The sequence below is a fragment of the Serinus canaria genome, chromosome 2 (genome assembly GCF_022539315.1).
Source record: "Serinus canaria isolate serCan28SL12 chromosome 2, serCan2020, whole genome shotgun sequence".
NCBI classification, from domain to species: Eukaryota; Metazoa; Chordata; class Aves; order Passeriformes; family Fringillidae; genus Serinus; species Serinus canaria.
Genome location: NC_066315.1, coordinates 24,563,203 through 24,810,327, shown reverse-complemented (window position 1 = coordinate 24,810,327; position 247,125 = coordinate 24,563,203). Strand labels below are relative to the sequence as shown.

General features: G+C 39.1%; 3 protein-coding genes and 1 non-coding gene across 11 annotated transcripts; 2 read left to right on the top strand and 2 right to left on the bottom strand.

Moving 5' to 3' along the window:
- Positions 1 to 3,789: 3,789 nt before the first annotated feature.
- On the bottom strand, positions 3,790 to 135,286 carry PPP1R9A (protein phosphatase 1 regulatory subunit 9A). 3 transcript variants are annotated; one of them, XM_050970493.1, is made up of 19 exons: positions 135,129 to 135,286; positions 132,351 to 134,022; positions 67,886 to 68,018; positions 67,274 to 67,394; positions 62,156 to 62,260; positions 48,157 to 48,292; positions 39,704 to 39,859; positions 34,260 to 34,313; positions 32,184 to 32,413; positions 30,739 to 30,835; positions 30,436 to 30,607; positions 24,728 to 24,885; positions 23,857 to 24,157; positions 19,764 to 19,851; positions 19,586 to 19,663; positions 16,262 to 16,460; positions 13,605 to 13,724; positions 10,346 to 10,528; positions 3,790 to 9,389 (listed from the first exon to the last, which is right to left on the bottom strand). In XM_050970493.1, exons 2-19 carry the CDS (start codon positions 133,800 to 133,802, stop codon positions 9,177 to 9,179), a joined length of 3,996 nt encoding a protein of 1,331 aa, XP_050826450.1. In that variant the 5' UTR covers positions 133,803 to 134,022; positions 135,129 to 135,286; the 3' UTR covers positions 3,790 to 9,176. The 3 variants fall into 3 exon arrangements, 2 of the variants coding, with proteins under 2 accessions (XP_050826450.1, XP_050826451.1); XR_007776756.1 differs by lacking the exon at positions 3,790 to 9,389 and adding an exon at positions 14,868 to 14,995 and having other exon boundaries at positions 10,386 to 10,528; XM_050970494.1 differs by lacking the exons at positions 16,262 to 16,460; positions 19,586 to 19,663; positions 19,764 to 19,851; positions 23,857 to 24,157.
- Positions 135,287 to 170,824: 35,538 nt separating this feature from the next.
- SGCE (sarcoglycan epsilon) lies at positions 170,825 to 203,114 on the top strand. 5 transcript variants are annotated; one of them, XM_030234251.2, is made up of 12 exons: positions 170,825 to 171,018; positions 179,177 to 179,281; positions 183,121 to 183,243; positions 185,864 to 186,021; positions 188,723 to 188,795; positions 189,615 to 189,813; positions 190,904 to 191,066; positions 194,168 to 194,379; positions 195,129 to 195,155; positions 195,863 to 196,051; positions 197,650 to 197,693; positions 201,612 to 203,114. In XM_030234251.2, exons 1-12 carry the CDS (start codon positions 170,910 to 170,912, stop codon positions 201,665 to 201,667), a joined length of 1,458 nt encoding a protein of 485 aa, XP_030090111.1. In that variant the 5' UTR covers positions 170,825 to 170,909; the 3' UTR covers positions 201,668 to 203,114. The 5 variants fall into 5 exon arrangements, with proteins under 5 accessions (XP_030090111.1, XP_050827452.1, XP_050827453.1 ...); XM_050971495.1 differs by lacking the exon at positions 179,177 to 179,281; XM_050971496.1 differs by lacking the exon at positions 183,121 to 183,243 and having other exon boundaries at positions 170,826 to 171,018.
- CASD1 (CAS1 domain containing 1) lies at positions 202,345 to 232,653 on the bottom strand. 2 transcript variants are annotated; one of them, XM_030234239.2, is made up of 18 exons: positions 232,336 to 232,653; positions 227,125 to 227,221; positions 226,451 to 226,571; positions 224,879 to 224,923; positions 222,680 to 222,742; positions 221,411 to 221,455; positions 218,614 to 218,737; positions 216,690 to 216,904; positions 215,290 to 215,715; positions 214,791 to 214,880; positions 214,111 to 214,230; positions 213,010 to 213,166; positions 211,430 to 211,509; positions 210,473 to 210,574; positions 209,045 to 209,185; positions 208,449 to 208,526; positions 207,389 to 207,481; positions 202,345 to 206,374 (listed from the first exon to the last, which is right to left on the bottom strand). In XM_030234239.2, the coding sequence occupies exons 1-18, from the start codon at positions 232,466 to 232,468 to the stop codon at positions 206,108 to 206,110; spliced, it is 2,397 nt and encodes a 798-aa protein (XP_030090099.1). In that variant the 5' UTR covers positions 232,469 to 232,653; the 3' UTR covers positions 202,345 to 206,107. The 2 variants fall into 2 exon arrangements, with proteins under 2 accessions (XP_030090099.1, XP_050827451.1); XM_050971494.1 differs by lacking the exon at positions 232,336 to 232,653 and having other exon boundaries at positions 226,451 to 226,527.
- An 11,073-nt stretch (positions 232,654 to 243,726) lies between these two features.
- TRNAN-GUU (transfer RNA asparagine (anticodon GUU)) lies at positions 243,727 to 243,800 on the top strand. The gene has a single exon. It is a non-coding gene; the product is annotated as a tRNA-Asn (tRNA).
- Positions 243,801 to 247,125: the final 3,325 nt, after the last annotated feature.

Here is a 247,125-nt window from a genome sequence, read left to right as displayed (position 1 = left end):
AAAAGAGTAGGGCATCACTTTGAAGAGATTTCTGACTGGGTCTTTCAAAGGGAGTTTAGAAAAGCTTTTTTATTCTCTTAAAGGAAACATTTCCTGCACACCTTCAGCAGGAAGAGCATTAGCAGTTACTATTCTGTCACTACAGAGGGAGCATTTCTGGGCACTGTGCAGCGACTCTCCCGAGCCATGGTCACACATGTTCTGTGTTTGACTTCAGCTGGTGTGGAGCTGATTCCTGCAGCACTGCTGTGCACCAGGCAGCCCTTCAGGTTTACCTGGCATCAGTTACTGGCATTTTGCACTGCCAAAAGCCCCCCAGGCTTCCTTCAGCTGGTGTTTTTGTGATGATGTTCTCAGTCATTTGCAATGAACTGAACTCAGTGTCCTTTGAAGCTGGAGCTCTTGGCGTGAGCTCTTCTTGAATTTGTGTAGATGCCCTTAACCTCAGAGCAGCTCCTGCTGCACTTTCTGAGTTCCCAGCTGTGATCAGCTCTCCAGTTTTGTGAGAGCTGCTGACATTCAGCTGAAGGCTCTGTGTTACATGTGGGATCTCTCCTGCTGGGGTTGCCACTGTGCTGCCTGCACCTGTCTGCACTGGCCCTTTTCAGCATCTTGGCAGCCCCTCCAAATGCCACCAGACAGACATCCCTGAGGGCCACCAGCCCCTCTGCATCCTTCAGCTGATGCAGTAGCTTTTCCTCACTGCAGTTCTTCCACCACTGTGGAGAAAAAAGACAGGCTGCTTGTGAAGTGCAAGCATGGGAGGAGAAAGAGCCAGCCCCTGGGTGCTGATTGCTAAACTGGCTTTGCTGTTCTCTCCTGCCTCTGCTCCAGCACCAGCCCCAGCCCCTCTAGTCTGAACATGGAAAGTCCAGAAAACACAGGAGTGCTTCTGCCTTTAAGATAGACCAAATAACCTGCTCTGGATTGGCCCAAATGCTGAGATAGGATGTGGAGTATGTGTAAACCCTCTCTGTCTGGCTGAGGAGAGGCAGTACTGCAGGCTGAGGTTTGGGTCAGCAGGGGTCCTGAGCAGTAAATGTGTGTACTGACACCTCTTGGCTCCTGCACCTTTCCTTCCTGACAAGCCTAATGGCTTTCACCCACTGGTAGGGAAAGAGTAACTGCTCCTTTCCTGAGCCAAAGGGACAGCTCTGATGAGCAGGAGGTCAGTGCCAGGGCTTGTGCCTGGGGCTGTGTTCCTGCACAGGAAAGACGGTGTCACCCCACTTCCTCTGCACAGCTGAGTGGGCTGTGGGTCCTGCCCCATCCCCTCCTGCCCCCACAAAGCCTCTGCTCCACCCCAAGCCCTCACATGGCCACTGGCTCTCTGGCACAGCCACCGTGGTGTAAGGCACATCCCTGGGCACAAGAGTTGTGTGAGGCTGAAGAACAGCCAGTGGCAGGCTGGCCCTTCCAAATGGCAGCAGCTTCCCTCTGCTGCCACGGCCAACCCTCACACACAGCCAGGACCAACAGGGGTCCCTGCTCTTTGTGATGCTCTGTACCCCAGTAGCACCTGCTGCAGGGGTCACCGATGCTGGAGGGGCAGACCTGGGTGCCAGTAAATCACACAGCTGATTGATTTCTCTCTGGGGGGCAGCTCTGCATTTGCAGGTCTGGGCACAAATTGTGCTTGCAGCTCCTCTCCAAAATGCTCAGTTGATCTGGGGACTTGAGCACTGCCAAGGCTTCACTGTCTGCCCATGAAGCTTTGGTGACAAGGACTCATCTGTTTGGATCACAGGTCTGAGTCCTTTGCTGCCCATGGCGTGCAGCCCTTCTACAGAGCAGAGCCAACCCTGAATGAGGGCAGCTTTTGTCTCATCCCTTTGCTGTACTTTGGCATTACCTAACTCTGGCTTTCCTGCTCCTTCCTTAGCAACTTCTCGCCCTGCAGGACACTTTCAGCTTCCCTCCTAAGTGGTGTACTTTCTTACAGGAACTTGTAATCCATTTTCAGCTATGAAGAACAGATGTCATTCCTGGAGCCCAAGCTGAAAGAACTGCTCTGAAGGAAGTTCTCACAGCAAGGAGAGGTTGGGCTATTCACTCATCAGTGACTTGCACTAGCATTCTAAAGTGATTATTCAAGGACTGTGCCACTTTTTGTTCTGAACTGCTATGTTCTAAAGTGTTACATATCAGTGGCAGTGACACTGCTGAAATGCCAATCAATCAGTCTTCAGGTTTATTCTGGATTTATTCTCTGGTTGTAGAAGAACAACGGGCACTTCCCTCTGCAGTGCAAAAGTAACCACCAAAACATTATCCTCACATTTTACTGTGGCTTAAAACATCTTCAAATGAGCAAATCTACATGTTGTCAGATCTTGGCAAACTGCAATTTTTAAATGGTTTTGGCTTTTCAGAAAATCAAGACTGTCTTCACTCATCACTGGCTTTTTTCCTGTTTTAAACTGCTCCTGTGCTGAAGATTTTCCCGTTGGTCTGCCTACAGATGGAACCATGGGCAAGTGAGGGGCCTCATGTTTTCCTACAGCGTTTGAGAGGAGAGACATCATAGCTGTCTGCTGTTACTGGCAGTAACATTTGACCTGAGGCCATTGCCAACCTCCTCCCAGGTATCCCAGCCTTGCAGCACAGAGGGGAACTGGAGCCGGGCCACGGTGCTGGGCAGGACACAGCCAGCCAGCAGGTGGTGTGCAGCAGGAGCCAGGCTAGGGTACAGTTCCTAACTCCTGGCAGCCTCAGTAACAGCTCAGTACAGCTCCTAACTCCTGGCAACCTCAGGGCAGAAACAGCAGCGGTGGAAGAGGCAGCTCAAGCCTGGCCTCCCAATTACCAAGTAACCTGCACACCAAAAATCCAGGCTTGCAACTCCAAGGAGGGCATAACCCATCATATTTAACACGCTGCAGAGACTGGAGCAGTTCTGGGCATTTCTGAAACCCCGCTGCAGCTATCTGAGACAACCTGCACAAACAAAAGAAACATATGTACAGATGGCTCCAGGCCTAGGGAGCTGCTGAGCAGACACATTTTACATGTCAGCTGTGGACCCAGAGCATCTTAGTATATCTATTTTAATTAAGATAATAATTTTATGAATTGAGGATTCTCTTTATCTTCTTGCAGTGGTGCCTGTATTAGTGGAAGGTAAGATTTATGATTCAGTCGTTGGGAAACACAAAGTGGGTTAGACAGATTAAGTGCACAGGGTTTGGCCTAGATTCTGCCAGATGTAAATCCACTGAAATGACTACACAAATTGCACAGTCTGTGCCCTTCGATTTTCCCTAACTTAATGCTTTACTAAAAATCAAATAAATAAAAGACTTATTAAACATATTCAGTAAAAGAACTGCTGTACTTTGGATGTATAAACTGCCCATTATAAATAACCTACACTTGAATGTGAAATGTTTTTATGTAACAAAATCAATCCAGATCTTTTAAACACACAAACATTGACCAGTATCAATGTGAAAGCAGCCTATTTCTACATCAATCTGCAGCAAAAGACTGCATGCTACATTTCATCTTCATATGAAGAAAAAAGACCTTTTTTTTTCCTTAATATATATTTTTTTACTTCTTTCTACATAGTTACACAAGCCCCACATGGAGACTTGTGAATCATGCCAATTTGGCCAAGAGCTGGGATTAAAATAGTCTTTGGCTGAGTAGAAGGAAGGAAAGAAGAAGCAGTGCAAGGTACATATTCCCCTGACCCATGCAGCTGGCTGGTCGTCCTCACCATTTATTATTTCTTCTGGAATGACAAAGGAAAGGGGCAGAAAAGTGAGGACTCATTACAAATTCTAATAAAGATTCAGGATTTCTCTTTTTATTGCATTCGTTGTCTAACAACAGTAATACTCATTGGCAAGAAATTTATTTACACTAACAAATTAACTTTAAACCACAAGGCTTTGTTATTTGTATTTCAACTGTAAGAAAACAAAGGGCCACCATGATGTTTTCTTTTGATGTCTCCCAATAACTAAATATTAAACAAAGTTATCCTGGGGAAAACTCAACAATCTAGAGAAGTTCATATCAACCAAGCACAAGAGAACAAGCTCAGACATGGCACTACTGTGTCCTTCATGCAGGTGATCAGACACCAAGATGTACAAACAAAAAGTTCAGGATAACATGCATTTCATATACATTTGACCTTCTTTAAAAAAAGAACAGAAAAAGGAAAAAATCTGAAGCACAACTATCTCTTTAACCATATAAAAAGAAGCAATGTAAGAAGCCAATTTTTACAGTAAGCACAGTGCATTTTAGTCTTTTAGCTGCCTGGTCTTCTAGCAATATGTGTAACACTTGTCAGTGACCAGTGAGATACCATTGCAACGTGACTGGGAAATATGAAAGCAGTTGCTGAGTGAATGTGTATGGGAAAATATAGAGTCAGAAGATGTTCACTGTGCACTCTTCACTTCTAAATGGGCTGGTTACTCCTGTGTCTGGTGCCCTGAGATCCCCCTTTCCTTCAGACACTTCTGCTCAGGTCCCAAATCCACTTCCACTGGTGGCAGTGGCAAAGCTCCCGTTGGAAACCCAGCAGGAGCTCCCAGGTTACGCAGGCTGGATCTGACCTCTGTAAACCCTCCTCACCTCTCTGGAAGAAGACACCTGCCTAACTCAGCAGGTTTCACCAACAGCTTGATCTTAACACAATCCACACTTTCCAAAGAAACAGGCAGCCCAAGGCACTCCCACCAAACCTTCCTGTAAGATGTGCATTTTTTAAGTCGTTACCTAATGCTAAAAGTGAAAGTACCAGTTGGTACAGCTGGTTAGTTACAGAAAGCTCATTTCATATTGAGGGTTTGGAGGGCTCAATGTAATGACTAACGTATTATAGCTTCGAAAAAGCAGTTTCACAGGTACAGAAAAAAGTCCAGTAAAACTCACAGGAAGGTTGACAAAAGGGACTGGGCCATCTGCAGATGACCCACACTCCACTCTAGTGAGTGGGCAAGTCTCCTTGGATTTCATCTGTCATCCTGCTCAGAAATGAACTGCTGAAAGTGCTCCAACAGAAATCAAGGTTGGGTTATAAACACAAAAACCCTCATATTTCCTTGCTAGAACACTGACACCCAACTACATGATGATGCTCTTCCATACTACTGTAGAACAGTATTCTGCATTACGTGCAAGAGTGGAATTTCTTTCTCTTCTTTCTCTTGGAAGTGGAACACAATTCATTCTCAAAATGACACTGCTCACCTCTTACCAGTCCATGAGCCAGGAGGTAAAGGTGTAGCAGCTCAGGAGGACAGAAGGCTTTGATGGAAGCAATAAAGTATGAGGAACCCTGATCTCAGGTGTCAAGCACCTCTGAATGTCAATGACAGCTAAGGGCTGGCAACTATTAGAGGAAAGCTTCTCAGGTAATTCTAGTAAAATCAATTCTTGTGGTATCCCTGCAGCAGACTACAGTCACAGCAAAAGAGATGCCATTGCAAAAATTTTTTGAGAAGTTGGAAAAATACAAAAGTATTTGTATACACTGAAATACAAACATCTAACGCCATTCATCTTTTTATTACTGGCTTCTGTTCCACTGTGTAACTCTAACCCATGATCTTCAGCAGGCTCCACTCCCAGCAACCTCACCAGGACCTGCTTAGGGCAGCAGGTGAAATGCAGACAGTGGGCAGCTCTGTGCATTGCAGTGAAGGGGTGCAGCTCCTTCCTCACCCCCTGGGCCTGCTCTCTTTGGGCAGGCTGAAACCCAGCAGGGAGTTTTAACAGGACACTGCACGGGTGCAGCAACCCACCCGTGAAGCAATGGGAAGATACAAGCTGGAAGGAATTCATGTCAGTATGTTTGGCTGATTTGAACAGAACAAGGAGCCACTGCTCTCCTCACAATCTCAGAATAAGCACTAGGATTTTTAGGACTAAAGTAACCTGCAGTGTTGTAAATTTAATTTCCTATTTTTGAGACTTCCACTTTTTCCTAACTCTTGGTTCTTCACCTTTTTAGAGGCTCTATATATTCACAACTTACAATACTGCAGCAATGAGCAGAACTAGAGTTTACAGAACTGGCCTACCATCCCAACCAGGGAGGAAATAACTTGGGCCAGCCTGCTGCAGTCATCCAGGTGTAATGATGACACAAGCACATGTCTTGAGGTGTGGAAGCACCACGCTGCCTGCACAGCAGCTCAGTGGTGGCCAGGCAAGTCAGCCTAAGAAAAAACAGCTTTAGCTCAACAAATAAATACACAATGTAGGCAGCATTATGCCTGCAGGTGAGCCAAACTCTGAAAAGGCTGTCCAGCCATTCAGCACAGAAAATTTGTTTCTTTTTGTTACATTAAGTCCCACATTAGTCTGACTTAGCATTGGTTTACAGGAAGTTTAAATTAAGAATGATGAGACATCCATCTTTTGTTTCTTGTAAGTCATAACACAATACAAAGGAAAAAAAATTGCAACACAACTTTAAAGGTCCTATAGAATAGCACAAAAAGTTTCAAACTGTGCTTCACATCTGTTATCAGGTGACATTTCTGCACTTCCCAAGACTGAGTAGCCATATTTCATAAAAGGAACCACATAAATCTTTTGTCATAGAAAGAACAGCAAAACTCTTGTCATTGTTGTTTCCTTAGTTTTCACATGTTGATCAAAATGCATTTTAACGGTTTTAATTTAAATGTAACCCACTAGGATTTTTTAAGTTAGATTTTTGTTGATGTTTTTAGTCTGAGAATAACCAAATAGCAGTATCACAAAGCAGAAAAAATCCCATGAATATTTAAAGGACTTAAGTTGAATTAGTTATTCTGCAGAGTAAGAACATGATTTACAAAGAGATTAACTAGGCACCGTTCTAAGGAGCAAGAATGAAAACTCAGTATATAATGCCAAGCAGTCTGCTCTGGTTTCTAAATAAAAAAAGAACATAAAACAGAGACACCACCTTAGATTATTATATACAACCACTTAAACATTACTACAATGTAAACATAATTTAAAAAGAAAATCATCATCTAATGCATTTATCAACATTGTATTTAAAATATGAAACTTCCAGTTTCTTCCAGGTAACTTCTTTTAATCTAAGAATGCTAATTTTATGAGACAGTTAAACATTTGTAAAATTTTTCTCCTATGAATGAACACAGAAGGATTTACTGCAATGTGTAATTTTTTGTTAGCAGGTGTATTTTGCTGCTGGTGGTTTATCTCAAGAAAAGTAGCACAAGCCTTTAGAAATATCAGCAAGCATCTTTTATGGCAATTTCAATTTTAGATCTGAATAAAATATACATCAAAAACTTGTAGAAATTTGATTTGGAAGGAAAAATAAAGCTAATGTAAGCAGATCTGTTGTGTATTCATTTTGGATGAACTAGGCTCTCTCAGTTTACAGACCATTTTACATGTCAAAGAAATTATCAGGATCAAGAGAAATGTAAATATTAACAGCGCACCCTAAGTGTTCCAAATCTGAGCTTCAGAGAACTTTGCAGACACATATCTGAATGCCATAAAGTTCAGAGCAGAAGAGAAGCCAAGCCAAACTAAAACACACATTTTCTTCAGAGGAATTTTCAATTCTAGGCTGGCGCGTTTTTAGGTTCAAGATTCTAACTCTGCATCACCATCTTAAACAATTTCTGGGTTTGCGCCGCCAGATGAAGACTGCCACTTGCAGGCTGCCCGAGTGGGAAGTGACGCTTCTCAAGCGTACACAGTGAGCTTTGACTGCAGAGCACTCAGCTCCTGCCTGCAGCTCCTCGTGGTGGAGACCTGCCCGTTGTCTGTCCCTTCTTTTGAGGCAGTACTGTATAGCTCAGTACTGCTGCTGAGGCAGTGACACCATGCACTGCTTCTGTCACAGTCAAAACTACACAGCAGGCTTCATCCATGGCCTCACACACTCCAGAAATCCCTCAGATATGACCACTGCTAAGCCATCAGAACATTCTACAGCCAAAGCCCAAGAATTCAGGTTTTGGTTGGATATTCTTTAAATATGTCAATCAAAACAGTTAAATGTGGGACCTTTGGATTATGTAACCATCACCTCCATGGCAGCACTGACCTTAACAGCAAAGTACTGAATTTAATTTTATCCAGAATCGCTCATCTTCCTTTTCTTAAAGTGCACTTCTGTAAAAACTGAAAATCTACACAGACTCAAGTTTGATAATTGTTTCCAAAACCAGCTTCATATTAGCACAGCACAAAGCTTATTCTCCCACTGCTTACAGACTGGAGAACAAATTTGAAGATGTGGGGTTTCTCCTGGGGAAAAACTAACTTGAAACAAAATAAACCCAGTTTCCTGTATGAAACACATGAAAAAAAAAGTGGAGTGTGCTATAAGAAAGTTGCCTACACACTGGGAGCACAATAAAATTTATACAGATTTATATGCTGTGCTCTAGTTAGAAATTCATCCTTGCTCAGATATCTAAAGGATAAATGTTATCCTCAGATTTCTATGTAAACCCACATAACCATTTAAGGCTTTGCCTCCTTCCTGGATTAACTATTGTACAGTTAACAGAAAGAGTTTCACCTCCTGTCCTTCACCCAGGGGGAGTATTGACTCTCCTGTCTTTATCTCCAGTGTATAAGAAGTCGCTGAACAGTTTTCAGAGCAGTGTTGCTTAAAGGTACTGATGCAAGATGAAACTCAACTCCAGCAGACTGAACTGAGTATCCAAATACCGTAAAGAAGATGAACTTCCAGTCAAAAAATCAAGTCAAATCTTAACAGACAGACCACAACTCCTTTTATCCAGCTGAAGAAATGTTCCCCAACCATACTGACTGGCCATCCTATTCAGAAGAGGTGAAGCAGTGGACATGGTCCTCGGTGTCATGCTGGTTACTGAAGTGACCAAATACACATAGCTCAACAGAGAAGAGTAGTTTGGAAGGAAACACCACCACACAAAAATTAAATCTGTTAGCTGTCAACAAGAACAGAACAAACCGAGGGGCTGGGGGTGTTTCACATGGCAACAGCAACGAGCGTGAACTGGATATGCAGGAATGAAAACAACACAATATAAATTTCCTTAGTCATTCTATGTACAGCCCCAACTCTCTGTACACAATCCTGGGTGATGAACACTAGAAAGCTGAAGGGGCATCAGAGTGGATAAGAGTTTCTCTTTCCTTGACATGCCTCCACTTGCCAAACACAGCAGCACTTCTGCCTATCACTGCTCATTAGTGCCCTCTGTTGCATCTGACGAACACTTGTCTGTTTTCTTTGATCTCCTCTGCAGCTGCTCTTGTTCCTTCCTTCGAAGCTTTTCCCTTTGCTTTTCCATTTTCTCTTGAGCTTTGCGAGCCTTCTCCAAGGATGCTTTCATTTCCTTTAGCTTTCTTTTAATGATTGCTCTGTCCTGGGAAGATGTCATACCAAGAGCCTGAGGTGGGGAAAACAAAATTTAGAAGAATTTCTTATGGTTTAAACGATCACGTTTTGTTTTCATATTCTAGTAATAATTCTCCTTCTGATTGTAACAACAAAGTGAATCTGTCACAGACTCAGATACACCACTGATGTGCAACCCTTCATGTTGCTACCCTTCATGCTTCCCACTTCTAGAATATTAAAGATGAGACCTCATTGCCACCACCAATGTTGATTTTGTTGATCAAATAAGGTAAATAAACTATTTTATTGAATTCATCTAAGTCAACATAGAACAAGAATTCCAAATTCTCATTGTTATGCCTTAGTCAAAAGTCCACCAGCAGTACTCTAAGACACTTTTAGGTAGTGAAGTGCCACCAAAAATACAGAAGGGAAATACCAAAGTTGGACTTTCAGATCTACTGAGCTTCCTGCAACTCCATTCTGTATTTTTGACTGAAGTACGCTCATATTTTTACTACAAGAAACAATGCATACTTTATACATCCAAACTGTATTTAGCTCTAACACACTAATACTGGTATCAGCTTATGCCTCCCATATCCCAATAATCCATTATTCCCTTGCTACTTCTGATGTATGTCTATTCACTGTCTTCTCAGAACCACTCTTTCACAAAAGGATGAGATGGATGAGAAATATGTGCATGTAAATACCCCTTTCACACACTGCTGCATGATTTGCACATGCAAATATGGGTACATTACATACACCAAGATTTTTCACAAAGCAAATGCTTTGCATTTCTGAAGCTTCTGAATCCAAGTGCATATGTGAATTTCTTGAAGTGTTGCTCTGGCTTTATACTTTCTGTTTATTATTTGGCCTATCATGACTCCACACACAAGGATTTGCTGCTTTCTGGATGAATTCTTACTGCCTTTGAGATGATGTAAAGTGATGAAAAATAATATAGTTCATCTTGAAGCCCAGTCAGTTAATTACCTTGAGCTTACTGCCATCCAGCTGAAGGAGATGCTCCCCATTAATGTTCTGGGCACTGAATTCAGAAACATACTGTTCAAGGTTCAGGCTCATCAACCAGTGGGACACCTGCTGCACACTCCACTCGTGAACAGCACGACTCTGACACAGACTGTGCTTTGGAGACTGTCCATCGTCAAGGATCTATGACAAAAATGTTCCACGTTATTATTAAAGGGTAACACAGATGAGTAACAACATTTTTCTGCACAAATCACCAGCATCAGAGCACAGGTATCTGGACTATCTTTGCACTACAATAACAATTTCACACTGCTATATTACATCTCTATCTAACCAGACACCTTAGAATGAATCATAAAATCAAAATAAACTATAGACTCATAGAAGTAAAAGAAACTGGCATTCCTTTAAACCCAAGCAGGAACTGAAATGGCCAGGTGGCACAATTCAAACCATGTATGCTCCCATTCCCTCACAAGATTTTTTCCTTCAAATAAGCAGATTTCTAAAGGATGCAATGAATTGTGCATTCCACTTCCTGGGCTCATTCAGAGATCTTTATTATTTGTTTAAGCTTTTAAAAACATATCAGGGGCAAATAAAACCCTCAGAAAACCACTCTAAGAGTTCACAGTGATGATAGCAAACAGCTAGCGAGACTGATACAGTCTGTGGAAGAAGACTCATGAGGAGACACAGAGGAGTGGTACGGAACACACAGGGATCCCACAGCCCTGGCCCTGCTCTCACCATGTTGTGCTGCTGTGGCTGAGAGCACAAAACCCATCAAAAAGGGCAAGTGTGGCATCAATTGCTGGAGCAGACCCATGTCACTGCTCTGCCACTTTTTTCCACCCATGGGTAGGCCAGTGGGGCCTGAAACAAAAGCTATTCTGTCCTGGCTGTAGTCAGCAAAGCAGCTGCTACAGGCTTCAGCAGCTGTCTGCTGTTAGAGCAGCTTTTACATTAGGTTAGATGATGCTGGGAGCTCTCTCAGCTTCTGGCTGTCCAATTGTCAGGGCTGGACACTATCATTTTCTTCTGCTATTGCCAGCCTGAGCTCAGCACAGCTGATGCCTGGTCTGGTCGATTTGCTTTGACACTGACCCGCCTCCTGCTTCCAGCATACCACAAAAACTGCAGTTTGCTGTGGCCTTGAAAACTCTCAGCAACAACGAGACGGCAACTCAAGACAAGGAAAGAGGAGCCAGTGACATCTGTGTGTTCTGTGCCAACAAGCATGTTTGCCATACAACACCACAGGACAAGAAATGTGACTCTGCAAAAGCGACAGTACGTTGGCACACAACGGTCACACGAGTCACCACAACAGCATGTTAGTATCTCACCTCATCATCAATCATATCCAGGCTCTGAGTGAGGGAGCAACAAAGAAATGGGAAAGAAAAGCATTATAGAAACAAAATACCAAACACGTAACAGCATGTAAAAGTTCAGGCAACAGCAGCACCAAGGTTTGCAAACACATATGGGCTACTTAAAACCAACAAGGTTTCTTTAAAAAGAATTATTTCCCAAAGCAAAGAGCTTATGTTGAAAGCTCACCACACACACGATTTGGCAGCTAGATCTGACACTTCATCAATGAAACCCTTCTAGAGTTCCTGATCTTGACACCCTACAACTGGTGGGAACCTCTGCGATGGCTCCAATTTCCAAGAGCAAAAGCTCCTTAATTAGAGGAGAACCAACTGCAAGAACTGGGTTCCCTCCCCACCCTTCTATTTTTTCTTTTTCTTTAAATGTTGATGGGGCTGCCCAGGAAGCCAGAGCGAAGGAGTGCTCACAGCAATGTGTTGTGGAAGGCTGAGGAGCAGCACCAGCCTCCTCCCTGCCCAGGGTGGCCGGGGAGGTTTCCAGGGCAGCTCTTCTGGAGCTGAACACGCTGCCTCATCTGGAGGCAGCAATTTGGCACAGAGAAGAGGATGGAGAAAACACATTTATTTTTATGGACCTGCTCAGGCTTGGTATTTTAGAAATAATAAAGTAGAGAGCTGAACACACAAAATGAAAGGATTTTCAAGCTTTTACTTCAATACCACTCAGAACAGGACATTGCCACAATCAAATACATAAGGGGAACTAAACATGGTAAGATAATGAAACACATTTTCAAGATAGTACTAATACTAAATAAAGTATAAGTGATGACTTTGCTGTTCTCAGTCATTTACAGCATATGCAGACCTCTGTGCTGTCTCCTTTTGTTATAAAATTTTGCCCTTAATTACCTGCAGTAAAAGCAACCTCAAAAGAATGGCTTTGTAGACTTGCAGTTTGGGAAATAGAGTTGCATGGAACAGCTCTCATTCTTTAAACCCAAGTAAACCATGCAAGCAGTAGGAAAAATCCTACCTATCATTAAAACAACAACAAAAAAATGGTATAGAAGGTATAGGTACTTCAAGTTCTCCCTCTCTAGTAAAAACAATTTGGCTCAAATCTCACATGAAAAATGTGAAGTTCTTATGAAGGGTTTGTAAAACAACAAATGCAGAAATTTCCTGACTCCGCAGGATGTGCTGTCAGCTACTGTCAAATTGTACAGCCTTACCCACAGCTGAGTTACAAAACTAGTATCTTAAAAAGAGTATTTTCAATACATTATATTCAGCTCAAATATGTCACCAGTTTACAGGGTTAGGAATGCCTTTTTACTTTATCATTGTATGAAAAAAACTGGTTTGGAGTAATTGATTTCAAATCCACTGTGCAAAGCAAGCACAAAGAATGCAAAGTGGATCAAGACATACACATTATAATCAATACACACACATTCAGGTACAGTAACACACAATTACTGCATGTACAGGTCATTCTACCAGGGTAAAAACTGGGATAGGTGAAGGCGCCTTACATCTCAACTACACTTACCAAACTGTACTGTATGTTTGGTATATCAAAACTGTCCCAGGCCTTGTTTAGTGTATTTATATGTATATCTCCATCTATGTCTGTATGTACACACTTAGAAATAATGCACTGGCAGGTGTGAGGAGGTCCTAAGCATCTCTCAGGACACCAACTGCATTCCACTTCTCCATGACAGCACCACAGGGTATTACTTTAAGTTTTTATTGTATGAACATGAAAAATCTTAATTTAGAAACCAAGATTAATTTTTGTCTCCAATCCTACAGCCCAAAACCTTTCCTTTACTATTTGAGTAATCAAGCAAGATTCCATAGGAAAAAAACCCAGCTTTTTCCCAAATTAAACAATTTCATCTGCATACCTCATCTGATGACAGTGCTAAGGAGTGTGAGAAGCCTGGTGTTTTAGGTTCTGCTCCCAAACCACTCAAATCTGCTGAACTTGTGCTGCTGGGACTGAAATCATCATTGAACGTGAAATTCTGTGGAGAAAAAGAGGAGTAAGAATGAACAAATTATTGTTTAGATGCATCTAAAAGGGAAATTTGCTTTCTGTCTTCCATGTTGGCACAGCTCAGGAGTGATTTCAACCATTTACCAAACCAATCACAATACACATGAGGAAGCCTAACGTTTTATAGTGTTGCTATTTGCAGGATGCACAGTATTTTTACCACTCTCTACTTCATGAGGCACCTTTGCCAGCTTAATGCCTCACAAATCACAAAGGTGTCTAAAAGCAATTTCCAGACCCTTAAGATGATGGCTCTCATCCTGGAGCAAAATTTCTGCAGGTTAATCACTAGCATTTGTTGTCCTACAAATACTTAGAAGTGTAGCACAGGCAGTAGCACAAAGAATAGGACAGAGAATTAATGAACAGAGAGAAGTGAAAACTCCTATTGAAAGAGCAAGGAGAATATGCTGTGAATCCACTTCTGAGTCCCAAATATTCTCCTTGAAAAGGGAGAAAGGATCCTCCCTCCTTGCCTATGCCTTTAGAAAAAAACTGAAACTGAAAGTAAAAGGTATCTTTGGATAGTGAATATTATTTACTGAACTAATAATCACTAAACAAACTCTGGTTTTTTTAACAATGCAATGAGACACATCACATCTTACAGCAAATAATAGCAAAAGCAGGCACATATTTTTCAGGAATACAACAAAATTACCATTAGAATAAGACAAAAATTAACAAGCATTTCACACTAGAGGGAGAACAATGAAAAAAAATATAAAAGATTAAAGACACCACAATATTCCATTTAGCTTGAATACACACTTGACAATACAGAGACCTCTACTCTCTACTCAAACATCTAAATGATATTAAATCCAAATTATCTCTGACCTTCACTATAGAAACTGAAACAACAGAAACAACACAAGAAAAGTTATCCTTCTATCTGTCCCCCTCAAATACTTGACCTGTCTTTCCTGAAAATAGGAAGACTTCCAAAAATATCAAGTGTTGGTCCTCTTAGTTTTGCTGGAAATCCAACTAAATATTGGTAGCATGCTGTGCTTTGAGAGCCTGAATAACAGTACAGACACTCTTAATTTAAGAGCCTGAGAACTTTACAGAGAACATAAGAATATTTTCGTGATAATTTTTCTCTCACCTACGTTTAGAATTCCTGTTCTGTTTTTCCCAGCTCTTTATAGAGGAGAAGAAAATCTGAGCAGCTTCCTTAGCTGCTTCCTTAGCCCACACAGCGTTCTTAGGCCAGGAGTTCAACAGCTCTACCTCCTGTTGTGTGAAAAACATATTTTTCTTTTTTAAGCACTCTGATTTTTCTTTCACCTCTATTTTCTGCAAGCTTTAGCTTTACAATTATTTTAATTTTCAAATTTAATTTTCTACAGCAAAACCACAAGATAGCCAAGGCCTGGTAATAATTAGCATAGTCCCCACAAACTCAGCCTAATACTATCCAAAAGGGTGTGCTTTTCCCTCTATTTGAAAACTGTTTTTAAACAATGTTTGCTTAAATACATAAATAGGATACAGGTCTAAATTTCATTTTCCCTAAAAGAGAAGAGGTAAGCAAATAATTTATGTTCAGAGATTTTACTGGTGGTCCTCTCTATCAATCTGATTTGGGATGCTGTAAGCCTTGTGTTGCTCTCCCTGCCAGGTAACACAAGAACAGATATGACCTTGCATAGCAAAGAGCACAGCAGAAGTAATGCATCACCAAGTTTTGGCATCAAAGAAGTATGAAATGCCTGTGGAAACTGCTATTATGAACATGCATTTGGTGGTAGAAGACAGAGAAATGAGATTTCTGATTCATATTCCTACACGAAGTTGAGAATCGTATCGGCTTCTTTTACCAGACAAATATAAAAAATCAACTGCTGTAAGTCACAAGAAGTTACAGGCAAAGAAATATTTTCCAGAAGTGAAAACAAACATGAGATAGCTAAGTATAATATTATAAATAAGGGTTATTTAAGGAATTGTCATGCTGAAACATTCATGCACATAGAAAGGAATCACACAGATGTATTAAATTGCAATATTTCATATTTACAGTTCAAGCATCTTCATACAGAGAATTAAATCCAACATCCAGCATGCATGACAAACAGATTTCATTACTGGGGGAAAAAAGGCAGATGACAGCATACAGCATTTCTTCGCTTGCAAACACCTCATGAACATGGGTATTCCCACTACCAGTCCTGAAGAATGAAGAAAAGATCTATAACTGAATACACAAATCTAGCATTTGTTCAGTGGACCCAAATGCTAATTTCCACTTGCTTTTGTTATGGTACAGCACACCACAGTTAGTTTACTGGAGTAATGTACATTAAGACAGAGTAAAAAAGGTAGAACAGGGAATGGTACGATGACGGAGATGCTCTGTTCGGATGGGCTGTTACCGTACAATGAACACCATGCACTGTTTATTGCAGTAGTCACATATTGGCCTGTTCTTTTTTCCAGAATCACAAAGCCAATTATGCTACTCAACACAGTGGGAATAAGGTAGTTTTTATTTTCTACCTTCGACCCTTTTTTAGCTGGGCTTAAATTTTCAGAGGAAGGTTCAGTTGAGCTGGTAGGCGACGGCAGGTTGCTGGAAGAATTGGATCCCTTGCCGCTCTCTCCATACCATGTGAATGGTACACAGTGTGGGAGAGAGGAGGATCGCTCTGCTAAAGATTTAGTGTTTGCTGGTTTCTGCAGCATCTCTCTGACAGTCCTGTTTAAGAGAAAGGAGCAGGAATATGCATTAGATTATAAAAGAAGGGGAAACAAAATGCCACAGAGGCAGTTAATTGTAAGGAGTGACATTCCCTGTAGCTGTGACTAAAGAACTGAGTGGCATGCAGCTGGTAGGGGCATGCCTGAAATATCTCCTTCAGTAAAAGAAAAAAAACATGTTCTTTTGATTCTCTTTCTAACTCAAGCTTTCTTAAGACAACATACACCCAGCAAATGGAGACAGATGCCAGCTGAAAATGCCTATACTCCCACTGTTCGGATGAGAACCAGCTCCTGTCAAGAAGCCACACGTTGTATTTGTGCATTTCTGAGCCCCAGTGGGGTCTCAGCATGATTAAATCATTAGACTCAGCACTGACCCAAGTGGGCTCTGGTTCCCAGAGAAGATCTGGCTTGGATTTTGAGTACAGGCAAAATGAGTCAGATGTATCTGTATCCATCTATGGAGATGCTCCTTTGTTACAACAGCTAAATACACATGAAGTACTATTATCTTGCTTTTAAATTAATTAAATATTAAGAATATTGATGGAGAAAAATGAAAGAAACACCTATGGGACTTTATCAGATTCTCTCTTTGTAATAACAAAGATTGCAGTAAACAAGTCAAAGGTAATGTCTAATTATGCCTGTAGTGATATGCCTAAATTTTATTTCCTTATACATAAGGCATATATATATAATATAGCATTAGTACAGTACATAAATTAAAAAGAATTATGCAAAGTGTCTGCCTCCAAGAATTTATGCATGTGTCATACATAGAACCATATTATTTACATCAACATATATATTATTCAGAGCATTAAAATCCCACTGTTCTTAGCAGCCATGTGCAAATGGGGTGTAGGTACATCTACCTCAACATCTACCTTCTGGACAGCTTCTAAATCATTATTAACATAATAGACCACATATTTTTTGAAACCTCTTTTCTGTATGGATGAAAGTGAGGCTGTCAAAGGACCCCCACCTATGGAAGCAGAAGGACAATCCATTCAGCATTCAGCAACTAAATACTCCATTTAGCAACTTAAAGAAAGGTGGATGCATCTGACTGAGTCCTTTACTTCCCTCTCACCATCTTTTCTTGCTTGAACATATAAAGTAAGCACAAATGTTGTGGCCCAAATCACCTAACTTCAGGCAGAGAAATACATGCTCCTTACTTAAATGGGGTGTTTTTTCATATCTGCAGCATTAGGGGCTGTTTCAGGAAATGATTTGGGATTTTATTTACATATCTTGAGTGCTACTTTCTGGAAATGGCAAAGTAATGCATGCAACGCTCATCTAACAACATGATTAATTCTACATCAATCAGTTGCTGTAATGGACATAATTGTAACAGGATACTGTCTTTTCATTATCTTCCTTCTTTCAAAGAGCTCATACAGCTTTGGACTTGTAGAGAGAACATCATCACATTTCTTGTGAGACAAATGCTTTGGAGTTAGCAACAAAAGAAATGGCAATGCCAGTTTAAAAAGTTATGCTAAAACAGTTACCCTCCAATTAACAGAGGTCAAGAATTACAAATGCTCACAGATTTCAACTTTGAAAGCAGTAGTAAACTCTGCTTTTAGCAAATGTAATTGGGATACTGAACTGTATTACAGAAATATTAAGAAACAACACAAAGAACTGATTTATCACATGGACTAACAAGCAACTGATCTCTACACTGAGATCTGCTCTCTCTAAGGAAGACACCTGTGAGATCTCACAAACATCTGCAACATCCTGTGCTGGCATAAGGGTCATTCAAGGTCTCAGAAACAAGTACACATTCACTTCCCCCACCCTATGGCTTGGTATCTAAATGGAGCATAATGTCTAACACCCTGCTGAGGGCAATAGCTGCCTCACAGCCACATAAAGTGCAGAGATTTGGCTTTAAGAAAGCTCTCCCTGTCACTAGGGAAACCCAGCAGTGAGTATCACTGACTCCATGTCAGCTGCCAGCAGCCACACTGGGACAGGTTTTCTGACACCAGCAGAGAGGTGATGACTGCTGCCTAAGATCACTGAAGATCCTGCCAGATATTTGCAGAATACAAATGTACAAATGTATGCTGAGACAGAACACTGCACTTCAGCACAGTGTGTCTGAGGGACTAAGGAAGGTTTCTTTTGCTTTTCTGATTTTATGGAGCTACACAATGTACTTGTCACTGGCTCTGCACATACCAGACTGTCAGCAGAACTGCACAATGTTTTTTGAATAGCATTCAAACTCTGCTTTCTCCCAACAGCTCTTTTATCATGTAGGTTTTTTGCATTGTTTTATGTGCTGAGTTTTTGAGTTGCTATGTTCTTTCTAGACTTTTGGAACACATTAAGTTTGCTTAGCCCTCCTGACTTTATTTTGCCTTTCATACCTGGCACCAGGTATCATGCTGTGATCTTGTCAGACTCATAGGTATGTAAGGAGAGCCTTCAGTAAAAATCTACACTAGCTTTTGCAGAGTTTGCCTCCTGTCACTGTGAACATTCATTTATTTATTCAGAAATCTGATGCTGCTGATGTTGCGTCATCAGATATCACAATTCTTTGCCTGAAAGTTGTTGATGTGACATGCAGTCAGCATTTTTCCTATTTTTCAACTTAAGATGTTTATCTTCACAAAGAAAAACCCTTCTGAAAGCATTCCTAGTGTGGGTGATGCAAAGCTGCAGTTAACAGCTGCTGCTCAGCCTCACTTGGGGGGCTTAAAAAAAATAGGTTGAATTGTGTCAAGGTTTCTGGTTCATGGACATTATTAACTGAATGAGTGCATCTTGTAGGGCTGCTCTGAAAATCTATTTCTGCAAACCCCATTAGTGGATGCAACAGCAGCAGTTGGATTTGATGATTCTTGCAAGTCACTGCCAGCTTGAGAAATTTTATGATTTTATGACATTATAAACCTCCAAGTATCTTTAGATCATATGTCAGTCTTTTGTGAGCCAAGAAATCTAGGTTTGTAGGCTCAGGTTATCTCAAAGCTTAACACTTATTTATCAAGTCAGTAGGACTGTTAATATTCCATCTGCTAGGATGATTAGATTTTTCCAGTATTTCTGGCACACAATTTTTTGCATCCCCAGTCTCACCCATACCTACTGCCACAGGCCACCCTAATGGCTTCTTTCTCCTTTCTCTTCTTGCCCTTGCTTGAACTTCTTCTCAAGGGAGCCCTATAAGAATATTAGAAAACATCAGGAAACATCTTAGAAATTTTACTTCCAATCCTTTTAATGAAGAAGAAAATGTATTTTAAATTAAAAAAATGCTTACCCAAGATCTGCAAGTTTTCTCTTTAGTTTTTCTGTATGCCCTATACTAGGGCTAGTTGTTCTTGCTGCCTGAGCACTTGTAGCACCATCTAGGATACATTTGTACATGGAAGAATGTACATTATTAATTTTGACTGGTACTTTCCATCCAGAACACTTTTGTGTATATTTTCATAATTACATACCCATACATGTACATGTGTGTGAGTAAACAATTTAATTAGGGAAATTCTCATTTTTAGGAAGATGGTGTGAACAGGATTAAAAAAAATCATTTCAGAATTCAAAAATACACAAAAATTTTAATTAAAGAACACCAAAAGTTAATATTCATTGAGTCTGATGACTATGTAATAAATTGAACAACAGAAAATATTTATAGGCTAACATTCCAGTGAATCAATTTTTAAATTCAGCAGCATTTTGCTTATGCTTCTTTTTAAAGAATTCATTTGGTATGTATGCTTTACTTCCAAAATGACTCCTAAAATTCTGTTTTCAATTTTGGAGCCCAGGGTACCTTTTAGGATGGACATGCTATGAAATAGTTAATCAGTTTAACCCAAACATCTTTGTTAAACTGAACATGTAACCTAAAATCTAACCATTCTAAATTTAAAAACAAACAACAACCCTCCCCAAAACCTAAATATAGCTCAGTTAATAAATTTGCCTTGAGGCATCTATCAATTTTTGATCTCTTCTACCAATGCTATTAAATCCTAAAGAGGAAACAGGCTGCAGTACCTATAAAGCCAAAACAATGAACCTGAGTCTGGCAAACATCCTGTGAAATCTATACAGAAACTAAAAGAAAACACACTACTGTGTGTTTAAAAATTCAAACACTGTGACTCTTAAACGTGAAGAGTGTTCCCAAATACCCTAGAGGAAGCAAAGGAAGGTCAGTCATTCATGTCACTTGTGGTTTTGTGGCTTTTGCAACGTGACCTCAGACATACACAACTTCTAACTGGAAGCACTGCTGGGTTTGTGGATTTCTCCTAGTGTTGCTGACTTTAACTGAACTCTCAAAATTAACCCCAAGCACCACAGCACTATCACAGGACAGTCAACTACATGTACAGAATTTTGTCTGTTGCTTTTTAAATAATATCTGCCCAAGTTTTCATTTGAGCAAAAACTTTATTGTGCAATTAATTGTTTTAATCTTCTGAAAAGTAGGAAAATAAGCCTTTTGCAATACCCACACTAAAAGCCATATTATTTTCACAAGTCCTTATGTTAAAAAAAATCAACTTCAAGAACAACTAACAAGTAATCTCATTCCAAAAAAGAAAACAAAGTAATATGAAGAATGACAAAAGCAAGATGAAGTCTCTGAAGAAGAAATGCATTCGCCAAGGAGTCAGAGGAAAACTTGGGGCAATGCACACTCTGCATCAACCCTACACTGTGCACACTTTCTTTCCTGTTTCCTTTAACAGTCTCTCTTTCATCTTTAATGCACACTTTTCATTTAAGCACTGCCAAACTTGTCATAAGAATTAAAACTTGCAACATTTATTTTCACACTAGCTATTCACAGGCAAGTGGGGCAAATGGCTTTCAGAGCAAGGGGTAGTGGGCTTTTTTGAGGAATTTCTTACTGGAAGTAGAGAAATTATAAAGTACAATGGTTTTGTGTTGGGCAAATAATTAAAGCATTTAGCAGATGGATGTTTTGCTGCTGTAGTAGAAAAAAAAAAAAAAGCCTGGAGAGTTTAGCTGGAATACACAGCAGCTACCTGGAATGGCAAATCACTGTTCAAGCTCTTATATCCCTATGATCCCCCTCCCACACAGCTGGGGCCTGTCAGGGTCCTTTAAATAATGATGACTTGCTGAGGAAAATATTTGTGCTGGCTATGGGACATAGTTAGGCTAGGTCTCAAAACCAGCTTCAGTGGCATGTGGATCTGAACCTACAGGGTCTTGCATGCACCAGAGGCACAGGTGCCCTCCCTGGGCAGGACTTTGGCCACCCTGCTTGGGTGTGTCTTCCCCAGCTCCTTGAAGATCTTCAGAGAAGGTAAAGGAAAGCTGGTTTCTCAGAATAAATCCCACAGAAGCTGTTTAATGCATCACCTCCAGCTGAAAGCTGCAGTAATGTGTGGCTGATGGATGTGGAAGAGCCTAGACCTCAGTGCCCTGCCCACGGGCACACAGCACTGGCAGCAGCCTCACGTCAGTGAGCACTGCAGTATCAAAGGATGCTGTTGGTGCACAAACCAGGCAGAACTGAAGAAAATTAAGTCATCACATATACATGAAAAAGCTGTGGTTCTAAGCTCATCATTTTGCAATGAAACTAATCTCATGCCACCTCAGCCCTTCCCACAACACTGCACAATCTTGTAAGAAAAAGAAGAAAACACAAATGTGAGCTTGCTACTGCTCAATTCTGCTATTGAGAGACTAACTTATGTCCACAGAGGTGCTCTCTTTTCACCAAATCTCACCTGAACACATAAAACAAATGCAATGTCTTTTTTTATTTTCTGAGCTATATGAGTTTAACAGCCAAATTAACAATCATTTAAAATAGCATTGCCACAACACTTGTTGCCAAATAACTTGTTTCTTTTTTGGGTAAGACTTACTAAATATGATTTTTTTCTACTTGTAATTATATTGCTCTGGTTAATTCTATTGTATTACTCAGCAGAACCTAGACACACCCAAAAGCATTGGTTGTTTACTTAACAGTCACACTGAGGAAAGCATGACAGCAATATTTAGACACAGATTGTTTTTCAAACCTAAAATGGAAAGTGTGACACAGTGGGTGGAATGTAATACCCTATTCCTTGCACTACAAGGTTAGTTTCCACCAATTTTTTATCAAAGTATTTTTCATACATCAGTTGGAAATGCAGGATTTAGGACTTCCCTGACAAACCAATCACACATTCAAGCTGAGCTGCTAAAGTCAATCTAAACAATCCTACGTTCACAGCCTTATTTTTACTTGCAAAACTCAAATATTGAATTTAACTTGGAATTCTTAACAATTTAACTTAGATACAACTAGCAATTTCCAAACTCATGTAAAAATTCTTGCAATATATTAATCTCTCCTAAATTCAGTAGTTTCATAATGCTGTCTTTTATGAACCTGTGTGAAAGCCCAGTACAAAGATGAAGAAGAAACAGGGTTTAAATCAGTAGCAAGTCAGACACACAAACATAAATCTTCAATAAATTGCTATTTTCAGTTAATTCAAGCAAGCCAAAGTCTATTCTAAACCTTTCTAGACCTAGTTGTGCAGACCTCACTTATGAACAATTTTCTGTTATGTATTTTAACTCATGTGACAGTTTCAGAATGCAAGGTGCATTGCTAAGAATGCTGAAGTGGTGTCAAATGTTAATTCTGACTTCGAAATGCACCTGAAAAGAACAGCTCAGTGTTCACTGATGTATCATATTGTTAATTCTTATAATAAACTGGCATCTGAGACATACACCTGAGCCACTTATGATTGCACCCTGTTTTATCCACCTAGCCTTTCAAGAGCCTGAATCAAATTAGTAACAATGAGGCTAATCTCTGCAAGACATTATTTTTTTCTGTAAATGAAAAATCTCCACTAACCTCTCATTAAACCTAGACTTTGCTTCCTCTCAGCAATTAAAAGCTACAATCTGCTGTTCCTGCTTTACACTCCTTTCCACACCCTCCAAAAGAATCATCTAGCAATGCCAAAATCACATTATTTGAGTAAGTACACTGTGTTAAGCATGTTTCTAATATGGAGGTGACCCAAGGTCAAATAATGTTGTTTTTTTTTTAAAAAAAACCCAATACAACGTTTTCTTAAGGGCAATTTCCCCCTGGTTTTTTCAGTGAGTTCCAAGAAAGCCTGAAAAAAAGAAAGTAAGCAGTTCCCTATCCCATTTTAAACTTTGTCCTTCTCTTGTACCATCATACAAGATCCTTTTAAAGTTTCTGTTCCAGGTAAGCAAAAGAGATTACAAGATTATGACCTTCGAGTTGCTAAGGTACTACTGCACAACAAAAGGCAATAAAGTAGATAGCTGTTAAGTGAGCAAAATGATGCATCAATTTATTGTAAAAGAAACAGTAATACCTTTATCCTGTAAAATATTCCTGCCAGCTGGGTGATGCAAAGGAGATGCTTCAGAGCTGTGCCCAGATTTTGAAGGAGAGGAAAGTGGAGTGTCTCCCTGAGCATGTGGGGAAAGGACACCTCCTTTGTGGTGCTGTTCTTCTTCTTGGTTTTCAGTTAGGTTGTCAAGTGAGATTGCTGCACTGCTAGCCACGGGGGAGAGGGAGGAAGCACCAGAATCTGATGCTGGTGAGGATGCTCTCATGCATAAGGGCAGTGGTGATTTTGAAATGTGCATGGGACTACTGTAACTGTGTGATGGCTGTTGGTATAAGAGATTATAAAGCAGGTTATACCACTTAGTAAGCAAACAGAGCAAGATTTACTTTGAACATGCAATTCTTTTATTCATTATTTAGCTTTCTATTTGTACGAAATGCTGTAGCAGTTCAAGGCATTACCCTTTGATGTTTTTATTGGTACAACACAGTGTTGTTTATTGGTATCTGCTTTCAGATGAAGTCAGAATAGGACAAAACAATGAGCAAATATTGTATCAATTGTGGCAACAAATTAACAAATAGAGAAATGCACAATTCAAGCTCCTTTCACCTCCTGCATAAATGAAAAGACCCACTCTGCGTTATAAAGCACATGTAAATCAAAAAGACCAGGATTCCAGTTAAAACACAACAGAACCAAAAAAACAGGTGTGCTGACTCAAAAGGAGACTGGACCTGCACATCACTCAAGTACATTCACAGCAGACTGGCCACAGAGGAATAAATACTGCCTGTGCTACAATGGAAGGATAAAGACAGAGGGTGAACTGACTTAGAGGGGCAATCTAGCACTCCACAGGAAGCTGGAAAGAGAGGGGAGACCTTCTCACCTTTCGCTCCAGGCTGTCCTCTCCATCAGTTGAACTGATGCTATCATACAGCCGTGTTCTGGAAGGTCTCTGCCGCTTGTTCTTCACCGAGAGCTGAGCTCGAGTCTTCAGCGCTTTGGAGTCCAGCCTCTCTGTTTCTGGAACTGCTTCATTGAAATCTGTATGGAAATGTGATTTGAAACTGTTTAACAGAAGTATCTTTCATTACTTTTTCCTAAGAAAAGGAACTGGACAAAAAACCGTAAGAACATGCACTTTCCATAGAATCATAGAATAATTTAGGTGTCATGGTTTGACCCTGGTGCAATGCCAGTACCCTCATGAAAATACTTTCTCCCTGGTGTCTACTGTGAGATGTGATCAGAAATAGAGCAAAGCAGGCTCCAGCTTAGGAATAAAGGGGAGAAAAAACTTTATTAACCTACAACTATATTTAAGAAGAAACATACACAGAATTCAGAATGAAAACTTTCCAAAAACATTCCTCCTCCTCCCACCAAATTCCCAATACATCACAGTAGGAAAAAACCTTGGATTCTCAATTCAGTTACCACCTCTCCGATCACTAACTCTCAGTCCATCACCACCCTTCAGATAATCAATTCTCAGTTCATCAAGAAGAGAGGAGTCCCTCTTGCACCATAGGCTTCCCCTGGAAACACAGCTAAAACCTCTCGTGTTTCCATGTCACACGTGGCACCACCCAGAGATCATCTGCCATGGTGACGTCTTCCTTCCATGTCCAGTGTTCTCACCACTGCACATGGACCAGAGCTGCTTCTAGGGTTTTCCTTTTTAGGGTGCTTTGCCCAGTTCCAAAAAGAGCACAGTTTCTCACTTTTGGGACACCTGGCCCCCCTAAATTCGCCCCCTGGGGCCGAGTGGTCTTGAGAACAGAGATCATCTTCCTCTTCTTCACTGAGGATCGAGGGCACCACCACCCTCCTCACCTGTCGTCTCTGTTCACGCACTCCTTCACATCACATCACTGCCCTCTCTTGGCTCTGAGCCATTGCCTCCCCCTAAATGCAGTCTCTGTGTTACAGGAAAAATGGTTCTGTCCATGGCTATACAAGAAAAGCCCAGCCAAAGGCCACTCCATCACCTCCTCCCACCTAGGATTCTTCTCAACTTCTCTCGGACATCTTTCACTTGCACAAACTTACATCACACTTGCCCATTTCTGGCTATTTCATCTCTATCTCTCTCCTCATTCAGCTCCAGGAGGATCAGAATTTGTAAGGTTTCCATCACCCAAGAAAAGGGTTAAAATATCAGGCTCTGCCTGTCCAGAACTCCCACGCTGACCTGCCAGACACCTTCTCGCTGCCCTCCTCTCTCTCTCTCTCTCTCTCTCTCTCTCTCTCTCTTTCTTCTCTCTCTCTCTCTCTCTGGGGGGCTGCCTGAAGCCTCTCAGTGTTCTTCCACCCTTCCATCCTGCAAGGGCCTTCCCCTCCCTTCTCTGTCCAAGGTCCCACCTCCTCTGACAGCTGGGCAGGGCAGGTTTAGACCTACTTCTGGGATGGAACCCAAGTGAGCTTCCCCCTGGGAGTTCTCTGCTTTTATCCCCCTGTGTTCTCAGAGGTGTATCCATGTCCTCAGTGGCCACACCAGGTGCCAATATTCAAATCTGAGCACCTACTGGTTTGACCACAGCCTCTCAAACCAGGACAAGGTTAGAAAATACACATTTTAGTTGTACCTGTACCTTCGTAACTCCTATAGCACCCCCAGAAAAAGTTATTTGCATAAACAAGTTTATCTGTACAGACTCAGCAAGACCATACAAAGAGCCAACTGCAGATATTTAAGAATTCAATGAAGTATTCCCACTGTTACACAGATGACCACACAAACCCAGCTGTACCAGCCCCAAAAGTAGATCCACTTAGACTCTCTCAGAGGGAGTTACATGTGCTTGGCCTGCAGAGAGTTCTCCTCCACCGGGGCATAAAGATCATTGATACATGAAAACTGGAGAAGTATTTAATATAAAAGAACAGAACAATGAAACCATCTTACTTGCCTGGCTTCAAAGACACCTGATTCCTGAATGTCTCATGAACAAAGTATACTGAACACTTCATATATGACTTGCCTCCACAGCTAAAACTAAGATAGCTGTACTTGTCTTAGCTATCAACCATCTACTCAAATGAAATCTGAGTATTGCAGCAAATTTAACATTTTACAAAGCTGCAGTGACTAAGACTAAAAATATTTTTAAAGGTATTTTTGTATTTAATACTAAAAAATAATAGATTCTTAGGTTTTAACAATTTTTCTTCAACCCTCACAGTAAAACCCAAACCATATTAGACACATTTACTTGACCATATACTGCATTCAGAATACACTAATTAATTACAATCTGATCTTATGGGTATTTTTGCTTTTCTTCTGTGTGTTAGAGTTAAATTTTACTTCACATGATACTCCAAAACAATTAACATTGTCTGACTTGCAATGATGCTTCTGCCCTAAGTACTCCACAGGAAAACTACACATGGTTATTATAGCTTGAACTGCTTGTATTTGTTCCTTCAGGTGTACAGACTTCTATACATCCCTTCATTTCACTGCTGAAATTATGCAAATGGTATTTACAGAAGTGCTCATATGGGCCTTCTTCAAGCAGAAGAACATCTGGACCTGGAGCTTCCTACTTCCTCCTCCCCATCCTGCCCTGCTTTGTTGCAGTGGAACTGGGCTGCTGTCAGATGGTCTCTGTCCCAGCCACACGTGCTGCCACCCCCAGTCCCAGCTCTCTCTTCTGCAGAGAGTGGCTGACCCTCACAGCTCCCAGCACAAACCCACAACCTCACATGAAGTCAAAGAGTGTTGCAGTAACCTCCCAACCCACTGGGGTGTCTGGAAAATCTCTCACATAAAAGTCATAACAGTTCTTATTTCACTCCCAGAGTCAATCTAATGAGACTTTCACCAGACATTCAGCCACTTGACTCCAACGTTCTTCCATCTGAACTATTTCAGTACCACTGTGAAGCAGGAAAGAGCTTGCCTGTACTCCCACTGTTTTTCCATTAGACAGGCTGACAGAATTTAAAATCTTCTGTGAACTGATGCATCCTTGGGTATCCAAAGACACCCAGAAAGCAGGGACACAAAGTGGCTCGAATGGGAGCTTGCACAGAGATGTCAAAGTCTAAGACTGCCAAAGTTGGCCTCAGCACTGAACTGTTTAGATTTCAAACCTCTGACTCCTGCCAGTAAACAGCTTGATTGTCTACTACAGACACAGCTCATGATCATTAAACCAGAAAGCTACAATGCACTGCTGGGCTTAGAATAAACCATGTATTTGTAAAGGAAATGCAATGCATAGTCTGGTATTCCCTGGCAAAGCAAAGAAGAATTATGTGGGCCATGGTAGTTTTGGTTTTCTCTTTTTAACTTCCACTGATGTTACTGGCAGCCCCTTGAGCTCAGTGTGTGGTTATGTTACAGCCTGAGGAGTCGTGCAGTCCTGGCAGGATGCTGAACAGGGCCAGAGCACTGTGCAGCGTCAGGAACAGTTACACTCAAATGTTTGCAACCACCAGGCTGCATCCACTGCTCCTTCCCAAGTCCCCAACCATGCAAGAATGTAATAAACACCTCAGATCACACTGAAACAAAACCATACTTGATACAATTTAAATTAAAACATTGTATTTTTACGTACCCTAACTTTTTGATGGAAAACAGACCTGCAAACCTCTGGACAAAATTCTGGGATGTGGCTGTCTACATGCAACACTAGCCAGGAACCTAATGCAGAGGCTTGATCAAAAAGCATGTATTATGCTTGCCAAACATGAGCCAGAAAAGAGACTGGAGCACCTGTGTGAGTGTCACAAAGGCAGTGTGCACAACCCACAGCACCAGAGGGACTCTACTCACCTCCAGCTGTCCATCGTGGACAACTCCCCTGCCCTTCACAGCTCCTCTGCAAACATCCATGGGTTGATGGCAAGTTCTTTTCTTAAAAGGTTTAAACAAGAATGATACAGAGACATAGGCTCTTTGCAGAGCAAGTGTCACTACTTTAGAGTCTGACACAGACCTCAGAAACTGACACAGAATTTACTGGAAAAGGTATATGGAAGTCAAAGAGTGTTGCAGCATATTTAAAGATATACTTATTTTTAAAAATGAAGGGTTTTTTTTCCCTCTTGTTCAAACAACAAATGTAGCCTGGAATCTAAGGTCTAACTGTACAGCTTGTGTTTTCAAAAAAATCATTGCTGATTACCAATTTTTCCTAGCAAATAATTTGTGTTTGTATTCATGTGGTTAAACTTGGGTGTTTAAATTCAGAGATCATCTAGTCTAACATTCAGATATAATTAACACTGGTAACATTTCTCCAGGAGAACATTTTTGGAATGAAAAAAGGCAGCTCTTAGAAAATTTTCATGCAAATGCATTGTTTAAAAACCATAATTTTGAAGCACTGACATGAAGATTTTTAATACTGTACTAAGAACTTTCAACTTTTTAGAATGAATTTTACAATTTTTCCTTTTTTTTTCTATATGTAGAAATTCCCGGATTTTAGCTCTTGAGCCATTGATGTGTGTAGACACTGTTACAACAGTACATATAAGCATAATTTTTCTGAGTCAACATAATTTTTTCTCCTGAAACAAACTACTAGAAGGATTTGTGTTAACAGCACTGCTAAGTATTAAAAGTTTTATAACACTTACTGAGTCTCTATGGCAGAAATACAGATTTTCTTGTCATCCTGGGTGCTTTTCTGAACTTCAAGGATTTCATTAAAATTAACACTTTACAGAAAAAAACATGCCAGTCAAGATTTGTGGAAACCAACTGCACAAGGTCTGCATATCACCTAATACCATTTCAGCAGGACTAGCTCTTTTTTATACACATACCTTGTTAAAAATATAATTCATATTGATTTCTTTGTAAGGCAATATTGTTGGTGTCCACACTTGAAATGACTGCTAAAATATCAATATTAATAAAACACCTCTGTGCTTGCTAGAAATGAATTTATTTCATAATGTATTGCTTTTTTTTTTCAACAGAGAAATGAAAAATGTTTCAGTTTCTAGGAATCCTGGGCTTCATCAAAAGCAGGGTGCCACCTCAAAGGAGGTGATTCTGCCCCTCTGCTCTCATGAGACCCCACCTGGAGCGCTGCATCCAGCTCTGGGACTCAAGCCTAAGAAGGACATGGAACTGTTGGATCAAGTCTACAGGAAGACCACAATGTTGATAGGGGGACAGGAGCACCTCCCCATGAAGACAGGCTGAGAGAGTTGGGGCTGTTCAGCCTGGAAAAGAGAAGGTTGTGCAGAGACCTCATAGCACCCCCCAGCATCTGAAGGGGCCCTACAGGGAAGGCAGAGAGGGACTCTGTGTCAGGAACTGTAGTGACAGGACAAGGAGTAATGGCTCATGCTGGAAGAAGGGACATTTAGGTTAGAAATGTGGAAGGAATTCTTTACTGTGAGGGTGGTGAGACACTGGAACAGGCTGCCCAGAGAGGCTGTGGCTGCCCCATCCATGGAAGTGTTCAAGGCCAGGCTGGAGGCAGCTTTGAGCAACCTGGTCTAGTGAAAGGTGTCCCTGCCCATGGCAGGGGGATTGGAACTAAATGATCTTTAAGGTACTTCCAACCCAAATCATTCTATGATTCTGTGGTTCATAGGAGTTATGGTTTGGTTCAAACAAACCTTGATTTAAGCCATCCAAGCAGGTCACTTGCTTAGTATCTAGATTTTCCACTGGATCTCCTCTAGAAACTTCTCCAAAAGATGTCTGCCTTTCAAAAATGTTGTTGTTATTGTTAACCTGGCTTCCATTTTGTTTCATTAGCCTGAAAACTTCTGCTTCCAAGTCTTGTATCTGAAAGAAGTGCAACGCAATATTACCAAAAATATTCACCCCCATACACCCTCCCCATTAGAGATGTTGTTTTTCCAGAATATCACACAGAATTTTCTCATTCTTCAAATATAAGAGGAAATGCTACTCACACGAGCTTGTAAACCTTGAACCTCTACAAGGTGTGCTTTCTCCAAATCTTCTATTTTCTTGCGTTCAGCTTCCTGGCGTTTGATGAAGTCAAGTTCTCTTAGGGGGGAAAAAAAAGATGTATTTGCTGTCATCAAAGCAATCAAGAGGGAAAAAAAAAAGTTTTGCCGCTCATCAGAAAAATCTGTCCTTATCAAATAATTTATTACTCACTTAGTAAGAACTATGAAACTGTAATCAGGACAAAACCCTAATCAATTAGTCTAAGTGAATATGCCAGGCAATAATATAAAAATGGCAAGAGCAACTTATCTGGAAAAAAAAATCTCAGTTCTTACTAATAATCAACAATAGAATCTTACAATAAAACCAACGTAGCTTAGTTTATGCTGCTCTCTGTTCTAGGACATAGAGCAAAGTCTCTGTTTTACTAGAATATGACTGTGCTCCTTCACAGAATGGACAGCCTGTAAGTTTGCAGACACAAACTGAATTTTGCTAATGGAAATATGTCACGTCAGTGAAGGAGTCTGAAGTATTTAAAAACAACTGACTAGATCTTTTACTAATATACAGCAGAATGTCAATGGAAAGCTATCCAAACTCATTCTAGTAACTTGCCCTGTCTGTTTATTTTGAATATCAAAGAAATTTGTTATGGAAAGCACACAGGACACAAACTAGTCTTGGAACAGTCACAAAATTCCAAAATAGGTAATATTTTGATAATCTAACTGCCTTTTTAATGGGACGGGATATTAATTTCTGTAATCCCAGTTATCACTTGACATTGCTGTATGTCTTTGAGTTTTCCTCTTTAAATAAGTGTATTTCAGCAGAAAATGAAAAAAGCTGCTGCTGCAAAAAAAAAAAAAAAAAAAATAACGGGAATGGAAGCTGTTATAGAAATGTAAGATGTTATTATTCTTGCTAGCCACCAGGGAGAGGGGATCACATGAAACAGAGGGGGCTGGGAAATCGTCAGTTAGCTCAACTCAGCTCAAACATTCTTGGCATCTACAAGAAGAAGAAAAATTAAATGTAAAATGCAACAAAACAGCACTCTTTTTGATGTTACATTAGTACACAGCAGGAATGAATCTAGCTGATACAATACCCATATAAATTGCTGCAAACTTTGCTAATCAAATGCTTTACTGTGATCACTCTTAGTTGTTTGCAATTACATCGAGCTATCTCCTAATTCTGAAACATACCAACCTGAAATATTACAGACTAAGTCTTTATTTAGGTACAGCATGACTACAGCTTGAATACTAGTATTTTTCCATATTAGAAAGAGTCCATGCTCTTCATGAATAAAAAAGTGGAAAACAGTATTTACCTTACAGGTATTTAACAGTGGGTTTCATATTTCAAAATATATCACATACAAGTTTTCTAACTGGCCACTAAGTCATTTGGTGAGCCTGGTGTAGTTGCTTACTTTTGCTGAAAATCCTTGATTAATTTCTTTGCCTTGTTATATTTCTTCTCCAGAGCCTGATACTGGCTTTGCGTCTCCTTGAGGTGCTCATTCACTGTGTGACACAGGGTTTGTGCCTCAATCCAATAACTCTCTAATTTCATCATCCTTTCCTTATTCTCCTCAATGTTCTGCTGGAGTTGGGTCTTCTCCAATTCCCACCTCACCTTCTCATTCTCAGCAGCCTGCAGCTGAACAAAGGAGTGGAGATGCAGTCCGTAAGAAGCTGCAAAGTGCAGCCTAATAGTTCAGGCTTAATTCAATCACAAATAGAGAGAATCAGTAAATCAGTAACTACGATAGAAATATGCTATGAGTGGGAAGAGTGTTCCAGGACAAAGAAAACAGGCTGATACATGTATTATTCTTCCTCATAAAACCAAGCACAGTTTTTGCTCAGTGTTCCAGTGCAGCCTCTATGATTCTCTGGGTTATACTAACCTATTTGACTGGCTGACATTTAAAAATGTCAACAGTGGAGTACCCAGACAAACTGCAGCGTTAATCAGCCAGCACATGGGATGCATTTTGCTTTGTGCATGTGACTCAGGTGCTATAAAGCATTTACAGGCTTTCAGAAGATGATGACATTTCTTATTTTGGGAAAGGGGAATCTGATTTCCAGATTTTTTTTTTTGGTTGGTTTTAGTGTTCTCATTTGCTAACTGATGCTACCTGCAGGTTTCAGCGTTTGGTGCTGGATAAGGGTAGGGTTATACAGCCCCTTGTGGGATTTAGTTCCTATAATTTAGTAAACAAAAAATGCCTTAACATCCCTGTTTATTTATCAAGAGTTCTTAATTTGCTCTAGGCAGTTCTGCTAGCATTATGGATGATACAGACCAAAAAAATTAACTTGTTTGCAGTTTTATTAGTAATATACCTAAATGAGTCACATTTTCTTCAGCTCTACTGAAAAGATGAGGTAAAAAGGTCCAACACTAAAAGGCACATTAACCCTAATTTTGCAAATGGATATGCACAGAGGAATGTTTACACCCACACATTGATGCCATCAAGTCAATGGGCCTTGGCACAATCCCAAGGGATCGACTGTGTGGCTCCAATTGCTAGATTTGAACTGGAAAGCAGAGGAAGAAAAAATTTTTGACCTTCTGGACTGAAACAGGACAACAGAAATTGTCCTTACAGAAAACAGTTGCACTCTGATTATTTTTTTCAACAGTAATTTATGCAGATTTGATAAACACTATGCAAAATACAAAATAATAGTGAGTGTAAAAGCTGCTGGAAAGAAATATTAAACTAAAATATTTTCCTGAAGTACATTTTTCTCTTTTTCTTATTTTTATTTCCTTTATAATATACTCAGACTCAAAGAGAAGGATGTCATTATAAAACCTAGTATTGCTGAACAACTGAATAATCAGTTAGGTTCCCATAAAGGTTACCCTACTACAAAAAATACCCAATTCTTTTTTATTGCTATAGCAAATTTATTTATTAACTAGCAACTGATTGTGAGATAATGTTTTCTTTTAAACTGATCCTATTTTTCCCTCCTAGACTATCTTTTAAAGAGAACTGCAAGAATATGAAACAACACTTTTTCTTCTGTATATAAAAATAATTTCTATTAAGTACCTTTAAACAAATCAGGTTTTTAAAAATGTCAATATTGGAAAGTAGCACAGGGATACTTTAACATCACTTGTAAATAAAAACCTACTAACTTCAACTTGAACATTCAATCCAAATATAATTTTAAAACCTGAAAAAATGCACCAGAATTTTAAAGCTAGCAATCTGCCATTTAGTCATTATGATACCCCTTAAAACATATGTTTAATTGAAGCTACAAAAGTTGGCACTTTCTTTTAATAGCAGCACTTAAGATTTTTACTCGAAGCTTGGAATAAAGTATAGACACCAAGACAAGATTTAGCTGAGCCACTGTGCTCCTTAATCAGCCTTTAATAAGGATGGTGACTTCTCCACCCACATAAAGATACATCTTCAGATCTGATTTTGCATGAAGAAAAAAACATTATGTATTAACCATATATTGATTCTTACCTTTGTCTTCAGCTTCTGAATTTCAGCTTCTGTAACTGCATGTTTGATTTGCAACTAGAATTGAAAACATAAAATAAACAAGTGAAGTCACAGAGAGTACTCCGGTATTTTTAAAGCCTGTGCTGCAAGTTGAATACCTTATTACATAGCAGAAGGCCCCGAAGAGTGCTGCAGTGCAGTAGATTGTAAATTAAAATGTCTAGCTTGCAAAATGACTCAGTCTGTGCAACCTAATTAAAGATAGGATGCCGTCTAACCACTCATAATTTCAAATCAGAACATCCAATCTGTTTAGCAAAACCAAATGTCTTATGTTTAAAAAAATTAGATGTTATCCTGCTGGGCTTTGCTCTCCTCTGATGCGAATGTGAAATACATCCCAGTGCTGAAAGTGCCACTGCACTGATTAAAGCAGGCACATTACAAATAGGCATATGTGGAAATAAGTGATTTAACATCTCAAGAAGTCAGGAAAACCTTGAGGGAAGATTCCACACATTTATTTCATGCAAGAAGAAAGGTAAACTGATGCTATCTTTCACCAATAGCTGGAGTTACTCTGAACATGCCAGCTAATCTCAGTTGAGGGCAGTTACACAGGGAAACTGTAAATAACAGCAACAGCATTCAAGCAACAAAGCGATTGCAAGCAGATTAACAGCCCAGGCAGTGTGCTAAAGGTTGTAGTTACATCACCAAGCAGCCACAACAACAGGGAATCTGCACACGGAAAGGGTTGGTGTGGAGGACCTGGCTCCCACCTGCACACCTGCTCTGGGAATTCTTCTGTACTAACCTACATTAGTCTGTTCCTGTAGAGTGAACAGCCAGCTCAGTCTACTACTCTAAGTGTATTAGGCAATGTCCTGAAACTCCTTTAGTTTTACCACAAAGGTCTGCTACTCACAGGCTCCAGGAACGCTCTGAAGTACAAACTGAACCACAGCTCCAACACATAGCCCTAATCCAAACAGAAATGATCACAGACATGTACCCAGTACTGGCCTGCACCCCAAGCCCTGCTGCTGTACTATTTAAAGCAGGCAGCATGGACAAACTACTGACAGACCCCAAAACCTCACACTGAATCCATGACTCGTTGGGTGTGGAGCTGAGGGCAAGGTCAAAAAGTGAATTACAGCCTGAGCCAGCACTGGAGATAAGGCATTGTCCATTATTTATGAATAGAAGGAATCACTATGGAAAAGCATGTTTTACATGCAGGTCACTTCTCTTACAAGACAAACATGAGCTTTTGGGAATAGTTTATGTGAGCTAATAGAGTATATGAGATTGCTGTACTGAACCAGAAACTAACATCTCTGGTGAAGCAGTGGCTACATTCTTGAAGAACCAGCTTTTAGTAAGAAAATGTGCAAATTAATCAAAGGAGAAGTTTTTCTGGGAGAGAGGAATAATTTTCAAAGTAACAGAGCTATCACTGAGCTGACCAGTACAAGTATCTCTGAAAAATCTGAAACCAATTTAGAAATTCCCTTTACATGAAGTCTCTTGAATGCCCCTTCTTGTGGCACAGGAAATGCACATTCTCAGATACAGTTTGGTCTGCAAATCAGCCTCAATTAATCTACCAAATAAACCTAGTTCTTTAAGGTTGAGAATTCCTCAATTTATGCTGGACAGAAGAAAGGAGCCACCCATTCACCATTTAGGAATCTTCTTTCCAACACTCATTTCTTGGTCATGGTTTCCAGAAGAGACTGTAAGAACTTCTACTGTCCACACTCATCTGTTACTTACGCTCACTTTTTAACTTTGCACGGAAAAGTGTTACAACTCTTCCTGTGCTCAGTGAGAGCAGAGGCAAGATTTAATTTCAAATGAAATGAACTGCCTACAGCAGCTTGCAGAGACATAGGTGACCCTGGGATCATGGGGCTCCTGAGCAAGTGCCACAGGGGGGCAGGGCTACTGCTCCAGGATGGAGAGGTGCCAGTGCAGCTGGGAACAGGGCACTTGGCAGCCCTGGAGCTGGTCTAATGGCAAGAAGTTGCCAGTGAAGCTACTGCACCTAGAAGGCCAGGAAGCTGAGAAGGACATACACCTTTTTATACACATATTAGAGGGCAAAAAAGGAGATATTTCAATTAGCATTTGCAAGAGGTTACTCGCAATTTTTGAGCTCAGTCATTCCAACCTCTGATCTACAATTTTAAGAGATTAAGAACTGGTTTTTCTCCCCACTGCACTCCTGTTAATAGTGAAAAATTATTAAAGAACCATCTCAAAAGATCATGGTGTTTATGAAATGCCTAACCTTTGCTTAGTTCTGCGACACTGTTCTGGGACGAGTTAAAATCAGGGGAATAATGGATGAGCTAGATTTTTCCCCTTTTCAGACTTAATAATGACATCAAAAAGCCAAGACTCAAAGCCTTAGGCTGCCTGCTGACAGTCCACTCCCATCTCTTCTGAAACCCCACAAACCCATACGGAGCTCATTATTACATACAAATAAACTCCAAATTGTTGCATAAATGACAATCTGCCCAGGTACAGATGGTTTTTAACAGTTATTTTTGTGCTCTCTGTTCTTAAGTTAAAAAAAATAAATACTGAGTACCCAGTCAGATCATTGAATCAGTACATGGTACAGCAGATCTCACTGAGGCAGAAGAAAGGAGCCACTTTTCTTCTTAACAGAAAATGTGTAGCTGGATATATACTTTCTTTTTTTTTTTAAGAATTAATTATGGTTGTAGAATAGATGGGAAATGCTAACACATTTATAGGTTAGACTAAACAACAGGCAAGGTCAACTATTTGGCAAGAAAATCTGGACTCCATAGCTAAAATTTTTTAAGCAAGTTTACTAACAGGGGACCAGAAATCTTTATTCCATGTCCTATTTAATGCCAGACAAATTCTTGGCAGATAGTATGTTGTATTTTTTTTTGGCTTTTAAGTCAGTATTAAATTGTAAAGGCTTCACTTTAACAAAGACATTTTGAGTAATTTTTGGCATATTTCCTATTCAAGTATGTCTTGAAAAGCTGATTAATTTTCTACAAAACAATAAAATTTCTTATAAAAGGTAACTTTTAGAGAGAAAATGGATTGAATTCATCAAGATTGGAAAAGGCAGAATGGGATGAAAATCTAGCAAATGTTAAAATACCAGGATAACACTGGGAAGGAAAGCATGCAAGAGAATCTAATAATCACCATGACAATTTTTACACAACCATTATATATTTTTGCATATAATGATCATCCATTCTTCATATATTTCATTAAAATATGAAATAATGAATTCTTACATAAATGTCCCTTCTCCTTATAGATCTTGTCTCTCTTCAATCATCACAGCTAAAATAAAGTTTCTAGCTCTTTCTCTCAAAGCAATTAAGAAAAATCAGTTCTATTTTTCCTGCTTTACAGCCAGGAAAACAAGACTTTCAAAAGTACCGTGATTCACCCAGGAATGCCCATCTCTCTTCTGACTTTCATTCCAAAAGCAAGGCATTTTAAATAAAAATGCTCTCAGAGTATGGGAACATGATTTTTGTTGCAAAGACTGAATTCAACTAATTAGGTCAAACTATTATGCTTAAAGATTATGTCCTACCCATTTGCTTAATACTTTCATTAATCTCTGGAGTAAGAACAAGAAAGAACAGTTATTCTTTAAATACAATTCCAGAAAACACTGTGTGGGCTTGTGCAGTGTGATCATGAACAAGTCCTCCAGTGTTGAAAGAATTCAGGGCAAATACCAAGAAAAATACATGTACTCACTCGGCATCAGCCAACAAAACGCAGCTGTGTGCTCTTGAAGACAATCCGTGAAACAAAAGTGGTGTGCTCAGAACAGCAGCAACTGCGTGGGCTGCTGAAAGAGCCCACTCTTAGGCAGGAGCATTTCATGTTTTCTTCGCAGGCTCTCATCTACACTTACACTCAAGGATCCCAAAGTACCTTCCTCTGGGCTCTAAAACAGCGTTTTAAGGCCATTACAGAAGATAGGTCTGCAAATAACTTCAAATCACTCTGGGCAAGCTCAAGTCTGGCAGTAGCCTGAGTTTTTGGAAACTGTTTTCAAGAACAAATTTAACGGTGGTTTATTCAAAGGTGAGTGTCTTGCCCATCACTGCACCTGAGTTTAAGCACAGCCTTGGAAAACTCGCTGGCACACGGAGCATGGTAGCATCTTCCCACCACTTTGAGACTGTTTTTTATGTATGATGCAAAGTATTAGAAAATGAAGTAAAATGTTCTGCTGATTTGTGTAAGAGCATGAAACTCAAAATATGGAGTGAGAAAATCATAAGTAACGTAAAAAACTTTCAGGAACCAACAATGAATAACAGTAGGCACCCAAAGGCTGTGAGGGCTATCAGCAGAAAAGGGAGACTGGTTGTAATCACTGACTGATTACTTTGCACACCTGACTCTCACTAGGTGGTAGTAACAATGAATTTATACAAGATGAAATATCTGGTTAGAGTGAAGGCAAGAGGATAAGTGGAGAAGGATAAAAAAAGGAGTCCTGGTATTTTAATACTCCTATCTGGGCCCAGGTTCTGCTGCTTAAATCTCTTATGAGGTTCTGCCTACTTTCAACCTTTCCATCTTCCTGTGTTTAAAAAAAAAAAGTTCTTTACTGCCATCACTCAGCCCATTACTATAAGCTCAGTTACATCCATTGTTTCATGTCTTTATTTGCATGAGAATTCAGGAAAGCTTAAAAAGAAGCCACATCAAAAGCACACAGCCTAAAATACAGAAGAAATGTCCCTCCATACTTTGGTATGTGAAATTATATTAATTCAATGACCACAATGAACACCACAGTTAGTACAGGTGGATGCTACACTCCCTAACCAAAAACTTGGCATAGTTTTGATAAAACTTTGGTAAAATACCATCTTGAAGTATGGCTGCTTCCCTAATAGAGCATCTTTCTAAACACATGGCCAAACACATGACATGGCTGTACACTGATGAGTTTATGTGGAATGGCATAGGATGAGTCTCACATGTCTCTCTTCACTGAAATTTAACATTTGTTGTTTGGTTTTCCCAATCACCTTTTATTGGAATCTTAAAAAAACAAAGCAAAACAAAGCAAACCGAGCCAAAAAACCCCAACCCCAAAACCCAGCACCCTGCTAGTCATGAATGAACTTGCACTTTGTCTATGTGGTCAAACTAAGTGCTGAGGCAGAGTAGCTTCTGTACTGAAAAGTAAATTTATAAACTGCCCTCATCAATACAACACTCACCTGAAAGCTGATGCCAAAATATCTTCAAAGGCCAGTTCTACTTCTTTCAAGCAAAATTTTTTGAGTCATTTCAAAGTACTAAACATATGAAAAGCTAAAAACCACTCCAGTTTTCAAGAGAAAAAACCCAAGCACTGAGATAATCAGAAATCTGGTTCAGTGATGTATTTCAGGAGTATTTTCTGATGTATAACTTACTTCTTTGAATTTGTGAGCAAGTTTGCTGGTGTCCACATCACTGGGGGAGAACATGTCATCATTTTCAGGGAGATCGAACACTTCAATAGCCATGTCACCTCCTGGAAGGACAGGTCCCATGTCTTCATCTTCTTCATCTGTAGCATATTCCCCTGTCTTAATTTTATAGCATTTAAGAAATTCCAGTTATCCTCTTATTATGCAGAGACTATTCAAAGAGTAACTAAGATACTGTGCAATCACAGCATTCTGCATACAAAAAAGGTTATCTTTGCCTTTAGCTACAACCCCAGTACTGATGAATTCTACCAAACAAAATAGAACTCCACAGCAGTATTACAGTACATTAAGAGAGAAGAGAACACAGTATCTTAAGCACTAATCATTCAGTTCTCAAGCATTACTGGCTCTGTATTTTGATGGTGTCATCCTTTTCCAAGTGAGACCTCTTCTCCACTGGAAAAACCCTCCAAATTAATTTCAGATTTAACAATGAATCTTTTCCAAACAGGAAAAAAAAAAAGCAGAATACAACCAACGGGATCTTGATTAGTTGTTAGTAAAGTGATCTGGATGAAGCACTTCTCCAGTGATATTCCATGCTGAATTTGAAAATTCATTGGTTTGCTCTTTATAAACAAATTAGTGATAGAAAAGTCACACCCACGCAGAAAGACAACAGTGGAAAAAAGAAACCAAGTGTCAGAGACAAGTTCAGTCTGAAGCCAGAATTTACTCAATTTTCACTTTGAATAAGGAGCTGCTCTGAACTAGTTTGGAGCAATAAATGTGGGTGTTCCTTGTGAAGATAAACTATGAGGTGCAATTTGCTGACAAAATAGAATTTTGAAAACTCCTAAGCTGCAGTCAGTATCTCAAAAACAAACAAAATAAAACAAACCAACGGTGTTGAAAAGAAAAAGCTTGAAGTATTGAACCCCAAGCTGCCCACTCAGTCTTTTGCACACACATCTGTGCTCATCTCTCCCCATCCCTGAGGTGAATGGTACCACCTTGCTCCTGCAGGGCTCCCTCTGGAAGCTGGAGTACAGCGTGCACAGATCACAAACAGCCTGCTGGCTTGCAGATGACTGTGCAAACACATTATAAAGCAAACACTTCCCTCAGGACCACATCTGGATTTATAAGGCTTGGGACTAAATAAATACATGGAAAAGGAAGGGCGGGGGGACCAGCGCAGTCTTTTTCATGTTTATACAGTAACACCACCAACATTTTGACAAAACTATTCAAAGTTTTTCTTCATGAGATTTCAGTTCCTGAGATGAAGAAACATAATACTATTATCAGAAGCATATTCCCCATAGTGCTAAAATTATCTATTAGTGTAATTTTTTTTACAAAAGGACTTTTCAAAACAAGAGGTAAGAACTCAGATGTTTGAAGAACAGTTCAGACCTCAGCTTCCTACCTTAATTCAGTTTCTCAGCTGTTGTTTAGTGTTATGTGAATCTCTCTAAACTAAAAAGTAGTACATGCAAGATGTTGACTCTAGGTGGACAGGACACACAGACAGCAAATAGAAACATAGAATGGTTTGGGTTAAAAGGAACCTTTAAAGATCATGAAAAACCTACATCCTACATTCCTCTTTTTTTAACTGAAGTTTTAAAAAACAAAGCCAAAACACATAGGAAGCATAAAATAGTATAGTAAAATTTTATGATGTTGAAAGAACTACTAAAAAGAAAGTAAATCACCAACATGCACATCCATACTTTAAAATAGTCACTGTAAAGCAAGGACTTTTTTGGTGAGTTATTGCTGCCCTTATAAATTGTAACATATTCTCCAATGAAATAAACAGTAATCATTCATTTTATACACTTCATGCCCACTAAGCATATATGCCTAAGAATCTCAATAGTCTTCTACAAAAAAAAAAAAAAAAAGGCTAACAGCTGTTTTTGCTTCTTCTTTCTTTATTTAAGAGAAGTAAAAAATACATAGTCCATCTCACTGGAGTTTTCAGGCATGTAGGCCCTATAGCTAAACAAAGCAACACTTGAAATTGTCATTGTGTATGTCTAGATCTTATGCACACACACAAAAAACCTGCTGTTACACTACACCTGTAGTAACTTCTTTATTATTTAGTTTCTATTTTATTGCCCCTGGCTATGTGCACTAGCTGTCTAAACTGAAAATTTGGCTGCTAACTCTCCTGACTCTTTCATATAATGTTATGCCACCTTCACACATCATCAGGGCAACCACAAGCAGAAAGACTAACTCTTAAAATCACACTGAGATTTCAGAGAAGTTAATTTTTGTGGGGACAAAATACTAACAGTCCATGTACTTTCCATTTTGCAGTCATTATCCCTGAAACAAATAAGGTAATACCCAACCCTAATTTCTGCATTAAAAAAATCCTGGTGGGCCCATCAGCAGTGGCAAGGAAATCTCTGAAGCATGTAAAGAGGAAGCAGAAACAGGATCATTAACCAGTAAACTCATGCCCTGCTTATGTAAAACAAAACAGACCTGGCTCAGTTACATGTGCATTTTAAAGAAATACATTAATACAAAATCCCAATTACATTTACTGATTTTAGCAAAGGAATAAGACAGATGAATTTAGTTAAAGCTGATTTCTCCAAAGACTTAAGCTAAAAAGAAGTACTGAATACAAAAAGAAAAATGAACACACATGAAGGAGTAAATTATTGGGGAAAAATTCAAGAGCAGACAATATTCTACCGGCCTCAGGAGCCAGAATGTTTGAAGAGGAACATCAGGCAGCTACAAATGAACACAAAGGAAAATCTTGCTTCAAATTGTACATAATGAGTGTCAATGAGCACAGTAATTTTTGCTTCAATTAATGAAAAAAGTAGCTGTCAAAGCAAAGCGCAGCTCAAGTAAACAAGACACCAGGACGTCAAGAACACATTACAGAACACAGAAATAAATGGGACTTTTGCTTTTGTCTTCAAAATAAAGGGATTTCATCTTACAGTCATATGGAAAACAAATTACAGGTTCAAAAGAACGAATGTGTACATTGAAGAAATATACATCATAAACTACATGAAACATACTTTCCCTGAAAGAATTCTCTCTGATGACTTCTGCTGCAAATGAAACTATCAGACAGTAGTTGTTCACACACTGTGCCAGTTAGCTAGAATGTGAAATTCACTATTTTATAAGGAGCAGTAAGGCACAGAAAAAAAGTTGTCTTACTTCAAATAACAAAGTCCTGTGAGGTAAGAGTTGTCATTGTAACTCCCTGAAGTTCGCTGCAATACATTTTGTTTCCTTATCCAGCAATAGCAATAATATTATTAACTCTATAGCCAATGAAAATGTCCCTGCTCTTAAAGGAAAATCTTAGACCCTTCATTCTGTGTTGGTGAGCAGAATTCATCCATGTAAAAGCCCTGTTTCTCACTTCAGTAGCACTTAGGGCTTAAGCTCATCCCATCCAAAGCAATAACTTCTGATATCAGCCATTCCATTTTGCCATATGCAATCACAGCTAATAGCATGAAATTATCAACATGAGCTGCAATTTTCCACTTCTAAAGGGAAAATGAGTTACCTGCATTGTTTAACTGCCTTAAAAGTAAATTTCTGAAATGTGCCTAACACTCCCAACCATAAAGAAGGAGCTGCAGCACCAGCCAGAATAATGCAGACAGACCATCCCCAAATCACCATAACAAAGGCTGCATCAAGCTACACCTTTTGTTCCTGCTGAAACTCTCCCACAATCAGGGAGCACCATTTGAAGAACTATTAAAATAACTCAAGCCCATCTCTTCATCTGATTTTTCCTTTGATGGCTCATATTTAATTCTTTCAAAAGAGTGAAGAAAAACATAATGGCATAGTATTAATCATTGCTTTTACAGGAATGTATCATATTAATAATGTTGGAAAAAATGTACTGTCTGAAAGATTTGGTTTAAAAAATGTACTCTTTGGGTGTTAAGATATTTAAGCGTACTGCCACTTTTTTTTTCCATGTGTCAAGATTGTCAAGATTTTCTTCAATGGTTTTAAATGTTGCTTTGCTCTCAAGCATGTCCTAATGAATGAGAATTTAAAATGAAAAAAATCTTAGTTTGACTATTAGTGATATTATAAAACATCACTTGCATTTAACTACTTGTCTGTGGCCACAGAGTGAACAGAATCCTGCAATATATTATTCATTTCACATTTTGCATCACCCCATGCAGCCTTCTGGGGAACAGGTCACCTGCTTTATGTGACTTTTGTCATTTGCTGTAGAACATGAAGAAGATAATACCAAGTCCAAATCAGAATTCCAAGAAATGTCAGAATTTGACTCATATGCACAGAACACTATGTTAACACAGGGAATTCAAAAGGTTTCAGTCAAGGATACAGATTCAGGTCATACTTAGCACACTAAGTAGGAAATACAAAGACAGCACCTACTTCAAAGCCTTCGAGTTTTATTTTCCAACAGGATGCTACAAATTAAAAGGATGAGGGATTTTAGGAAGCTAGACAAACTGGTGATGAGCGAACTCTGCAGCAGGCTATCTAGAGGCAACATACCCTCCCAGCTTTACTGTGATTAGCACAAACTCACTAGGAAATGCCAGTGCTGCCTATTTTACGTACCACTTGAGAAACAGCTGATACTACTGGCTCAAGTGCTTGGCTTGTGGGAGCTTAACAACAAATTGTGAGCTGATGCACACTTTGCATGGACTCCACTGTGGACATCCATTTCCTTTTCATGTTTATCAGTTCTGCACCAGGGCTTTATGTTCCCATGCAAAAACTTAAATGAAGGAGCATCTGAAAGCATCCAGCAGCCCTGTGATAACCTGCAGCCCATGGTAACAGCAGATTCTGAAATGCAGGGATGCAGGGCATTTATACAGCAAATGATGAGTTGTCAGTATTACTTACACAGTAAATGATATGTATTTTAGAAGCACTATGTATTAGTGTAAATCTTACCCAACAAATAGCTGTCAGGCAACATTCCTGCAAGGCAATGGAATGAGAAGGTAGTAGGCTAACACTGCATCTCTAAATTTAGTATCCAACTCAAGTCCACTGCCCACTAGCTGGCAGAAACCAAAACTGTCTCAGAATACTGCTTTTTAAAATAACTTGGATCCTTCTAAAATACCTACAGACTCCTTGGGCTATGAAGACTTTCAGAAGCTCCAAAACAGAGGAAATCCAGCCAGCTGGTGACACAGCAAGATAAAACATCAGAACTTGCACACGCATGGCACACGTTCTCTTCCTGTGGTTTAACCACCTCTGACAAACACAAGTCATGTGCCATGACTGCAGGACTCAAACAAGATCACTGACTTCCTGCTCTGGAAAACTTAAAATGTTATTGCTGTCTTTGTAGAAGTCTCAGAATTTGGAAGTCTCAAGATCATTTTCTTTTTTATTTATGCAGCACCTGGAGATCCATGGTACCATATTTTAATGGTGAAGGAAAATGAAGAGGATGGCTTGACAGATCTGAGACGGAGCAACTTGTGTAATTCTGAGCTGCCTCAATGCCAAACTCCTTACACTGGCAATCCAAATGCTCCTGAACTCTAAGCCTTCAGAGTCACTATTCCCTTTGATGACAAAGACTCACAAGGATAGTAGTGGTTTTTGTACACTTGTAGATATTCATTCAGCCAGTGCAAACTGAGATTTTTTTGCCCAAAAGGTGCTCTGCTTACCAGAGCCAAAGAATGTAGGGCTGGTGGTGGTGTCTGGCAGCAACATAAACCCAGCCAGACTTGTCCACACAGAGCAAGGTATGCTCAAAGAAGTAATGCTCATATTTGACAGTAAATGGAGCAGAAGTGCTTGTGGTGACCAAAAATATCTTTGAACTGTGGCTAATGTGCATTAGATCACAGTTTACATCATGGCAGTCGTCTGGAAATGGTTCAAGCTATGTGAGTAGACCTGGATAGCACAGTCAGGTGGCTAAAGAAGAGTAATATTCAGATTACTGCAGGTTCTCAATAAAATCTATTTCTGGTAAGTCTCGTAATTAAGAAAGGGAACATGTTACACTGCATACCTTAGTAACTAAACCCCAGCATTTATTCTGAAAATGTTTATCACCCATGTCTCAAATATATACATGGCATCAAGCAGGAAATGGGTATGACCTTCAATGATCCCAATGTAGTTTTTAAGAACTGCATATGTTCTCAGGCCTAATTATTTCTCCTTCCAAAAGAGATAATTGATGAGATCATCTAGATCTCTCCTGGTAGATGTCTTTTCCTTTCTTCCTCCTTTCCTCATATGCAACACAAAACTCTCCTCTGCACTCCAAAGGTCATTGCCAAAAATCATGTCATAGTGACAGAGATGGTCACCATCCTCACTGTAGTGCTAGAATAAGAAAAGATACCTTTAGCTCTCTTAATTATGGAAAAATCTGGGAAAAACTTGCCCAATTTTATTTTCTCTCTATGATCCAAAGCACTACCAACAGAAACACTTTGTGAATTTAGTATCTTTTGTGAAAAAATTATGCAGTGAACAGGACCTAAGAGTTTGTAACCACCAAATTGCAAGGACAAGATACCACAAAAAGCACCTGATACCTACTCATACCTACTCATCCCTGTCCTCTTCCAGTACTGTACAGGGAAATACTTGCATGGCCATCAGTGTGACAGTGTCACTGTCAGCACCTTCACAGCAACAATCCCTACTGAAGGCTGAAGTACTACCCGGATCAGAATTGATCAACAGGGGTTTAACAACATTTTCTTTATTGCCAGGTCTTGATTAATCCCACCTGTGTGGTGCATGAAGGCAAGAAACACAAACATTTGAGATTTTTTTGCAGGCGGATGTGTCCCACAGATAAAAGGTGTAATGTATCAATCACTCACACAGGTCAGCCACACACCCCTTTACATGACAGTACACAATGAGAAAGATCTGACCATCAGGCATTTAGGACACCCCTCTCTTGCCTTTCACAGTATGAGAGCAATCAGACTATGCTCACCATAAAATGGTATTGAAAGTCTTCAAACCCTGACATCTACAGCATGCTGTGGAAGTCTCTTTTCCCAAAGCCTAGTTGTTCCATTTTGTTTTTGAAGAGACTTTAAGAGAGTTCCTTCAAGAAACTTCTCTTGAATTTAATTCTAGACTAAAGAGAAGTTTGGAGACTTGCATGTTTCTGTGGTTTGAGGAGGGGACAGAGAGGATATGGATTTTTCTATACTTCATGATCTCCCACAGTCACACATACATATCCGTGTATGTACAGCTCTAATTTATATGAGTTACAGATGTCCCTGTGACAGGAATAATTCTAAGATATATTGAAATCTTTTTATTCTTAATATCAGTGGAAATTACAGTAAGTGAAAGCCTTATTGGGGGTAGACAGCATTTTTACTTAGTCTGTTGGGACACTTCTGATTGTTCTGACATATTGCTATTTTAACAGCATGTTTCAAAATCTGAGTATATCCTGATTTTATGTCAAGAGTATTTTGTTTTCTAAAACAAAAACTAACCTGAATTAAATGCATATCATGAATTCTTTATCTCCCCTTAACTACTGTTCCCTTACACAAAAAAAACCCAAAAACCACCTAGCCCAGCATGAAAACACACTAATACATGCAGTCTAGCATTTCAAATAATATTACTCAAGACGATGTGAAATGATGACAGTATGATTGAGCTATATGGAAGCAGTTTGTTACAAAACCCAGCAGCTTACTTAGGGAGCAACACAGACAGCAGTAGTCTCTGAAAAAGCTTTCAAAGTAATCTTTCCAAGTATATTGGTATTTAGGCATACTAGAAATTTTATGAGAATGGAAAGAAATTATGGAAATTTTACTGCACAGTGTTGTTACTTTTGAAACCTTTTTATTGGCACTAATTGTGAGCATGAATAGACACTTCAGACAAGGTAGGCTAATTCTCTACCCTGAGGAATATCTGTTCACAGTGTGTGGAAGGAGGGGTCTTACCTAGAATTTCAGAAAACATTCTGACTTAAGAAGAATATAAATTCTTTTAGGAAAAAAACCCAACTTCTTCAACCCCCCCCCCCAAAAGTTAGAGGGCAACTTTTACCAGGTTTCATAAAACTTGAATGTTTTCACAAAACTTTAATGTTTCAGTGCACAACCAAACAAGCTTTACTCCCTTATTTCAGAAAGGCTTTCAAGGAGGAGGAATGCTTACAGAAGCATCAACCAACTTGATATTTTCTCTTCTGGAACAAAACAAATACTTTAAATCCATGATGAAAAGTTTTTCTATAAATTTGGTTTTAAATTAAGATTCATCATCAAAATCTGTAAAAATCATCAGCAAAGGTAATGGAAAAGTACAAAAGTTGACCTCTGATTGGTAAGTAAAAAGAAGAAATTAGGAATAGAAAACAGGACATGAAAAAATACCAAACAGTGAAAGACTGGACAGTCTGTTACCTCATCATCATCTGCATCATACTGTGCATAATGCTGCTCCAGCAGCTCTCTCTGGCGGCGTTCTTGCTCGAGGGTTTGGCTAATCAGCTGTGCAACCTCACTCACTTGTCCCGGTTTTTCTCGTCCAATTACAAACCTACACAAAACAACAGTGAAAAAATATTACTCCTACTGTTTATTGAAGTTCCAGGGTTTTAGCCATTTCTAATATAGAGGGTAGCCTTTTTCTGCAAAGATGCATAGTTTTGATTGTTTCAAATGTGTTCTGTGGATGAGATTTGTCACAAGGGCACTGTGTGCAGGAGCAGGAGTGATCAGACCATGACAGGTCTGGTCACATGACAGGAGGGGCAAAATAGAAGGGACCATGACAAGCCACCACTCCAAGTTTCAGTTAAGTATAACCACTTCCATTCCCTTCAGAGCCACGTATTTTCCAGAGGGCTACTGAAGACCAGGCTCTTATGGGGGCACAGTAAGAGCACAGGCACACTTATGGCAGCTTATAGTGAAAGGAACATGCATCAGAGTAACTCCTCCCCACTCTGACTTAGAAGTTCTCTTCCATTTCTGAGCTTTTAAATTTGTCTTCCTCCGGTTTAGAAAACAGAATCTATTTCCACATTTTAAAATCTGACAGACACTATTTCCTTAATTTGAAGCTGCATTTAAATCTGTCTTTTATTTCATGAACTTCTGTTGCTAAGGAACGTTTTCTCCACTGTTAGCTACTGCTGAACACTGGGTGCACACTTCCTTGGCTTAACGAATCACAAGGGAAGTGCCTCTTTCTTGGTTGAGACTTACAATAATGCTTCTCAGTCTTGCTTTCAGCAACTAGAACTCAGAACTGGTTGGGATTGTAACCCCCTTTTTTTTTTTCCAGCACAGTAGCATAACCATATTTAGATATATTGCTATCTCCAGAACTAATCATAAGCACCCATTACACAGTACCAGCACACTGTGAATTATTGAACAAAAGCACAATTTAAAGACGTCAAGCCGAGGAATTATTTTCTCAGAAGGCTAAAAAGATAATTAGGTAATTACAGATGAAAGTATTATGTAGAGCTGAAAAGCACAATATGGTGACACTGAGATACTGGATATAGTAAATTATTTGTTCCCACAACATTTGAATCAAATAATGAATTTAATTTATTATTTGAATGAGGGCAGAAATGTATGAAAACTCTTTTCATTTTCACTGCCTATCACTGTCAAAATCCCTTGGGATTTGTCATCCATGTGTAAGCCAACTTCCCAACAGTGGGTGACCCTGAGTCCATTTCCTATGACATAATTTTTCAGATTCTATGAAGCCAGGCACTACAGAAAGGACTGCTATTTGGAGATTATTTCAACATCATCAGAATATCCAAGCTACTAATTACTTCAAAAAGGATAAAAAAGGTGAAAATGAGTAACTACATTTGAAATAACGGCACAAGGTGCTCTGAAAATAATTTGCAAGAAAGTGTCTTAGTTTAAAACATCAACAGCAAATACAGCAGAAACTAGAAGAGAATCAAGGCAATAACATCAGCATTTTAATCCTGATCAAAACAGATCAGTCTGGCAATCATACCCCACTATTATAAAATACAATATTAGTTCTCAGTAATGATAAAGACCTTGGGCTGAAAGAAAAAGAATGTTCCTTCATGGCCCCTACACTTCATCTGTTCTGCATACTGACTCACACACAGATCCTGTTTCCTCTAAATTTTAATTTTAGAGCCAAGTATTACAAAGACTAAAGCAGTCATATTTTCAGACTCAACTGGGAGCAATAATGAACTTTTGAAATTACTAAAGGAAGTAAAAAAAGGATTGAACCCATATCTGCTATTTGTTTGTCTCCTCTAATGTAAAAACAAAATAAAATTGAATATGGAAAAAAAATTCTATTAAAAAAAACCATTTTTAGCAAAATTATGCCTAAGTATATTACTTACACATAGTACAGAGAGCACCACATTCGTAAACATGTGAGGGAGATCCTCAATGTGTAAAGTTATGAAACCACAAAAAGTGATGCAAATATTGGATTCCCTCTGGCCCTCTGCCTGGTAATTCACCTTCCTTGGAAAATACAAGACTCAAAATACTTCATGCAATCACCTTTTACACTGAAAACTTAGAATAGACAACATATAATGCATCCAAAGTCTGATAAATCCTGATAATTTAGAAATGTTTTTTGACACATTAGACTGTAATGCAGTAATATTTTCATACAGACAAAAAAATTAGGTAGGATGTAAAAATATGAAGCCTTAGTAATTGAAATATTTTTCACATGCCAAAGACACACTTCACAGTGATGTGATTTTCATGGTTTGAATCACATTTAAAAATGAAGTTACTCCGTGATACCTAAAGCTATTCAATGACATATGAAAAAATGTCTCCAAGCAATGACATTGTTTAAAGCAAATGTTTTCCAAAACAGAAATATACTAGTAATATTCTATCTTATTAAAATGTATTGCTTTAGAGTGAGGCATATCCAAAATGTCTGAAAAAAAGTTTTTAGAAGCATTCAAGCTACAATTGATACCAGTTCTAGACAAAGAAGTGTAAATTTGTAAAATGGAATACCATGTTCCCAGCAATTACAGCTTTTACAAATGAAACCAAACTTTTTGTCATTTTTCATTCCATAATCTTAAGAATACCATGCATATAATTATACTTAACTGGCAATTGAGATAAACCATACATTATAATATTACATTTTAAAGAGAGAGCTGAATAAAAATAACTTAGAAAACCATAAAGCAGGGGCAGTTATTAAAACTCTAAGCCTTAATTAGAAATTTATTCCCAGAATAGCTTTAAATACAAGAAATATAATGTGAAGTGTTTAAAAATGAGAAAGAGACATTAGGCTGTGACTCACTGACCAAAAAATCCATCACTGAACCACAGTACACACACTTCAACAAAGTAGATAATTATATATTTCTTGAGCCAAATCATTTTGGCTCAAGAAAATCAATCACATGCATTTTAGACTTTATTAGTTAGTCTCAAGGGCTAGAAGTACTGTAAGAAAGAACCATACATTCTGTCAGCAATAATATATTTGAGAAGCTGGTCATGGTTTTAGATATGAGACAAATGAGCCTTTTACAGTCTTTAATACACATCACAATAATATCCCCCTAGATTATTAAAGCCAGCAAATGTAAAATAAACCCCAGCAAATCTATGATGCAGCCATCACTGTACTAAATTTTAGGTTATTACTGATTTTTTCTGAAGTCTGCAAAAAGGAAGGAAGGAGAAGGAGAGAGGCAGAGCATGAACTGCCCTTGATACTCAAGAGTTACATGCAATTAAGCTGAATTACCAGCCATGAAATATTCTTTGTGGTTGTGGTTAAAATGAAGAGGGATGGAGCTAGAAATATAATTAATATTTGACTCTATAATGGATTTTAGAGTATCTAAAAGAATTATGTGTCTTGAGAAACTGAAAATTAATTGCAGTCGTGGTGGTTAAGAAAAGCATTCCACTGAAATTGGAAGCAACTCCTACATCTCCTGCAATCCATGATTTAAATATTTTACAGCATACCTGATATATAGCCTTCTGCATATGTCCAGCTTTTATTAAAAGAGAATCTGCAGATCTGTGCTTCTTGAAATAACTTATTGATTTTTTATCAACCATGGAAACTAGAAACATTATTATAAAAATTAACTTAAAAATATTTCCACTTTGAAAATAACTGGTACTAAAAAAAAAAAAAAAAGAAGCAAAGGCACCAAATCTGTGATGTGAATCTGAAGTTCTGCAGCACACACCTTTAGTGAAATGAGTTAATGATTTCTCCTGAAACTACTTCAGGAATTATGTGCTCAGTTAAAAATACATTAGCATGGTTTCCTTAAATCTAACAAAAATCAAGAATACAGCAAACACATTCTAAGAAAGAATGGGGGGTTTGCTGTAACAGTATTCAAAATCTTCTCTCCTAACCTTTCCTAAAATACAGTTTGGTACAGTAAATGTACAAATGTAAAAAATGTGCAGTGAAATTCATTCAGGGAGTTTTACAGTCAGATGCCTCATCCCTGGAACTCTTCAAGGCCAGTGTGGATGAGGCTTTAAGTAACCTACTCTAATGGAAGGTGTCCCTGACAAAAGCAGAGGGGTTGGAACTAAATGAACTTTAGGGTTCCTTCTAACTCAAACCATTCTATGATTTTTTGAAATGGTTTTCCTCTGAGCTTTAAAGTCTGAAGCTGCTTCAGCTACCATTTATCTCATTTATTTCAAGATGTCTTCAATTACCTACTCTGGCGGCTTCCATTAGGTTAACAGCCACATAATTAATCCAAAGTGCTAAAAGGGGCGTGAACCCTGTTAAGAAAGCAGTTTTATTTAGTCACAGCAGCACAAGCTGGAATTTGTGTGGTTACAATGAACAAGATCAGCCTCTCCCAAACAGCACTCTCAAATGCAGAAGTCACTGACTACACATAAGGAATTCACAACCTTTGGGTGTCATTTACACCTCTTGATATGAAATTATGTGAAACTCATAAACACTCTGAATAATTTCAGTTGGAAGGAAACCAGTCCAACTTTAGGCCCTGACTTGAAAAGAAGGCCAATTTTGTCATGCCTTGATCAGAATTACTCTTGCTGCAATTTCTCTGCATTGCCTGTCATTTTGTCCCTTTGTACTGAGAGTACGAAGAGACTGGACTTATCCTTTCTGCCTCGTGGAAGGCAGCTGAGACAGCAATAGTAATAATATCATGCCTGACATTCCATTCTTTCCTTTCTACTGAAGATGTTCTTTCCACCTCTTCCCACGATGCAGCCTGCACATCTGCTCTCTAGCTCAGAGTGTTGCAAGGGATGCTGCTCTAGATGCCAGACTCTCATCAGCCCTTGCCTCATAAGGTTTCTGTCAGCCCATTCCTGCAGGCTGTTGAAGATCCTGTGATGGCAGCCCTTTGTTACCCTATCTACCTCACATAGGTCAGTACATCCACCCAGCCCACCCCTGCATCAGAGACAGGCATGTGCACAGCAATCTTTAAAGCTACTATGCTGGAATCAAGGACTGGTAGAGGGAAATATAAAAGGTTTGCCAGAAGATAACTGGTGAGTGATTCAAAACTCCAATCCAAACAAGTGAAGAACTCTGCCTGGAGATCAGCACTCTGAGTAACATAATGAAGTGATGACCATCAGTGAATGAAAGTGGCAATGACTGCAGGTTTTCAAGGTCACGTGAGAAACATCTAGGAGGGCAATCAGTGAAGTATCTAGTGCAGGATGCTGGCTATATGAAGCCAGTACAGATAAGCAGACTTTGGGAAGAGCCTCCAAGGACCTTGGAGATTGAGTTGCCAGTAAGATGAACTGTTGTGCAGAAGTTCTGCAGCCTCTACCCTTGTCCCCAGACCCAGGATGAAGTAAAGTACCCTCAATTTAAAAACAGACAGAAGGACCTCAACTTACCATTTTTGGTTGGAAGGGACCATGCTATGAGCAGAGACACCTTCCACTAAATCAGATTGCTCAGGGCCCATTCAGTCTGGCCTTGAAAAGTTCTAGGAATGAGGCATCCACAAAGTTTCTGAGAAATCTGTGCCAGTGCCTCACTACCCCATGAGTAAAGGACTTCCTAATCTCTAACACAAACCTCTCCTCTTTTAGTCTAAAACCATTCCCCCTTGTCCTATCACTACCTGTGTAAAAAGTCACTCTACCTCTTTTATACAAGCCCCCTTTCATTACTGGAAGGTACTATAAAGTCTCCTCAGAGTCTTTGCTTCTCCAAGCTGAACAATTCCAGCACTCCCAAACTGTCTCCAGGAGAGGTGCTCCAGCCCTCTGACCAACTCTGTGGTTTTCTCTGGACCCACAGCAACAGGTCCACATCTTTCTTGTGCTGGGGACTCCAGAGCTGGATGCAGCACTACAGGTGGGGTCTCACAAGGCAGAGAAGAGAGGCAGAATCACCTTCCTCACCCTGATGGACATTCCTCTTTTGGTGCTGACCCAGGATGTGGTTTGCCTTCTGGGCAAACAGTGGTATCAGTGGTACTGGTGGATGAGCAGCAAAATCACAGATTAAGCATCAGAAAAGCCTCAGCAGACTCTCCAGAGCATCTTGGATAGAAGCCCCTGATAAACTATGCTACTATCAACACTAAATGGATATTGAGTCAGACAATTAGGCAGTCATGTAAAAAACCCACACAATAATATCAGTGCACTTAGATTAATTATTCCTCCAGAAATCAATTCTAGTCTAGGGCCTCACTGACACATTAGCTTTACTCAAGAGTACTTCAAAATTAGCCAAGGGATTCAATGTTTTGGCACTTCTCCAGATTCTGGTCCTTACATTGCTCTGTTCTTCTGAGAGTGCACGTTAAGAATCAATTCCATCTCTTTCCAGACAGCCTGACAGTATTCCAACACAATCCTTGCTTAAAAGGTTTCCTTGAAAACAAGGTGATAATTTAATCAGCATTTGCTATAGCACCACATGATTCTTATGGGAATGACCACTTCAAAGAAACACATTTGTAACTGTGCTTTAACATAGCTGAATGCAGACACCTCTGTTCAGAAGGTACAAATGCTAGCAGGCCATGTTTCTAAAAAAAAACCAGATATTGCTTTTTGAAGTGAGATCTGTCTTCCCTCACTCTCCTCCTTGCTGGCATCCACAGGGAAGACATCCAGGAAGAAAATACAGGTAGGTCACCAGTAAGCTTCTGAGTTCAGACCATGTCCTTATTCTGGATGATTACATGATCCAGATTCTAGGCAAGACAGACCATCCTCACAGCACAGTCCAGCTAAATGCTCCTACAGCACCATCCATACAGTTTGGTGAGTTATCTTGCTAGGATGAGCAGCAGGTACATGCCCAGTTGTCACAATGTTGTATCCCATTAATCAAGGTGCACCAAAACTGTGTGGGAGCTTCCACAAAATAGCATCTTGGATGAAAGAGTAAAAAAATTAGCTAAATAAACATATATGATGATATTTCAGTGGCAGCGTTAGTAGTTATGTTTAGATCCAACCAAGTTGAGGATGAACTAATTCAAAACCTGTCAAGTTGTTCCTTTTTCCAGGAAAAGAAAAGAAAAGCTGCTCCTAATGAAATTTAGTCCCACTAAACCTTACTCATTCATGTTATATTGAATTTTAACAGCCATGCTCCAATACCTAGCAAAATAGTTTATAATTCAGACAAAATATTTAAATGAATACTTCTTTATATATTTCACACTCAAACATATAATTTCCTGTCCAAATGCCCAAATATTTTTTTAATTGCTATAAAATTCAAATTAGCAAGAACTAAAGACACAGGGGCTATGTCTATGCCAGTAAATCACACAGTGCCAGGGAATGCTTCCAAGTACTAGTAACTGGTCATCATATTAAAATTGTATTTTACATCACTAAAGCAGTCTTGGAAACAGTTTGACCCAAGTTAACTAAAATTCTGCTAAGGAATACTCAGACACAGTCCAGGAGTTAGCAAAAGCTAGGAGTGAGCTTGGATGTTTCCAATGGACAATCTGGACATGGCCACCCTGCTCAGAAAGGTACAACTCTTTAAGGGTAGGAGCACCAACCACGCTGGTGCCAGCTGGCCTCAGCACAAAGAACAGTCCAAGGCACAGCTTGTCTACTACACAGGCACAGCCAAGGAATACAAACCAGCTAAGCAGTGATGAATGCAGTCTTATCTCACCCATGCTAAGGGGTCAGAGGACTCTTGAGTAATTTCTCATGTTCAGCACACTACTCCTGGTAGTCTTACAGGACATTTACCGGTGCTGGTAGGAGTAATTTGCAGAAACCATAAAGAAAACGGATTATGGAATCTTTAGTGCAACCACAGTGGATTAAACAGGAGAAATTTACACTACTTTGGCACACAGCACCACACATTTAGTTTCTGCAGGATCCATAAATCAGGTTTATCAAAGAAGCAGAAAGTGCACCAAGCACACATGGCTTCTGAAGCAGCCCAGCATGAAGTCCCAGCTCAGCAATCAGCACTGCAGAGCAAAGGGCTTTTCTTTCCTTCTCTTTTAATCTCCTCAGCTCTGCACTTGGATTCTAGGAAAAAGAAACAGACAAGAAAAGGAAGAACAAAACCACAAGCCCCAGAAAGCAGATAACATAACCCAGCTCTCTGAAGCAGACACGGAGTGCAGTATGTTTTGCTTTGGGTCCTGTCTCATTACCCAGTAATTAGCAGTCCTGCCTCTGCCACAATGTAGATCTGAACTATGGAGAATGCCTGGAGAATATTTTAAAGGACCTAACTGTTTCACAGGGTAAGAGCACATGCAGGCAAAGTCAGAAGGAGCAAAAGAAAATCTGCACAGGCATGCACACTGGGAGAGGAGAATTATTACCGAGACAAGGGAGTCACAACAAAGGCACGCTGCTCAGTGTTACTGTTAACACCGGCATTCCCATCGGGGCACACTGCTGCTGGCTCACCTCTGGGACACACTGCATCTGTCCCCTGCACTGCCTCAGCTCTTGCAAAGACCAGACTGCATAAACTGCCTTTCCAGATGCTGGGGTGGCAAACAAAACTAACAGCAGGCTTGCAAATACTATTTTAGGAAATGGTGTATTTTGCAGAAAAAATTCATCTCAAGATGGGGTGAGGAATTAGCTGAGGAAGGAATAAATGACATTTCAAGTTGATGTTAATGCACAACCAATTATTTTTACTTTTTACCCTTTAATTGCTCTTTGCATAAGAGCTATATAAATGTAAAAATCTGTATGAAAGATTCCACTTTCAATCTAGTACAAGATAAAATTTGGGCTATGAACTAATTGGGAGTTTAGACAGAACACTGCTTTGAATTAAAACTTTCCAAATAAGAAAAAACAAAAAATGGCAATAAATTATTCTTTATTAGAACAGAGAATAATTAATAGTGAAAAGCCAGAGGGCTGGATATTTGCACTGCTGTTGTTAGAACATACTCTTTAATGATCTAGAAGATTAATCAGACATGGCAAAATTGGCTAACCAATTATTTAAGATGGAAAGACTTTGATGAATTTCATCAGGATTTAAATAAACAAAAGCAGGCAAACTCTTTGGCAGGTTAGAATTAAAACAATTAATAACTTTCAGGGTGGTACAAGTCATTATAAACCGAACAGGTTTGCACAGGTTCTGTATGGTTCCCTAAAAAAATCAAGAACTGACTCAGAAAGCACCATGAGAGCATCCGCTCAGTGCCTAGCAACAGTGTGGAAAGCCAAGAAAATGTTTAGTCACATTCATACAACAGGATACAGAAGGAGGACACAGAATTTAAAATCTCTCTCTCCAGTAAAACACTGAATTTGGTTAACTTCCTCAAAAGAAACCTTTCAGAGGAAAGTAAAAATGCTAAAAGCATACAAGCAGCATATGAAGGACTGGGGGTTTTGATGATTCTTTCCCGCAAGACCTTTTCTCCTTATCAATCCATTAAATCTTCCAAGAACCATGTCCTCCTTTCCTGGGACCCCGGCTTTCCCAGAGCTGTGTGAGCACAAATCTTTGTGTTCAGTAAGTATAATAATAGGATAAAGTTTTCTCTATGAAAGAACTAGATTTTTTCTCTTGTGAGTATGTTCAAGAAAAAAGAAATAAAATTCCCTGGAGGCATACAGCTCTTTGAGTGAGCTTTCTCAGGCAGAGGCCATAGGGTCTCCCAGAACCCTTTCATTATGATGAACAGGGGAAGAAAGTGTGGTCACAAAGGCTTAACATCACCCAAGCAGCTTCAAAGAACAGGTCTGATACTCAACATCACAGTCCATGGGGACACTGCAAGTAAAACTACACAGGAGAAATTCCATGACAGGATGGGATTCCCACTGTCAAGCTGTCTCCTTATCCTATCTTTTATGACTGCAGGCACCACTTGCAAACTTCAAGCTGATGGATTACATCCTAAATGGGGTCAAAAGAAGCACAGAACAATTAGTGGTATTAGTGTGGCACTGCCCTCTGAACCATTAATCTCAGAGCAGGGGCAACAGTCAACAATATTTAAAACAACACATTTCAAATCCCTCCTGGATATAATCAAATTCTGAAATCCACTAATATGAGATATTAGTAAGCTAAACAGTCATGTAAAATTATAAAGAAGATTTGATATTTACATCAATTGAAATAGCATTCATAGTTGTATTTGCCTGATTAGAGTCACGAGGACACTAATTCTCATCCTGAAAAGCAGAAGCTGATTTGCCAGCTGGGATTATGAAAGAATTCCATCTCTTTCCTTTGCCTCACAGGCTACCAGAGTACATCTGTTGAGTACTGATTATCTTTCTAGAAAACATTATAAGAAAGAATAATTTAATTTATTATCATTGTGGAAGTCAAACTGGTTGAGCCAATGATCTTTCATTACAGTATGATGACTCTGCTGGATAATCCAATACTGCAAACAATGGATAAAATAATCACAGATGCTTCTTAGGTTTGTTCTTCTTTCACCACCTCCTCTCAGCCTCACCTAGAACAGTTCAAAAGGTAAAAGCCATGTCTTCATTTTCACAAATTCTTTACTATGTCAGCTGCAGACAGTCTGGATACATTTTTTCTGGTAGAAAAATTGCAAAAATCTCTTCTAGGTCAATGACTTCCACTGTCAGTATCCTTCAAAGTGTTTAGAAGGCTCAAAGGAGAAAAATAAATCACCAAGTATTGGTATTATGCAAGCTCTCTGAAGAGGTATTGACTGCATCTATTGCAAGGAATTAAGAAGTGGCTTTAATGTCATTCTATTAATGAGTGTCCTTTCTTTGCAACTGATCTCACATACTAAACCCTGCTATAACCAGCATGCACTTTGACTAGATTAAGGACAAAATGACTTCAGATACCTAATGCTGTTGGATATAAACGTAAAGTAATGCCAGTGAAAGGCACACAAATCTGTGTGTACAGGACACCAGGCAGAAGAAAGGCACAGATTTTGTATGCTATGATCACAAATACAACTATGCCTATTAAAGCAGTTCCATAAACCCCATCAAGCTGACACTGTTGAACAGTAGATATGCAAGTAAGTGTGAAGGTGATTCCTCCTGTGAAGGAAGGATTTGTGAAGCTGCCTTGCCTTGGATCAGGTGAAGTGTGCTTGTACACTGCCCACACACTGACAGTCAGCTGGAACATCCTCCTCAGGAAAGGCAGGAGGGGTTTGTAGAGCAGCAACCTTTTCCCCTGCTCCTGCCTCCTGCAGTGACACGGATCATTAATGGCAGCTGCCATGGGAATGGTGCCCTCAAAGGGCAGGAGTACTGCTCCCTGCACTGCTCCCTGCAAAGCCAGCAGGCAGGAGCTGATAGCTGGGGGCAAGTAAGGCATATTGCCCCAGCAGACCCTCCCATGTTGTCCCTAATGTTCTGGAGCAGTTCAAGTGCAGAGGTTTTCACTGTCTGCCAAAGAAGGTGGAGATGAGGGATTCTCCATCCTAGCTCTAACACAGCAGGAAAGAGGATCTGTCAGAAACCAATTCTTCTCACCCCAAAACAAGCAGCAGGCAGGGCTCTTTTGTCACATGTCAAAAGAACAGTCAGGAAGTTAAAAATATCTTATTTCCTTTCATATCTACATTCACCAATATTAGCTCTTACTTTCTTTACAAGCAAATGGTCAAACCTGTACTGAAGCCAAAACATCAAGCATACTGAAATATCTGTCTCCAAAAACCTGCTTTCTGGAACCATTTTCCATTTTGTGCAACTAAAACCAATGTAGAGCATCAGGCAACAAAACTGTCCAGGACTGGACCAGAAGCTAAGCAGGAGGCTGTGCCACACAAGGCTTGGCAACCTTGTCAAGTCTCACTCCCAGGGAAAACATCATGCATTTCTCAGCTGGCTTGCATAAAGCAGAAAGAAGTCTTTCTGAGCATTTTTTTCCAAGAAGTTTAAATGAAAAAAAAAAAAAAAATTGAGGAAGTTGCACCGAATTCTACCCATTTCTTTCCTATAATTAGAAATACACATTAATAAGATACTGCCAACCACATGGTATGCTCTTTATGTATACATTATTAATATTTTAGTATTATTTTATATTGTAACTCACACAGTATTTTAAATGTATTATTAAATGAATATTATTTCATGCCTTTTTTGGGTCTAGTTTTGACACTAACATACTGGGTCATTTTTTCCATGAAAACTCAGTATCTTAATCTTCTCAAGGAAAAATGAAGAAACTCAAGTATCTCCTTGACAAATGAGACCTGCCAGAAGCCAATGATCCCAGTGCACAGTACACTTGACAATGTGAGCTCAACAACAATGAAGAAATACTTTTTTCAGCTCCCTATTTTGTGGCAAGGGTCTAGATTGCAACCAGTCTCACTGTAATTTATTTCCTCAGAGAAGATTGTGGGAGCTCTGTGTGAAAATCACTTTATGATTTTTCCTTCTACCATTATTTTCCCATGGAAGCAAGTATTCTATTCCATAACTTCTGCAGCAATAATTACACAAGCTAAGCTGATTCTAAATGTATTACAATAGGTGTGTTTTATGTGAGAGCTTTCTTTTTTTCCTTTTTCCTTTTGAACTAGAACATCAAACACAGAATATACATAACATTTGCTCTGTGTATTGAAACACAGGAACACATTATTCTCTGTCATAAGGATTTTATGTTTGAAGGTCCAAACTGTAGAAAACCTAATAAAGCATATACTCATTTTCATAGTTTAGTCAGTAGGAACACTCACAGCATGTGTGAGTCTTTGCAGAAATAGTAATGGTGTAACTTCAAATGTAAATGTTACATAAAAATATACTCGCCTATAATTACACTACAGTTTCAAATATTCTCTTTTTTCCTAAATAACCTCTCTCAAATAAAAGATTGATCAACCACCCCCAAGATTCTTTGCAGAATCCACATCCCAGCACTATTCCTCAATGTCATGCAGGATCAGCTATGGAATTCTAGTGGAAGTGTGCATGCCAACATATAGCACCACCATCTGAGGGCGTCTGCATATATTACCACCCATAGTTTAGTCATGGTTCAAAAGAAGTCAGCTCTGAAATTAATTAAAGAATTCAGTTGTACTCCCTAGAGAAGATTTTGAAAGAGAACCAAAAGTGACTACAGAATGGCTGCTGCTTTTACAATGTGCCAAAGATATCTTTGGATTTATTTTGTAGAGTTGAATCTTTACTGAAATTACCAAGCTATTGAAAAACTATGTGACTACACAGGGTCTTAAATGGCAAACCAGTTCAATTCTAGGGAAACAACGTTCTTATTAATGACATTTTTTAGCTTTGCACTCACATTCACACAAGTTCAGAAGTGTACTTGCAGTATGTGTTACATTTTCTAGTCTGTTCATTATTTTATGGATTTTTACAGGGACATATTTCGATGAACCACAGTATAGGTGCAGAGAGAAACCCTCAGGTGGTGCTGGGAGCTCAGTTAATTAACACTGGTTACTTTCCTCAATTTGCCAGCTGTTATCACTACTGCATCCAATACTCTCCTCTCCTCTGTGCTGAGGTGACATCTGAGGGACCGGAGTGCTCATCTCCTCCTGCTCCAACCCTGGAGCGTGAACGTGGTCAGTGTCCCCATGGGTGGAGCAAGGAAGTGATCACTGGCAGCAGTTTCCATCTGACCAACACCCATGACCATCATCATCCCAACTAATACAAACAGCTTGGAGCCCATGAACATCCAGACTAGTGATCAAGGGCACAGTCATCATCTGTCTGCAATTTCAGCTTGTCTTAGTGGTAACATTCTAAAAATCTAAGCCAAAACAAAACTGTAATACTGTATTTAATCCCTCTCTTGGGATCAAAGGAGAGGAGACACAGAGGACAAAAGCCTCTCATTCTACCAGGGCAAACTGCGAAGGAAGCCAAGTCATTTTAAGTATTAAAATTTCTATTTTCCCTCTAAAATACTCACCTGACTTTCTCTTTGGTGTTTCTAAGAACAGTTGCAGCAAAATTTTGTGTAACACCAACCAGACTGATGCCATCAACTTCCACAATTTGGTCATTCACTTGGATCCTTTCAGGGAAAAAACACAAATGCATCATTAATTGTATGAATTCTTGCAAATTTTCAGCAAAACTTAGCATAGAGAGATCTTTATAGTTTGACCTTAAACAAAAGCTCAGTCATAAAATGATTGAGGTAAATATGAAAAACACATCATTCCTTGCACACAGACATCTCATAAATCCAGCTTCAAAGTTACCATTACAGTTAATATCATCAATTAATTATCCACTCTCTTTCCCTGTAGAGAAATACAGCAACACAAACTCTTGAATTTGTCATATGAATTAAATTAAATGAGATACTCGAACATCTCTTATATCATTCTTTCCTAAGCCAATCTTGAAAAACAGCATAAGACATAGTTCTGGCATTTCATGCTAATGGAAAAAAATGCAGTATTTAACTAAAACAACCTGCTCATCTGTGGAGAAAAGAACTTAAGTATCAGATCCAATTGTGACATACTATCTTAAGATATTTAATCTAACTTGTTCCAAAAAGATGAGTTCCCAGTGTAAGCGTGATCTTTCTGCACACAATCATAAAACCTTGGACTGCTGTAATGAGCACTCTCTTTTTGAAACCAAGCACCTATTTACAGCTGATACACTTTAATGCAGAAAAAGTTAAGACAGAATGAAAACCATGTTGCTTTTATCTAAAGCAAGCGCTGCTACAGAATCCCTAAAGCAGGCACTGGACTCCTCTGGAAGATGACTGCTATACTGTTCTTTAGAAATGCACAATCTCTTAATAGTTTCAAAATAAAAACCAAACAAACACATCCAGAACTCGTCAAAGGGAGCAATTTTCAAGTACATACATGGATTCTATTGATCCAAACAACACAGTTTACAAAGCAAACAAGAAACAGCAATAAAGAAGTCCTGTTTAAATTATATGAAAATACCTATATTAATGTATTTAATATCTTAGGACATATTAGTGATAAGATTTCTTTTCAAAAACCAGAGGCTTCAACAGAATGTTGAAGCATTTGGATTTGGAGCACTAATTTCTCTGTCAAGTCTGAGGAAATGCTTTGCAGTTCTACATGTGTTCAAGCAGCATCTTCTGTTCTTTGGATTCCAGTGATGAGTAAGAAATACAGTATTTATTCTTTGGCAGCCTCACACTACAGAATGTCACTGTGTTCCAGGCAGGATCTCCCTTGAAAAACGCAGCCTATAAACTCCTATTTTGAAAATCATATTTGGCATTTTAAGCTCAGAATTTTATTTCAATTTGCATTGAAACATTTGAGAAATACAGCACTCACATCAATATTTATCTAATTTTGATCTTTTTTTCCTTTTAAACTTTCAACTCTTATTTTTATGGCCACTTTTTGTTCTCCAAAACTCCTTTACACATATATTTTATTATGTATGAGCATATATGCATATCAACTTACAAAGGGTGGACTTCCCATTAGAGCCCACTCCAACAGGAGCTCCAGGCCTCCTCTGTCTGTCAAATCTAATTTCAGACACAAATGCTCAGATTGCCAAAGTCTGAATTATAGAAATTGTATTGCTTTTAGCATTAATAACATTGGTAATTCTTCTTGCAATTATTTTCTAATTTTCATGACTTTAAACTCTGTCTGCAGATAACAATGAAGTAGCAACTATAGAAGCAAACCAACTAAAATTGAAAAAATTATTTGCAGAATTGCTCTGTATGATGAACTGAAAAATTTAATTTGTGCAGAGACATCTTCTACAGTTCAAGTTAAGAAATATGTAATGTTTCAAAACTGGTGCTCCTAATGTGAGCAAAATACTTCATAAAGTGAATGACTCATCACCACAATAATCTGAAAGAAGCAGCTATTGATTGATTGATCCAGGAAAAGATTTTATTTTTCATATTCAGTCTAATTTTTCATATTCAGTCTAGTGACTGATTTCCTATCTTTCACACTGCTAATAACTTCTCCTAATACTTATCAGCATGCTTGCCTTTGGATTCATCTTGAAACACACTCCTAGGGCAAATACTGGCACACAAAACCTTTAAATATGACAGCTAAATGCCACCTGTTTGTCTACAGCAGCATGGATCAAGGCAGTGGTGTTAAATCACTGAGAAACCCCTTTGCACAGATTTTGTATTTCCATGACAGACAAGTAGTTTATATCATAATTTGAAGGTCTTTAATAAAAAACAGAACAACTATCCTACAGATACTGTAACATTTGAAACTGTAGCTTCACAAGAACCTGGTTGAAGATTGCTATATGACTATTCAGAATATCTGATGCAACTACTGAAGTAGTTTTATTTTCTGCTTGGAGACTTTGTTTTGCTATCAGTGTTAATGATTAAGTAGGCTTTTCATAAAGATGAAGCTAACAGGACCCTTTACAGTTGATGCACTTTATTATGCAGAACGGTCTGGTCCTGACTGAGAGGATTATATATCCCTTTCCCAAGTGAATGATCAGTCAGGCTCTCAAAGAGAAAATCAGAGTCCTATTTCTCAGCTGACTGAACATTCTGCCAGTTGAAAACCAACACAAATATTAGAATGGTCAAAGAACGGTATTATTTTTTTCTCAGCTGACAAGTTCCTTTCAGATGCCATCTAGGGAAATGAAAGAAGAGACTTGTGATGGAACATTAACTTCTGTAGCCCACTCAAACATGTGAATAATGAGATGAAAAGAAATTACAGATCATGACAGAGCAGCAGTGAGTGACTGATTTTCAACCAGAGAATTTTACAAAGAATACCAGTCGTGAGCTTAATGCCTTCTAGCTGAGGTCAAGCACACCCTTCAGAAAAACATTCACTTAAATTTAAAGTAATGGATAAAGTCATGACATCTTGAGTTGTCAGCTTCATTTACCTCCATAATTTTTAAGCCTATGATAAATCAGTATTTGGCCTTCAACTTAATATCTTATTGCCAAGATCTGTAAAGACACCTCCAAGCCCAGTCTAGAAGACAACATAGTTCAGTAGTTTCTGAAAGCAGTATTACTAAACTTTGCAATCCCCTGCCTTCTAAAGTCTTGTGCCTAAATTTTTGTGAGGTTTCAACAGGAGAACAATTTTTTGCCTGGCTGAAAAGTTAGAGGTGTTCAACAAGGAACATGTTACTGCAATGTATTTTTAGAAGACATTATCAACATCTTAAGAGTTTATTCCTACTCTTATTTATAAACAATATTTTCATATTGTGTATGAGTAATATAACAACACATTAATGGTTAAAATCAGAAAAGGAGAATGCAGGTAAGTTGATTTAATTGCTTACATATCAGAGAAGTAATATTTTACTGGCATGAAAATTTACAAAGTTAAGCACTGGGACAAAATGAGAAATTGTACAGGTTGGAAGATTTTTAAGAATCCTCTTCATTATTACATGATTACATAGTAAAGTTTTTTCCTATCTAATGAGAAGAAGCTGACTGGGTTTTGGCAGTTATTGTATAATACACAGATTGGCAGGTGTTGTAGAATACACAGATAACTGTGCCCCATATGATATGAAATATTTTATGTTGAAAAGGAATTCTTTAGCTTGCACATACCAAATAAGCAAGCAGGTTTCATACAAGCACTAGGACTACACACACCAATTCACCTCTTTAGTGGGCAAGGTTTATGGTACAGCTTCCTATTCCAATTAATTATTGTACTTTCAGTGCTGTAGGTGTGAAAACTGAACCCCAGAATAGAAGACTATTCAAAATAAGAAATATAAAGTGACAGTTTGTGTTAGTAAAGTTGAAAGGAGTGTATTTAGTAAAAGTCTAAATATTCAGATACACTAATTATTTCCTTAATCACAGAATAATCAAGGTTGGAAAAGACCTTTCAAGACCATCCAGTTTAGCCGTCAACTAAGCAGCTCAATCACTCCTAAACCACAAACCAAGTGCCACATCCAGATGCCTCTTCAGCACTTCTAGAGACAGTGACTCCATCACCTTTCTGGGCAACTTATTCCAATGCCTTTTTCAGTGAAAAAAAGCTCTAATATTATCTGAACCTCACCTGACACAACCTAAGGCCATTTCCTCTCACCCTTTCACTTGAGACATGTCAGAGGAGACCAACCCCCACCCGGTTACAACCTCCTTTCTGGTGGTCGTGGAGAGTGATAAGGTCACCCCCAAGCCTCCTTTTCTCCAGGTTAAACACCCCCAGCCCTTGTAAGACCTGTGCTCCCGACCCTTCACCAGCTTTGCTCCCCTTCTCTGGTCACACTCCAGCACCTCAGTGTTCTTCTTGCAGTGAAAGGCCCAGAGCTGGACACAGCACGCAAGGTGGCCTCACCAGTGCCAAGTACAGGGGCACAGTCACTGCCTGGGTGCTGCTGGATGCACTGGTGCTGGTCCAGGCCAGGATGCCTTTGGCTTTCCTGGGCACATACTGGCTGATATCCAGTTGCCTGTCAACCAGCACCCCAAGTCCTTTTCTGCTGAGCAGCTCTCAAGCTGCTCCTTCCCCAGCCTGCAGTCCTGACTGGGGCTGCTGTGACCCCAGTGCAGGACCTGGCCCTTTGCCTTAGTGAACCTCATGCAGCTGTCCTCAGCCCATAGATCCAGCCTGTCAAGGTGTCTTTGTAAGGACATTGTATGCAGAGAGAGACCAAATAATCCAATGTTGAACTGAATTGGTTTTTTAAGCATTGCCTATCTAAAGCTGGCTTGAAGCCAATAGAACAGGTGGGAGCTCAACACTTTTAAAACCAAAACTACCTTCAAAAGTGTCACAGAGTTTGGAATCAGCAGCCTTACTCATGCTAAAGCATCTTGGTTCTCAGCAGTCACTAACACATATCTTTGGCAAATTTGTTCTTCTTTAAAAGTTGAAACTCATGGTACCAATTCAGTGTCTTCTCATAACCACATCAGGTATTTGGACCTTACCAATGAAGGTGACGAACTTTACAGCTTGTATTACCATGACATACGTTAAGAAAGCAACTATTCCCTATGAAAGTCATAATTTATAGTAACTATTGCTGATAAAATTTCCAAATACAAAGTCTAGTTTACCTGCCATCTCTTTCTGCTGTCCCACCCTCTGTTACTGTTTTGACAAATATTCCCAGTTTTTCAAGGCCCGCATCAGCTCCAACTCCCATTCCAATAATGCTTATGCCAAGTCCATCTTCATCTGTGAAAGAGGCAAGAGAAAGCAGAAAATTCTTACATTTATCTGTACAGTTATTTGGTAGATAAACATTCATGCTTTGGTTCCTCTTGGCTTTCTGTATCAATAACACTAATATTATTTTGCTGCCTTTTAAAAATCTATTTGACTACCATTTTAATTACACACAAAAAGAATCCTCTGCAGCCTTTTGAGGAGCTAAGAACAACAGACAAGATTTTTACTCCTCCAGTGAAGAATTAACATCACACATCAAACACTGTGTAAAATCATGTTGATGGAGTGTCACCAAACAATTCTCTTAAGAAGACAAAAACTGCCTGTCTCTGAGCTGCTTCTTTAATTCCTCACTGAACAACTCCTGAAATCCAAAAAGCCACAGTGACTACATCCAATTCATGGAAATTCAAGATAGGCTCTGCAGGCATGTGCACAGTTCCTAAAACTTGTAGGTCAGTGTCACAGGAAGTGGAATTGACAGACAGACATGATACCTTTTTCTAGTTCGACTGGGAAGAGCTCCAACTTTTCCACACGCTTCTCAAGTTCATATTCAGCTGATGCAGCCACTGGGTCAACTTCATCATTTCTCCTATCATAGTCTTCATTAGAGTATGTATTGAAAACCTGTGGAAATAGATCAGCAATTATTCAGCTACCCATTCCAAAAAAGATGTCCAAATTATTAAATTAGCTACTACTTTTGTCTTGTGATATTACAAAGTTTGAAAGGCTTTTAAAAGACAAATTTCTCCTGCTCATTCAAACTTCAGGTTTTTTAATTTGTGCTTTTTTATTCAAGGAAGCACAAGTACAGTTGCAAAAGTCAACTGAATGTAAGTTTCTATTGCTTTTGATTATAAATTCAGAAGGTGATCCTTAATGTCTGTGTTGGGCTATGCATATAAATAATTAGAATAATTAATTTAACTCATTAAAATTGCACTATTAATAAACATTAACAGAGTCAAATACATTGAAATTATAATCTGTATAGTGTTTCTGTATTAGTCTTTAGGCCTTATGAAGTTCCAGTTCACATTCATCCAAACAAAGTTTGACCTGAAGATTACTAATCTACATTTACATCACATATGAGTATCATGGAGATTATGTTCCATATTATGTATAAACATTTCTAAAACAGCAATATACACAGCCATTTGTATTTTTTAGGCTAACCAGGTTTACAGGTTTACTTCATCTCTAAAGCGCTAATTTAACAGTGACTGCATTAACCTGATTATATTATTTATGCTACTTTACTATCATACTTTCAACATCAATCTCTGGCCTTCAACCAGAGATTATTCAGACCTTCAGAAACATTAGTCAGGAAAAGCATATTTTCATATTTTAGAGATCAGAGTTTGCCAGCCTAATTCATTAAACTGTCTGCACTTGGCAGTAAGGAAAGAATTTGTATTACTAGTGGCAATAATTTTACTAAGCTTCAGTCCCATGGATATATCATATTCATCACTTCAAATAAAGGAAAACAACTTGCCATATTTTCTCTTCCTCTTTTACAGACAGCCTACAGAAGACATCATTGTGTGGCCACATTTCCTTTATCACTGGTCCTCTTACACTGCACCCTGCTACATAGCTACACAAATATTCCAAAGTTCTCCAGAAGCCTGCTCTTTTCCAGCCCTGTTTGGAGGCCCTCTCACAATGTCCCTGGATGGAGCACACATGCCAGCTGGCTGCCCAGTGCAATGACAGGAGCTGGGTCATTGCCACCTGAGGTTTCACCTGCCTGAAAACCTGTTAGTACACAGGTTTTTTGTTCATTTCTTTTGAATTGTAAATATATTACATTTGGAATACAAAAATACTTTTAAGTACTACTGGAAGTCTATTATAGCTACCACAAAGCCATCTAAGTTTTACATGAAGTTGTGGTTGAAACAGAAAAGACAGCAGTGACTCAATGGAAATTTTAATACCCATTCATGTGGGTATTTCACATCAATGTGAAACACTTAATTTTCTCTTCCAAGAAGACTGAGATGATAAATGTTTTACAAGAACTCACAAACCTATCTCACATGGATTTTTAGTAGTTATGATGCAAGAACAAGGCTGCTTTAACTAAATGATGCCCCTAGAAATCCTTCATAAATACATGCAAAGCATAAGTAGAATAAGACACATAATGCTGTCCAGGGCTGCTGAACATTTTATGCTGCTTTAGTATCTGTAAGATTGGAGAAAAGACACAGATTGAGAAACAAATAATGCAATTCAATGCCATCATTTCTAGCCTGACTAAAGAATAGAAAAAACCAGTGGGAAGAGTCCACTCAACAGCAATGAAAAAGTGCTACAACTTCCCTGGCAGCTTCCTTCTCTGTGACTTGGTGTGAAAAGCAGCAGTTTTTAACCACTAAGGGTTCCATGATCAAACCCATTCATGCCAAAATCAACCAAAATAAGGATCAATCAATAGAGTGAGACTCAGCTAAAACATTACTGAGCTAAGGTTTGACCATAAACTTTTAGGTTTTACCAGAAACTTTAGGTCTGCTGAAATGCAGCACACATGCAAGCAAGTACAGGTTAAAAACAAGAGCTGTGAATTTGGCTTGAATCATCTCTTTTATTAACATGATGAGAGAAACCCATGCCTCAAATGTGAACAGAGATGAACTACATGAAGGTAAAGGAAGATACTGCTTGCTGGAGACAAAAAACAGCTGAGAGAAAGATATAGGGGAAAATTATGTCATAAAATGAGTATATTTACTTCTGGATTTATTTTCATCATGTTAACTGGCACCATTCTTTTCCTTATGTTCAATGACTGGCATGAGAATGAGAATATTGTGGAAGCAGTTTTAGATTCGTTGCAAAATGACTGGAGGTGCTTCAGGATAATTTTCTTTGAAAGCATAAAATCATATACTGCATTTGGGTTAGGGATGATTTTTCTTGAATCAGATTAGACAGAAGATAAGACTTTTTGGAGTGTGCTCACTGTTTTGAAGTATTTTAATAATACCACTAAAAGGAAACTAAATATACTGGTGGGGATTAAAAGTTATCATTATGTCTCCAAATACATCACACCACTCTTATCTAGTACCTCACCTAAGCATTCACTCTGAGACTGTAGATCCCTGATTGCACAAAGCTCTGTGTTTCCCACCTGGAATTAACTCATTGTCTTTTGTACACTGGTCATATAACTTTGCCCACTGCCTTCAACAAGGCAGTTGTCTCCCCCTGAGAAGGGGAAGAAGAAGGAGAAGGATATTCTTGTATGTCATTTATCTCATTTTGTGCAATCACATTTCCTGGTTGACTGATTCTATTAAATGAATCTCTGGGTGTTAAATTGAAGTAAAGAAAATTTATGCTTGGAAATTTTCTTTCTTTGTGAACCAGTCTATCCACCAGAGTAATGAACTGCTTGCTCAGTACAGTCATGAGAACTGTCACTCAAGATTTTACTGCACTAAAAATAAGATAAACATTTATAACTTTTTCCTCACAGTATGGTTGACTTGATTTAAGTAGAACTATTTCCCCATGTCTGCTGCTGAAATGTTTTCCAGAGTGTGAGTGGGATTTCAGACTCATGGGAGTTCTCCCATTCCCTGTCATTTGACAGATTTGGTTTTACGGCCACTCTGGCCAAGTAGCCAGTACAGAAAAGTCACAACTACAGAATATGCTGAGTTGGAAAGGACCCACAAGGATCATAGAGTCAACTCTGGGCCCTGTAAAGGACCATCCCCAAGAGCCACATCCCAAACCATTACTTAAAAAGCAAGCTCTTTTTCCAGTATATCCAATATAGTATCTTCCTCTCTGATTTTACCACTACAAGTATTTAGGAAAAAAAAAGTTTTCATAGAATTCATTTGTGACATTTTCTAGGATTTAAAACAGCACTTGTGGAAAACCAAAAGCCAACAGTGATGACACATTGAAACAAGCCCTGAAGAGCTGCTGATAATAGAACATACTTCTGTGTTCTCTAAAGTGATAGAAAAAGGGGTCATCAGTGATTCATCCAGCACCAATATAGTAACAAACTGTAATATGAAAGAAGCAGGTATAATTGTTAGGCACCCTGGGTGGTATCCCCAGGGAAATCATATATACACACACAGATCATTAGCTTCTCTTTGGCAGAGCACAAGCTAGAGAAGACATGTCACTAACTATAAAAATACATTGCTGACTAATTCAGAAAAAAACCTTACATTTTTGTTTTAGTACTTCATCTTTAGGAGGAAGATCAGAAGGATAAAAACTGATTATTCTTGAAAAGAGGCAAAGTTGCCTAAGTTTGGGGTGCTTTCTCATAGCTCTTACCTACCAAAAATTTACAGAATTTAGCTAACAGTAACCAGTAGGTAGTGACAAGGGTTTTTCTTATCTTTTTAAGCAAGTCAGAATGGAGATAACTCTAAAGAATCACATGGGCTTACCAGCTTGGTGCTACATAAACCACAATTAGTGTTGCATACTATAAACTGTGCAACATAATAATTGTTGTATCTGACATAAGGCTGGGAGAATTGGGGTTGTTCAGCCTGGAAAAGAGAAGGCTTAGGGGTGACACAACTGTGGCCTCCAACACCTGAAGGGAACCTACAAAAAAGATGGAGAGAGACTATTTACAAGAGCATGTAGTGACAGGACAAGGGGGAAGAGATTCAAACTGCAAGGGAGTAGATTTAGATTATCTATAATGAAGCACTGAGGATAACCCCTCTGGCTGTACTGAAGAAGCAAAATGAGTAAAAGAAATCACAATTTGACCATTACCTTCTGCTTTAAAATCTTTCCACAGCATAGCTTCAGGGAGGAGAGGAAGTGCTGGCATTGTCTGAACTTGGTTACTATTTTTTTAAAAAGTTTTTCTCTGCAAAGTGGTTTCTTTGTCACAGTGAAAGGCAGTGAGTCAGTGAGGAGGCTTCCTCCAGCTCTCCTGGCTTCATGCTCCCCTACAGCCTGTGTGGGCATCAGGCGTCACTAATGCTTCAGAAAGGAAGGAGACAAATCCTCCCAAGAAGCAATTGCAGGAATGAGACACAGATGGGAATTAGACATCAGCAATATTGAAAGAAACTGCATGTCTAAAATCAAATCCATGCCTGGGGTTTCCCTCAGAAAGCTCTGTAAGAGAAAGATCTGTTCTCAGTGTCCTTAAACTCTGGCAAAGGGACCTGCACAGCACATTTATATTTCTAAAATCCTAAAAGTATCTGGGCCCCAGACTTCTCCATTCCAGAGAGACCTCTTCACACATATGACAAGCCAGGACCAGCTGCCATGACACACAGACAAACTGCTCAATTTCTTGGGATAAACTAGAAAATATTCTCTCTGTATACTCTTGTTTTAGACAACAGGAACAAGTTATCAAGTCTTCTGCCTGTTGGAACATCATGAAGACCATTTGTAGTAAATAACCACAGTGTCACTGTCCTGCAGCAGTGCTAACACATCTCAGTTTGGATCTGTGCACTTCCATGCACTACAGCATGTCCTAAACCCAAACCATGCCTCAGTGGCATTTCCTGGGGGGACACAAGCATTAAAATGCATGGGCTAACCACACACATTCATTATTCCTGTGACATGAGGATGCATTTACTACATGGTATAAGTAGTCTAAGAACCAGCCAGACTCCTCTGTTAGGTTTCTTTCACCGAAACCAGTATCTTAAATTTCATAGACTGCAGTTTTGGGCCAAAACAGGGAACCAAAATTGCCTATGGGGTACTGCCAATGGATGATCTCCCCTGCTCCTGCTACTTGGCTCACTTTTGGTGCCAATTTTTTAAAAGACTAGTTTCCATTAAGTAGTTTCCTAGAATCAGTGAAAATTATTGTTTATATCCACTTACTATTTATTCAGTGCATACTTTTTTATTGCTGATGTACTAGTTTTATTACAATTTACATTGCTACTTGTCTACATAGCAGAATAATACAAAATCACTGTAGCTGTAAATGAGATGCATGCCTCATGTAAAAACTTCATGCTGTTACTCTTAGTAAAAACAGGTCAGAGTAATTAGCAAGTAAAAGCAAGCCTGTTACTGAAGAGTAAAACCTCAGCTCACATGGAACATGTACTTCAATTAGGGCTGCTGTGTGTTTGTTTTAGTAAGTGAGTAAAAACAGCAAGGTGCACTGAAACCTGGAGTTGACAAAGATATCCAGACAGCCTTATCTGAACATTCCTCCTTTTTTTTTTTTTTGGTTAGTTTTTGGGGTTTTTGGTTTTGTTTTTTGGTTTGGTTTGTTTTTTTTTTTTAATACAGTGATGAGTTACAGTTCCATGCAGATTTTTCTCTCGCTTTTTTTTTTGTCATAACCATTAATACGAATGGGAAATTGAAATACTGTCCTGTTTTATATTAATGGTACAGGCTAAACAATTTTCAGGAGATTCTCTTTGATGAGTTTTGCAGACCTGGGTCTAAATCTTCTCTGATAGTGGGTTGGTTTTTCTAATGCAGCAGCTTGGATGCAACACTGTAATGGGAGGTATAAATGACTAGTGAGGTGGCTTCCCCATACAAAAATCCCAAGGAGACTTTTTAAGTACTTCACAGGTACACTTCATATGTAATTCATCCCTTTGCCTGATCTTACCTTTTTTTAAACTCTACTTTGCACTACTGTAACTTACCAAGAAAAACATACTTCACAAGTGCTGCTGTCTATTTTTGGTCAGTTACTGACTACTTAGATACAGAGAATAAAAATCATGAAGAAAAAAAAAGCTTTGTGTTTTTCATTACAGCAGTTTGACAACTGCAGGGAAAAGAGCCCAGAGACAATCCTGCATTCCCATTAAGCTCAGGGTTCCTCCAAAGGTCCCTCCTGCCAGACTTTCACAGATCCTTGAGAGATTAGAGATGTGGGTACAGCAATTTAACACTTAGTATTTACCTCAGTGTGCTACTGACCTACAAACCTGAATGTCTTTAGCTGACTTTTCCTGCTTCAGGCCTACACCTTGAGTGTCTCCATTCAGCAGAACAAAGAAGAAGTTACAAAAAGAGCACTCAAACACCCATGTTATACAAAAAATATAAAAATATGAACAAGAGTATTTAAGAAGAACATGATTTCCAATATACCAGTAAATATATTTTATCACTCTTTTGGCAGTTCTCTCTATTGCCAAGGTAACAAACTAGCAAGCTCAATAATTCATTGTATCTTTGAACACTGAAAAAAGCACATAAATGAGAATGTTTGAAGTGAGCAGAGTTTGACAAATTAATTAAAATCCAGTACAGGCTCAAATCTCAACTCTGGGGTCCAAACAACCCTAAACAGATAGGAGAGCATAAAGCAAAGTTTCAGATTCTGTTCCTAGACATTTATTACTGAATCTCCTGCAGTTTTCTTCCAGATCCTTGCATTGCTGCCAATCTACATCCTAACTGATGGTGCTATTTTTCTTCTGCCTTCAAGTGTGACACACGAGGTGGCCAAGAGTAAATGCTGCTTCTGGTATCAATTAGCACAGACTGCCATAGAGTAGCAAAGTCACCATGAATCAACAAATCAGTGTTTCTTCTCCCAGCAATCTCACTCTCCCTCAGCCGACAAGTCAAGAGGTCTAAATGCAGAGTAAAAATGCTACAAATGTTCTCAGAGGCAAACACTTGAAACAAAATATTGACGATACATAAAACATTATATTTAAAATAGATCTAAGCAGGGATAAATTGAGTAACCTGCATATTCACTAAAAATGACCCCAGCAAAAAAAATTTCATAAGCAATTCCTTTTATTCCCTTACAGATGCTACATATGTTAAGAAAATATTTCAAAGGAAAACAAGGACACAAAAAAGTAATTACAGGCATTAATTCAGAATACTTGCTGTGTAAGCTATAAAGAGATAATTCATCCCACCTGAATTTTATTGTGAAATTATAATATTTTATAAATGGAACAAAAATTAATACAATTCTTTATAAACTCATATATAGAAAATATTTTAAATGTGCTATAAATAGTACACATTCTTATCTATCTCTTTACTTAAAGCAGAGAAGAAAGCAGAGGTGGAAGAAAAGAGCTAAATGGAAACAGTCTGCCTTGGTGTCTGATTTTCTCAATATTACATCATCAATACAAATCCTATTGGGCTTTTTAAGGGTGCAAAATTGCAACTTTCTCAAAGGTTTTTTATGACTCTCTCACATTTCTAGAAGCTATGGCATTTGGCACTAATTGCCCACCTTATCAAGACTCCTGCAGACACAGCAAAGGCTGAGGGAGAGGGAGAAGGATCTCCAGTGACAGAAACCAGAAGACTTTACAGCCTTGCCTCAGACCAAGGGATAAAAAGCAAACATACTTCCACACCAAACCATAGCAGCAGCCCTCATAAATCTCCAAAGTTGTCCCACCATCACTTTTCACAATAACTAAGTTCTAAAAATCTCAAGAGAGGTTTGGGGGTTTTTTGTTTTTTTATGAGAAGTTCTTAATGAATTCTTTAACTGAGATGAGATTACATAAAAAATGCTTACAGTTGTAAGATGAGTGGGGGAAATTCTATTATATTCTACTAAGAAAAACTCAGGAGACGTAACAAACTCTTATTTAAACATGTACTATTAATTATATGAGTACACGGCTTATGAGTTAAAGAACAGCCAAGCATGACATTCAATATCAGACAGCCCTTCAAACAGTCTCCTGTACAGGGTAAACATATTTCCACTATTTCAGATGGCACATGTTACAGAGGGTATCTATTTCGTTTCTAGTACAAGCAGATATTCTTCTACAGTAACAAAAACGCTTCTGATTCTCTGGAATCGAAGGCCTTTAGTAGCCTATTGCTGCATTCACACTGACATCACCATGCAGTGATGTAAAAGAGACCCATTAGTGGGGTGTTGCATTAATTTGGTAGGAGTGTTGCAGCAGCCTGTTAATGCCATTGCTTGTGTATAAAAATGGAGAAACAGGAGGAGTGTAAGAGGATTAACAGAAAAGCTTCTGTAATACAGCAAAAGGTTTGCTGTGTTTTGTAAACATCTTTCAAACAGAAAGTGCCATGCCACGTTCTCAGTGCTAGACCACTACTCAATTACTTTATATTGTAGACTTAACAATTCCTTAATTGCACCTGCAGGCAGAATTCATTTTGGCTTGACTGCATTTTTGCTAATGATAGTTTCACATTCACACTGTTTAGTACAATGAATTGCATTCTAGTAAGATGTAAAACTGCCTAGAGTAAGCAAAAGAATGTTTATCCATTAAGCATCCATACCTAGTGTATTACATTACAGTTAATCACACCACTGCTTCAAAAATGAGACAGTCTGTACTTCCAGAGGAATTCAGCCTTCCTAATGCTTCCTAAGATGGTAGGTGGGGTAACAGACTCTAAAGCCAGCCAACAACAGGCGTTCCCAGGTCTGACAGCATAACTGCTTCAAACACACCAGCTCTAAGTGCAATTTAAAATATGGTATTAATGCAGCAAGAAGCAGAAGGTTACAAATGTGAACACAAAGTATATCCAAATGAATAGACAAAGAGAACGAGGGATCATGGGGATAAGCCGGTATTAATGAATAATGCTAGCTTGGGATAAGACTACAGTAATAATGCCACAAAGTGGGGATTCAAGATAAACACTTTTAAAGTGACTCAATTCAACACTATTTTTGGACATTTTTCAACTTCAACATTTGCTATGACATCAGGCACAAAGATATTACCCCCTTGAAAACAATAGCAAAATTAATTTCATCAACCCCAAGGGAAGTCTATTACAGCTGGTTTTCACTCTACCCTGTGTACTCTGAAAAAATTAAATAAGCAGAGAAACTGCAATGTTTTGCTTACCTGAAGACTTTACACAATTCTAGTCTTTGTGCCCAAATTTACTGCATAAATTCAAATTTATTACAGACATTATCTATACACAAATCTGTGACGGATTTGAAGTTTTGGAGAACCAAATGGAAAGTGTAGCACCCACTGCTGTGGGAAATTGGGAGGATGCACTTATACATGTGCATTTTGGGAATAGGCTTTTGTTTTAAAGAGTTTTGCTCTATTTTTCACCCACAGGAACACCTTGCTTTACTGTTTTGGTATTGACCAAACATCTCTCTGTGCACTCCCTTAGTAGTCCCTGCATGCTGCCTTTGGGCAGAGTGGCAGGTAGGGCACCATGTCCTTAGACCTCTGTGGTTGAATACAAAGACACAGCATTAAATGTGAGCTCAGTGCCGTTCCTGCCACACGCCAGCAGCAGAGATGGCTGTAGAAGCTGGAAAACTCCCAGACTTTTAGAACTTACTAAGCCCCCTGAGCTTTCTGTTTTCCAGATGCAACTTCTTGACCTGCTTCAGACAGAAAAGTGAAGCTCGAGACAAACATTTTACCTTTGTGAGGGAAACTAAAATATGGGACATAGCTTTCTTCCAGATTTGCTCAGGAAGAGGAGGGAAAGGGCTGTTTATCCTGTGCATAGATCTATAAAAGCTACAGAAAAACTTCTCTGTGTGTTGTGTCAATGCAGGGAAGAGAGCAGGGGCATCTCTGAGCTCAGTTACTGCAGCAGCTGAAGTGTGCAGCACACAGCTGGTATCGCTGTCACTCACAGGAACTGTATTTTGGCTACAAACAGCTGCACATTTCTTTTAGAAGTAAAACAGACACCATTTAGCAGAAGCTGGACATACTCCAGATAGCAGATTAAAATGGGTGTAATCTGTGTATGACAGGCTATAAAGCCAATACAGTAAGCTGTTCAGTTATCTTAGCATGATTTTAATGGGTACCCCATTGTAGTAAAATGAATGAAGAAAACATATCAAATATCTCTATAAAACAATGACCTTTAAATATTTTTCAGTCAGCTAGTGTTCATCATCTAAGGAAACTGGCAAGGATGTGACTCTTGCCTAAAATAAGAGCTGTGAATGAACAACTAGAGGAAGACGGCAAATTATTCTTACAAAACCTTGCTGGAATGTATTTACACATACCACCTTAGCTATTTTTATGAATTCCAAAGTTTAAAAAAAATTTTACACACCCAAGTTTTTTAGAAGCCATTCTTCTAAAATAGTATTTTGTAATTGTGGTTTCAAGAATACCCATCAATACTGAAAGGCTTCTTTTCTTGGGCATGACTATTGTTCTTAATTCAACCCTCTGCAGATCAAACTTAAGGAAAAACAGGAAACAATTCACAGAAGCCCTTGCAAATCCTTCTTTAATATTACTAACACAAGGCTAGTACTGTCAAGAAAAACACAAATGATAATGTTAGCATTCACTGGAAAATTGCAGGACAGACAATTAATACAAAGTATATGTAACTCCTGGCTCCTTTTTTTACCCCTCAAAAAAACCCAATGGTGCATAAACCACTGTCCAGGATGAGGGAGTTAGATACAAGTGGTGTGGGAAAATAAACATATGGTTGGACATCAAAACAGACAAGCTGGTAAAACTTCAATCGTGCAAACTTTAATTTTAACCTTACTGTTACTGATTAAACACTCTAAAATGCTGGAAAAAATCTTAACAAAACAGCACCTTTTCCTTGCAAATAAAATAATTGGAAAATAGCATGAAATGACAAATTTCGAAAGCCTTTTCTCTAGTACTGGTAAGCTAAATAACCACAAAGACAGCATTGTCTATAATCAGATAAAGTTTTAGCTTTCAATTCCTTGCAGTAAAGTGTTCAAAAGGATGCTATCAACCATTTCAGTCCTGACGGCAAGAAATGTTTCCACAGATTTTTCAGGAGGAAAAGCAATAAAAGTGCATGCCAGAAGGTAAAGAATTATCCAAACATGTTCATTGCTCATGACCAACTGCACCAGCCCCAGACCCACAGCAGCTGCACAAAGGCATTCCTGCAGTTTGGATGAACAGGAGTCCATCCACTCTCAGGTGTGAAAGCTGAGCCTGAGAGCCACACACGGGCCATGCAGGCAATCCTCCTGGGTCACCAAATCACGTAAAGTGCTGGCACAAGGATTGTGCAAATATAAAATGGATTCCCTCCACTTTTTTTTTTTCTTGAAGAAAAATGAAAGGCTTGCCTCTTAAGAATTCAAAAAACTCTAGAAGTATGAGCACCACTCCAACTGAAGGAAGCACAGGATTACCCTAAAAAGGAGAACAATACAGAGAATGCTGGAGGAGAATAAGGCAGTCAAGCTTTAAATTGCAACTGCAACTCTGGACAATATAGAGCTTTTAACATCTTACTTAACTTTACAAATGTCAGTTTAACCCTAATGTCTAAATGGTTTTGGTACCATACAGAACATCACCAGTAGGTGACTGTCACAGAAAGGGATGCAGAGAACTGGCAATCTTATGACAGTTAACTGAAAAGTGTCTGACAGTTCTTTGAATTAAAAGCAACTTGAATATATCATGCATGCTATTGACTATTTGCCCTGAAAGGTACAAGACTTTGCTTCAACTCAAGTTTTAAAAATTATTTTATCTGATTAGGCAGGCCTCATAAAAACAGTATTAAATTAATCCTACTTTACTTACCTTTAGGTTAAAAGCCTGACTTGCCAAAAAGAGTCACTGTCAAAATGTGCCTTAAATTCAAGCTTTTAAATAGTGAACACACTCCATCTTCCATGCCCTAAGCTTAATTTTATTTCTGATAAATGTCATAATGTAACTGAATAAAAAAGGCACAAAAAAATACAAACAGCAATTGTTGAGTCTTAATGTTATGACTTCTAACTAAGAAGAGGCAAATTTATGGAAAAGCCATCATGTTTCTGTTTAGGAAAAAACTTGTATTTTATTATCTCAGCAGACTTTTTGAAGCTTTTTCCAGGATAGGTGCTTGAAAACCAGATGCACAAAATAGGTTCCCTGACATGTACATAAAATGTGTTTTAGATACAAGAGTGTTCTTCATACTCAAGCTTTGTCTTTGTTCTACCAAAACTTTAGTTGCTTTACAGCTTATATTGACTTCTGCTAAAACAGGTGAGGATGAAAGTCCTTCTACTGAGTAGTAAGAACAATGTAAATGTTGTCATTTTGCCTTTAAAAAATGGTTAATTAACTGGGGACTTATTTATGGAACCAGAAATTAGTCAGTAAGAGACTACTGCTACATGATAACTATCTAGATTAAAATCTCTTGGTGTGCAATGTAAATTAATTAAACCCATGTTAACCCACCCTTATGGAAGGTACCTCAAACTGCTGTCCTCTTCCTACCCTAAGACCTTGCCACTGACAGCTACAATGAAATGATTCTTTGGTCTACCACCTCCAAGGCCTGCTGCTAATGTGTAAGAACCTTAATGCAGGCCACCAGAGCAATGACAACATCCCACCTCCTCTGCGGCTTCAGAAATGAACCTTCTGAGGTTCATTAAATGTTGATGATCCCACCATACAGGACCAAGAGCTCCAGTTTAGTTTGAGAGGACTTTGTTACTAAACCAATGTGGTGCACATTATGCACCCAAGGACAGTCCCTGTGCAGGGTTCCAAGTGCTAGAAACAACATGGAAGACTGGAAAAAGCCCTTCTCAAATAATGGCTATGAAAAACCCAACAAAACAGGTAGTAAAAGCAACCAGTAGTTTCACAATAAACCATTCTCTTCACTACTTTTTAATCCATTACTAATAATATGTAAGCATAAATGTAAAGCGTACACCAAATTATGGTGAAAGAAATGGAAACCTCAAATCTGGCAGACTTCAGGTATTGACTAATAAAGTAAGAGAAATACTGGAATTCTTGACGGACTCAGTCCCTTTTATTTCTCTTCAATAAGATGTAAAATTATGTTTATAAGAAAAAAAGAACATTTAATCTGTTCCAGAGCAATATTGCAATGGTCTCCTAAACACTGAGAACCCTACAGCATGACTTTATGTTTTTAACATCTTTTTTTTGAAGGCAGATTGGTTATTTAGGCAGGATGAGGTATCTCAGCAGTACAATGATGTGCTTTTGTGAAACACTCCGTAAGTCATCCAAACTCTGCCAGACCTCACCACAAATCACAGTGAGGACAGATCCAGTACGTCTGTCAGGGTACCAGCTGAGACTGAGACTGAAGAGAGACAGTTAGTACAGGGTACACCTTTTGCAAGGCAGCTCAGCACCAGAGAAAAGCAAAGACTGCAGCTGCAGAAGTCAGTTTTGGCCAGAGGGGATGTAGCAGCTCAATTTGCCGCATGAAGTTTAAAATCGGAAAGCCAAAATCACAACTTCAAAAGAAGAAAAGCAGTGGGTAATATATAGAAGTACTTCTAAGAGAAATTAAATTGCAGAAAAATAGTATGTAAGTCCAGCAAAGTCTGGCAGATGGAAATGCTGAGAATTATCTAACAGCAAAATGACTGAAAAAATCAGACATGTCCTGACGCAGCTGAAAAGTCATACTTTGGATTCTAGGTCAAAACTGTATAGATGAAATAAAAACAGGTAGTTTTAGAAAAATAATAATATTATAAAAATAAATAAAAATAGTATTTTCAAATTATGCTTATTACAATTATATTCCCCACTACTTGAAAAGCAAGGTGCTAGATGCTATCTTACCCATCTGTCCACTGGTTACTCATATACCATTACCCAGACATTCACTGGTTACAGAGGGTGCAGGAAACAGCAATGGTTTAACTAAGGCACAGATCAAGAACATCCAAAGCCAAAGGACACTCCTCTACTTGCCTGAAGACCCACAGCACTCCTTCCTGAGGGAAAGGGCTGGCAGATCATGAGCAGGGGGAGGAAAGAAATGCTCCCCAAAAAGCTGGTTGCAGCTGCCAGCTATCCATCCCCCCTGGTAGCTATTTTAAGTGCCCAAAAAAATCACATTTCAGTCAAATTTTAAGCCGAATTTGAGAAATGATGAAAAACAGAAAGCTGAAAACAGAGAAAACGTATTTTCACCCCTGAATTCTGATAAAGGCAGTAAACTCCAAAAGTAGATATTCACCAGTTCTACAAAACTTCAGCAGTAAAATGAAACAGTTATAAGTTTGTGCCAGATCATTATGACCTAATAACTATTAGATTAGTAATTGTAATACATATGTTCTTAGAGTGTCTTATTGCTGAGGCTCAGCCTTTCCTCATTTCAAGGAAATGAGGCTCAAACCTAACATTAGTGCTACACTTCAGATGTATCAGAATTTATTGCCCAATGTCTTTCCCTTTTGGAAAGAAGCATTCCCTCATCCCTCAATGTCCCTCGTGCTGCACAGAAAGTTAACCAGGCAGGCAGGCTGGTGGACATGCATACCAAGAACACCCATTCCCCTGCAAGTCCATGACTGTAAGTACAGAAGGAGGTAAAATGGCATCAGAAAGACTTAAAAAGAATGTAATATAGTCATATATTATACACCTATATGATATATAGTTGATTTAAGTTCAGCTTTGATGAAAATAAAATCAGAAGTGTCAGATGCCTCTTCTATATAAGTTTTGGTGTGAACTAAGTCTAAAAAGTTCAATCAAATAAAGACAACTGAAGAAAAATCAGCTACAAAGAAAAGGGATTTTGGAAGCCACCAAGGCACACTGAGAGATTTTTGGTTTGATGGTACTTACCTCCTATGTTCCAGCATAACCTAAACTACTGCTTAAACTATATGTAAATACACACAAAGCACATAATACCCCATTTTGGTCTATGGGACCTCCCAAACAGAAAAAAAAAGACTGAAAAGCGAGTACTTCTTCACCTGTTCCTCCAAATTCCTTTTAAGAAATGTAGGCAGCCTGAAGATGCAAGGTGTAGGTGAGGTGTCTATGAAGAAGACACCATGGGAAGTACAAGGCAAAAGAATGAATTACCAGAAACAAAGTCCAAATTTAAAAAACAAATTTAAAAGCAAATTGTCAGTGGTGCATACTCAATTAAAAAATCACAGGAATTTGGAATCAATAAGCTTTTGCTGAGGGAAAGCCAAACTGGACAAACTGGAAGATATTTAAGAGCTCCAGGCTTAGCCAAAGGGGCTGGAATCATCTCCAGAGGATGTCAGCAGTGCCCTGACTGGTATGGAAATGGACAAAAAGGTTAGCAGGAATGGGTAAAACAAGGTTCATAGATCTGATACCTCCTTTTGTTGCCTTTTTGCTGCTGCTCAATTCATCTTGCTTACCCAGCAAAACGTATAAAAAAGGACTGTAACTAAATGAATGAGACTATTCATTAACCAACCTAGATAGACCTTCTAAGGAAACAAATTGAATGAGAAGAAACAATAGACCAGGGAGGTGTGATACTGCCAAGCAATTGCTTTAAAAAATCCTGTTCAGCCCATATGGATCTTCCACCCACACAATTCCAGGCTTATCTCATCTTTGTCCATAAAAAATTATAATGAGAATCAGGTATTTGACAGAACATCATTGAACCAGCTATTTACAGCCCTTGGGGTTCTCAACAGCGGAGTAAAATACAGAAACTAATCCAGATGTAGAAATGAGAGTGTAAGGAGACATTCAGACTATCACTTTTTTTCTCCATCTAAAGTACTCTTGTACTGCTGTACTCATGCCGGCACACTCAAACAAGCTCAATCTTCTGAAAACCCATTAACATCAAGGGAAGTTTAAAGGCACTCAGAGCTGCTTTCCAAACACGTCACAAAGACTTCCACAATTCATTTCAACACCATCAGTATCAGGCCAATATTCAGAGGCTGAAAATTCCTGCTAAACTAACAGATTTTTTTTTTCTTATGCTGGAATCAAAGGTAAACACCGAATTGGAAAATTTTTACGTTCTTCCATCATCAACAGCACCAAAACTACCCCAAAGGTTTCCAGATAAGGCACAGCTGTACATCTTTCCAAGGAATGTCTCTTCTGAAGTATAATTGAGCTTTGCTCAGGGAACTGCAAAGAAAAGGCAGTGATGCTCAGGGAAGGACAAATTGTTGGTACACAAACAGGTGATGTCCAAAGACCTCAACAAACTTCTTTTTGCTGTCTTGACACATGACCCAAGCATGCAAAGGGACCATAACAAATAAAATACTCCTGAAATTATCAGTGACTGCTAATAAAGAATTTTTTTCTGTATTTTTAACACAAAGATAAATAAACAAGGCTATGTCACTGCTCATTTTCTTCATCAATAAGAGGAAAAAGTTAGCCTTTCATAAAGAACCATGTAATTTCCTCATCTACAGTCTGACACAAGAACACACTCTTGCCTCTTCTACTTCTCTTTTTTTAAGTCTTCTCTCTTAACACAAGTTAATATTCATTGATGCAATTTAGAACAGATGCTATTTCTGTTCTTCAGTTATCCAGATAATCTCTTAATTAAATAGCTGCATACAGTAACCAGAGAATTGAATTTATATTTTAATCACATATTCCTCCCCTTTGTTATCTTGCTTTTACTTACTCTGGCAAGAGGGTTTATTGCACACAGCTGTAAAAAAATCTGCATGGCTAAATTCTGTAATTCATACTTTTGAAAGCAACCAAAGAATAACTGAAATATAAACAGTTCTGATTCTCAAAACTAATGAAATGCAAAAGGGTTTTACAATATCATAATTTAAGCAACTATGCTTGTACATTCTGTATATGTTGAATATGCATCTATATATTACAGGTGAAACAAACTTAATTTCTCAACTATTTAAACAGTAGTATTATCACAGTCATAAGTGGAAACTAATTCCCAAAAGTCATTCAGAGAGCAAAAGCTTAAATGCTGACCAGCAACCAACCCTCATATTCTGAGTCTTACACTCCCATTCCTTATTCAAAGACTTTAAGAGAACAGGTAAAAACCAGGAGGTGATGCAATCCTTAATTAAAAAGCATCATGTGTCTGCACAGCAAACTGAACACCAAGATGATCTCTACTACACAAGCATTCTTCAAAATATACTTCTAGTACGACATTACTCCATCTTTACTAACTTTCAATAAAACAATTTTTTCAAGACAAAATTAAACATTCCTACATTACGGAAAAATAACCTCAGTATTGCCTGTTAAGGACAGAAAACTTATTTAGCCTTCATGTGGTCAAAAAAATTCAGACCCCTAGTATCCACCCCTCAACATGGTAAAACTGGATAAACCTCCCTTGACACATTTTTTATGGAAGAAAAGAAGGCCACAGGATTAAGTCAACGTTGCACTATCCATATCCTTTTCTTAGGCATCAGACATTAGCTAATCCTAATGCACTGATTGATTTATTTGGGATGTTCAAAATGCCACATCCTCCCTTTAGACTAGGGAGGAGCCTATGGCAATCTGTGTGACTGTTTATGACACTGCCCAGTTTTTGACTTTGATTTTGTGCTCACCGGTTATCTCACATTATAACCTATGAAGTAGCATATTCGTTAAGTGAAGAAGGACATTACATTCATCATGTTTTTAAGTTTTAAAAACTTTTAAAAAAATCTCCCTCAACAAATGAAACTTTGTAAAAAAAAAGCATACTGAATCCATGTAAACATTATGCAGGTTTCTCTTTTCTGGACTATTCTCTAGAATAGTTCAAAATAGTATAGATATGTTTATTTTTGTACTTTAACTTTAATTTTGTTTATTTATACTTTATGTACAAAAATTTAAATACTTAAATTGATATTTGATTAATTAAATTAAATTAAATTAATATATTACATATTTACGAAATATTTACTAAATAATATATTCCGTGTATTACTAAATATTTGAATAAGCCATATAAAAATATAGCTAAAAGGGAAGGAAAATTTTGATAATAATCTAATAAATCAGTAATGTATCTAAAATAAAAGATGCAGTACTCATTAGATTTCCTGTGGGGTTTTTTTAGGTTTTGGTTGGAGTTTTTCATTGTTATTGTTGTTTTGCTTTGCTTTGTTTCTTTGGATGGGTCTTTTCACTTAGAATGTGATCATCTGAAGAGCTTCCCAGAATGTCCATACAGATTCCAAGATGGAAAAGAACGATGTCTCCAAGCAGCACAGTGAACTGCCAGCAGGTCAGGCCAGCAGCTGTGCTGGAAGGTCGTGGCTGGTGTCTCCCAGCACCCCATCCCTCCCACGCGTGGGATTACTCCAAACCACGCTGTGGGTCACAGCAGGCAAGGGCAGAGCTGCCCTACAGCAGGGATTAGACAGGGACTGGGGCTTCTGAGGGAAAGGACAAGAAGCCACATACAAAAGCCAGCAAGAAATTTTTGTTAGGGGTGAGAAAGATTCAATGTGACAATGCCCAAATGTGGGAACAGGGAATCCAGAAAGACAGCAGAATCTCCCTGGTTTTGGGGAGATGTAAAATTGGAATGGGCTGAGACCTGAGCAAGTTGGGCTGCCTCCACCTGCTCTGTGTGAGGGCTGGATAAAATTTTCTCAGATGCCTTCTAAGCTCATCTGCTGTGACACCATTCCATGTTCCTTTGCATGGGCACAGGAAAATTCCCTGTCAAAGCATCAGGTAATAAGCATTTAGTAAAGCACTGGTTAACAAGATCAAGAGAAAGCCCCAACTGACCATTTTCTGAAGTGTTTCCTCGGAGTAGAGGAGAATTACATTCTGCAAGTTTTTATCAACCAGTTCCTACCTGCCCTATCACCCCTCCACTGCCCTACCCCTTCAGCTTCTTCCCTGCCCCTGCAATCAGGGTGGGGAGTTGGAAACAAAGCTCGACCCTCTGCCCTGTTCCTCAAAACAAACAAACATTTTGGCCCTTGTTCTGCCGTGGGGGCTTCTCCTGAAACTGCTTATTTTTAACCCCTTAGTGCTAGTTACAAATTTGCTAGCAAACAGAAAACTTCAGATACATAAGTACCTTAATTCTGAGGGAAATGAGGCAATCAGTCTGTAAAGATCTTGTTGGTGCAACTGGTAAAACAATTTTATACAGTCAACACTGGAAGTCCTTTTACAAGTAGAAAGTTTGGGCTTCATGAAGGGCTGCAAGGAAGGGAAAAGAGACATTCTCTGCACAGAAGAGTGCAATTCTCTAACAGTTTCTCATTAAAGTAAATGTTGTTATTACTTCTCCTTAAAGAAACTTCATACCTATACATGTATTTTATTTTCTCTTTCCACTACTGTGCACCAACTTCCAGGCATAGTTCCTGCACTACATTCGATGAAAAACGGTTTGTCCTAAAGCGACTAAAAATGCACATCTGTCAAAAACATTTAATGCTGTAATGAATGGAACTCATCAACTATTACTTGACCCACTTTTCCTCCTGTAAGCCCTTGGACAATCCCTTATTGTGATATGGAGCTTTAATGGAATGTAATGATGGATTCCTAATCTCAGAACCTTGTCTCTTTTTGAATGGCATCCTGCAAGTAGTTCCTGACACACAGGAGTTAACTCTGCAACAACATGTATCAGGAAACCTAAACTCTGTCTTAGGGAAGATTTTATGATTTATTTCTGAAGCATCTGAAGCCTGCATAAAAATTCAGTGTGCCATTTCTAAGTTGAAGGTTACAGAAATGGGACTACTAACAAAAAGGCAATCTTCCATGGCATTTTCTTTTGTGTGGTTCTTTTTGCTGGAAATTCTATTTAAGAAAGCTGTATTTGGAGTATGTTTGTAAGTTTTGTATAGATATTGCTAGAATGAAAATATAATTTCAGTGAGTGGTATAAATATTTAAATGCAACTGAAAACAACAATGAAAAACACATGAAAGGCTGGGAATTTTGTGTTTCAAAAAAACATATTAGAGATTCACACAAAGCACATTTCACATTACAGACAGCATATTGCCCAAATCAGAAGACTGATCACCACTAGAAAAATTTTCTATTGTGTCCTGTAGGTTACTGGGATCTAATCAGACACATAATAAACAAAAGCCTATCTTTAGTCCAAAGTGAACCCTATTTGTTCAGTGAAAGGCTACGATATATCAGGAATGGTTTAACCTACTCTCCCTCCATCTGTTCAGTACCTAAGTGGCTTAGGAACTTAGTTCTTCCCACAAACAGAATCAAACATCGTGCACACAGTTCTCATTGCACTCCCTTATACTCAGGAATTTAAAGATTGCTAATGATTTGTAATCCAGCTATAAACAGAAAGAAGTGGATAATCTCTTTAGGAGGTACTCTGCTAAACATTAACAGATGAGTAGATTGCAGGAATATTAAAGATTGACAGCTCAATGATAGTAACTAAGTAAAGCTTTGTCTGTTTTGCCTTCCTTTCTTAAACACAGGGCAGTGATACATTGTTTACAATTCATTAGCACTATTTCTTATTACAGATTCAAGTAACAAGTTGAAGCTATAGATCAACTTCAAAAGGAAAGAAAGATTTCTCACTTTTTTTTTTTTTTTTTTGTGTCTTTAAATATAGAGAGGACAAAAGACAAGAATTCAAGTCACTGTTATTCTTAATTACCCTGTGCAGGTATTCCTTCCTCTTTTCCCTTGGCTGTTTGGGAGAGCAGGGATCAGTGAGGTTGTGGCTGATGACAATATTCTTGATTGCCCTTCTGCAGTCTCCTAATCTGCATTTTACATTATCACAGCTCAGAGAAACAATGTGCCTTTTCAAATGCTACTGTGGCTGGCTACTGCCATCCCAGCCCGATGTCAAGAGACACTTGTGGGGGAGTCAAGTGTTTCACATAAAATTTTAAGCATTTATTTTGCATCATCATTGATGCACTTTCCCCAAGGAACATATAAGAAAAACATGAGCTTTAATCTCTGTCACTGGTCTATTCCAAAAATGACTCAGAAGCCAAAAATAAAGCTAGCAATACCGTATCCAGCCTGAGTAGGATATTCTCTGTGGATAGCAGGATAAAGAGTGAGGGAAAGTACAAAGGAAAGGGAAGACTATAAAATAAAAATTGGACATTGTATAAAAGGACAGAATAAAACACTAAACAGCATTTCTAAAAACAAATTTAGAATAATTTCCTTAATCTTATGTTGATAAAGATTGTCCCTGAAAAATATTTTTACAGACTGACTTTTTTGCTTAGAACATCTACAAAAGTGCAAAAGCAACCTTTCAAAATTTTCCAGTGTTGGCATGAATTTCAGCATGAAAAGGTCATTGCACAGCACAGACCAGTTATGTGCTTGTACACTTTACACTTTCCCCTTGGCACAACATTTTTGCTCCTTGCATTATCACAGCTTTCTCCACTGCTACTTCTCGGGGAAAATTCTCCCCCTGTGCAGAAAAGACTCCTTTCAAAATACATGGGAAGACAACAAAACATTAGACTCTTATGAAACACAGTTCCTCACACTGTATCTGTCAATTCTCCAATTTGCAGTGTTCCCAGTTTTTTTTCTGTCAAACTATAAAAAGCATAAATTTCCTAAAAGTTCTTGTACAAAATTTATTGTGTGCCTGAACTTAATTTCAGAACAATAAATGAAACCTCTTCCATTTTGTAAAAAATTATCTACTGTCCTGGGCAGATAGCAAGAAACAAAAATAAACTAGATTAGAGTTAATTAAAGCTGCTACTCTGGATCTTGTGACCTTCTGTCCCAGACATGTCCCAAACCAAAGTGCAGTGGAAGTCCTTGTGCTGCTACTAGATTCAGATCCATCAGTGGAAGTTCTACATTTTATCCAAAATTCTGTATACTTATGATGGTATTCTGTCCCTGCTAAAGTAGTAACAGAGGACTGGAAGCAAACCTGCTAGCCTGCCTGCAAGCTTCTCATGGTGCTGGAGTTCTGACACCAGTGCTGAAACCACAGCCAGCATGGACAGGGCTGTGCTCCTACACCAGCACCAGCCCAAGGCAAGGCTAGAGACAGAAGGTGGAGACAGAAAGAGATCTGTGAGGTCCCTCTCCTGTCTAAACATAACACTGCCAGGAAAGGCAGTGATGGGACAAAGGACAGCCTCCATTCATTTTCACTTCACCAGCTGTCATGTGAAACCCCCCTTCTTTAAGACAAGTCTCAAAAAGCTTTCTTTGTATCCTTCTCTATCAATACCCCTTTCTGGGCCAGACACATGAGCCCCTTCCCCTATCTCTCAGCTCTCAAAAATCACTGCAAACCTAGGCTGGTGGCCTGAGATGCCACTGTTCATTACCAGAGCTGGTACTCACAAAAGAGCTGAGGTTTCAGGCTGTATCTATAGCAGTATATAATTAACCCTACCAATTTAACAGTAGGAATGACTGCATCCCAGGGCTAACACCTTGCTCAGTTTCACAGGGCAGATTCAGCTTTGTGGAGAAATGTTTCATCAGAGTATGGTCACGTAAAGGAAACAAGGATGTACCAAAAGTCTACTTAAGACTTGTAATAACAAGGGATGTGCAGGACAGAAAGTCAGATCAAATGCAATTAACTTCCATAAAAGCTCTATAAAATAAAAGAAGAGCTGAACATTTGCAGAAGAAAGAGGTGCCGTAAAACCTAACCTTGAACTGAAAAAAACTAAAGCCAACTTCCAGTGCATTATTATATGCTTCAATGTCTCTAAAGGACTTTTCACTCTCTACAATAGTCCACTGTAACTGTCACAGGGTAACCAGATCTGTTGAGTATGCAGGAACTCACTCTCTTTCAAAATGTTACGGTGCTTACAAAGGATTTTATTCATTAGACAGATTACTAGCTGTTCTTTGAACTCCCTCTCCTTCACCCAAGTCTGTGCTGAGTGCCAGTGCAGGACATGGAGAAGGGCTTTAGGAACTCACCTGTGAGAGGAAAAGCAAGTTTACATGAAAAATATTACTGGGAATTGTAATTAAAATAAAATTCTCAAGTTAGCATGAGTCCCATAATTATTAAAATAGACTAACCATAAAAACAAATTCTTAGTGGCAATACAAGAGGAATCTGATTTTGATCTTATTCATCCTCCATTTCCCCCATTTCAGGATCAGATTATTCTGGTTTTGAACTCTATGTCTAGCAAACTTCTTAGGTACCACAATAAAAACATTACAGAAGTTTCTGCTACAGACAAGGACATAAATGTATATATATTTGTGCAATACACAAATATAACCTAAGCACAGGTAATCTCCAGAAAGTAAGCAAGGGCATACTTACATCATGTTGATACCTACTCATCATGTGCTTTCAAGAAAGGGTAATTCATGTAGATTCCTTGTGTATATGTGAGATAGTTATGGTTTAAAAAACACAGAAATGCTTTGCTGCTTTTATGTTTTGGCTTGATAAATGTTTTATTCATAATTTAAAATTACAATTAAAATCTACTGGAAGGCCCAAATATAATAAATTTAAATTTATTCATTTATTATATAATTTTATATGCATTCTTATGCTCACCTTGTTGTTTAAAAAATTTGAAACAATCATTGCAAGCAGGCTAAAGTGCCTGTATGCTTTGACATCTGTATTGCTGTATGCATATTTAAATAATGCATGAAATGCCAGCATTTGTAAGTTTCTTAAATGTTCTTAAGATGTTAAATTAATTTATTCTGAATTCAAACCCGAATAAATGGTGACTAATACTAGAGCAAACTTGAGAAATGTTCTCCCAAGGCTGTATTTTCTCAGGGATGTTTAACATCTGAAAATGATAGTTCACTACAGGATTAATTTTCTTCCCCCTTCCTGTACCTGTAGGATTGCTACTCTGATTTTGTTTCAACATTTAGGGTAGCCTGGGACTCTAATTTTAAATGAAACAGTCTTGAGAGATCAAAAGGTTACAAAACCAAAAAAAACCCCAACCCCATTACTGTAAATTGGTGGCATCCCGTTTAATGGAATGCCATCTGTGGTTTTATTCAATTAATCTTTCTCATAGCTTTCATTAAAGGCAATGAAACAGATCCTGTGTACATCACCCTGGCAGAGCATCCCAAGGGACATCTGCACAACCATGCTAAAGACTTGGCTCAAGGCTTACAACAGGAGCTACCATCTAAATAACAAATTCATCTAAGATGAATATAGGCATAACTGTGTGCATGGACACAGTCATAGCTGTATGTATGGAGAAATAAAACATCTGCCTGACTGCCCATGACAAAATAAAAGCAGCCATCACAGCACCAACAAACACATAAATGAACGTGAAAGCAAAACTGCAAGCTGTTAAACTCTCAGTTCTGTAATAATCTTGCTAGACACATTTACACAGCTTGTGCCATGAACAGAAAGTTCATGTAGTTGTTATTTGCAACAAAAAGTTAAAAAAAACAAAAAAAAAACAGAAAAGGGATTTCTAGGATAACTTGTAGAATTGCAAGGATCCTTCCTGGCAGAGCAAAGGGAGGGTAGTCTGAGGTGTACACTGTGGTGGCAGGCTTATCACAAGTTCTTTTAAATTGTTTGAACATATGGAATGCAAAGGAGAGACTGTATGGTCCCATTTCCTCTTAAGGGACAATAGTGAGCTCTGACAATCACAATTAATATTCATAGTACAGAAGTAAACAGTAGTCGAGGTATTTTAAATGGATAAATCACATTACAATTAAATCCAAGGCAATAGCCAGTTATGAGCAACAAATGAGCAAGAAAAATAAAGGCACTGCTCCTACTTCATATAACACATACATGAATGACAGCAAATCTTTACCCATATGCATTCCCATATGCATTCCCAGCCCTTTCACATGGAAGGAAGCCTAACCTTACAAACTGTGGAGCGAGCACAGGGCTTGCACTCCTGGGCAGGGAGGCTGTGGAAGGAGAATGGCTGCTGGCCAAAGGAGGCAGAAGAACTCCTTATGAAAGAGAATTTGGGAAGACAGGCAGACAGGACACCTGTAAAGTACATTTTCTCCCCTGCTAAGAATTAATTCAGCTTCCGTTCCAAGTCAGTGAGAGACTTCCCAGTAAAGAAAGCTTGCTTAATTTGTTTCTGTTTTCAATGTGTTTATTCTAAATTAGACCTTAACTTCACAATGTTCTTTTCCCTTGAGCATCGAGAAGGAAGTCCATTGATTCCTCTTCAAGTGCAGTAATAGATACTCAATCTCAGAGATGCAATGAAAGATAGATTGGTTTTTTTAAAAAATAAGAAGTTAAAAGGAAACCTCTCAAATGTAATCAACCACTAAACCTTGCTATAAACACCACACATTAACCACACTTCACTGAACATTTCACTTAATATCGAAACAACCAAAGAGTGTTTTCCTCCAAACTAGAAATCATTTCACAGACTGCAAGGATCCTGCCAGTCTCACACTCCAGTGTAGAAAGGATCACAATTATGAAAAACAATTTCAGCAAGACAACCCACAGTCTCTCAATTGTTTCACTTTTTTATAATCTAGATTATGCTCTGTCCTCTCGTCATCCCTTTCCCACAGTCCAGTTTCTTTCTGCCTTTTCTCTTTTAATGACTCTATCCACCCTGGGAGAGCAGCTCCCAGTCAGGGACGCTGCTGAGGAAGATGTCTGGATGTCATGCTTCTGGCTCCCACCCTAGAGATGGACCTTGACTACGGTCCCTTGAATACTGGCCACACTTACCCATATTCCAGTAGGAAACAACTGCTTTTTAATCAAAGGTCTAAGTGTGCCATTCAGTCTCAGCAGCAGCAGTGCATAAGGTTGAACAAAAAGATTTTGCAGGTGTCTGTTGCACGAAAGGCTTGTTTCAAGGTGGTAATCCTGACCTCCCTCTAGACTTCAGGAAGCCAATGATGCCACCATGAAGGGCTTTCCACAATCAGGAATACCTTAACTCAGAAGAGCAGTTAATTTTATTCCATTAAAGTTGTTTTACTGACTCTAATTTTCCACCTGCAGTTCAGCATCTCCACAGAGTGCTTCAATTTATAAAATCCTGATGACTCCCATGAACACAGTAAACCTCAATATCTGACAAGTGCCATTGCTCTAGTCACCGTTTCTCCTACCCACCCTTCTTCTAAAATCTTTGTTGTTTAAAGGCAGTATAGTCACGCAGTAAACATCCCACTACCCAGGCTGACAGACATGCTAAAATGTCTACAAGCAACCCACATTTGTATCACTGTAACTGCTGCAAAACTGCTGAAGGGTTGGCTGGCTGAGGCAAGGCTACACGCCCCACATTTTCTTTCCTTCTATTGTCAGCCATTAAAAAAAAAAAAAAACACCAACCAGAAACACATGCTAGAGAAGGATAAAGAAAATAATTGGGCTTTTAAGGTAGATAAAAAAAGAACAAGGAAGCCTAACACACAACAGAAGGAAGCAAACTAGCAAAGACATCTCAAAATCTTTAACAATGAACTGTATGTGTATTTAAAGAGACAATAAGACAACCAAGATATCAGGTGAAGATGTAAAAGACTGATATAAAATATCCAAAATAAAATATGCCACTAAATCTTTGGCAGGAAGGCAAAGAGAATCTATGAACAGGAGTAATTATGCTAACAAGCAACTTACACACTAGAAATACTGAATAAAGACAAATAATAATTAATTCTTTGTGACAGCTGTCGCTAGATTATAGCAATCACATTAGCACTCAGAAGCAAAACTATGAAAACAGTCAAAAAATGGCCTTTATTTTTCAAACATTTTAATTAACATACTGGTTTTGGGAGCTGCTTAATTCCATTCCTAAATTAATTACAATTCTGAGCTATGCATACTTCTGTGCAGGCAAATCTCACACCCCTCATTATGTCCATGAAATGACAGTAACACACTTAAAAGCTAATTTAAAAAATCAATTTCCTGTAAAAAAAGAACTTCCCATTTGGGGGAGTTTACTTCCCATACAATGTACCTTCAAGATCTTATGTATCTGGCTTTGGCTACGCACACAGGTCCTGTGTTTTCCCAAGCAGAGCAGATTTTTTTTTTACTTATTTGAAAATATTAAAATAATTTCACCTATATATTTGATGTTCTTCCTTAACACACACAGAAGAGTAGCATACCATGACCTCTGCTGCTGCTTTTGAAAGGCATTTTTTACAAGATAATTGCCACAGAATGCATTGAAATTTCATGTTTGGAAGTTTAAGAATCTTATTGATTAGTTAAACATTATTGCAAATGCAACTAGGAAAACTTATTGGGACAATTTACTAGAGGCAATCTCTAACAAAAAGAAACTATTTTTTTGTGCTTCCTGTACATCCTGTATGTGCCTTCTGCTCTGATGTTTGTGAAAAGAAGCAGTTACTGCAGAAAAACAAAACAAAACAAGACTCTCCACATAGATAACACATCAATGAGTACATCCAACACTCCTCTTCCCTAGTGGTTTTGTCAAGTCCATGGATCTGATGGAAAGGCTGTAAAGAACAATTAAAGCTACCAAACCATCTTCTGAGGTAGAGGGGGCTTGGTTAGAGAAAAGCAAATCCTACAGAAGAATCCCTTAACATCTTCAGTAATACTGATATCACTCTTACCTTCTGAGGACTTAACAGAAAATGTGATGCTGCAGAAATTATCTACTACACAGAAAACATTCATTAAAAAAATCCACAGACACATCTTGAGGGAATGAATTCTAGCACAGCTTTCAGAATCACTGTTTGACTCTAATGGAAACCAGCTTGAAGTTTGCTAGCTTTACTTTAAACTCTGTTAATTTCTGTAGTATTTTGGTCTTTTTCTGTTTCCTATCTGCTTGTTCTTTAAATAGCATTTGGTGGACTGAAAGATACTGAGTCAGATTTCCTGAAAAGGGACTGTGATTTTAATATTGGCAGCATCTGATCCTGTGTGTTTCCGGCAGATAGAGCAGAAACACCACCTGATTACTGCAGTTGTGCTCTGGATGTTAAGAATCATCCAAAAGCCTAAGAGAGCAGGAATTTGCTGCTTTGTGCCAGGCAAACCAAACTCCAAGTGTCTGTAATAATTACTCCTCTTTTTGCAAGTTTACTTTTTATTCAGGTGAGTTCAGTGGCTCAGGTCTGCTTGGGTAGCTAAGAGCAATGCAGCTGCAGCTCTAAAAAGATGGACTGAAAGGACTGCTAAAGTGAAGGGAGAGAAGAAGCAGCTCCTTGCAGCCATGCCAGCTGAACAGCATCTGCAAGAGCAACCCAAGCAGCGCAACCAGAGCTCCAGGGTCCCACTGGGAAGACCTACCTGCATTAAAAGAATTGCTATTTCTGGAATACTGACTGAAGTCTTACACAACACCTCTTACCAGTTGAGTTATCTGCTTCAGAAACTGTAACGCACTGTGCACTACAGCACACTTGGAGTAACAGGGAAAATGCTTTTTATAGCACAGCATAAACCTTAAGGGGCCATGCTGCAGCTGGGACTAGCTGGGGCTGTTCATGAGTCAACATGGTGCCTGAGCCCAAAAAACAGTGACAATGGCAACACAGAGATGATGATGGATTTATCCAAAGCCTTGTATAAAAAGGACTTAGAAAAACAATGTTAAACTGACTTCTATCACTTGATACAATCAGCACCATCCAAAAGACAAAACACTGCAGCATTGAGTGGCATTCATGAGTTCATGCACAGGTTACTCCCCTCACCTCATTAAAATATCAATCCTTTGGAAGGTATCCATTTCCTTGGCTGTTTAAACGTGGTGATAAAAAAACCTGAGTATCCAGCTCAGGTGGTCTTTCAAAACCCCAACTGTAAACCAGTATTACAACTGACTATTTTTGACAATTAAAGTTGCACATAAGATTATCAAGACATTTTTGGATGTTAGTGTGATGGCACCAGAGAAAGAGACTCTTGTGAAAACTGCTTTGCTTCCCTTCTGCTCCTGTCTTCCTTCATATGCTCTAATCTGCATTACCTGGACTGGCTCTGCAATCCCCTCCACCACTCAGCCTTGCTGAATTCCTCATGGCTCTCCTCTTTTATTCTACATTTTCCTCTTCTCCTGATATGACATTACAGGGGAGGAGTGTTCACAGCACATCATTTCAGGTGGGAAGCTGGCTTTCCTATTTGAACAGTGGCTGGAGCATCTCCACCCCAGAGCTGAGAACCCCCTGGAAGCAGCGCAGGGAACCCACGCAGGCGCCAGAGGAGGCTGCAGGCAGCCCCAGCCCAGCAGGCAGACGAGTTCACTCTCTGACACCTGAAGGCAGGCAAGGCAACCTCCCACACTTCAGGCCCACTCTTGGAGCAGGACTGAAATCTTCTTGAACAAATAAAACCTAAAAAAGGAAATACCATTGAAATATAATTTTTTTTAAACTACTGTATGACCCTTCAAACAAAGGACTCACTTCTTCTACTGCCCAGCAGTGGAGAATGGCTGAACAAGCACTTGCTTTCCTTATGGCATGAGCTCTGTATACAAATGAGGATATTATACAGGGAGGACATTATGCCATTCTCCATGAGCTGCACTAAAGCCAACATGTGAAAATCATCCTGGTGCAACAGCAAGGAGAGCTGTGGGGCAAACAAGAGGAAAGCTCTGTGTGGAACTGCAGGGGGCTGTTCTGCTGGCAGGAACTACAACCAAGATGAGGGGTTTCTATGCAGACATGAACACTGTGTGCTGAACATGCTCCCATTTCTTCCACAGGGCAAGAGGCAGGATAAAGCACACACTACAGCTGAAAATCACAGCTAAAGAAAGCAGAAATTTACTGACCAAAGAGAAAGACACAGATATGAAAATGAGTCCAAGAGAACCATTATTTATTTTAGGAGGGGGAAAAAATTCTGATCAACCCATATGCTCCTACAAGACTCACCCATCTGTATAAGTGAACAGGGGGAAACTGATTTAGAACAAGTTAAAAGGCTGATTATAAAGCAATCACAAGAAAAACCAGTTCATACTCTTCTAAGTCCATAGCAAGATACTCCAAACCATAAGTAAAGCACATTGGAATAGTTTAGCTGGACTCCTGGACTACTAATGTAAAGCTAATTTGTCTTTCCTACTTGTTTCTCTCTCATGCTGAGCAAGCAGTGCAGCAGCCCACACTTTGACCTTAGAATATATTTTCTGTAGTGTAGCATTTGCTCCACAGATTTAGCTGAAATCTTTAAAATATATTACCTATTTTTCAGTTTAAAATAATTATCATCTATTCATTTGTAACAGGTCTGAACTGAAGTCTTTTTCATGCTGGATTGTATTGACTTGCAACCAGGCTTTTATAGATTTCCTGATGTCAGCAGCTTTTGTAACATTCCTGAAACTCAAAACCTGATGAACCAATTTCTGTTGGTTTTCACCTTGACATACTGTATTAAAAAAATTAAAATCAAAGCTTTGCAGCTTGAAGCAATTTCTCACAACTAAATTAATAGCTCCTGGACAGAGCTTAAAATGAAAATAACCTGCCATGAACTACAGCATAAATATCAAGGTTAAGTTCTAACAGCATCTAAGCTTTCAGCAAGGTTTTGCTCACAAATGGTTTGGCCATTTTTTCAATGCCCAGTGATTTCCAAAGCCTATTTGGTACACATGTGCTAGTTTTAGACAGTTATTCTCATATGAAAGCGGTTCTTAAACTAACAACACCATTCCTCTTACCACCACTATATCTTCTGATACATTTAAAGGCAAATTGGCTTGGATTCAAAATCAGAAAGAAAAAGCACATTGTTTCACACAGCTATTTTTGTCTTCGTTGACAATCGCAGACAAGTTGTTTGCAACACAAACTGCAACTTTTACATATCAAAACACAAAGAAATAAAAATGTAAAATATTTTCCTCCTGTACTGATACTTTCCTCCAGCTCCTCTCCTATAACAAACAAAATTATTAGAGAGAAATCCTTTTCTATCCACCCTCCCCCCAAAAAGTGATATAATTTTACCTTGTGGTGAATATAATTATTTGTCTTCAGTATACAGGAGAGTTTCAATTTAAACAAGATCACATTATTTAAGTATTATTTAAGTATTAATACCTACTAGGTTTGCCCAAAGGCATTTTCTTTCCATGCACTTCCATGTAAAATCCTTAAGGACAGAACAGTCAGGTACTCATCATGGTTGAATTCCAAACAAGCAGCAGTAAATATTCAGCCTTGAGTTTAATGCAGAGAATCCTATGTGATCTATACAGAGATTTTCCACCTGTTTTAAAGCATAAACTGCATAAAGTTCTCAACTAGCAGATACATTTGCCCAAAGGATGCCATCACAAATGGTTCTTATTTAGGTTTCACTTAATGCCTCAATAAATCCATATATATACACTTATTCTACAGTGCCTTCCAGGTTTTTATGTATAATATACAATTATCTGTGTGCATGAGCATGCACATGCTTCCTAGCCTTAATTTCACAATGCAACTCTTAGCATTCCAACTAAGGGCTAAATTAAAGAGAAAAACTTCTATTGCTTCATGCAGCATTCTTTCAAATGACCTCAAAGAGTTATTGAGCGCTTTTTTCACCCCCTAAAAGTGTAAGAATTATTTCTTGAAATTACTATTTCCCTAAATTCCTGGAAGCTTTCCATCAACAAACTTCTCTTACCTCTCTTCAATCACTGCATTTTTACTTTCCTTTGATACAAGTTTCTCCACTACAGGCTCTTCGTGCTCATTTCTCCACCTCCAAATAAAATGGATAAGGGAATAGAACAAATCCTCATTCTCCTTGGAGGAAATGTTTTTCCTGTACCTCTTTGATGCCAGCAGCTCAGCACACCTGGATCACAGGATAGCTCTGCCACAGCTCTTGGACGCCGGCCGATCCTGGCACCACTGGCTGCTGCCCAGCCTCCCTTCAGCCCTTACCACATCCACAGATGTCAGGGGGCCTCAATGCCAACTCTCAACACAAAAGATCTCCCTGAAGTTTTCTTTGGCAGGAAAAGGTTTAGAAGAGTATTATATACTTTTCAGTACAGCATGTGGAAAAAAGTGGTGCTGTTATTTGGAAATTTCCAAATGTTATTTAGAAAAATGTCAGTGAAAGAGCTGCTTCTGCTTCCCACTGTGCCATCCACAGCATTTGAAGCAATTTTCCATTTCAAACAATTACGATATCAAGATCAAGATAGCAGTACATCATTACAGTGTCTACTAGAAGCTATTAAGAACCAGCCAAAGAGCAATAAACAGGGAAATACATCTGATTCATACCAAGAGTCACTTTTGTATTCTAAAACTGGCTGTGTGTACTTCTAAAGAAATTCAGAAATTCAGAATTTTTTCTTCTTCTGATATACGTTTTAAAGAACTCAAATTTTTTCCAGAGAAAGAGCAGAAGATGTACTTTAATTTGATTTAAAAGAACAACTCTGGACAAAAATAAACACCTAGATCTATTTTTTCTTTTTCAATTACTGGAGGGATAGATGTTCTAAAACAAAAGGATGTGATTCTCAAATGTTTAAAGAATACTGAAGAACTCATTTAATTTATCTGAATTGCCACTTATTAAGCCAGCTGTAAAACCTGAGGAATGACGAGTAGCTGCACTCTTTGGGATTAATTTTGCATTCTACTTAGTATCTATTTGTCTTCTTTATCTCCCAAAAACCATGGTGACACCAAGTTAGACATATTTTTCTTTGTTTACTAATGCCTTCTTTTTTTAAATGGAAAGTTTGATTTAGAGCTATGTTATTTCTTTTAAACCAATACATAGTAATATCTCTATAGCTAGTAGAAGCCAGCTTGGGAAGGAAAAAAAAAAGTAAAACAACTTTGTTTTGGTTTTGCTGTTTTTTTCAACAAACTCAATGAGGAACTTCTGACAGCAAATTCTATTCTCCAAATTTGTTTTCCCTGTCAGAGAAATATTCTTTCTTGAGAACTTAAGACACATACAACAAACCAACAAAATGCAATAAACTCCCTGAACTCCTTCTGCAGAGGAATGAGGCTGAGGCTTGTCTTCCAGACAACCTTGATGAAGACCTGCTGAAGCTTGCAGGTTCCTGCCAGTAGGATGCTGCTCTCTTTCCTGGGGCTGTGTTTTTCTCACTGCTTCCACTGCATTCAGACTGGCAACTACGGAATAGTGTGATCAGTTACCAACAATTCAGAAAGGAGTATGACTTAATAAGGGGAGAAATTACAGTGCTTGACAAACAGCCAATTCTCTTTCAAGGTCCTGATCTGCTGCAGTTTAGGAAGCTGAGCTGGTTTTAGCACCTCCAGTTACTTCCTCCTCCTGAGCTGTAACTTTGGAGCTGGACATACTGAATATACTTCTCCTTTTCTTAGTTACTCTTCCCATGTTTTCCAGAAAGTTCTCTCTAGGAGGCTTGCTTGCTTTAACACTTCTAGGGGACAAAAGAGCAAGTGCCAGTAGCTTGTCAACTATCATTTCTGGCAAATGACAGCTGCACTGTATAACATCAAGTGTTGCCACCAACCTGTCTTCAAACCTGTTCTCTATCTCAGCTCCAGGGAGGGCTCAAGAAGAAAACACGGCCTTACAGCTCTTGCACGCAACTTTTATCGAGTCTGATACCAATGCGGTTGAAATAAACCAAAGAACTGACAAAGATGTTAGGCATATGTGGCAGTTGAAATATAAACCAGAAAGCACTCTGCTGTCTAAAATAATACCTTAAAATATTTTTCAAGGAATTAGCAAGGTGTCCTTGCAAGAAAGAATGAAATATCCCCAAAACCCCAGAAACTCAAATAAACTCACTGTATTAGAACACTTTGAATTAAAAACAAACCTGAAGACATTCCAACAGGTATGTTAACAGGAGTTTTAATGAAACATTTTAAACTCCGTTCCCAAAATAAACTCAAGAATATTATGAAGTTTACTTCTATTCTGCTCTTTCTGACAATATCTGGGAGCTGAATTCATGCAACTTGGCCAGACTTTACTACTAGCAGCAGTGGTGGGAGATGCACCCACTTTCTGCTAACAGAAATCCCTGGTATCAGCAACTGGAAAAAATTGCTGCTGTCACTGCACTCTGGAGCTCTGAGAGCAGCCATTTCTCATGGAGTATGAGAGATGCTAAGCAATAATTACAGGCACATGCAACCTGAGGCTATGTAACTGCTTCTTATAGCATTTTCTACCACAAGACATGAGGTAAACTTCAGAGGTTTTGAGCAATCATGAATTTAATGAACTTTACTCCATGTTACCTTAAAGACAAGGCTGAAACAGTGACAAGCTGCAGTGACACACTCCACTCCTCATAGTGTCTGCAGCAGAGCAGTTGCTCTGAACTCCTTGAAGCAACAAAATCATGATATAACATCTTATACTCAGTCTTTTATTTACATGTACTGGTAATTCACGAACAATTTACTATTCCAGGCAGATAGCTTGTGAACATGCTGGCCTAATGAGACAAAGTGCCATTAAACTAGGCCTGCAGAAGCATGCAGATTCAGCAACCATCATCAGAGACTGACTCCTCATCCTCATCCATTACACCTAAAAACCTTATAATGGCTACAGTAAATCTATTTTTCTTGAACAAGCTTAAGGGTATCCCCATTGCCCTATGAACAGAATAGTCAGCCTGAAGTTTTATAAAACTGAAACTTTTTACATACACAGTCCAGAAGGGAGAATCTGAGCTAAAACACATGAAAACCCAAACTAGAACCAGCTGGATACTCCAAAGGAAGTAGTATAGATACTTTTTTAAAATAATGCTGTTTGTTTAATAAAATATACCCTCCCTAAAAATACTGCTTTAAGAGCTTACATTAAATATATATGTATCTTTCTAAATTGGATTCCTCTTGTTTTGTTTTACACTTAAAAAATCTCTTGAGCACTGCAGTCATTATAGAGAGGGAAGTAAAAAGACTTTTGTGCCAATAGTATTACATCAGTTTTATACTACAGCTTATTTTGGATCCCATTAATTATCAGTGGTCATAAAAATGACTTTTCTCTATGGACATCAGCAAAGCTTCTACTTCTATACTGCTTCATCTATAAATTTGTTATATACTGATTTTTACTGAAAAATACATCCAGATAGTATTTCAAATAGTATTTCAAATAAGACTTTCTGTTTTATTTGAATTTGTAAATATTGAAGAAATAACTGAGTGATTACTAACACTTTTTTTTCCTTTTATATAAAGGCCCAATACTGAAAATGTATTCCCCTCTGCTATTTGAGACCTTATACTCAGTAAATTTCTGCTTTCCTAAATTACATTTTCTCATGATTCAAGTACATAACTTCACTGTGTAGGCTGCAAATCTGGTGGGGGAAAAAACATTTTTAAAAAATGTCGAGTACTATCAGATTATTATTTTGTGGCAAGTTTTCCACCTACATTGAAACCCACAGATAGTAAAAGTCAAAAGGAGCTGTGTTACACACCAGATTGGCTCCAGAAAGAATGGAATTACTGGTTTTGTACTGAATTTAGTGAGTTTTTTTAAATCACTTCACATTTTCAAAACTGAACCTGGAAACAACTATATTTTAAATTATCTGTGTTGTATTAGAATAGATGTTTCACAGCAGCCAAGTTAAAATGGTGTTAATTTTTCAAGTTACTCTGTATCCAGTATTTCCAAATGCTCTACACATGTAATACTATTTTTGGTTGAAGATTAGTGCTTGAAGATATCTAAATAACTCCTTTTTTTTTTTCTTTCTTTTAACATCAAATACCACAGGTCCCTGAAATAAAATGTAGATGTTTGAAAATGAAGTTCCTCGTCATGCAGCTGAGTTCCAAATATGCATGGAGCTGCCCTAAAGGACTTTATTTTTAGAGGATCTGGGCTAAACTATCTTTGAGAGCAAGCTTCAGGGTAGAATCTTGCTTTGACTTCTATTATACAATGTGTTCTCCTGCAAACAATAGCAGTTTTTTCTTCAAAGCAACCAACTATACATGTTTTAAAAAGAAACCCTTATATAAGCCTTTCACAATTCAGGAAAGGGTAATTAACTTGCATAATTGTTAGTTGTGACCTGTAGTTTCAGTAATGCAGCACAGCAGGTCTTTAAAATGTTCAGGCACAGGCTGCTAAATAGGATGTGTGAGGATAGGAAAGGATTCAATCAGAGAGTTTCACCTTCCTTTTCATTTGTACAAATCCCTGTCATAGCAGCAAACAGGGCAGATGGAAGAGGAGATGACCTTCAAGAATAGGTCTCAGATATCAATTTTATTTCATGAATTTTATTCCTTCCCTCAAGACAGAATATTTCTCCAAGGTATTATGGTTGTCTGAGCAGAGCAGGAGGAAACACAAATTAAAAATCCCATTACAGTGGCATACATATGACTCCATCCAAGTAATGAGAGATAGGAATTTCCATACAATGTATGGCTAAACAAGCATCAAGAGATGTTATAAATCCAAGTTAAAATGCAGATATTGATTTTAGAAATAAAATAGAAAGTTTCAATGAAAAACACCTGAAATTTGAAGTACCTGAAAAAAAGAATAACCATGTGAAACCTTTGTGGAAAAAAATTCTTTTTCCATTACTTCAAAATTCATGAATATCTAGATGGTTAGCACTGCAGTTTACAATTCAGAAATGCTCTAGGCATGATGCTGTACCAGTCCTATTACCTCCTCTCCACTCACCATCAAGCAGGAAAGAAGGGCTGCATCAGACCAACAGCCCTGGCCTCAGCTTGCTCACTAACCTCACATTTCTCACTTCTACATTCCCTCTGCTCCTTTTGATCCTTTTTTTTTTTTCAGCACTCAAAATTTGCTTTATTTCAAATGACATCTAAATACATTATTTAAGTGCCAAAGCAAAATTAGCAGACACATGCTCTTGACTAGTTGCTCTTCTGTACAATTAATAATTGAAAATCTGTTAAGTAAAAGCAGGAAATCCTGGAGATCAGCTTCTTACTTTTCCTCTCCATTACTGAAATCCTCCTTTTGATAACAACCTTAACTGATGGTCTCAGGTAGGCATGCTACAGCACCAGGCAGGATTCTAATGAAGTGCCATTCCCTCGCAATATTACCAGACTCTGGTATTGCTTTGCACTGACAAAGTCAATCTGCCCAAGGAGCTCATCCCTGTAATTGCTCTACTGTGAGTGCAGTTACCAGAATCAGATTCCTAACATAAACAGGAGCTCTTATAGGTTCAATTCGCCAAGCAAACCAAAGCTGCCTCTAATCTGAACCTGTATCACCTTTACACATCACCATATTAAAATATGGCATCTTAAACGATTCTTTATATTCACCTTTGCTGTATGTAAAGCCACTGCTAAAACCCATCTGCAATGGATCAGCCTGCATAGCCAGAGCCACAGTGCACTGTCAGGGCACTCAGTAATGGAGGGAGGACACTAGAGCAAGCACTCGTGGCCCTGGCACTCCTCTCCCACCCTCCACGTTCTCCTTGGAGCATCCATGCCTGAAACCTACCCTGCACACCTACCCTGCTTCTCTCAGTGGAGCTGATTCAGAATCAAGCTAGAAGGGAGCAAATATTGCAGCTAAAAAACCCACTTCAAATATAGGACTGCATTTCCAAAAGCAGCCTTCCATTTTTAGAGCAACAGCTTTTAAGTCCTCTCCTTGAGACATCTTGACTGCTATTTCTATGAAAGCTGAATGCTTCCAGCTCCCATGGAAATTAGCAAGTGAGGTGGGTGCTCAACATCTCAACAAGCCATGGCAGTACTTTTGCAAAGGAAAAATGTTAAACCTGAATCACCTACAATTAGGAGGTGCTATTCAGTTTTAGAAACCACGTAAAAAAATTAGCTATTTAAAGCAGAAAAAAAAAGGAAAGAACAATTAATTCAAAAGATGTAGTGAAAAAAGCAGCATTTGAAAATGCATTGAATTCCTGCATCCCCAGACTCGATTTTTCATAGCCTTGGGGATGTGCCAGCATGCTGAAAAGATGAGCGTTAACATTCTTCCAAAGGGGTTACACAGATGACATGCCACTAGCCATCAACAAAACAGTAATTACAACAGCTTTATTTGAGAATATTTTTTACTAAAAGAGTTCCTTAAAAGACTCTTAGATATTTTGTTAGGGTGATATTTTTACATTGTGTGCAATTTGTACTCTACACAAGGTCTAAAATTTTAACACACCCAAAGGCTCCACTAGAACTGGGTATTTAGGTCATTTATATTACGGCAGTGAAGCGTCAATTATTTCGTCTGATACTCCTTGCCGTCCTGTAATTTGCCAAGAGTAATGTTTTCTGTCAGGAAACGCTGGCAAGTCAATAAGTGCAGGCTTGATTTGACTTGAACTGGCATCAAGGTTAGAAATGGAGAGGGCAAATGTGAATCTTCACTGTAAAACTAAATACTCTGTTTTGTGGGTGGTTAGCCATGCTTCTGCTCACCAGCACCATTCTCTTAATAGATGCAAAGGAAGAAACAAAGAAATTTCTACTCATTGATGAAAATGCCTATTTAATGGATGCTACACAGTGAATTATGAAGCAACATAAGCCAAACACGTTGGACAGTTAGCAAATGGTTTCAAGGAAATAGAGTGGGAATGACCACGGAGACAAACTCTGAATACAACAAGAATGACAACATTTGGCTTAAACACAGAGAATAAATCAGGATTTTTTTTTGACTCACCCTTTTCTTCTCACAGGGACAGCTTGGTCCCTGTAAGCTCCAGGGTATCCTGGGTCTTCCCCCGTTCCACTCTTGGTAGCTGTTGAATGGTTGCCTAACACCTCTCAATTCTTTTGTTGCTAAATAGATAAGAGGAATAGAAACCTCTATCTGTCACTTCAGACCTTCCTCTTCCCTTTTCGGGGAAATAAGGACAGAGAGGGCACTGACACCATTCTCTTCATGCTGATTTTGAGATCAGCAGAATTCAGTCATTGCTGGATGAACCAAGAATAATTAATTTTTATCTATCCCTGTGTATGAGGTACAAAGAGTTTTGGAAAAAAAAAGAAGGCCACAACATTCAGCTTTTTAAAAAAACTTGTGGCCATAATAAATAGCAAATAAAACCAAACCCAGGAGTTCGAAAACATAAACCCCTAAATGTTAACAGGTACTGAGAACTACAGTATGTATTCTAAAAGTTAGTGACTTCTGTATTGTGTAATTTAAACATCAGCAACTCAATTTACTTCTGTCTGCTTCACTGGGGTATAATTTAATGTGCCAAACCACCAACTCCATCCATGAAGCACATGAGTCTAGAACCATTTAAAATAATTTAAAACAAATAATGGCATATACATTTATAACAGTTGTCCTACAAAGTCTTCATCTTCATTGCCCTCAAGACTTGACTGTGTATGGATGGCAGCTATTTTTCTTTTGCTTTTTGTTTCTTCTGTCAGTATCAAAATAATGTCATCATCACAATCTACTTGTATTTTCTGTCACTCTCAGCCAGTGGTCAGACCAATCTATACTGGCATTTCAGTTAGCAAAATTAAAAGCCCTTTCATTAATGGATATAACCAAATCACCATTTTTCTTAGGTAATCATACTCCCTGTCAGTTCCCAAAACCCTGCATCCATGTACAGAAAGGGAAAACAATGATACATCCTAAATGGTAACAACATTGACAATAGATCAGTAATACTCTTAATAGTCTTCAAACTGCTTTCTTTTGAACAAGACCTACAAAAGAAATACATTTGCTTTGACTTTTCAAAAAACTGCACATTTTGAAATTTCAAGTCAAAATAAGGGGCACAGATGCTATGATCAAAGAGCAGCTGCTTGCTTAATCCATCAGGAAAATGATGCAAACAAAAGCTTAGATGAGCAAAATGACAAGAATTCAAATGTTCAGGCTGTAATTTTTATTAACTGAAAACCCGAGCGTGCTTTTCAAATAACTGCAGAGAGATAAAATAATATGCAGATATTAAAATGCTGATGGATTCCCAGCTTCAAAATATTTAATTGAAAAAAAACCATTAAAATCTACCATATAGCAAATATAGTTTTTTCCTGGTGATTGGAGCTACTTTCGCTTCACAGCTGCTGAAGAAACTGTCAAATTGTTTGGGTTATAGAACATAGATAGTGTAATTTTTTTTATTAAATGGCTTGTGCATCTAATTAGTTATTTAATACAACCAATGGTGCAAGCAGCCAAGTGGAACAGGTCTTATTTACTAAATTTAATGAGGTAATTTGTTAGGAAAAGTTATTGTGAAATGCCTGAATGGAGAATGAACTAAAATTACAGGGTAAGAAAAACAGGTTATGTTCAGCTCAGGTATATAAAATTAACCAGATGAACTGAAGACTTTCCCCAGGCTAGCACCTCAATTTGAGAGCTGGGTCCATTGCTAAAATCTGAAAGAAAATACTCATAGCAATAAAAAGTTCATATTTGAATTGCTGCAAATGTAGTTACATCAGCAAGAACCTGACACACTCAATTTACAAAGCCAGGTCATTTCTGCCAGCTCTGTTGAGTCTTTTATGTTGTCAGAGCAATGTAAAGTGCCTGCCTGAATACAGAAAGAATTCAACCTAAACTAATATTTTAAAACTCCTGAATCTTACAAAATTGGCACTGTAACAGGAGAGGAACCTATACAGTGGGGGACACAAGTCTTTTCATCCACAGGCATGATAAGCATAGAGGAGCAGTCAGAAAGCTGATTTTAGGAATATATCTTCAAATTAAAAGCACCGAAGACACTGAAGATTGATACATGGTTTGTTGAAGTATGCTGCACAGGGAGTTTCACAAAATACACACAAAACTACAGGCAAGGATGCACCACCCAAAAGAGATCTGAATTGGTGCCTGACATTTTGTCTTCCCAGTGTACATTCAGTGTCTGTTCCTGAAAGCAAAGTAGCACATCCAGCACAAGCTTAGTTTAACCCTAATCAGTAACAGAGGTCAACAAACAATAGTTTTAACTATCTGACAGTTTGAATTTTGAGCACTGGAAAAAGGAATAAATATAAAAAACTTCCTTAGTGAAGTTCATAAATACAAAATGGCACTGGAAAAAGGAATGAATTTAAAAATGGCCTTAGTGAAGTTCATAAATGGCAAAATAAAGCCATAAAAAACTTTCACCTATACAAAATAATTAATATGTAAAATTCAAAAACATAACATGCAATTAAACATTCCTTGGCAGAAGATCTCCTGTGGTACTTTGGTCCTCCTACTTTCTGACTTGCTACAACAAACATAGGATCATTTGGCAGCAGTGAATTATTTTAAATATAGTCCAGCTGTGTAGCCCAAGCCATAATGGAAGAGAAAGACATGAAACATCTAACTAAAGCAGCCTTGGACACTAAAAAGGCTGATTTAATCCCAAACTGAAGATCTCCAAGGACAGAGACTTCACAATCTCTCTGGGCACCCTGTACCAGTGTTCAGTGACTCTCACTGTAAAAGCGTTTTCTTTAGGTACACACAAATGACACATCACTGGCTCATGTTCAAATCTGTGCTTTCCAGGTCCTCTTCTTCAAACCTGGGGGCTGCTGCATTCCAGCTGGGCAGCCCCCAGCATAAACTGCTACACATGGCTGTCCACCATAGGCACAGGACTTAGCATTTTTTCCTTTTTAAGCTTCATGGAGTTTCTGTCCACTTATTTCTCCTGCTGAGGTGCCTCTGGACAGCAGCATGACCATCTGGCACATCAGTCACTCCTCCCAGATCAGCACTATCAGCAAATTTCCTGAGGATACACTCTGCTCCATACTCCAAATCACTACTGAAGATGTTGCACAGGAGTATTGACCCCTGGGGTACACTGCTAGCTGCTGTTCTCAGGTCAGGCTTTGAGTTCAGTCAGACAGACAGACAGTCAGTCAGTCAGTCAGTCAGTCAGTCAGTCAGTCAGTCAGTCAGTCAGTCAGTTTTCAGCCCACACTTTGTCAGCTCCTTTGTGAACATGTTACAGGAGATTGTTGGAAGCCTTAATGAAGTCCAGGCGGACAAAATTCACTGCCCTTCCTTCACCCACCACGAGAGTCATTTCATCACTGGCAGTGTCTGGCTGGCTGAGCATGATGCTCCTCTGATGAATCCATGCTAACTGCTCCTGAGGGCCTTCTTGCTCATTTTAAATGCTTTGAAAACACACCATTCACATTCAGTACTTTAGTAGTTAAAAATGAACACAGTTTAAGCTACCTTAGTGTAAATCCACACCAACTGAAAACCTATAATTTGAGTGTATAGCAGTTTTCTTCTGATTTCAGACATCCTGTTTTTTTTCCCAAGTTACAGAAAAGTACAAGTCCTACTCGTACTTCCACACACATTTTCTCCCAGAGATATGTGGAGAAAAAGAAACTGATTCATCACAAATAATCCATGTACACTAGACATCAAGATCCTACATTTTTGAGAGATTTTCTACAAACCCTAACAAAATTCCCTCCAAAATCCTGTCCCCAAATCTTTGGTCTCTAATTATCAGAATCTCAGCATGCAATCATAAGTAGACTAATCAAACAAGAAAAACTGCATTTCTTTCCCGCTAAGTATATAAATCCCACTCTCTCATGTTTTTCCTCCCAATTAAGCAGTTGGCAAACTTGATAAAGCTTTGGGGGAAAAAAAAAAAAACTATTAAAATTCTAGAACTCTTTCAGTCTACATAAATTTTCATAACAAAAATTTGTTACCTGAACTCTGGAATAAACATATCTAACAATACATGAAAGCCCTCAGGACCCTCAGGAAATCCTTCAATGACCTGAATGTGTCAAAAAGAGGGAGAAGCAGATGACCATACTGACAAAAAAAAGTATGAATGATAAACAGAAGATCAACTACTTACAGTATCACTGCAAAGAGAGTATTTTTACCACAATTCAGTTTATGCTTCAAATTAAATTGCTTTCTAAAAAATCATTCATGAAACACCATGTATGATTTTTCCATATAACTTGTCAAAATCTGAAATACACCAGAAAACAAGAGCATTGAGTTCTGCTTAGAAAATATGACAACCACAAGAACTCTGGTTTCAGATTGTGCTTTCTCTTATGAATAGTTTAATTTTCACAAAAGGTCCCCACAGATAATGAATAAGTAAGTTTACACTGAAAATAAAATATAGTTCTGTTTTTTTTCAGAATAAAATTATTTTTCAGAATAAAATTATTTAATTTCCACATCCCAGACAAAACCTTTAAAATAGTCTTGATTACTACAATAAATTTTCACAAGACAATTAGAAAAATCTGGTTTTATGTTGTGTTCACAAAACTGGATACAACTTCTAGCGTTTGTTATACAAGTTATAAATTGAAACTTTAATAGTATGGAGATGAACACAATACCAGCAATTACATGTGGAAAATTAAAGAAGAAGCTAAGGGGAAAAAAGTATTTTCTTTTTGTTACTTTTTTTGGTGTTCTTTTTGTGACTAAGCAGCAGCTATGCACAACTGTAAAGGAGACATTTTTGAACCATCACCAAGCAGTTAAATGCTGCTGCTACACTGATTCAAACAGCTGCACAAATTAGCCTCACCCATTAGTAAACAGCTTTGTGCCTCTTCATATTTTTTTAATTTTTATTTGCAAGCAGTTGGTTTCAAGAGATACTGACTTCTTCTTCAAAATACAAGATAAGGTTCATTCTCTTTGCTAGAGAATTAACCTTGAAAACCTTTGCTAGGTTTTCAAGGACTACAAATAAAAACAAGTACAACATTTTACTTGAACCTGAAAAAAACCCTCTGAAATTCTGATACTTCTGCAACAAAGAGTTTAACATTCTTCAATTAAAAAAGGAGAGAGCTTTCTTCAAATTCATTTCCAAGCACTACATATTATTTCATCAGTTGAGAGATGAGATGTGCGGGTGAATCGGTTTCCAAGGTAACTGGGCCAACCATGGGGAAGTCATCAGGGTGATAAGGAACTCAGAACATTTAGGAGGTACCACATGGAAACAGAAGAGAACCTGCTGAACTGTACCTATTTAGATAAGCCTAAAATGCACTTCTTTTACACAAGTGAAATAGGATAGATTAGAACAGTGTTTCTAATGTTTAAACTGCAAGTTCATTAGCAGTTGCTGAACACCTGATGTGGGAGCAGAGGAGATGGTGCTTCTCCCTGGACACCACAAGGATGAGCAGAACAAGCTCTTCAGTGCCCATTCAACCCAGGCTGCCTCCCAAGATTCTGCTGCAGGGCTGTCAGGTACAGGAAACCAGGGACATGGATCCCAGCAGCAGCAGGAAAGCTGGACAGTGTTTAAAACAACTGAGATGGAAGAAGTATGGGGTTTAGGTCTCCAGTTCCCCAGCTTAATTCCACTACCAATGCCACTGAAAATAGGTAACCTCAACAAATTGAACTTAAGAAGCCTGTTAAGGCTTTTTTTCTTTTTCTAGGTTTAAGAGATTTAGGCAATTCCATTTCTAGAAATACAGTTAGGTAACAATGCAGAAAAAAATGTTTTATTTATGTTTATTATTGTTGTCATTATTTCTTTTTATATTTTTATATTTATTATTTGTTATTTAAAGTATGTTTATTGTTACTATATGCAAACCTAATTATCAATAAATACAGTACTTAAATACAGTACTTGACATTTGCAATTTTTTTATCTGGATGTCATGATTCAGCAAATCTGCAAAAATTAGAAGGCACAAGTGTTTCAGCCATAAAGAAACCCATAATTATGAGCAAATTAAAACATAACACAGAGAAATAAAAATAGCTGGCCTTACATGGTACCTTCTAGGTGTTGTTTGCTTTTTCCTCCTACACAAATTGCACAACATACATCCTTTTATATTATCAATCCACACTGAAATTTGAACTCAAGGCAAAACACAATCAATATACACTTGTAGGCAAGGTTTTTATCTGAGGGCATTCAGATATGCACACAAGCAGACTGAAAAAAATATTATTTTGTATGCAAAACAGGCAAGTTACTCCCAGTCTGCACAGGTGGAAGAGAGGCTTTTGGAATATATGCTGAGTTGCTGCTAAGCATCTGCTGTTTCCCAGATGGGGCAGAAACTCCTGATGTACAGCCAGAGCCCAAGGACACAACAGAGTGGACAGACAAGGGACAGTTTGTGTCAAGACCCAGACTGGGTAGTTCATTTCATTTATGTTAAGTACATCACTGTGACATATTAAGTGCACTTGGATTCACTTTTGTTACTCTATACTGTGGGAAACTTAAGTTTTCTTTTCCAGTGCTCCAAATAGCATTTCTGAAAGCTTTTGAAAAAATCTAGGAGAGGAAAGACCAGCTCATAATATCTGAAATACTTTTCAGAGCTCAATCCTGTAAGCTGCTTCTCAGCTGGAAACACCATCACGTACTGCAGAAATCCAGGGGGTTTCTGTAGGAATAGAAACTGAATAAGATTTGCACTCAGTGTAGATAGTCCTAGATCACACAAAGTTCTCACACGCTTCTTGTGCACAAATTTCTTAATTTGCAGAACCAGAGAAAAGTTTGATAGAGCAGTAAGATAATTCTACATAATAGGAAAAAATATCTTGTGCAGATTAGAAGACAAAAATCCTCCACATTATATAATGCCTCTGAAAACTACTCATAGAAAACAACACAGAATACACTCTCTTAAGATAGCCACACAGAGAAAAAAAAATAGGCAATACCAACCCTCAAACTTTTAGCTTGACTAGGGAGAATTCACTGCACTGGGGAAGAGTTGGTAATTTGTGTAGCTTACCAACAGCAGGATGCTACTGTCCTCTATCTGCCCACAATTTAGCAAAACAAAGAAAAAAAACTCAAATAAAAGCCTGTGGAACACAGCAACACAAAAAAACCCCTTTAAGTCATATCATCCCATAAGGCACTTAAAAGACTGGCAGTCCAAAGAGCTTCATGATGGGATGGAATGATTATGTCAGCTTAACATTTCTGCACCAAGCCTCCCTGCACCCTCAGTCTTAGGTTAACACAGGAAGAGTCACCACATGTGCTCTGTAAACATGCTTAAAACCACCACAGGAAAAAGAAGCGACACTATCTGTAAATTAAATAAAACAAATATAGCTACCTCTACAAAAGGACATAAAAGTGAACCAGTCATCACTTCCAAATTTAAAAGAAAAACCTCTGATTCTTCAAATATTGTATTCTGTAAACCAGCTTACCAGAAACCTGCACTTGCATCCAGTGATATACAGAGAACAGGCATTTATTATTGCATGCAGGACACTACATACTCAATCTAATCATGAAAGGAATTTTGTCTTCAAAGTGGAAACTTTCTAAACTACATCCTTGAGCTACCATATTCTGGGAAAGCATCAAATAAGTTCACAATCTCTTGTTGTGAGTAGTACATAATTATAAGCAAATTCTATAATCATCCATCAGCAATTAGCATTTGGAGAAGCAGCCTCATTAAGGAAAATTTACTTGGCTTATTTTATTTAACACATAAAATAAGAAAAAATACATTACTACATTGTGAAGTAAATTAGTCTTTTATTGGGCACCAAACAGCTACAACTACACTGCTTTTGGTACCAACCTGTCTTATTTAATTTTAATCCAGATACACTGGATTAATTTATACTGCTGCCTGCAGCAGTATATACACACACTCCTCATGGCTGTCCCCCCCCCATCTTAAATCTCTTGTTCCCAGATCATAACTTGATAGCATTATAACAGTGAAGGGAGAACAGATTCTGGGAACTGTAATTTGTTGCCAACTTTTACTGGCCAAGCATATAATTACATCCATGAAAGATAGTATTTTCAAGGAAGTACCGAGTCACATTGGACTGCTGCAGAGAAGAAAGTCAGCATTATCATAAAAACACCAGGAACTCAAAGCACGGGTTGAAGCCACTTTCTTTTACTTCCTCTATATTAATTTCAGTTTCAGTTCTGCTGAAGATACCAGTGCCAACAAGCCCGCTCTTGTCAGTCAGTTACATGTGAGGCACAATTCTGTCCACAGGACATTACCTACCTTTTTGTCATTTCTGAAACCTGGTTTCACAGGTAGTAAAGAGCTATGAGAAGGTGGGAGGTGTGTTTTGGAGATGTTGAGGACCACACAGAAGTTCTCTCAAATCACATTGGTGTAGGAGAGAGCCGCAGTGCAAGGGCTACACACAGGGGGCTGCAGGTCCAGGCTCCTTCCTCAGATTTCACTTGTACTTTGTTAATTTGTAAGTATGTGAGCACATACAGTGAGTAGTATCCTCCTTCTGGACTGTAGTATTGTGACATCCATTCATCAGTATCATAAGACTCCCCCAAATTTGTTTTACAGTTTTTATTTTCCATTAAAACTTGAAGGTCTTAATTCTACTCCTCCCTCTTCCACTTATCCCTGTTGCATAACTGAGCACTATTTCATCTTGCTCTGTTTCTCTCCCTACTATCTGTTGTGCTCATTTATATTCATTATGCAGACAAAGAGACATTCTAGCCACAAAGTGAATACCTCGATAAGGCCCTGACTCTGTCTTCAAGACACAAATAAGAAAGTCTATCCTGGTTAGCCTGGTTTTAAAATTATTCTAGCTTCTTTATTCATTGATGTTTTATTTATCTCTTCCCCCAACCTAGCCCTGGGGGAATGCTCCACACTGAAATTGCTTCAGAGTAGTGGAGTTAAATGTTAGCCTTTCTCACCTCCCAGCCACCAAAAAAAATTTTAAAAAGCAGGTTTCAACTCATACTGAGACTGAAGATGGAGAAGTATCCAGACGAGGATTCTGGTTTGAGACACAAATAATATCTGTTATCACTAACTGGGGACTCCAATTCAGTAAAGTACTTACATTCCTATCAGCTGGTCAAGGAAAAACACAATATTTATGTACAGACTAAATAAAAAACCTGAGGTTGCTCATTTAAACCCCCCACAAAATCCAAAGGGCAATGAAGTTGCAATGACATGGTGCTACACAAAGTAAGCCCTGCCTAGGGTCAAGAATCAATCTGTTGAGTACTACAGTCTCTCTGAGTTCTTCCAGCTTAAAGCCCAAGTAAAAGCTGCAAACAGATGCCTCCTTTAATCAGGGCTCAAGGCCAAGAACTGCCTTCTGAAGGCAGGTGACTGTAGCATTTGATCAAAACCCCAAGAAAGGTGTAACTCTCTTTGTGAAAGCCTATCCAGGAGATGAAGATGACAGTAGCGATATAAAAGGCCAAGTGCCTGCAATGCTCATCCACTACACAGGCGTTAAAATTTAATTCCCCTTGTATCAAAGCTCTTCTTAAAACTAACAGCTCCTTATCATTTCATTTTAATGACTCTTTCAGCACATCTCAGATCCCAAAGCTGCCTCCTCAGTGCCTAAAGGAAATGGTCAAAATATTAAGCTACACAGTTGTGTTTGTCCTTGTGTTCCTTCTAGTGCCAGGACCTGCAATTCATCCAGTACAGTTGGATGATTGTTGGATGATTACAGTTCTTTCAGTCCCAGGTTGAGCTGAAATGATGGAAGAACACAACGTAACCTATGGTGCAGTGTTTAGGCAGATGCTCCTCTAGAAAATTATGGAGCTCCAAGTCCCCTTCCTATGCACATTTTCCAGAGATGGTTACCCCTTCTGTCTGCTCTTTTATTAACTGTATGGACCAGGCAAAGTTTTTACTAAAATGTTACTGCAGATTTTCAACACACCTGAGAAGCCGCTAGCCTTCATGAGATGATGTACATTGCACTCTAAGATCAGTAAGAAACCTCATGAAGTGCTAGCAAATAGCTAAACATGATATTGATCAGCTTAGAGGTGTGATGTGATCACACAAAGTAGACTCACTGGCTACTAACTAAACTAACTACTACTAACAACTACTGCTGCAAACTAAAAAACTGCTTTCAACTGAAGGCACTACAGCCTCTTCCTTTCACTACCGTGAATCTGTACCACTTGCTAAAAACTGTCAGGCAAAAATGACAGGATTTTGTTGTTGTAGGTTTTTTTTTTGTTGTTGTTTTTTGTCCATGCAACATACTGATAATTATGAATTTTAAGTAATTTCTTTTATTAATAAAACAGCTTTGCATCTCTTTGAATATTAACAGATATTGAAACTATTTCCAGCAAAGCATCAGTTCATGGTTTCATTAGAGATCTACCTGAAGCAGACATTTTCTGACACAATTCTTGTAAGCGGATGAAGAGACCATCCCACCAGTACTTAGTATAATCAGACAGCAGACTACATGTACAGTGCACTGTTTTAGGCTCCTTGCATAACAGACAACAATTCCCAGGGCTAGTTTCTTTGGGAAAGCAAAGACAAAGCACAGAATAAAGGCCAACAATTGTTGTTCTTAACGTAACTAAAAAATATCCCACAGTCTCACTGCTATATATCCTACAATATGCTAAAAAATATCCTACAGTCTCATAGGTGGCAAGTCCACTGGCAATTAATGCAATGGTTCAGTCTTACCTTCTAATAATCACACTCATGTTTCCAGTTTTAAGAAAAATTTCCCTAAGGCATCTCAATTTGAGAAGCTTTTTAACATTGTCACCTGATTTTGCTGTATTACACCACTCTCTAAAGTTCTGTTTGTTCCAAACTTTCCCATTCTATTACTTGCTGTCACACATCCATGAGAAAAGGAAGCACTGCCTGTTTTGCAATTCTCCTAATGCCCACTCTGTTCAACACTTCTGAATGCACCAAAAGAATTAATAGCTGTGCATTTCTTTAGGTCACTGCCATCATCACGTCTATCCAGGTGTGCTGTTACAAATGCACACTGATCACTTATTTTTTATTCCAAATGGTGCAGAAAGGGACTCAGTGATGTTGTAATGATGGTTTCCAGCATCACTGTCTGCCATTCTTACGCAGCATAGTTTGCAGTCTGTAGTACGGGGGTGCTCAGGAATCCTTGCATCCAAGCACAGTGCTCTCAATCAGAGTTGGTGGTTTAATCCCTGGAAATCCATTACCACTACGACCTGAACTAATTTACTGATCAATTTCCTGACAGTAACATGATGAAGGGCTGCACAATGTCTAGGAGTTCCAAAAATATCTTATTTCTGGTGGTGACACCGATGTCCACACCAAATATACAAATACGGATGTAAGCAGAAGCAGTTCTTTCAAAGTAAGATGTTTCAAATATAATTTATTGCATGATTGCGTTTTCTTCACTTTAGAAAAGTAATAAAATCTGAAACCCCAAAAAAATGTCAAACCCCAAAAGGGGTATGAGGGACAGTCCTCCTTTTCATCTACTGCTAGTGGTTTTTTTTCAAATAGCAAGACAAAAGATAAAATTTTGACCTTTATTTTCAAAGTAATCCTAGCCAGTCATTAAATGACAACTATTATTCATCAAGTCACCAAGTGATGCTGTATCTTAGAATTCCAGTGCTAATAAAAGACAAAGAATTTCATCTAGTATTTCATGATTTTAGTACCACTCTTGTTTAAAAGAGAACAAAAAAATTACCTAATACCAGAGAGAAGTCGTGACATACTTACCTTTAACAGACCTTTGCTACATCCTCCTGGCAGGTTTACCCTGCACTGCAAAAATTCTTGCAGCTAAAGCGAGCTCCATACCCTTGGGAGCATTATGTTTGCAATGTAAGAATAAATTACAGAGTTTTTAAGACAAAAAACTATCTTTCAAAACATTGTGATGAATTACCACTACAATATTTTGCTAGTCAAGTATCTGCATACACAAATAATTTTGCTTCAATTCTTATTTTTCTTGGTGTACAAGCGTATTCTCTAAAAAGTGGTGGCAGTAGATTTGCCTGTAAGTTGGTCAGATGAAGCAGATACTCCACACAACACAGACCAGAGAAAACACTTTCTCCTCTCAGGTCTCAGACACAGTTTTAAGGAAAACTGTGATAGAACATATGGCACAATAAAGAATCAAGCTATCAAAAGCAAAGCCTGAGATCAAAATAATCTCTGGACAGTACAAGAACTAAAAAATGAACAGTATTCATTGAGCCTCTATGGATATGAAGCTATATATTTTGCACATTATTTACTCATTATAAATAATAAAATACAATTTTAAAAAATCTACATATAATGCTGCAACAAAAACTTGGTGGAGAAGATACCACAGTAAATTCTTGACTCATCACTCGAGTAAATTCTCGAATGATGAACATCATCTGCATAAAACAATGAAAAAATTATAAACTAAATGATTAAAAAAGCTTCTTTGCTGTCTCTTCAATTTTTTAATGCAATGCAAAATGTCAAGTATGTAATCCTAGAAAACAAGCAAACTGAAGATAGAAGAAGAAATTCTGTCCTAGGCCATCACAAAACTGCAGCTCTGGAAGTGTCCAGAATCAATGGCAGGGGAGCAGGTGGGGGGCCTGGGGGAGGAAGGAGGAAAAAGATTAAAAAACAGAGACTATATTTTAAAACCAAAAAATCTCTTCAATGCTCAGGTAGTCAAGTGAGGCAAAATGGTGAAGTACGAGTTCAACTGTGTATTTTGGACAATGCTATACTGAAGGACTACTGATGCAGCAGGAAGCAGCTGGCTCTTAAAGAAAGGCAAAAAACCTGCCCTGTGGCCTCTTAGAGAGTGCCAAAGGCTGCGAGTGAAGCGCTGCCAAGCACCACTGGCGTACGAAAGCTGGAGCAGGACCCTGCCGGGGCACGGTGCCGGGAACTGACCCAGCCCCAACACAGCCTGCGCCCCCACCCCAGCACCCAGCTGGGGCACCGGACCACCCCTGGCAAGCACCCGGGCTTCTCCTGCTGGATTTAGCTTCCAGCAGCACAGTATTCTCAAGCTAAATCCAGCTTTCTCAAACTCAGAAACCTGGAGCTCTTAATGGAACAGATTAACTACAGTGGTTCTTCGGGGCTTAGAGACACAAGTGACCCTTTGCACTAGGAAAATAAAATGAATAAAGTAAATCATATAAGGGCACAAGAGGCTTGCTTTAGTAGAATCATTTTTAAGCCAAAGGAGTGAAAACAATTTATTCTATTTGCTATCTTTTATACCCTTTTTTCAAAGAAGTATTCAAAAAGCTTCTCACTAACCTCTCTTATGTTTCAGAAATGGCTGTTGGTAATCTCCAGACATACACACTGATCTGTCTTCTGGGAGTTGTTCAGCTTTACAAGGGCAGCAAAATGCCTCTCTCCTTCACTACTGGAGAGATAAACTAGATACACTAGACAAAATCAGCAACTTGGTACATTTTACTAAGTGAGTAATTCAAAGATTTCACTTAAAGTGTACAACCCAGCATGAGATTATTTATTTGTTTAACCACAGCTTTTGAGTATTTGGGCATCAGATCACATTCCCATTCCAATCAAGGAATTCCCACTCCAATCAAGGCTTACCCCAGCCATCCAGACCTCAGCTGCTCCTAAATGCAAAATGTTGGTGGGCTTTCCCTATGCCACAAATGAACACTACTCCTCAACAGTTTTATTTTTGTATAGGCAGTTTAAAATTTTTCCTTTTCCTCATAAAAATTAAAGTCATAATATTTGTTTAAATATTTCCCAAAAATCTTTTGCCTTATTAAATGTTGCTTAAAAGGTTAGGTCAATCTGCTTATGTATACAACAAAGTATGTCCCAAAAAACTCCTTAAAATCCTTTCCTAGCTGTTTCAATTAGCAGTGGTGGGTCTAGCTTCTCATTAACAGGAAAGATTAAAAGACTAGTTTCAATCCTTAAACTTGACTATCTGTAATTACAAAGTAAGAATTTAGGCTTTATGCAATGAACTCTTACCAAAATACTCATATAGATTTAACCAACATTAATGATCACAATCAAACCTACTGTAGCTGCTGCACCACCTTTAGATTTACAAAACCATGCAGTCTTAAAACCTGATAAATAATACAAGAGGTCACTTAGTATTTTTACAAATAATCAAAATTAAGATAATTTATCCATGCTGCAATTTAGCTGCTTCCTTTACCAAAAACTCACAATTAGGAAAATAGTTTTTCTCTGATCTAAATGAAGCAACACAACCACATTGTGGCTCATCTGGTCCAACCCCCAGTTCAAGCATAGCACTCCTTGCCCAGGACCATGGCCAGACGCCTTTGAGTATCTCCAAGGATGGAGTATCCATAGCCTCTCTGTTAACCTGTGCCAGTGATCAGTCACCCTCACAAGGAAAGAGTTTCCTGATGCTCACAGGGAACCTCCTGTGTTTCAGCTGGTGCCCACCCTGTCACTGGGCATAACTGGAAAGAGCCTGGCTCTGTTTTCCTTGCACCCTCTCTTCAAGTATTTATAAACATTAATAAGACCATTGAGTATTCACTTCTCCAGGCTCAGCAATCCCAGTTCTCTCAGCCTTTCCTCACAGGAGAGATGCTCCAGACCTGTAATCATCTTAATGGGCCGTCACTGGGCCTTCTCCAGTCTCCTGTGCTGGGGAGCCTGGAATAGGGCCCAGAACTCCACATGTGGCCTCAGTGGTATCGAGGAGGGATCACCTCCCTTGACCTGATGGCAGCACTCCTGCTAACCCAGCCCAGAACACAACCAGACTTTGTTACATGAGCACACCGCTGACTCACGTTCCACTTGATGCTGTCCAGCACCCTGGAGCCTCTTCTGCAAAGCTGAAGAGGATCCACCCTCTGGATGGTCCCAAGAACACAATGATGCACGGAGCCAGGCACAGGACTTTGCACCTCTCTCTGCTGAACTTCATGAGGTTTGTGGCTTCTCACCTCTCTGTTCAGCCAGTTTCCACCCTACCTCACTGTCTGCTCATCTAGCCCAAAATGGCTTTTGACAGTATTGACAGTATTATGACAGCATTTTACAGTATTGACAGTAAGGCTTTTGACACAAGCTCATCTTGTGTCAAAAGCCTTACTGAAGTGAATGTACACAAAGCCACAGTATTGTGTGGCTTTGTGTACATTCACTCCCCCCACCCATTAAGCCAGTCATTTCTTTGCAGATGGTTATGAGGTTGATTAGGCACAACTTCCCCTTTTTTTCCCCTTTTAGGTCACAAGGTCAAGTCTTACTGGCAATGACTGTGTCACGCATTGCAGTAAACTACAGTGTGTCTCAGCAGTTATTCTGGATCTACAGCTGTTAAGCTTGGAGAATTTTTCACTGGCCATACACAAAAAAAGAGAAAAGAAAAAAAAAGGAATAAAAAAAGAGGCCCTCTTTTTAATGGTATTTCCCTCCCCCCCAACTCAAATATTAACATGAAAGAAATGTGCAAAACATCAAGGAAGCATTTTTCAGTCAACCAACCTACTAAATTAAGAAAGATAAAACTGAGCAAATACTTCAGAGGAAAATGGCTGGGCAAAAGGGAATAAAGAGCTACATGGTCTGGTAGTCTCTTCCTATCAAATGTCATACTGAAACATTCTCATTTGTGTTAGTGCACTTTGCCACACTGCTAAATTACCAGCATTTTTCAAGACAGCTCTAAACCTCTGGATTAATGTGTTCTCTCTGCATTTTTTTCCTTTGCAAAAAATACAACACTAACATATTTTGAATATTCTATTTAAACAGTCCATGCACAATGAAATCTACGGGGCAATCACTCTTGGGCTTTTAAGAAGGTAGAATTAAAAGGTATGTCAGATTCTACACATCTAAGGAATCTAGAGAATGTCAGTACCTAAATATATCACCATCCATCTTAAAGATGACTGCGAGCTTATAAAGATGTAAAGATGATTACAAGCTAGATAGAAAAAAAATCCTAATGCTTTATCATAAAGGCCACGAATTAGATGAATTAGTGAGGAGTTTGACAGCATGACTTTTAAAAGCCTCTATAGTTTATTGCTTTCAAAGAGCTAATGCAAAATACAGTGACTTTATCAAATGGAAGTCCCCAGGTCTACATGCAGCATAGATTGAATACTGGAAGATATCCTTTCAACGTGAACCAGCATCTTATGCCCTTGAGATTATTCACTGAATATTAAGGCAGATGGAAACTGCAGAGTGGAACATCAGAAGTTACAGATGTGCACAGACTAAGAAGCACAGCTTTATGTATAACAGCACAAGGCAAACAGGTCTTGGAGATAAATTCTGCATTCACACTTTCCACTGACTTTATCATATGGAGTTATCTGAGAGATCTGATGGGTCTCTTGAATCAACTCTCGTAACTAACTCAAGTAAAATTAGCTTCTCCCAATAGAACTTTCTATACACCACAGAATAACATCCATTACTTTGTACCATTTAATTACAGGAATGTCTGGTAGTCTTTTTAATAGATTATTTGTGGTCTTCAAGGTCAACAGAGCTAAAGGTAATTGCAAAACTTAAAAAAATTAACAGACACTACTATACAACACAGTAGTCTATCAGGAATGAAGGAAGAGTGCCTTCTATTAAAATTCTTTAATCTTAGTTGGAAAGCATTCAATTCCATCTTAAAAATGGAATGCTGCCACTTAGTTTTCCAGTGCCTTTTCATTTGAATACAGAAATGCAATAATGATCCTTTTCAGGCCTTGTGCATCACTCAATGAGCAAGATAAATTACTTAAGGCCCCTGTTTTAGAATAGAACTAACCAAGACACATAAGAGCATCAAGTTTCTACAGCTCTTCCTGCAAACCCACATGCCTGAAGCAGAATCCATCAGACATGGTCCAGATGAAGTCTCCTTTGCAAGTTATAAAATGACATCCATAATTCCCTACTGCTTCCAAAGTACTATGCTTCATGTTATCTCAAATGCCATTTGCCTTCCTAACAGCTGCATCACATCACAGGTTGCTGCTGTCGTTCTATGGGAGCAAGTCAGAGTGGCTTTCTCCTTAGCTGTCATCCCCTACAAATGAGTCACTAGTTTACTGTGGAAGTTCTTAGCTCATAAATGCATCCCCACTACTCAAGTCCTTGCAGCCACCCATATTTTGCTGTAATCCTAAGCAATGATAAGGCTTCCCCACTTTCTGCCAAAAGCAAGTGTCATTAGCATGCTCCAACTTCCTGAGACAGAACTACTGAAATTTTTAACACGGCCTTTTATCTTATCAAAGGCAGATCCTAATTTAGTCTGGCATATACTACCTCTGATAAATCCGTTTACATGTATTCCACTTGCCTCTCTGCCTTTGAGTCTTTAAAAAGTGCTCTCTATTGCTTTGCTACGGGGAAAAAAAATTAGTAATTTTCAGGCAGCCAGAACCATCTCTCTCCTACTTTCTGAAAAACAGCTATTAAATTTGCTCTTCTGCAGTTAAATACCATTTCTACTTTGATAGTGCTCTTTTAGTTTTGAAATATATATTACAAGATTTTCTAAAACACAGCTTCTTTGACCAAGCCCCATACAAACCTGAGCCCTAGGAACCTGTAGGTTTCTTCTTCATGTCACTATATAAATTTTCACAATAAACTGGGGGTGATAACTCTGACCATAACTTCATACTCACTGCATAACACCCACCCTCTTTTCTTGTTGAATTTTAATGGATGAATAGCTTTTTACTACTTGGACTATTTTCCTTTACAAGGTCAAACTCAGCTTGACTTCTGGCAACTTCTTAGTCACATTTAAGACTTCTGAACTCTTATGACATTCTTCATTTTTTCAACAACCACTTTTGCCACTCCTTCCAAGTTCTTGGCTAACTTATGATGTTCTCTTTGGCTGACTTTTCTTCTGATTAGGTCTGCAATCATTCTGCTTGTATAGTCTGCTTTTTCTTGGGATGAAAATCCTACACGCTTTTTCTAATTCTGAATCAAAGAGTTCCATTTGCTCTTTGGTTCAGCTAATTTCAAACCATTTCCCTACAGTTTCTCAGTCTGCATTTTTGGAATTCAGAACCTTTAATTAGAAACCCCTTTCAATTTAAACCACATAAACCTCTGATGCAAATAATTTAATCCATATTCTGTTTCTACACACAGTCCTTCTAGAATGCCCTCAATACTTATGAAACCCAGGTTCTAGGCAACATTATTTGTTTTTAGTTCAAGAGCTACGTGTGTGAACACTGCACTCAGGAATTGCTGATCCCCAGAATAAGTAGTGAAATTATGACTTTTATATAAGAGTTAAAGACTCCACAGCATATTGCAACAGGGAAATAACTTTATTCCATTTACTGCAGCCCAATAATTCCATATATACTTAATACAAGAAAACCCTTTTGCACCTGAAATTGTGTGCAAAGACTCAGCAGTGAAAGCATAAAACTCCACAGCAATAATGAGGTGGTTTTGTTCACCACAGTGACTGAATCAAAATAGTAACTTCTGAAAAGCTCTATCCCTTCACTATTTATTATCTGAGTGCATCCAGTCTCTGAATCCTTAATACTTACTTCTCATTCCTTTCCTTGACAAATACATACGAAAGGTTCTGCCTTTCATAAAAAGATCTTCCCTAGGAGCATATTACCAGAGCAAAGAACCTGTTTTTTACACTGTTATTATTTATGAATAATCCAAGTTAGCAGGACAATCCCTGCAGTGCAACACATTTTACTATTAAAGTCAGTAGAATTCCCCATACTTGACACACCTGGAAAAAAGTGTAAGTTCATTTTATCCAGCAGAACAGACATGTTCCAAGCTACCCAGCCAATAGCTCTGCATGCCAAACTACTTCACACATCGAGATGAATGAAATTAATTACCAGCTTGCTGTCCACATTATGAAATTTAATATGAGCATAAAAGTTCAGTGATATATTCAACACTACAGGAGTCAGAGACTAAGCCTACCTAATACTTAGTTTCACGCTTTAGCAAAAACTATCATCCACTCTTAAGGTTGTAAACAAAGCATGAGGAAGGGAGTACCCAAGACTCAGAGATACTCGAGACAAATGTTAGAGGGTCCGCAAGAGCTTACAAAATTTTTTTAGTCAATTACGCCCACCCTGGAGATACATTTCTCACTTTCAATGCCAATTAGCTATCGTGGGCAGTCTGATCTTCTAGACCCTTCTGGAAAGGGTTGGAGAGTTTTACCAGTCTTTGCTGGTCTTTATGATCACCAAACGATGACCAGTCTTGATTACAGTGTTGACTTTTGGTCAACATTTCAGGCCCAATTCTCAACCTCACTCCTGCAGTTCTGCTGTACGGTGTTGTGCTTATCTCCAGGATCCCAAGCCAGAACATTACTCTCAGCAAAGTGCTGCCCTTCCTTTGTATGGCCCCTTCTTCAGAAACATCCTTATCTTTCTCACAGAATATTATTACCAACAATCCTTGGTTGGCTCCACAGCTATCTGGCTGTCAGTGTTTGAGGACACATATTAGTTCTCTTATCTTCTAGGCTTCTGCACAAACACAGGAGCTGCAGCAGTGAACCAAATTTAAGGAAAACAAAATAATCTTTCAGAAAGAGGTACACATCTTTGTTTTATCTGTAAGCTTTCATAATTAACCCATTCAAAAAGTGGATCAATTTCTCAGATTCCATAACCATTTCAACTCTAACAAAGCCTCAGGGTCTTTCTGCAACTCCTGTCTTCCATACTGGCCTTAAACAACAAGTGTCCTACATGCACTGTGACACTTTATAAAATCACAGGCTCACTGGGATGGAAAATGTGGAGATCACTGAAACCCAACTCAGTATTCATTTAAGTAAAACACACACAGAGATGACAACTTTGGACTGTACAGTGCCTGTACATGGGTAACTGTCTCCTATGATTCTTATGAGCCAAAAAAGTTTATCAACACTTTAACAACAATATATACAATAATGAGCATTGCATCAAGCACAAGAAATGCTTCTTTTTTACACTAAGACTTGAAAGGCTTTCAGCATACTTTATTATGATGGCTATTATATAAAGAATAATGATATTTTAGATTAAATATTTCCAACATAATTAGTTTCAGATTGTTTCAGATTTTTTTTCTCTGCCTCTATTTAGATTCTGAATCCATTTTGTTGGGGCAACCCCTAGTATCAATATAAGCTGGGGGAATGAAGAGACCAGGAGCAGCCCTGCCAAGGACTTTGCCATGCTGGATGAGAAGCTGGACATGACCCAGCCATGTGTATTCACAGCCCAGAGAGCCAAATGTGTCCTGGTGATGAGAGAGACCCCACCTGGAACACAGCACCCAGCTTGGGGTCCCCACTTCAGGAAGGACATGGACTTGTTGGAGGAGGTCCAGAGCAGGGCCACCAAGATTATTAGAGTGATGGAGCACCTTTCCTATGAGGAAAGGCAGAGATAATTGGGATTGTTCAGCCTGGAAAAGGGAAGCTTTTGGGGTGACCAAATTGCAGCCTTTCAGTAGCTGATGGGAGCCTACAAGAAAGATGGAGAGAGACATTTTACAAGGGCTTGTGGTGTCAGGACAAGGGGGAATAGCTTCAAACTGAAAGAGAGTAAGTTTAAATTACATATTGGGAAAAGATTCTTTACTGTGAGGGTGGCGAGACACAGGAACATGCTGCCCAGAAAAGCTGTGGATACCACAACCCTGGAAATGGTCAAGGTCAGACTGGATGGAACTGAGCAACTTGGTCTAGAGGATGGAGTCCCTGCCCATGGCAGGGGGGTTGGAACTAAATGATCTTTCAGGTCCCCTCAGAAATGAGGAATAACTGAAAGAAAGACTCATTCCTTAAAATTATTTTTCTAAGAAGTTTGTAAAAAAATTTCAAAGCAACTCTTAAATACAAATTTCATTTGTGTTCTACACTAAACTATAATCACAGCACTTGTACATTTTCCTTCAAAGGTGAGAGAGAGTACAAGTTCCAATTCTGGAAGACCTTTTGAACAAGACATGATCTGGAAAACTGAAGTATTGTGGGGTATAAAATTCAGTCATGCTGCCTGCCAAAAGAAAGGAAGAACAGTAGGAGGCACGGGCACTAGTGATTACATTCTCTTCATATGGAATTAGCAGAAGGATGGAAGAGCCATTTGCTATATATCTTCTTTCATGTTACCCTCTCTTCCACCTACCCCCAAAACTCAAGAGAGGTCTGCAGAGATGCCCCTTCACCCCCTCACCCTTCACTACACCCTAAGGAAGCTTTACAGAATGCTAAAAACTGCAGCAGCAGCTTGGGCCAAACCCTCTCACAGCACCACAAGTCCCCTGCTGTCTACCATACGGTTTGATCACACAGTTCCCAACCCCTTGGCTGGTGGGACAGAGTCAGTGGAGCAGAAGGTTGCAAAAGGAAGCTCAGCAGGAGATACAAATTGCTGTTAACAGCTTTAAATGGTTTAACCTGTACCCGGTGCCAGAATTCAGGCACTAACTGAAGATGCAGCCATTAGCCATCAGGGCAGCAGAAACTATGGACTTGCAAAGGGAAAAGGTGAACATCACTCTTCATCCTAATTCTACCCAGGATGGAGGAAGCACAGCTCAAAAAGCGACTTATGATTTGGATAATCAATACATTTCCATTTGTCAGGGTGTGGAAAGCCACGAGCTTTCTGCATTATAGGCAAACCATGCCCAGTTAGCCCACCGAGTCTGGGAAGCAGTACATGACACAACTCTCAGGAAACCCTGCAAAACCCAATGAAATACCAATAAATCAGTGAGTGCTGGGAGTGCTGGGAGGGGGGGTGGGGTGGGGGGGTTGTTTTGTTTCTTTGGTAGCAAAGTATCCCTGGAAAAACCCGGGTATGTTTTTCCTTATCCCATTTACTTAACTTTTTCACCTCGTCCACTTGCCCTGGAGAGCTTCAGTTCTATCCCTGAACACAAACACAATACCTCAACACAAGAGCAGGCCAGTGCTGATAAAGGCCTCTATATCACTACATAAACAGTCCTATGAACAGCTACAGAAATGTTCACATCCCTTGTTTAGCAACACACTCCATTGCTGTGTCCACTGCCACTCTTGGGTCCTTTTGTACTCCTTTCTATTAACAGTACCAAGCTGATTTAAGCTCCCACAGACATACGTAACTGCTCACGTCAGCAATACCACACTCCAAATACCTAGAAACTCTCCCAGACTACAGCAGCCTCTGGATAGTCACCTGCTCCTAAAGGAACTTTCAGCAGAGATGAAATCAGCAAATATATCCCATCATCCTAGAGCAGAGCAAATGGCCTGTGGAGCATAGGATTTGTGATAGCAAAATTACAGACTGTAACACAGTAGAATTTCCTGCGTGCACTGACTCGAGTCTTCCTCTTGATAGTGAGTTTCTCAATAAATGAGTCTTTTTCCTGCTTGTGAGACAAGCAGAATCCAGTCTTTATCAGTTTGGTAAGGCTTTATTTATCTGTCTTTCTGCCTATACTTCACTGCTTCTCATAGTCCTCAGCATTACCCTTAAAGCGACAAAAAAGTCTCTTACATGTCTGCCTGAAGAAATCACACAGAAAAATAGTCCAAAGATGTTTACCTAAACATGCTGAGATCTTCAAGTAACTTTATGGCAATAACTACCCACTGATTCCACAGTTCCCACATTCAAATGTCAACTGTTAATTATTTCAGAGTTCTCCTGTAGGAGGAGAGTGAAGGTACAATACTGAAATCAACGCTAAACATCCAGAGTTTGGGTTGGACTTTGCACACCACTGTCTAGCAAAATATTCAAGTACAAATTGCATCATTTTCAAAAAGACAAAGCAGTTTCCAACAGTTCAGAAAACACTCCCATATTGCTTTGTATTTTCCCCTCTTGCAATCATGCCATGCATGAGATGATGTTCATTTAAGTATTAATGAAACCAGTCATGCTCACTAACACAAAAAATTGTGTAGAACAGAAAAATCCCTAAACAGTTGCTGCCTATCCAGTCAGATGCAACATCCCTGTGTAACAGATGGGGCACAGGGAGTGACTGGCTAAGTTCATCTGCTGGCACTGTGAGAGGGGACAGAACACAAGTCCCTCTTGCCGCCTGCACTGCTCACTGATAGCTGGGCTGCACAGAAAGCTCCTGCCAGAGCCAGCTCCAGCCTCCCAGCAGTGTGTCCCAGAGGAGTGCAGGAGCCCAGGGACTCGGGAGCCACAAGGACCCTCCAGGGGTTTCTCCTGGGTCCCTGCCCACGGTGGCATGGCCAGGCAGTGACCTGATGGCCCTGGCAGTGACCTGATGGTCCTGGCAGCCTGCCCTGACCCACACAGCTTCACACTGCCGAGGGAGCTGCACAGAGAAGGGAGCACCGCTCCAGAGGCAGCTTTTCATTTTCCACGAGTTCTGCTGTAGTTCCTCCCGCTAGGGCCAGCCTTCCACATGGTCTCACTTCTGCTTCCCCACATGACTAACAGATTGCAGGCTCTGGAGGCACCCAGGACAAAAAGCAGGGGATCTCCCAAACCCTCCTACAATGTTCTCTCCCAGCACAGCTTTCATTCTTTTTTCTTCCTAACTAAAATAAAGATGCCAGCATAATTAAAGCAATGATTTGTTTACTTTGGATAAGCTTTTCAAGAGTGCTTTATGCTTAAACCTATGACAAATGTGGTCTTTTAATTATTTACAAAAATTACTTTTAAAGCATTTTCCTGATGGACTACTATTATTACTGTACAATATGTAATCTGAAATGAACATAGAATGAAAAACTTGAAAAGAAACAATACAGATAATTGAGAAAATACTCTTAGAGCACTTGGCATGACAGCATGATTCAAACAGCAATACAGTGAAGTAAAACTGTCACTATTAGCTCTTTCAGAAACAGCAGAAAAGTCTGACCATCTCAGGAATAAAATCAATGGAGTCACTTTCTGGATTTTCATCTGTTGGAACCCTAATAAACAACTGGTAGATCTTTCAGAAGAGAGAACATCATCTTGTCTATTAGTACGTCTTGTCTATTAGCTTGAGCAGGAAAGCAGTGGAGGGGACAACTTTCTTTGTAATCAAGGTTTTCCCCACTTCACCTTCCTCCAAGAGTTCAAGAAAATCAGGTACTTTAATTATGGGAACAATCAAGAGGGTACAAAAATACTTAGAATTTTTGGTTTATGATGCAAGCCTGAATAGAACACTAACAAACTAAAATTAAAGAAAAATCCATTATCTTGACTTGGAATATTTTCTTTCTTTCAGTGTAAAAATCCTCTTTTCAAAGCATAAAGCAAGACAGTTCTTTTTACTCCCCCCATGATAAACAGATATGAAAATCTGGTTGCTTTATTCAGATGAAAACTTCATATTACAATACACATCCCACCCTACTTTAAACTGCAGGCAGTATGAATGCAGATTTTGCAAATCACATTACTTTAACACTGGCACTTCTGTTCATTGACTTAGTAATTTTCATTGCTAAAATCACACAAGGAAAACAGTCAACTTCAACTACATATTTTTAATTTTAAAATGCTTACATTTCAAGTACTCCATGATGTATTTCTGTTTCAAGAAGCCATTTCTGCAGTAATTGCTATGGTATTGAATTGCCCATTACAGACATATGGCATCTCCAGCCAGGGTCAAACATCACACACATGCACCAAAACCAACTTGGAAGTAAAACACTTTAATATTTAACCCTGAGACTCAGCAGTGAAAAGCTAGTACAACAAAACTTAATAAGCCATTAACTAGCTATTCCTTCTTCAACTGAAAAACACTGGAAACAGCATTCTTAGTGGTAATTTCAAGGTACTTAAAAACAAACCATAACAGCTCTGCAAAAAGCACACCCTTCACTAGGTATTTCAGTCGACTGATTTCACCCTTCTCTAGCACTAACATATACTCTCTTTATATAAATGCTTCAAAAGTTTTAAATAAATGAGAGTGCTACTACAAAAGATGACACTGAGATGTGGAATATTAACAGTCCTCTACTACAGAATAACACTGTACTTCAGGACAGTCTTCAAATACAGGTACTTTAAGAATATGCTGAGAGCTGAGGAAAAGCCTTTCAATTTCAAGAAGCTGTGATTTCAAATGAAATCAAACAAGCAGCATAAAAGTCACCAAATACCCACACTGACATTTCACAATGTGGTTATGGTGCACTCATAGGAGTCAAAATATGCATGGCAAAATTCTTGAACTTCACAAGCCCAGCTGTCATGCTCAAATTCTGCTGGTTTAGTCAGCCATCAGAAAATCTAGGAAATGAGACAAGCTCATCAGAGCTCAGCCGCCTTACTTCATTTAAGATTATGTTCTGACTGTAATAAAGACATGTATCAAAAGATCCTCTGAAATCTTTTCAGAGGCAAGATCAAATGTCAAAATCTCCTTCAAATAAAGCTGCATTTGAAAACAAACCAAACTGTAAAAAAATAGGAACATAAACTTTACCTTAATTGGAGCCCGGCTAAACTGTATTTTTCTGTTGGCTGGGATTTCATCTTCATCTGGCAATCCATTAATTTCAGAATATTCCATATCAGGTTCATAACAGTTATTTTCATCACTGTCATCCAGATCATCCTGTTCTGTACCTGTCTCTCCCCAGTCAGAATTATACCTGGATCGTACCCGATACACATTGTAGTCAGAATGCATGTACACATGGGAACTCTGAAAATTATTCACATCTTCATGCCCATCTTTTTCACTTTCTTCATCATAATGGGACTCAGTAGCATCTGTGGCAAAATCACCACCTGAAGCTACATTTCTTGTTAACTCTGCAGCTTCAGGCCGATCAAAAACATCTTCCGTGTGTTCTGACTGTTCCTTCTGTTGCACCAAAACTCCTGTCTCTGTTTTTGACTTACTCCTAGCACAGCTATCCACAGATCTTTCGCTGTCAAGCACACCAACCAAATCCTGTTGACCTGTTGCAGAGCTCTCAACAGCATCAGGACTTGCCTCTGTGCTCTTTTTTGTTTCTTCAGTTGTTTTTGAACCTGCTGAAGTGCCTGTGGACACTTTCTGTCTCGGGGTTGAAGAAGTGTTAGTCTGCTGAGAGTTCTCAACAGACATCACGCCCGTACTCTGTTTGGCTGGGGGAGACCACGTGCTGGCCTCTTTCAAAGGACTGAAACCCTCAAGGTTTGCAACTGGGGAGGAGATACTTGTGACAGTAGATGAGAGGTTTAGTGGATAGTGACCAGTTACAGAGTACTCTTCGTTGTTTTCTGACTTTTCTACGTTTACGTTGTGTGAGTCAGTGTTTTCAAAAACTGCGCTGAGCTGACTCACAGTGGGAGAGACAGTCTCTGTCCTTGGGCTAAGACTGTCCAGTGAATCCATGCTGCCTCTCTGAGACTTAGAGCTGCACCAGTCATCTGGAAGTTCATTAGAAATGCTTTTCTCTTTCTTTGGGGAATAGCGATTTGAATGTCCTGTTTCATGAGCATTTCGCTCAAACATCTTCCGAGTTTCAGTAAACTTGGAATAGGAAGGACCATCATGGATAGTGTCAAATCTACTTATCCTTTCAGACACGGACGATTCCAACTTCACAATTGAACCGTCTGCTTTTTCTACAAATTCTTTGGGCCTAATTCGTCTTTGAGGTGATGGAGGGCCACCCTTTCCCCTGGTTTTAGGGGCAACTCCAGCACTTTCAGTGGGCTCCATGCCCATCTGCATAAATAAGTTCTTGATCCTATTGACATTTGAGCCATATTTCCTTCCCCTGCTCTGTGAGGCCTCTCCTTCCTCTTTCGCTTTATGGTCTCCATCTGATTTTGGTTTGTCAAAGGTGCTTTTCAGAGCCTGGAACTCAGTCCTGTAAGCATTTCTGTGAGGAGAGGCACTTCGGAGGGTGGACCTTTCTCCTGAAGACTCTGTTTTCATCATGTTTACTTCAGAAGTGTGAAACCTGCTTGCATAGTTTCTGCGGTACTGCTCTCAGTAGTTTGACACAGCAGATTCTGCTCGAGTAGTGTTTTTCCTCAGGGGCCACTGCCCTTCAGCAGGACCATACTTGACAGATCTGGAGGCAAATGTCTTAATGCACGCGGTCAAATTTGACAAAGCAGCACAACTGAGGACTCTCAAGAACGAGAGCTGATTTAACCTGCAATAGAAAGGAGGGTTTTCTGAAACCATGTCAGCTACTTTAGTTTGTCACAATTTCCATTTACCATTTTCTGACATGTTTACAAAAAACTAGCAAAAAAAAATACAAACCAACCCCGCACAGACATGTGAAAACTTGCCATTACAAACTTTTCCAAATTGACTGTTGCATAATTTATAATCTATAACATCACAGTGAAAGAACAAATAATCATAACTTTCCATTCACAAGTATAGTATCATGGCACAAATATGCATGCAAAGGAAAGGCAATGTGACATGAAATATGAAGCATTGCAAGACAATTCTTACTCGCTCAGAGAAACATAACGGTAGAAACGCGATCAAAGATAATATACTTAGAAAGGCAAATTAAGCATCAGCTCGAGGTAATATAAAAACTGCACCCAAAGTTAACATCTTCAGCTGACAGGGTAATGGAAGTGAAACCCGTTAGAGAAAGTTACCCCTCGTCACGGGCAGAGGTTTTATCGTCCGGAAGACCCCGGAGGTACCAACGAGGAGATGCAGAAACAGAGCCGGGGGCTGGACCGCTCGCACGCCCCGGCCCCAGGGCTTCACCCCCGGCTCCCGCATCCCAGCGAAGGGCACCCCGGGGATCTTCCGAGCCAACCCCCTCTTCCTTCCCCTCCGTTCCTGCTCCCCAGCCCTCGCCCTGCCGCGCCGCCGCCGCCGAGGCGGGGACGCCTCACTCTGGCACACACGGTGCCGGTGCCGGGAGCCCGCGGAGCCGCCGCACCGAGAGCAACACGCCCGTCCCCGCGTACCTCCCGCTCCGCTCCCGCCGATCGCCGCGGGCGACTGGAAAGGCCACACGGCAGAGACCCTCGGCGAGCGGTGCAGCCCGCGCAGAAGGCAATAAACTCAACCCGAGAGGGCAGCGCTGGAGCCCCCGCGGCGGCTCCTCCTCGGGCGGCCGTGCCACCCCGGCGGTCCGGAGCCGCGGGGCCTCGGGCGGCAGCACCTTGCGGCGGGGCAGTGCCCGGGCAGGCGCCCGCCGCCCCCGCGAAACAAAAGCCCGGTGCCACCGCTGTTCCCCGCGGAGCCCGGCGCCTGTGCCGCCGAGCGCGCCCGCCGCCTTACCCAGCCGACAGCCGCGACGGACTCCCCCGGCCGCCCGACTCAGCGCTGCCCCCGCGCCTCCTCTGCGCAGAGCGGCCGCTGCCGCCGCCCGCCTGACAGGAGGCAGCAGCCGCCGCGTCGCCTCAACGCCATTGCAGGCAGCGGCGGCGGCGGCGGCAGCGGGGGTACGGACGCGGTTCCGCGCGCACACCCGCGGCGGCGGCGCGGGGGAGGATGAGGCGCCGTGGCCGCGGCGGCCGCGCTCCCGCCCGCCACCCGCCCCTCCGCCGCCGCGCCCCCGCCGCGCCTTCGCCGCCGGACGCGCCCCGAGCCGCCGCCGCCGCCCGCCGCGAGGCCGCCCGCCGCCGCCGCCGCCCGCGGTGACAGGTGCCTTACCTCCTCGGCGAGCCGCAGTGGTTCGCTCCGCCGGCGGGGCGGGGGAGGCGGCCAGCCCGCTGCAGTCCGGCCCCGGGCGGTGACTGCCGAGAGGCGGAGGACGGGCCCGGCCGCGGCCACGCCGCCAGCGCCGAGTCCCGCTGGCTGCCTCCGGCCCGGTTTATCCCCTTCTTCTCTCCCCTGGAACGCTCGTTTCCAGCCTGACCCCCGCCGACCGGGCCCGCCCGGCACCCGCCCGTTTCGGAGGAGGCAGCGTGCCCGCCCCCGCGCGGGAGGGGCAGCGTCCAGGGTCCCGGGAAAGCCCCCGCTCCTTCCCGCTGCAGGAAACCCGCGGGGCGCGGGTGGCACCGGGCGCACGGAGAACTCCCTACAGGTCGAGAGCCGGCGTGTTCCTTCCCTCGCTGTTGATCACTCAGCCAGGCTGCCCGAGCGAGGAGCGTGCTGGTGACAAACCCCGGCGAACCGCTCACAGCTCCGTGGGCATGGCTTGTTCTGGCAGCTGCTGACAGGGACGGAGATCGTCTTTGGAGCACAACCACAAAGCCTTTGTTGTTTGTTAGCTAGGCGAGTTCACCACAAAAATATTTTGGCTTTATAAAGGTAATAAGAAAACTTAATTGCACAACATGAAATCTCTAGGTAATTTGTAAAATGGGCAATCCAGGAAGGTAATGACTGTTAATCACATAGCAACTCCTAAGCAAAGTTCGTTGAACTAACTGCATAAATATCCAAAAATGGCCTGGGGATGTACAATGCAAAGTCTGAAAATTAATTATTATATATACAGAAGCAAGACAGTGGTGACTGGAAGTAAAAAAATACACAAAATTAATCACTTTTAATGATGCTGAAGCATTGGTACTCTATCATTGAAGCATTCGCTGGTGTCCATCTCTAGCTAATTTGTACCAAGGGGATGCAGCACATAACTGTTTGCCTCAATGAAGTTTAAATAAGCAGCATGAATATTGACAGGCAAACAACAAAACATATAGATTGAAAACCAGCATTTTGATAAATATATACGCCAGAAGCCAAGAACAGAAGCAAGGGCATTTTAGAATTTTCCCCACTGCTGGCAGTAGCCTGTCCTGGCACATTGCATGGCCCCTGCTCAGGCTCTGGAGTCTCGGGAGGAGCTGGGGGATTCTGGACACCCTGCAGGCTGCTGAGCAAGGCTGTGCTAAAGCACTCAACACAGCAGGGAGAAAGGGAGATCAGATGAAATATGTAATGAACCAAGATACAGGCAGCCCCTGAGCTTCCAAAGTCACAAAAAGTTTCCCTTCCAAGACCATGTTCCTAAGCAGAAGAATGAAGGAATCACTTTTTCCCAGCTGCTTGCAATAAGAAGTCTTACAGGTGATTCACTGCACAAGGACTAAAAATAGACATCACCTTTTGAATTCTAAACATCAGATATTACAACAAATCTGAGGCCCAGCCTTGTTGCAGTCCTGGATCCAACCAAAAACCAACACAGCCTCTCTGTCAGTGTATTTCTATTGGTATGACTTTGTAGATGTGAAGCTGTAGGAACACGTAGAGAGCCTCTTGACTTTTGGATATAAAAATATGTTAACAGAACTTCAGGTGTTATTGAAGAAGAATAGAGGCACAAGGTAGAAATTTAAACATTTTATTTCCTTTGTGATCCTTTGCTAAGGATGTGGGGCTGTTGAAGACCTTAGCATGTACCAGATATATATGTTTAGAATTTTATAATTCCCACACACAACCAAAAGAAGGGACATGAGCAAACATTAAAAAATCAATTAAATAGTTGAAATAATCTTAAAGAGACTAATTCACATCTAATTATATAAAGATAATTAGAAAAATATCCACTACCTTATCTGCATAAGTGAAGTCCTTTAAATTCATTTTCTAACAGAAGTTGTGCAAACAAGATGGTCACTTCTTACCCATGTGAAATTTATACACGTGAAATAACCCAAGAGAACAGTTGTATTCCTTCATGGCAAAATGGTGCAAACTACCTGTATATTATACTTTAGTAGAAAGTAAGGAAATAAGACAACTCACTGATGCTCATAGAAGCAATGCACATTAAATCTCAAGTGTTCCACAATGAGAGATAATATATTACATTTATGTTTTCTTAAAATGCGCTGTTGGTAGAAAACATAAATATTCAGCTTTGAAACAGAATCTAATGCCAAATTATTTTAAGTAATGTCATGTTCCTTCAATACCACCTCAGGTTCATTACAGCCAAAAAGTACAGAAACTACTGGAACTTTTGGCTGATTTATCAGAGTTGGGACCTATTGAGATGTTCAGCTTTGGTCACTGCCATCTAAGTTATTCAAACTTACATTATAATCACTTACAAAAAAATTCAATCAACATCCTTATTTGCACAGTGCCCATGTGAAACAATAATATTATTATAATCTCTAGAATAATTAATTTTATTTTATTTCAATTGTTGTGTTGCCTTTTAAGACAATATCTTCATTTATTAACATGGCCATGCATCTAACTATAAATATCAGAATTGTGTGTCCTTTCACATTTTCAGTACTTTGGTGATAATCCATTTGACTAGAAAGTAATTTTAGGCTTTGCTAAAATACGATTGATATTTCTGTTGATTGATGTTTCTGTTAATTCCTGACCAATATTAAAATGCTGCACAGCATACTTTAGAGAAGATTAGAGACCATGGGGCTCCTTACTATGTTAGTGTAAAATCAGAGTAACTTCACTGGAGTTATAGAATTACTCCATTTCCCAACCAATGGGAATTTAAAATCTGTTCAGTTTAGAATTTACATATAATAGAGTATGACTATAATTTTACTTGCAATGCAGTAATAATTCCGTTCAAATTATTCTGAGTTCTCACATCTGGCAGGGAGAGACCCAAGCTGTTTAACCTTATTGGCATGATTTTAAATTACACCCAGTATCTTTTAAAACCAGTTTTGGTGCAGTCCCACAATACTGAAAACAGTTGATTTTCTTTTTACTCCATATGTGTGAATTTACTTTGGATGTCACTGATGAGTTGTTTCAAGTCACTTCTCTGCTTTTAAGCCACTCAGGGTTTTTTGTAATTGTGATTTATTTGCAGCAGAGCAGCAATGCAAGTTTTTCCATATGGCTCAGGCAAAAGAAATAAGTCATTCCATCTTTTGTCTCCTGTCAGTGTCTTTCAAGTCTTACAAGATAATGTCTGTCTGTTCACGTAGAAATGGAAACTATTTATTTAATCTGATCTTTGGCCAAGAAATCCTCTCTGCTATCCTGCCAAACCATTAGTGGGGAGGAGGTTTTTCTTCCTTATACATATCACAGCATAAACAGAATTGAGCTCTATTTTTTCACACTTCCCATGAATTCTTATTATGTAATCCAGCTTAAAGAAAAATATCTGGTCTGAATGAAATACTTATATTTTGGCAGATAAGGCACATTTTAAGTCAGGGTTCCCCATAACCAGAGTAGCAGAAAGTAAAATATACAACAAACAGCTATAATAATAGGTTGATAACCTGTAGTTTCAAACATGCGCAATCTGTGATTGCCATAAGTGTAATTGTTTTATATAGGAAGCCATTAATAGTTAAAAATGGAAGCTCATTAATATCACTAATTTGGCAGCTTCAGAAGATTGTGCTGTTTTTACATAGAACATGTCAAACTACTTGAAAGATCAAGAATAGCATCAAAAAAAAAAAAAAAAACCAATGATAACAAAACTGCGTATTCTAGCAGTTTATCAGAAAGGCAAATATTAGCATATGAAGGCCTAAACTAAGACTAGCAAAGCCTTTTCTCAGTTACTCTGAGGAGACTTTCACATCCATTCTTAAATATCCTGCTTTTAAATTATTTAAGAAATGCACAGCAATGGCTAGAATAAAATCAAATTTTCAAGAAGGGAAAACATGAATTATACACTGTGTACAACTGCTTTCTTTGAAATGGTAGTTGTGCCTTAATTAAAAGCTAGAAATCTCAAGAATGGTCAAAAGAGCTGTATGTCACACAGCTTTCCCTCATGAGTCCTCAATATTGAGCTCTGCATTTACACCACAACACAGACAGCTATTAGTTACCAGCCTAACTAGAACGATAGCAGCTAGTTGCAGAGAAAACATGATTTCATGGAAAAGACAAAATGTTTCACCCTCTAAGATTTTTAAGAATCAGTCTTGGCAAAAGTCATTTCATGTTTAACTGTTTAGGCAAGAAAAGTTAGGAAGCATCACATGAAACGGATTAGTTGACAAAGTGAGTAAGATCCTCCAAGGTGAGTGGTACCTGTCTCATACCTTGGGTCATCAGATATCATATGTAGATACATGGTATAGAAAACTCTCCTTTCCAACATCATTGGGAAAGATTCGGACTTGGAAATGTTACTAATTCAACTATTTCAAACCAGAAGAGCAGAATTAAGAGATAGTTGAGAGCCTCACAATAATTCAATAATTATCTCTTCATGGAAATATTTTCCTGTTGTAACATTAATTTTCTATTGAAAAGGCAGTTTTCTTTATTCTAGATTCTAGTCTGAATCTAGAACCCAGAAAATAATGGGGTTTGGCAGTCAGTGCAAAAGCATTAACTTAGAATATTTCTTATCCATTGTAAGGTACATAGTAGAGTAAGGCAGTGCACTATTCTTATCCATTGTAAGATAGTGCACTAGATATCCATTGTCACTTAGTGAGCCAAACTGGGAGAAAAGGGAGAAGTATACTAGGAGGGAGAAATATACTTGGTGATCAGAGCTTATGAGGGTATTTGACACTGTCAGTAAATAATACAGAAGCAAATCTGATCACTGAGTTCAGAAATAGCTACCTTGGCAAATCAGGTAACATTTTGGGCCATGAATAAGAGAAGACAGCAATTTCTGTTTTCCAACTCTCTGCTCAAATTCAGTGACGCTTTGGAGCCTACAGTGACATTCTAGAGAGAGCAGAAGATGACTTCTTGGAGAGAGAAACAGAGCCCAGAGTTCACAAAACACAGCACACCACTGCTGCTTTGCAGTGTGCAATCTATTGCCAAGCTGGAAAAATTTGTCTGGGTTGCTCCACCCTGAAGCTGATGCTTATGGCTCTATTTGAGCTCACATTTTAGTAGTCTGTGTTCCACACCCTCTTGGTAACACGAATATAGGCTTGTTACAATTGTATTAGTGTAATTCGTTTCTCCTTTTTCCTTTACAAAAATCTAGTAATTTAAGTAAATAAAAATGAGAAAATAGCTGTTTATCTCAATACAGCTATCTGTCACTTATAGAATGTAACTCCAAATATTATTTCTCATGCCTTGGTTACCTGTCATGTACTTTGATTCTCTTTTCCTTTACCTTACAGGTACTGTCTTGCTAACACACCATCAAGTGAAAGTTCTCTCTTAAAGCTAGATTTGGTAGTCAATTTAATTTAGTGCATAAAAGCATTAAATACTTGATTACTGTGTTCTGTATGGCATCAGATAATTAACATAGGCAAGCCAAAAATATTCCATTATTTTGGAAAAGCTCTGTTCTTTGCCAAAGCATAGAAACAATATCACAGTGCTGCAGTCACTGTAGAAGTAGAGGTTACATTAGTTCTGTGCTAACACTAAAGCACTGGAGTAAGAGAAAGAGAAATCAAGAAGGAATCACACTATTAAAAAGAAAAATGAGAACACTGCCATCAGGTTGAAACAAAAAACATAAGAATTAATGAATTAAAATGTCTACAAATTTAACTACATCATGTTTAAGAAAGGAAGGAAAACTCCCGTTAATCAGTATAGGATTATAGAGGGAAAGGATTTCATAAACATTTGCATGAAACACAACAAGCAATTGCACGATACAGAAGAGAAAAGCTGTTGAAGGGTCTGGGCCACTGCCCAGGAAAAAACCGCCCAGCAATAGTTGCTATAAGGTAGCCAGTTTTGCACAGGCAGAACCATCCAGCCGCGAAGGTGACAGAAAAGCAAGCCCAGGAGCCCAGGGGCTGAATAGCGGGTCAGACACCGAACTTCGGCGGATGTTTTACAAAACCCGAGGTTTCACACCCGAGCCCAAACGCGGCGCTGACCAGCGGCTCTTTGGCGCCTCCCGTCGGCTGAAAGGGGCGGTGCCACCCCCGGCACAGCGCTGTCCGAGCCTCCTGGAGACGCCAAGGGGGAAAATGAGGGGAAAAAAGGTGGGAAAAGTACTGGGCTTCTCTATTGCTCTGCAGGGTTATGTTCCGTTAGCTCTGCACGTACTTTATGCATCTTTAGACAAGGGAATCCTCTTGTCATTTCACTGTCAAGTCAATGGCTGAATCCACACAAGACAGCTGACGAATGAAAGCTTCCACTTTTTGGAAGTTCCAGTTCCTGTCCTAGGAGAGAAGGGCTGCATTCTGGAAAGCTGTGTTAGGTTGGGAATACTCTGATGCAACACATATTGCTGGTAAGAACGAAGTAGATGCACACTCTCTCCAAAGGGAAGCAGCCCCAGAGAAGCTGTAAGCTGTATTGGCAAGTGTTTGCCTAGACCTGCATGGTGGCTTTTGGTAACAGGTCCTGGTCACCAGGAGGAGAAGGTTCTGCTAAAACCAGAGGCAAACAGAACTCTTGCTACCAAGGCAGGGTGTATTTGCATACAATCTACCCATCCATTTTCACTTAACAAATAATGTCTGATCAGGTCATTTGTATCTTAACTGTGAAATGACAAAGAGACCTAAGAGGTCAGGGGTACATCTGTTGAATGGCATTCGGGCCTGAGGGATTATTCCTGTGCCCCCTTTTAAGGGTGGATGTTTTTATTTATTCAGGTGTAGAATCGTGCACACTTTAGCAGAATAACAAGATCACTTAGTAAATAAGCTGATAGTAGGATTTGGACATAAACATTTTTATGTGCTGGTGTCTGAACAGCAAAAGCAAGTGCTGCAAGCAGGATGCCGCATAGGTCAGCAGAAGCAAACATACCAAAATCAAAAGTCTACAACAAGTGAACGGGAGGGGATGCAGAATCAAGAAGAAATAGGATGAAGAATTTCAACTGTTTTACCAAGGACTTCACATAAATACATAAATTTATGGAAAAATTCTGTGTAGTGAGGTCATGTTAGTAGTTTTTCCTCTGTGTTGTGTGGCATCACCCTACATAATACAACTCATACAAATGCCCAACCTCTCTTCTAAGCATTATCTTGTCATCTAAGAAAAAAATGACTGTAAAGAAGTGGGGGGGAGAGGACTGGACTGAAGGGTGAATGAAGGGAAGGGAGATTACAAAGGCTAAACTAGTTTAGGCCTACTACCCAGCAGTCTGCATTAGTTTCACATCATGCAGTGTGAAATAAAAATCACATTTAGGAATGGATGGTAAGGAGGGAGAGGCAGAGGGGAAATATAGGTGGGTACAAAACTGCCTACAACCTATCAGATCTGAGAGGGAAGTCATAAAGAGTGCGTGAGGAGCAAAATACTTGACCCTTATTATTTATTTATTTTCCATGTGGTGGAATTTTCAGATAGGGAATAAAGGGACAGAAACAAAAGAGAAGTTAGCTGCATGTGCCCACACCTCTATATAGGCATCTTTGAGGGTTCACCAGTGCCTTGACTGTGATGCCTATCAGGCATGAAATCACTGGCTTTGGTTCATGTAGGTTGTATGGCAGAGACACCATCTAATCAGTCCCAAATAATCCCAGCTGTAGGTGAACAGTTTTGCATTACATTTCAGTAACTCCAGCTTGTCCTGTAACTGAAACAGGAAAATAAGTTTAAAAAAAAAAAAAGGAAGGAAGCAGCTCAGGCGGAGGAAAAAGGGAATGATTAGCTTGCATGGCAGTGCTCCTCCCAGACTGTGCAGAGGACTCACTAGGAACCAAGAAACAACATGCAAGCAACTGGGCTGGGAGAGGCGGAGGGCAACAGAACATTTTCCTTGTACCCTGTACTTGGGAACTTTGTTAGCTTTGCACAACTGCTCTACAAGAGCATATACAGGCAGTGAAGAGACTGATCTCATTAGAAAAAAAAAAAAAAATTCATTATTTCACTGCAAAGAAAGAAATAAAGTGGATATTTAATATAGCGTGAGGTAGTAGTAATTCATGGTGCTACTACTGGTTATACTCAGTGCCATTCAGAGCAGGAAAAAAACCACAGTGCACCAAATTTTCCAAAACAGCTGAGAGAGTGGGAGGTTAATAAATCCCAAATTCACTAAGACCACAGTTCGCCCATGCATGGTGTTCTCAGCAGTTTAAGTGCTTTGGGGAGGCCATCTGAACTATACATAGATGCATGCCTGCAAATGGGTATCACATTAATATTTCACTATCTTTAAAAGATAAAAGAATGCTAGGCATAAGTTTAAGTATGATCATTTTTCACTTCCCACAATTACAAAGCTGTCAAATCCATGCCAGATGCCTGAAGATTTGTGGATTGCTAGAGGGAGTCTGCACCTAGAAAATGAATTTGAGATTTTGCTATTTTTTCTTTTCATTGCTCTTCATCCTCTCTGGACAGCAGATGGTGGCATTATCATGAATGGATCATTTAAGAGGAAACTTCTCCTGACTTCACAATATAAAAATCATCTAAATATCAGAACACAGGACACACTAATGTATTACCTGTTTTAAGTTTAAAAGGACAACTGAAACAACTTACCAGGAAATAAAAAGTGGAAAAAATTATTTTCCACTGCAAAGAAAAAACACTGAATGAAATTCTGCTGCCTTAACTACTACAAATTTATATTGTATCAAGACACTAAATCCTGGGGTTTTTTTAATCAGGGTGAAGATTCTCAAATCTTCAAATTATGCTACAGCTTTCTTGAATTCATTCTGTTTAAAAATTAGGGGCCACTCAGTAACACTGTGAATCACTAAAGAGAACGTCAAATGTCCTTCTGACTATATTGAAGTATCCTGATTACTAGAAAAGGAAATGTCTGCAAACCTCCCAAACTGCAGAAAGCACTGGCTTGTTTGATAGTTAAGTTTAGGACTTTGAACCTGTACTGTAAAGGTAGAAATACGGACAATACATGCATAAGGCTAAAATACTTATTTTTAGGCAGACCTTCTGATTGTTGTCCAGAGTATCTCCTACTACTCTTAAATGCCCCAAACACTTCTTATTTACATTTTTAACAGATTTGCTGGAGCTTGCATTCAGTACTGCTATAATAGTGAGCTCACTAAACAGTCAGCAGAACTATGTGTTGGCAATAGAACAAAAATTGGGAAATATATTAAACAGTGCGGGGGGCAAGGCAAAAGATGGAAAAGATATTTTATGGAAATATAAATGTATGTATTGTCACTTAGACCTTTCTTTTAGTATGCTGAGTAAAACTGGGATGCAGTAGTGATACAAAAGGGTAAGTAAAGCATCCTTCCAAGGATACTGTATCTCAAGTTACTAAAGAAAAAACTAAAAACTCTCTTATGATCAAAAGACAGGCTGGACAAGTCACTTTAGGATCTCAGTGTAACTAATCAGCTCCCCTCACCCCATTAATTTTTATGGGCCTGTTCATACAGATAAGTTTTAGAAAAATTGTCTATACTATTTTCCCCATTTATACATAGCACTCACTCTTTCTGCCCTTGTGGTCTGAAGTCTAGCAAACAATGCCAGCAGGAAGTACAAGGATTCAGAATCTCAGAGTTGAGGCCTTTATTTTTTTTCTTCCTTTTTTCACTGAGGGCTTTGCTCTATCAAAACATCTAATTTCAAGCAATGATTTCTGATACATTGCTCATTGAGAAATTCAGCCTCCTGCCCACGTTTATTCTTTCTCCTTCCTTGTCAAATTGTCTTGGTAGATACAAACCATCTGATTAAGCACTGATGGAAATCACTGACCATGTAGCCTTGTATAACATTTTGCCTTTTTCCTTTCATTTGTAGTGAGCTTGAAAAGCATAAACTTGAAATTAAATATCCAACCATCTGCAATTAATACCATTACTAAGATACACAGTATTTCTCAGACTAAAACTCTCTGTAATACTTTGTACCACAGAATATGTGATTAACCATGATATTTACCAGCTGTGCTTGTTGTTAGATTCCAATGCCAGAAATCCTGAGTCTGATCATGCCTTCCATTTCAGCAATAACTCAATAACAAGATCCTCATGGATGCAGTATCCTAAAGAAAATTAACTTCATGCTGATGAAATGGGAAAGCTTGCAAGGACATAAGTCAGTAGGGGTATGACCTTCAGGCCACATAGGTGGGGAAGTTCAAGGAATTTTTTTCTAGGAATGAATCATAATTTTTTCACTAACTGATTCATCTGTAACACAAGAAATTTTAAAGAGGAGGCATACAGAGCAGTTGGTGTTTTTCGTGGAAGTCTCAAAATTGGAGAAGAAAAATAGATGCTCCAGAAGAGAACTCTATTTTTTAATTAGAATGCTAATCTTGGGCATGATTATGACAATATTTATTTAACTTTTTTGCCTTTTGAGGGCTGAGCATAACTCATCACAAACCAGACTGTTTTTAAAGAGTAATTGTTGCAGGCTATACTGCCTTAAAGTGTTCTAATAGCAGCAATTCATGTTAATTAGAAAGTTGTTCATGTCTCATGAAGTAGCACTTGTTCTGTGTTCCTTTTGAGAAGGGAATTGTTCTGTTTATTTATTTATTTTATGTACTTTATGTAGGTGTAATTGACTCTGTAATTTCACATATGTGTAGAATTCTGTATATAAGGTAATGTGAGGTAGTGTTTCCTAAAAAAAAGCAAAAAGCAGAAGTCTCAAATATTGAGCTATGCCATAATTATTTCTATGTACACTTTGAAAGCTGATTGTGTATATTCATCCAATACCAGGCAGTAGGAAAATATTATGATGATGTTTATTTTTATGTTCTTATTTCATTGTTTAGCAAGCCTATACAAATTTAATAAAATCCTGATCAAAATTCTACATACTTTTTAAACTCTTTTCCAACTTACTGAATGAAAAGGTTATAGACCAAAATCAGAAGTTCTGCTGAGGGGTTGTGGCCATGTAGATTGCTACAGTATACTGAACCCCCCCCATCAATAACAAAACAGACTACATAACCTTTTCACAGTCAGTAAATGTAGACACTCTCCTTTTCCCCTGCTTCTTAGCTGAGTCAATCACAGTCCATAATAAACACACAGGGGAAAGACAACTACTAAGCCCTTCCTGTGGCATAATCTTATCCTACCACACAAGCTGTGGTCTGTTCTCTACATGGTTACAGAGCAGAGAGCTGCATGCAAAAGGTTTCTGCACCTCCCATGTTAGAATGCCATGTTTAGATACAGAAAACAAGGAGAAGGCCAACTCCATCCCCCTTGACTACAGAGTCTATAGCTTTGCTTGCCCAAACAAGGCAGAGCAGAGCTCCCGGTATTGTTCTCTTTACCCATGCACACAGGCAAGGGTTAAGTACATAGGTACATAGGGCAACTGAGGGAGGGTAAGCAAGCAGAGCATTGTTCCTTGGAACTATTGTTTTGAGAGGTCAGGAAGGCCTGAAACACAGCAGTGCAAGTCTCCCAAAATACTGCCCTAAATACAGTCTTTTGAGAGCTTGCGTGGGAGTGCTGGTGATTGACCCTGGCTGGACACCAGCAGCCCCCCAAAGCCACTCTATCCCTCCCCTCCTCAGCTGGACAGAGGAGAGACAATACAACAAAAGGCTTGTGGGTCGGAATAAGGGCAGGGAGAGATCATTCAGCAGTTACAGTCATGGGCAAAACAGATTCGATTTGGGGAAATAAGTTTAATTTATTACCAATCTAATAAAAAAATTAAAAAAAGAAATCTTAGAAGACCTTCCCCCACTGCTCGCTTCTTCCTGGGTTCAACTTGATTCTTGAATTATCTACATCCTTCCCCCTCAACACAGTGGGACAGGGGATGGGGTTTGTGGTCACACACTGTCTCTGACACTCCTTCCTCCTCTGGAAAAGGACTCCTGACACCCTTTCCCAGCTCCAGAGTGCACCCCTTCCACAGGGTGCAGTCACTCAGGAGCAGCCTGCTCCAGTGTGAATCCCCCATGGGATTTCCCTGCTAGCAAAACTGCTCCAGTGTGGGCTCCTCTCTTCTTGGGGCCACAGGTCCTGCCAAGAACCTGCACCAACATGGGCTTCCCACAAGGTCACAGCCTCCTTTGGCTATCCACCTGCTCTGGCGAGGTGACTCCACAGTCTGCCAGAGGATCTCCGTGGGCTGCAGGGGAACAGCAGCCTCACCAGGGGCTGCACCATGGGCTGCAGGAGAATGAATCTCTGCTCCAGTGCCTGATGCACCTCCTCCCCCTCATTCTTCTCTGGCCTTGCCGTTAGCAGGGATTTTTCTCTCACACATTCTCACTCCTGTCTTATCTGGCTGCAATTGCTTCCACCAATAATTTTTACCCCCTTCTTAACTGTGTTATCCCAGAGGCTCTACCACCACAAGTGATGAGCTCAGCCTTGGCCAGCAGTGAGTCCATCCTTGACCCTGGCATTGGCTCTGTACCCAATACAGGAGAAACTTCCATCAGCCTCACATTGAAGTCACGGTTGTAGCCCTCTACTACCAAAACCTTGCCATGCAAATCAAATACATTGTGGGAAAGTTTAGTCTCTAGAAAAGAGCACAGTGTAAATCCCTGTCAGATTGCTGTGTAAGTCACAGTCATGTTACCAAGGACAAAAACATAACCCTGCTTATTAGAGTAGATCCTCTTTTAGCCTAAGTCAGCATTGCTTGAGTCACGCTGCACCAGCTTAACTTGTGTATCACCAGGGCATCTGCTGAGTTCTTGTGAGCCTAACTCCTCTGCTACAAATACTGAGCAGAAGACAGCCTTGAATTTCAGCAAAATCAGGAACAGATAAGTCCCAGGGAAGGTTATGTTTCCAACATACAGAATTATAGCTGTTTCTTGGGTGCTGCTTTTACTTGGTTCTGAAAAAAATCCTTGCCAGATACTCTAGGATCTTCTGATCTAGCAGCACTTTCTTTTGTTTAAAAAAATAAGTGACTTCAGTAAGTTTAACTCAATAAGTGGTATGGTAAAGGGAATAACTGATATTACTTCAGACACAAACAGTATCATGCTTATGTAGTAAAAATAGTCCTAAAAATAATTCAAGCTATGTCATACATGTTGTAATATCTACCTAAGAAATGAAAAAGAAATGAAGCAGTTCAAGCAGTAGATGGATATAATGATAAATGGATTGTAATTCTTGAGCTGCTCCCCACAATTGTAAAAGTAGAAGAGAAGCTCTTTTGACACGTAGCACACTCTTTTTCTGTCTTACTTAACCTTACTTACTTACACTTTTAGGTTTACCTTTCATAAATTTAACAACTTGCAGAAAAAGATACATCTTGTTTGGAGGACTATTTAATGGTCATTAAGTTACTTCTTGACAAATTATCAAATAATTGCCTCAAAGGTTTCTTTAAAGTAAAATATATTTGACATACATAATTAGAAGAGACAACATAAAACATACATTGCATCTTTTAAATAAAAAAAATATTTTTGGTTTACACAAGACTACAGTACAAGTAACAAAGACTTTGCTGGCAGAATTTTCTCACTGGGTCACTAAAATAATTCTGCTTTCATGCTTCTGCTCTTCCCTGGGAATCAGATTTTTCTTTCTTTTTTAAATTTAAAATGACTACTGTTATCCTTGCAGATAAAAACTTACCCCAGCACATTGCTGTTAGACATGAATGTCACAGTAACAAGCCTCTTTTAAATGACTCTTGTGACATTCTGAACAGTGCTTTTTCTAACCTAACGTACATTTTAAAAGTGCCTTCAAGCTTTTCATCTCATAATGCAGTTCAAATAGTAAAACACAATAAAATGTAGATCTCTGATAATCAAGCATAATATCAGAGAATAAGCACGCAGTGGACAGTTTTTTAGTGATTCTAAAGTATTTGATGCTTGTATTTCTTCAATGAAAATCTTACTTACCAAGAAAACTTTCCTTTTTTCCTTAGATGTGTAAGAAAAAATATGTAGATCTGACAGTTTTGCCTTCTGCTGGAATTCTACACTTTAGAAAAGAGTGAATAATCCATTAACATCGTTCTACCAAGATTCTCAACAATGACAAGAGCTATATCATGAACTCTGGCTTGTACCATATCAAACTTAGATTAATTCCAGAAGTGAGGCCGACCAGCCTGAGAAGAGCATGGCTGTACTTTTCACAGTCAGGACTACACAAGTCCTTCTGTAACATCTAGAAATGTAGGAGGGAAGAAGATCCTGGGAGGGGAGAAGATCCCTGTTGCTTCACTGAAAGCTTTTCTAAAGCACCTACATTTTTATAATAAATGAGGGAATTGAATGGGTTCAATATAAAGAAGATCACAGCATATAACCATAGCTACAGGAGAAAGTCATAGTAAATTTGATGAGGTTTCAAAGCAGTTTAGTTAGCAGCACACTAATCTGCACTAAACATTCATTTCAGTGAGAGTGAGAGCAATATTTAGGAAAAAATGAGTGTCTCATGCAGGTCTGTAGATTAGGCTGATTACAATGAATTAACTTAAAGCTTGATTTTTAGTACAATTTTCTCATGAAGACAAGCCCACTTTCTTGGAACATTGCCCACATTTATCACACTTGGACATTTTGTTCAGAGCAGACATAACATTTTTGATAATATACAGTGTGTAGGATAAAGCTACAGTAGTTTGTCATGGATGGGCTGATCCTCGCCCACTCGAGTTAGACAGGTTTTGGAGGACTTGTGAGAACAGCAGAGAGCTGCTCTCATGATTAATAGACACGCAGTGTTGTTCCATCTCCCAGGAAACAGTGCTGTTGGATAGGGGCATGCTGTGATGAAATGGCACTTGTGTCAGCCCTGTCCTTTGTTCCACTGTCTCCTATCAGATGTTTGGGAACCGCCACCATTTCTGCTGTTCCCAGATGAATATCATCACATTCTTCCTCACCACACCACCCAGACCTTCAGAATGAGCAGCAGCCCTGATGCCTTTTTTCCAGGAAGAATAGGTGATTGAAATTTATGATTCATCAGTGGTAACAGTCTTCAGTTTCTCCTCTAATAATCATCTTGCCTACTGTCTGTGGTCAGCAGCTGGCGATCCAGCTCAGAGAACAGTAGGGAACAGCATTAAGCAACCTACCAATATTAGCCTTTGGTGGCCTGTTACACACCTCATGCACAAAACCCCTGTTTTACAGACTGTTTGAAAGAGAAGAAGCTGTCTTTTTCCCAGCCTAACTTCAATTATGTCATTTGGTCACAGGAATAAAGAATTTTTGTGATGTTCTTCTCTCCTCAAAGTTGAGGCAGGCATAGAACTGGGCAAACACAAGAAGTAAGAAGTGAATAAACTCTTCTAGGCATTAAAAACATGAAATAGTTTTTATTTCCGTTTACCTTTGATCACCAGAGCTGTACAGGGCAGTATTTAACACGAAGACATTATAAAACATACACCAGGAAATCTGATATTGGAATTCAAGCAAATCTGATATTAGAATTCAAGCACAAATTGAACACTACGTTGCACATTTAAACTGCACAGCTTTTGCTTGCAGGGTCTCTCTGTGCGTGGCTAAGGGGGCCAAAATAAAGTGACCCAAAGACAGAGCATAACTGTGCTTCATCTGCCACCCCATCCTCCTCCTGTCTTCAATATTACCATTAGTATACCTGGGTTTTTATCTCAGAAGCCCACCAAAATACATTTTTAATGTAAAAAATAATTTTCATGCTTTTTTTATTAATGCGAGCATCTTGTTTAATCTTAGCTTCATGCACAAGCTAAAAAAAAAATTTTAGAATTCAAGTCCTCATTTTTCAATACAGTAATTGCCATCGGTGTTTCCAACACAGTAATTACTGGTAAGAGACAGAAATGGAATTTCTTGATTTAATCATTAGATTAGATCATTAATCACATCAATATCTGATATATTGCACAATACAAAATAACAATTTTCTCCCTCAGGTTCTATTATTTCAACTAATTGCAAAAGAGAAAAAAAACTTCCAAGCCAATCACCAACTGTGATGATAATCTTTGTGCACTTTTCCTTTTTCTCTCTTTATGTTTGTGAAATGGAGATCAAATAATTATACCAATAATTACACCATATATTAAATACTCAAACTCAAAACCACTGGAAAACCAAACGATGGTAAAGAATATAAAAATTAGTTTCAGATAAAATACATTTTTTAAAAACATACCTTGGCATTTACCCTCCTATAATTCAAGTTTAAATTGTGCTATATTAAAACTCAGCTTATTGGCCAAATTTAATTCTCTGTAAGGAAACACTTCTGGTCTTTTCTGTGCATCAGCAATTTTAGAGAACTGCAACTTGGCTGCAAGATTTGTGGAACCTGCTTTCTTCTCCTTTTGGAGGTCATCTTTCATAACAGTATCACAGATCTAAGAGAGGGCAGACATTTCTCTATCTTTTCCATATTTTTTTCTCACAAGAATGAAATGCTTCTCTTCTCAGTATTTCAGGAAAATAATCCCAATGACTATAACTGGGGCAACCAAATAATGGCCAGTTTAGCAGAGCACCTCATTAGCCTTCAGAGTGACTTTATCCATTACCACACATCACTCTTGAGGGACTCTTCTTCCCCCCATGAAATTGCAATAAACAGCCCCCATTGTAGCTAACACTCAGGTATGGTAAGAGGGCACTCAACACTGTGCAAAAACCAGCACAGTTCAGTTCTGGAGACAGGTCAATGTCAGCTCCTGGAAAGCATTCCCCAGGGATGCTTTCTACAGGATCATTCAACAGCCTCTAAAATTCTGTGTTCATGATGTGACTATATCTCTGCCACATATTTAATTAACTCACCTTCTCATGACCACTACAGAGAGTTTCAATCATTCAGGAGTCTGCAAGCAGAATGCAAGGAATACAACCCTGCAGGAGAACATAGTGATTTTCCCTTTTAATACAGCAAGAATGAACCCTTCAGGTATACAAAGCAGACTTGGTCTCCTTTCACATCTCTTTGCCCCCCCCCCCCCCCCCCATTCAAAACAGAAGCTCTAGTGCCTTCCATTAAACAGTGGAGAAGTAAATCTTTGCCTACTGGTAAAAAGAAAGATTATTATTTGACTGTTTCAAGACTCATCAGTTCTCACTCTCCGGTTCCCATGGAAACTATCCCCAGTGAAGTTTGAGTGGGGCTTTGTATGCAGCAGAAATAACGATAATTATGGAGAGAATTAGGTTTCCATAGGGGAAAATCTTAAGTAATTTTCAATTTTTGTCCAGACCTTAGACAGCAAATCATCCACTAGTTTCATTTTTTGCCAAATAATAAAGTATTAATGAGTATTTTGCCATGTTGATTTTTAGTTCATGAGGTTTCTTAGGGGAAAAAATTCTGGAATAAAGAAATATATTTTATCTGAAAAGAGACCAATGTGATCAGCATAAAATAAAAGAGTACACTGTTAGGTTGAAATTAGTCCAAAAATGTTTTCTGAGAGAAGCTCTAGCTAAATTTATGGATAAATTTCTGTTGTGAGAGTTATATCTACCATCTCCCTTGAAAAAGTGATGCTGTTTTACTGTACCTCTACTATAAATTAATTTGATGGAACAAGAAGTAAACTGGGCCTGCATCTTCCACAGAAAAATACAGAGGTAAAAGGTTACAGTAAAAAAAAAATGGGAGGGAAAAAAAGGGTTGACTTAAATACAAAATTTTATAAGATGTTTCATTCCTTGATGAATGAAAGCAGTAGATTCAATAATGACAATATTTCCTAAAAAACTGTATACTTATAATTCAATCTAATTATGTTCTGTAGAAAGAAGTTACACAGATTTAAAACAAGATGGATGTTAGAATAAAGAAGTTGTAATGATGAACAATATTACAGAGACATGACTATCAGGTAAAGTATTACAGAAATGATGATGACTAACTATTCTATATATTTGTTTTTAAGATTTGGAAATAGCATAGGCAAAGAGACAGGAAAAGGAAGAAGGACACTAACATGGGGGCCTACTCAGTTAAAACTACATTCAACAGATAATTTAAATACCTGTATAATTGTATAGCAATTCCAAAACCATAATCCAGGCATCTACAAGTGCCTACTCCAAAAGGCACCTCTCACTTAAACCTGGAAGTTTTCTGAAAGATTTGCTTCTGTACAAGCTGAAAATGAAACATTTTGGCAGTTGTGTCACTTGCCTATTCTAACTGAAGACCCAAAAATCCCAGGTGACACTGGCCCTAAGGAGCCAATACCTTTACTCCCAACACACCTAGCCTACAGCTGGAGCTACCTGTTCAAAAAATGAACAGGTAAACATTTTCTTTTAAAACACAGCCAGAGAGGACAAAAATGTTGCAAGGGTTTATTTTCATACAGTGTCCTGCTGGTTAGAGCACTCACTGGAAGAAAACATGAGACACCTGGGTTAAAGGCCTCTGCAGCATGAGGAGGTTCCTCTCACCTCCTCTCTTTCTTCTGCCTTAAACACATGCTTAAATGGAGAGTGAACACAGGAGAGATGGAGGGGAGCAGAAGACATGAAAGAGTATACATTCACCACTGAGTAGTTTGGGCTGTCACCTGAATAACAAAAATACAGACTGGACCCCTTGGACTTGTTTTGGAGTTGTGTTTAAAATGCACAAACAAGTTTGGAAGGTGGGACTCTGCTCCCTTCCCTGTCAGGGAAGCCAAGTCCCGAGTCATCCTCCTCCAGGCCCCAGGACTCCCAGCTTACTCACACAGCCTTACAGCACAGCTCCCTCCCTAGCTGCAGCCTCCCAGGCAGCCTGCTAACTTGGGCATGCCCCCAGGATCTGGGAGATGCAACATCAACATGCCCAAGTGAGCAGTAAGCCTTCTCAGTCAATGCTTTTGCTACTGATTAATGTATATGGACTGTGAGGAAGAGGGAATCCACCATGGGTTTGGTGGGGGTTTGTGTGTTGGTTTGTTTTTTTCTTTTAAATAAAAGACATAGAAGGATAAAGTAAATGTACCAAAACTCAGAGCTTGCATGCACTGGCAGGAGAGGCAGTGTGCCAAAGAAAGGAGGTGCCACAGAAAGCTAAATGCCAAAGCTGCAGAAGGAGGCTGAGGTCCTGAAACATCCCTGTTCTTGCTAACTGGCTCAGAGCAGCTTCCTGCTGAGAATGCCGACACTTTCTGATCACTCTTCCCCATACGCAACACCCATCACCCCAACAGTTTAACAGAGGTAATTAGGGTGCCAAACACCTGGAAATTATGCACAGGAGCCTGCTATTTCTTCCCTTTAAAGGCTAGATGAAATTGTAGCCTCCACAAACCAGTTTTCCCTTTTTTAAAAATAGATAAAAAATAAGATTTATATGCCACTGGGCTGGCAAGGATAAATGTAGTGAACATTGAGGGAGGGGCTTAGGCATTCAGTAATGAGAGTTGTAGCACAGAATAAACCTTGCAGAAATAAGATCCCTGTTTGAAATCTTACCTGTGCAAGCAATAAACATAACCAAGAAGAGTAATATGAATGTGATACAAAACTATTGGAATACTGTTGGTTAAAATAGAATGATCATCCAACATTGTGGGAGGAAAATAGCCCTGTGGGCAATGCTAAAATCACAAGCTTTCTGCATGAAAGCAGCAAAATTGCCTTCAAAATTCTCTCCCAGTTCTGCTACATATGTGAAGGAACAACAGTAAGAGCTTAGGCCAATACTTATCCCCTCACAGCAGCACAGGATAAGTAAGGAAGGCACATAAGAAACTGGCACAACCAAAAAAAGACAGAATTTTTTATCCCTGGACTTGGGGGGGGGATGAGCGACTACAGAAATGAAAAGCTTTGCATAAAATGGAGTGGGGCTTGGATTTTGACCCTGCTGCTAGGGCTGCTTGAAGAAAGACATTTCTGGTTCATGAAATCTGGTATTTCAAAATCTGGCTTTAAGCCAAACCAAGAGAGATTTTTCCAAGCTGATGGTTTCCAAACATGACTTTAGGAAAACAAGCAAGATGCTTGATTTTCCATCGAGCAATGATCCTGTAATGCAAAAGCAGCATTTGTCATAAAACCACAGAATTTAGACTTCAGCATCAGAATTTTTTGGTTTTGCCAATGCAGCTTCAGTTGTAACTACATGATTTAATAAAATTTTCTAAAATAACTGACTTTCTTGATGAATTTCTCTGTGAAGTTTCTGTCATTAACTATTCATAAGTAAGATTCATGGTGAACACAAAACCACAAAAAAGGCAGGAACTGGACACAAAGATCAAGTCAGAAAATAAGTACTAACCAAGAGAAAGGATGAATCTTTTAAGGTATGAGAATGAAGGTAGTATGAAGGTTATTTACCTTATCTTGTCTCAAGAGTGTATCCATCCAGAGTTATGCAGAGTTTCACAATGGTAGTGATAGCCATTAAAAATACACTGATGTGGGCAAGACTAGTGGTCTGTGCAAATAAAGCCTTAATAATTCTGTAAAACAAGAGCAAGTATACTAAAATTCATCAGATTAAATAGTTCCTTTCTCATTTTTTGCCAATCTATCTCTGCTTCGTCGTTGTGCCACAGGAGCTTCTGCACAGATTGATAGCAGAGCCTCACTCCTGTATATAATCGAAGTCACAGTCTGAAACAGAGATTGTAGATCTAAGGTTTCCTAACTTCCCCTTCCTTCAGGCACAGAAATTCATTTCAGAAGTTGCCCATTTTTCAACTAAATCACATATATTTTGTCTTATATGTAGAAATATATGAAAAACAGAATAGATGGATGAAAATAAGCTCAGTCTGGGACAACAGAATTTTCAAACATTCACCACTGTGAACTGTTAGGAGCTGTAGAGCTGTTTAGCAGAGGCCCCAGTTTGGAAGCCTAAGGTTGCCATCTTTTGGAATTACATGTGAATTGTGTAGCTCCCACGCAGTGCCATTTCATGAGGTCAGGAAACAGCAGTAGCCTAGTGAACAAAATTTTGGATCAGACAAATTGTCTAAACTGCTAAAAAGTCTTTACCTCAAAGTGTTTTAATCACTGGTAGCATCCAACTTCAGAAGAAATTTCCATGCTTGCCATCAGTTCTCACCTCACCTAGGTAAGTTTAATAATGGTTCTACACAGGTGAGTGTGAAAGACCCCCAAATCCACCTCTATCTTCCATGGAAATAACACTGAATCTGCATTTGAAGGGAACATATGGCTTTCTATTTTAACCTCCATCCAGTTCTCCTGCCTTGTCCCTATACTCATTTAAAGTGTCTTCCTCCCATCCTGGATGAGAGCTGACCCAGGGTTTACACAGGAGCTTTCCCATCTTCCTTCTGGTATGGAGTAACTTACTCCTTCCCTTCCATGTCCCACTCTGCACTCCAGCCTCCCCATATCATGCAGCTTGGGTTGTTCTCCTAGAAGATGCTATCTTTACTCTTCTTTGTCTAGTGTGCAGGAGACAGGACAAGAGGCAGCCTGTATTCCTCTCTTAGCCAAGATGCCTTCTTTTCAGCTCAAGGATCCAGAAAATGTCAGCAGATTAAGCTGTTTTCCAGAATCACAAGATTCAGTTCATATCCTCAGCTTCGACAAGAGCTGCTCTTAAGCCTAATGAAATTTTCATTTACAGAAGTCTAGTGATGGAAATAACATCTGTATAAAGCAACTTTTCTTTCCAATACTTCATGGTGGATATGCCTCGTACAGCTGGTGACTGAGAAAACCAGATTATGAATGACATTGGGACTACACCATCAAAAGTTCATAAAAAATATTCTTACTTCAACTCTCTGGCTTCTGTCAAACCAAACTTTGTAGGGTGTTGACAAAGATGGCCAGCATACTTCTGGGCTATATTAAGAAAAACGTTGCCAGCAGGTTGACAGGCCCTCCACTCAGCACTGATAAAACACTCCTGGAGTACTGAGTCAAGGACTGGACCCCACAGTGTGACATAAACAATAAACTGGAAGGATTCCAGTGAAGTGCCATGAAGATGACTGAGTGACTGAAACACATAAAACAGGCTGGGAGAGCTGGGGCTGTTCTTGGAGAACAGATAGGAGAACAGAAAGGGGCATCTTGTCAGTGTGTACAAATATTGGTTGGGAGTGTGTAAAGAAGATGGAGCCAGGCTTTCTTCACTAGTTCCCTGTAACAGGATAAAAGCAATGGACACAAATTAAAATATTAGCAATTCCACTTACGTGTAAGAAAATACTTTTTGACAGTGAGGGTGGCCAAACACTGGAACCCTGCTCTAAACTAGGGTCTAAACTTTCCATCAGTTCACAATGACCATTTATTTACTTCCCATAAATATGTGTCCATGATCCTTTTCACTCAAAGGCTCTCCTCTGAAACATCCTCACAGTTACAATCCCATCAACCTCCAAGTCAAATGGTAATACTCTTTTTACAAAGTCTGCAAAACTTTCAGTTATTGGGTTGTTGATGGGTGGTGATTACCACAGGCACTCTTACTAACCTTTTTTGCCTTTCTGTTTTCTGTGCTCTTCTGTTTTTTTATATTTAATGTGTAAACTCAGAGTTAGGACTGGCTTCTTATTCTGCGAATATGCAGCCTCAAGCACCTTAAGCATACATAGTGTTCCTAGATACTATCTGTAAAATCAAGCAGTTTAGCTTAAGTTTAGCCATTTAACTGTCAGAGACCTCATGTAAAAAGAGAGCACCATCAGAAAGGCATTAATTTCACCTCATGAGACTTGTCTCAGCCTGGTGTGATCCTGCCTCTCTCTTTGTTAGAAAGTGAGCGTAGAGACACACAATTCAGTCAGCTGAGTCTATGCAAAAAGGCTTTTCTTTGACTAGACTAAATCTACACACTCATCAGTAAAAATGTAGCTTTGTAAATGTTTACTTAGATGGCCTGAACAAAATCTCATCTTTTGTTTCTCCCCCAAAATGTCAAAGAGTAATACAAGATCTCTTATAACACATAATTCATATGATTTAGTTACAGTATTATGCTTTACTAGTTGCTACCTTTCTTTGCAGAAGCTGAGAGGAGATTCCAGTATGCATCTACTTCTTTGTGCACTGACACTGCTTTTTGAGAAAAAAAACCTGATTTTTCTCATCACAGTCTGTAAAGCTGCTATGAAACACAAAAAGCCACTCAACTGAGTTGTTCCAGTTTCAGTTAAACTTACTTAAGATCTGGATTAGGCATTTCTAAAATATCCTTCAATGCTTTGCAACTTAGATAAAATTGAAGAAGCACCAATAACCTAAAGTTGTGTTGAGGACTCTGAAAGTAGTGCTACACTAACTGCAACAGTTCTGGTAATTAAGTACTCCTGTAAATGGCATTCAGTATTCTGACACTTCTATTTGAGTGAGGAAAAGACTTGTTAAAAGTAAAAACGGATGACTGCTGCAGTAGAAAAATGCTGAACTCCAGCAGTCTGAGATTAACAACCAAGCAATTAATTCCTGCCTTTGCAATACAACCTAATTTACAAAATGCCAGTGAGAAAAATGAATTTTATTCCCCAACAAGCTGACCAAGGCTGTACAGTCTTCTACACAATCTGAAGCTAATTTTGAGTAAAAGAGATTGAGAGAACTTTTTTCCTTTGTTGTGAAATTCAGTCATGCAGAGAGAGAACAAGTGTTTACTATTCTTTCAGAAAACAGAAGTGTCTGTGATGATTGCCAACAAGAACTCGTTCATTTAATAATGTGCAAAATCTTGGTCACGGGTTGGAAATATTTTAAGTTGCATTTGAATTTCAGAAGGAACAGTGTAAAAACTACTTTGTGCATATATAACAGCCATCTACAGGGCTAATAAAGGAGACTATTAATTTTGGACCTTGCTGTGCTTTTTAAGTTTATAGTAATGCAACTACAGGATTGGCAAGCATTAAATCTTATCATTTTTGGAAGGGTGCAGGAGGCAAAAAGAGGCAGGCAGGATTGAGGTTTGGTTTCAGCAGCTTTAACTCATATCTAAGCATGATTTTACTCACTAAATACTTTTAGTTATCTTTACATTTAAGTAGCTACAAGAAAATCTAATTTCTCATAAAAATGTAGAAGGGAGAAAAAAACAGATCAAACAGGCTTTTGAACCTAGATATCAATTCAAGATTTAATGGCATTTTAAAATCAAAGGACAACTTAGCTGGCAGCATAATTCTCAGAATTATTCTACAGAATCTAATTTTGAATATAATTTATGTTGCTTTTTTTTCTGTGAACTCATAAATCCAAAGCTTTGCTAAAATGTTTAGGACAGAGCTCAAGTTACAGACATTAAAAAAGAGGTGATTAAAATCTTTCATCTCTGGCAAAAATTGAAGAATCATAGGATAGCTTAGGCTTGAAGAGACCTTTAACCTCATCAAGTCTAACCCTTAACCCAGCACTGCCAGGGCCAGCACTAAACTGAGTCCTCAAGCACCACATTTACACATCTCTTAAATACCCGCAGGGATGGTGACTCACCCACTTTCCCCGGACAGCCTGTTCCAATGCTTGGCAACTCTTTCAGTGAAGAAATTTTTTCCCAATATCCAATCTAAACCTCTCCTGGCACAACCTGAGGCCATTCCCTCTTATCCTATCCCTTGATACTCTGGATAGGAGGTCAGCCCTCAGCTGGCTAAAGAACCTTCCAGGTAGTTGTAGAGAGCAGTAAATTCCCTCCTGGGGCTTCCCCAGGCTAAACACCCCCAGGTCCCTCAGCTGCTCCTGGCAGGACTTGTGTTCTGTAAAATATCAAATATTCTCATGAATAATGGCTAGTTGAACTCCAAGTAGGCAGTTGAAATAAAACTAAACATAACTTCCTTGTTTTTCTTTCTTTAGCAATTACAGGAGTCTGTGAATTAGTAAGATCTTATGGAGAGAGAATCTGCTATGTTCCATGAAGGTTCCTGTCCCAATGTTTAAAGCTTTAAGACAAAGCTCAGCTATACTGCGACAGTTGCACTACCAACACTTGAACTCAGTCAAAAAGGAATTTCATCATGTGAGCTCTTATTGCAAGCCAGAGCCTGTCTTGTCACACTTAAGCATATCTGCTATACTTTCTGCACACATGAGAAAAGATGTGTTTGTTCCCTACAAGCCAACTTTTGTCACATGATTGTCAAAAGTTGCAATTGTTGCAAAAGCATAAACAGGAAAGGCACAGAAATGCCAATTAAAAGCCATAACTTGCAGTTACACCTATGTAAATATCAGGATCTTCAGTCTGGAAATTTCAATGGGAATATTCAGCTCTGTTCAACTATACTTAGTACTTGACTGTATTTATAATCTCACAGCAGCTGATCCATTCAAAACCACACAGCTCCAGCATCCTCCTGTTTGTCAGGGCAACACATCTATTATTTTGTAGTTACTCTTCTCTCCCACCTCTCTGAATAATTTGCCAAGCCCTGTTGATTACCCCTTTATAATATGTCCTTGAAAAACAAGCAAGTTCTTTCTCTCACTTCCTGTGGGGGAAACCTTTCTTGAGTTCTGACTGCCTATCTACTGAAGTTCCTAAACTACTGCTACCTCCTCTGCTGCCTTTTCTAATTCCTGCTTGGTACTCTCACAATTGCTACAAATCCTTTCACAAAAGCATCCCCTCTTACAAACCATGAATTCCCATACTAGTTTCTTCCATCCTAGCAAGCAAATATTTCCAGTTGCACTTATCCTGTTCTTTCTGATCTTTTCTGTTTTTCTTTCAGTCTTTTATTCAATTGTATTGGCACTTCCAAACTGACTCCATTCATGCAAAGTCAAATCCTACCCCCTGCAAGCAATTTTCATTGTCTCCTTCCAGAATATATCACTACCATATAAATCATTATTCTACATACATTGGGTATTTTTTTCCCCCAGGGAAAGTAGGGTTTGAGTATTTCTGAGTCAAACAAGAACTTTTGCACACAGCTTTCTACACTGGCTGTGCGACAGGCTCACATTACAACTTCAAGGGGAATTAAATACTGTAATTTCTACCTTAATGCAGCTGATCTGCTACATACAGATCCTCCTACACAGTAAGTTCTCTCATGCAGAGATTTTGTCTTTGTTCTGACACTCTGCCGAGAACACACATGTCTTCAGTTCATATAATATAGGACATCTATTCCTTGTAAAAGCAAAATAACTCCCTGCCGTTCCCTTCCTGCCAAAAATACAAACTACCCTCCCTCTCTCTTCCTCAAATAAAAGCCAATCAACAAACCTCTAATTAAACAAAAGGACTTGTATCATTAGCTTGTCTGGTGGCAACAATTTTACAACTCAAGGGATGGCACATGCTGAAAATGGACTGTTACTTTTTCAGGGAAAATACTCAAATTTGTTTTCCAGATAGATAATTTGGAGTGGTTTAACCTTTATAGAATTATGTATTCACAATGCACTTTCCTTGAGTTTCAGAATATTCCACTAGTTGTATACAGTTTATTATTTTCATTAGCAAGGTTATCACAAGTCTGCTGGTTAAAATCTTTTCTCCAAAAGATAAACAGAACTGTCACCTTTAGTAAGGTAAATAAACACTTTTGTCTTATACATACACAAGGTGCCTGAGACTTTTCTTCCCTGAGTTCCCCCCTTTAGGCCTTACTAACCAGAGTGACAACATGTATTCACAAGAAGATACCAAAAGGGACTATATCGTAGAAAGGATGAAAATGACAAACAAGTCAGGCAAACCCCCCAAACGGGTAGTAATCCCTCCTGCCATCGTTCTGGGCATACAACTCACTCCTCCCAGCAGCCAAACTGCATCATGTGAAAAGAGAGAGCATGAGAGACTGCACACAGACAAGTGGAGAGGTCTAAATACTGCTCTGCAATTTTCACAAATCTATACTTAAAGGAGCAAGGAACATTTCCATTTTCTGCAGGAACATTTTGGAAAGCAAGGTACACGGAAGGAAATATAAGCATACACTATCTTGCAGAGTTAAAAAAGGAAGAGATTGACAAAGGACCAATTAAAAATTGCAAAATTATTTGAAACCTACAAAATTGTCTGTAGTAAAATTGTACGCATAGATTAAGGTTACATTTTAAACATTTGAAGAAAAGAAACAGAGAGGTTTAAAGATAAAAGTTCTAATCAGATGGAAAATACACACATGGTAAAAAAAGACTTGAAACAAATCTTCAAAATAATTCAGACTTGCTGGGAGAAATGGAGGTCTGACTGGTTAAAACATGAATAATTTCAGAATGCCAGCAGGTACAATCTATAATATTAAATCAAGGACTTTTATATCTATGGTCTGTATTTGACATAGAATTTTCCTTGCACCAGAAAATGGCACAGATGAAGATTTTAATTTTGCAGAAAAACACATAAGGGCAATGAAACTCAATTAAATTTGAAATGCAGATTTGCCAACAATGCTATATGTACATAAGAAAAACTATGGAAATAACAGATCACAACACCAATTTGACTTAAAAATCTGTAGTAATGCTGCACTTAAATTCCATTTTTTTCCAGCTACTTCAAATCAAAAGACAGCTAGGATTTATTGAAAGATAATATGTGAATGCTTAAAAACATTTTTATAAAAACCTGAGGAAACATTATGGGGCTTATTTTTTGCGAGACTTGTGAAACCACAACTGTCAAGTACTAATTATGTTTCGTGATCAGATTCATTGACCTAATTTGTTTCTAAGAACTTACAATACTCAGCTTTTTGCATTAAAAAAAGGTATAAAATAATATAGGTTCACATAATCCAAACACTTTGCATGAAGGCAATAAAAGTGGGCCGCCAGAAAGCTGTAGTTTATTTCCACATGACAAACAGAGGAGCAAACCTAGAAGAGTCAGAAATCACATTCCTTCTCCTACTGCAGAAGAAGCTGAAAAGAAAAATTTTGAATTCTACTGATCTGAAGAAAAACATGCCAGCAGCATGTATGGATGGGACTAGACCCAGAAATCCAACAATTATAGAAATCTTTGCCAAATTTTCAGTACTGCACAAACACCTTCTAAAGGAGAGGCTCACAGGACTTCTGACTTCCACATTACCCCTTCCTTCTCCACCTCCCTATGATTACAGGGATACATTAACAGCATTCCCAGTTCACAGTGGTACTGCCCACCTTCATTCATGAGATAAAAGCACTATTTACAGTCTGCTGCAATAACTACACTCTTCATCTACCTTGGATATTTTAACATTCACATAATCATGTGAATGTTAAAGGTTTCTCTTCAGATAGAGAAACCTTACCAAGAGAAAATTTAAAACATGTCCAAGACAGGTAAGTGAAAATCTTGAAATGTGAATGCTCAGAAAAAGACTAATGCATTAACTCTTTGGGCACCCAAACTTAAAATGATCTAATTTTCCAGGGTGCCAAATTCTCAATTCCTTCTGAAATTAATGAGAGTCACAAAGGGCAAGACCCTCTCTAGGCTGTCCCTTCCCAGATTAATTTCTAGCTTTTCTGATCACCTGCCTTTAGCTGGCTGGTCCTCCACCTCTCCAGATGAAACACTGTAATTCTGTAACTCTCCCTTACATTTCCCCCCTCAGGATCTGTAATATTTCATAAACTGAGACATCTGGCAGCTGCTAGATAGTTGAATTGAAAGCCAAAACACAGTGATACAGGATTAGCTTCTCCTAAACAAAACACGTCTTACTTGCCAAAAGACGTAAGTGCTCCATGTGTGAAGACATGGCAGTTAAAGAACAGCCACCTGAGCACAACGTTGTTTATACGTGTTACTTTTTCTGAAAACTGAAAACATCTGTCTCCTTTGGTACTTATTGTCTGGGGAAAAAGTGATAATGTTTGCTGCTCTCAGTCAATAGATATCTCACAAAATCACATCCATACAAGACAAAAAGCTAGGCTAAGATTGTCTGTATGAACTCCACACTACTCAAGACTAGCTCTGATATGTTTAGATAAGGCACGCCTTCAGATCCCAGTTTAGACAGAACCACATTCTGAACAGAACAATCCTGAAACTACAGCTGCATTCCACCCTTCCAGCCTCCAGTTCTTCTGGATGTAAATCTGATGATTGTACTCTGTGGCATGCTCTTTATTTTTTTAGTCTTTCTTATCTGCTACTCTCAAAAAGCCACTTTCAGCCTGGATTTCTCCATATAAGGTAATATATATACACATTGGAGAGCATATGATACTTATTTAAAAGAAAACATACAAGTATTTCACTTTTCCTCCAAGCAAAGCTTGTTCTGGAATAGAGAAAAAACTTGTTCTTTGTTCTATGTGAACTTTGGCCCTTCCTCCTAACATCACTTTCAAATTTCATGCCTTCAGGCTGAAAATATCCTATTTTTCATCAAACTATTTTCTTAAATCTGCATATAACACACCTGTCGCAAACCTTGCTCTGCTCATTTGAGATGTTCCTGCAACTCCCACACTCTTGGCAAGAGCTTACTCTAGGTAAAAATCCAACACCCTCCTTTATTCATCATCTAGGATGTATGATTAACTTGTTTTTTTCAAAGATGTTGCCTTAAGCTCTGGGTGTTGACTACTCCCATAGAAGGAACTACACCTTGTTCAGTGTTGGCCCATGTTTCCACTTCTTTGGGCTGAGAATCCCTAATGAAGCTGGATCTATGTGTTATGTAACCTGGCCAACTGACATCTAAGGTTTGGCATTTGCAGGAGTTCCTGCTAGGTGTGTTCCATTCCACAATTATTTATAGAAACCATTTTGACATGGGAACTATTTCTCCCAAACACCACTTTGATTTATTGCACCAAACATAACAGAAGGCTTAAGTTCACAGACATACACAGTCTCACCTATGAGGATGCACAAGAAACCCCTAACAAGAACGTGCAACCTTCAGTCTAGTTACATTTCACAGACTGTAAGTTGCTTTCACAACTTCACTTTTCACAAATTCGGGTTCTAGGATAATACCAGCCCTTTCCAGTAAATTTTGTCATAAATTATTTGGTCAATTGAGAAGAGAAGGACATTTTTGCCAGAGATTAGGATTTACTCACTCTGCATTCTCCAATGTGCTCATCTAGCCCATTGTTTTCTCTAATAATTCTTTTTGAGCTATTTCTGTGTAGCCAGGGAGTGCATCATCATGCAGCTGCACTCCAGGGCCTGTGCTCTGTTGAAAAGAAAACAACAACAACTTAATCCAAGCTATAAATATTCTCCTGTTTCCACACAGAGGACCTCTGAAGTACAGAGTATCTTAGTTACATTATCCACAAAAGGTGCACAGCTTTGGTAAGACACATGTTAGCAGAATTCAGAAGCTCTCATTTTTCAGCCATTAACTCTGATAATTGTATTTCACAAATGCTTTTGAATAGACACTCACATTTACCTTCCCAGGTGGGGGAGATTCGTCTTGCTGAGGATTACTAAAAAGGCTGAAAAAAGGAATTTTTGTAAGAATTGTTGAACAATGAAGACACAATAATAGAATTTTTAACTAATTTAGTCATCAAACTAACTTCTGTCTGGAGAATTTACAAGAAATTAAGCCAAACCTAGCAGTTAAAGAATGGCAGAACTCACAGAAAATATGAGGAAAATAGTAATTTTGTCCTACTTATACTGGACTAAGAAGCCTACTAATCTGAGTACTAAAGACAGACATTTAAAGAGATTCAGATGATGCTTCTGGTACTATTTTTGTCCCTATGATAAAGCATTATATGTACAGTATTTACTCTCTGTGCCATTTTACAGGATGTAGCTTTTCCCAGTACAAAGCAAAAAAAAAAAATAAAATCAAACTTACCACTGTTTAGCTAATTTTTGTATTTTTCTAGAATAGCAGTTTGAATCCCAGATACCAATATTAATGCTTTAAACCAATATGTTCCTTAAAAGCTTTGACCACAGGAAAAATTGTGATGAAAATCACAGTCAATACTTTTTTTTTTAATCTATAGTATGAGCCATCAGTGAGCACCCAGCAGCAAGTATGTATGAAATGGAAGCTTTTCATAAAAAAATAGCACACCTCATTATTATTTTATTCATATATGGGGGTATTGGGCAAATATGGGGTATTTGTTCACATAAAGGTGTAAAGCTTGCTATAATGTTGACAAGAACCAGTATTTTGGATGCAGTAGAGCATGTCTTAAAAGCCAGAAGAACTACATCAACATGTGAAATTATAACCTCTAAAATAAGGTCAAAGTTACTATCACATAGGGTACTGGCTATACAAGTGTTGCTTCAGCAAACTGAAGACACCTGTGGGCTGTTTTAACTTACAGTGCACTTCTTGTTTCTTCCAAGTTCTTATTTTTTTAATTTGTTCCTGTTTATCACTCCTGTGATTGGATATAACCTTCTTTCTCCAGTATTTTCCAAAATATATGCCAGATTCTAGAGACAAGTACTGTATTATATAATTTGATCTTTTGAGCTCCTCTTTGCACTTTAAAATTCTAGTAGAAAATAAAATACATGGGCTAAATCAGCTAAAAACACAGTTCACAAATCTATTTCTGTTCAACTCTGGAAGTTTTGAATAATGTGCTTTCAATAAGAATCTGTTGGGTGCAGTTAACATAATACACAAATTCTTAACCCCCTAATTTTTAAAGAATTTTTTGTTGTGTATAGTATCCTGTAGCAGGGCTGCATATAAAATATTTAGTTAAACACTGCATGAAAACAAATAGTGTACTGTAGTTACAAAGGACTACATTAACATGCAAAAAGGCTTCCAGTAAACATTATAAAGGCAAGAAGTACAAATGGAAATAAGAATCCTTGGAATGTAATGAAAGGTAGTATTATAAACTCCTCAGGACTTGCAAACTGGAACAAGAATTGCAGTTGCTCTGTTTATGTCTTACATAATGACTTGGTATACTAGTTGCTAGCCTTACAGAAGACTATACAATATTTTTCAATGCAAAAATACAAACAATATAAAAATATTTTTCTCACAAGAATGCTTAAAAAAAACAGGAAGGGAAAAAAAAAAAGACAGCCCTTTCTCCTTTTGTTTAGGTGGGCTGATCTTCAGAAACACCAAACACTTGCAAGCATTCAGTACCTATAAAGATCAAGCTCCAAGAACCTGTGCTCTAAAAGAAAGAGGCAAATGGATTAGGCTGTATTCCTTCTGCAGGAAATCAGCCTCCTAATGTGTCTGAACAACAAAATAAACCTTTGAAGTCCGAAAAATGCATGGGGAAGCAGTAATTGTTACTTTTGCATCCCTGAAAAATGAGGGGTATATACTCCGGAATTAAAAAGCTTTAGCTAAAAACTATTGTAGTTCTAGAAGCCAGCTATTCTCTTGCCAAAGTAAATGCAGTAAATATGGAATACAGAACAATTTCTGTAAAAATGTCTCATCACATTTCCCTTTCAATTAGTTGCAATATAGGCAGACCATTAAATTACAGGAGAAAGAAATACAGAGGAGTATTTCTAATCAATATCAAATCACTGGTGGCTGACTTAAACAAGCTGCTGTGTTCATATCACTTCATTTTAGGAATGTAAGGATAGGATTCTTAAGTGCACTGCACTAGCCAAAGATCCCCTGGTGAGTCAGTCTGTCTTGCAGGGCTGGGTCAGCGATGCGTGCTTTGGAGTGTCAGCCTCAAGATACACTTAAAAAAACCACAGAGATACCCACCCACACACAAGTGCAGCCAGAAAGGAAGCAGTGGGACAAGGCAGGCTTTTGTGGCACTTCTTTCCATATCCATGACCTTTCTTCTCAGGCAGGACATCTCACAAACATGTTTTAGATAAATGGACACTTCTTTCTCTGCAAAGGTGGCAAAGCACTGAACACTATTACAGTGCTGCTACTACATTAAATTGATGTTGACGGTTTTAGAGTGTATAACATTTCAACATGCAATACTTGGAAAGAAAATGGTAATTAATAAGCTGATAACAGTACAGATGTTTACAAAAATCAGACACTTCACCAGCATAAAAAATTATTGTTGGAAAGCTACCAGTATATTATATAGACTTCTTAGTCTAAACATTACCACCATAGCATGAGCTGGCTATCCAAGATTCTTATGGAACAGCAGCATCTGTAGGGCTTTTTATACTTACATATGGGAATGAGCAAAAAAATCACATTAATTTCAGAGAGGAAATAGGCCTACTCAAAATCAAAAAGTGTCACGAAACAGAACAGTACTTCTAGGCACAGGTAAGCGAAGGAGTTTGATTTCTGCTCTTAAATATCTTTGTAGTCAAATTAAAATTTAAATATATTCTGAAAGTCTCTGTGGAATGAGAAGAAAAAAAGTCCTTTATCTAGGATAATGAGCTGGCTGACTAAAACACCAGACTATTTTGCATCTTAATATCAGGCAGAATATTTATACTGAAGAGCCTCTTGCTATGTAAAGCTCTCCTTCAGGAGATGGATTAATGGAAATTTAGAGCTGTAACAAGAGTAAAGATGGATAGGGTGAAGTCTTCTACAGTTGTCTTTTTTCCCCAGCTTATAAAGAGTTCAATAAAGTCAATATGAGTTAGACAGATTATATTTCTTACTTCCAAATCTCAAAAGCATACAATTCTTATTACTTTTTTGCAAATATATTTGGCTTGCTAGAGGAAATGTTTATGAAATTTCATGAGAAATCAAAATTCTCTATGCAAAATGAAGGAAGGTTATTTTCCTGGATAATGGAAGACTTACTGCAATTTTCAAATAGCAAACATGACAGTTCACTACAAAGAGAAAATAAAGGTAAAAACTGATTTATTTGTTGAGATGGGGCTTTCATTGTGGAGTATGTAGTTCTAGTACAGGGACTACTCTTATATGAATCATTCAGAAAGCTGAGAGAGAGTAGCTCCCCAAAAGAAAATGCAGTATTTACATAGCACTGTGTCTTAAGCAGTTATATACGACATATACATACACCTACTTTCAAAATACATCATGATTGCCAAGAACTACATTTCACAATATTCTTCCATCCTCCACAGGGAGATTTGCTTTCACAACTCAGCAAAGACTGCCATAGCTTTTGAGCTATGCCACAGACATTAAATGACAGTCAAAAATCAGTAATGAGTATAGAAAGCATAATGCAGACAGTGGAAGTGAGACAGTGTTGAATGGTCAGACCTGACACAGGAAATTGGATGCAAGCCTCCAAACACAGGTCAGCCTGGAGCTGGGACCCCAACCAACCCCTCCAGACACTCCACTTACAACTCCACCAGCTGCAGGAACAGCTGCTGAACACTGGAAAAAACAAACTAGCCTTGTGTGGAGTAAGGATATAGGCTTAAAATAGGGTAAGTTGCCAGAAAACTGCAGTTGCAAGGGCTTTTGCTGTTATGTCCTCCAAGAGCACGCCCTATCCGTGTGCACTAGGCAAGCCTGCCAGGTGCCCTACTACTGGTGTCACAGAATCACAGAATTGTTAATATTGGAAGAGACCTCTGAAGATCGCCCAGTCCAACCCCGCACCAAAGCAAAGTCACCTGGGGCAGATCACACAGGAATGTGTCTAGGTGGGTTCTGAACGTCTCCAGACAGGGAGAGCCCATAACCTCCTTGTGCAGTCTGTTCCAGTGCTTTGCTGCCAACAGTGTAAAGTCGAAGGTCTACCTCGTGTTGAGGTAGAACTTCTTGTGTTTTAATTTATGGCCATTGCTCCTCATCCTGTCGCTGGGCACCACTGGAAATAGCCTGGCACCACCCTCTTGGCATCTGCCTTTGAAATATTTATCATCTCATTGATGAGATTCCCCTCAATCTTCTCCAGACTGAAGAGGCCCTCTTCCTGCAGTCTCTTCTTAGACTCCAGACCCATAATGATCTTTTGAGACTATGGACCCCCTCCAGTGTGATGGGGTAGGGTGTTCAAAAAGCTGCTCTTAGGAGGTTTCGCCACGATATTTTCCAAGAGCACCGCACATTCGTGTGCATCAGGCAAACCTGTGGGGTGTGGGATGTCGCCCTCCCCGGTCGGGTCTCCAAGGCAGGGCGCGGGACAAGGCTGAGCTGGGCAAGGCACCTCAGCCTACGCCTTGCCCCTTCACTCGGGGCACCACGGCTTCGTCCCACCACATCTGCACCGCGGGGCGGAGCAGCCGGGGGCCACAGCCGCTCTGCCCCCGCCCTGAGGGGAAGCTTGGCCCGTGGAGCTCGCTCCCTGCGGAGCCCGCACCGACCAGCTCCGCTCCCGGTACCCACCCCGCCATGGCGGCGGCAGGCTCCTCCCAGCATACCCGGCATTTCCCGGCCGCGCTGCCTGGAGACGGCGGCCGGGGCGGGGCGGGGAGGAGCGGGGCGGGAAGGGGAGGATGCTGCGGCCGCCGCGGGGCGAGGCGGTGGCAGCGGCGGCAGAAGTAGCGGTACTTGGAGGCATAGAGGATGCGGCGGCGGTGGTGTCGGCAGCAGCAGGCGGAGGAGCGGGGAGCGATGCGGTGCTGCGCGGCGGGGCCGTGGCCGCACAGCGCCCTCACCACGCTCCTGCTGACAGGTCGGTCACGGCGCGTCTCCCCGCCGCGAGCGGTGGCGGGCCCCGCCGGCAGCGGCCGGCCTGCGCCGCGGTGCTGCCTCTGCTCGGGCTTCGCGTCCCCTCCCGGCGGAACCGCCCCCCGCCTCGCCCTCTGGCTGTGGCTCGCTGCGCGCCCCCTTCCCGCTGCTCCGTGCCCCCCGTCAGTGCGGGGGCCGGGCTGTCCCAGCATCTCCCCATGCCGCGGCTCTCGGAGGACGCTCCACAGGCGGCGCGGGGATGGCGGCCTGCGCGCCCCCGCCCTGGGACCGCCACAGCCCCTCCCGGCACGGCGGGCGCGGCGGGGGCCCGGGCTGAGGGAGCGCGGGGGCGGCGGGTGAGGCCGGAGCGGGAGTGCCGGCGGGGCGCGGGAGCCAGGCCTGCCTCAGAGCCGCTGGATGGCGCGGGAGCCTCCGCTCCCGGCGACTGGGCCGGGCCCGCTGCGCTCCTCCGGTCCCTCGACCTGGTGCCTGACGCGAGAGAGGGCTGTTGTGTGTACGGGGGTGTCTTTTGTGTTGCCCTTCTTCTGCGGTATTTCCCATCTTGACCACTTAGTCCAACCGAGCCACAATTAGGAATTCAGAAAAAGTCTTGATCCTGGTCCCTAAACGCTAAATAATAGCTTTCATGCGGGTTTTTCACCTGGAGGTTCTTCACAGTGAAATACGTCTAACAGCTAATACTTAATAGCAGCCCAGCCACAGGACTGCCTTTGTGAGACTTGTTACACCAAGAGTAAGTTAACAGCAAGAAATCTGTTTGGGTTATTTTTGGGTTCTGAGAGGTCAGTGCTGTGTTATCTGCAAGCAGTCTGATCTGTATCCTCTTGAATAGTATCTAGGTACCCTCCTAGTACTTATTTTACTTATGACCATACTTGTCATAGGTTATTAGCAGCAGAATTGACATGAAGCACTGGATATATTAAAGATATGGCAAGAACTTAAGTGTGAAGTTGTTCATTGTGAGGATAAAACTTCATTTGTTATATGCAAGACAAGACTGCTTTTCCCTTATGTGGCAATTTCTCCTACCTCTTCCACCTTCCCCTCCATGACTGATTGTGGGATAGCAACCAAGCAAGAACTAGCATAATTGAGAATAAGCATTCAGTATCAGCTGAGATAATGTTTTTTACAAAGGTCAACTAAATTGCCTTATAGAAATTGAATTGTGAGCTTAATCCACAAGTCCTTTCCAGGCTACGTGGTAAGGGAAGAGGTCTTAAAGCTTTTTCATGATAGCTTTTCCACTTAAACCTTTCTAAGGTTGGTTCAGTGAGATTTCATTAGTTGAAACAGAATACATGGTTTGAAACTGATGTAAAAAAGGAGGCATGAACTTTAGTTCAGTTACATTATTTTAAGAGATATCTATATAAAATTTATTCTTCAGCAAGGGGGAGATTTATAATATGTTCTTGATCTGAATGAAGCTGTCCCAGGAGCTCACCCAAGCTCCCCTCCATACTCCCTAAGTAAAGAAGGTCCAGTCTTGTCTGCTGGCTCAAAGATGATTGCCCAGCATGAAAATCCATTCTTTTGAATCCTGTCAACTCTACAGTACTGCAGCATTACTTAACAAGGCAAGAGATATCTGACAGACAAAATGGCATGTGAGAAGTAACACAGGACTTGCAAATAGCTTTCTTTGAGTTCTCCTCAACTAATATGGATTCGTTTTTCCCATTTATGTTGTAGCACTTGATTTACAGAAGAAAGTTGACTTATGATTTTTGCATTTCTTAAAAATGTATGAAAAAAGGCTTTCTGGAGGAGGATCACTGCTGTCAGAAGTCAGCAGGGTTGTCTGCCTCTCACTTCTTCCTGTCTTCCTTGAGGCAAAACATTATTTCAACATCCAGGAATTTCACGAGAATGAAGAATTTAAAGGTTGTAAGAGTGATTTCAGTTGCTCCTAGGGGTCTAGTATAGTACTCAAATTGAAGGTATTGACTCCCAAATGCAAGCTGATGATACTCCACTGCTAGGAAAACATGGGATTTCATTGTCAGAAGTGATATATAGGATTAAGCATTTCTACTAGAAACTAGTTAGGTGTTCTTTGACTCTAGCTTTGTAGTAACAGACTTCCTAGAAGTTTGCTGAATTACACTAGTAGAGCTGTCTGTCATATTGGTTTGGCAGAGCAATGAGTTGCCCCCATATTGTGTATCTACAGAGAGAATGGTTGTCAAAACTTTTTTTAAGTGACTGTGGCCAGTGGTTTTGCCCTATATTTCTGCACTTAGAATTAGTTGTGAGTGCCTGTGTTGTCGCTGGAACCCCTGTTTCATCCCAGTAGAGCAATGGAGTTGTATTCTCCTTTCCCTATAAAGGGGTCAAAATGAGGAAGAAGCTCATTAGTTTTCACTTTGCATTAGTTCTCACTGTGGTTATGTGGTCACATTAATTTGTCATAAGGCTGCACTGCTGCCAGAAAGCATCCTCCAGCCCTTGCACAGCTAGAGGTTATTTGCTGCTTTCCCTGGTGACAAATAACTGGTACAGTGATACTGTGGATTGGGTCACCTGGCTCAAAACTAGTCGACCCACAGAAACTTCAGTTCACTGAAGCATATGTACTGCCCAGGACTGGTAAGGGATTGTTTCCACTGGTGTGTGCTAGGTGATGAAGAATGTGCTGGGAATGCCCCTTTTGAGCAGGGCTGCAGACATGCCCATTTAGAACAGCTGTGAAATCACTGGCTGGGGCAGGGATCCAGGAGGCTGAACCAGATCCCTGCACTTGCCCTGCTGTTGACAGCAGAAGTGCTGTTGGCAACACTCCTCTGCAAAGCCGCGCCCTGTGCAAGGAGGCAGAACATTTCACAGATGGTCTGGTGTTTTCAAGCTAACACCACAGCACACCTGCCCTTGTTCCTGTTGTGGGTGCAAGCATAAGGGCAGAGAAACAGGTTTCCTTCAGGGAGCCTAAGGGCAGAGAAGTAGGTTTCCTTCAGAGAGCCTCTGGATGTCTGCCTGCCCATGTAGATGCTGCCTGTACTACTAATCTGAGCCAGGTCAATACAATCTACTGTCAATAGGTACTTACTTAAGTAAGTAATTACAGGAGAGGGAAAAGTAGCTGTTCCATTAATATGCTTTTCATTACAGAAACACATTATTTATAGGCAGTACACGGAGACATCTTGGAGGTCCTAAAGCCAGACAATAAGAAGTCAGCTTTATAGCAGAAGATGTAACTGTTCAGTGTGTAGAGAGGCTTATTTTTGCTCCTTTATGTTTTTAGATTTGGTTGGAGGTTCATTAAAGTACTTCAGGAATTGCAGTCACAGAAGTAAAGCCCTTTCTTGAGAAGAAGGGTTATTTCCAATCAAAGAAAGAATTATTTAAAACCTAGACAAGAACCTACTGGTTTTTTTTCAGTATTTGAAGAGCTTTTGAATTCTTACTGAATAGGGAGTGATAAATTTACAGTAGTCACTAAGAGTGTAGACTGTCTTCCTTGGCAGACTTCTAGATGAAAGAAGAAAGTTGCTAGTTTTGATTACTTCCATAGGAATTTCAATCTGTGTCTAAATGTCGTACAATTGCAACACAAAAAGCCTTTTAAATGTAGGTTATTTTAGTGACAGTCCAAGCCATGAAAATGAGAAGTTAGAAAGAACAACCTATTGGGCAAACAGAAATTTTAGTGTATTGAAATCAATGACTTTTCTGAATTCCTTAGTCTTTCAGAACAATTGCCACCTCTGAAATCTGGAATGCAATTGCAGGGATACCCTGGTAGTTCATATCAAAAGATGATAGAAATGTAGGAGACATCCTGGAATAACAGGCCACCAGGGTGGCCTGGTCATACCCCCTTGGTTACACTCAGGATGGAACCACAGGAACTGACAGTGTTTTCCTCACCTTCATGGAAATGCTAACCTAATTTGGTTCTCTTGTCAGGCCTGCAGTAGGAGGGAGAATGGTGGTGGGTAAATGCTGCTGTTAATAAATCATGAGGGTTTTGTTCTCCAAGTAGTTAATTTGTAGCATTCCCATGAATGCAAGTGCTGAAGTGTAACAGTGAGACTGATAAATGCTTTATTTGGTTACTTTACTTGAATGATTTAGGAGAACTGTTCAGATGTTACAGTAATTAGTGGACAGCACAGGAACAGATGGAAAACCATTGCCTACTGAACAAAGATTAATAAGAATAGAGCCATGAAATATTTCTGGGGTTGATTTGAGCTTTTAAACAGTTTGAATGTAGAGGGACCTGAGCAGTCTGCAATGGAGAACTGATACAAATTAATTCCTGTTTCTTAGGTAGTAGCTGTTGAACATGGTTTGAACATATCCATTTTCAATGTGAATTTCTGCTGAGAGAATCCCTTCTAAGTAAATTTCTGTCATGCACTAGTTAGTAGGCAAGAGGACAGTGCATGGAAGTTGGAAGAGAAGGGAGAGTAGGTGGATGCTACAACTTCTGCCTACTTTAATGGATGATGTGACCAGCTGGGCAAGTATCCAGTGTGGACACCAGTGGATCCTCAGTAACTGCCTGGCTACAAGCTCTGATTTCAGCTGTGGGCTATGCACCTTGCAGGTGGTTCTCTCTTCACAGATGTTTCACTTCAACTAATGGTGTTGGTTTCTAACTGTTCTGCTGGGTGGTTCTCAGCAGTCCTTCAGAAAAATGTGCTATGAATCTGCACTTCCAGCTCAGAATTCAGAGGAAGGAGGACTGAGCAGATGGGATATGCAGTAGAGGAGTGCAAGGGTAGCTTTTTGCAGTGGGGTTGTGCTGTAAGAGAGTAAGGGGCAGTGTAAGCATGGCCAGAGGCCCTGCTCTGTGGTATCAAAGTAGCAAGCATGTGTTTATGTTTGGTCCCCGGAGAAGATGGGAGAGAGGGGAAGTGGCCGGGTTTGGTAGCTTGAGCTTTGTGCTGCTTTAATAGTAGGAGAGATGGGCTTGCGATCCTACTTCAAAGAAGGAATAAAAGGATAGGCAGAGGTACAAGATACTATTTGGAGGTCAGAGTGCAGTAAAGGAATGGGGAAGGTGAATTTGGTCCATGATACTTGTGTCCTTTTCTGATTGTTATGTGGTCAGAAATTGTTGTGGGTATCCACTCTGTTAAACATTCAGTTCTTGAATATTATGCAAATATACTTTTAAAAGGGGAAAAAAAAGTATAAATTAATATAATATGACTTATTTATAACCAACACAATTATAATTAAAGAATAATTTAAAGAAAACAAAATTGGAGAAAGGAAAAAAATGTGATATGCTTCACCTGGTCATGTTCAAGTCCCAGGCACAGGCTATGAATTGCTCCTATGGAAGGCAGTGATGGCTTCTCCAGCAACTGTGGCAACATGTGTAACAGACTGAAGAGCCTGACACTATTAACATTCTTTTCATCGTGAGTACAAGGCTGATTAAATTAATTCTAAACTATCTCTTTGATAAAATGCATAGTTTGAATCCCTGCATTCTGTAGTATAAGGTTTCTTTTGTCATCTTTTAATCATATTCAGATCTTCCCGGAGCCTTCCTTATGTTGACAGTTGCTTCTTCAAGGCTCTGCTAGACACAGCATTTGAACAGTGATCATATCTGTGTCAAGTACAAAAAAAAGTCTGCCTGTTCCTTCTTGATGTTGCTGTTTACATGTCAGCTGTTCTAGCCAGTGTTCTGGTGAAAGCTCTGTTCAACCTGACTTTCTAGGTTGTTACCCAAGCTGAGCATCTCTGAATTGTGTGCTCACAGCATGTGTTTGGCATGCTGATGCCTTTGTTCCTGCTGTGCAGTTACATTTTATTCCATTGAACTGCACATCACTGATCACCTTTTCACAGACAATGCAGACTGTTCTGTCATCTCTATTATTTGTCAGTGTGCTAGCCTTTGTTTTTACTTGCAAATTCAGTAAATCAGTATATTTTATACATACAAGTCATTCTTTGTCTCCCTCCCCATCTCCGTCTCTATCCTGCTTCTCTTCCCTCCACCCCAGTTACATTAGACTAATGCCAAAACTTTGTGAGACCCACTAGAAAGGTCGTATAACAAATTGACTTTTTAGCAGCCCTATTCTCTTGCTTTTCACATCTGTCATTTGAAATCAAATCAGTAGTGATGTATATGAAAACATCACACTATAAACTAGGATCTGAGAACAGGCATACTGGTTGCTTTTCCAGTTCCCCTGCGAAATGCAGCATAGCATAGAGAGGTAGACAGGTGACTTCTTCAATCCACACAGCCAAACCTAGCACAACTTGGAACCCAAATGTAAGACACTTATTAACCATTTATATAGAAAAACACAATGTGGAACTTGTCTTTATTTTTTTCTGTTTTTTAAATGCATTTAAATATGCTAAAATGATTTAGTATCTACTTTTTCAATTGAAGTGATAAGTGACAAGCTGTATAGCTAAGGGTAATGTCACTATTGCTGTCTTTATCAGGAAAAACTTGTGGGCTCACCAAAAGTGTCAAAAAAAAGGCATTAAATCCTTAATAAAGATTAAATAAGGACTGTGATAAGTGTAATAATTTTGACAACTCTAATACTATTCTCCATTTAATGATTCAGTTATCTAATCTTGTATTAATTATTTTGTCTGGTACTGGTGCTGGTTTGTAGCTGACAAGCCTCTGATTGCCCAGCTCATCCTGTTGGAATAATGGAGCAACTCTATTTGATTTTTTTAGGAATATCTTGAGTTTTCAAGAATTGCTAAAATTTACACAAAGTCCTATGCACTACTAAATTTTATTCCTAGGATGTTATACTTGCAATATATGCAGATCATTTCAGCAGGGTAAAAGTTGCTAGAAGTGTTATTGTGTTGGTATGGTAATTATTGCATTAATCAAATTATTAAATTTAATAAATAAGTCAAATTAAAAGTGCATTAAAATTTTGTTTTTTATTACACTTCATCCTCAATTCATTTTTAGATGTTTTATGTAAATTATTAATAATTGATATGTCTTACATGTGTAGATTGAGTATGGTGTGTCTTTATTACTGCTTAAGCCAGATCTGTTTGACCTCCTGAATTCTGTTTGAAGAATGACTTTTCACTAATTTAATAGCTGCCTGGTGTAACAGGTCAGAAGTTTCCACAGATGTTTAGGCTTCTTTCATGTACTGTGCATGTTTTCCAATAAGTGCTCATTTCTTCCTGCAGACTGGTGTATCTGTACACAAGTACTGCTCCTTGATGTTTCTGGTATTGCTGTTTTTACAAAGAAATTAAGATGCTAGTCCAAAACTATTTTTGATTCAGGGTTTGACATGAGTTCTCACTCCCAAACTATTTCAAAACAAAAATACCTACTCATTATGGCCACTTTCCCTTTCCTAGCATCTGACTGCAGTTCCTTCCCTCTGCAATTTCAGCTGGCATGTAACTGTACAGCTGGCATACCTATTATTCATCACAGAAGAGCAGGAACAAAAAGTGGGAAGTGAGGAGGGAGCTTTCTCAGGCACCTCTGCTGCTGTGAGATGGAATCTTTCTGTCAGCTCCACAGCTGCTTTCTGTCCCCAGTAATCATTTGCTCACTGCATTTAAAGTTTCCACCTTCAGCTGCATGTATCCAGCTGATTTCAGGCTGTGTTCTAGTTGTGTAGGATGTAAGCAGCCATTTTAATGGGTTCTTTTTTCAAAATTGATTATTGGTTATGCCTGCAAGGCAGTCAGCCCCATGTGTCTTTATATAAGCATCACTATAAAAGTAAAGCTTGCTTACTTTAATTTTCCTACTTTGACCAAAATATACCACTCCAGTGAAAGCTACTTTGTATATTTTTGCCTGCATGTGAGGTTTTGTTAGTGCAAAAATATTTATTAGAGATTGCTCTTCTTCATCTTTGTTATCCGTACAATTATGTCAGCAGAAGTGTCTGCAGAGGTTTAAGTATTTGGTGTAGACGTAGCTTTTTTGGAAAAATGGGTGTCAAAAAGATGATTGTCAGAAACATTATTATATATTTATATGCTCAAACCAAACACCTCTGATTTTTGACCTGTGATTCCTAAATTTTGACTAAAACCAAAACATGATGTAGAAGGTGTCTGATCCCATCTGATCAGATTGGTTGTGGCAGTCTGTTGATCTGACTAATTTTTTTTTTTTTTTGCATTTATTTTATTGTGAAAAGCTATTTTGCTAAGCTCTGCTGATGGCAATAATGGAACTGTTAACTGGACGACTAAGCGAGCCCACAGTTATGTTATCAGCAGAATAAAGGCTGTTCAGAAGAATGGTGAGTTTAGGTTGTAAATTTAAATACCCTGTTGGTTCAAGCAAACCTGCTTTTAATATTACTCTTGCTTTTCCAGTCATGTCCTTGTTTTAGGAGTAGGGTGCTTTTTTAAGGTAAGTAATTTGGACAACTTTACATTTCTTCATTCTTCAAATATTCACAGACCTGTGTGTTTTTGTTAGTCTTCCCTGACTTTTCCTGTAGCTTTGCTTGAAATAATGGCTGTGATTATACCTAATACTGCACATTTTCTTATCATGGCTGGTTGCTTGAAGATACCTTTGCAGTTTGCTTAATACAATAACTTCTCTGTAACAATTTAAAAAGTCTTCTCACACATGAATGTAAAAAGACTGTTTTACTGTCATTTATGCCAGTACACATCAAATACGGTAGCTAGTGCACACTGGCTGAGAAGAAGTTTTGCGCTGATTGCTCATCTCTAGGCAGGCAATCTGGATTGGCCTCCAGATCAAGTTATTTTTGGGATTGTTCATCATCTGCTAAATATCAGTGGGGAGAGAACCAGTTGAAATTTCTAGGAAAAAAAAAAAACACCCAAAAAAACTTCCAGGTGAATTATTTCCTGAGGATCATCAACATAGAGGCTGAAACCAACATGGTGAAACTTCTGAAATTTCTGGAGATGGGGGTTTTCTGTTTCTGGTAACAGGCCCTGGGCTGCAGGCTAATAAAATCCTGTCTGAATTCCTGCCTGTATTCAAGACCTATAAGGAGATCTAGGGATCTACAGAAAGTCCTCCAAGCAATCTGGAAACAAGAAAGAGAGAGGAAAGCAGTGCTGTCAAGGTAGCCGATTCTAGTAGGGATCTGATGTGTTCCTAAGTAATGAAGATTTTTAGTTTCCCATGATTAGGTTTACAGAAGCTTTTCACAGTCCCTGAGACTTTTGTCTACCACAGGGAATTTGCCCAGACAATTCACAGCTGGCAGTCTGCTGTATTAGATCAGTATCTATTTGTTAAGTATATTCAGTTTCATCCCTAGATCACCCAAGAGGATGATTACGTGTTCACCTCCAGTCTGTCTCATGAAAATCATGGGTTTTAAAAGCTCATGAAGAAAGTAGCATTTCACTTGTTTCATTATTGAAAAGCTAATGATAGCTGTAAAAGACTGAAGACTCATTATTTTCCTTCTGGTTTTAAATAAACTTCTTGGGGGGGGAAACAAGAAGGGCATCTCTGACAAGGAGGGCAAAAACTTCTGAGTTTTTAATCACCATACTTGTGTCATGATGTGTTTGTCATTACAAGATAAAACAGGTTTCTAGGATTTCTCCTTCTGAGAGATGTTTCTAGACTTCCACCAAGATAAATGTTTTATTTATTTATATCTGCATCAAATCCTTACTGGTTTACTTATTTCAGCAGCAGGGAATGTCTCATTGCTAGGAATGGGCAGGCATTTAGTGGTGGTAATAGGTTTCCTATAGCAGACAAAATAAGTGTTATATGGGTTTTTTTCAGTAACCGCTGATTCTATTATGCCTGTTTCTTCCTGAAAGAATTGCTTACTGAGAAAAAAATGCACATTTCTTTTTCACTCTACTTCCTGTTTGAAATGGATTTTCATTGTAGAGGAAAAGCATCAGAAATGGATAAATGAACTTTTCTAGCTATTTGATGCACCTTCAGCCAGCCACCATATTTTTGTCAGCTCTTCTGTTCTATTAATGTTACTTTTTCAGCTTTTCTTGAAAATATTTTAAAGCAAATTAGTTCATTTCCTTGTGCTATTTACGGCTTATTCACAGAATTGTGCACAGAGGTTTTTGGATAATAATTTACTAATTTTAAGTAAGTAAATCAACGATCTTACTGTACTTAAGTCTACATAGTGTAATTTTCATTAACTGTTTTATTAACCACAAAGAATAGTAATAATTTAAATTTCAGGATAATTTAAATTTTCTCACTAAGATAGAAAGGTGACTTTGTCACTTATTAGAAAGGTGCTCTGTTCAGTACTGTGTTAAAAGTGGTTTTCAAATATGGGGAAAAGCAAATGCTATGGAATGTGATCAGTTGTATATCCAGAGCTATACATTCTGCAACATTAAGCTTCAAGAGCAGGGAGTATGTAAATGTGGAGGTCTACAGTTACAGATGTCTGCATCTCCTCTCAGATGCCTCTGCAGTCCATGGAGATCTAGTCAGTGTAGTGTGGAATCTAGGACATGGTTCATCTCACTTTACAGGAGAAATCAAATAAATCAACCCCTAGAAGCATCTGTTTCTTCTACACTGACTATAAAAGGAGCCTGACTAACTTAGTGTTGGATGTTGTTTCTGTAGGCATCTAAAATTAGGTGAGAGAGATTCCACTCAGAGTACGTGGTGCGAGGGTTGGAATGCCTGTGATTAATGCCTAATTAATGGTGCCTTTTTAAGCAGATCTCAAGTAAGAAAGTTGGTATAATTATAAGGCTGGAGAAAATATACCAAGATTAAAAAATTACACCAGCATTGAAGAATTACAGGAGCTTTATCCACATTTCAAATGTGTCCTGCTTATTGATCCAAGGTTGAAATTATCACCTCTGGGATTTACAAGTTTATTCCTATCAGGTTGTTACAATGTCTCTGAAGTGTCTTTTGGAGTCTGTCTTCCCAGCGACAGTACCTCCAGGCTGTATGGCCTATAATTTGCTTTTGGAGATATGATTCTTCATGAAGTTTCTTCCAGCTTGTGAAGCAAGGCTGGTAGCTGAGTGTGGTTGTCTGTGGCTTACCATCTATATCTCCTACTTTTGTAATCTTCATTTCACTGACAAAATCTATTAGCAGTGATCAATTCTTTCAGGGCATTAAATTAAAATTCAGTAGTAATAAAAGTAGTAATACAAGCTGCAATCATTAAGACACCTTGAGAAACACCTATTAAATCAGTATTCTCTGTTTATATTTAGATTTTGAAACTTGTTGATAAAGTGGCCTAATTTATTGTAATGATTTCTTCATTCTTCTAATTCATTAAAATGTGTATGTAGTTCTTCATCAAATGTTTTATACTTAAACAAGCTATGCCCTTGTCAGCAAATTTTGTACTAAATAAAAACCACCTTATTGCTTTTACATATGCCGATTGTTCTGAATTTTCTTGAAGTTTTTGATTCTCAGTCCCGTAAAACATGGCCTCACTTTTTTTTGGAATCAGTTTCATCTGACTGACCTATAAATACCCTTGTCCTTTTGTTTTATCCTTCAATACAAGCCCAACATCTTCAGTAAAGAGCTCTCTAACCAAAGTTTGAGTTGTATTTTACCCTGGTGGTCTGAGAAAGTCTAGCTTTAAGAACTCATAGAAATCAGCTGAAGTGAATTGCTATGTCCTTTTCTGCACAAGAAGTGAAAAATCTGCCATTTCTGTTCAGTGAGGAGTGACAGCTGTCAATTGGTAAGGTTCCTCTGTATTCCTCTGTTGCTTTCTCTATGTAAAATATCAGGAAAACATGATTGTGTAATTAATGTAATTTTATTAATGTAATATTAAAAATAAACCAACCATAAAATTACAATAGCCTTCCTCATTTTTTTTATTACTATAAAAATAAAGAGTTTATACAACTTTGTAATCTTGACATAGGCAGTTTTGTTTATTGCAGTCTTGGAAAGGATCCTGTTGGGGAAAGAGAAGGTTTGCTCTGTGTTCTGTTAAATCTATGTAACCTTTTAAAAATCTTATTAACAGATGCCTAATATTTGTTGTTGTCCTTCTCCCAGATGCCTGCATTGCTGTTGAATTGCATGAAGTTACCTAGAGCATGTCTCATTTTTGCCTTTTTTCTGTCTCTTATCTCTCCTTCTGCTTTTCAGTCTACACAATTCTGTCTAAGGTGCACTCTGATCGGAATGTATACCCTTCTGCTGGAGTTCTGTTTGTTCATGTTTTGGAGAGAGAGTACTTTAAGGGGGAATTCCCTCCTTACCCAAAGCCTGGTATGAGATGCTTAGATCTTCCACATTATATGCAGATACAGAAAAAATATTGTTATAAAAAATTGATGTCTATTTAGCATACCTTGTGGTTCAACATATAAGATAAACAAGACAGGTTTTAGTTTCTATTGAATATCTTCAAATGAAATGAATGTGTAGTCCTACACTTCAAAAATATTCTAGTTTCATCACTTTTGCATTAAATATGAAATTGTGGAAATTTATATCTGTTAAAAATGTTATTTATCTGGTCGTTGTTTGAGACCTAGTATGTATCGGGCTACATGAAGGAGCAATTTGGAAGCATATAGTAAATATATGACAAAATAGAAGATTAAATTGAATATGAGACTTCATAATACTGTTTTCTTTCATTTTTAAAAATAGTCCTTTGGCTTCAGCCTTCTTCCTATATTTAGGAACAGTTTAATGTTAATAAGCAGATTGGTTTTAGACAAGGAGCTGTGATTTCCTAAGTATGGTTTTGCCATACACTAAAGCTAAAAGACTGGTCACCACAGGTTAGAATATGTGTAAGCAGTCTGGTAGGGGTGGGAAGAGAGAGAGCATTCAGCCACACATGCTTATCAACAGTGAAAAGGAATAAATGTATCCAGCTTATATAAATATGATTATTTTCCCATAACAGGAGAATAGGAAAAACCTATGTACAGTGCACACATAATCAAAGCTTGCTTCATTAATAAACTTTTGAATTTATTTGGGAGTGCTGTTACTAAGACCCACTTTAAAGAAAAAATAAGCTTCTGTTAGCATTGGTTAAATTTTGAGTAAACATGAGTAAGCGCAAATGTTTTCAAAATTTAATCTCTTTGTAAAATGGGTTTTTTTCCTGACACGGATACCTGAGTCTTCATTTATGCCATGGTGACTGGCAGAGTGAAGTTTGCCTCTGTTCCAGTTTTCTCTCAGTTTAGGCACATAGGTGGAAGGAGCTTGGAAATTTTACTAATGATGGATTGTCCTACAGCTGCAGCCTCTTGACATTCATGTGATTCCAAGGCAATAGGAATCTGGTTTCAGATCCTTTGAAAACTGTCTGTTCCCACAGACAATTGGGATTATGTCAGTAATTCACTGTGTGTTGTCATGGTACTCTTATTTTTGTCTGCTGAGCTGGATCATTGCCATGGCCTACCTTAATGAAGGAAGGGCAAACCAGAATGTCTGGTTGCCCTTCCTTCATTAAGGAAGGGCAAACCAGACATTGTTGACCTGTGAGACATTCTGGTTTGCCCTTCCTTCATTAAGGCCTACCTTAATGAAGGAAGGGCAAACCAGAATGTCTCACAGGTCGCTTTCAGAATTTTCCTCAAATCATTTGTGGTGCTGAATTTGTTTAGAGCAGGGTGCTGGTAATGCCAGGCTGTGGGTTCAAGCTCTGTATGTGTCATTCACTTAAGAGTTGGACTCCATGATCCTTGTGGGTCCCTTCCAACTCAGAATATTCAGTAATTCCGAATTCTGTGATTCTGACTGCAACAGATCAGATTACTGGAATGTCGTGAGAGAATTGTGAGGGAAGTTGTGTTACACCCACGTGCTGGTTTAACACGTCTGGTTCTGGTTCATTTTACTCAACCAGATGTGGAAATGTATACCTAAAGACTAGTGACCCTTGGGCAACACACCTCAGTTTCTTTGTCCCTCTCTGGAGGAGATGAGAGCTGTTCATTCTTCACCGGGCTTGGTTTCTGCTTTGTGGGCCAGGCTGGATGCTATCTCCTTTCATCACCTGTCCTGTAATGCTGTTGCCCTCTCAAAGTTGGAGCACAGGGCAGAGGTGTCTGTGCAGGCTCAGAATGGATTTGACTTGAGTTCTGTGCCTCAGCTGGACACTGCCTTGGTGGTGAGTATTCAGTAGTATTCAGGCCTGATCTCATTTACCAAAGCTAAAATAAGCTGAAGTAAAATCCTGACTTCTATAAGAGCATCAATAAGAACCACAAGAACCAAGGTACTGGTTTGACTTGAGGAGCTTTTACAGCTGGACCACTGTATTTAGTAGCCATCAGTGGCTCCAGTTCACAGGAATGTTTGATCCTTTTTTTAATTAATTTGTTCTCTAAATTAAAATGATTGCCAGACTATTGGTGCCAAATACCTGTATGTGAGCCCTAATGCTAACAGAAGCTTTCAGGCATTATTGATTACAGAGCCACTCTTTACAGTACATTGAGTACCTGGATCATTAAAAACATCATTAAAAGTAAGTTGGGAGGGGAAATTAAAGGACTGAAACTTTTGTGCTTTTGTCTGTAAGGAGGTTAGATGCTTCAATTTGAGGTGGAACTGTGCTCTAAAAGCAGACCCACTAGTTAGTGAACATAAGCTTTCAGTTAGCCAGAACTCTAGGATGTACCTGCACATTATGTCTGCAGTTGGTTACACTTTCCAGATATGAATTCATTAATACCTAGAAGTGCTAAGTAATAGTTCACTTGTTTCTGATACGGTAAAGGTTAGCAAAATTTTTTTTTTCTTCTTAGAAAAGTTCAGAAAGCAAGTGAAAGCAGAATGTGATTTCCTAGTTGAAAAATTAAAATCAAAGCATTTAACATTTTCTTGTAAATATTCTAATATAATTTCTCTTATCTAGGTGAAATAAGTAATGATCCTATAACGTTTAATACCAATTTAATGGGTTACCCTGACAGACCTGGGTGGCTGCGCTATATACAAAGGACACCGTACAGTGATGGAGTGCTGTATGGCTCACCAACTGTAGAAAATGTGGGCAAGCCAACCATCATTGAGGTATTTGCTTTTGAAAGTTCAAAAATATGTATTTTGGTTTAGAGTGTAAGGTTCAAAACTGTCAACAAGTTCCCCTTTGGTTTTGAAGAGTTAATTGCTATTTCATATTCAAGTTTTATTCAAAATACAGAGCAAAAAAAGACTTTGTAAGCAACTGTACTTGAAGAATAACTTAATCATAACTTTGTAACATTCAACCTAAATATGGGTCAGACTTTTCCCCACTAGATGAAAGTGTTCAGCCAATAAGCAGTTGTGGGGTTTTTTTGCTTGTTTGATTGGGGTTTTTGGTTTGATTGTTTTGAGGTCTTTTCAATTATTTTTCATTAAATATTCCCCCCCCCATTCATTATTCATATTTATTGATATTTATTTTATTTTATTTAGCACTTTTATGAATTTAATTCATATGAGTGTAACAATGACAAAACTATATTTTTGAGAGTTAGCTATTCAAATGTTTTAAAGCACTAATTATTCATTGAGCAGCAATTCAAAAGGGAAAAGGGACAATATTTTCTACCATATGTTTCATAGATAGTAGACTGAATCAGGCACTGTGTGGTTCACAGTGTTAAGAAATCTGCACAATAACTTGCTCCAGCAATTTTGCTGCTTCAGCAGTATATTTGTCTGAAACACTTGATGAGTGGTTTTTTTTCTAAATTGCATTTGATGTGGTTTTTCTTCCTCAAGAATGATAGCTCTGAATGTTGTTATACTGCAGATAGTTTCATCCATGTTAAATTTTGTACTCATGATTCTGTTTTGATTTCAGTAGGACTAATACCATCTGAGAATTGATCATGTGCAGAAGTTCTTGCAGGCTTTGCTTAGTTTTATTTAGAGGAAACCATTTTTTGAAATTGGCAGTTTTTAAATGGCATGACATTTAAAAAAAATGGCAGTTTTTAGATTCTAGGATCTTTATCAAGACCTCCATTCTAAGCATGACCTCAAGCCATATTTGAAGTAAATCATGCCTAGCGTCCAAATAAATTCCTTGCAGTACCAGTCTTAGATGTGGCTTTTGAATTAATTTTGTGGCGTATGAGGAGGGCAGATGGCATTTGATCCTCTTCCTAGTGCCCTCTGAGAGGAGTGATTGCATATTCCTGGCCTGAATGTAAATTCCATCATGTTATAATTCCTGAGGGGATGTCATGGGGAGCTCACTTAACTAGAGGAGACCTCATGATTAGGAGAGCCTAGCATTATGCATAGCACTGCAGTAGAGCAGGTAACATTCTGAGCTCAAGCTCCTTTGAAAGCTGTGCAAGGACAGTTTGTGTCTGAAAGAATATTCAGGACAGAGGCAATCTCTGTCACGCCTGCCTGTGGTGTGTGGGCTATGCTGGCAGCTCCCACTGCTGGAGTGCAGGCTCACAGTGGTACTGCTCTGCTCCTGTACAGAGCTTGAATGACTGGGGGGTTGATTTTTTTGGGTACTAGTGGTTCAGCTGCTGAAGAAACCCTTTGAAAAATTAGCAGAATTAGGACTAGAGAAATCTCAAATTTACTTTCTGTTAATTTTATAATGAAATTGTAACGTTACATGAGATCTGATTGTAAGCTTTTCCCTCTCCACTTAAACCAATCTGCAGTAGTTACTCCACAGCATTTTTCCTTTTCATTCAAATCCTATAAAAGAAGTGCAACATCTGTTACCTTTTTTTATTTATTAGCCAGTGGCACAGTGGTTTGTGGCTCTGTTTGCTGAGAAGCAACATAGTTCTGTCATTATTGTCACTCCTCTGCCTCTCCTTTGCTCTTGAAATGAGTGAAGTCTAAAATCAGAAAGAAAATTAGTTTTTTTCAGTTTATTTCATGAAAGCTTTATCACCTTGCAAGGATAAAAAAGATAGAGAAGATAATACATAATTATACTGATAGCCAGCCTTGTTCTGTATTTCTTATGAATGTTCACTTAATCATAGTACAGCCTTGGAGTACAGTCACCATTGAGAAGTAACCACTTGCATGCATTTCAGGTATCCTAGATATTTTAAGTTTTAGATTAGTATCCTTGCTTATTTTATTCGTGAAGATTTATGTTTCAAAAGATTAGACTCACAAATGTTTCATCTACCTTCTAGTTTTCACTTCCCCTACAGATTCCAGGATTTTTTTTAAAACTACTTTTATTGGAGCATTATTTTGAATCCATTCATGGAGTGAGACTTCACTGGGACCAGAGCTAAAACTAAATAGCAGTCCCAAAGATGAGAATTCCTGGCATCACAACACTTTTTCCTTCAAAAAACCTGTCCATGTAGTTTATTTCCTTGGAGCTATTGATGGATTTAGATCTTACAGTATTGATGGAGATGGGGATTGAAGGCTGCATGGGGAAATGGAGAAACCAATCTGTCCTTATGGTGGTTCTTAGAGATAACAGAACAGAAGAAATACACATGTATGGCAGAACACTTCTATTAGGATCAAAATATATTATTTTCACATATTCATTAATTTTATTTGGCTATAGACTGGCCAAGAAAATTCCAATATCTTGCATTAAATAAATTGACCTTACCTTTCAAATTTTATATTAGTGAATTAATGTTTTCATAGGTTTTAAAATAAGGAGGCAAAGTACTTAAAACTGATAAGTATTTCCAAGTTATCAATTTAACTTTCACTGATGTTTCATTTATATAATTTTCATTTTTGCATTGTTCTGTAATCTTTTTCACTCTAGATCACTGCGTATAACAGGCGTACCTTTGAAACAGCGAGACACAATTTGATCATTAATATAATGTCAGCAGAAGGTATGTACAGATAATAGCTGGTTGTATTTTTAACTGAATCAGCAAAACTCTCTTATGAGCTCCTGCTTTTGAAGAGAAATACTGTAAAATAGTTGTCTGGTGTTCAAACTAAACACAGAGGCACAGGCGAGAAGTAAGAGAATTTCTCCTGCTTTAATTAATTCTGATTTTTTAATCCAGATTATTTCTGTCATTCAGGAGTGGTTTTTTTCCCCCTCACACTAAAATGTTTGCATCTTTGTTTTTCATTAAACTTCTAATTCGAAATTTCCCTTGTCTTTTCAAAGGGGCCTTACATGAAGGATTTCACTCTCTGCATGTTATTTAGTTTTCTTAGTTCTGTGTGTATTTTATGCGATGAACAATTGTGTAGGCAGAGTCAGAAAACAGCAGGTTATGGCATATATAGACATTTGGACCTTAAAATTAGTTCTCTGTCACATTTACCTTCTGGAGTGTGAAGAGCTAGAATCCATTGTTGCTGCAGATTGGTTTTGATCCCCAAGTTAGCATGAATGTAATTATATCTGTTTAATGAAGTTTTAGCAACTGAGACTCTTTTCCCCTAGTCTGCTTCTTCCCTGTTGTTTTATAAATAACTGAAGGTTTTCAGCTCAAGTAACAGCTAATGGTATTCTCTATTGAATTTAACATAATCACAGTAGATTCAAAATTAGCTAATTCAAACACAGGATTTTTGGAAAGGTGAATCAATCTTAAAGTAGTATTGCATTCATCATTACTCCAGATATTTTGAAGATTTATTTTTGGGTTTATGGAACCTTTGCTTAATGCAACACTCTTTTTCATCACGAGTAGATTTTCCTTTACCGTATCAAGCGGAATTCTTCATAAGGAATATGAATGTAGAAGAAATGCTGGCAAGTGAAGTTCTGGGTGACTTCCTCGGAGCAGTGAAAAATGTATGGCAGCCAGAACGCCTGAATGCCATAAACATTACTTCAGCCCTTGACAGGGGAGGGAGAGTTCCACTTCCCATTAATGACATGAAAGAGGGGTAAGCATGTGTCAGTATGATGTTTTTGCTTCACTTTTTTTTCTTTTGTTACCCAGAAGCCTAATATTTTTTCAAGTTTTCTAGATACTTTGCAATTGCTGTTTTATGTTTTGGAATTAGATATGAAAAGTTCACTCCTGTTCTGAGCCCCATTTATGAATTTATTGTGTTAGATATACTACAACAGGGCACAGTTCTTATATATGGATGTTATAATCCAAGGAATACTAATAAATTCCATTAATTATAAATGAGTTGGTAGTAAATATGGGTTTTTTTGTAATCCCAGTTTTGCTTCTGAGCAGTCACTTGGCATGCTTTTAACCAGTCCCAATTCATTAAACTCAAAATTTTGAAGCAAGTTATGATAGAGCAGAGACACTTCAATTTTTGAGAGCAGTTTCCATATAACAGTGTAATTTTTAGCTGTTCTCACTAAGTGAGTTAGTTATGTGATTCAAGAGCACTGTTGGCTTTCTTCTGAAAGTCGTAAGGTGTCTGGGGAGCTCAGGTTACTGAGTGCAAACTGCTGGAATGGACTGGTTCCAGTTGTGATTTGTAACCATTAATACTGTTCTGAACACTATTTAACAGGAAACTAGTAAGGATTCAGTTTTTTCAAATATGGTTCTGACAGTGCTTTTCCCTGGTGAAAGTGAAGATGCCTAGGTATTTTTAGATAATTTTAGATATTTTGGAGTTAAATAGATTTCCTTAAAACAAAACAATGTGATTTTAATGTAATTATCAAAAATAGTACTGATTTACTTACATGAGGAAGCCACACTTGGAGCTCTTTGACTTCATACAAATTGGCACAACTGATGGTATTGCAACATTTATATTAACAAGCACACCAGAATATGTTGTAATAAGCAGCTAGGAAAGTTGTTTTGATTTGAGTCTGTTACTTGTATGCTTAAAGAGAAAAAAGTATACTATGAAGGAAAATTATTTTAAAAAGTAATTTCAATCTTTAAGTAACAGCTGAATGTTACTGTGTACAGCAATAATATTTGGAAGAGTACATCATTGTCCTTTGGGGATTTGTGAGACATCCTGCTGGTCTGTCACTCATCTCTTTCTGCAGTGTGTATGTGATGGTTGGGGCAGATGTTCCATTCTCTTCGTGTTTACGAGAAGTGGAAAACCCACAAAATCAGCTGAGGTGCAGTCAAGAAATGGAGCCTGTAATAACCTGTGATAAAAAATTTCGTACTCAATTCCATATTGACTGGTGTAAAATCTCTCTGGTGAGTTATTTTATTATTGCATAAAAGTGATGTTTGTATAAGTACAGGTAAGAGTTTTGCCAGTCTGGTCAGACAACGTTGCCAATTCCACTTCATTGTGACTGATATTTTTTCCACCTAGCAGACACTCTTAATATTGTGAAAGGTTTTTGCTACATAGGCTAAATTCTGTTAGAGTTGAGCCCCAGTGAAATCACTGTATTTGTTTTCACTAGCAGTGAATTCTACAAATGGCCAGAGAACTCCAAGACTTAAAAAAGTAAAAATAATGAGAGGTGTATTCTGTAATTCAGAATGCTGCTAGTTACACTTCTCTAAAAAGTGTGTGCATACATACCTGTTTTTTCAGATTCCGATTCTACACTGACCAATTAATTCTATGCTGTTAAAAAGCTGTTTCTGAAAAATGTCTAAAACATATTTTATGTTAAAAATTAAATAGAAAAAGGAATGAAAGTAATGCTAACTACTTAAATGATAAATTGGAACATTCTTCTCAGTCAAATGCAAGAAAAAAGATAACCAAACATTAGACTATTTGCTATGAAAGGAGAATAATTCCCAGAGAGGCTTTTTAAGGTTGGGGTTTTTTAAGTTCCTGTAAGGAAATTCAAGAAATGATGCGGTATTGGAAGAGAATGTTGCAGATAAACTTAGATGGTTGTTGAGCTGCTTCAGACTTACCCAGGAGGAAGATGAAAGGGAGATATTAAACACTGGATGGAAAAAAACTTATTGAGTATAAGGAAAGCTATTCATACACAAAATTGATTGGATAACTTCCAGTCTTTTGTATACACTGTAAATTAGGAAAGGTTCTAGAAGGTTGGAAAATACTTGTTTCAAAAGAATACCCAGATTATTTGCTTTTATTGGCTTTCTGTTGAGAAATTTTAAAAGACCCAAGTGTATACAGTAATACTTACCAGCACCTGAAAAATAGCAGAAGGCAGGTGGTCTTTGGCAAGAACAAACTATGTCAAGTCTTCCATTTCCTTCTGCAACGAAGAAGTAGAACCAAGGCAAAGCAGCACCATTCCTTCTTGGTAAGGTTTTTTGATACCATCTCACAAGCAAGCTCAGGAACATGGCCTAGGTGAAGCTAGGAAGAGCTGGTTGGTAGCCATAATCATAGCAGAATTCATAATAATTCCTGGCTATTCCTCATTAATAGCTGGATGATGGAATGTGCTTATTAAATTAAATTTGTAGTTCCCCATGAAAGTGAAAGGATCTGCAGGTGCATTGAAGGACAGAAAGGTCTTGAGAAATTGGAGAAACAGTCTTGGAAAAAAGGATGAATTTTAAAATAAGCAGCAGAGGGATTGTGCAGTAATGCAAGAACAGTCAGCTGTGCCCATGCAGAAGGAAAATAGGCTGGTCAGGAGTACTTCTTCAGAAGAAAAATTCCTGATAGTGGCAGTGGCTCATAAACTAATCATGAAGCAGCATTGTCATGCTGGTTTGAGAAAAGCAGAGATCACCCTGGGATGTGTAACAGGAACAGGCTTTCAGAGAAGTATTATTTTTTGTAGCAGCTATAACACAGCCTTCTGGAATTCAGCACTTGTTTTGGCCGTGTGCCACAGTAACTGAATTTAAACTGTCTTAGGGGTGTTTGCTGTTGCCAGCAGCAATTCTGCTGTAACCTGCTGCATCAAAGGGAAAAGGGAGCCAAGCTTCCCTCCATCTAATCACAGTCTGCTTTTCACAAGGCAGGCTGAAAGACAGGAATTCTCCCCAGACCTATGGGCTGGGAGGGAGTTGAGCTCTGTTTCCCATATCCACAATTTAAACAAGTGATAGAAAATAGAGTTAGCAGTTAGCACCCAGTCAAAGAGTGGATGTAAGTTTGGGGTTCCACATTCTGCAAGGATGGGCAATGTAATAAATCCTCCACTTGAAGCTGCTCTCTGACAGCTTGTTCTCACATTGTGTATGGACCTCTGTCAGTCACACCAATAAGTACATATTTTTTGTGCACTCTTAGGGTATGAAATTCAGCTAAGCAGCCAGGTGGAACTCAGTGTACCTAACATAGGAGACACTCTGTAATTAATGAGCAGAGAATGCATCAATTTTTGTTAAACAAACACTTACATGTGTGTGTGTGTGTGTGCGCGCACACACATTTGAGGCTCAGCAGGATTTCTGGAATTTCATAAATATCTCTTCACCCATTGCCTAAGCTGTAATACAGCATTTTATGACTTGAAGTGTAAGTGATAAAGAAGTGACCATCATTTGGAAGATTTCTCAATGAAAAGTCACACAAAAGGTCAAGCATGTAAGCAAATATGTTTTATTTGTATTAATGATCTGGAGTTTAATGATTTTAGAGCTAGCACTGATAAAATTTAACAATAACATCTCACTGAAGATAACAAAAAATGGATGCAGAAAATTAGGGCATCTGGGAATGGCAGTCAAAAGCAATAGGAAATTTAGCAGCAAAACAAGTTTGTATTTCTAGACAGACAAACACACACAAAAATTGTGACCAGGAATGCAGCTTTTGGAGGCTAATTGAATTTGAATTTGTGTGAAGGAGACAATGAGCTGTCCTTGGCAGCTCAGTTGATGGCTCTTGATTTTTTGAGCACTGGATGTAAAGTGTAATATGAAGAAGAAGGAGGAAGAACATTGTAGGTATGTGACTCTTCATTTTTGACATCTTTATACAGGAGAGGACAGTATTGTCATTTAGGAAGACTAGTAAGAAATAGATTAATTAATCAAAAAGAAATCAGAACCAGTTAATTAGTTTGCACTAAAGATGTTTACCGAATCTGTACTCAAATACTGTTTGTGTGAGATATGTGTGCTTAAAATTAATCTTTAAAAGACATGGTATCTCTGCTAGGCACAAAAGAGAGTAGTAATATTATAACATTACTTATCACACTGATCAGAAGCTTCATAAAATGTAAGTTTCTATTATTTAAAAAAAGTGGTTGGATTAAATTGTATAGAATTTGTAAAACGAGTAATATGGATCTTTTTTATATGTTATGGTTAGTTAAATACCTGTCTGTTTTTACATTATGTTACTGTGTTATTTAATAGTCTTTTTTTCTTCTTTTTTTTTTCCTGGGTATTAGGTTGACAATACAAAACAAGTTTCCACCTTTCAGGAAGTGATTCGAGGAGAGGGAATATTACCTGATGGTGGAGAATACAAGCCACCTTCTGATACACTGAAAAGCAGAGACTATTACTCGGATTTCCTAATTACACTGGCAGTGCCCTCGGCAATAGCACTGGTGCTTTTTCTAATACTTGCCTATATCATGTGCTGCCGACGGGAAGGAGTGTGAGTACTTGAACGTGCTAATAAGTAACTCTTGATTTTTCTGAGATTATAATGCATAGAAGGTTATCTGTTAGAATATCTCCATTCAGTTCATAAACATTTAAAACAGGCCAAAAAGTATCTGCTTGTAATACTAAACTATTTGACGCTTAAGCACATGCACTGATTTCCAAGCAAGTGGATGTAGGGCCTTTAGTTGTTCTAGAAAGGGCTAAAATACTCAACATATGCACAAAACTTCCCAAAATTTCAACATATGCACAGCTCTCCAAGATGCCTTCAGCAAATAAAATACTAATAAAGGATCATTGATTCAGGAGCATATTAAGTAATTTCTAAAATGCTAACTTTCATAACATAAACCTGGTTAAGGAGATTAACTGATTTTAGACATATTATCAAAGAAAAACACATAAAAGGAAAGCAGCAAGTAACGTGATTTCTGCCATTTCTTACACAAACTACAATTTCATTTTGTCACAGAATTTCTTTTAGCCAGAAGCTTGTTCTTTAACCTGCATTTTTCATTTCCCTGTGTGTGTGTCTGTGTGTGTCTGTCACCACTATCACATCTCTCTACGTGCGTCCATCATGGCCTCATCATAAACCCCGTTGCAAATGCTGCCAAGCTGCGTTTAGCAATAACCTTGTCAGCATTTCTACATCATGTACTGTTTTCATCATCAGATAGATTAATGTTCCAACTATCAATGCTATTATTTAATTCATAAATTTTGTTTTGTTTTTAGGGAAAAGAGAAACATGCAAACACCAGAGTAAGTGTCTTCTTTCCTGTTATTTTTCTTTTACCATTTAATTTTCATTCTCAGTAGCTCGTCATGCTTCATACATATGTGTCATAATCTTCTTTCATTCTCTCTAATTCATGGTTTAATTCATAAATGTGAAAGCTGCTTTTAAATCAGTCTTGGCAAGGATAGAAGACCAGAATAAAAAGGGTTTGAAATTAAAGACTGTAATTCAAAATAAAATAGTGCTGTTAGAGTAAATATGTTAATATGCAATTAATACTCCTGGCTGTTGGACTTCCCAGCCTGTCTCTTAAAGGCAGCGAACAGGAGAAGAAATATCCTGGAAGGTATCCAGTGCCTATAATACGGAGTGGTTTAAAATTAATTTACAAGTTTTTTGAATCTACCACAAGAATAAGGAGTTAACCAAAATTAAAATGAAACCAAATTGCAGCAAATAAATGGAACATCAGCCACAAACTGCTCAGTCTTGAATCTTATGGAAAATATCTATTCAGACAGAAAAAATCTAATGGAATAATTACTGCCTTAAAAAATAAAATAAATATTTATTAATTTAACTATGTGAAGGTTGTAATTGTTGCACTGTAGTCAGTAGCATGCATCAAAGTCTTTGTACTTTAATAATAATAATAATAATTGCAAACTTCTCTTTGTTTTGATAAAGCATTTAAAGTATGTATTCACTATTTTATTTCCTTCTGACACAGCATCCAGTTGGTGCACCACAGTGCTATACAGAAATCAACCAAAGAGCTTCGTGACATGTCCAAGAACAGAGAGATCGCGTGGCCGCTCTCCACGCTGCCCGTGTTCCACCCCGTGACGGGCGAGATCGTCCCGCCCCTGCACACGGACAGCTACGACAACACCAGCATGCCTCTGATGCAGACACAGCAGTAAGTGCTCACACTCACTTCTGGCTCTTAATGCCCACTGTGCTGCCTGACCTCACTGTAGATCCTAGTGCTTGTCCTCCGAAATGTCTTCATTGTGGGAGGATTCAGTAATGACTCTCCAGTTCAAGATTGCTCTGATGTTTGCATTTTCAGCAGGAAGAAAGGCCTTCTGTTATAAGATTAAATGGCTGGCAAGAGGCTGCAGGCTTGCAAGACGCTTTGCATGGATCAGTTAGATTTCTGCATGTTTTGAAGAAAAACTATTTTTGACAGAGGATTCAATTAAAACTGTTCAATTTTAGACACCCTGTCTCTTGACCCATATCATACACAAATCTGTGGTAGTTTTATACCAGAAAATCCAGACTTTGTAAGTGGTTAGTCACGCACCTGTCACACATGATTTGTGTTTGAAACAGTGACATTGGACCAAAGAACGTTCTCCATTACACAGATAATAAATTCAGGCTTGCCAAGAAAAATGCTCATAGCTCTCTCCCGTTTCCATTGTTGCCACTCTCTTTCCAAGACAGAAACCAGAAAAAGAATTAATTCCTGTTCCTTAGCGTTCATTTATCAGTAACTTAGTGAAACTAGTGAGGCAGACCCCAATGCTTGCACATGTTCTAATTCCGGTAACTCCACAGAGCTGTAGCAAAGAGGCATTTCTGGAAAGGTTTGGTTGAGGTGCCTGGGGCTGAGCAGATCTGAAGCAGTGGTCTCAGAAGTGGCTGGTGTTTTCCAGTGCTGTGCTGTAACACCAGCTCCAGCTGGTGCCTCCTCTGCTGGCAGACCTGCATGGCCCCAGTGGCACTGGTCCTGTGCCAGCTCTAACTAAGCCCTAATTTACACATGCTTGTCCTAAATTCCCTTCACAATGTAGATCCATGCTGCAGGAGTGTTTTCTTCTCCCTGTCCCAGAAGCTAAATTCTCCAGAAAGGACAGCTGTATAAATTATTCCTTGTACAAGTGCTGCAAAGTGCTCTGCCCCATCTTTTACAGCTTCTTCTCTATTCAGAATGGCAGTTTTTATGACTGGGGTGCCAAATCCTGTACCAAAAGCTTTCTTGAATTGTACATAGGGTATTTATCTGCTTCACCTACATTGTACCCCTTAATTCCTTTCTGTAAAAACATCTCTATCTGGTAGCTGTTAAAATAGACACTTAAGCAGGGCACAGAAATGCAGCTTTGCCTGGTTAAGTGAACTGGTCTGACACGTAGAAGTGGCTGACCATTCATTCCACAGCCAATAACCACATTGCAAATGCTGTCACCTTTGCTGTATTCATGGAATATGGAATATTCACTTACAGAAACCAAACTTTGCTGAACTTCAGAAACCTGTGGTGACTCTTGTTGCCTCTGGCATTTCACCAAGTCTGAGCCTTTGAACATAGCTGACAATAATTACTTTAGCACTGATTGTCTTTATTTCATGGTCATGGCTAACCTTTAGACATCTATATTTGCATAGTGAAAATAGATTATTGCTTCATAAACAAAAAAAAAAAAGAAGTGTAAATACTGAGCATTCATCATAATACACTTCAGACTTTGTATGGAAGCATTAAAGATATTAAATGGTTTTTTATAGGAACCTGCCACATCAGACTCAGATTCCACAGCAGCAGAGTGCAGGTCAGTACTCAGAAAATACTGTAATTATTAAGTGACCAGTGTGGAGAAAACACTAGTCAATATATATACAGTCTGTGGACAGTGGAAGTAATTTTCAAAATAGAGTAAAGTATTACAGAATTGTCATTCTAGAATTTTTTTTGATACATCAGTGAGAATTTTGGCATGGGATTGTTTAAACAAGCAAGAAATGCTATGTCAGGATTCTGCATGAGCGGCTGGAATTTGGTTCAGATAATTTAGAAACCTCATATAAATAATTCTGTTACATGAAGCTACAGCCAGATTCCCAAATGCAGTTACATGGCTTGGATTTTGACATTTGACAGTAAACGTAAATTTCTGATTCCCACCAATATTAGTTAAGCTTTGAAGAAGGAGCTCTTTATTGCAGTTACTAGACAAAGTGTTGATACTGGGGAATCTGTGGTGAGGCACATCTATGCTTCAGTTTTCCTGTGTTGTAGTCATCACTTTTGTATCATTCTCACAAATGCTGGTGTACTGACTGAGGTTAGGAATGACCCATTAGACTAAGGCTGACTGTTCCCTCTATTTAGCATCTCAGTTTGAGAAAAACCTACAGCCATAGCCATGTGAGAGGGGGTTAAGGACCACACAGGCAAAAAGTAGAGGCCAAGTGTAATTTTTAAATATTCAAGGAGTTATCAAAATCAAAACTCTAGAGAGATACATATGTTTTGAACATAATATGAGAACTACAGCTCCAAGCAGAAGATTTGTTTTAACATAGGAGTTACATAAGCAACTCTTTCTTTTCATTGAAAATTCTTCTTCTTCATTACTGCTTTCGGGGATTAAAGGAGAATTTCGTATGACAACATTTCAAAGATTTGAGGCAAGTATATAATAGAAGTTTCTCTCCATGTGGGTTTTGTTATGTGGAAATCAGAAACACAGGTATAAAAAGTCTGACAGCAGTTCTGGTAGCTTTGCTGTTTGTGTTCTTCATTGTACATATGCAGGAAATAGTGGATGACCCTGGCAGTCACAGCCTTGATCCAGAGCCTCCAGCACTGGTTTGGGTTGACATTTAGTACAGCTCTTCTCACACTGTTTAGAAGGCAGAATAAAAGTGACACACAGTGCTGCTCTTCTGCTATGACTGTTTCATTTCAAGAATTCCAGTCTGTCTTGCAGCAAATAAGATGCAAAATCACCTGGTAATACTGTACAGTGGCAGCAGAGAGACATTTTTGCAAAGGTATGCAATACAAGCTAGCCCAGCTCTGTCACTTTTGAGTAGCACTGAAAAACTGCCGTAAAATTAGATCTCAAAAATTCTCCTGTGTCTGTATTTTCTGCAGTACATTATTTCTTAGAATACAACTGTTCTTTCATATTCATCACAGATGCTGCCTGTGACAAGCTCTCAGAAATCCAGGGGGGGCAGATGGTGGAATGAATTTGGGACAGAGGGCGTTTCCTCCTCTTCCCTCGGTTTATAATGACACCTTGCTTTGTAGCTCAGATGTGCAGGTGACTGTGCAAGCATTTCCATGACATGATGGCATGTGCCTTTTGCAGCTTTTCTCAAAGAATATCCACAACCTGTTGCCAGAATGTTAATATTTTAGAAAGTTATGATTTAAAACAAAACTCAGCCATTACTATGTGTTTTTTTATTGCATGAGTACAAATTTAGCAATTGATTTTATTGATCTGCTCAAGTAAGAAATTTAGAGAAACAGAATGCCTAAGACCAAAAAACCTATAGAATGAGACATTAATGGTTAAATTTTCTTCCTTTTCTATAGAAAACTCACAGTAATATACTGAGGGAATTTAACATACTATCAGTCACAGCTGTGAATGGAAATTTCTATTTTAAATCTTGAGTAGACTATATTTAGTAATTTAAAGAGCAAACCATGGATAATAACTGTTTTCCACTTCAGGAATTATCTGAATCCCCAGTAAGGAATCATTTTATTTTAACCTTATATAAAAAGACAGACTTAATAGCTGACATAATACTTGACTATTTCACAAAGTTAAAAGTTAATTGGGAAAGAATTGTGTGAGAGATGACCACTCACATCTAATGTTTATTACAGTAATGAAAATTGCTACTGGTCTCCAGTATGAACAGATACATTAGGTTTTATAATTGTCTCTCTGTCAATAGGCAGAATTCACAAGGACTGTTTGAGGTGCTTGGATGAAAAAGCTTATAGGGTATTCCTAAAATATAAAAGACTAAATATTGCATGTACATCATGTACCACCTTTTCTGTTTTGTGCCTCAGCCTCCCTATGAAGTCTGTTAGATCCCAAGTAGAAAGATAAATTCCCAGATAAACAATCTTTTCCCAGCCCTCCCCCTTCCCAGAAGAATGCTTTGCCATGTATATGTTGTCTTTTGATCCAGGTTGCACTTGCAGTGTTTCTCCAGTGTGGTTGTTGATAAAGGAATAATAAATTCTATTTATGTGCTGTGCCCATGGTTGACAGTTCAGTACTGTTAAAGCATCATGTGCCACTAATGGATTATATAAATTCTTATCTATTTGCAGGTAAATGGTATTCCTGAGGAAAGAAAACTAACAGAAGCAATGAATTTGTAATCAAAGAAGGCAGCAAAATGTCTCACTTCCTTATTTGTTCTGATTGATGCATGAGTTTTTCTGGTGTATATTGTGCATGCCCACAGTATTATGATGCTTTCAGTGCCAGGAGTACAATCACTTCCATATAACTGATGTACTGTATCCTTTTGTACTTTGGACATTTTTGACAATTTGTAAACACTGATAACTTTTTATATTTGTTACATTCAGGAAGTAATCTTTAATGTATATATATATACACATATATACATATGTATACTTATATATATATATATATATACATACACACACACATATATGTATATGTGTGTGTATGTATATCTATATCTATATAAATGTATTAATAGATATCAAGCTTTATTCTGTCTTATGATCTCTCCTGAAAGTTCTAACAGGGAAATCAAAACTTCAAAGGATTTCAGACTGTTAATGGGATGATATAATTGCCTAACATTTGCACAAGAAAAGAAGTAGTGTACAAGCATGAAAACTTGTGCAACATGATGAGGCTCAGAAATAATATTGCACATATATTAGGTATTAATTTTTTAGAGATTACCAAATATAATGAACAAAGTTATTTTTGGAAAATAAATAAAGAAATACTCCCCAGAGAAAATAACTAAAACTTCTCATGATAAAAATTGGGTTTCTGTTCTTTTAACAGATATTTACACTATTTCAAAACTTGTAAGCAATAAAGCATTTAAAATCTGTCCATTCATTCACCTGGTTATGTTAGAAGAAACTGTTACAAACTATTTTAGGCAAAAATTAATGGCTAGAAATAAGCCAGGGTTTAATTTGGTATACTTGGACTAACTCTTTAAGAACACTCTTTAAATTTTCTTTTGTTATTCACAATAAAGAGCCCCAATGCTGCTTATTTTTTATATCCTCCACATTTTTTCTTTTTGGAGTGCAAACTGTGGGAGAATTATGTATCCAGTAAACCAGGGATTATATTTTCACATCTTAAAAGGACTTAATTAAAGGTATAATTTGCTGGGAAGTGGTTTCTTTGAGAGGCATTTGTCCATGCAGTTGAAAGCCTAATAATATATGGACTTTGCTAAAAGAATTGGAACTGGGGCTTCCATGTTTTTCAATAAACAACTATAATTCATCTACTGACACTTTTCTCCAGCTTTTAAATGTATTTCTGATGCTTCTTTAAATCTTCAATTTAAGGACATCACACAGGACTTCAGGGTCTGCAGCTGTTGCAGCTGACACCAAGAGTTCTTGGGGTTTTACCTCAAAGCATGGCATTGTTTTAAGCTGACACTTACGCTTTGTCTTTTTTCTGTAATATTTTCTCTTTCAGAAGCTGTATGTTCATCAGGACATTGCATTGTAAGCAGAAAACTGCGTCTGCTTTAAAATTGCCAAGTGCTGGCTACATTTCCTTAGCTGAGGTTCCTGAAGTCTCTGCTAAGAGAAATTTGAGTAATTTTGGAATTAAAGACAGAGGATAAAAGGAATCTGTAAAATGAGGTCATTTTGTAAAAAGACCAAAATAGTTGCTCTTGGTTTTGTGGTTTTTGGTTTGTCTTTGTTTTTCTCTTTTTACAGTTATGACCCAGTTCTGTCAAAACACAGAACCTTAATTTACATTAATTTTTAAGCATCAATGATGTGTTTGTAGGCTCGGACCTGAATGCAGGATTTCAACAGATAGAACTTTTAAGACTAATTTTGAGCACCAACTATGATCACTGTGGCAGCAAAGTAGATAAGCAGTGCACAGTACGTGGTACCTACTTGTATACTGTCAAACCTTCAGTATCAGTTTACAAAGCTGTTCTACATGCTCAGCACAGCCCACAGGACGTGGCAGCAAACCCTGCTGGTGGCTGTTAGACCAGGAGAGATAGCTCAAGCTACAGGCATTCAAGTAGAGAAATTAAAGGCAGTTCCTGAAACAGGTGGAATAAAGAGCCATTCCTACTCACTTTTTGAGTGGCATCCATCATGCCTTCCTACCTCATCCAAAAGATACCAGAAAAGAGACTTCACCAGTAAATCAGCCTCCTCAGAGAACACACCCCTTCTTTCCAGCAGCTTGGATGGTTATCAGTGAAAAGCAAATCACTAAACTGCACACTGAGGTTTATAGTAAATCAAACATTTTCATGTCTTACCCAAGCTGCAAAAATAATTCAGGTACAATCATCATTTGGCTTCTATTAGTTTATACTACGATTGTCAGATGTATCAGCTGTCAGTGTTTTGAAACCAAAATGAATGGAATGGATTTTAAATAATAATTTTTAATGCAACATAAGATTAAACTTTGTAAATAGTTCTGGGTGTGGATTATAGTAGTTTCTGATAACTCCAGGATGACATGACAATCAAAGGATCTACCAGCTGAGCTGCTCCCACCTTATTTGTATCAATGTAACAGCACCAATGTATTTAAGGAAATAAACTGTTACATGCATAAAGAATTCATTTGTAGCAGTGCAGGCTCCACCTATTTTGGAAAGAATCTCATGATGTAGGTCAGTTGGGTATTAAGAATACCTGAATTATTTTATGATCGAAATCTTCATTTATCTGAGGTAAGTTTAATAACAAATTATTTATTTTTAATTATTAAAACAATTACTCTGAAAGCATAGATTTATAAAGCTGGTTAAAGACACTTAATGGCTAAAGAATTAGTAATAATTAAGACAGTAAATTCACAGCCTCTTTTAACATTATATGATGGCAATATGAATGGATATTGTATTAAGTTGCAACCAAATTAAACAGAAAGCCCTACACATCTCTTTGTACATACATGAAATGTATGATCTAATAAAACTGAAAACATAAAGTAGTGAAGTTGTTGCCTGATAATTTTACAAAAGGGTGCCCGAATAACATTGTTACAGCTTTTAATGTTCCAGCCACAATACTGCGTGGTTGGGTCGGAAACCTGGGGTGGAGCTAATGATGCAGGGTTTGGTTAACTGGGGACAATGCCTAAACAGATGTCCTAACTGGAGAGGATTTGCTGCACTTAGTATCTAAAGTGGACACTGAACTGTGTATCTCCCTAATTATAAAATCAGGAGCTTTTGGGATCACAGAATCACAGAATCTGCTCAGTTGGGAAAGGGACTCATCACGATCATTGAGTCCAACTCCCAGCCCTGCTCAGGACCATCCCCAAGGGTCACACCAAGTGCCTGAGAACATTGTCAAAGTACTTCTTGGACTCTGGCAGCGTTGGTGCTGTGACTACTTCTGTGGGGAGCTTGTTCAACCACCCTCTGGGTGAAGAACCTTTTCTGATATCCAGCCTGAACCTCCTGACACAACTTTAGGCCATTTCCTTGTGTCTTGTCATTGGTCACAAGATTAACGAGATTGGTACTTCCTTTGCTTAAGGAGCCCCTTCTACTGAGAGTGGGATTTAAGTAGCTCAAGCAGAATCTAAATTCCGTAACTCAAGCAAGTCTTCAAGATGGGCTTGGTTTCTTGATGTTGCCAGACCAAAGAAAAGCTGAGTCTGTTCCTCTGCTTTCCTGCAGAGCTCTGCTGCAGAGTTCCTGGCAGGGAAAAGCATCCGACGCCTCCACTGTGGAGTTCTGCTGAGGGCTCCAGGCTGGCTTTGGCTACTGGAGCTGGAATTTCATCAGAGCAGGGACAGTGCCATTTAGTGCAGAGCAATTCCTGCATTGCATCTGCCTTAGTTTGTGATACAGTGAACTGCAGCGCAGCTAGAGACAAGCAGTAGAGTTTTTACTTAAATGATGCTGGTCCCATTACAAAAATAAGCATCCACAGCACTTTTATTTAATGTTTAAATTACTTCATATTTTTACATAACCTGAAAAGAAAATATATTTATCCCACATACAGTAATAGTAAACAAGTGCATTATTTCAAACATTAAAAATAAATCTTTTAACCAAGTATGTACAACAGATAAATAGAGTTATATCTACAATAGTTATGTTGTGAAGAACAAAACAAAAATTATCCCTCAAGCTCACAGTTCCCTGTTGCTCATAATACTGGCATAGATGAAGGTTATGCTGGTTATCCCCCACTATGGTGTTCACCTACACTCTTTCCTTCAGTCACTCAAATGTATTGATCAATGAGGTTAAATTCCCAAGCACTGGAAGTAATATGCACAACAGAACAAACAGCTGTGTATCTTTTCAGTATATTGAAAACAGCTGGCAGGCTTAGTAAAACTGCTGAATTTGGGGGAAGTGAATGATTTCTTTTTTGGTTTTTATGATGAATGACTGCTCATTCTTTAAAAGAAACTGTTCTCCACCACACACAAAAAAAACCTGAAGTAATTATTTTCATAAATTTGTTTTGCATTCATTCATCGCTGCAAGATGGAATTCAATTTTTACCTGGGATAAGAACAAAAACATGCATGTGACAGTATATATGGTACAAATTAGGATTCGTGTTGTTCATAATCATACATAATTGCACATATGCTTGGAAAATAATATTGCTCTCATGTTTTTGACTGCTAACAAATAATCAGAAGAAGACTAAAATGAAAAAGCAACTAGAGGTCAAACAATTACTTGAACAAAACCCACAACCAACCAAGAAATGTCCATAACTTCACTGATTAGTAGAATGTAAACAACAGCTTGCCACTGCCACACTAAAGGACTGTTTCTTTCAATTTTAAGGTTTTTGCTAAAGGAAAAAATTAGTAAGAAAGACTGGGCACTCCTGAGAAGGATGGGAAAAAGTTTTCTCCAAACAGCTCCAATCTCATTTCACTTGTAATTCTGAGACTCAACCATTTGCATGCAACAAAGCTGACCACTCAATCCCTGCTCCTCATGATACCAACAAACTGACGTGCTTCCCCTTAAATGAAAATGATATTATAGCATAGAATATGGCACTAGTTCCCTAGTGAGACCTAATTCAAGGTCACCTACAAACACAGGGAGAGGATCAAAGATCATCGTTCCCCTAAGATCTGATGGATGGATATGATGGGATTTCATCTGACTGAAAAAGGTTGGAGGGTCTTACACAAATTTCCCGTCTTGAACTGAGTCTCTGAATTTTCATTTGTTTGTTCACTGAGATTGTACACAGAACTACATACAGTTAAATGAATTAGTGAAAAATTTATGAAAAAGCAAATAATTCTAGGAAGAAAACCCAAATTCTCTTTATAAAAAAAAATTTATCTCAGAATTCACCATATTTGCTGAACACATCTTAAATTTCTAAAAAAACCCTCATAAAGTATTATGTAAACTTGTATATAATCTTCAACCACTGAATTGATGATTACTTTTTACTTCCACATACCAAGGGTTTCATATAACATGTATTACTATTTCCACCCCAAACACTAATTTCTAACCAGCAAATGACCACTTTGCTCAGAGCACTGCCCTGGTCCGGCTGCCTCAGCGGCAGTTCCGGCGGCTCCCGGCCGCGCTCCTTGCCGAGGAGGGCTCCGCCTGCTCGGCGTGGCGGACGCTGGAACAGTAGCAACAGCGCAGCCTCTGGCCCTGGGCTCACCCAGCGCCGGCTGAATCCCGTGACGTGCCCATGATACTGCTCAACCACTGCACTACTTCGTGTCTTGTTTCAACAGATATGTAAACAGAAACAAACATCCAGTAGAAAAGACTCATTTTCACATGCAATTCTGTACAGTGCACTCTTGTTTCCCAGATTATTTGAGAAGGCTATTTCCACACAAAATATGTACACTTCCACTATATACATTTTCCATACGCTTAATTTAAATGTCTTCTTGTACCTCCAGTTGAGAATTTTTGTTCAGACAGACACAAAGTTAGCCTGAAGAAAGTTTCCAAGTTAATGTCTTGACTGATCTTGCATTGCTGAGAAGAAGTGTAGTCCAGAAAAAAATCCAGCTATGCATAGCAACCTTTTCAGCAGAGTTGAGTTATCTTTAGGAACCACAATCTGTGCTAGATCATTAGTGATCTGAGAAATCTCATGTGCCACACACACAAATATGAAAGTGCTGACAAGAACATTAAACATTGGATATCCAGGGATGAGCACCAAAATCCCTTTTGTGTCTGCTGCCAGCCAAATATGGTATTGGCAAATGAAGAGCTAAAAGAAAAAAAAAAGTTTAACAGTACTTATATATGTAAATATTTTTACTTACCAAAACCCCTAGAATTATTACTATTGCATCAACAGATACACTTCTGCTTAAGTTGAAAGCTTTTTCCCATGTCTTTGCTACAGAACAAAACCATGAGCTCGTTCAATCACATGGGGTTTGTTTGGCCCTTAACCAAATACAGCTCAGGGGAGTGTTGGATACATTCCATCAGAGCAGGGAAGAATCTGCCTCCCCCAGTTACTGTCTCTCTGGTGAGGCTCTGAATTGACATGCTGGCAAACAAGAGAGAATGCTTCATCTGCTGATGAATGCACAGCTCCCTGGAGCTGATCAGCACCTAAAACCCACAAGGAATTGGAAGAGTGAAATGTGATCCATTAAAAAACCCACCAAATCCTGTACCCCATATACACTGTATTGCAATGAGTTTCTCCTAGAAATATATTTTAGTAATACAATAAAATGTCACATTTAATATCACTAAACAGCAAATAAAATGGGAAGGAAGATAATTCCTACTGTTTCAAAATATACACTCAATGGAACAAGGTAACACTTGCAGTAAGAAGGAGTTTATTTGTAATGGTATATTTCTTTATTAGTCACAAAAAGCTTTCTAGGGCAAACACATTTTTAAGTGTTCTTACACTAGTAAGAAAAATTCATGCAAATTCTTTAACTGACCTAAATTTTTATCTTCCAGCTGCATAAGCCTCACAGCACACTCTAGCATTTAATCCCCACTCCCACCGCCTTAAATCACCCCATCCCCTAAAACAGCACAAGAATTAAGCTTGCTACTGTGAGACTGCTATTTCAGCCACGATTCTAAAGTGCAACAAAAGCTATAATGCTAAAGAGGTCAAACATGACAGGATGGTATTTAGTTGGCCAATAAATGTTTTCTCTATGTTATAGTCCAATCTAGACAATAACCACCTAACACCACCTTACATTTTTAAGTTTTAATTCACTGCACTTCTGGTCATTCCACTTACCTCTAAAGAAATTTTGCCGAACCAGGCGAAGAATGAGCTATACACAGATCGGACATATCCGGGAATGTTCCTGATGAGGATGAAAGCTAAAATCTTTGGGGTTTTTTAAAATAAAAAGGTAAAGAAAGTGACTGTGGATGACAAGCCAAACAAACACATCAAAGGTGTATCCAATTTCACTGCACTAAGTGAAGTGCATCATGCATAAAGATTTCTTTAAAAGCTAATAAAAATATAAACCAAACAAAAATCCATGCAGTTTATACTTAATAAAGTAGGTATTGAAACTAAAAATATTGTACACAAATGCTTACAGCATTATCAGGTCACATTTACATCTCCAGTAGAATCATGGCCTTGATGCTGACAGGTGTTACTACATGCCTCCTAGGCATGGTCACAAAACATGTAACACCATGCCAGCCTAAAATAACGGTGGCCACAATTTTGAGTTAATCCTCAATTTTTAAAGAGAGGGTGTCAAGATGGACAAAATAATATTAAAAATTAAATCCCTCTTGCTGCCCCTCAAGAGAGGAGAACAAAATAATGTAAGAAAGAAACAGGGCACAGAATGAGACAGCTGGGGTGTAGTGGGGCAGGACTCATAGCAAGAGGAACATCTAAATTTAATGGCTCTGTGGCCCACCTCTTCTCTGTCTGGAAGTGACTACAGGGTCCCATGGGTTTCTTCCTACACTAATACCTCCCAAACCCTCCTGTTTTTCTACACCTTCCTTCTCTTCCACAACTTTCTTCTTTTCCACTGCTATGCAAATGGTCAAAAGTTCGGTTTGGACTTAAATGGTGCATATAAAACCTACACTAAGGACATCCAGACAAATCGAAACTACAATCACAGTGTGCAATTTCAGAGCTTAAAGGTAATGAAAAACTGACTAATGTTGTTAAACTCTTTTTTACTTTCAGAGATGGGAATGAAGCTTAATATCTGACATTCCATGCAAAAGCAAAAATATATTTTAAAAGAACTTTTAAAAGAGCTCAAATAAGAACAGACTAGATTCTATCACAGCACTCAAAAAGGACTAATAATTACCTGCACCACAGAAACAGAAGGATGTAGCTCATTGCACTCTGTCTTGTTTTTACAGCTGCTAGCCCAAATAGAGTAGGTCTAAAAGATATTAAAAAATTAGTCTGTGTAGCAATTATATGTACATATAAAAATGAAACAAGAGTATGATATTTTGAATTGTTTTAGCATTAGTAGGTTCACTAAGACGTGGGACACTAACAGAAAAAAACTACATGACTTAACCTTTGTGTTTCTCTCAAATTCTTCTTGGCAACTAATGAATACTTATCTGATGAGTAATTCTTAATACAACTTTTTTCATTAAAAATAGACAAGCAATCAAGTGTGGAGATGAAAGCTCTGTTATCTACCATGTTATTTTTATGATCCAATTTTCTTTTAAGCTTTGAAATAAACTGAAAGAGTAATGACTGAACAGAAAATATTTTAGTGAGTAGATAGGTAGGGCTGTACAGAAAAACCCAGCTAAAACATCTCCAGATAAAGATTTGATTTTTCAAGGTTTGTTAGATAGTACTGACTAAACAACAACTTCAGAAAACTTATTTTTCAGATATTTACAAACCTGATTATATTAGGTTATAACAGATACTTACCAAAAAGGATACAATTGAAATAAATAATAAAACATTTGAAACTCTGTTGGAGAAAAGAGGATCTCCTTTTCCTTCTGATATCATCTGATGTTTCTGCAATGCCAAATAAATAAAAGCAAACAGCATTCCATGAAAAACCACCTGTAAAAGACAAACAGAATGAAATTAATATTTCATGACTTTTACAAATACTTCAGGTATAAACTTTTACTAGAAATGCTACCAGATAAAGTAGTTTTAAAGCTGTGTTTCAAAAGGTCCTTTCCCAGATTTAGTGAAGCAAGTGAAACCAAACTTTCTGATTTTATGACACGAGATAGACATAAACTGAATTTTTAACTCAATTTAAAACCTACAAATAAAAAACCTTTACTAATGCTTCAGAGAGCATTAAAGACAAGACAAATTTCAAGAAGCTTTCAAGTAACTACCATCCCCTCTGCAATCTATGCCACCACTGAAAAGGCTTTCTCTGGGAAAAAACCACAAGTCTTTGGCTTTCTCCAAATCTGGCAGGTGAAAACATTCAAGAAGCAGGACAAGTGATTCCCTCTCTCCCAGACACATTTCTTCAACTGAGTGTTTTACAATCTTATGCCAAGTTCTCATCAGCTGGCAACATGAGGCCATTTCAGGCCCACACAGTGCTTGTCCTCTGTACTTGTTTTGAGCTCTGCTCTTCAGCAGCACCACCCAGCTCACAGTGCTCACAGAAGCCAGCAGTGAGCGTGGGCTGCCAGGCAGGGTGTGCTGCTGCCGGCAGCCTCGGGTGTGACAACGCCCTGCCACCCAGACTGCCCCAGGGGGACACAGTGGGACCCATCCCGTTAAGGGTAAGCTCAGCACTTAAAAAGGCTTCCATCTTAGAAACACCACTCACCTTTGCCAAGAAGGAAACAAAAAAAGACCAATGTCTCCCTGTTCTACTCCCACACATTGCAGAGTCAATAACTGGAAGGAAAGCACTTTCCCAATGGAAAACAATTTAAAAATACATACAACAGTAGTCTGGTTTGGGCACCAAGACCCTGACTTTAATGTTTTAAATGTTACCTTAAAAGAAATATATCCTTAATTGATACAACTTCCAAAAAGTATTATTAAGAAAGCTACCACAGTAATTTTCCTTGTCTTACAACAGCCTGAAGTGCTACAGGTGTTAAATTTTCACAGTAAAATTTTTGACAAAAGACAGATCTAGGATACTTGATACTTCATTTTTTTAAATCCAGAAGTAAATAAATAAACTTCCATCTTTTAAGCAAGGCTTTGACAGACATTTGCAGTAGTAAAGTGAGTACAGTCTTTTATTAAACACTAGGGCAAACGCCTGTTTTCTCTGGAGGGAAGGAAAACAACCCTCCCTCTTCCTACAAATTAAAACATACATTTAAAAGACAAGTAAAAATTTATGCAAATATTACATACATAGCGATCCAGCTTCCACCTAAACCACCATTCATAGACATTCCCATTCAGTTCAAAACACTTGGACAATGGCCAAAATGAAAATATCTTCTCAAATGCACCCTGTAAAAGACAAACATGGAAAAAGCATTAACAATGACATAAACTCTATTTACTAAATTTAAATCAATAACATGTTTAATATTATTCTACCCTTATTTCACTAGCTACATGGCACTAGAAAAACAACACGATTCCTTAGAAGTCTTTCCCCCACAAAAAAAGAAAAGGAAAAAAAGGAAAAGGAAAAAGGAAAAATCTTCTTCACATGAGAGTTTGAGGTTTGCCTCCCCTTTAGGTATTTGCACTTTGTACTGCTCTTCATAGGGAGAGATCCACTAACAGATTGTGATAAGGAATATGCACTCCAAGACTACAGTTCAACACGCTGAAAACCAGTGAGGGATTAAAACCACACAACCCCCCTGTAAGATCCTGGAGAGACAAACTCTACCCTGACTTCTGTCAGCTGTACTTACAGCATGCAGGGAGCTGCTAATTTAGCCTGAGAACCAATCTTTTGATGTGGTATCAAAGCCAAGACTAGGTCTCCAAAAGACACAGAACTTTGTTATCACCATATTCATCCCCATATGCTGGCAAAACCCAGTAACTCTACGCACATGAAAAACCCCACCCCAAACCCAAAGCATAGGCCCTTGTATTTACTACATTCACAGTAGTACATTGAAAATACGTCAAACATAACAAACCAATGAGTAAGACACACAGTTATGGGTTTTTCCAGCACCCAAACCAATTCAAATATGAGAAGAAATCAAAAGGTTCATTTTTTTTTTTTCTTCTGTATTTATGATACTGGAGCAAATATACAAGTTACGAGTACATCAAAAAGTAGAGACGGGTAATAATATACTCTTAGGTCATTAAGGATGAATATAGCCAGGATTTACAAACCTGAGAATATGACAGAAAATATATACATGTCAGTAAGCAAATCAGTTTCAGCAGTAAACCAAAGTGCCACAGGCAGCTCCCTGAGGAAGAAATAAATTCATCATTATACTGTCATTAATTTTTCAACAGCAAGCCCCAGAACACATTAGGTAATAACTGCCAATTATTTAGTGTAGCTATGCTTTGTAATAGATCCATTCATAAATAAATGTTCAAATATTGCTAGCAATATTTCATCACTATCTACATTTAAATTTTACTTTAAGCCATTAAAAAAACATTCACAGCAACTAAAAATCTATAAAGTTTTAAGCCTAAACTAAGCCTCATTTCTAAGACAGGAGCAAAATACATAAAGAAGAGAATTTAGGTGTTCAAACAGAACTGCTTTCCCACACACTCTGCAAAGGCAGTCCTTATTCTAGGTGAGTGTAAATAAATATTTACATAAAAATGCCTTCCTTTTGTCATGTGAAATGAGTAAATATTATTAAACTTTGAGATACCAGTTTTATTCCAAAGTTCAACTGCAGGTCATTAGACAAGTATCTTGTTGAAACAAGCCTGAGAAACTACTCCTCAAAGCTGTTGACTGATACTAAGCTCTACCCAAACCTCAGCATGGCAACAGAGATCATCTCCCCCTCCTACCATACAAATTGGCAGCTGTAAGCAGGATCATAAACAACTGAAAGTTTCATTAAAAGATTTTCTACTTTTACAGTACACTATTGCTCCAAAGTACACGAGAGTAATTTCTCTGTTTCTAGAAGAGAAGTGCCATTGTAGGAAAAAAAAAAAAAAAAAGATATTTGCCTTTGAGATAGCTTGTAAAACTACTCAAGTGTATTTTTGCAGCATCTATTCCTGGTATATTTTTGATATATTTCTTCAGGCTATAAAATGGGGATATTCCTCCACCAATAGGGAATGAAGATTTAAGGCTTTTAAAGTTTTAGTTCTAATTTAGGCAAATTAGATAATGAGCATTTATGACATGCTTTACAGCTTTTTAATGAACTGCAACACAAACTGGGATTTTACTTCCATTTTTATTTAAAATATTTGTACCACAAGACATACTTCTGATAGCTCATTTAAATTAAGATACTAAGATAGCAAGACCCATGTTCTTATTTGGCCAGCTAAGGCAGAATTGGTGCTCAAGATGGACAGACACCTTGGCAACACAGAGCAAGGAAGTCTAAACACTCCCTGTTCACACTGCACCCCCAGCACACGACAGACACTGCCTCAGCCCCAGCAAGCACAGAGAGTGCAACCTGTGGTTTTCATTTCCATGCAGTAAAATTACAATTCTTGTTAAAACACATTCCTAATGATCAAAACCTATTAAAAAGTATTCTAATCTGACTGTAACCAGAGGAAGTGTTTAGTCAGCAGCTGTTGTATTTTTCAACTGACCTAATTCACTTATGACAAACTGTATTTCTGTGAGCAGCTGTTTAGCATATTTTGACTAACAAAAAGACTGAGATCTACTAACTATGTCATTTCTGTATGATTGTCATTGCAATAACATACATGTTTTAGAGCAGAAAGAAAAAAATAAATCTTACCATTTGCTTTCTTCTGGACAATCTGAGGCCATACAGCTAAGGTGGCATAAATGATCATAAACCAGACAGTGACTAATGGCACAAAATAGTAGAATTGGTAAGGTCGGTCCATCACTATGCACAGTACCACAACCAAGAAATTGAGACGAAATAAAACCTGGGGGGTGTCAGAAGACAGAAGACAGAGGACATGTAAACTTGGAGGGAAAGCTGAGAAAGGTGAGGACATGTTCCTTTAGCACTGTACAAAAATACCTATGTACTTTACATTGAAACATGGGTAAAGTAGCACAGGGAACATCAGCAGGGCAATGTAAGACTGATTATGTGGTTCTGGACCTGTCCTATCCTGACCTGCTCGGGTAGAGATTGTAATGAAAATAAGGTTAACCCTATCTGACTATTTCCCAGGCTGGGGACCAAGTGCTCTAGTTGCTGGATGCTATTAATGGCTCTCTTTTTTCACCCCCAAAAGCTACCAAGGCTAGCTCATTTAAAGCCAGGGTAATGCCATCACCAGGCTGTAAATGTACATTTAATAAGCACAATGAACTGAGTTACAGGACAATATAAGACCTAATAGCAATAAAACATATGCATTAGAAAAAAATAAAAGAACTACAGCATACGCTGCAAAACGTAGGAGGAAAGCCACAAAACCAGGTATGTGGTCCACTGTTGTTATGGTGTGAAAATTATTTTTCTTTATTAATAAATGTAGGCTCCAATACACTGTCTTTGGAAGCCCACCTGGCTCATTACATCCATACTGCTATATACTGTAAATTGCTACTGCAATGGAATCTCCATTGCTATTTATTAGAAAATACTTGTCTTGTAATTTCAGAGAATACATAATTGCATTTTTGACATTTTAAGTAATTTACAGTTATAGACATTTATAATTTACATGGTTTAAGTTTGTATTAGATAAACACTACCAATTAAACAGCTCAGATTACATAGACACAACAGCCATTTTTATTGTTTAAACCTTGGTTAAGTGATCTGATATCACATTATTTAGAGAGTATGGATATACTATGGATATTTTGCTATCTGAAAAATTTATTTATAAAAATAGTAGGCAGATATTCTCACCTGACACACTCTGTATACACCAAAGTCCCCTTTTATCCAAAAATATGAGAAGTGCCCATAACCTGTTTGAAACAGATACGCAGCAACCAGAACTCGAATGTGCATGTACACAGGCAAAAACTGTTGAGAAAAATAAAATACCTTTTATAAACGTCCATGTAGATATATTTGGCTTTCCTTTTGCCCCCTGTCTTTTATGCTATTTCTGCTTTGCACTAGATCAGATTTAACTAAGAAAAGAAACACTGTGGTACATTGCCCTGTTTCTTACTAAGCTCTTTTGGTGTCCTAACCTCTGATGTTAAAATAAATTTTTTCTATTTATTTCTCCACACTTGCCATATTCTATTACTAGTTATGAGAGACTTAAGAAGGGCTCTTTGAAAGCTCACCTTCAACAGTTTCAAGTTGCTATTAATTAAAAAAAAAATTAATGTAATATTCTACACAGAAGAAACACTTTTTTTACTGGTCAAGTAACATATATAATGTTTTTATCAGTCAAATATACACTTAGAGAGAAAAACTAACTCTGCTAATACCATGTTTAAAACTACAGAAGCAATAGCATTATTTACTCATTTTATTCAGTTCTAATGTCCATTTACACTACCTTTCTTTTGAAATAACATACCCAAATTACATTCCCCCTAAAAGCAAAAGAAATTCTAATTACTTACAGTGCTTGCTCCAGAGATATGATAAATCAAAATAACAAGTTGCATCCAGCCCTTCCATTCATCAGTCTGTTCTCTATTTAACACTTTAGTCTAATGCAAAACAAAACAAGAGTGTTGCTATTCCAAAAAGAACAAGGAACATCTACAAAATGAGGAAAAAAAGTTCAAACAATAAACCACTTTATGGGTAAATGGGTCTCTCTCAACTGTAAAAGTCTTGTCTAGTGGGCACAGATTTAACATGATTTAAATTCTCTTTTAGCTGAGCTCTGATCAATTGCAGTTTGAAAGAGCAAGAATGACTAAAGGGGTGACATCCACATGGCTTGAAAAACCATTTGCATCTAATTCTATGAAAACATTATACTGCTTGAGACAGCATTTTTTGCAGGTGAGTTATACTGACTTTGAAAAAATAACCTTGAATACTTAGAAATGGGTTATTTTACACACACATTGGGAAACAACATTTTAAGCGCGATGTCAAGGTGATCATTACCTCTTTGGTATTTTCAGTATAAAATACACCCAAAACCAAGATGTAGACGATTGGTATGAAGAAAGATGAATGTGTGTAAAATTTATTTTCCTTCATGAAAAGATTTGCTCTGTCACACAGATAAAAATAGGTCATGATTAGACCAAGTTTGCAAAAGCAGTGTAAGAGCATCTCTAAAGTAGAAATGTTAGGTGTGCTGATGGCAGGTTTCTTCTCCTCTCCACTTTCCAAATCAGTGCATGATTTGTTCTTCCGATAATTATTCCGATGAATTAAGCTGATAATTAAATATCCAAAAATGGACAAAGTAAAGAAACAGAAAGCTATCTTCTGTATCAGAGTGAGAGGAGGCTGAGGCTGGCAGCAGGAGCCATCAATGGGCTTCATTATTTTATTGCAGTAGACATTCATAAGAATCATTGCATTCTGTAAAAAAGTAAGCAGTTTTGGTAATTAATTTCTAATAAGAAAGTTAACATTTCCTTCAAAAGAAATTTTCTTCTGCATCATGCACTGACATCAAACATGCAATTCTCCCTTATCATTACAAAAACAAAATCTTCCAGTCCCACCATATATCCAGTTGCATCTAATAGTCCAGTCGAAACACTTCCAAACAAAAAATGCTTTAACTTCTAGAGGCAAGCAAAAATGGCTAATCTTAGAACAGGAGGGTTCTCTCTACTGGCTGCATTATTTCTGTAAATGAAAAACAGCTCACAAACTTGGGTTCTAAAGAGGCACAGTAATGCAAGTCTCTAAAACATGACAGTGAAACTGAAACATGTGGTAAGATGACATTTATTTCATCCAGTACTTTAAAGCAATTTAAATGAGCAAAGGAATAGAACCAAAAGTGACATAATGGGAGAGCTCTTTCACAAAAAGGGCAGGCTGAAAAGCTCAGAGGGGGTCACTGCATGCTATACATATTGGTTAAAGAAGAAATAAAGAAAGAAGAAATAAAGTCAGAGGCACTCCACACAACCAGGGAGATCCATACTGTGTGTTTATTATCTTCTTGATGCTCCTTACCAAACCAAATTTTCTGGACACATCAGGGGAAATTTAAGACTTACTTCTTAGCACTGCTTCACAAGTCATTACCACCTTAACTCATTCATATACATGAAAGCATGAAGTTTGCACTCAGGATCTAAAAGACCTAGTGGATTAACAGCTATTTTAAAATAGTTATACACTAATGTGTTTGCTATTATGTTTTTTAAAATGCCTATAAAACTGGCTGTACTCCCACCAACTGGAATTTTCTGAAAAAAAAATTCCCTGACGGATGCAGTCCTCATTACATCCGTATTGTTTGCAGTTTCAGAACATTCACTTCAGCTCTTGTTTTACTATTAATACTTTCAATGTTGACCAGTGATAAAAACACTTACTGTATCTCTGCTTGATTCAGGGAGATGCAGGCCATCTGTAGACTTCATGATAGTTTCTTGTGCTATCAATTTTGATACACTGAACACTTTAACTTTAGCTTTGGAATTTCGGGAGCTGCTGTTCAGAATACGAACAGCTGCTTCATTATAAGCATCTATTTTCTCATTAGTGATCATTTTCCGACTTTCACTCAGCATATCTTCATAAACAGGATCTGAATTTCAAAGGACAAAGAGTGAACACATTAATCTTATACTTATCAACGAGTTTCCTTAGCTCAAGTTGCACAGGCTACTTTCATTTAAGAGGTCACAATTGTACAACAATACAGAAAAAGTGTACAGCAAGGAATAAATGACTGCTACAGTTAACAGAGCTGTTTATCACTAACTGTTCTTATCTCCATTCCCTGTTAATGCATATGTAGTTGTAGGTTAAAAAGCTCTGGCCAGACATGAATGCTTGTTTAATTTCTCTAAATTCAGGAAAAGCAGATAATGCTAAAGTGCAGAGCTGCTTATGCTTTCTCTCAGCAATGGAATCACCCAAGAAAAGACTCCAAAAGGAAAAAGGGCAGAGGACAGGCAGCAGAATAGAAGTATGAAAAAAAAAAAACAAACCAAACTTTCTCAAACCTCCTTTTCTTCTGTGGACAATAAAACAGCTCCTCATTTCCCATAAGTCATAAACATATTCCACTTGCTCCTGTTGATTCCAGTTTAACTTATGGCAGAATCTCAGTTTTACAGAGAAAAAGGCTGACTTAATTGCCTACAGGCTTCAGAAATTATGTAAAGCTTAAAAGAAAGTGATATGGGCTTCTAGATCAAAAGGTCAGCCAGAGATCTTTAAGTTCCTGTGAAAAGCTCCTGCTGTGACACACTCTGTGAGATGCAGATTGATTTACTTTAGGTACCTCATGCCTATATTTGGATAAGCAATGTCTTGACAACTCTGTACAGACTGCTTCTCCTCCCACTATGGCTACTAAAGAGCTCAGAGATTATGTAAATGGACAAGGTCCTTAGCAGTACCATGGTAGGACAAGTCTGACAGCAAACTGCTTCTGGTATAAATAAACATGGCTTTGAAAGGAATGGGAGATTAATTTGATTAATGGGAGATTAATTTGTTGATTCAGATTTACCTCTAGAACCATATTTGATAGGAACTTGGATGTGACTGTAAGGGTACAGCTGGGTATATTGCTAGCAGGGCTCAAAATCTGACTATATTTGTAACTAAAGTGATGACAATATAAATGGTGTGTCCTGTGGCAGAGAAACCAGGAGAACATTCTACCTATGAGCTCATTGCTCAGTTTCATGAAAATATTTTAGTTTTATTAAAGAAAAGCAAAACAATGTAAACTTGGTGCCATAATAAATATCTCACTAACTCATTGTGAGCCATGATTTCTCGTCACAGTGTAGAGAAACAAGTTTAATTCTAGAGACTTAAATTCTCTATATTCTCAAGAGTGTGTCTATTCATTCTAGACACACACAGAGGATGCACTTGTTCAACTTCTTCTATTATTAATATAACCTGAAAATTCAATTGAACAAAAACAACAGGAATAATGCTGTTGCATGCACCTGTGTTCTTGACTCCCAGGAGGTATGCATGGAGCACAGCACAGGGAGAATAGACCTGGCATGTTGACTCTGAGAGTAAGCTAACAACGATTAAGAGTTCATAAGGCAAAAGTTTTTCCTGCTAGAGCTTTGAAATCTCTATCAGTAGTAGCAGCTATTTAGCTATCAGCTTAGTGATGATTGCAAGAAAGGAGAGACTGAAGCTCAACCAACACCTTTTTCAGTCTGCAAATAAGCAGTATGGATTATGTTTTCCATAGCCTACAACATAATGATTTAACAGACAGTGAGGTTAAAAATTGTTACCTACTGTTCATTACTTTACCTTGTAAGACCCAGTAAACATCACTACTTATTGCTAATTTTTCCAAAAGAGGTGCAATTGAAGTGATATTGATTTTATATTGTGCAAGAGCTTCGTTGCTGCCATTGTGAATCTTGATAGACCACTGGAGAAAAAAAGAAATAAATTCAGAAGATGTATATCTGAGGACCCTTAATTAATTGATTCCCTTGCTCCATTTGTAGCTATTTTCATTATTTCAATACAGCTGGATTTCTTCAGTTTTCCATTCAAAAGTGCTAAAAAAACTCTTTTGGACCAAGCAGCTGTCCAGACAGATAATTACATTCAATCACATCATCCAAATACAGAGTATTTAACATTCAACTTCTGTGTATATTTGACTTTTCATAAATTAAATGACACAAGATGTTTTAATTCAAAGTCTCCTGGCTTTATTCAACAATGAAGTAGCAAAGCCACTCTTGTTATTGAAAAATCTTGGTCAGTTCAATCAATTCCTCTCTAGATTGACTACAGGAAGAGATGCATGCAAACAAAACTTGGTGGTATCAAGTTCCAATATTTCCATCTGTTTTGTGGATATCCACAAAGGGGAAAAAAACCCCAAAAACCAAACAAGAGCCAATTTAATTTCTGGTTTAATATTCTATAGGAAATCCCTGGGAGAATGCTAAAGCCACTCACGAATTCCTCCTAACTTTTGAAAATTATTTCCCACACTGTATGAAAAATGGAGGCAGCTTTTTTTAAAGTGTTACTGTATCTCTACTGACCTAGTAAAAACTAAGAAAGGAAAACCCATAACAATTAGCCTAAATGTAGGCTATTATTTATCTCTAAATAAGCACATACAAATTTCATCGTAAGACAAGTGCACTGATTAATGCACTTACTGAAAATATTGTTCAATATAAATTAATACTTTGTGAAGCCAAATAACATACAGCTGCTCTGAGAACTCACACTGGAAAAAAAGAAGCAGTTTCTCCCAGCAGCTAATACTTAATTTGAAACACCAACAGTATTTAAAAGACAATTAAAGTAGCATGTTCCATACAACAGGAAGTGAGGAATTAACAAGCAGAGCATGGTAGTGACATTCTCAGAGAAGCTCCTTTTCCCAAAATAAGAAAGCAACTGACTTTTGTATGAGCCGGAGCTCCTTCAGCTTATAGGACTTCTATTTATAAAGTGTTATGCACTTGCCATCTTAAGACAGACATGTCCAGGCTGAAGTAGAATGACCAGCCTAAGAGCTAAGTGAATGATAGAGGTAAATTTCAAAATGCAACAAAGTCCAAGAGCACACACCAGTTTAATCTAGTGGCAGATTACCACACCAGTGTCAGCTATGGTGAGGTTGCTGATATGTCTGATTTTTGAAGCTTTTATGTTTTTGGAAGCCACTTAAAACAGAGGATGTTTATCTTTGTTCAACTCTAGATATCATATTAAATGTTTTGTATAAATATACTAGTGTTAAAAAGAGCAGAGCCTCTCCTGCATGTTGTTAGCTTCTATCTCCTGCTGTCCACAAAAGGCAACAAGCTAGGGCTAATATATACATACAAGTAAAGGGAATTATTTAGCAAAGTGCACTGCAGCTTTGCAACTTGACCTTCTGCATGCCAAAACATTATCCATATATAATGGCATTTTCTATATGGAATACGATGACTCATCCTAGTAATAAATGCTACAGTTTCAGACTGAGAAATTATATTCTAGGCTTACTACAATTCCTAAAGCTCAAATGTTTATGTGGATCCTGCAGAGGAAGGGAACTTAGAGGGTCACCTAAAAGAAAAAGGAGAATTTTTGATGCCTCAGGAAATGTGTGGAGGGCTACATACACACATGACCTCCTCTTAGAAGTGAGGGAGTTTATCCTTAAATAGGCATGCCCACAAGTTTCCAGATTGGTAGAGTGCCTCAGCCGTCTCTAAAACAAACTGCTTTTGAAGGATTTTGTTTTAAATGCAACACATTTTCCCCCCTTTACATTTCAACTCCTATGAAAATAAATTAGCCAATTCTTTCCAAATTCCAATTCCCAAATATTTGGAAGTAAGGGACATTAAATATGGAAATAATGAGATGAGTGTTTGTTTGATTTGATTTTGTTACTAGAACAGAATAATTAAGGGCCCCTGCTGAATTCCATCTCTGGAAGTTTTAAAGAATTGGTTGACTCTTGCCAAGCGCAACATAGGTAGATATATCCCGTCTGGTAGCAAACTGATGGGTCAGGACATCTCTTCTGGTACTTGTCAGCCCTGTTTTCTGCGATGCTGCAATGCATATCAGTGGTGGAATCTTCCAGTGCAACAAGATTCCAGAACTCCAACTTCTTTAGTTGTTTAATTATCCAAGTAAAATTATGATTTTTATATATACATATATATATATATATATATAAATATGTGTGGTGAAAGAAGATTGGGCCATGTTCAAAAGTAGAATTTTGTGACTGAAAAAGGTGTATTAAAAATACACTTCAGTTAGTATGCAAATACTTTAACTTTTAAAATTAATAATCTGCTTTTAAGTAAATCCACTTTATTAGCCAGGTTAAAGCAAATTATGCTATTAACCAGTATTGCTGACAAAAAGCAAGTACTTTACATCACACAGGTATAATAAAGCATACCTGGTATTTTAAAACTACTTTTTGTAACAGCATATTCACTGAAAATGGATATTTTACTCTAAATTGTGTTTAACAATTTGATCATGTAACCAACTTGAGAACATTAAAAGTTATCCTAAAAGAACTTCCTTCTTCACTAAAATCCCCTATAAATGTATAACTTACCGTGGCAGCTCCTACTACAATTATATGAGGTTTTGCCACAGAACCCTAAGAAACAAACAAAAAAAGGAATTAGTTTTAAAATATTCTTAAATTCTATTAAGACTCATATCTTCACTAACTGTGACTCACTTGCCCATCAGCTAATGGCTACAAAAGAGTAAATTGCAGATATATTGCAGAGAACATACAACTGATATATGCAAGATACGTAACAGAATTCACATAACAGAATCTACAAAAGCATGAAGTACCAGTAAGCACCTATAATCCTGATCAACTGAGCAGCATAGGCTCTCTTTAAAAGCTATTTAGACATCTTCTCCTAAGGTGAAGCAAACTGTGGATCACACTATTGAACATTTTATCCCACTCTCAGCATTGTCAAACATCTGTTAGAGCTGCTGCATTGACCATTGACACCCCAGAGGCGTGTGACAGTTCTGTGTAGGGCAAGAACAAGGGCCAGTGTACTCAAACAAAAGAGCATAAGGAAACATACAGTCCTAAGCACCTCAGTACCGGTTTTATCCCAGCAGAGCAAGGAAAACCAGCAGCTCTCAATTTTTGTAGAAACCACAGAAAAAGAAAACCAAATGATAACTTCAGCTATCCTGATGGAAAGTGTTGTGCAAGAATAATCAACAGGATAGCAAAATAATAACTGTGAGCTACTACTAAATAGCTCCTATTGAAAGGTCAACAAAGGAAGAAACAAGAAAAAATTAGCCGCCAATCTGTGAATGTATCACTTGTCATCAGAGTTACACACAGAACAACATGACAGCCTGCATCATAACTGAAACACATTAAAAAATTAGCATGCTAATATTGGGATATTAGCATGCTAATTTTTTTTGTTTTCAATATCTCCCTCATATTGAGGGAGATAGAAAACAAATCAAAGAATTCTTGACTTTCAAATTACCTTTGCCCTTCAGTCTGAAACACTCAAATTAACATATATACAAAATCATAGAATCAAAGAATATCTCAAGTTGAAATGGACTCATAAGGATCCACTCACATTAAAGTGGAGTCACTGCAGCCACAGAGGAAGTAAAATGTCAAACCAGACAGAAATTCTTTTAGCTCTTAATAGGATTAATTAACCTGTTCCTATGAAGTAGGTTTTTTCTAGTTTACTTAGGGGTTTTTAAGGTCCAAGTGATAACAGCCTTGGAAGACCAGGAGACACCAAAAAACATATACACCAGTACACATTCCCCTTTCACCACTCTGAAGTCAAATTATAGATCTCTTAAAACAAACCTCAGTCCAAGATTTGATACGTTGCCTCATAGAGCCATTAACTTCTGGATACCATAGAAAATCCTGTAAAAAAAAAAAAAAGACAGAGTTACTCTACAAGCTTAAAAGACAATCAGTAGACTAAAAAGAAAAAATGCAAAAAACCAAACTAATTGCCATCAATTCAATTCTAAAGGAAAAACATTTGGCTCAGAGTGTGATTTCCTTATAATTAGCATGAAAAGCCTGATATCTTACTCCAGCATGAAAAACAGAAAGCAAAGAAAAAAGAGAAGAAGCCAACAAATCCACAAAACTTTGCCCTCATAAAAAACAAATTTTTATTTGTAGTTCAGGAGTCAGAATTTACCAAGAAGGTATTTTTTTAATGTCTGCCAAATGAGATGTCCTTGGGTTTCTACTGCAATCAGGAATAAATCCACATAAGGTCACATCTATAACTTATTAGAACTTGATTTTTGCTCAGTTTTCCACTTTCTTAACAGCAGATTTTCTTTGTTTCAAAGCTTAAAATAATTGATAGCATGAAATCATAATTTTCAAACAAAATCAAAACCTAACAATTCTTTTAGATGCCAGGAGCAGTGCTCAGCTTTCATCTAGAAGGACACTGTAGACTAGTGCTTTTATGTCTCCCAGGGAAGGCCATGACTTCCTAGCATTTAGTTACTCTCAGAGCAGCACTATTGAATAGTCAAAAAATACACATTGAAGGGAAATGGCAGGGACTACACATACATAAACTATTGTGAGGAAACTTTGTAACAGAATGCTGAAACACTATCAGCAGAGAGAAAATCTCTATCTTCCAGTCCTCTGGATTGTTACATTTTGGTAGTTCCCTTGAGTACTGTCATTTCGTTATTTGGCTGTGGAACCTGTGAACAATCATGCAGTCCTCTACAGTGGCTGAAGGACAGAAGAGTTACTGTGATGACTAGAAAGGACAAAATTAAACTCTCCACTTGTTTCCAGTAATTTTCTCTTTTGATGGTCAAGTATTTTCCACATTTGGATTATTGGGTCACAGCCAGTCTGAATAAGGAAATTCAGCTACAATGCCAATAATGTCAAAGAGCAATACTGCATTAAACAAGGAAGCAGCAGACTGGGAATATATTAACTATGAGACATCTCCCAAAAGCCCAGATCTGCCATCTCAAATCTTTGTGGTTAAGGAGTTTGAAGATGTGACCCTGTCATGCTAGCCCAATGCAAATCACACTGCATCAGCCCCTTTCTACAGCCTTGTGTTCTGTCCCATCTTTTCCAGCATTCAGATAACCACATGATGAACCACATCAGACCTGACTGAAAAGGAATCCTACAAACTAACTTTTTGGCTGAATTGACTCTTGAAACAACTCACTCCAAGCTTACCAGTGCTGGCTACACCACAAACACAGGAACAAACTGTGAAGGCCAACAGAGTAGGTCAGCACATGCTTAAATTGCCATGGGCTTACAACCCTAAAATGTTATTCTGTACCCTAGATCTTAACCATGTACACAAACAAGTACTGAAAACCCATATTCAGAGAACTCAGCAAACACACTGCTTCTTTGGTTTTGGTGAATAGAGAATGAGTTTTCTTCAGGGCATAAATAAATACATGACTAGCACAATGCCAGCACTGCTGACAGCTGTCATGGGAAGCAAAGAAAGCTATTGATGACAGCATCTCCATTGCCAGGGCAGAGGAGAACAGACTCCTTCAGAAAAACTAGCCTCAAGTACTTTGTTTTCTTTTTTTAAATATCACATTATAATCAACATTGTGCTTATTTCACCATGCAAAAAAAGTGGCAGGAATACTTGTGGGGATAGCATAGAAAACTCAATTGCAATTATAATTACCAATCCAAGGAGACCCAGATATATATTTTTTACAGCATGAAAAGAGTAAACTTCCTGGCAAAAGATATGCTTGGAAAGGCCAAATTGTAAGGTCTGACAAAAATTATAGACAGTTCCAGATCTTATGCCCAAAACTAAGCCACACTACAAGTACTCCATGCCAAATTCTCTTAAAATGCAATATGTTAAGATGCACTGTGAAACATCTGTGAAATATTTATAAAGAATGTTGATGGTCTTGTCTGTCTTTTAACTTTTCAGCTCTGATGGCATTTTCAATTACATTGTATGAAATAATAACATGATTATGGTTTGCAATTTAACACTAGAAAAAAACTTACCACTTTAATTGAAGCAGATTTATCTTCAAATGGGATATTTCCATGCTGTCAAAAAACCCCAAACAATAAAAACAAAGTAAGAGAAACTTTCAGAATGAAAACAAAATATTTACATACCTATGCTAACTTGCTCTCACCCAATATTTATCTTCAGTGGAAAGGATTTTTCTTGTATAAACTTGTCAGTGTACTCACACAAAATACTCATGTTGCTTTCTTGATAAAACAAGCTACTAAAATAAACAGTTATTTTTCCTGGAAGCAATCTAGCCAACAAAGTCTGAAATGCTTTCTGCTCACTCTGTTACAAAGGTATCAAATGTTTTCCTAAATTTAGCCTCCCAACATAAGAAAAACTTATGACTTTTCCTCTTTCTTTTCTTATGCTGCCTTTTTCCAGCCTTCTTTTTCATCAACCCATCTCCTTTAGACAAAATAACCAACACAGTTTTATTTAAAGAATAAAAGAAAATAGTGTCAGGCAGACATAAAATCTATAATGTATTATTAAATTTTCTGAGTGAAAACTGTAAGTCACAAAGGAAGGAGTCAGATATGCATTCACAATAGTCCTTTAAAATTATAAAATACAGTGTTAATTTTGGTACTGACCCATAAGAACAAGTGTACTTCTCTTCTTCAAGCTGAGATCTTGATTTCAATAACACATGACAAAAAATACTCTCAACTCAAGATCCATTACAGCACTCTATCATCTCACCATTACTTTTGGGCAGCAAGAGTAACCTATACAATTGACTAAGAAAACCAGAGTTCTTGGATCAATCTTATTTTGATAGGTGGAAGTGATTGCATACTGCATGCTGGACAAGCTGCCACCTTGCACTTTTAAGTGACAGAATTACTAAATAATTGACAAATCTGATGTACTGTTGAAAGGTGTCTTTTCCATCATGTATGTACATACATCTATGAAGACACGTGCCCAAAAAGTATCTCAGAGCAAAAGAAATCTGCATTTTGTTCAACAAACAATACACCTAAATCCTTTCTTCCCCCTTCCACCTGGCTTCAGTTTACATACTTAATGTTATAAAATTCAGACAGCTCTTCATGAGTGATCAAAAAGAAGGTAAGACCTGAAGATATTTTTAGTTTCAGCTTCAAGTTAGACCTGGAAATCTGTCATTGCCCAAGGATTTTTATGAACAGATTAGATCAGCAATTTAACTGACATTTTAAATGACAAATTAGAAGGCATGAATTACTACTATTTAAAAACACACAAAGGAGCAATCATTTTCTCATCAAGAAACCAAATACGAAGCATAAATTGCTATGGGACAAGTCAGCTTCATTAATTTATTCCCAGGCTGCTGCAAGCTTTCTCTTGAGCTTCCAGCTCTCTTCTCAGACTCGCAATTATCTCATGTGTACCCAAACACTTATTTTGTTATAATCTTGTTCTTCTTCAAAAGACCTTTCTGTGCTTCTCCTTTCACATGGCAAGGCCAGCAAACAGTATAATTTGATTTTTTGAAGTTCAGAGAAGAGTTATGAGATAAAATTGGGAAGAAATAAACAAAAAATCAATCACCAAAACAAGCTCACCTTAATTCCCTCTTCTTTGACTTGAGGATTTATCAGTTTTATGAATGAATAGAACAGCTGTCGAATTCTAGAATCTCCTATAAATACAACATGTTTGTCTATGAGGCAATTTTTTGCTTCACTGTAAAACAAAACAGCAACATTACAGAAAATATGTACCTTAGAAAGAAGTATTCTCAAAATCTACAGAGCTATATAGATAGTTCTAAACATTATATGCAGCTCTAAGGCATGATAAATTTTTCAGCTGTTTCAAAATGGTAATATGCAGCATAACTCTAAAAAAAAAAAAAGTTGTCTTACTAGGAAGTGAAAAAAGCCATAGGTGATTTTATTTGGGATATTTTTACTTGCGATTTGACACGTAAGGTCAGCAATCTGAGAGTGACACATGCAGTCTCATGTGGATCTCCATAACTTGTGCCAGTACTTTCATCACCAACATTTATTTGTATTTTTATACAGAAATGCAACTATGGTAAACACTGTAGGCACAGATAAAGTACTTGGAAAAGACTTCTTTCTCATAAATGTACATTTTTGAAAGCCTATAGAATCAGATATAAAGTAAACAATAGATAACACTATTACTACAATTACAGCAATTACTACAGCTGCAGTCAAACAACAATGATGCTTATTTACAGATGAACAGAAGACATGAGTTTCCTTACCTATTCTTATACTTATGCATCATACAACTGTGAGGTTGCCATACTTTTTCTCCAAGAAATCTCCCACTGGACAGAAGATACTCACATGTATCACCACCTTTGAAATGTTATATTAAGATTAGAATTTGGACACATGAAATATAAAACATAGCCCTGTTGCCATTATAAAAAATAATTTGACAACAGCTGAAAACCAGAAATGGAAATAATCAACAGCAGTAAGCAAATTTAACTGATTGTGAATGCATTTTGCACAAGCTTCTGCAAGTTGCCTTCTCACTCATTATACAATACTGTTCTGTAAATCCCACCCCTGGCCACAAAAAGTTAGTGATCCCACTTCTGCTGTCAGAAAGATGTTGTGACTTAAAATGGCATTTCCTTTAAGAGACACCAATCCACTTTGCTATCTACTATCCCAAATACACTAATATGAAATTAAAGAATACAACTGTTGAATAAAGTAATCTTCTACACAGAATCACCATGCACAGCATCTTGTATAGAACACAAAACTCTTTACAAGTTTTGCAAGACATATGGTCATGTGGTCACCTTAGAACAGGTGATATGGGTTAATACATAAAAAAACACCCCCAAACATTTACGCATCAATTTGGTGATGATTCTGAACTGCACTTATCTCTTCCAGTCAATAAGCTTTTTGGTAATTAAGATTAATAATTTTACAGGTGCTGATGTTTCAGGTCATGTTAAATTTCAAATATGTCAGTTATGAAATCAGTGACTGTTATATTTCCAACTCCATGTCAGATTCTGCAGCTTTATAACTGAACACAACTGAACCCATTCACTGCAAGAGAAGTTGCTCTCCAACATTTTTGTCATACTTGGCATTTCCGAGCACTGACAAACAGGGAAATGGTTGTGAATGAAGTGGTAGGAACTTGTTGTAGCTTGGGCAGAAACAATGTACTACTGCCCCTACCCAACACTTTCTCTGAAACCTTCACTTCATTAACCTCAACTCATACTGAGGTTTTCAAGCAACACAATTTCCCTGATCCTCAAACTTGCAAACTCATGCAAACTATAATGTCAAGTAAGTTGCATAAAAAATGAAACTGTCAGGAATAATAAAAAAACTATCTAATAAGAAGCAACATGAGTTTGACAACGAGGTGGTTTAGAGTTACTACTGGTATGAAGGCCTCCACTTTGCAGATGATGACAGCTAGGAGATGTATGAAAGTGATGTAAGAGTGAACTTTGTAAAAGAATATCCACCACTAATCAGACTTTCTCTGACATCCATTAACTCACTGAGAAAGATGTGTAAGAAAATCAGGACAGTTATTCATGGTCAGAGCAGTGGTCAGTCTAGCCTAGTACTCCATCTTCAACAGGGGCAAAAAGCAGATGCTCAGAGATTAATAAGAGGGAAAATAAGCATTATGCTCTTGCTTAATATTCTCCCAACTATGTTCATTCCAAGGATTTAGTGAAATGGACATGCAGTCTTCAAGTTCTTAGCACCCACAGAATCCTTCTGGAGTTTTCTATATCCAGAGCTGATGCTTGAAGAATCACCTGCCTTTATCTGAAATATGGTTTCTACTAGATTTACTTGGGGCACTCCCTGGTTCTTCAATGGGAGAAGGCAGTTTGGACTTATATCTGCCATAATTTTTAGACCACCATCACTTCTTTCTCAATCAAGCTTTCAAGACTGGAGGATGTCCTTACATAGAGGTCATGACCCAAGCTCAGTACTTGTGCACTTCATGGCACTCCCACCACAATAATTACTCATAAAGAGATCAATCCTTCCTTCTACAGTACATTCACTGAAGTTACATTCCAAACATCACACACTGTATACATTTCAAATATAGAGACAATATTGCATGTCAATGGGTTATGCCTTCTTTCCCAACTCTAGGTACTGATTATCTTACTATTGCCCTCAGCAATATTAGAAAGCTTCTGAAACTCATTCAGGCTATTACTCAAGTTTGATATCTTCCTTTAAACATAACTGTAGAAAATAAGGGGAGAAGATGAAGCAGGGGAATAAAACAAAACTGAAACAGCAGCCAAGAAAGTAAAGAGGAGGTTACAAACCAGACAGTGCCTCCAGAAATGCTTAACTATGGATTTAGCAGGTGAAATAGCAGCTAAAGAACAATGCTCATTTTAATACACCACAACTACTTCTTCTTAAGATGAATGAGATCTTAAAAGAAGAAACCAAACAAACAACAAAAAACCCAACAAAAAAACCAACCCAAAACCCAAGAAAAAGAATTTCAAGTGCCAATGTATACACAAAACACAGACCATTTTAAACTTTCTTTGTGTAAATTATCCTTCCAACACATTAATTTTTATGCTTACTTAGATAACAACATTGCAGTTATACTAAGTGTATAATTTTTCTGAAATTTTTATGTTCATTATTCTAATTTATCATTCCTCAAAATCATGGTTATTCAATTGAAATTGTGAAATCTCAAAGTCTTCATTCAGCACTAGAGAAGACTGTTTCACAAAGTTTTCTCTAAAATACATACTCTCAAAGAGCTGGAAATTCAATTGTTCTCTATGACTCAAAGTAAAAAATGTAGTTTTAAACAGAGTCTACTACTGTTAATTTTAAGAATGCCAAATTTTAAATAAATTCTTATTTCCAAAACGATTTAGGACTGTACCTTTGAAATATGACAATTGAAAACCACATAGCATTAACTTCACTGGATAGTGTGTAAACATTGAACCCACTTAACTCTCCACAAATTAAAGACAGCCTGTACCTTCTCTTTATTCGCATTCTTTTATAAAAAAATGTAGGTGACACCTAAATACAACAGCCTTCCTGAACATAAATGACCTTCCACAACCCCAGTCTAGCATTTTTTCAAACAAGTAAGTTTTATACATGCAAGTTTAAAGTGGAAGTAAACTGGGCTGCTCCTATCTACAATACGTACTTGCATAGCTGTGGCCAAAATTAGCTAAAACCTTTCCATGTAATGACAATCAGACAAAAGGGGAAGTATAAAAGCACAACAAACACAGCATTCACTTACGTGACACAGCCTGGCTTTCACAGCCTGACTACTATGAGCCTGTTTGCAGCCCTACCTCAAACACCCTGTGGAAATCATAATAACCCTTTTTGGGATATTTTGATACAAAAATCTTGGTGTAAAATGTCTTATGTGTAAAAGAAAGTTCTTTCTTGCTATCATTTAAAATGTATTACCCAATTTCATTTGTCAGTTGATACTTTTTGTGTTATGGCACAGTAAAAATCAATTTACCTTTCCCCAATAATCCCTAGCATTTGAGAACATTAAGAAGTTACCAGATTTCTGTCCAGGAACCAGAATTTTAGTCCATTATTTGTCACAGAGAAGCCGTTTTATTCTTCTGCCATTTATGTTGCTCTTTTGTACACACTTTCCAAGTTCTATCATACCACTACTAAGAGTGGGTAACCAACACCACTGAGAGTAAGTGAGGTGCCAGTGAGCTTTAGCTGTGCACTACCAGTGAAAACCTCTGGTTTTTTCATTACTTGTCAAAAGTATTGTGGCATTTGCTGAATTTCAACTGTATGATATCACTACAGGTTTACAGAATGATCTCTTTGATTAAAGCACCTCTGATTTTATCTATCCTAAAAATTCATCTGCTGAATTTTTCCACCTTCCTTTTCCAAACTTCCCTTTTGAACATTATATGTTCATAGAAGCCCAAATTGGTAAGTTTGTTTTCACTACAACTCCATGTCCTCCTACTTTTAAACACTTATGGGAAACCCTTTCCCTTACCCTTTAATTGCTTCAATAAACTAAAAGCCTTAGCTGAAAAAACTTGAAAGGTTTATAACAATACATACTGACTTTATCAATTTACACAAAGGCCAGCAGATTATCACCATTTTGCAATCTAAGACTCACCCCCTTTCTTAATTCTCACAGAATATACTGAAATTATGCATATTTTATTTTCCTTGTAACCTGCTTGATACGTCAGCCCCCATTTGCTTAGTCTTGCAATCCTTCTTTAAAAATTTGCCACCTTCCTTCAGTCCAGTTTTGTGACTCTTTTGTGCCTTAATGAACACTGCACAACAGGCAAGTTCAATTACCTCATGCTTGATCTACTCTAGAATTCCAAGTCCTCCAATTTAATACTTGTCAGTTTATCAGACTTACGACATGCCAGCTAGAGGGTGAATCTAGGGAATTGTAAACATAGAGAGCCCTACCCCTTTTTCCATTTCCATAATGAACTGCCTCGCTCAGCCTTGTCTCCCTTGAATGCTGGCAGCCAAGTGTTAGAACACGACACCAGTTGTGCTACAGCAAACACAGCCGCGGTCACCTCCCTACAGATCAACTTTTTCATTTACCCACAAAAACATACCACATTTTTCAGCGTGACACAGAAACAAGTAAATATATCCTTCAGCGGCTGCATTTGCATTTACGGATCATGCCAAGTTTCTCTGCTTCAGGGCCAAAACAACCCTAGCGAGGAGGAACGAGCCGAGCTCTCGGCGCCCCGCAACCGAGGTGCGCCCATGGGCAGCCGGCCACGGCCACAGTGACACAAGCTCGCTCGGTGCCCGGAGCTTGGGCACGGCAATGTCCACGGCCATCGACAACACGTGAAGCCAAGCAGCTCCCTACTGTCTTCATCCACCAAAGCGGTCGGTTTCGTTATGTTTGAGGCGATGGGTCAAAGAGTGAAACAATATATACCAGATCTCGTACTAATTAAGACTTTAACCACTAACTGCCAGGTAATTGGCCATTAATCATGCCGTAAGGAAACAAGTGACAGGGAAGAAGTCACCCTCTACCCCTGCAGCTTCACCTGCCGCAGGCCGGGCCCCCAGACCTGAGGCGAGCTCTCAGTGCAAGGCCGCATAGCCACAGCCCCGCCAGCCCCACTCGGCCCCCTCACTCCGCGGGGCCTCGCCCGACCGGCGGAGCCTGCGGCGACCCCCAGGGCGGACCCACAGGGCCCCACAGGCCGGGTCCCCGCTGTCCCCCAGGGTCGCGTCCCTCGGTAGTCGGCGCCCAGCCGCGCTACGCTGCCCAGACCGCTCCGGCTGCCCCGGACGGAGGGACCCTCCGCCCTCCCTGCACGGCCGCGGTTCCCGAGCTCCGCCGGGGCTCCGCCTCCCCTGCCCGGCAGCCGCGGCCCCCCGCGGAGCGCCCGCGGCCGCCCCCTCACCTCGGTAGCGGCGGGAGGCGGCGTGGCAGGCGGTGAGGAGCAGGACGGCGCCCAGCGCCAGCGCCTTGGCGCTCCTCACGCTGAAGTAGTAGTTGATCTCCCGCTTGCCCCCGGTGTAGGCCAGCGCCGCCATCTTGGCTCCTCCATGACAACAGCGTGCGATGGGGCGGGCGGGCGCGGCGGGGCAGCACTGGGTCCCCGCCGGCGGCCAACGCGGACCCCGCCGCTGCCGCTGCCGCCGTCCCCGCCGCCGCGGCCCAGAGCAGCCCCACGCCCCCCGGCCCAGGGGCGGAGCCGGCGCCCCTCTCGAGGTGCCGCCGCTTCCCCTCGGCCGCCAGCGGGCGGCCCCAGCGTTCGCCTCCCCGCCCCGCGGCGCCGTGAGGATGCGGTGGCTCCCGGTGGATTCCACGGGACCGCACCGCGCTCGGCCCGAGCCCCGCAGCTGAGGGGGCGGCGAGGCGGAGACCCCCCTGGGGACTGTGCTCCGTGAATGAGGAGCTGGGCGAGGGTCTCTGCCGCACAAGCTCCGTATCGGGCACTGGACCGTGAGGGCTTCGTTCCAAAAAATGCGTTTTTTAAACACTTGTCACTCTTCTGTTGACAAGGAAATGGCCATTCCAGGCTGGGAGACGCTCACTCCCTCTGAACGCGGGTAACTGTACGAGCAAGCTGACACACAGAATCAGTTAGGTTGGAAAAGACCTCTGGGATCATCGAGTCCAACCTGTGACGGAGCACCACCATGCCAACTGGACCGTGTCACTGAGTTTAAGGAAAGACATGCAGTCTTTCCTTAAACACCTCCAGGGATGGTGACTCCACCACCTCCCGGGCAGCTCATAATCACCTTTTCTCTGAAGAAATTATTCCCAATATTCAACCTAAATCTACTGTGGTGCATCTTAAGACTGTGTCCTCTCATCCTATGGGAGAAGAGGCCAACTCCCACAGATTTACCTGGGTTTGGAGGATGCATGAATTGACTGCTGAAATCAAACCTTGCTAAGATTTACAAAAGGAAAATTCTGCTCCTCCACAAGCAGCTAGCTACCTGAGCTAGGCAGGAAATCTGGGCACCGAATCCAGCCCTTCATCAGTGGTGGGGCTGGGAAGCTGCCACCAAACCCTGCAGGCCCAGAGCACGGCAGGCTGTCACAGGAAAGATTTTCGATAAAATAAAGTACGATATATAAACCGTATAAACAAATTTAAAACTTAGGAAATGTGTGCAGTATGTAGTCACATAATGTTATGTACATACAAAATCTGAGTTCTTAGTATGATTCTAATGTGTGCTGTTACTATATATTCAAAGTATGTCCCATTTCGATTCAACCAATGACTTTACTATCTGCCAACATGTATAGACAATACTTTACTCAAGTCTCTCTGTTGATTCATTCACTTTTTAAGTATTCTTTTTAAATAATAAAATCACTTCACTATTTTAAAGCACTCAGGTTTATTCTCTCAGGGAAAGAGAGAGAAAAATTGTATCAAGTATACAGATGGGTAGTTAGTTGGTTGTTTTTCCAGAAAAACCCCAACTAAAACAATGACAACAAAAATCTAGACAAGGCAACCCCCCATTTCTGTAGTACTTGTAGTAGGGATTCTTTTGCTCCATAAATGAAAACTTTTCACTGATACATTATTTTTTGCTCATGCCTTATTTAAAAAGCCAGGAATTTTCAAAGCCTTCTTACTGTGAACAAACTTTATGGTTAAAGTTTGTTTAAATTGTTAAAATATTCCTGTTAGTGCTTCAGTTTCTTTGTCTTAATTTCATATATATTTTACACTTTACAAAGCAACTTAGACACTTTTAAACATATTCTCTAGCTAGAATATTTTGTAGCTTTTTACATTGTTGCTCATTAATGATTCTTTACAATCTTATGAAATATATCTTTCCTGTAGTCATTGAGGACCACAGAGAATCTTCGTTATCTCTTTATATAACATTTGTTCACAAACAAGTGAGACTTTTCATCCAACCAAAACATATTTACTTCAGCCTGTCTCATTCTGCAATGTAAATATGTTAAGTTTGAGGGCTATGGGGCAAGTCTGCAAGGTCCATTTATGACCATGGGTGCAGCTCCTCAAAACTTACCCAGATTGCTGCTGTTACTATAAGCAGTGTAGATCCAGAAATCATGGGGTTCTGTCAGAGCTCCTGGGATGTTGACTCAGCTTCTCATTTAGAGTGGGTACAATTCTTAAACAGGGAAATTTAATTTATTATTTTATTCTCAAAATCAAAAAATTAATTCAAATCTCCACAACAAGGTTGTCTCTGGAGAATTTCAGGGATTTTCAACTAAATCCTCTTCTTTCTCTAAAAGAGCAGCAGGAACTAAAATGCTATCAAAACAACCATACAAAAACGACTTCTGTTTATATATATCTCAGAAAATTACAACCCTTAGAAATAGTAATTCTGTCCTGCAGACTTTGAAGGGCTCTTTCAGATCTGCTGCCTGCTGCTGGAAGTCCCTGGGCATTCCTCACTTGCCATGAAGACCTAACACTGATCTTTAGTAAACTCCATGTGTGGATTTCAACTGTGTTATTTTGGAACTGTACATGGTGACACTGTTGCAGGTTGAGGATCTCAATTAAGATAATCCCCCTATGTATATTAAATATTTATATGGGTGTGAGCAAGACATCTGCTTTTGCTTCCATGCTTCTTTGGAGACATTGCTTAGGATTTTGATAATTGAGATCCCCTTCATTCAGTCAGAAGCTTTTGGCTGAAGTGCTGTGAATTAGGAAGTGGTTTGCATGCATATGGTCTCTCTTCTAACAGGCTCTTCCTTGTTTTTCACAAGCTAATTGAATTTGGCATCATGACATATACCTAAATAATTCACACCAAAACCGCTATATATAAAAGGCCTGATAGAAAAGGCTAACTAGGGATTGCAAGGTACCCTATAAAACCAACTCCAGACGTGAACTATTATTAGCTAGAAACAGCTTCGTACCTTCTTTATTTTCCTGTCTGCTGATCAACTTAGTGTGCTGAAAGTAAACCAGAGGGCTGCTAGCCCTTCTGATCAGTCAAACCTCAGCTTTTGGTTTGCAAATGCTACAGCTTCCTGTTGGCTTTCTCCTTGCTCTGCTGGAAGTATCAAGGGCCCCATGGGAGGGGAACACTTAGAGCAGCCATAGAGAGAAGACCCAGAGAAGAGAAAAGTGTTTCTTTTGAGAGGCAGAGGAGATATGACACTGCTGTGCACATGAGATAATGTGTATGAATACTAAAAGTAAAATGCCTCTGGAAGAATTTTAAATATTTTTTTTTCTACAGGGGTAGCCTTGGGTTAACTAGTTTAATTATTTTCATAAGAGGCTGTGGTGTTTTCTATGTTTCTTAATAACTGATGCTGTCATTACTGTGGTTTTTGGTTGCTCTATTTACTCTATGAGTCAATCTAACAACACTCAGGAGTGAAGGGGTTCATCCCACCTAATTCCACTCACTCACAGAGAACCAATCTATTTTAAACTAATCATCCTCCTTCTGAAGAATTGAGAGAGCAAGTAAGGTGGTAATTTACTTGTAAGTTAGAATACAGTGAATGACTTTCTGTTCAATTTAGAAAATAAATTAAAATTGGACAGATGTAATTTACACAGATGTTATTTAAATGAGGTAATTCTTATTTTAATGCTTCCTGACCTTTCTTGGCCAGCTCAGCATAAATGGAAGGAGAACTTTGTGCCAAGGGTCAAACCTGGCAAGCACATACGAGTTTGCTGATAATCTGAGTTGGCAGATGTCCTTTTTTCCTGTTTTCAGTATTACAGCCATGTGTAGCTTCTTCTGTAGCTATTGTCCTCAGGCAAAGGCACAAAGTAATCACAAGGACTGGGAGCATGTAAGAAAATGAAGTGGCTACTGTAGTATAAAGTCAGATGTAACAGAGACCTGACATTTAAGTGTTGTCAGAGGAATAGTAGGGCATTCTCATGTGATATTTTCCCCTCTGAATTTGTGTATAAGTGCCGCGCTGCTGCGTCGAATGCTCTCGACTCCCCTATCCGTGGGGAGGAGGCTGCGCCGGCTAGCTGGGAGCACTGCAGCAGCTAGCAGCGGGGGGCACTACCCTGATGCGCCAGGGGCGTCTGGGCAGCGCCTTCGACAGGCAAGGCAGCTTCGAGGGAGCGGCAAAGGGGCGGAGAAGCCACAGGAGAAAGGAGGATCTTAGCCCAATTGGTGCAGTCCAGAGACTTTATTGTCTCCAGGGGAGTCCAAGAGGGATAAGGCAGAGAGGAACGAAAACCACTAGTATATAAAGGGGGTGGTACAAAGGCATTGATACAATACATTAACCAATAAGAGTAAACTAAGGAGGGGAATTAGATTAGACTGACATAGGCGAGAACTAATGATACATAAGTCAGGGAGGGGCCCGGAGTCTCTGCCCAATCACCCTCAGGGAAAGGGAGAAGTTTCTGGAAGGATGGGCAGGGTTCCGGGAGATAGACAGGGCCCGAGAGGAGGGGAAAATGTGACAAGAGGGGCAGTTGCTAAGGGAAGGGGGGTGGAGACAAGAGCTTAGCAGCATGCCCAGAACAGGAGTGAACTAATTCAAGGAGAGGGAGGAACCAGGGCTGAACCATCAAAACAAGTGTGGGATTACAAAATGGGGAGAACATTATAAAATGGGGAGAACAGTACAAACTAGGAAAACAATATAAATGGAATTTGAAATCACACCACAACATCTCCCTCTTTTTTGTTTAGTAAAACAAATTAAAAATTAGTTTTTAGAGACTAGTCTCTGAGTTCGATGATGTCTGGTTCTCGGTCTCGTTGAAGGTCTTTGGAATTGCGAACCACTGAGATGCGGGTGGAGTTGTCGGAGATTGCATTTCTTCATAAGGATGAAGATCTTGGTATTCGTCTGCAGATGGGGGAGCACTGACATGGTTGATTTGTGGCGTGGTATTAGACAGGAAATGAAGGAGCAACTTATACACGATTGAAAAACTCAGGGCAACACATAGAAGAATAAAAATAATGAGAATAATAGTCTTTAAAACAGAGCTCACCCACCCAGAGATCCCCCACTTGGAGAACAGTCTCTCTAACCAGCTTTCGGTCTGTTGTTTCAAGTTGGCCATGTCCTCTGTCATTTTTCGTATGGCGGACCTGGTGTCTTCTGCTCTTGATGATAGATTCATGCAGCACAGACCTTCGAATTCTTCGCAATGATGATGATGGAGCAGCAGCAGGAAATCAATTGCTGCTCTGTTCTGGAGAGTCGCCTGCCTCGTTGTTTCTTCATCTGCGAGGAGGTCTGCCAGGGCAATTGATGTTAAATTTGCTTGCTTCGCCACCCAGCACTCGAGGTTTCCCAGTTCCCCGAGTGCTTTGGCTGCGGCCACCCACGGTAAAAATACTGACACCACAATGTTTTTTGGTTTAGACCAATGCACAATTTCTGTGTCACAATCAGAGCCAATTTGGTGGGTGTTTCTCTTAGCACGGGTAAAATTTCGTGTGACATTTTTCTCTTTCCAATTCAGAATTTGAGTGTGGTTGGGGGAAAGCAGCGTCAACTGCCTGAATGTGCAGGGTCCTCCGGACAGACGAGAGGGAATGCCCGCCCAAGCTCGGTCTCCGCAAATCAAAAATACTCCTTTGGGTAGTATTCTGGGATTACCATGAAAGGTTGATGGGGACTTGACAGTTATGACATGTTTGGACCAATTAGAGGCTATGAATTGTGGGTTTGTTTGTTTCACCTTCAAGAGAGACCTGGACTCAGGGGAGGGAGAAAATTGCAAACATAAGAAGGATTGAGCGGAACCGATTAACTCAAATTCTTGAGGCTCATCTGTAGTTTGGGTGAGAGCTGTGAGCAGGTCTCTCCAAACTACTCTGGGCTCAGGGCGGTTAGCAAAAACGAATTCAGGGACCAAGGGTTCTAGGGCAGGGAAAAGAGGAGAGGGGAATTCTTCAACCTTGAATGGGATTCCCATGAGGCAGGTCGACAGAGGGTCTGCTGCAGAGGCGGTTGAAATACAGATATGGTCCTGTCCCATTGCTTGAGCCAGGGTCCGCCATACATTGGCCTTGGGCTGGGGAATGATCCAGGTGTTGGTTGGGTGAGTGAAGCAAAGAAATACACTTAAAATGAAGAGTCAGGGTCCAACTGAAATAAACGGAGAAAATAGGTTAAAACTGAGGGCTCTCGGGGGGATGGTTCAGCCTGGGGGAAACCAGACACGAAGCAAACTTTACGTTTGCGCCTCAAAGCAGATTGAGTTACTTGAGGAGTGGCGCTTGTCTTGTGTGCCTTCCCTGGGAGAAAGGGTTTGACCCATTTTGAAGGGACCCATTTGAGCCCGGCGGGGGTGGATACGCAAATGTATCCATGACCCCAAGTCACCAGGTCAAAAGGCCCTTCAGTTTTCCAGGTCTCAGGGTCTTTAATTAGAACAGGTGGTCTGTCCTTAAACTTGGTTGCTTTGTTGGAATCTTTGATGTTGAGAGATCTCACGAGTTGCAACCTGCTCAGGAAGACACAAGAAAAAGATGTTGTCAGAATTGGCAACGTTTGATTAGGTGAAAATGTCGTGTCCGGAAAGTTTGAAAGGGTTGAGGTGCGGGATTGGGGTCCCCTCCCTGAATTCCCCTGATTGGTGGTACTGTCTCCCGCCACATTTATGTCTTTGTGCATGGAGGGGTTGCGCTCATAGTCTAGTTTTTTTGTTGTTGTTCACCCCCCTCTATGGAAGCTGCTTGCTTCCTACGGAACTCATAAAACTGGCTCTGCAGGGGGCAGTCAGGCATCCAATGGTTTGGATCGCCACACAGATGGCATTGTCCTTGGCTCGGCTTCTTTTTTTGTGACAGAGTCTGCTGCGCGGCCATCACATCTGCGTTGAAGTCTGCGGCTTCAGCGAAGGACACTCGGCGGACTGGTGGTCTTGTCTCGGGGACTTCTCTGAGGCTTGATGGAACTTTTCATTGGCACACTTCGATCATCTTCTGTATTGTTGGTGGTGGATCGAGCGGAAGGCTCAAGATGGCTGCTTTGCAGGCCGCGTTCGCATTGGCATTTGCCAGCTCCACGAGAATCTCAAGTCGAGCGCTCTCCGCTTGGACTTGTTGGTCCATGGCCCTGCGAAGATGCTCGACAAAAATGATGAAAGGTTCCCCTGGCCCCTGGTAGATTTTTGAGAAGGTGGGCTCCTGGGTGATAGGACGGAGTGCCAGGAAGGCTCGTTCAGCCGCTCTAGCACTCTCCCGGAGCGCCTGACGGGGGATAACTCTGGCTTGAATTGCCCTGTCGGCCCAATTCCCAAGACCCACCAATAGGTCGGTACAAACCGCTTCACCACCTTGAGTTGTGGCAGTTTGGGGATCCTCCCACAATTGTGGGAGAATATCCCTGATTCCCTTTTTCCATGCTTCCTCCCACACCAGGAATTCGGTGGGATTGAGGAGGCATGAAAAAAATGTCCGCAAATCGGCGGGGACAACGTTAGCATCTACTAAAGAGGCCCGAAGGAGCCCCCGGAAGTACTCACTCTCCCGGGAAAACTCTCTCTGGGCCTTGCACAACTCTTTGATGGTGGAGTGGGGGAATGGGGTCCAATGCGCCCGGGTGGGCCCTTCACCTTCTTTCAGATAGGACACTGGAGCTGCAGTTATTATAGGTGGTACGTTAAGGTTCGAATCGGCCTGATCCCCACTTCCGGAAGTCAGAGCGTGGGAACCGGAAGGCGGGGCGTGGGAACAAGGAAGCCAAGGGGAGGAGACATGCGTGGGAACCAGGGCGGAGCTGGGGAGTGGAGCTGATGGAATTGGCTCCGCCTGAGGGGTGTGAATGAAAGGCAGGGTTTGGGAAGGGGGAGGGGAAAGGGGCATGTAAGAGGGTGGGGGATTAGGAGGAGCTTTACCATAATTTGGGGTGGGGTTATGGAAATGGGGAAGGGCGGAGAAAGGGTTGGCGGGGGAGAGGAAGGGATTATGGGGAGAAGAAGGGCTGGCGGCAGGAAAAACCGCGAGGTTGCCGCCATTTTGAGCTCCATAGGAGCCATCTTGAGGGAAGATCTGGGGTCTACTGACCTCTGAAACTGCAAACTTAGCTTTTGGGCGAACAACCGGGGAGTTGGGGGAAAAGGAATCAGGGGTTTGGAGAGAGCCCTCCGAAGTCTGGCAGGGACTGGAGGTGGGGGGTCAGGAAACCTTGAGGAGAGCCTGGCGGATGGTAAGAAGCCGGCGCGGTGCTCTCGCGAATTGCTCTACTCAAGGTCCTTCTACTCTTAGGGAGAGAAGGGGTGGAATAAGGGTCTGGGACACAGGGGCAAGGAGAACGTGAACTGGGCGGTGGTTGTTCTCTCAGCTTCTGTTTCTCTCTCAGGGCGGTAATAATTTGGAAACTCCAATAAGCTAATTTTTTGTTTTTTGATCCCCCCTTAGATTCTAATTGAGCTAATTTGTCACCGACTGAATTCCAGAATTTAACTTCGTTAACTAGATCAGGGGAGATTTCTGGAAACTGAGTGAACAACCACAGAACTAATTCTTTCAACTCCAGTTTAACAATCTTAACTTCCCTCCTCTCAAGGGTACCCACAACTTGGTAATAGACCCTTTTCTGGGGGACAGAGAACTTAACACCCATCTCTGCCTCGCAAAGGCAAACCCACAGAGTAAAACGGAAAAGAAAGTTTACTAAAAACCCCAACTGCTAGCCCCAACCTCACCGAGCACAGGGAAAAACCTTTGACCCGACCAGACGAAACTGGGAGATTGGGTGGGAGGCAGTTCACGAAGGTGGAGAGCTGGAACTGCTCACCACTGACCGGCGGGAAGCAGGGAAAAACTCCGGGGTTCGGGGCTTAACTCCCAGATTGGCTCCCGGGTGTAAGAGGTGGCGATCTGATCCCCGTCCAGAGCGCCACCCTTAAAACAGGGTCTGCTCACGGAAACGGAGTAGCTTGACGGCCACGGAGAGATCGCAAACTTCGAAAAGGAGACGAAACTCCCTCCGAAGATGCTGACTCCTGCCGCGGGGCAAGGTGGTCTTCTCTCGCCCCACATTGGGCGCCAAGCTGCCGCGCTGCTGCGTCAAATGCTCTCGACTCCCCTATCCGTGGGGAGGAGGCTGCGCCAGCTAGCTGGGAGCACTGCAGCAGCTAGCAGCGGGGGGCACTACCCTGATGCGCCAGGGGCGTCTGGGCAGCGCCTTCGACAGGCAAGGCAGCTTCAAGGGAGCGGCAAAGGGGCGGAGAAGCCACAGGAGAAAAGAGGACCTTAGCCCAATTGGTGCAGTCCAAAGGCTTTATTGTCTCCAGGGGAGTCCAAGAGGGATAAGGCAGAGAGGAACGAAAACCACTAGTATATAAAGGGGGTGGTACAAAGGCATTGATACAATACATTAACCAATAAGAGTAAACTAAGGAGGGGAATTAGATAAGACTGACATAGGCGAGAACTAATGATACATAAGTCAGGGAGGGGCCTGGAGTCTCTGCCCAATCACCCTCAGGGAAAGGGAGAAGTTTCTGGAAGGATGGGCAGGGTTCCGGGAGATAGACAGGGCCCGAGAGGAGGGGAAAATGTGACAAGAGGGGCAGTTGCTAAGGGAAGGGGGGTGGAGACAAGAGCTTGGCAGCATGCCCAGAACAGGAGTGAACTAATTCAAGGAGAGGGAGGAACCAGGGCTGAACCATCAAAACAAGTGTAGGATTACAAAATGGGGAGAACATTATAAAATGGGGAGAACAGTACAAACTAGGAAAACAATATAAATGGAATTTGAAGCCACACCACAACATATAAGCATATAATTAATATTTCACAAGTCTATATAGCAAGGAATATAAGCACCAGAGTTAGAAAAAAATTATCGCTTACCTCTAATCTTCAAGCTTCATAAGGGAAATGATCACATGTTCATAAGGAACGTTTTGTTTGTTATATAATAAGTAGAATATTCCCTACATTAACTTGCATGTTAAGCGTTGACTAATTAATTAGTAGGATCTGCCATACCCCAAACCATATATCTTCTTAATTTAAATGGTGCAGCATTGCCAGATTGCTCTGGTCAAATTGTAATTCCAGAAACAGAGTTATGTATCCAATGGGTTCCTGGGGGGTGTAGAATTTTCAGTTATACAGCTTTTGCCTGGGCAGCTTTTGGGTACCTGCCAAATGAGGGCATCACACATTTTAATTGCTGGGTTTTCAGCCTCATAATGATAATAAATTTTTCCCTAAGAATCAAGTTTCCACGTGGCATGTGTATGCATGGTAGCCATCTATTGCAAATATTTGATTGCATTAATGAAGAGGGAGTACAAAGTGTAAGAAGTCTTTTTCTCAGTGAACTTGTTCAATCAACCAGTATAGCTGAGTACTGAATTTGTGGTCAAATGCTGAAACAAATATGCCGTCAAATCTGTAAGATCCTGGAAATTCTATCAGCAATTACTGCTTTTACAGATTTCTAATTTTGTAACAGTTTTAATAACAGTTTCTCAATAGTCTGTACTAAAATCAGACTGATATGAAGTGAAGCAATTATGAAATCACATGTACAAAGGCCATATTTAGCTTTATCACTAAGAGATAAATGCATCTGCTGTTCTATAACATGAGGCTTAATAGTGTTTTCATTTCAGGCTTCTGTGGGTCTGAAACAAAGATGGATCAGATGAAGACAGGGAAGGGAAATGGGCAGATGGCAAATATTTAAATCATCTGTCCCATTTAATTAAGGACAGTCAAGGGGCCACACCTTTCTGCATCATGGGGTGTGTCATTGCTGTGCAGCTGCACAGTCCTGAGAAAGGGGCTGGGACCCAGCTCAGCTCACTAATACAAATAATTTTTCTTTCAGCTGCTTGCATTTTTATCCTCAAAGCTTTGTATCCATCAAAGTAATGGGCTAGGAATGTTTGGTTTTGATGAGTTTTTTTGGTATGCAAGTGTAAGTTTTTTCTGTTTCCCCCCCGCCTCTTTTGTTGACTCCTGGTTGAGGAAAAATGGCAGTCACTGTTAGTTGCTTTCAAATTGAGTTATTCTCTTTTCCTGAACACTTTGTTTCATATTGTTTCCTTTTTCATGGTTCTCCCTTGTGCTCCTAGTTGTGCCTTCTTAAAATTCAGAATTCTTTATATTTATAGGGCAGCCTTTAGAAGCCTACACAGCTGCAGTGCAAGCTTTGCTGTGTTTGTGCAGCATTATAAGCCTTTCCTTCTGGCTGCCAGCAATACAGATGCCATGTGATGACCATGTTCTCTTTTAGCATCTCTGCATGAAATCCCTGCTACTGGAAATTGATGTTTTTAGGAACATAAATTTATTTTGGGTAGAAAAATTATTTTTTCTATGAAGTTTTCAGGGCCCAGGGTGTCTCTGTGGCGCAATTGGTTAGCGCATTCGGCTGTTAACCGAAAGGCTGGTGGTTCGAGCCCACCCAGGGACGTGTCCTTGCTTTTCCTCTGCCATGGCAGGGGGTTGGAACCAGATGATCTTAAGGTCCCTTCCAAACCTAGCCATTCAGTGAAACTCCAGAAATTTGGAATTCTCTGTTTAGCCTCAGGTTCACTGAAACCCTTGTTTGCCTGAGTATGAAGCAATGCATTAACAGACTAAAATATTTCCATGCATCATTATTTAAAAATGAAATTACATAGAAATAGCTTCATTTTAGCCAAACATTGCAACGTTCCCTATTCTGTCAAATTTATTTGTCTGTATGGACCCTGTTGTGTTGTTTATGAGCTGTAAAGGATCTGCATTATTTTATGATGTTGAAATGTAAACACATATATACAAAATATCAACTTGGGCTACTGTGAACCTCAGACTTAGCAAAGATTTGTCATTTAGGAATTAACAAGTAACTGAATAGTTGTGCTGTTTCCAGCAATTTTGTGTAACTGGTGAGTTGGAATCTACAGGAGAGCTATTGTTTTTTGCCCCTAGTTTTAAATCTCCTGTATATAGCACACTTTAATAATTGCTAGATGACTGACAGGTAGATCTAATTCTTTGATGTGGTTTTTTTTTTCTTGTGCTTTAAAAATACTTGAACTGAAAGGTTTTACTAATAATGTATGGCTTTCTCTAAAGCCTAAAATCAGAACAAATCCATATGCCATGAATCCACTGGAGCTCATTATCATTCAGCAGCTTTCTTGTAGACTCTTTTTCAGGAGCTGTAGTGATAGGACAAGTTGAAAGAGGGAGAATTTAGGTTAGATATTAGGAAGAAATTTTCTACTGTGAGGGTAGTTAGACACTGGGACACATTGCTTAGGAAGATTGTGGGTACCCCAACTGTGGGCATGTTCAAAACAAGTTGGATAAGGCCTTGAGCAGTCTGGTTAGCAGGAGGAGCCCCTGCAAGGAGTGGTCAAGACTAGATGAACTTTCAGGTCCACTCCCACCCTTTAAAATTCAATGATTCTATGATTCTATTTTATGAGCCTACCCTTCTCTCACAGAGCTCTCTTTCTACAGACCTGTTTTCCCAGTACATGCAAAGCAACTTGGAAATGGAATACAAATCCCAGTTGGTTTTCAACGCACTAGATCCATATCAAATAATGAATTTTAAAATTTATGTTTTTTAGGAGCCATGCTGTCCTAAATTTCAGAGTTTCAGGTTGTAAAAGGCTGTGATTTTAACAAAAAATTTATTAAACTTCATAAGCATACTAAGAAACAAATGAAGGAGTCAGTGGAAATCAATTCAAGTAGTCTCTGTAGTGTGTCTGGGCAGTGCATTTTCATGTGAGAGGAAAAGACGTAAAGGAGTTTTCAGACAAAGCCCACAGAAAACAGCTACAGAGTTGTTGCATATGAAATTTCCACAGTATTTATGTAGAGTTAATGTAGAGAATGTATTTTTAGACTAAGCTTCTGCAGCAGAGAATATGTAGAAGGTAAGAACATTGCTATGGACCAAGAAAGAGGGTGTGAGAGAAACTCAGTTAATCCATAGGTCAGTCCTTGGCCTGTAATTTTATTGTCAGGGTATCATACGTGGAATGGATACCCAAGTCTTATTACAACAAAGAGATGTATATGACCCTGATGTACAGACAACAGTAAAAGCTATAGAGATGGTAATATTGTATATAGGCTCAGAGAAACACTGTCTTAAACATGAGCAAGGTGTTCTAATCAGTTTGTTTACTCTTGGATGTGCTTGTCAAAATACATATTTAATGGTTAACTTGTGTGAGGGAGGTGGTTGGGGGGGTAGAAATATAGCTCCTGAATCTCCAGGAGAATTGAAGTGCTCATACTCCCAAAGTGCTCATACTCCCAAAGGGCATCCCAACACTGGAGGAGGAAGATCAAATGCTGGTTCCTCTCACCCGGAGCCAGACAAAGACACTGTCATCTGTAGGCACAAAGCACCAGCTCATCCTGCGCAGGGTTAATTCTTAACCCTAGCCCTTAATGTCTCCAGAAAACTGGATAGTACTAACTGAGAGTTATAGGAACTACATGAAATAGAGTATTTGAAACTGTATTCCAGAATCACGTGGAACTGGAAAAGTTCCAAGGACCTCTTGTATCTGTCTGTATCTATTGTACCTAATGCATCTCTTGTATCTATATGAGAATTAAAGTAGATTGGAGAAATGAAGCAAAACTGTAATTCTACTTTTTGTCTACTGTGAGGCAGGTGCTCTTCATGGGAGTGGTTTGCTCTCTGCTGTTCCTGAGAAGAATAAGCAGAGGTCCTTTGGATCTCATTGCAGAATCTGGGAAGCAAATAATTTTGCCTGTGGGCAACCTCTGTAGGAATTGAGATTTTAGATGACTGTGGTAAAGCAAATGTGATATAGAGGCAGGTACAGACAGCTATAATAGCAATGGATGTTCTTTCAAACTGAGGAATTAGTCTTATTCCCCATTAAATGCTGAAAAATTAAAATATATGAGAAGGTAGCTCATTATTAACTAGAAAGAATAATGAAAAGTATTTTCTCCAAATTAAGTCAGACTGTGTTTGGGTGACTCCCCTTGTCACACTGTTGTAGAGACTATACTGGGATATATTGGGAGCAGAGATTTACACCTTGAGATGTTAAATACCTTAACCAAGAAGTAGGGGTAAGTCCCTTTGGATAAAATTGAAAACCAGAAAAACTGACAGTCATTATGGAAGAAAGATTTAATGAAGAAAAAACTCTGTCCTTTATACTCTTATATAGAGAAGATAATTTCAGATTGACAGAACCTAACAACTAAAAGAGAAAATTTAATTATTGTCTTTTTTTGTGCCCTTAGTGAGCCTGCCGTTTGCTCCAGGAGCTTTCCTGTTTGGATGAATGTTCTTCTCATATGTTAGTGCATATTTAGGGTGAGTTCTGATGCTGGTGTTTTGAAGAAATAGCCTGTAGTCTTGGCACAGAAGACTTCCACAGCAACAACCCTGAGGTTTGCTCAGTTGCTTAGAGCATGGTGCCAACTACACCATGGTTGTGGGTTTGATACCTCTATGGGCTACTTACTCAAGAGTTGGGTAGGGTGATTTTTGTAGAACCCTTCCAACTCAGAATACTTTGTGATTCTGTGAATGACAGTTAATTTGGGAATAAAAGCCCTAGAAAAACAGTCTTCAGGGCCTGGTAATTAGCATATGAGGCAGTAGGTGGTGCACAATGCCTATGAAAATGCTGGAGAACTGCTCTGCTGTTTGACTGAGTCTTCAGAATTGGCATTTGGGAAAAGTTTCATTTCACCTGAAAGTCCAGTTTCTGTAGCTTGAACACAGTAAGATACTGATA

What these genes read in the sequence shown, in the direction of transcription:
- CASD1 (XM_030234239.2), bottom strand. Translation starts at nt 232,468, where the DNA reads ATGGCGGCGCTGGCCTACACCGGGGGCAAGCGGGAGATCAACTACTAC. An exon ending in CGCCTCCCGCCGCTACCGAG is followed by an intron (nt 227,222 to 232,335) that starts GTGAGGGGGCGG and finishes AACATTTCAAAG; the next exon opens with GTGGTGATACATGTGAGTAT. An exon ending in GTGTATACAGAGTGTGTCAG is followed by an intron (nt 213,167 to 214,110) that starts GTGAGAATATCT and finishes GACACCCCCCAG; the next exon opens with GTTTTATTTCGTCTCAATTT.
- PPP1R9A (XM_050970493.1), bottom strand. Translation starts at nt 133,802, where the DNA reads ATGATGAAAACAGAGTCTTCAGGAGAAAGGTCCACCCTCCGAAGTGCC. An exon ending in CTTGGATGGCTTAAATCAAG is followed by an intron (nt 24,886 to 30,435) that starts GTTTGTTTGAAC and finishes ATTTCCATACAG; the next exon opens with ATTTCAATGAAGCAGTTCCA. An exon ending in GAATATTTTACAGGATAAAG is followed by an intron (nt 19,852 to 23,856) that starts GTATTACTGTTT and finishes AATGTATCCTAG; the next exon opens with ATGGTGCTACAAGTGCTCAG.
- SGCE (XM_030234251.2), top strand. Translation starts at nt 170,910, where the DNA reads ATGCGGCGGCGGTGGTGTCGGCAGCAGCAGGCGGAGGAGCGGGGAGCG. An exon ending in AAAGGCTGTTCAGAAGAATG is followed by an intron (nt 179,282 to 183,120) that starts GTGAGTTTAGGT and finishes TCTGCTTTTCAG; the next exon opens with TCTACACAATTCTGTCTAAG. An exon ending in CCCTCCTTACCCAAAGCCTG is followed by an intron (nt 183,244 to 185,863) that starts GTATGAGATGCT and finishes TCTCTTATCTAG; the next exon opens with GTGAAATAAGTAATGATCCT.